Source organism: Daphnia magna, linkage group LG8 (genome assembly GCF_020631705.1).
Source record: "Daphnia magna isolate NIES linkage group LG8, ASM2063170v1.1, whole genome shotgun sequence".
NCBI lineage: Eukaryota > Metazoa > Arthropoda > Branchiopoda > Diplostraca > Daphniidae > Daphnia > Daphnia magna.
The window spans coordinates 8,735,954-8,966,702 of NC_059189.1; the positions used below are offsets into that span (position 1 = coordinate 8,735,954).

Below are 230,749 nucleotides of genomic sequence, written 5' to 3' on the forward strand. Positions count from 1 at the left end.
TTGATTGCATTAGAGGCTCGTAAATAATAAGGCAGCTTGTCGGCATTACCTATTGAACTGGGCACAAGCTGCAACCAGCCGGAGTGCGACAAGAGCGAACGAAGAAGGTCTTGGTCTTTATTTTTAGTGCCTTTCTTTCTTTTTTTTTTGGGGGGGGATGGCTCCGACACGCAGACGATATGGGGGTCTACTTTAGCACTTGGCGTAGGAGACGGTCGATGAAGAGCAGCTGCCGGCCTCCATCAAGAGAGAAACGAGAGGGGGAGGAGGGGGGGGAGAGAGAGAGGTAAGAAAATATACATGAACTCTCTAGCGAATTCGTCCTCATTAAGAGCTATTTAATGACACCGTGGTCGTCAATTGCTGCGTTGATAGTGAATTATAATAGACACATCTTTGTGGCTTGGATATATGGCGGCTAGGGCGTTTTTTATATTGTCATTTAGTTATCGTGCCGTCTATGTTGGCCACATCCACCATCTGCGTAGGGGTGGATGGTCGGTGTTATACTTTGTTGCAGAGGCAATTCATTTTTTGTTTTCCCTTCTCAGTTTTCTTCTCTTTTTTTTTGGTCCAAATTTTGTTTCCCCCGGGTGTTTTGCTGGTAAAGAGGGTGTTGGCTATTATAGGCGACAATTTGAGGCCCAGGGAATTCTGAATTGGCGTTAGGTTTAGTACTATACGGTTCTCAAACCTAATTCAATATATCGTTCTCCCCCCCCCCCTCTCTCACCTCCAAGGCAGACCCCCGTACTGCATTGCTGCATAATAGAGGCCCAGCCTATTGCCAAAGCGGAAACACGCTTCATGAATATTTCAAGTCTTGACGACGCCTCCGTGTGTGTGTGTGTGGCTGAATGAAGCGGAGGGCTCTCTCTCCTTTTTTCTCCCCCCTCCCCCACCATTGTTTGACAAACACACCCTCCCCTTCGTTGCAGCTAGAAATCCCGTCATTCTTCCATCGTCTTCTACTGCCACACTTATACTATAGCCCCACGTTTTTCACCGAATTTCGCTGAGATTTTCATTGCGTCAGAAATACGAATAGGATGAACGAGTCTTAAAGAGGACGGGGGTAGGGGTGGAGGAAGAAAGAAAATAAAAAAAAAAAAAACTATTGAATTTCACTAGTAGATTGATCCACCTTCCCCACTGTCGGATGTTGGTAAGTGCCGCTGTTTGAAACAGACCCAAGGCTCCGTTTCCGCATCCCAATGCCAGGCTCCCCAAGAATAAGAAGAATAAAACGGAGAAAGAAGAACGAAAAAAAAAACGACGAAAGGACATAAGAAAAGAAAATAAAAAATCAATACGATTGTCTGTTACTTTCACCCTATATCGAATTTCGAGCATCAAAGCATCGGCTTATAGGTATATACTGGCCCGTTCGGATCGACCGTCACAATGAACTTGTGTGACACTTTTTTCTTTTTCCCCTACACGTTGCGCCGTCTTGTGCAACAATAATAAAATAATAAAATCAAGGGTTCCCTTGTAGTACCACGGTCTGACATGCCAGTCATATAACAGCCCCTATTCATTTTCTATGGCTCTGTCAATAGTGTCTCCTTGGCGTTATTTTTCATCGCCTAAAAGTAAAGAAGAAAAGGAAAAAAAAAGAAAAGAAAAAAATGGAGAGCAGTGGGGGAGGTTTCTCCCTCAAAAACAACATTTTTCTTCGTTGCTTGTGTAGCATAAAATCCAACACTAGGACACAGTGCTCAAGTTTATGAAAAGAAAATGTTTTTTGAAGCGACACCCTTCGATCGGCTGTTGATCGCCTCTCAAAAAATAGAAGACACACCCCCACACGCCATCGACAACACCAAAAGATTCCCAAACTCCCAAGACTTGAGAACTGCTGTTTATACTTGAATATTCAACTGTTCACGCCATCGTGGCCGGGTCAAGTAAAAAAAAGAAAATATATGATAAGAAACTGAAGCTTTTTTTTTTTAAGAAAAAACAAAAAGAGAAAGAGACAAAAGCAAGAAACGGATCGCTGTTTGAATCTGTATCACGCATTTGGGCTAGCCGCATATGGTGGGCTATTGAGAGCTGCGCAATCGCGATCTTTGAACCGAGAACTGAACAGAATTCTTACCCCACCCCTCCTCCCACTGTCCTCGTTGGATCCCCCCCACCTTTTATTGATAACTGCTTGCCCGACGGTCTTATGTCGATCCTTCACTGTTATTCGTCATCGTGTATGTTTTTTGGGGGGGGGTCCGCTCGACTACAATTGAGACTCGCTCGGAATTGGATCAATACGCGCAACTTCGGTCTACAGTTTACTGCTCTACTAAAACATAGTACAAGCGACATTTAAATGTCTTAAAAGTTGGAAACGCAGTTGTCGCAAACGTGAAAAAACAAAAGAAAATCAAAATAAAACCTGGAAAAGGGAAAAGAAAGAACAACATTCTTTCAAAAAGAATTTTTTCTTTACCTCATTCCGACTCGATTGGAATCTTTCCAGTCGTTCTAGATTGTGCGGGCTAGATCGTCGACATGGTCTGTTTTTTTCAAAGAAACGATTCGCAGAGTAATGAAAACCCGAGTTTTTCAGGTCAATCTGGAGTTTATCGATCGTCCTCATCTTTCCGGCTCGCATTCCCTCTTCTACATGCACATGCAGTATATACATGCTGCGTTCTTGTGCTATACAGCCATCAAAAGTCCAGAGAGTATCTCTATATGCAATGCTATTAGGACGATTTCAAGTCATCGCTAGTTGGATAAGAGAAGACCTTTCTCTTTCGTTTGCTAGACCGTCCGTGTTTTTCTTTCTTCTCTCTTCCGTTTCTTTTTTTTTGAATCCCGTTCCGCTCTGCCGGACCCGCCTTGTTTTTTGTTTTCTTCCTGTCCAAGTTTTTTCCCCGCCGTCCCGCTCTGCCGACCCGAGCGGATCAATCTCGCAAGCTCAACAAACGGGCACAAATACATAGATATCCGTCATCAACTTCTGGCGTTGTATCACTCCAGTTCAAACTAAAAAAAAAAAAAAAAAGAAAATCTCCATTTCCCTTTTTGAGACGATCCAAAGTTTCTTCAAAACAAACATCCATCTCCCTTTTTTTCGGATCTTCACACTCTGGGCGTTGGTAGCCGAGGAAAAATATGGCCGTTCCGTATCCGATTGCGTTCATCGCCTTCGGTCACCCAACTCTTCGGTTCTCTCTTTCGTCAGCCTTGGATTGCCTTTGAATCGATTCAGCTAATAAGATAAGATTGAGGTCGCATATGTTGACGATTTGAACCGTTTGGCGCCATCCTACTTGATGACTCTGCATACTCCAGATTTTTGCGATTCATTTCCAATTTCTCATTGCCGTTTATCTCATGACATTTTTTTTGTTTTGTTTTGTTTTGTTTGGCTATCGAGCGAAAGCTGTCGTCGCCCCTGCAGATCTAATTGACTCACCAGTGAAAGGCAAAGATAATTGCCGTCGTCCTTTTTTTTTTTCTTTTTGGGTTCACTGCTTAACGCCGAGAATGAAGAGCCCGCGTCTCACAAAAGTCACAATGCTGCACTATAACAGACTTTTCTTTCTTCTCCATTTTTATTTGTCGACCTTGTCTGCTTTCTTCTGCGTCTGTGCAATCAGGCAAAATGCCATCACGGGTCGTTACATGAAGCAGGCAACTGTAACACTCGCCGTCTAGGCATTTGCAGTTAAAGAAAGAAGAAGAAAAAAAAAATAAAAAAGGACGGACTCATCACGGCCAGTTGGGCACAACAACGGGAGGTCAGTCCCTCCAGATTTATGTAGGAAGATTTATAGGACGGACAACAGCAGTTGTTTCAAATGAAATATCTTACGTGATGATGCTCGTCGTTGACGGCTTATTGTCGTGACTGGGAGAAAATCAAAAAGAAGAAGCCGAAAACGAATGAATAGAAAAAATAATTCGGTAGGGCGATGATGGACTCGGATGTACACACGGCCCATGTGGCAGTAGCCACGCCATCCACTTAGGGGGGGAAAAAAAACCATTAGACTGTAGAGTCGTCAACTTGTGTTTTTGTTTTTATGATTTGGTGTTGGGGAGCCGGTTATGCGACGAATCAGTTTCACGAGCTTCATTTTTTTTGTTTTGTTTTGAAGGGACTGTTCTACGAACGTCTGTTGAAAAAAAAAGAAAGAAAAAAAGGCAAAGTTTATCACGCTCCAATCCCGTCCAGTTCAAGTCTCGACACTGTCGTCATCACCAGAAACTGTAATGAACCCACTTCAATATCAAAAATCGTAAAAACAAATACGAATTTCGTGTCTGGCATCGTTTCTAACGCGAGAAAAGTGCACTTTTGACGTCAACGATGTAAAACCGAAAAATTTTGCATGCTTTATTGGATGGCTGCTTTTACGTTCCAGCTCAGCGTTTCCTTATAAAAATCCAGAACAATATACCACGGTACCGACTGCTTGACTCTTTGCTGATAAGTTGTCCGCGTTTCCCTATTCGGTTTGTGTGTACTCATACTTTATAAACCAAAAAGAAAAAAAGAAAAAAAAGGGAGGCCAGTCAAGAGAAAGGAAGATAACCACGGCTCATTGATTTCACACCACGACCCGCCTCTCGCAGACCTTGCGGCTTTTTTTTGTGTGTTTTGTTTTGTTTGTCTCTTTCACATTCCGCTATTGTCAGCTCGTCTTCGAGTAACTCGGCCGCAATCTGGAAGAATCCAGTCACGCGCCTTTGTGTCTTCTTTGGGTTCTGCGCGTCCCTTTCGTGCCAGAAAACAAAACAGATTCTTACGACGCAAGTCAATTGTTCATCTCTTTTGGGCATCTCCCCGTTTTCCGCTGCTTATTCACGATGCGTCTTATTGCACGCATGGCGTCCAGATGCTCGGCCTGAAATAAATCGGTAGCAAAAGCGGCTAGAAAAAGAAGGGAGGACGGAAAGAAAAAGAAAAAGAAAACGAGGAAGGCACGAAGATCAAAAGATTGGAGAAGAAATATAAAAACAAATCATGCCAACTTGATTGATTCGGCCGTGCTATAGATGATTATTCAAATGCACTCGCACCGGGATAGGACACAGCTGGGGGTGACTCCAGATCGCAAAGGGTGTTCCATCATTCTGGAATTTAATTCAAGGGAATTAACAGCAAAAAGAAATATTTAATATTCCAGCTGCGGCACAGACACACACTGTACAGAAAGAAATGGAAGGTATGTGGCAGTCGACTACACCATCGTGTGAGCTGACTGCTGAGAAGTTGCCGTGCAAGAAGGTGGTAGCAATCAGCGGCAGCTAGCATGGTCGGTCGCTTTCTTTGTGATTAGCAGTAGGGGGTCCGTAACGAAATGATCATTTTCCCCTTCATTTTTCTTTCTTCTATATATTCTCAGGTTTTTTTCCTCTTTCTCCTCTTCCTTTTTCATTTCAGCTGAAGAAGAAGAAAAAAAAAAGTAAAAAAAGGGGAAATAAATGAGAAAACTTTTTATTTGTACCGCCCGACTGGCTTCCCCTCATTTTCTTCTGCACGATCCTCAATGCGTTTATGGTTGCGCGCTTTGGTTCGTATGCTAGAGCCAATCTAATTATAGTCCACCAGTTTCCTGTCTACTGATTATCGCAGTCAGCCGTGCCGTTATTGGTACAAACCGATTCACAGTAAACGACACCTAAATTGATTCAATTACGCTCCGCTTTCCATACAAGCAAATTTCAACTGGACAGCGAACACGGCGGTTAGTTTTACATCACGAGTGGAAACCCCTTTTGGAAAAATAGAGCGCTATAAGCGCGTTAACCGATGCGTGTATGATGTCATTTAAGGGGAAGGTCGTATCTTGAATTGCCACATTGACGCTGCGGTAGGTCTCAAGGCATCTGAATTTCCTCTCTTTTAAACAACAACAAAAAAATATATATATATATGGATATTCCTTTCGCCACCAGCTTGTCGGCAAGATGACGCATTGAAGCCTTGCTGGATGTTTACCAATTTCTATGGCAAGAGAGGAACCCAGGCAGCTAGATGGTGTTTTAATGGCTGATATATATTAGAAAGGACCCGTTTTCCCCCTCGGTCAACACAGCCCAAATGGTATAATGCGTCGGTCTTTTGAGACCGCGTGTAGGAACGCATTAAAAAACCCTGTGAGAAAAAGGCATGATTCAAGTGTCAACTGTGCGCAAGGCGCGGCTCCAACCCAAAATGGACTGTATACGAAAACTGCGTTTGAATGTGTCAACAATTTTTTATTCGAATGTTAACATCGTGCCTGACTAACTTTTTCCAACAGTAGATGAACGCACTTTTTTACACCGAACTGAAACGTTTCCCAAACAGCAGTTTATACGGCCCTTTTTTTTTCCTTTTTTTTCTTTAATGTAATTTTAACTTTAATAATAATAATAACCCTGCGGCAGGTAAATGTCTTAAATAGACCGGATGCTGAAGAACTTTCTTCTTGCCTTTTGAGTATAATCAACGCTCGGGATGACGTTGACAATGTAGAAGAGACACAATGAACTTGACCAACAATTTTGCGCGCCAATCGTTGTTGTTCCCAGTTTCGATGTTCTCTTTTTCCAGTACCGTCGACAAACGGTTTGTCATGTGACAAATAACCGGATACTCGAGTGAACCGAATTCTGACCTTTGGGTTCCAAACATATCATTCGTCTCTTTCCGCCCATAGCACGCGCTTTCATACCTTTCTGTTGAAACCAGCCAAAAAAAAGTTGAAGGACCGCAAGAGGGGGGCCACTGTCCTTTCCATTCGTAATCCAGATGTTTTGCCCGTTAGCTGTTCAGCAGTCGCCCTTTACTTTGCGTTTGGGTGGATGACACTTGCCGGCGTGCTGACCTTTTACCATTGCTTCCTCTTTTCACAAAAGACAATTGTCGCAATTGAAGAAAGTATAGTCGCCTTTTATTATATCATTCGAAAATTGAAATGATTGCTGCCCCATTCCAATTTTTTTTTTCTTTTTTTTTTTGAGGGTTGTTCTCTTACGACTTCCGGCACGTGCGGTTTTGGATTTTTTTATGATTCTTCTACCTTCGTTTAGGCTACAGGATGGTCTTCTTGCCAATTCCTGTTTACCTGTCCTTTTGGTTGGAAGGAGGAACTCTCATCTCCAACAGACGAAAAAGAACAAAGCTTCTCGTAACTGACCCTAAAACCCATTCCCCGCCACATGATTAGAAAAAAAAATTATGATTTGAAAAATTTCGTGGATATGTTCTATCGATTCAATTAAAGAACCCCTATTAGGTTCAGTGGGATAACGCAACGATTGGCTTGCAAGAATGTGTTACCCTTATCGGCCGATCGGGCAGACTGCCCAAATACCAACACGTATAACTGTTGTCTTATCATTTCCTGTTTAGCGCAAATGGCAGCTCTTCGTGCGAGTCGCTTCCTAGCCAACAAGGCGAGCAATAGACTGCGAGGAGAAGTGTGTAGCCTCTATTCTTCAAAAATGCGCATCGCGTGTATGTTTCGGTGACACACACGCACACACCTCCGGCAACGTCTCGTGACGAACACTATAGAACGCCTTCTTCCTATTCTCTTCATCTATACAGAGGGTCTCTCAGAAGTCGCTAGTTACCGCCTACTCGTTGCGACTTTTGTTGACATTTTCTTAGCTGCTGCTGAAGACAAACAGTAGCAATAGCTATTGCCCTTAAGTGTGTGTATACACACTCACATGTACTACAGGTTATATTTATAGCTGGCCGTGTATGTATACAGTACGGGTATATATGTAGAAGACAGCCGGCCTTTATAATGCTCCGGTGGAAGGAGGACTGCCATAGTATATCTTGTCAAGTGGCATTAGCTCTACTCCTTCCAATAATTTATTTTTATCCCCTTCCTCCAGCTTCTCTTTAACTCGGTCCTTTTTTTCTTTCTTTTTTTCTGGAGGGTTACACGCAACGAAAAAGCAAAGGCGGCTGCTGATGCCCAGCAGGAGCGCCACCACGCTTTACAAAGTAGAAGCACGTCTTTAATGCCCTCACCGATTCCCTTAGCTTCTGTTTTTCTATTGCACGTTTAAGTAATGAATCAAAATATGCAATCACAAAAAAAAAAAAGGAAAATATTCAAATTAGAGGTTGAGCAACAGCTTGAATATCTGTCGGCAGCCAAAATATCAATCAAACAAAACCGAAATGACTAGCTGTCGACACCATTTGAAACACCGCTAGCGTGAAACTGTTTTTAATGTGGACGACGACGTCTATGACGAATTGGAAAGATGGATAATATCAGTAGAACTCATTATTTTATTTTCTGTGTGTGTGTGTGTGTGTGTGTTTTCCCACGATTCTTTCTATGATGTTGCTGATGGAACAAAACTGACCTCCATCCAGATTTACAAACCGAGTTCAGGACGATGCCTCAGCCCGTGCAAGGCATCGCCGGTGATTCAGTCGTTCTAGAATGTGAGCCACCTCGCGGTCATCCAGAGCCACAAATCCGCTGGAAGAAAAACGGACAATCGTTGGAGCTCGATTTGGATCTCGGTGTTGATTCTGACCGGTATGTTAACTATTCGCTTGCCTTCGTCTAAACGTATACAATATCGATATATACTACGTGCATATTATACGCAAATGTTTTAAAATTCACGTTTTTCTTATTTCTTTGATTTTATTTCCCAATCACGTTGGGCTTCGGCGTCATCCATCGAATAACAGGATCCGAGTGGAGGAGAGCGGCAACTTAGTCATCACCAAATTGGCAGCCAGCGATCAAGGACGATACGTTTGCGTTGCCCAAAACACAGTGGGTACCCGCGAGACTTCACCAGTTTTGTTGACAGTCAACGGTAAGAGACTTGCATCAAAGTTCATCAAGTGCACTCTTTCTTAGCTTTTGTATAGCCTTGCCTGTCGATGTTTGTCTTGGCCCCTCTCACTTATGATGAAAGATAACCAAACCAACTGGCTCATTCTTCGAGGAAAGACAACACACACGAAGCGGGGTGATCTCGTTTCACCGTCAAATGTGTGTCGGCCAAGCATTCTTTGAGACAAAATGGGCCGACTTTGGGAGGGCGAAGGAAGATTCCCCTGGCACTCTTCTTTTATCTCTTCTGAGAACCGATGCCGACATTGCCACCGCCCGTCGCTGCTCTCCAAAGATAAAAAACTAAACAAGACAAACACATACACACAAGTCAAACCCCCGCGTCCTCTAATATCCAATGCGTCCAACAACAACCAAACCCCTCGCGCTAAACAAAACTAATAGAACAAAACAAACTTTGAGTACGTTAACACTTTTAGGGCCAAGCAGCCACTCTGAAAACAAGGGCCAAAAGAGCAAAAGCTCGTTTACATGTAGCCAAAGATAAATATTCGATGTTGAAGCACTTTCCAATTTGGTGCTCATCATCCTCGTCCCTCACTTCAGCAGTTGGGAGGCTTTCGATTTCTGATTCACATTTTGAAACATAACAGTAGGAGAAACATGAAAATTATGCTGAGAAACAAAAGAGGCATGGGGGATGACTAGCGTTGGATCCATGTTCACCTCGTAATGAAAAACAATGTTGATGTTGTTAGGGAAGAAAAAGAGAACAGAAATTGTGTAGGAGACGAAACAAATCATGAATTTTAAATGGGGACTAGAGGTGCGGCCGAGATATTCAAAATTCAAATGACTACAAAGAGAGATGAGCAAGCTCATTCCCACGTCCAACTTTAGCTGGCCAACAGCATGTTCACGTGAATACATGTTTATGTAAGCATGGCCTATGAATAATGAGCTGATTGGAAGACTCCTGCTCCTTACCTCTGATTATTCAAATGATGGGCAGCGATGATAAGACAAACAAACGCAAAGGAAAATCTTTGAATGATTTTCATTACTCGTTCTCTCTTCATCGCTGCCATTTGAATCACAAGTTATTGCTGACAAACGAAACTATCAAATTAGTAATAACGTTGGCCAGCATATTAGCATACTTTATCTTACCTTCGGTTTTTTTGGTGTTTTTTTTTTTTTGGGCAGGGGGGGGGGCGTTTACTACCCACAACTTTTTTAATAAGTTAACGTCACATGTTCAAGTTAAACTTTATTAATTGAATACATATACTTATTTTTTTCTTCTTTTAGTTCGCCCGGGAGTCATTCGCCCACCTCAAGACATCACAGCGCTAGTCGGCAGTGACGTAAATTTTGAATGCGGAGTGACTGGTGATCCGACTCCCGTCGTAACCTGGCGACGGGTGGACGGATCTCCGATGCCTGCCAACGGACGGACCAGGCCTGTTGACCACAACAAATCTGGACTAGTTTCCGTTCTACGAATCGAGCGAATCAGCGCTTCAGACAGTGGCCGCTATCTGTGCAACGTTGAAAATTCATTAGGGTCGAGTTCTGCGTGGGCACAATTGACCGTTCTAGTTCCCCCTACCTGGGATTTCGGTTCTACCGCTGGTGGAAATAGTCAGCCTAATAACTCTCCTTTGCCGAAAGAAGCGAGAGCTCACGCCGGCCAAACGTTCACGTTGGATTGCCCAGCCGACGGGTCACCGAAACCGCTCATCTTCTGGAACAGAGAAGGACGAGCGCAACCCTATTTTGCCAATGCCGCTGACGGAGATTCGCAATCAAGGTGGAGTGTCCTAAGTAATGGCACTTTGGTGATCCGCGATGTGCGCAGGGAGGACGCGTCTGCGTTGTGGTGCGCCGCCGTCAATGAAGCCGGCAGTTTAATGGCTCGTACGAGATTGGAAGTCATCTCAATTTCGAAACCACCTCCGGTTGTCATAGAGGTTGGGCCGGCCAACCAGACGCTTCCAACCAAATCACCGGCCTCGCTACCTTGCCAAGCGGAAGGCCAACCAGTCAAATGGACGAAAGATGGCCGACCGCTAAACGTCAGTTTGGCCATGGACACGTTCAATACTGGTGGCTCGCAGGGATCGCATCACTCGCGAATCAGCCTCTCCGATTCTGGTTTATTGATGATTGACGACTTGCAGCTAAGCGACGCGGGAACGTACACATGCGAAGTCGGCGAGGACGATCAATTTGCCGCCTGGACAGCGACCCTGGCTGTTGCGAGTCCCACCAATCCCAACGTGGTTTTCTATCGCAGTCCTAGCGATCCAATGGCTCTACCAGGATCGCCTTCTCAGCCTCGTCTTCTTCAAAAGACGTCCACTAGTTTGACGATTGGATGGCAAAGCGGGTCGAGAATGGGAGCATCAACTCTTCTCGGCTACACCATCGAAGTTTTCAATTCAGCCGAGGACGACTACGATGGCGAATCAGCCCGTCCCAGGCAAGGTAGTTGGACGTGGACTGGACCTTTCGTTCAAGTGAAACGATCTTGGCGGATTGTCACGCGCGGTTTGAAAGCAGACCAGTTCACTTTGAACGATCTTCAACCGGCGACGTCTTACACTTTCCTAGTACGAGCTGAGAATAATCACGGGCTTTCGCTTCCCAGTCCCGTATCTCCCTGGTTCACGACGTTACCCGCAACAAAGCACAACGGACAAGGACAGTGGCAATCAGCAGCTGAACTAGAGGATGTCCGGCTACGGCTTTCCGCCCCACGGCTTCGTTTGGATCAAGCTCGCTCTATCAATTCGACGAGCGTTCGCCTATCTTGGCAATTATTAGATGGCGATAGCGACACGACCCTCGATGCTATTCACGTATGGTACCGCCGAGCAGAGGCAAATAATGATTCCGACGATGATGAAACTTTGAATGAAGAAGTTGTCATTCCCATGAACCGGATCATGTCTGCAAACCACCTAGGATCGTTCTCTCACACGCTGGGCGCATTGTCGCCGTATACGCGATACGTTTTCTTCCTAGTTCCGTCATTTCGTAACGTCCTCGGACAACCATCAAACAGCAAAATGGAACGCACCATGGAAGCAGGTAACAAAAAAGAGAACCAGCATGTCGTCCATTGACTTGCCCGTAACTATCGGATGTGGTTCTTCAATTTGTTTTTCTTTTTATTATTCTCTTAGTACCAGCCGGTCCACCTTTGAATCTGGTTGTCAGACAATTGAACGCCACAAGTGTATTGGTTCAGTGGCTACCACCACCAATTGCCTTACGAAATGGCAACATTACTTCCTATCAGGTGCGTTGCTCGCCTTAAGGCAAACTCGCAATTCTTTCGTTTAATAGCTCACCTTTCATTTTATACCAACTCACGAATTTTTATCTCCACCTCAACAGATAAGCGTAGCTTTGGATGGCACGAATCCCAGAACTTTACTGGCAAATCTGACCATCCCAGCCTTACCGACGTCCGTTGTGATCGGAGGACTGAACACGAATACAGCCTATTCCATTCAGGCGGCTGCATGGACGCTGATGGGCCTAGGACCGACCAGTCCACCCGTAGTCTATCGAATGGAACCCGTGATTTCGTCATCGGCCACTAATGTTCGGTCAGGTTCGTCTCCTTCACTGGCCAAACCTTCGGACGATGAGAATTCGATGGGTGGATCAGATTCAGCTCCGCAGGGAGTAACACAGGTGGTGCAAGAAACTTGGTTCATTCTCCTGCTCGGTGGAATATTATTGGCGATTCTTTGTCTGCTCGTGGCCGCACTTCTTGTGCGTCGCAACCTGGCCAAAAAGAAAGCATTGTCTGCGCTGAGTAAGTCCGATCCCATCGTCGACGCAAGCTGTCATGGGATGGTTGGAGGAGTAGCTGGAACGGTCCGTGGCCGTGAAGCGTTTTGGTCTCGCGGCTGGTCGACATCCATTGGAAACGCCAAAGAAATGGATGCCCAGGCAACGCTTTTACCTCACGGTGTAGGAACGACCGCCATCATGAATCGCTCTTTGGTCCCCCCGCCGGAGTATGCCGAGCTTCTAGGTCACGGGGCCAATCAAGATCAATCGCAACATCAACATCCGGGACAGTTAAGTCTCAGTTCCTTTTTGCCGAGACGCAACCCCAACGTCCAGCAACCCCACCCAGCAGCGTACGCGACAACGACCTTGGTTGCCCACCGCAACAACGCCAGCAACAGTCAACAGCACTGCGTCAATCACGATCCTTACGCCGCTTCATGTTCGGCCTTTTCTGCATCGGATTCGAGTGGATACACCACCGACGAACTCGGCGATCGTTGCCGCCGTCCGTACCCCTCTGGAATCAGCTCTAAAAGCCGACAGAGCAACGGCAGTAACGGTGTTAAGCCGTTGCCCAATCTGGGCGAGTTACTTCCTCCTCCGCCACGTCATCCGCCACCCATCAACCCTTCGCAGGGTATATTTGATCGGCAAAACAGTGAGGTATTGCATCAGACCATAAATTGTTTACTCGCGTACAAATTAATAGAGATTTTTTTCTTTGTATCACTTAAAGGCATTGGCCAACCATTTAGCTATGAAGAACGCGTCCTTGAATGGACCTTTACCGGTCCACTCGTCCCCAGCACTGTCCAAGAGAAATGTCATATCGAATGCGGCAGTGAACGGACAAGGGGCGAATCAAGCAAGACGATCTTCTAGCTCCCCTTTGGCCGGTGGTACTAGCCAACACAGCGCAACTGGCTCTCACGGTTCGCATTACACCCCCGACCACTATCAAACTGTCGGTGGCCAGCAGTATCTACCGGAGCAAAACGATGACGTAAGCGACTCGGAAAGTAATGAGTACGCTTACGCTTATCATAACCCTATTGAGAATGTGAGATCGACTGGAATGCCTTCCGTCAACCACGATCAATGCAATATTTCCTATCCGCGCCACAACAGCTATTTGAGGCCGTTTAACTCGCATCAGAATCATCAGGGACCTAAACATCTCAACACCAACATGAGCAGCTACGATCCACAACAGCCCCGAAGTCTGACAAGTCACTTGCTACCGAATGGATCGTGTTTTACTGATCGCGTGGTCCAACTGGGCAACATCCATTCGGTTGAGTCGCCGAGAATTCCTGTAAAGAACTTTACCAATGGCCCAGATTTCTCCTATGAATCCTCGCATAATTGCCACGGGTTTAGCAATGGTCAGGAACGATCGCAGTCTGAATGCCACAATTTCGAAGCTGATGGCGACGATGAAGACGACAGCGGATCAGATGATGTTGGCTGCCAGGGTGAGGTTGGCTGTGATCATAATGATACCGAATCTTCGTTGTATGCAGAGGCCGATAACTACGATGTGCATCTTGCTGCTCATCAGCCGAGGGAATGAATTCGGAGCCAAATTATTAAAAACAAAAAAAAACAAAAAAACAAATACACAAAAAAGGCCTATTTTTTTAAGACAATTACCTAATAATTGCATGTTCCCTGTATATAATCTCGTTCAATTTCAACAAGTTATTGTCTAGTCATGTGGAAGCTTGTTTGTATGATACATGTACAGCTACAATAAACGCGGGTCATTCCATGCAAAGAGATCCTTGCTGTCAAGCGCTATGTAGATGAAATTATTTTAACCTCAGCGGTAAAGAACTAGGAATGCTTATCAAAGTGGGAAACCCTACTTATTGTTTGCTTCTAAATTTGCCAGCAACACACCGAATACAAGTGGTAGGCCTACCTAATGATTAAAAAAAAATTACTGCCTGTTGATCCTTTGCGCGTAGTTCGCACTGCTGTAATACTGTAAAACATGATAAATTACATGCAGTATAAAATAAACGACTAGTCGTGACCCGCATTCAAATTTTAATCGCGAAGATTCAACCATTTCTGCAATAATTTGACGCGCGGCACCTGGCAGTAAAAGATAGAACTTCATCTAAATATTGTAAATATTTTGAAATTTTTACTGCAATGATCCTTCGAATTCCTTTGAATTCCTACTGTCAGATGTCGTATATCCGTAACAAAAAGGAAAGAAAAAGGCTCGGTCTGCGTTCAATCCCGATATAATAGTAAGATACACAATCGCGCTATCCCTGACTGCTGGCGGAAACGGCGGGTGTTTACTAAGGGGTTCAAAGATTCCCCGTTAGTATTCCAACAATTTATGCAAAAATCTAATGGACTCAAGGGCTCTCGGTGTTCGCGCAGTTCCCGATAGGGTTTGTAATGATTATTTTAATAATCGATATTGTCATTCAATATCGATAGGGACAGCCTGCATGCAAATGCAATCACTCAGATACTTGTCGCATACAAATACAATTACTCATATGCTTGCCAATATACTCTTTTGTGCTTGTTCCGTTTTTAAGTGTTTGATATAAAACTCCTTCGTCTTCACGCTTCGCGCTGAACAACACTGTTCACGCAAGTGATGAGTCACGGTAACCCCTGATCTCAGCTTGTAACTCATCCAACAGTTACAACCTGTCACGGACTTTGGGGATACCCAAAGCACAGCATGACTGAGTTTATTACCGTGCAATTCAAACTCAATTCAGAATTGCATCCCGGACACCTCAACTATATAAACCACCCAAGGCGACAAGAAGGGAGAGGCAGATGCTGGACGTCAGTCAACGACGTCAGCCGAAGATTTCTTTGTGTTACCATAGTGTTTCATAGTGATTGTTCTTGACTTAGAAATACAAAACTGTTGCAGCAGAATTCGAGTCTCTCTCTCACTTAGTTTCCATCATTATATCTGGCGCCCAACGTGGGGCTTAAAGTTGCGGTCTTTTTTCCGTAGGCTTTGCGTTTAGCACAAATGATGCAGCAATTAATGTACGTAGTAATGTCAATGACCATGTTAGGCCAGAAAAACCGTTGTGAAATACGTTTCACCGTTTTCGCGATGCCTAAATGTCCGCCAAGCAGGTAATCGTGAAAACGTTCAATTACGCGATGTTTTAAACAGCCAGGAATTAAGATTTTTCCTTTAGGCGTAAGGAGTCCGTTCTTGTTTAATTTGTGCTGCAATTGTTTTTTCTGCTCGATGCACAATTTGTCGGTTTCCTGTGCTCGTTTGATTTCGTCTGCTGACGGCAATCCTACTTTAGAGATAACGCTTATAGCTTGGGCATAACTGTTTTGATAGATTGGGATTCGGCTCAACGTGTCAGCGTTTTGATTAGTTTTACCGGGTCGATAGATGATTTTTATGTCGAAGGACTGCAAAAATAGAGACCAGCGTCCCAGTCGTCCATTTTGGCTTTGTTTCATCATAATATACTCCAGAGGTTTGTGGTCGGAGTACACAGTTATGTGTGCCATGTACGTAAACTTGAAAGGTCTTGATTGCGTGTATAATAGCGTATAATTCCTTTTCGATGGTTGACCAGTTTGCTTCTCTATCTAATAGATGTTTTGAAGTATAAGCGATTACCACTTCTTCTCCTTGTTGATTCTGTCTTAAGATTGCTCCTATTGCCGTATTGTGATGCGTCTGTTGTCGATTGAATACTGCGCAGAAGTTAAATCGGGATGCCTCAAAATTGGCGAAGATGTCAATCTTTTTTTTAACGCGTTAAAAGCTTCCTTTTGCTCGTGCTTCCAGCACCATGTTATATTCTTCTTTGTTAATTCAGTTAACGAATGGGCAATTGTTGCGAAGTTGTTGACATAGCAACGATAATAATTGGCTAGGCCTAAGAACGTCCTCAGTTGGTCAACATTTATCGGTTCCGGATATTTCGCAACGGATTCCACTTTCTTAGGGTTTGGTTTAATACCAACAGCTGAGATAATATGTCCAAGGTATATTATCTCCTTTTGTACGAATTCACATTTTTCAGGTTTTATTTTTAAACCTGCTTGTCCAAGCAGTTGGATCACATGATTGAGTTGGGTAAGGTGATTTTCTAAGGAATTTGAGTATACGATGACGTCATCCAGGTATACTAGAGCGTATTTGTGAAGCACTTCGTCCAGAACGAGGTTTATTAATCGCTGGAAAGTAGCTGGAGCGTTGCATAATCCGAATGGGAGTCTGTTGAATTCGAAGTGTCCTATTTCGCAGGTGAAAGCTGTCTTTCATTTGTCTTCTTCTGAAACTTCAATTTGCCAAAAACCACTAAAAAGATCTAGTGTGGAGAAGAATTTGGCTCCTTTGAAGTAGCTTGTTACGTCATCAATGCGGGGAAGGGGATATCTATCTTTTACGATTACGTTATTTAATTTTCTATAATCAATGCAGAGGCGCAATTCGCCAGTTTTCTTTTTAACAAGGACGATTGATGAACTGTAGGGGCTAGAACTTTTACGAATAACGTCATGGGCTAACATATCATCGATGTAGGTATTAAGTAAAGGTTTTTGGGTAATAGGAATTGGGTAATGGTGGGTCCAGACTGGTTTTGGGTCAATCAGGTGTATTTGGTAAATGGCTAAGGAAGTTTTTCCTAATTGTAACATAGATTCGGCAAAATAGTGGTGGTGGTTTTTAAAGATGGCCATAAAAGAGGCTTCGTGGTGTTCGGAAAGATGAGATAAGTTGAATGTAAAAGGATAGCTCTTATCTATTACTGGACCTTTATTAATTACTGAAATGGTGGCATCTGCGAATGTTGTTTTTGCCAGTACTGTTTTTGGTTTGCGTGAAAGTATTTGTAGGATATTACCATCGATAATGATACCATTATCGCGGATACAATCTAGACCAAGGATACAGTTAGATCGTAAATTTGAAACTATATAAAAATTGTGTTCGACCCTGGACTTAATGTCAGGTAAATTAATCAATATTCTAAAGTATCCGACAATTTTTAAACTAGCATTGGATTCGGCTTTTAGGTCGTCCATGTTATATGGTATTTGTTGAACGTAAAAAGGGTTTAGCGAGGCAAAAATAATATGAGACAAAACACTGACTTCTGCACCGGTGTCCACTAATGCTGGTGTACTAACATTACCGATTGTTATATGTAACTTAATAGCGTTAAAGTTATGACTACTATCTAGAACAACCCCCCAAATAGTGGGTTGTTCTAATTTGGAGGGTACCTTTTTCGGAAGGATGATTGATGACATTCTGCTTTGAAGTGACCAGGTTTGCCGCATTTAAAACAGGTTAATTGGCTATTTTTCTGAGTTCGTGGTAGTGTTGGGTTGTTTACTCTTGGTGTTCCAGGGTAAACGTTTTGGTACGAATTATTAAATTGTCTGTAATAAGGAGGTTGATAAGTGTGGTGTTGTTGTGTATCTTTGCATAAAGATTGTTTTTTGTGTAGGGATGGTTGCGGTATGCGGGTTTTGTTAAGTTGGTTGGTGGGTTTACATAGGGCTGATTAGCAAATGGATTAGGAGAACGGCTCCTGTTGAATGGACTTGGAGAACGGGTGCCAGGATAAGGGGTAGAGGATCGTGTGTTTGGAAAAGGGCTTAGAGATCGTGTGTGATTGTAAGGGCTAGAAGAATGTCGGTTTGTGTGAGGGCTTGGGGAGCGGCTCATATCGTAAGGGCTGCGTGATCTGTGCCGGTTGTAGGGACTTGTTGGTCGAACTGTTGATCTTGATGGGCTAGTTGAAAAGTCTCTGCCGGAAGGGGATCGTCGTCCAAGGATTCCCTCACCGCCTACATTGGGTGAAAAACGAACAGCCTTTGCGTTGAGGGATAGTCCAGTAGAAATTGATTCGGATGAAGAAAGCGCAGATACTATCGGTTTTTCTTTTGGTTTGGTCCTTTTATCCTGTAAAGTTTCCATGGAAGAACACGTGAGTCCTTCGAATTTTCGTTTAAGGTCCTCAATGTCGGATGATAAAAGCCCGTGACTGAGATTTATAGCACTAAGATCGGATTGCCGTGGTCTTGCCGAAGAGTGTTTTCTGGTTAGGATGCTTTCTACTTCTGTTGCAGTTGCTATGGCGATATCGTAAGTTGCTGTAGCAGATATTCTGTTGTCATAACCGGCCTGTAAATCATTTTTTAGTCCATTTTCGAAAGCTGACTTTAATATGTCATCCCTAACTGAAGTAAGGGTTTCGTTTTGGCTGCGAAACATGTTTTCACCGTATCCTTTTATTAAAATTTTGTCGATTCGTGCGCGAAAATCGCGTACTCGTTCATTGGTTTTTTGTTTGATTTCATTGAGTTCATTCTTAAAGTATTGATTTTCCGTTGGATCTTTAAATTCCTGAATGATGAGTTCTTTCCATTCTTGATACGATACTACTGGATCGGGATAGTTGGGATCATCAATTTCTTCTTGGAAAGAAAGGGCCAACTTTGTGAATCTTTCTGAGAAGTATCGTTTCATTTGTTCTCTAGACCAGTTAGCGCCTTTTGCTATTCTTTCGGCTTCATGGAACCAATCTTGGACACTGATGTCACCTAGGTATCCACTGAAACGAGGTATTTTCTCGCGAAGTGGGATGGATACCAATTCTCCCTGGTCTGATGCTGTTTCCATGATGGGTGTCGGCTGGTCTTGCGAGAGCATGCGCGTCGCGTGTGTAAGGTGTTCCGCGTTGCAACGATCGATAGCGTTGGATATGAGGTTGCTAGCTGGTGAAGTTTTTAGAGTTTCGATAATGAATCGTTGGCGCTCGGATGTGTCTTTTATTTGGTTAAGCTCTAAGGATTGGTTACTGAATTTTGACACCGCAAAAGATAGTGACTGCTTCAAAGAATTTATTTCTATATCTTTACTAGAATTACTAGATGTGGCGTTTTTAAGATGGAGTTCAAGGTGGTTAATTTGGTCGTTAAGTTGGGAGATCGTTTCCTGCAGTGCCGCCTGTTCTCCAATTAAACGGTTGTTGGAGGTTTGGAGATCGATAGCTATTTGTCGTAGTGAAGGACTTTCGTTTGTGGCTGTATCTTGTGGAAGATCTTTTAGGCAGTTAAAGGTTATTTGGAGGGAAGTCTTTTCGTGTTCTAATAAAGCTATTTTATTGGATAATGTCTGTTGTATATCCGTTTTTTCATTGCTGTTCTCCAAGAGTTGTGTTTGGAGGGACCGTAGCTGTGTATTAATGTCTATTGTTTGCTTAGAGTATTGTGTAGCGTGCTGTGAGAGATCTTCTGAGAGAGATTTTACTTTTGCTTCAAGCTCAGTCTGAATGGCTGTGCGGTTTCTTAGCTGAGTTTTGAGATCCGAAATGTCGGCGTTATCTTTCAAAGCTTGTTCTTGTAGAGAAACTAAAGTTTTATTGCTGTGATCTATTTGTTTTCTAAAATCTGCCTTAAGGGCTAATTGTTCCTCCTTACTGGTCTCGAGTTCTAAAGTTTTTTCTGGAAGTAGTTGTTCAAGCTGTGAGTTGATTTGAAGAAGTTGGTATGCTCGGGATTCGAGATAATTGTTATCTGTTTGAATAGAAGCAATTTGAGATTGAGCTTCTCCAATTAAACGGTCATTATTTGCTTGTTGTGTAATTGATGAAATGGTAGCATCAAAATGTGCTTGTTGTAGTTGAAGATTCTGTGTTTGAACTAATGCAAGGGCTGAAGTCGCTTTCTGAATTTCAGTCTGATGGTTTTGTATCTGATGTTTTAAATTGGCTATTTTTTTCACGTTTTTCATTAGTTGGTCTGCCTGACGGTTGGTTTTCGGTTAACTGTTTAAGTTGTGTTTGTAAATCTCTAATGACAGATTCTAATCTAGATCGTATAAGGATGTACGACTTGTACGTATCTGGATAAGAGTCGGTTATTTGGCGGGCAGTAACTGGTTTTGGATGGGTTTTTCTATTGTAAGGAACACTTCTAGCAGAAGGATTAACACTATTGGTTGAGATATCGTCGTCGGATCCACCTTCTGGGTAATTTTCACGTAATTGAACGCCTTTCTCAATGAGTGCTATTGCTCCACTATCAGGGTTTAAACTAGTAGGAGCGACTACTTCCATAGACGATGGGCTTATCATATTATTAAAGTACCATACCTTGAGGCTAGTGGGTGATTGAAGACTTATGGGGAATCTTCCCTAGGGAACGAGATTGGTGTCTGAATGTAACACGGTAGAGGCGACGAACGGCACTCACCACAATACAGGGTAGCTTGAATTGACACTGAAGAAAATATTGTCGAAAGAATTTAACGTAGTATGGTTGAAGGGGGAATTCAGGAAGAGTTGGGCGCCAGATGTAATGATGGAAACTAAGAGAGAGACTCGAATTCTGCTGCAACAGTTTTGTATTTCTAAGTCAAGAACAATCACTATGAAACATTATGGTAACACAAAGAAATCTTCGGCTGACGTCGTTGACTGACGTCCAGCATCTGTCTCTCCCTTCTTCCGCATAATGTATATTTACAATTCCTCAGTCCATGCTAGCACGAACGAAACCCCTCATTATCTTCTATTCGGACAGGATCCTATTGAACCAGATGAAATTTCCTCATCAACTGCAAGAAAACGGTACATTGATTCCGAAGCAGACGAATTCTTCAGCATTTGGCGCAAAGCTATTGTAATCGCTCAAGAACATTTCCGTAAAGCACAGAAAACACAGATCGAATTCTACGACAGAGGAACTAACCAAAAAACTTTTAACATCGGGGACAAAGTATTACTTCTCGACATGAGACTCAAATCTAAACTTACTCCACGATGGGACGGACCATACATTGTCAACAGAAAAATGGGTCCCCTAAACTATACCGCTCAACGCGAAAAAGAAAAACTACGACCACTTCCGTTTGTGAAATCGTAGTACACGTCAATAGAATGAAGTTTCTCCCACCAAGAAAAGATGTACCAGACATCCCCTCCCCCACGAAAGACAATCCTTCACCCCACTCCTTCCCAATCGATTGGAACATCGATACCTTTTCCGATGACTCAACACTAGACCTTTTTCCCAACCAACCAGACAACTTTACAATTGATGATCTATTTCCTGAACAACCACCCATTACCGAAGAAGAATCTCATAGGAACTATCACACTAACGATCAAGATGTATCACTAAATCTTAGCCACAATAATGAGAGAGCATTCGTAACTGCCAATTCAGACTCTGATAAGGAAAATAAAGATCCATCTAACAGATCCAAACGAACTTGCTACAACCTAGGTCCACACATAAAAAGACCATCCTTTTATGGCAACCCATCAAACAGCGAATAAACAAATATCCATTTGTTATTTCGGTTATAGGATGAATTTATTCAACCTCCTTCTTCTTTCTTCAATTTTGTTCCTGGAACCAAAACTATCTGCAACAAACCTATTTTCGTTGGACTCCTCGATACCAGTAAGCCTCATTTTTGCAATAAACCATCTTACAACGACATCACAGAAGTATTATACGAAGTCATCAGCAAGAATGAGCCACCTTTGAGAAACATCGGATACCTTTGTAGGCAATGGTTAAGACAGAAAACCATTACTGGATATTTTTTCGGAGCCTACGATACCACATACCAAGAAACACCACTATTGGTCACAGTTCAAGAATGTGCCAAAATGGCAGTCTACGAAACCTGCAGCGGCAATAAATTACAGTTCATCGGCAATTCGGCATCATTCAACAACCCTCCAAAACGAGACGGATCTTGGATGACTACACAAGTCCACACCATCATGAACTGCGAGCTTGAACAATTTAATGTTACACAGGATTGTGCAACTTTCCCAATCAAATCCCCATTCGGAATTCTAAACTCAAACTCATACTCAAATATTACACACTACCACAAAGGTCACCTAACTTTCATTTGAAAACCAAGCCCGTAGCCAAACCAACACATTGTATTTATACAGTAGTAAGACGAGGTGGAGGACTTCTCTACGATTCTTCTAATTCCACCATACAGCATTTAAGAGACGAAAAAAAACAATTAGAATTTATCATAAACGGAAAACTTGAAACCATTTGCAAATTCGATCATTCCTTCAAGGTCAAAGGAATAGCTGATACATACATTCGCTATTCTCGTGCACCAACCACCGTTATTAACAAAACATCTTCCGCTAGTATCCCTTCCGAATTCGGATATAATCTTTCCAGTTCATTTTTAGTTAACGATCGAACAGGTTTTTGTGTACGCAAACCTAACAATAACGCAAAAGAACTACGAGCAGTAAATTGTGCATCGATCGACGCAGAGAACTACATGTTTATACAAAACAGAATAATCCCTAAGTCTGATCAACACTTATGTGTCACCGCTAGCCCCTCGTTTAACAACATCATCTATTCGAATTGCCAAACCTCCCTTTCCAGTAGACAACTATGGAAATATAATAGTACATCTGGCACCCTATCAATACAAGACAACACAATAAAAAACAACAACGTCAATTGGTACTGCCTGGCATTATATATATTCTCATACCAAAATCAACAATTTAACAATGTCACACCCACCTTTATCGACTGTACAGAAAAAGACGAAACTGATTACTTAGAATGGAAATTCATAAAGAAAGAAATTTTTCTATCATACGAACCAGCATTCATAGACGAAGCTAGCCATCATCAATATACCTCAGGTTCATTGATTGATATTTCAATTATAACTAATTGAACGACGAAATTAGAAATGTCTACTGTGAATCCTTAAAAAGCAAAAAAATTTTAGCAATGAGCATGGCCCAATCTAGCCACATTTTAGCAGGAATAATTTTAGGCCTCCCCACTTGTCAACGTGTGCAAGCTGACGGACAAACAATGCTCCTTCAGCAATGTAAGAAACTTACTGTAAACGTAAAAGCCCAGAAAACTAAATACGGATGGGAACCTATAGGTTAAATATTGGATTTCATTAACCAAAAAAGCAGAGAGCATCATTGAAGTGTGGTTGAGAGATGGAGTGCCGATTGATTCATGGAAGCATATTGAAAAATCCAAATCACAATTAAAGAAGAAATACGATCTAAACGAAAAATATATTCGTGATTTAACCCCTATTATGGCGGTGGATGGAAACAGTTTGGCTGAGATATCCAATGAAATTTTTGAAACGCAAATGGAACTTGATGTTGATGGTATGCCACAAATTTCCTCCTTTTTTCTTTTAAAAGACATGTGTACTAAAATATTAAATTTCAGAAGTGATTCGAGGCAGTACAGAATATGGCAGTAAAACAAATTTTCATCAGCACATAAAAATAGTAGATAACGATCAGCGTTCGCCGGATCCTATTTCGTTCAAGCGATTGCTGCAACATTTTGCGGCTGTTACCCATCAGAAGAAGAGTAAAATGACTTGTTTCTTAAAGCTCTTTAAGCGACACCAGCCCATTCCCGAATATGACACATTGCCGAGTACAGGTCAACAACTTTTACAATTTGATGGCCGAGACTATTATGGATTTCCTTCTGAAAAAACAAGAATAAATAACTGGACATCAGCCTATGTGGTAACATCAACGGCTCGAGGAGTTAAACGAAATAGCTTCCTACAAGACTTCCACCATCGCGTTTCTTACGGGAAAAATCAAAATACATGCATTTCGGAGTGGAGTCGGCATTTTCAGGCTCATCGGTTGGTCTGGTATTCAAAAATGCAGACCTCCTTCAATACATCACCTTCTATAAGGAAAATCCCCAACTTTTGCCTAGAAGTTTGCAAAAAAAAGTATTTTTAAAATTATACGACATTTTAACATTTCAATAAAAAATGGTTTTTATTCATTGCTAACTATTTAGATTGAAGCGTTGGACATGGAAATGGTTGTTAGTCGTGCCAAAAAAGTGCTACGCAAAGAAAGCGAGGAATAAGGGGTTAGAACACCATCTACGATTCCCCATTTTGAAGTGGATCTTCATGTTGATGGCTTCGAGATTTTCCAAAATTCAGAAAAACCAGGAATGATTGCTATTCTTGGTAGGGTCCACTCTATTGCGCCATCATTTGCATCTACAGTACAACCAACTGTTTTGGATTTTTCTAATCCATTTATAATCGGTTTCGAGCAAGGACAAGTAAAAGCATCCGCAAAAGAGCTTATGAAACTGACTATTGACGAATTCAAACGTCTGTGCCCGCATAATCTTGAGGCCGAAGGTCGTGGATTTACGGCAAGTTTGCGGGTTGTCTTCGCAGACACTCCGATGCGTTCGTTTTTGAAGAGAATTGTTGGTCATATGGGCTACTGGTCTTGCGAAAGGTGCATACAGAAAGGTAATACTACTGTTCAAATTATTAAAAGAAACATGAATAAAGGTTATTTTAATTTAGGTTTGAGATTAACATTTCCTGGATACAAAAACCTGTAATTATGTCGTCAAACTCATATCCATGAAATATCCATGTCGATTTACTACTCACGAAATCCTACATTTACCCGATAATGTGATTCGGTACAAATGCGGGGTTGCGTGCAATAGCGCCTTCCCCTTTGAAAATTTTCCCCGGTTTTTTTAAATAGCTATTTCGTCTGGTAATTTACCTGTTGAACAAATTAGAAACCGACTCATAGAAAAGAATAAGTATGTTTTCCCTTCAACAAGTGATGGCAGAATAATTACGTCCTTCAAAGAATTTGAAATGGAGGCCAAAAGAATGAAAACAATTCACTTAAAGGAGAATGCTTTTATTTCTTGTTCAATGACGGAAGGTTTTAAAAAACTTGTTTTTTCTACTTTTACCCTAAGCAATAAGTTCCCCAATAATGTGTGTATTTTAGCAAATGGTTCAATCGTTGTTTGTATTGATATCATTGAGTACCCAAAAGAATCTCGAGAGTATTCTGTAGTAGGAAGAAAATTTTCCTCTGTAGTTTCAGCTTTTAACAGGCCATACTGCTCAAAGGATTACAAAACCTACGTCGTTTCCAAATTAAGCCATCAAATCGACGAGTTAGATTTTAATTTGATTGCTGGGAAGATGTTTGCCGTACCTGATGATTTCAATAACTATCGATTCGGACGTGTTGAGGAGCCAAGGGTGCCTGACATTCTTGGAGAGTACAGCAATGCTAAGTGGTATGTTCAACCTATTCAGCACACTGTATGGTAGATGCCTTGGTGCATTATAATGATTTTGTGGCAACCCTTAAAATCTAGATCTTCTCACATTCCAAAAAAAATTATTAAAATAAAGTTAAAAAAGTTGCATTATAAAGTATGAAATAAAATGGAATAATTATTTGCGTAAAATATTTGTGTTTTTTCCGTAAATCTAATGAAAAAAATATGAAAAGAAACCAAAAAATTTACCGTAAAATTTATTCCTTTTTTAAGAACATTATATTGATAAATTTCCATGCACAAAACAAGGTTTTGGGAACTTGAAATTGCATTCAAGTTTACGGAAAAGTTGCGCGTATATTTTTCGTAAAACCAACGATATGGGAAACCAAAATATTAACCGTAAAATTTATTAATTTTTTAAGAACATTATATGGATAATTTTCCATGCACAAAACAAGATTTGGGGAAATTGAAATTGCATCTTAGTTTACGGAAAGGTTGTGCATATATTTTTCGTAAAACCAACGATATGGGAAAAAGACGGAAAACTTTTACTTGGGTAAATTCCATCATTATACAATTGGAAAAGACGGATTCACCCGAACGAAATTCAGACCTTGCACATGGAGCAATGGTCTCGCCAACCTAAATGGACAACCTCACGAATACTTCAATGGCACCTGGAAACCAAATAGACCAAATGTTAAAATCTCTTCGATCGGCCTCAAAAATCATTTCAACGAAGAAGTAGACATTGAAGCTAAATATTTACACAATCTTGAACTTCGAAGAAAAAAGTAGATTCAACTTTTCTTTCAATTGGCTTACAAAACTCTTTTCAGCTGCAAGCTTTATTTTTCTCATCATCGCTCTCGCTCTCATTTACTTTTATCTAAAATACCGACAAAATCCCCCCTCCCCCAATTGAACGGATCAATGTGATTATAAATCCCAACGCCTCTAACGTTGCCATCCCTATTCGACGAGCTACCTGGACTATACCCACAAATGAACACCCTTTATCCAATACCCCACTCCCTACCCCAACTTCACTCCACAGTCACCCTATTGCGACCACCACTCTATTGAGTCGTGCTAGCGCTCTTCTAGCTCCCTCGCAACTACCAACGAATTCGAATACACCTACAATTGACCAGACCACTTTAATTCGTTCAGATTCAACACCTTCAATAACACCTCAACCTTTACCTTTATCACCAATTTGTCTTCCACTTCCGTCTCTCTTTACTCCACCCTCTTTAACTATTCCAGCACTCGTACCTATTACTATAGATGTCGACAGTGCTATCTCTCACAATCACACAACACCAAAATATGTCATCCCAAAAGGTTACTGTTGGGAAGAAGGCTGTCAAGTGTTTACCTCCCTCAACCAAGAATTACTCCAAACACCACCAATTCTAATCCCAACTCCTCGAACATCATGGAAACCGGACGCAGTATAAACAAAAAAACTATCATTCAACTGCAAGACCCCAAACTAAAAATGAAGTGTATTGTTTCATTGATAAGATTACCATTGGAAAAATGCCTTTCACTACCGACAAATTCACGTAGTCATCCATAATACTTTTGATGTAACTTTCCTTCCAACCTTTGAGAAGCCTCGAGGGCGAGTCTTTTAAAGGGGGGAGGTGTGTAATGATTATTTTAATAATCAATATTGTCATTCAATATCGATAGGGACAGCCTTCATGCAAATGCAATCACTCAGATACTTGTCGCATGCAAATAAAATTACTCATATGCTTGCCAATATACTGTTTTGTGCTTGTTCCGTTTTTAAGTGTTTGATATAAAACTCCTTCGTCTTCACGCTTCGCGCTGAACAACACTGTTCACGCAAGTGATGAGTCACGGTAATCCCTGATCTCAGCTTGTAACTCATCCAACACTTACAACCTGTCACGGACTTTGGGGATACCCAAAGCACAGACTGACAGAGTTTATTACCGTGCAATTCAAACTCAATCTCAGAATTGCATCCCGGACACCTAAACTATATAAACCACCTTAGGCGACAAGAAGGGAGAGGCAGATGTTGGACGTCAGTCAACGACGTCAGCCGAAGATTTCTTTGTATTACCATAGTGTTCATAGTGATTGTTCTTGACTTAGAAATACAAAACTGTTGCAGCAGAATTCGATTCTCTCTCTCTCTTAGTTTCCATCATTACAGGGTTAAGCAAAAAAATGTCTTAATTGAAAAATTGTTTAACGACAAGTAATAAGAAAAATCAGTGCGTATTTCTTTATTTTTGACACGGTACTTTACGAATTACAATACAATTTGTTTCATGATGAATCTCACCAACAATTCGGGTTTCCTATAAAATAAATACAGCACCAATCAAACGTTGTTGCACAAAATGAAGGTTCAAAATTTTAATGACAATTCTGGTATCCTATAAAACAAATATAAAACTATTAAAAAATTATTTAACAATATGAAGGTACCAAATTTAAATGAAAAAATTGCTTTCTTCATTTGTTCAAGTCAAACGCCACCTACCAACACAAACTCAAGCCTTTTTAAAAAAAGAAACGCCATCTAACGACGGTAAAAAGCCTAAATTGAATTCAATTTTATTTCCTGCGTAACTAACAAACCCAAAAATCGCAAAAACATTATCTCAGCTTTGCAAAAACGTTAGTAAGGGAGCGGCAGCACGACGAACGAGAAAACGTTTAACACGTATCTGAACTACCCTCAAACCTGTGTTAAAATCCCTATTACAGCAAACGTCATCTATTGAGAAAAATATCGGAAAAATCGGCATTGGTGGTGTAGTACAATGTGTACACATGAGGTCATTTTGATAGAATCCCTATCGGGAAATAGACTTTTTTATCCGATCGCCCCGAGAACAACCCCGATTATAGCTCGTTTTTCCCGCCTGCCCCGATTTAAACCCTGAAACCATAAGAACGGCAATTTAAAAAAAATTGCATCGGGGCAATCGGATTAACCTCAATTTTTGCCCCGCCCTGCCATGGTTTAAAAAGTAGCACCCCAATTCAGCCCCGAATGACTTTTTTGGTGCGGGGCGGTTACCCCGATTACAGCTCATTTTGGCCGATCGCTAAGTTTCATTTTTGATTGTCCAAATTAATTTCGTTCCAAAAAAGGGGGAACTTAACCATGTTCAAATTTTGCCCAAAAGCCTATTTTTATTTTAAGTCCAGCATTTACTACGAAAAAATAAAAATAAATAAAGGGGTGGTTATCTATTTGCCGGGATAGTTTATTTTCAAATTTATTACAAAATAATAAATAAAATATATGTAAGTAGTGAGTTTGTTTGCGAAGACTTGCCGTTCACCTTACGGGAATCAAGCCGTTGGAAATTAACTTAAGCTATTAAAAAAATGGAGCAATTTTTATATAAATATATTATTCGGCATTTAATAATATTCGAAGCAAGCATGATAGGTTAAAATTTATAAATGAAAAGAATGATAAGAAATAATGATAGGATTAATTTCAAATATTACAAACTTTACACTTAATAAATCATGCTGAAGTTTAAAAGATAAAAAATATTTAGCATAACTTGTTCAATTGCATTTTATTTACTTCTGGTTAAACCTCAAGTTCGACATCATCTTGACTTATTTAAAATCCTGTTGGTGATTTGTTATCGAAGAAAAACGTGTTTGACAACAATTCGATTGGATTGTTCGAAAATGATGTGTCTGTAGATTGGCTCAGTGGAAGAAAATTCGACTGTTGTGCGGGGACCCTGACTTCAAATCCAGATACAATCTAACGTTTTGTCAAGATTAGAGATCCAATACATGTCATCTTTATAGCCAAATGAAAGCCTGTTCGGATATCCTAAGAATGTCAGACGACGTTGTTTAGGGCGGTCAAAACACATAAAAATTACATCCGTCGAACATCCAAACACGGTCTACCAGGAGAGGTAGACAAACGCCCTATCCCTTTCATCAGCCAGAATAATGGAGGGACCTTGAAGGTTCCCTCAAATTCCGCTTGGAACGCGAGCGTCAGGGAGGCATAGATTTGCACTTTGTTGTGTGTGACGCTTGTAGTCGAAATCAAAATGCTGCCTTTCCTTAATTTAAAATTTATTACTTAAATGTCAGTTATATTCATGCATCATGTTAGGCATATGGCTAACAATGTTAGCCATATCGTTCGCAAAAATGTGATGTATTAGCTTTTTTCAATTTTTAACTTTTGAATAAAAACACAGTTTGCTCAATATTAGAAAAAATCATTACATATATTTCAAACGAATAAAATATTGTAAACAAACTACCAGAGTTGTTCTGATCGATTTGAAGATCGAGATCGATTGATCGATCGATCACTTTTTCGCGATCGAGATCGAGACCATCGATCACTCCGAAAAGATGGGATCGAGATCGAGATCGAAAGGGCTGGGATCGAGAATCAATTCGACTGTGGCGCCACCTATGAGTTGCAATCAAAGCTCTTATCTTTTTCTAATATTTTTCAGACGACGAGTCGACGAGGATCTTCAGGTGGTGTTTTTCTTTTACGTTGTTAGTTAATTCGGCTCTGTGTGTTTACAAGGTGTAAGCTGGTATAAGGTATTATTTACTGTCAATAGATTGTGTATGTTCTTTCTATTTATTTGTTTTTTTTATCAAAATAGTTTTCGATAGTTTTATTTTCTGCATTCTGCAGACCAGTCTGAATCAGATGGCTTCTGTCGATAGTGGTGTAGCTTCATCAAACTCAGAAGAACACTCCGAAGAAATAAATGTGTGAGTACATTAATCTTAAATGTTTAGCTTAATTCCCTCATTAGCTAAATAATAAAATTCTATATCAGTGAGGAAGATGCTGCTGCAGGTACTTCCAGTGCTAATGCCAATCGTTGTAAAAAAGCTAGTGCTGGCAAACAATCTGCCGCGGAATCCGGAAATAAACTGTTTTTTAAAATTGATCGAGATCGAGATCGACTCGATCAATTCGATCAAAAAAGAATCGTGATCGATTTTGATCATTTCGATCAAAAATTTGGTGGGATCGAGATCGAGATCATCGATCGCCATTTGGTGATCGATGCCCAACACTGCAAACTACATCATGTATTTCATACCCGCCATGTAAAATTGAATCTATGCCTCCCTGACGCTCGCGCTCTAAGCGGAATTTAATGGAACCTTCAAGGTCCCATGTCTAGTCTGCTTGCATGGCGTTTGTCTACCTCTCCTGGTAGACCTTGATCTAAATGTCAGTAATTCCAGAGGGTTGTCAACTCGAAAAAATATTCGTACACTCCATTATTTTTAAGCAAAATATACGAAAAATACAAAAAAATCAAAAAAGATATGAAAAATATAAAAATATAAAAAAAATTTTAAAAAATGTAAAAATCCGCAATAGTTATACTTAATATATTGAAATTCTCATATGGGCGTAGCTATGATTCTAACGGAAATAGCTAAAATAGAAGAACCCTACCGTAAAATACGATTTACGCCAAAAATTAGATTTTGTTTACAAAATTTTGATATGGACCCATCATATGCCTTCCAACTGTTACAGGGAATAGATGGCGCAAGTCAACAAAAACATTACATCAAAGCTTATCTCGTATTCAAGAATCGAAGGGAGTTCGGTCCAAACCTTCTTAGTGAATAGACGTGTGACAAAGCTTTCAAAAGTGACCCCCCCCAAAAGAAAAATAATAATAATTCCAGCCCAGGCTCCAGACATACCAATACGATCCAAATCCTTTCCCTGCCCTGACGAGCATAACGCGTGCCAGACACCCTACCCCAAGACAAACTCAGCAAGTCCCAACCTCGAGACTACTGCCAACCGATAATGGGTTAGGACATTCCCCAAGCAAATCACAACCCACCGAGAAAAAAACCATGCAGTACCACAACCCAGCTACCCCCAGTGATGACGTAAAACTTACAGATGGCAAGCCAAATTTCAAATCCATGCCCATCGCAGAACGCAAGAGAATGCAGGATGAGATAATCGCCATAATGGGAGAACCCAGAGACTCGACAGTCCTGATGGGAGGAGACTTAGCCATCCACACCGTTAACAGTAACCAGGGGTCGAATTCCGAACGACCTTTTTTACTTGACTTCGAATTGACTTAGGTGGTTTTCCGACTTGACTTGAAAATTTTTTCAGACTTTCATCCAAGTAGGATTCCGAGCACAAAAATCTCAAGTCAAGTTGACAACTTGTACTTGAAAACGCAAAAGTCTAGCAGCGCCGGATTAGAGTTTGGCGGGCCCTGGGCAAAATTGATATCGCGGGCCCTTTTTCCACCTTTTTTCAAGAGATTTTCTATATCAACAAGCAAGACATTCAAAAGATGCTGAAAAGATTCTATTTTAGAACATATAAATTCGCTCTGAAACTAGCGAAACTATCACAATTCTGAAATATTTCGCTCCCGCAGGAGCGAAACTTTCGCAAAAAAGGCGTAAGTTTCACACTTGCGGTGACAAATATTTTTCAGATTTTTATAGTTTCGCTAGTTTCAGAGCGAATATTGGTGTAAGTTTACCCGGAGAACGTACATTCGCAAAACTTAAGGCGAAAGCAATACATTGGGGCTAGTTATCGCAGTTTGCGTTTTTGAAACCGCAGGGGTTTCACTGCATATTTCAGCATTCATTTGCTTTCGGTGCATGTGCAGCTTTCACTTCAAGAAAAAAAAACACACTCAACCTAAAACATAAATCATCATAAATCCCATAGCTCAGTTGGTAGAGCGTCGCATTGGCAATTAGAAGGGCTATGGTTCGATTCTCGAGTCGGATAATGACGAAAATTTATCCTAAGGATAATGTATATAACAGTAGCTACAGAACTTTGATTTCTGATAAACTTTTTCCTATTTGCTTTACTTTAAAAAATTTATATGACGATTAATGCTGCTAAAATTGACGTCAATCTTGACAGTGCAGACGACAGAAAGTTAGAGGCTTTGTTGTTTTGTTCTGTTATTGATTTGTAAAGTTCAGCTATGGCATTAGTTGAAACATTTTGGAAAGCTGGGCACAAGATAACTGGACATGACCTTGACGGAAGCCTTAGTCTAGGTTATCGAAGATTTCAAGCGTTTTTTTGGAACATCGCCTTTAGTGTGTTTTGTTGCTTGGGACATTTTGTTTAATGCTCGTCCTAGAAATTCAACACCAGAGCATCTATTATGGGCTTTGATACTGTTAAAACGATATAGTATTGAAACATTTAATGCAAACTTAATCGGAGTTAGTGAAAAAACATTTCGAAAGTGGTCTCACATATTCATCAACCTTCTTGCAGACATGCCAGTCGTAAGTGAAATATTTTCTGCTAATTTTAAAAAATTGCTTCAGACATTTTCTCATTTGTATTACAAAAGCTTAACTGGGATCAACGTTTCCGAAACGCTCCAAGAAACGCATCTACATTTATTTCTCTTGACGGGACTGATTTTAAAATCATGGAACCATCAGAGTTTGACCCTAAATGGTGGTCTCACAAATTCAATGGTCCCGGCTTGCGATATGAGATTGGAATTTGTATCCGCACTGGGGACATTGTTTGGGCTCACGGAGGTGTTCCGTGCGACGAATGGCCAGATCTTCGTCTCGCTTGAAATGCAATTGTTGGAGCCCTTCAACCAGGAGAAAAAGTTATAGATGATCGCGGATACAATGACCAGCGTTATTTTGATCTTCCAAACGGACATGCAGATCAGCAAAAAAAACAAATATTGGCGAGGCATGAGACTGTAAAATTTACAGTCTCATTTGATATATTTTATGTCTCTTTTTGATATATTTTATTGTATTGCAGGGCCTGATTAAGTCAGTCCATCTACTTTTGATTGACAATTGTCACATCAACTTCATTTCACTCGCAAGCTGCACCTGAATAACTCTGAGTCTGACTCTGAGACTGACGTATGAATTTGTTCATAGTTTTAATAGCATTTCTTAGGTTTTTGATATATTTTATTGTATTGCAGGGCCTGATTAAGTCAGTCCATCTACTTTTGATTGACAATTGTCACATCAACTTCATTTCACTCGCAAGCTGCACCTGAATAACTCTGAGTCTGACTCTGAGACTGACGTATGAATTTGTTCATAGTTTTAATAGCATTTCTTAGGTTTTTGATATATTTTATTTTATTGCAGGGCCTGATTAAGTTAGACCTATCTACTTTGGCAATTGTCACTGTCTTCATTGGAAATTGAGCCAACTTCATTTCAATGGCAAAACGAAAACGTTCGTCTAACCCGCGAGCAGGCACTTCACATGACGATGAATACATGCCGATGATGGATGACGTTGGGGCCGTTCACATATGACGTCACGAGCCGAGGGGGGGAAGGGGGGTGCACCTTGTATGACGAATTGTGACGAGGGGGGTAGGGGGAGTATTCACAGTGGGACGTCACAAGGCACTACACAAGCGCCACCAAATGGGATATGTTGGCAACTTCCTAAATTTCTTTTAGTTTTTCTGGATCGTTAGAGCAAAGTGATTGTCAGCACCTCGTTTGCTTGACCAATTAAGAAAATAATGAACAAAAACGAACTATATCAGTCTCTTTTTAAAGGCTATGTTAGCGCTTTCGAGAGAACTAAGAGTAGAAAGTCTTGTCAAGAAGACGTCATTAAAAAATGGAACGAAATAAAAAACGATTCAGATTTGCCCGGCAAAATTGCCATTTTGCTGAAAGAATATCGAGCAATTTCAATGAGAGCTGAAGGTGGCCTGATGCAAACTTGGGCTAAGGCATTAATTCCTAAAAAGTCAGATAAAGAAACAAATTCATCGTCACCAACATTAGAATTTGCCCCCAATTCATCACAATTTGATGAATCCGACCACGATGTTGAAACTGTTTCTGAAGGCATCAACACAGTAAAGCCTATTGATTCACCAGCTCAATTAAAGTGTAATAGATATGTCCCTCATGTTCAGCTACAGCTGCAAAAAGAGATTGATTGTTTAAATTCAGACATTTGCATGCTACAAGATCGGGACAAGAAAGGGTTGCTGTCTGATATTCAAGAGAAAGAATTAAAATCAAAGAAGTTAAAAAAAATTGAATTGGAGAAGGCACTTAAAAGGAAGAGAGGCGACGTAGAGAGATCTCAGAAAGCGAGAATCGCAAAGAAAAAACGTCAAGAAGTAGCCATAGAAAAAAATCCTAGCCTTCGAGATGAACTGCGAGTTCGAACCAGACCTGGGCAGCCAAGAGTAGAAGAAAATCAGCCTTTGCTTCTAAAAACTATTATCGCATTGGCCATGCACGGCTCAGCTTCTCATGAAAAAAGACAGAGCGACGTGTATCGTACTATCAAAACTTTGAACGAACTTACTGAGCAATTAAATAAAGATGGATTCAAGATAAGCAGAAGCGGTGTTTATCTAAGACTTTTGCCAAGAAGAAGTGCATCTATTGAAGGCCAGCGTCATGTTGTAACAGTCCCGGTGAAACTAATTAGGGCGCAAAACGACCATCATGCTCAACATGTTGATGGCCCATTCTGTACAGCCACCATCAGATATCTAGAAGAATTGGCCTCATTTCTCGGACCTCAAGAAGTCTGCTTCATAAGTCAAGACGACAAATGTCGTGTCCCGATTGGTTTAACTGCGGCAAACAAACAGAGCCCTCTACTCATGCATGTTGAATACCGTGTGAGTCTACCTGATCACGATTGGGTAGTCGCCGAGAAACATAAGTTGATTCCCTCAGTTTACGCTGGGATCCAAATTCATCCAAACATTTAGTGAAATAGAAATTAAAGTTTTTTAGGGAATAGAATATATATGTTTTAAACTACTATTAGGATTCGGAAATCGAGAATGCGTGAGTTATTCCGGCCCAACATACATTGCCATTCGGTCGGGAAAGCACTCATCATCTACAGCATTAAGTCACGCAATTGACTTTGAAAAACTTTTGAACCTTAAAGAGTTCGCCGAAATCACCAGGTGTGGTCTCGATCAGCTAGTGAAACCAATCGTGATTTTTACTGTCGACGGAGGACCCGACGAAAACCCCAGATATTAAAAAGTTATCCAGATTGCAATACATCATTTTGTCAATCATAACCTTGATGGTCTTTTTGTGGCTACAAATGCTCCTGGAAGAAGCGCTTTCAACCGTGTCGAGCGAAAGATGGCTCCGTTGAGCAAGGAGCTGAGTGGTCTCATCTTACCTCATGACCATTTTGGAACCCACCTGGATAACAGCGGCCGAACTATTGATGATGAACTAGAGGAAAAAAATTTTGAACACGCCGGTAAAGTGCTCGCCGAAATTTGGTCTAATTTAGAAGTCGACAAATTTCCCTGTGTTGCCGAGTACGTGGACCCATCCAACTCGGAAATTCTTCTTTCAAATATAGTTAAACAAGATCAGAATTGGTTCGACGTTCATGTAAGAACGAGCCAATACTTCACACAAATCGTAAAGTGTCAAGACGAAAGCTGCTGTTCAAAACCTAGGAGCTCCTACTTTTCAATAGTCCCTGGAAGATTTCTCCCACCACCACTTCCCATTTCCCAAACTAGCGAAGGTTTAAAGATTCCAGAAAGATCAAAAACTGAATCTTTTTTTTTTTCATCGTTATTTGTCTCACAAAGTCTCAAATTGGACGATCTTATTCCCCGTTCGGCAAAGGCCCATAAAGTGATCCCATATGACCTCTATTGCCCTTCTATTCAGTCTTCTTTAAATGATCGAGTTTGCAAGACATGTCATCTGTACTTTGCCTCACTCGTAATGCTCCGCAGTCATGTAGCGCAGCATAAAAAAATGGACGCACAGGCCTCAAAGAAGATCAGACCAACAAGAGTTGCTGCTCGACGGCAGCGTGAAATGATGGTGATTTTAGCTAATCAAGAAAACGAAGAAAGTGTAGATTGGTTTGAAGAAGACGAGCTCGATCTGGACGGAGTTTCTGTGCCCCCCGATTCATCAACTGGCTTTCACGGTTTTCCTATTATTAGTGTCGAAGAGCATTTAAAATCTGTTCAGTGGGAAGATGCTTAAACTTTTTTTCAGTCATTTCCTTTATTTCGCTAAAAAGGTGTATTTGTGTTACGTGTTTAATTGTGTTCTGTATTAAAAACTACAGAAAATACAGAAAATAAAGAATTTTTAGTGGCTTAAACAATTTTTAAAAAGGGAGGGGGGTATCTGACTTTGTGACGTCATATTAGAGGGGGGGGTAGACCTACTGTGACGAATTGTGACGAAGGGGGGAGGGGGGGGTGTAAAATCGTCAAAAAGTCCGTGACGTCATATGTGAACGGCCCCGTTATGCTGTCTTCAACTCCTTTCAAAACGTATGGGACTGACTCTTCTACGGCCCAAGATTCTCACGAAGAAAGCGAAGATAGTGAAAGCGATATCAACATCAGTGGTCGATCTTCGCGCCTCTCCAATAATGCTAAAGCAAGAGGTCCGAAGAAGAGAAGTCCCATTTGGAAATTTTTTGATACCAGTGGAGAAGGAAAACAACTGAAAACCAAATGCAATCTGACGAAAATTGTTGATGGTAAAGAGAAGAAATGCACATACTCCAACAAAGGCAGAAATACCACAAATATGAGGCTTCATTTATCATCCTGAGCAACTGAAACAGCTACAGTCAGAAGAATTGAAAATTGCTGAACAGACTTTGAATTCATCGTCACGCAGCTCATCTGTTACTAGTTTCTTCAAAGCTAAATCTTTCGGTGTCCCAGTCCACAAAAGAAATCCTCTCCCACAAAACAGTACATCGTTCCAGACATTGAAGCTTGATCTAACACGACTTTGTGCCTGCACGTCTTTTCCTTTAAGTATGGTGGAATCAGAGGAATTTCAGAAGCTCATTCATAATTTAGATTCCCGCTCTGCTTATAGCCTTCCATGTAGAAACACTCTGAAGAACTGGGTAGTTAAATATTCTGAGGACATCATGAAAAAAGTCATTTCTAACTTGCAACTTGTGAAAAACTACTTCCTTTCCATGGATATTTGGAGCCAGCCTGGCCTTGACAAATTTTATTTGGGCATTGTGGCTATTTATTACAATCATACAACTGAAAAACAAGAAGTTGCTGCTTTGGCTTGTCGTTTTTCCTCACCCACACACTGGGGCACGCATCAAAGAGTTGTTCGAAAAAATCTTCAAGGAATATGGACTGGACACCAGAAAAGTTATTCGGTTTACAACTGACAAAGGGTCAAACAAAGTAAAAGGATTAGAGCCATACACAGTGTTTCAACGGAAGCCTATGGTTCCATCAGTGGATCTTTTTGAAGAAGGAGCAGTGAATAATGTAAACGATGCTGAAACAGATCCTTTTGTCGAAATAGAATTAGACATTGAGTTGGACAACAATGATGAATCAGACCATTCGGATGATGAATTTGATTCTGAATCGGACAGCGGGTTAGGAGGAATGGATTCAAATGCGATCGAAACGAAGTACAATGATTTCCTTGAAATTGAAGAATTTTATCGTCAAGCATTTGGCAAACGTCTATCTTGCGTGGCCCACGCCCTCAATCTCGTTTTTCACAAAATCTTGGATGACAAAAAATCCAGTTTGGGCTAGCTAAGGAAAGCAGTTCTTAAACTTCTGAAGAAAATCAATGCTTCTGGGGTCGCCAATCAACAGCTGAAGTTGTTGACAGGGAAAAAATTGCTGAAAGTGGCGATAACCCGTTGGAATAGTTTTTATTATGTCCTAAAACGAGTTCTACTTTTAAAGTCGGCAATTATCGATGTCTGCAGAGATAGATTATGGGGTATTGATTTTGATTGGGCAGATGTGGAAAAATTTGTGGCCTTTTTAAAGCCACTAGCTACCGCGACAACTTACTTAGAAGGTGACTACCCAACGGCTGCTGCTATTATTCCAGAAATCTTGAGCCTGCAAGAGCAATTTGTCAACGCGAAAGAGACTGATGCGTCACTTCGGCGTATCAGTGATCAAGTTCTGGCTGAGTTACAAACGCGTTTCAAAACCATCATGAATGTTACTGATGATAATTTCGACATGACTTGCTTGATGTGTACAATGCTGAATCCTAGTAAAACACTTGAACTGCCAGGTGAGCTGTTTGATGAAGGGAAACGAAGACTGAATGAATTTCTAAGGACTGAGATGAATCAAGGACTTTGCTTAGTTTCCCAAATGCCACTACCCAGTACGTCTCAGGAAGGCAATGCTGCTGTTAGTCCTGAACAAGTACCATCGTCAAATTTAAGCGCAGGTTAAAACGATATAACTATTAAACTTTTCATCCATTTCCTAGTAATAAATACAAGTAATTAACTGATTCTTCCTTTAATCTACAGAGAAACCTCAGCATTTCAAGAGGCGAAGGCTTGTAAACACCCCATTCCTTCCAGCTACCGTATCAAAAGAGGAGGAGTTGAAACAAGAAGTTCAAGATTACATCTTTATGATCGACAAAGGAGAATTCAGCCAAAAATGTGATGTCCTTCAATTCTGGAAAGAGAAATTGGGTAGATTTCCCACTCTAGCACCAATTGCCTTGCAGTACCAGGCCATGCCCGCAACTTCCGCATCAGCAGAGCGTCTTTTCTCTTGCAGTGGCCTTTCCTGCAAAGGGAAAAAAACAAATGTTGCTTCCGTTTTGCTTGAATCTGAAACTCTGTGCCGGTTTAACAGAAATTTAGATTCATAACTTATTCAAAACTCAAGTTATAGAAAAAATACAGAAAGAATAATCAAAGAATCAAACTGCTCGTATTGTCATTTAATTTTTATCGTATTTTAAAAACTAGGTATAACTAGGTTACCTAGTTTTAAATTACTACCTAGTTTTTTATTACTACCTAGTTTTCTTGCCGCTACTTTTTACTATTACCTAGTACCTAGTTTTTCGGCCACTACTTTACCTAGTAATTTTATAAAACTAGGTATTTAGTAATAGTATTACCTACTTTTTTTCGAAAACTCGGTAAAAAGTAATAGTAATACCTAGTTTTAAAAATAACTAGGTTGCCATCAATACTGTAAATCGCCGAATTAAACAGTTTTGTTGCATGAATTATAGATTTCGTCATGCTTTATATTTACACCATCGTTTTTTTCATGCTGTTGTAAATTTAACACAGTTGATGATCGAAAACGGTGAGCCACTGTATCCAGTCGATTTTTAACTTAAAAAATAAATAAATCGCCAATTATAATTTTATGGGTGTAAATGTTCTGTATTTTCGGGAAAAATTTTGTTGCCTGCTTTTTTGGTTTATAACTCAATGAACACCATATTACGAATTTTACCGCAGCTCCCAGGGAACGAAAAAACACTGCGAGGCTTCTGTCATTGGCCGTATTTGACATTCAAATGAAATTAAGTAAATGAAAATTAAATGGGATTCATTTTAAGGGAGACTAATGCATATATTTCATACTTAGATCAAACAGAGGGTCCTCGTAGGAAAGAATGGCATCCGCCAGCGTAAGATCCTCAAGTGGCACCAGAAAATCCCCGTGTTTTCTCAGTATTTCTTCTGCCAAATTTTTTTCTATTTTATGCCACTTTTGGGCGAATGCTTCGGTCTGCCAACCTTCTGCAGAAAGCAAGTCACAATCAATCTGTTCAAATAGAGAATAAGATTTAAATCAAAAACCCATACGCGCAATACCTAATGATGACATATAATACCGCAGCCTTTAAAGTTGTAAATCTGGGGAACCGCTTCACAATATCAGTCAAGGTAGGTTTTTTAGCGGCTATCCATTTCCTGCTGATGTCCAATGTGTCACGATGAAATTTAAGCATTTTTTCTTTATTCTCTGCCGTTACTTGATTTTCTCGCATAAATCGCTCTTTTTCGGCCAATCCTATGTCAACCAAGGTTTCGGCTGAATCCTCTATCGTTCTATAAATACAAATATTACGATTTGAAATACATATATTGTATATAATGTATATTACTATATATATGTAGTATATTAGATATATAATTAGTAATCTAGTGATCGATGCAATGGAAGGAATCCGGGCTATCCATCAATACCTTTTTGTGTAGCTACGAACGACGGCTCCTTTATTTTTGTTTTCTGATCTGCGGTCTCTTACATAGTTTAATAGACGGCCAACGTTGGAATTGCTGTCATGCCACGACGAATATACAACTTTATCCGCGGTGCTTGCAGAGTCCTTTGCTATTGGGAAATGAGCGACAATCGATCGGGCCACTTTGTCGAACTCCGCCGGCTTGGGCATTGAATTCCTTAATGTTTTAGATAAATATTATTAAAAATGATACAATACAAATTTATATTAGGAAGTGTAAATGGTGACGGCTCTTCCCTAGCAAGACAAGTTCTTCTCTAATCCAAAAACGATTAATACAGGGTTGTAGATCTTTTTACGCTGATCATTTTTAATATAGGGTTTAGGGTGTGCAAATGAGCGTGAGTGTCCGTAAAACGCGTACAAAGTTTCAAGTTTTACGGAGCTGACGCGCTGCCCAAGCCGGCCAGAAGAAGGGTCGGAAGGGGGGGATTGCGCGTACCCATGGGAGAGGGGACAGTGAAGGTTTACCTGAGCCACCTGAGCCACACCATACGGCCCCATGTTTTCCCTTTGCCTCGCATGTTAACGGTGGTGTAATGGTTAGCCGGTTAGCCGGGGATGCGAAAGATCCGAGGTTCGAATCTCGGTGAAGACTAGATGTATATTTCAGAATAATTGATTGAATATTGTAAAATACATCATCATTAAATACTGCGATATAATTTTTGTCGACATGTTAGCAAGTCTTAAAAAGTTTCTGGTCTCGATGGAAGTTGAGGATCAGTGGTAAATACTAATGGTTCACGAACGCGAGCAGGATCGTGATGAGTCATGACGGGAAAAGAGAAGAAGACACAGATGAACCTAAGCTACAAAATGAGTATATTGTCACATTGTAAAAGTGTACCTCAACTTCTTTGTTGATGACTCACTGTTATAAGGGGACGGGGGACTGCGCGGACGGGGGACTCACTGTTATAAGGGGACGGGGGACTGCGCGTGCCAAAAGCTCCCGGGGGAGAGGGGAGTGTGAAAGGGGTGTTATGTTAAATACATTAAGATTATAACTTGATGACATCATGGATTACGCGGATTATGACTGGACTTACAGAGTCTAAGTCCAACTATAATCCTTCTTCTATTTTTCGCCGAGCAAATCATAAGCTGAAAAAATCGAATGATGATCTTCTTTTGGTATGCCGAGCGAATCCGAAAGCTTTCTTTCTGTTAGGTCTAAGGCTATGAGTTCATATAAAAGGCAACAATTTAGGTTTGAGCATTAATATTTCGCAATGGCTACATTTCACACTATCTCTCGTTCTAAGGCTAATTACAATCCTCTTTCTTTTAGGCGCCCCATTCAGGATGATAGATGGGACGAAGGCAAAATTTGGCAGCTGCTCATCCCCACCGGAAACCCATTACCGACGGACCCTACTCTATTAGGTAATTGGTTAAATGTTTTTTTTCAACCTATTTTAAACAACCCCACTAACATTTATTTACATTTATTTTGTGATTACAGGTGTCGACGCAATCAAGAGGCTTGTCTCCGACGGCATTCTCCCTCATCGCAACTGTTCTTTGTGTAATCGACCTATGGCATTACATCAATCTACAGGATACGTCGATGGTTGCTACTGGAAATGCAGCTATCGCAACCCGAAGAACAAACGTCCCTGCAAGGGTCCGGCTTCGTCCGTGCGCACCGGTACGTTGTACGAACGGTCCAGGCTTTCGATCCCGGAACTGGTAATATTACATGAAATCAATTTTTGGATTGAACTATTTATTTAACTAATTCATTTTTTCTGCGTTTCTAGACGTTGTTCTTTTTCTGCTTCTTCATGAATTCTCAGAGCTACTCCCAGATGAAAGAGAAGATGAAGATAGCCAACAACGAGACAATCGGTCGATGGACGAAATATCTCCGAGAAGTAGTTTTCCATGTCATCTTCGGCCTTTCTTCTCCCAATTCACCCAGATTGGTGGGGTTGGAAAGACCGTCGAGATTGACGAATCCTTGTTCGGCAAAAAACGTAAGCATAATCAAATTTTAATTAAACTTTTTTTTACACATCAACTAACTCGTGCATTTTAATTTGTACATGCAGGCAAATATCGACGCGGGAACTGCAAAAAAGGCGAGTGGGTGTTTGGCGGTGTGGAACGCGGGGCGAATCGCTGCTTCCTGGTGATAGTGCCCGACCGGAAACGAAAAACGTTGCTTGCCATCATCAAGCAATACATCGCGCCTGGCACAACCATTATTTCGGACGAATGGAGGGCATACAAGTGTCTTGGGTAATTAAACCTTTCTTTCAATTATTTGTCGTATCGTATAGTTTATACCAATATTAATCTAATTTTTCGTTTGCTTTTTTTTTCTTACAGAACACATGGTTATATCCACCTCACCGTTAACCATTCCAAGCACTTCAAAGACCCTATCACCGGCGCTCACACCAACACCGTCGAGGGAATGTGGGCGCACGCCAAGCGCACCCTTATCAAGGGAGGAACGCCACGGAATCATCTCTTCACGTGCTTGGCCCTCTTCATGATGAAGCGAATGTTATCGGCCCAAGAGGAACCCGATACGTTCGTTGCCTTCATGAAAATGGCTAACGCGTGCGTCGCCGACGGGAACGTCCTTCCCGGAAACTACTAACCCGTTTTTGGATTAGAGAAAACTTGTCTTGCTAGGGAAGTGCCGGTGACTACATACATGCCCTTGTGCTTAAAAAGCCATTTTCCTACTGCAATATTGATGCTTGAACGGTCGCTTTTACTAAGTTACGCGTTATTTTCATCCAGTCGGGAGAGTAACGCATCAACACGACTTTTGCTCCAGCCATTTTCCCTTATTATGTCGCGGATTGGGTAGTAATCCTAGTAACGGAGAAGGAAGTAAATATTACAACGTACGAGCGAATTTATAACTTATATATACTTCTAAAGGATCCATCGACATCTCTGGAGCAGTTTCTTGTAAATTTGGATTATCAGAATCCGAATCCCGGGCATTATTATTGCGCGGAGTTTCACTTTCATCACTTGAGCTACTGTCTGACGACGTATCATCAGAAATGACGACAGTAAACTTTGCGTTACCACCGACAGAACACAGGGATGAAAAATCCTCCTCCGTGGCCACGGGAAAATCATCGAAATGGAGTTCGAGAGAATCAAGGGAGGTTTCAAACCTGTCTGAAACTGTTAATAAACAAGGCAAGAAATACATCACTTGGAGTTATTTGGGATAGGATCAGCATAAAAAATAACCATACTCTTTTGTTTCAAATCCAGCAGCGTATCTGCATTAAATATCCCCGTTAGTCCCCTATTTTTCACACTCACTTTATAAAGGTGCATTCCTAATATTTTTTTTTTACTGTAATACAGTCTTCCGAAAAGTTTTCTAACAATAATTGTAAGCACAGCAGTCACACTCTCACCGTCGCACGCAAGCCGAACTATGAAACTATAAAGATCAGCAGCGCACCCTGAATCTATTCCCTTTCGGCTGGCGGCAAAAAAACATTTTTTGTGAAGACAAAAAATTTATAAAAGAAATTTTTTGGGGCTAACGTAGAAAACACTTTTGGGGTATGGTCAAATTACTGTGCGGTATGAGAATTTTACTGCTTAACAATTTAGTTTGATTGCGGGTTAGAAATTATGTGGTATTTTAACCTCACGTAAGCATTTCCGTCAGGAAAGCTGTTATGAAGATCCAAGGGGTGATAATCAAAAAGTTCTGTAAAATCAAGGCAAATGGATGTGGCAGCAATTGGTTTTTTAACGTGATATGCATGTAATTGTGAATTAAAACCCACAGTTTGTAATTTTCTTACTAACAGAACGCATCTTTTATTTTCACGGACGATAAATTTTATTTTACCGAATTGCAACTCGAAATTTTCTTTGCTAGTAACGACAATGTTTCCTATGGAATAAATTACGCCATATCGGTCAATATGTTTGCAAATGTCGACTGTTGTTGTCAAGGGAAGTTTGAGTTTTAGCGCTACTATTTCTGGTACTCTACGGATTGCAATACGGCCTTTTTTAGTTCGCCGATGAAATTAAACTCATCCCGTATGTTATCTCCGAGAATTGCGTGAGCCAGAGTGGTATATTGATTTCGCGTTGTTAAAGTTTTGCTGATATTTTTTAAGTTACAAATAACGTGGCTTAGCCGTTTGAAAAACCCGTTTCGTAACTCGTACTTCAAACAAGACAAATTACGTAAGGGACCATTTTCTTTTACGATTGTTTTAAAGTGAACTAAGAAGTGCTGTTTGGGTTTAATTGGTATTTCAGGATATAGTTTTATGTATAAAAACATATGATCCTCATACAGTTTTTCAAAGTAGTCCAACATGACGTCAGTAAGGGAGGGCGCAAACGCGATGTCAACAAGCGTCTGTAACTGAATGAAAAGAGCCCAATGTTCGTCACCTACTGGTATAAATGGCCCAAGTACAGTATCCTGCACAAAAAACCGAACACCGATTTAATTTTTTAATGCCACCTATTGGCGGGGTAAAGGGTTTTTTGTTGGTTTTTCTTTAAGAGGGAGGGTAGACGGGGTGATGGACACATAGGGCAGGGCTGGGTAAGTAACAGCGCTTTAAGGCAAGTAACAGGTCGGGACATTTTTGCAACCCCCAGGGTGGTGTGTTTTTTTTACGACAGTTGGAAATGTTGGACTTAGGCTGTGTAATATTCCTTACCCAAATAAATTAGATAGCTGCCTGTGAACAATGATGTCAATACCGATGGCATATGTGTAGAAGCTCTGATTGTGATGCGGTAAATCAGTGTTCGATTCCCGATACGGAATTGCGAAAATATTTGATATCGTTATAACATTCTTCATTCGAATTTGCTGGGAATATTAATTACTTCAAAACGAAGGGATTTATTACTTTTTAAAATATAAAATAAAAAAAAAAGCACATATTGCTCGATAAAAATTTGTTTCATATATAATCGAGAATTTCTCGTAAGGTAACCACAATTATTCAACACCTCATCTGGAATCGAACACAAATCTCCAGCATCACATTCAGAAACGCTACAACTACGCCATTGACAACGACATAAACGTTCACAGACAGCTGAAACATAATCTAAATTGTTTCGGTAAGAAACATTACTAAGCCCAAGCCCTAAATTTCCAATTGTCGTTCAAAAAAAACACATCACCCTGGGGGTTGCAAAAATGTCCCGACCTGTAACTTGCCTTAAAACGTAATACCTTAAGGCATAAAAAAATGTGTAGACTTACCCAACCCTGCCCTGACGTGTCCATCACCCCGTCTACCCTTCCCCTTAAAGAAAAACAAACAAAAAACCAACTACCTTGCCAATAGGTGGCTTTAAAAAATTAAGTCGGTGTTCGGATTTTTGTGCAGGATACTGTACAAGAGGTAAATATCTGAATAAAGCTAGCATTTCACTAGCTGTGAGTTTCGGAGACAATCCTTTCCCCGGCGGTTTAAGGTTGTTGATTTCAGCAAGGGTATTGGGACATTCCACGCCAAAAAAAACAATCGATGGCGCGTCAAAATTTAGATTTTGATAAAAATTGGAGTGTGTATTGGAAAATACACCAACAATTTATTGTCCAATTTTTGGATTTTTCGTTTAATAAGTTTAAGAGTTATTGCGATGTAAAAATCGCAATTTTCATTTTGCCGTGTAGGTAGAAAAAATTTTTATTTTTCTTTTCTCTTATTATTGTCTTTATTTTTCACTCGATTGTGATTTTTAAAATGTCAATCGATTCCTTATTATTTTCTTTATATAGTTCATAAAATAATTTTCTTTTTAATAAAAAATTAATTGTATAGTTAAAAGAATGAAACAAAATTTCTTCCAACTTCAAAATTCTGTATTACAGAATGCTTGTCGATTAAGAAATTTAAATTTTGACCACATGAAAGAAGAACTTTCATTTATCATTATATAAAAAAACCACGTAACCTTTTTTCTTTATAGTTGATAATTAATTCAATCTATAAAGGGCATTTCAAGACTTTTTTTTTAGCCCTGAGCATTCTCCCCCCATGAACGTCGGCCATTTTGGGAGGGGAGCGATTCCCCCTTCATATCGTAAAAACGACCTTGAAACAACCCTGAGTTTGGTAACGGCAGTTCGTCAGTCGTCAGTGTGCTAAAACAATTGCTGGACCAAGTTCTGTGACTCAGTGTTCGGTTGGTATTCATCTTAAATCAGCATGTTACTTGAAACGTTTTGTGGAAGAAAACTATGAATTGGATACTTTAGATGACTTGGACGATAACAATCGTAAAACAGTAGAGTTAAGAGTTAACATGTCGCATGTCTCTTCCATTTGTAAGCACCATAAAGTGGCCTTCACAACTCGGTTCTCATTATACCACCAAAGTATTAAGTGTTCTAATTTATTTGGGAAACACAAGAGCTTTGTTCCAACTGGCAACAAGATTGTCACTCTTGCAAATTGCGTTGACATTGCTTCCAAAAAACCTAATCTTCACATTTATCCAGGCCAACGTTTTTGTGTTACATGTCATTCTCAAATGTACAACAGTAAAGTTATTGACAATCCTAAAAAAAAAAGTTCATCGAGTTCAGCTATGGGTGACATTGATAGTGCTTTGCAAGAAATAGGAAGTGACGATGCTTTTTCAAGCCCAATGAATTCTCCTTTAAAAGAACTTCAGAAATCTATCTTAGTAACAAATACACTGGATGTTACTCCTGTTCGTGTCAACCAAAAGAAATCTAAATTTCGACGTGAACCAGACATCATAAATAAAGCCAATCAAGTGAGGTGCGCATTCATCAAGCTACATTCTAATTTAATGGCACTTTAAGATACGTAAAAAGATTTTATATTCATTATATTTTCATCACACCATTCGAATAAAGCTTGCGGTGTCTGAATAGTTGCCCTCCCTTGAAGAGTTGCCCCTCTAGCCATCCTCTTAACAGTACCTCCAATCCCATCACAGGGTCCTTTGCCATGGCTAGTGGCAAAAAAGTGCCATTCCGCTTCAAAATTGAAATCTTTTTTGTGGAATACAAGGTTGCAAAAATTTTTGTAATTCTTATATTGGGCACCTGCCCCGTCAGTAAAATGGGTGATTTTTTTAAGATTGGGCGCAAGAGTAAAAATGTGTTTTATGACATGTTTTAAAAATTCGTGGACGGCAACAGTATTATGGACCATGCAATCAGAGAAAACACACATGCTGTGGTGTGAAATTGTTCCGTTAATATTAATGTACGCAAGAAAAGTATGAATTGTACATTGCTGAGGGGGGGGGGAAAGAAAGAAAATTGTATAGAATCTTGGCAAATCATGGAGTAGTTTTGAGAGAAATCGCCTTGTAAAAGGCATTCATTAAGTGGCAAAGACTGCTTAAGTTCACGACAAAACTTTGATTGGGCTTTTGAAACGTAGTGATGTACTGTTAAACAATCAATTTTGTTAACGAGTAGAGTCAGAAATTCAGTAGTTGGCAACTCAGTGTTTACAAGAATTTTTCTATCTGTTGATTCCCATTGTTTGATTTTGATAACGGATAAGTCCCCAATTTGGCTCTTTAAAAAAACAATTAGCGGTTCCGTTCCTGGACAAGATTCACACCGCTTCATCATACAAACATAATTTTTTACATCACAAACAATCATGTTCATACAAAGATATTTTTCTGTAGTATCACCTACTGCATCAAGCATTAACTTAATGTTCTGGTGTTTCTCACAAACGCAGACGTTATGTATTCCAGCTGCTCCTACTTCGATGACGTGTATTGGTCTAAGTTCGAAGAATTTTGACTTTCCGCAACTTTTCATACATAACTGATTCAAACAGTATTCTTTATTGATTAACCGAATTCTCAAACTGATTTTGGTTTTGTCCGAAAACAGTTTATGGTGATTTCTTCTAACACAACTGACATAGCAGGATTTTGTTCGCAATTCGGCAATTGTGACAGTTTGTTATGTATGTTGTCAAGTGTGGACTGCATATAGCTGTCAAAAATCACCAGCAACTCACTAGCACAATTAAATGTTACTGAACTTTTACTGACTAAACACAACACTAGTTTCAAAGCTTCGTCACTGTAACACTTAGCTGATTTATCTTCGATGTTTCCTTCATTCGTTTGCAAATAATGGATTCCTAGTTCAGAATCTCGATTCAGGAAGTCATCGTCGAAGCACTCAGAGTCGATAGCGACGGGAGCAATATTTCTATATTGCAAGCTATGCTTTTTATCCATATGCTTAACAAACGCATCCAGTGACGAATAAGGTGAATGACGTCCGCGTTGACAACACTTTATTGGAAAAGACACTGGATAATCAAGGGTGCGAATATGCATTCGCAAATGTCTTCCAACGTCTAGACGTAATCCAACTTCCAAACTTACTTTACACACAGGGCAATTAAACATGATGATAAACAAATAACTTGATTTTTCTTCCAAACTTGTGTTTGATTTCAATAGCAAGATATAACTGAATTATTGTATTCTATGTTTTACCCGGTTCTTTCTCTCTTTTTTCGTAAACAATGAATACCAAAATGTTTCCCATACTTATGGTACAGGTGACTCAACCCCGCCAGGGTGAAGGGGGGGTAACTTTTTTTGCCTACCCCTCTTTTTCATATAGCATGACTGTCTCATAACAATAGTGTGGGCGTCTACGTCTGTTGAATCACGTAGGCCCCCACACTCCTGTTTTCAGACAGTTATGCTATTTGAAAGGAGGGGTGGTCAAAAAGAGTTGACAAATGGCCATGGTTTTTCATCACCTATTCATTACTTGTTTCGAACCACCACTGCGATGTCTAGCCCAGCTTATCTGTATCCTTTCATGGAGCCTTACGATGCAAATAAAGCTATCGAAGCCCTTAAAGGTATAGAGGTTTCCAATTATTTTTTCGTAGATAGAACGCATTACGCTTCTTGTCTTCATCAAAATTTTTCATTTAGTTCTTGAGGAATATTTTACTTGCTCTCGCCAAGATGCAGACGCTATTTTGAAGCCTGTACGCGAGGCGATGGCAATAGTAGGCAAACGGGCAAATGAGGAGTTCCTCATTCAAGCTATTTGAAATCGCCGTCGTCGAAAGAAGCATTACGATGACGGTATTATTTTTGCAAGGTCAGACTTGTTACTTAAATAATTGAGATGTTTAATTTTTTAGACAAGAAAAGGCCAGATGGTAAACCTGGGTGTGTATTCTTACCCAACAAAGAACAAAGCCATTACAAAGGGAACAATCTAGATGCCATATTGTGTAATCGGTGTAGAAATCCTATTATTTTTAATTAACTTTTTTTGTATAAATCATTGTTATTTCAATACAAAACCTCAGGCTAACTTTTGGTTGTCGCGCATCACCCTGCCTACGATCACTCTTTGTCTTCCACCACGCCCCTTTAAAAATTTCCCAATTTCAATGTCGGATGCCCATTTCATGTGAAAAAAACATCATTGTATGTATTTTCGGGGTAAAATAGGCCGAAAACCGACATATATATCGTAAAATAAATACCGAGAAATTAACTCGAATTTTTTTACCAACATATTTCTTAGAGAGTATATTCATGTAAGTTAAATTTCAATAGAAGTTAACCATGTTTCATTTTTAAGCTTGAAACAGATTTGAAGGATTATGAGAAGTTTAAGAGTGGTGTCGGTTACTTAAAACTTAAAGATGGTGTGGTACCACACTTGAATCTACCAACATGTGAGATGTTTCCTTTATCATTATTTACAATCAATACAGTTTGACTAATTGATTAATCTCTTTTGCAACGGAATAGCAACAAGTTGTGAAGTAGACTGTGAAGCTATGTATTTCTCGGCTAATAATTCAGACATGGCACTTGAAGGTAACACTGTTCGTTGAAGTACATTGTAACAATCAGTTAATAACTTTATACTTAATACCACAGGAGAATGTCCTTGAAGTTCCAAGGTAATTTCCATTGCGAGTGGAACCTATTATTTCATCGTCACCACGAAAGCCGAGTCCTCGATTAGCCAAAAATTTTATAGTTGCAACAATTCGTTCGAGAATTGAATCCAATAATTTCGTTCTTTTTCATGCTGTTTAACTAATTCACAATCGACACGACGAACTCTTGAAAGTGATTTGCGTTCGATATAAGTGCGGATACACTTGACGTGGTGAGCACTTTTTTCGTGATATCCAACCATAGTCAAAGCGTGTTTCCAGTCGGCAAATCCTTAAGAAAACTGGTTTTCTTCTTTAGAAAATAAAATGCACACAAAACCGTAAACACATCCTAGCGATGGCGAGTAGATTAACCAATCTCTATCCACAATTTCTCCATTTGGTAATTTTCTTCTGAATGAATCGTCATTTAGTTTACGATTTACCTTTTTGCCTTTGGCGTTGTAAACTCGCTTTGATTTCAAGAAAGCACCGTAATTGTTTTGACAAGCAATCGGACCCTTTTCAATCCAAAAGTCAACTAGTTCGGATGAAAAGGGCTGAAGCCACAAGCCGGGATCAGATGATTGATTACAATTCAAATTCACTAAAACACATTCGGAGTCGGACACGTTGACAAGAGTGGAACAGGGGCGACTAGCATTAGAATAAACACTTGAAAGAGACATCCTGTCGTCAGATGAATTATCACTATCGGCTCCATTATCACTATCCACGGTTAGTGATATTTTTAGAAATTCAATATCATCGGCTGACTTCTCAGAATCTCGGGCGTTACTGTTACTCGTTGAAATGGAGGCTATAGGTTCAGGTGTAGGCGTAGATGAAGTGGGACGAGGGTAAAATTTAGTTAGTTTTGGCAGAGTTTTTACAAACTAATCATGTTTATCCCTCTTTGCACGTTTTTTACACCCACTTTCTATGTGAGCACCAACTGTTTTCACTCTTAGTCTTTCTTCGACTCTTTTTTTCTTTTCTCTTTTACCCTTGCCATACATGCTTCTTCGTGTAAAGTTACGCTTAAACTGAGGCAATTACAGCGATTCACTTGATGACGACGTACTAAAAAATCAAGTTCGAACTTGTTCTCGTCAACGGAAGTCTTAACTCGGGGAGTAAAGGGAAAGGGTTAGAAGTAGAACTAAGAGGTAGGGTTAGAATCAGAATTTTGAAAAAGCCCTGTAGGCACATTGAGTCACTGACGGCTTTACGAGTTAAAGATGTTTTCTCATTTCTTTTTCACCTCCTTTATTTCCGACATTAAATTTATTACAATTTCACAAATTTATAAAAATTGGCGGTCATTTTTTTTTCGTAAATTTGGCTGCACGGGCCCTTGATTGCGCGGGCCCTGGGCATTTGCCCACAGTTGCCCATTGGCTAATCCGGCACTGAAGTCGAGTCCCCCTTAGTTAAGTCTCCGAAATCTCAAGGTACCTTCCTAGGTGCCTTGAAACTGACTTAAGGCTCAAGTTTTCCTAAGTTGTGGGGAAAATGGGCAGTGTTATTGTTTTTTCTTACACAATGGTGGATCATACTGACGTAATTGATGAGTTTTTAGAAGATCTAGATAATTTAAAAGACAATGTTGACGATGTCTCAACAGAAAGTGCTAATTCAGAACGAGCCGATGAGCGCAGTGCAAGAAAACATCGTCTTATCCCATTTTACCAAACACGGAAAGATGTTTTAAGTTATTTCTTTGCTGAAAAGTTAATGAGGACATTTACATTCGATCGACCTTCTATAGAATATTTAACAGGTTTAAATTGAACATGAGTTGTTGTATATTGAATATTCCTACCATAACTGTTATATTTAATAGCACTGGTAACAGACATTTTACCGAAACGAAAGACAGCAGCAAAGAGGAATTTACTTCCACTTGACATGGTACTGATTGAATTACAATTCTATGCAACTGGAACATTCCAAACTGTAATAGGAAATGTTCTTTGATACAGCCAATCGTCTGTTTCACGGTCCATTTCTGCAGTATCTTTAGTCTTATGCCTTATATCACCGAATCACATTCGATTCCCCGATAACCTAAATGACGTGAGAAAATTCTAAATTTATAAGTTTATATGTTTGTAAAATTTTGTTCAATATATAGTTGAAACGCGAGTATGCAGAAATAGCCCGTATTCCAGGCATCATTGGTTCCATATTCGGATTCAACGTCCAATATTGCACGAAAAAGCATATGTGAATCGTAAAAAATACCATTCAATCAATGTGCAAGCAATATGTGATGCCCGTCACAAATATTTGAGTGTTTGTGCTGCAAAACCTGGATCGTGTCACGATTCATCTATTTTTAAGGGCAGTTCAATCGGGAAAAAAATTGAATCGGATTTATTTGGCAGCAGCATTTTGTTAGGGGATATTGGATACTCAAATACTCCATTTCCGTTTATTCCTTATACTGATCCAGTAGAAGGATATAAGATAAGATTTAATCGGGCCCATAAAACAACACGCTGCACTATTGAACGATCATTTGGTATTCTAAAAAAAGATTCCATGTATTGCACTCTGAAATTTGAATGAGTCCCACAAAAGTATCTTGGGTGATTGTGGAATGTTGTGTCTTGCATAATTTGGCTATTGACTTAAATATGCCACTTGATGACAACTGAGACGTCAATGTTGATGATGTTGATGATGATGCAGATGAAGAAGCAATGCAGGGATTAGACGTAAGACCGATTGGAAATCCTACAAAAAAAGACGCGGAATTGCAACGACTGGGACATATTAAAAGAGACGGAGTGGCAAGACAGATATTTTCTCGTTAATTGTTTGTATTACCATGAATCCATGAAACATATTCACATACTCAAACTGTAGGCTTATACATTTTCTTTCAAATTGTACAATAAATCAACCAAATCCTCAAGGAGTTCATCCCTTAAAACTGGATCTTGCAGCTTTTCACGGATATCCATGGCCGATGATAGGACCTTCCAATCGTTGTTCAGTCAGTTGACTCTGGGCAGTAGTTTCTCCCAATTCACAAAGGGAGTATTTGGTTTTCTTCATTACTTGACGGAGGGTTGAGGAATCTCTTTTTTGTTTTAAAACATTAAATGCGCCATGTGGTTCTGGCGAGGAGTGTGATGTTAAGGGTGTGCTTGGTCTGCTGATTGATGAACTACTTGTATGGAAAAGTGCCCGTTCGGCAACTATACTCTTTTTCTTCAATGTCTTTCCTTTGTCCATATTGATGGCAGGCCCACATTCAATTTCCAATCTCGCCAATGTAGTAGGGGGCATTGGGCTTTCTGCTGAGGAACCACTTTGATCCATGACGTAATACTGCTCTTCAGAATAATGCGTAGCAACGAGTTGATTATTCTCAGACGATTCCATTAAGGTTTCATTTGATATAACTTCTTCGGTTGCTTGATCAGACCTTCCAGTGATGGCCAAAACAATTTGTTGTTGCAGAACAGCGTTCTTAGCAACAACAGTTAAGTCATCGGTGTCAATAGCACCCTGTAATTGAAAACATGTGTTACATTTTACAAATTTATTGATGGGAATATCTAAAATTCTTACTGGGATGGCTGTTGCAGATACGGCGGGGTTGTCCAAGCCCAAAACTTCCTCGTAATACTTTTGATAGATTGGGCGCAATATTCCATCCTCACCCAAAGGGCCACCACCTAACACATTTATAAGTATTACGTAAGGCTAATTAAATTGTTCTAGGAAAAGTTTGCTCGGTTAAGCCGTTGTTGTAGTTTCGAATTGCCACTCATGCTGCTGCAATAAAGTTCTTCCATTTTTTTCAACTTGTTCTTGTGTTTTTTCCGTACACTCAGGGTGATCATTGTGAATAAATGAAGTTATTTCCTTCCACAATGAATTCTTCCGTTCTTTGGTCACTGTAGATGAGTATGCTCCATTGAGGATGTCCTACGTTATGATAAAATCAAAATTAAAGTAATTCTTTAGTTCAAATGACATGATTCACACGGTACCTTGTACATAATAAAAGTTTCTAGCATCGTGTAAGTTTCCCTTTCAAGCCACACATCTCTTGATCTTTTTGTACCTTTTTGAAGACTCATTGCACAAGTTGAAAAGCACAAATGAAACTTAAAAGCCCTACACGGTCGACGGCTCAATTCTTGTTTACTCGTTTAAGTTCCTTTCACTCTCTAATAAAATGAAAAAGCGTCTGCTGCTAAATTAAGAAATATTTTCAGTATGCCTTCTCCCATTGGCTCAGTTCCCAATTTCAAGTCAAGTGAATTTCCTAAGACGAGTAAATAATCTTAGTTAAGTAAAGGAAATAAAGTGAGCTTTTTTTGTTCGGAATCACACTTCAACTTGAAAATTAAAGTTTCGAACTTCAGCCCAATACTTGACTTAAGTCGTACTTAACTAAGACTGTTTCAAGTCAAGTTCAAGTTAAGTCTTAAAAAAAGTTCGGAATTCGACCCCAGCAATCCACCCTCCTTAACTTGAAGCACCTACAGGGCAGACCTATCCTATGCTCCCTTCCCAACAGCGCTTTCGCCTACAGAACAGGGATCATCTTCGGGGTCCCCACCACGGAAACGACAGAGGAAATTCACGAGGCCCTGGCAGACCAAAACGTGACGCATGTAAAACGCCTACAGGTTCGTGGGAAACCGAACGTTTGGTCAGAAACCGTACTGCTAACCTTCTAATGTAACCTACCTGACAGAGTAAAAATGGCTTCGCTGTCCTAACCCGTTCAAATCTCAGTACCAAATCCCTACAGATGTTACAAATGCTGGCGGCTAGGCCACGCTACTTTAAGGTGCAGCGCCAACCAAAACTGTTGCAAGAAATGCGGAAAAACCCACCCCATTGATCAAGAATGCACCACGAGATGCGTCAACTGAGTTTTTTAGCACATTTCCAGACTCGCCGTGCCAAGTGCTTCATTTTAAGTGGTTTATTTACTCAAATGACTTATGTTTATGGATTTCATTTTTTCGTTTTCTATTTTACCGTTTTTTGATAAGTGAATTTACCCTTTTTTGTGTGCCCTTTTTCTGATGACTTTGATTGCTTTTTTCTGCTATTTCTTGTCATCTTTTGTAAAAGTTATGCATATATTCTTGTTTATCATTATCTTGGCATTCATATTTTGTTTTTAATTTTTTCATGTTAACTGATTTTTTGCTGTTCAAGCGCTGTTGCTGCCCCACGTGTTACCATCATGCGCTAATCACTTTAGCTGGTAACAACCTTGTGCCTTCTTCTTGGAAAATTTCTTCAACGGATTGGTCTTTCGTCTTCCCACGATGCAACATCGAACCGACGACTTCGTTAGCCGTTATTTCAATCGACGCAAGAAGATTTCACCCCCACTGGATGCTATAGCCCAGCCTACTTTTTTGCCTACTATAAAATGTTTGCAATTTTGTATTTCTGTGTTCTTTCTGTTTCTGCTTTTATTCCCAACTAGAGACTTTGTAGCCGTCGCGATTTGGTGTTGTAATAAATGTTTTTTTTTTTCAAATTCAGAAAGCATCCAGTCTTTTATTTTCATTTTTATTTTTGGAACGTTTTAGTGGACTTTAAGCGTAGTTTAGTGTTGGTGATTGAAAAGCGTTGCTTTTTTCAGGGCTTTTTTAACCTTTGGTATCACTTTACATTTTTGGATCTGTTTTATTTTTTGCCGATTTTTTAGTTGTGGCGACTAACATGTTCAACCTGGATCTTTTGCTGAAAGAGGCGAGATTATCGAAAGGCTATGGCCTTTTTTTTAGACGGTGCGCTTGCAACAAACATCAGCTTTTTTATCATTGCCTGCCCGGATCCAGTGGAGCGATTTATATTTCTGTAAATCAACACACCATTCTCGTTCTGCCGCTCAAGACCAAACGCTTTTCGAAGACTTATCATCACATCATTGCTCCGACTCGCTCTTGGCGTGCCCTTGCCGACAATTGGGAAGCCGTTTTGTCCGCTCCCCATTTGACCGAGTGTGACGATATTTCTCTGAGTCCCTCATGGAAAATTAAACTTGTGTCATCATCGGCCGATTTCCCTAGTGATGACGATCTTTTCACTTCTGAAAAAGTTCCAGACGAAAAGATTGTTCAGTCACCTTTGGATCTATCGGTTGGTGATACACCCTTGCTTGATTCCCCATCCCCAGGACCCCCCGTTCCACTTTCTCCATTGGTTTTTGTTCAAGATGTGATGGCTTCTTCCGTTCAAGCCACGGCGCCGAAAAATCTGATTGATGTTATTCCATCACCCCCGGCTTCCGGTGTTGCCACCGATGCAGCGGTTCAATGCTTATCACGCATTATAGCCGATTAAAATGCCATTTTTCGCGCACGCCAATGCCACGCCCTACTTTTGGCCGACGGGAGACCACCATTGGCTCCCTTACCGAGAGCCTTCCAGGTCCCGGCCATGCATCACATCACAACCGAAGATCTCAACAAAAATTTGAACGCCACCCATGACCAAATGTGCTTAAGAATTGAGTACTCTCCTCATCGAAGCTGAAGAACAAGCCCTCGAGGACATTTTGGCTCAAGTGGATGATACTTTGGTTGATTGAACCCCAAATGAAGAACAGTTTCAAGCCATAGTCGATTACAAAAGTCTTCGACTCAAAAATATGGCCAAGTACAAAGATGGCGGCGGGCCACCCACGAATCAGACAACAACGACTGCCCAGCCTTCATGGAGATGAGAAAAATCCTCCAAATGGCATATGTAGAAGGGATAACCGTTACAGAAGCCCGCTCAAGAGTTGCCAACCTGAACAGTGCAGTTACAAAACGTCACACCCCACCTAACCGACCTGACTCCCAGTCAACGGTAGAGATTGAGACACTGAAGGTACAATTACATGCAGTACAACAAGAACTGAAACTTCTCAAAGACTAAGTCATCCCTAAAATAAACATGGACATAGAGATGCTAACGGAAGATATGGTTATGACAATCGAGAAAGTCGACCGGTTCGGCCAACGCTTTGATAACGTGTTGAAGAGACAAGAGGATAACGCGGAATCCCAATCAGCGAGATTCGATAAACTGGAGAGAATGATGAGCACCATGATGGCAACACTCGGGACCAGCACAAAAGCTGTAGACCAAGCCCACCCAACCAACCATCACCTCTTTAACCAGAGCCAAATGAGGCCAGACCGGTTGCATCTACTCAGAAATGCGGATGTCATGCTCAGTTTCCCATCATCACCATCAATACCCTCAACTTATTACAGACTAACCGAACAAGAGGAAATGGACCAATCCGCAAGCCAATATCACTAGCCCGGCTACCAACAATCTCAAATGCCTGCAGTGAAACGCAAGAGGACTGACGAAATCCAAATTAGAAGAATTCTATCATTACCTATCCTTAGTTATCCCGGAAGTAGTTCTGCCTAAGTTGAAAGTCCACCACATCCTCAAGAAAGATCGCCCTAACAGATTGGGAGGAGGTGTGGCCATCCTTATCAGCAAATCCTTACATTTCTCCCCCGTACACCTTGACACACCCGACACCGTTGAAGCAATCGGTGCAAGTATCCTCTTAAAAAACAATAAGCGAATCGACTTCATCTCTATCTACATTCCAAAAGCCGACTGTGAGACAGAAGACATCGAAAACATTCTAAACCGAAGAAATCCATACGCAATAGGAGGGGACTTGGGCATCACACACTGTGGGAAACCAATACCAGTATAAAAAAGGCTGGCAGATCGATCTACGAAGACCTAATAAATGACCCCAATGCTTGTCTCATCACGATACCAAACCAAATCACACGCATAGACCCAGCATCTGGTAAACCATGGACGATCGACCTCACCATCACCTCACCAACCATCTCCACATCAGCATCAATCAAAACAGGACCATGCATGGGAAGTGACCACTTACCCCTCATAATCACACTGAACGAAAGCGTACTACACCACGCGAACCGGCCAGCAACCTGGAAAATTGACGACGCCAAATGGACGCAATGGAACAAATGTATACAAGTCTCCCTGACTAGCCAGAACTTCGAGAATATCACTGACCCCGAAGCTAAAACAACAGTTTTCACCGACAGGATCGAGGAAGGGAACAACCAATGTTTCCTAAAACTAATCCGGTCCAACAATAAAAAATGCGCAAAGGCCTGGCCCATCCCTGGTGGAATGAAGCATGCCTAACAGAGGTTAAAGAGGCAAGAAGATATTTCAGGGAATGGAAAAAACTCCCCCCTGTCACTCAATAAACGGGAAGACTGGAAAAAAGCGGAAGTCAAAAATAGAAGAATCATCATAACAGCGAAGAAACAAGCATGGTCTGCCTTCATCACAAGCCTGGGCCCCAACGACCAGCAAAAAATGTGGTACTTCGTAAAAAACATGGGTGGAAATGGCTCTGACCCCTCTGCCGCGGGCCGAGCGATCGTTGCTGATGGTTCAACCCTCTTCACTCCCCAAGAGAAAGCAGAACTCTTTTTAAACAGGTTTTGCCGCATTTACCACAAGGATATAGCCAACAAGAGCTACCTCAAGACCACAATAGACTGCAAAATAGCTACACATAGCAACGACCCCCTGAACGACCCCTTCACACCGGAAGAGATTGATAAAGCCATCCTAAAGCCAAAGAGTAAAGCAGAAGGCAATGACCGAATACAGAACAAAATGATCAGAAACCTGTCAACAGCCAACAGAAGACACCTAGGGCACCTATTCAATGCCGTCCTGCCCAACGCATACGTGCCGGAACAATGGAAAAAAGCAGTGGCCATCCCCTTACTGAAACAGGGGAAGCCAGCAGAGGATCCTAACTCATGCCGACCGGTATCACTCACCTCCTGCCTGGGAATAACCTTCGAAAGATTGATGGCTAACAGACTCCACTGGTTCTTGGAATCGAAAGGAATCATAAATACAGCTCAGACAGGCTTCAGGAGAGGATGCAGCACCACAGATCACATCGCTCAGCTTGACAGTGACATTAAAACCAGCTAATCCACAATTTTGTCATACAGTCCATCCTGAAATATTTTTCTATTTTAGAAATCACATCCGAAAGAATACAAAGTATTTTTAGAGAAGGTTGAAGAAGAACGCATGAAAAGAAATTCTAATTCAACTAAAAAACGAAAAATTAGTTCAGCCAAAGAGAGTGGTATTAATAATAAGAAAATTTTAGAAGAATTTTTTGTTACTTTAATTTACAGTTACTTTCTGCCCGTATTGCCATGAATAGTTTTTCCCGGAGCAATAGCCAAGTGGACTCGGCATCGGGCAACGAATTGTTTAACTTTGAAGAGAATGATTCTCCAACAAAGGATGAAGTAGACCTTTATTTGTGTGACAAGGACAAAACAATTGGAATGCTGGATCGCCATCCAGCAATCAAAAACGTTTTTCTTCGTTACAATACCGCTCTGCCGTCCAGTGACCCAGTAGAAGGACTTTTCAGTGCCGCATCCCTTGTCTTAACTGCTAGGAGAAACCGTCTTTCCGACAAGCTTTTAGAATACTTGTTGTTACTCAAAATTTATAAAAAATTGTAAGGTATGATTCTGTTGAAATATATGCTAAGCAAGAAAATGTTCCGATGATTTTGATTTTGATTTTGATTTAAAAATGATTTAAATCGCGATTTAAATCGATTTTTTTATGATTTTGATTTAAATTGCGATTTAAATCGGTTCTAGAAATTTGATTTGATTTGATTTTTGATTTTGATTTAGGGGAATTTGGTTGAAAGATTTGATTTTGATTAAAATCTTTTTTCAATTTGATTTTGACAACACTGCTCTTTAAGATAAAAAGAATTGTTAACTACTAGTGAAACAAAAGTTACAGAATTTGTCGAGAAATAAAAAATTGGATGGTGTGGTACTATTAATAAGTTTTCCTTTTGTCTCACTCAAAGTTTGTTTTACTCCTTAACATACACAGAATTGTTTACTACTAGAGAAAAAAAAAGTTATATATGCTATAGTTACTTACAAGTCAATCTGTAATTTATTATAAGAAACTTTGTCGAGTAATACAAAATGTTATGTAGTAGCCTACCTTTATTCTATAACTTTTTCTGTTGTCTCACTCGTGGTTTGTTTCACTCCTTATTTTAAAAAAAAAGAATTGTTTACTATTAGTGAATCAAAAGTTGCACATGCTCATTACAATAAGACAGTATAAATAAAACCTACAAGTAAAATCTCTGAAATCATTATGAAAAATTTATCAAACAATTTAAAAATCTTATTATATAATACCATCATTGATAAGTTCTCCTGTTGTCTCATTACAAGTTTCCCTAATTCCTGAAGATAAAATATTATTTAGTATATGTGCATAGTAGAGTATATGTGCATAGTAGTATGTATATGTACAATAGACATGCTACTTAATCCACAGTATCCACAGTTGGAAAAAGTTTTTGTCAATAACTTCTGAAGAAATTCCCTCATTGTTATATTACCTATTCATTTTCTCTGCTCAAGCATCTTATCTATACGAGCTCTTTTAATTGGATCCATATCCACTTTCCTATTACGACCCATTTTCCAAAACAAATATAATTGCTCGAAATTATTTGACACTAAAAAATCGAATATGACTGTACATCTGACAATGGGCTGTAGTGCACTGTAATGGTCGTTTCGTTTCAAAATCAAAGTCAAAGTCGATGATCACTACGCAGCCATTCTATTCTATTTACACTTTCATCATTCCAAAATAGAAGTGGCGCTTTTTACATTTACACGTATCCTGCAACATTAAAACTATTTTTTGTATTTTGGCTTGATTAGCCATCTAGTGGGACTATTACCAATTATACCCATCTAGTGTGACTATTACCAACTAAACCAGCCGCAGTGAATAGAAACCCTTCGGGTAACTACACTCCACACCCCCCTCCCCCCACCTAGCCCAGATACAAGCACACCGCAGCGCCGGTGCGGAATATCGTCGATTGGGTGAGGACCAACTACTGGGACGCAACCGTCATCCAGTAGGGAACCAAAAAATTCAACAACAACAACAACATTCAAGAATCGAATTTCGAAAAAAATTTCGGTCCGGGTGGGTCAGGTTGTTGGGTAAACCAGGGCGCCACGCAATAATTTTTATTGACAAACCGTTAATGACGGTTTAGGAGTTCAAAATTTCAATATTGGAAATTTTCATTCGTTATACTTTTTTTTTTTTTTGTGTTTGTTTTATTTTGTTATTTGTAAAACGACTAACATTTTTTTTTATCCCAGCACTATTACATTTTATCGAAAGTGATAGCTATAGGGCTAAGGCAATTAGGACATGGGGTAGAGAATCTAGGGTTCTGAAGTTCAAGTTTCAGTGCTGATTTGCTTTTATTTTACAGTGAGTTAAATTTTGGGCTTCATTTGCGGAAGAAAATTAACATTTTTTATTATTTAAGGGTTAATAGAGTTTTTTTTTGTAAGACGGCATGAAAAACATGTTTTTAACAAATCTAAAAAAGTTTCACAACATTTAGCAATTCTGGAAAATATAAAAAACTGTGAAAAATATGAAAAAATACGAAAAAATATGAAAAAATGTAAAAAAATATGAAAAAATACAAAAAGTATGAAAAAATAGAAAAAATATTAAAAAATACAAAATATATTTAAAAATATATTTTAATTTTAAAATTCGTAACCCAAATGACGAGTCAACAACCCCCGAGTGATTCGAATCTATTTTACTTTATTTAACGATTTTTTATTTTAAACGAAATTTGATTTTATTTTTTATTTTCATTTTACCATTTTTGAATTTAATGTATTCGAATCAATAATTCTCTAAAAAAAATTAATTTTTAATTTTTTTCTGCAATCTCACACATCTTAATAATCTAGATTCTAGACGTCTTTTGGTAACCGATAACTATTAATTCTGATTTTGATTTTTGATTCTGATTCTTGATTCTTAATTCTGAATCAATAATCATTGAATTATTCAGATTTTCGATTCTTTTATTGTGTTATTCTATTCTTATTTGATTCCAATCCCTTTTCACATTTATTCGGCCGATCACTGACATCCGCAACTGGTCTATCCCTTTAGGGGGGGGGGGGTCAACGAACCTGATTACACTATCGATTTTTTAGCGTTTTCACAAAAAGATATAACTTTCCCTTGAAATGGGTGGATAACTGTTGCCCAAATGCGGTCGATCAGCGATTTGCTCCTACACTTTTTATTTCAATTTATCCCTTTTTTTTTAATTGAAATTGCAAAGAAAGTCGTTGAAGGATGACAATAATTTAAGCTGGACGTTTTCTCCCCGACAGTTTTTTTTCCTTTCGGATCGGAGTCTCTCTCTCAATCGCCAATCGTTTACCAGCTGAGGAATTCCATCCTCCGTGACGCAATTGAGGTTACATGACTTATAGGGGATAACTAGAGAAAGAAAGGGAGGCCTGCATACTTACGAAAGAAATCCTTATTTCATTCGCAGGTGTGTTGGAAGGAGGAGCTTAACACTTTTGAAAACCATCCCCTTGGTTTGCCATCAGTCCTGGGTAGATCAGTAGAAGCGATTCCATTCTCCAGTCTACCTTGAGGTACCAACCGACAAAGATACGCTTTCGTCTTGTCGATTTTTGTTTTTTCATAACACTGTGTGAGTTTCTTTTAAAGAAAGAAAAAAATTATCGTTTGGTTTTCGTCACAAAGTTACGCCATCACAATTTGATTCCGGCAAGTGTTGAGTCACCCAACTAGTTTTTTCTTTATCTTCAGTTTTTGGGGTAAAGAAAAATCTATTCTCACATTCATTTTCTTCATGAAGTATATGAGGTGTGCTTAATGACGGACTGTGAGACGAACACGCTACCTGTTTGTTTGTTCAAAAGTGTGTGTGTGCTTGTATTTTCTTTTCCGTCACGGTCGTGCACAGGCAACCGGAATGACATGGGAAAAACAGAGGGGGAAGCAGCAAAAAGAGAGTAAAACAACCAAGAGAAGTAGATGAAAAAATTATAGGCCGAACATGACGAGGGTTGGCAGCGGATACGGCAAGATGTTTTTCTTTGAGAAAAAAGAAATGGGTGTCACTAAATTTAAACGGATATCCTGGTCACGTCATTTATGTTTTACCCGATCCGCTTTCGGCTAGTTTTCAAAGGACATCTATAATAGAGTTTTCTTTCTTATAAAAAATGTTTTTATCTTACTTAACTATATTATTTCTATTTTTCAATCATTTGTAAATCCAGGCCGAGCTTATTCCTTCCCTTCGTTGAGAACATTCGGAGGATGCAGCAATTGATTGCTTTGCTGCTTCTCGCACTGGCGACCTTTGCCTTCGCATCCAATTTCACAGGTGATTCATTTTAAATCGATACGTCTTCGCTTTCGATCCCGATTAGCACAAGATTTAGATCGGTGATAAATATCTGTGTGGAAGCGTTAATGTGCCAGCGATCTAATCTTTTTGACGTGTTTGTACATGTACTAGTGTGTGACTGGGATTTTTTGTGTGTTGTTGGCGGAGGTACACTGTGCCGAATCCGGGTCAACACGAGGGAAGCAAAAGAGAGAGAGGGGCAGGCTATGACCTACTTCAATCTCTTTTTTCTCTTCTCTAGGAAACCATCCCCCCTTATTCTTTCCTTATTTCATGTCCAGCGGGGCGCTTCCTTGGGAAGAATTTTTTATTTTATTTTTTCTTTCTTTCTTCATGACTCCGATTCCAGCTCTCCACCCCATCGACATGAATACCAAAACTAAGCTGGAACATATTTTCACTTTTGTCCCTGTTTCGATTTTTAAAATCTGGAGTTCATGTTTCTTCTTCCGGCTTTCTATTTAATAAGATCACAACATCAAAAAATTATAAAAGCGAATGGGTTCAAAAAGTGCGCAAAACGTACCGTTAAAGTGGGGATAGTATAGTGCGGCGTACCACAAGACTTCCGTTGTTTTCTTACGTTTTTTTTAATAAATTTTTTCCATTCATATAATGACGTGATACTTTTTTCTCATACCCCTCACAAACACAGGAGGATTCGAAACGACGGGACGGTGCCCCACGAAAATACGGGACCCGGACCGATGCCCGCCCGCTTCCGACCGAACTGACGAGTGCACGACCGATCAGCAATGCAACGGTGAATCGATATGCTGTTCAGTCGGATGTAGGCGCGTCTGCGTCATGCCACTTTTGACGTGTGAGTTTTGCCTGTTCATCAACCTACAGTACATTTGAAGTCCTCACTAGCGATGAGCCCCGATTGGCTCTAATCGGGTTTTGAACCGATCCTTTCCTTCCTCTTTTAATTTAATTTAAATTTTTTTTTTTTTACTTTGTTGTTGTTTAACTGGAACACTTACGTGACGAGAGAGTTCACGCCCGTCTGTGCCATTTTACACACACACTAGAAAAAAACGCGGTGGTGGTGGTGGCGGCATATTTTGGGCAAGGGCTGGTTATCATTAACGAATGATGGCGACGGCAAACTTTCTCTCATAAATTTTGTTCTCAGTGGCCCACCCTCTTCTTTGGGATTTTCGTTCGTTTCGGTTCCTCTTTTTTTTTTGGGGGGGGGGAGCCATTTTCACCACCGCTGAGCACGATGGCTACTCCCTTTCTATACTGCTCGCAGCCAAGAAAGAAAAAAAAAAGATGTTAAAAAAATAAAGAAGGAATGTTTTCCAAAACAGTTTAGCTCGTAGAAAAGATGTGGGACAAGAAGAGAAAAGAGGCATCGTCCTACTTTCCCCTAAACGGCACACGTGCGGGTACCACGCCAAGTCTTTTAACTTTCACAGGTTTTACCACATTAATCGTAGCAAAAAAATGAAGGCAGAAAAAAGAAAAATGGCCGCTTTCGATGGATGGAAGAGTGATTTTTTTTAATTTTATACATAAATCACCGTTACGTCTTGCGCAAAAACGACCGAAAGAAGCTCGCGCTCCGTAAGGCGGTTTGCTTGGGAAAATGAAAATAGATGCTGCCCGATTGCGTAATTTAAGGATTTAATAAGAATTTTTTTTTTTTTTTCAGCTTGTGAACGTCAGCGCGTAGAGATGGTGAAACGGGCCAGGGCGTTGCAGTTGTCCAGCAACGAAATCAGTTTGCCAAATTGCGACCCGGTTGGCGATTACGAACCGGTTCAATGCGATCCGCTCACCGGTAACTGTTTCTGCGTCGATGAATCCGGTTTCGAATTGGCCGGAACTCGCGCCCGTTCTCTCGATATGGTCAACTGTACCAGTAAGTTTCACTCTTCCCGTTAATTTGATTAAAAATATATTTTATTTTTTTTAACCAAAAATGCTCGTGTTCATTCATCAACAGATCCGAAACCGTGCGCTGGACTACTTTGCCGCATGCTGTGCCCTTATGAATTCGAGCTGGACAGTGAAGGTTGCCCGTTGTGCCAATGTCGCGATCCCTGCCGCGGGGTCAAGTGCCCCGGATCGCAGACCTGCCAGCTGGAGGAGACGCCGTGCGCCAAGGAGCCATGTCCACCTGTGCCCACCTGTAAGTCCACCCGCTTCCGCCATCTTGTCTCCTCCGTCCGTTCTATGGCTCAACGCCGACTTCCTTTCTTCACGACCGAATTCCCTTGATCAGCTGTTTGGCCCGTAGCAAAATAGAATTAAGAACACAAAAAAAACCAATAATAATTTAAGTAAGCAATACACAGTGGCCCCAGCAGTAATTCGGTTAAGTAGCCATTTCTTTTTTGAAACATTTGCCTAATTTTTGGTAAGAATTTGCATAGACCATTAACAAATGACGCTATGGCCAAAGAAATTTTTTTTTCCTTTTTTTTTTCTTCTTAACCCCTTCAATGATGTTAACCCGACAGGTAAGCAAGCGAGAAGCGCCGAGGATTTGTGCCCGACAGGTGTTCCACTAACGATGCCCAGTGGCGATCGACCATTCCTCTGCGGCTTGCAAGTTGGTCAGCCTCAATGCCCGAAGCTCTTCGATTGTATCGTTCAGCCAGGTATGTTATGTGCATCACGTATTAATGACATATATCCGGCCCTCTCTGTCAGGTCTTCAGGTAGAGAGAAATGAATAGAAAAAAAGTCAAAATGGATCGTGACCTCATATATTCAAATTTTTTCTTTGCCCGTTAATTTTTTTGGACATTAGGTGCGGACTACGGTGTGTGTTGTATGGCCGCCGATCGCATCACCAAGCCGGGCACTTGTCCAGCTGTTGATGAACAATCGAATTCAACGGTGTGCGGCGTTCCGTGTGCTAACGATATGGAATGCCAAGGAGCGGACAAATGTTGCCCGAGTGTGGATAGTTGCGGAGATAGCGGCCATTGCGTTCCACCTGTCAACTTCTCTCTTTGCCTCCAGCAGCAGCAAATCGCCCGACTGCTCAGTTTGACAGAGAGGGAAGGCAAGGGATACGTCCCGCAATGCGACGAAGACGACCAACGATTCACCGTCCGCCAGTGCAGCCGAAACGGACTGGTTTGCTGGTGCGTCGATCCCGACCTAGGCATCAAAGTCAAAGGATCCATGGGATCCGCCCAGGATGTCGTCTGCGACGGACAAGGTATAAAACTTAAAAAAAAAAAAAAAAAAAAAAATTGCCTTTCTTCTCATCAATAATGAAATTTGATCTGAAAACAAAATTCAGCCAATGCAGTGGCCCGGTCGTCGAGATGCAGCTCGTCCGTCTGCAGTTCCACGTGCGACTACGGATTCAAGACGGACGGCCTCGGATGCGCAACGTGTGAATGCGACAATCCTTGCGAACAGCTGACCTGTCCAGAAGGTGAACAGTGTCTGTTGAAACGCGATCCGTCGTGTTCGGCTGGACTTAAAAAATGCCCGATGACTCCGCAATGTCGTCGCATTTTCGTCCCGCCTTGCGCGTTTGGTAAACATCTGACCAACGAAGCGACCGAAGAGCCAGTCAACTGCACGGTCGGCAGCAAATTTACATGCCCTTCCGGCTACCACTGCAGTTTCAGCGTGCCTAATAATGCCTCCTACTGTTGCCCGGCATCTGCGTCTTCCGGCGGATCTAAGCAGAAGATAGCCATGCCCGAAGACGATGGCCGTCTCCCGTCCATCTGCGAAATGATGAAGGAAGTGGCCGACGGACGTAAACCGGCCGAGCCCGGCTACAATTTAGTCTTCAAAAATCCTCGTTGTACGCCACAGGTAAAATGAGAACCCAATTTCGTTGAAATTCAAATGATATGCAAATCAATTCAAAATATCTGTTATTTTTAGGGTGAATTCGAGGAACAGCAATGCGATGACGACGGACAGTGTTGGTGCGTGGACGAGTTCGGCGTCGAATTGGCCGGCACTCGCGGCTTAGCTTCGCAGAGGTCGGCTTCGATATGCGTGAAATTGCGTCACAACACGGACAGCGATTGCCCGGGGCTTCTGTGCCGTCTCGGTTGCGACTACGGTTTCGCTGTGGATAACTCCACCAACTGCCCGTTGTGCGAATGTCGCAATCCTTGCGACGTCCTCAACTGCCCAGAAGGTCAGGAATGCCAACTCGTCGTTTCGTCTTGTCCCGAAGCGCCGTTCTGCCCGGCATTGCCTTTCTGCACGACTGTCCAGCGCAACAGGGAAGACACCAATATCCAGGAAGAAGAAATTAAAGAAGAATTGATCGCGGCTTGTCCGATCGGTGATCCTTACGTCAATCCAGCTGACAACATCACTCTCCAGTGCAATCCGCGCAGTCGAGCGCTTAGTTGCCCTGAGGGCTTCTCCTGTTACAACGAGAACAACTCGGCCGACGGTACGTGCTGCCCTATCCAGCATCTGATCAAAGCTGGACAGTGTCCTTACCTCGTCCCTATTTCGGTGGACAGCTGCGACAGCGAATGCTCAGCTGACGAGGATTGCGACGGCCAATTGAAATGCTGTTCCAACGGTTGCGGAACCCAATGCGTCGAGCCTCTCATCAAGACGGCCTGCCAGCACACGCAAATGATCATGAAATACAAAGCCAGGGAGAATGGCGTGCCGGCCAATCGACTTTTCATTCCGCGATGCCGGCCCGATGACGGAGCATTCGAGTCCGTCCAGTGCGATCCCGTCACTCGCGCGTGTTGGTGCGTTTCCCCCGACGGCAGAGAAATGGCTGGAACTCGAGTTCCCCCAGGTCTTCAACCTCAATGCCACATCCCGAGAAGCTGCCCGGCTCTGACTGAATGCCCGGACTTACTCTGCTCTCCTCACGGATATCAATTAGACACTTCCGGCTGTCCGGTTTGCGCTTGCCGCAATCCTTGCGATGGTGTTGAGTGCCGTTCCCCAGCCGAAGAATGTCGCCTTGTCCAGGTGAACTGCATACGCGCGCCTTGCCCACCTCTGCCCGTCTGCCTTCCCAGACTGGACAACCCTTGCGCTCACGGCCAACCGCTCAGAGAGCCGTTCACGAATACGACGATCCATTGCGGTCCGATGGGCTCCAGTTGCCCGTCCACCCACAAGTGCCATCTATCACCACTCGGCGAATTCTCCGTTTGCTGTCCCAAGCCGCGCGACGTCTGCTTCCAGGACAAATTGCTGGGCTCGTGCAAGGCGTCCATCTTGCGCTATAGTTTCAACGAGAAACGCAACCGCTGCGAGGCCTTCCGCTACACCGGCTGCGGCGGGAACATGAACAATTTCGAATCAGAACGCGAGTGCAAGTCCGTTTGTCCCAGCTTATCGACGTGTGAAGAGCTGCGCGAAAAGAACCTCAAGATGGCGGAGAAATTTAAGAAGGTCGTCTTTACACCCAAATGCAACCGAGCCAACGGTGACTGGGAGCCCGTCCAGTGTCTGGAAGAGGTGGGTATCTGTTGGTGCGTCGATAAAGATGGCGAACACATCAAAGGTGCGTTCATCCTTGCCCTGTCATTCCTGTTTTATTAATCATTGAATTATAAACGTGCAATTTTTGAAACAATAGGCTCGTTAACTCGCGGATCGCCTACTTGCGGTGTCCGGCAGGCCCGCCAACGGTCGATAGACCCGCCCATCTGTGCCGATCCCACCGCTGTTGTCCATGTTTGCAATAAAACCATTTGTGAAAGTAAGATATGCCTGGCCGACCCGAAGGCCGTCTGCCGAGTGGACCCGTGCGGCGGATGCCGTCATGCTTTCTACAACCCTGCCACCGGACGCCAAGTAGACTGTGAAGCCGGCCTCACCAAATGCCAGAGAGAAGTGCAAACGGTCCTGAATTCAGAGGCTTGGGCCAGGCAAGGCGGACCGTGGAACGCCCAACCACTGGTTGTTTCCACATCGTCCAGCCCGGCGTATCATTACAACCTAAATGGATATTCCGCACTGGAAGAGGACGCTGAAGTTCTACCGGACGCTTTGCTCTCGTCCGTCACCGTCTACAGCAGCCGGCTGAGACGTCAGGTGGAAGAAAAAGAACAAGCGACCGAAGCGGCCATGCTGGACGCCATGAAGGAAGCTGCGCCTTCGGATCTGATAGCAGCGATGCTGAAGGAAGCCCAGACGGAAGAAATGGACGTGGCCAGCGCTACGGAAACCGTTTTTATCGAGGACACTGCGCCGAAAGAAACGAGATCTGGAAAACTGCTGGCCAGGCCGGTCGATGATGGCTTACTGGACGAGGTGAAGAACGGCTTCGAATCCCTGGACGACGTGGAAGAGGAAGCCATTCAACACCGGCCCTTGCCCGCTCTCCGCGATGCGATTAAACCCGGTTTCTGCCCGCCCGTTCGATCACGTACCTTCTTGCGCGTCCTGGCCCAGTTTGCTGGAGGAGCGGCCTGTGCCGATCAGTGCGTCTCCGACGCTGATTGCGCTGGACCTACTCGTTGCTGTCCAGGAGAGTGTGGCTCTAGTTGCACTCACCCGGTTCTCTTGCCCACTCCTCTCCTACCCAAGCCGGGCGCTTGCCCAGCACCGACTCATCCATTCGGTTGCCCCGCTGACATCGAGGCCGTCAACGACTGCTCCTCCGACGCCGACTGTTCCGGACGTGCCAAATGCTGCACCAATGGATGCAGTTCTACTTGTACCACTCCTGAAGGTCCGTCCTTTTTTTCCCCTAAAAAACGCAAATAATTTGTTTTTAATAAACTCATTCACATTTTTGATTTAACAGAAAACAGTTCTGGTCCGTTGATGATGTCCATTTCTCCGCCCGTCTGTACGTTGAAAGGTGACTACGCCCGAGAACAAAGTCAGGGAGAATTCAGCTGGTGCGTCGACACCACCGGCCAGCCGATCGATGACTCGTTCACTCGCGGCTCAGTCCGTTGTTCGCCCAATGGCGCTGTTTTGGAACAACGAGCTTTGGGTCCCATTTGTCCCGACCCGAGTGTCCAACCCACCGTTTGCCGGGACCAGTGCCTCCACGCGCGATGCCCTTTCCATCCGGATGCGGTTTGCGTGGCCGATCCTTGCAACAATTGCAAAGTGTCTTTCATCGATCCGCAGGACAATCCACTCGAATGCGTCGACCGTTGCAGTCAGCCAGCAGAGACGGGCCACTGCCGGGCATTGTTCCCGCGCTATTTCTACAATTCCTCTTCCAAAGCTTGCGAAGAGTTCATCTACGGCGGATGCGAAGGCAACGAGAACAATTTCGAATCACTCCAAGAATGCAGTCAACACTGCGAAAGGCCCGGTAAATAAAAATGAATAGAATTCATTTGATTGAAATAATATGAGCTTGAATTTTGCAATTGAATAAACGTAGTGAATGTCTGTGAGTTGCCTAAAGAGCCTGGTATGTGCCGGGCCAGTTTCCCTCGCTGGGCTTACAATCCGGAAACGCAGCAGTGCGAAAAGTTTTCTTTTGGTGGATGCGGAGGCAACGCTAACAACTTTTACAGCTACCAACAGTGCGCCAGCCGATGCCCGGACATGGTCCTCTGCCCTCAGCAGTCACCTTTGGGTGAGATGACCTCTTGCAGTCGTAACCAAGCTTGCGCTGGAAATACGTGTCCCAATCATCCGGAGGCCACATGCTCTGTCGATCCTTGTACTTGCACGCCCGTCTTCTTAGACGCAGAGGGCAACGCGGTTGAATGCCTTCCATCGTCTATGTTAGAAGTTGAGCCACGTCACGCGAAAGACTTCGAGTCAACAACGGCGTCGACATCGACGACAACAACAACGACATCAACAACGACAACAACAACGACTACGGAAGCAAGTACAACATCGACTACAAAAGCCACAACAACAACGACGACTCCAACAACAACGACTACGGAAGCAAGTACAACATCGACTACAAAAGCCACAACAACAACGACGACTCCAACAACAACGACGACTCCAACAACAACGACCGCAACGCCATCACCGGTTCTTCGTGGCAAAGCACTAAATCATCCGCATTACACTAGATGCCAGAAGATGCGGCAAAATCAATTGAAACAAGGAGGAGCTGGTGAATTGATCCCGGAATGTGATCATCTCGGTCGATTTCAGCCGATTCAATGTCTTCCGGCAAAGTCATCGAATGGTGGCCATCCGATCGTCAACTGTTGGTGTGTTGACGAAGCCGGAAACCAAGTGGCCAACACAACTCAGTTCGTTCGAGGAGAACAAACCTGCCGTATGAAATTTTCCCTTTTTTTTTACCATTAATATCGAACGGTTTATTATTATTGCATTGTGTGATGAACTAAACAGGTCTTGTTCCAATCATGGCAGTAGCAATGACTCTCGGTTTCCCTGCAATGGATCACGCCCAAGGGGTGATGGAGAAAGAGGTCCGACAACAAGTTGGTGAGATCCTCAACGGCCTGTCGGCACGCACCATGGAACCGACACTCAAAGTGAAATCCCGAAACGATGGAACTGTTCTCACTTTCACTCTGGTCGGGGACAACAAAATCGACGTCGCCTCCCACCTCGAAGATATGGTACGTAATGATCTCATCTTGGTCTAAATGACGTGAGCTGTGTGTTAATCACGTTTTGTTCCATTCGATGTTCCAGGTTAAGTCGGGACATTTAGCCCTGGAAATGGACGGCCACAGCATGCCGGCCGAAAGTACGTCATCGAAATTTTACCTCAAATTGGATTCGACTCTGAAAGAGGCATCCAAAGCCGAGGCGGTGGATCGAAGCCTGGAAACGCGAGAGATTTTGACCCAAGCGCTTGATATCGAAGCGCCTTACTTGGCCATCATCGTTGTGTTGTCAGTATTGGCCAGCATTTTGGTGTGTGGTCTTATCATCGGTCTTGTGCTCCACCGTCGCCGTACCACCGGAACATATCCGAAAAATTCCGGTTCGACTTTAGCGTCTCCACCCAAGCCGAACAAACACAATTTGGACAAATCCGATGTCGTGCCCAGGGGATTTCCACGCGTCGGCATCAATCCATCCGACGTCGTCCAGACGCCCCAGCTTTCTCCAACTGTGCCTAGAAGCAAACGGCAAACTCGCAATGCCGAGGCTTGGTAAATAAAATGAAGACAAAAAAATACATGAAACCTATGTGCCCTAATTAATGGAATAAGAAGTCCTTGATTGCGAGCTGTGCTCGAGTAGGCTACAAAACACCGCCGGACGATTTATATATATTTTTTTTGCAAGACAATGTAAATAACTTCGATATCCCAATGATACAAAATTCTAACAGACGATTCGAAGCTATTTTTTATAAATTTTTTGTTCCATCTTTTCTCCTCCGTCTTCAGGAGTTCAATTATTCAAGTTTGTGGGTGTGATTGTAGGTAGACTTGCCCCACGATCATCTTTTCGCAGATCAATCTTTTTTCCGATCAAGGTTAAAAGAGTTGATCTGCGCTCAACTTATGTGGAAAGAGATCTGATCTCCGCTCAATCTTTTCCAAGATCACAGATCATTATTTTCGCCATCTAACGGTAAGAATTGTAACTCTCAGCCTATTCACGTTTCATTCAGCAATCAAAAACTGTCCAGACGACGGGGACAAAAGTAATAGAATGTCGACAACTTTATGTGTTTACTGTGTCATGCTGATTCCAAAAAATTTTCATAGATATCACTTTGGATTCCAAAATTGATTTGGTTCGGTGTTCGGAGATCAAAAATTTTTTATCCGGGAACAGATCGAAATCATTTTGCAAAGGTTTGAACCCAGATAAAAAATTTGATAGAAATTTGATTCCTGCTCGAAAATTAAGCCAGCTCAGGGCAACTCTGCATTTCCTATATACCAACAATTTATAGGCTGGCATCTATTTATAAACAATGAATTTAGTCTATTCTTCCGGCAGTGCATCGTACCTTCTTTTTGTTGTGTGCTGTTGTTATTTTTCAAATTTTGAAAAAAAAGAATTGTCCTACACGCGTGAAATTTAAGAAAATAGCAAATACATGTGAAATGAATAGACTCAACACAGTGGTTTATTTTTCTTTTCAATCGTACTGGAGATCTACGAGTCTTTATTAAGTGATGCGGTATCATCGGGTATCTTTTCATGGTAGCCGGTGTAATAGGCCCGGACGAAATTTAGGACTCTACGAAATAGGCCCGTCAAATAGGACCCTACAAAATTGTCCTGCCTTTTATAAAAATTAAAAGCGGTCCTATTTCTCGGTCAAAATAGGCCTATTTTCCTATTATTATTTCTAATTACCTTAAGGTATCCAAAAAAATTTCGAAATTTTTTTTAGCCATCTTCCCCTATTTTTAAAAAGACGGTTAAGTGTGCTGAGATAGACTTCTTTGTTTATTATGGTTTATTGTTATTGCTTAGCCATAGCTTTATTGTTTATTCTTCATACCACTTACATCACAGGGGAGTTGCAATAGGCGTGGTCCCCACCGGGTGATACCACTCTGCCCACATAGCACAGGTCGGTCCCACGGACACCCACAGTTTACCAACACGGATAAGGGTGATATCCTACGGACATCCGTGGAAATGCCCGATCTCTGGATTGGATGCCCCTCGGATATCAACTGAATGTTACAGGATCTTCCGGTAAGATGCCATCGGACATTCTAAGAGCTAAAAGATGCGAAAACAACTTTCCCGAGTCGGAACTCGAACTCGGGTTTCCGCGTCCCAGATGGACTCTTTTACCATTCTGCCATCACATTCAAATAGCATTAAACTATATTTTGCAACTAAATCAAAATATTGTGAAATACTTGTGAAATGTTTGCTGCTGGGGATGCCCAACAACTGTCTTATATAATTATCAGCTTAGTACAATTTTTAAAACTTGTATAGACTTGTATTATTTTCATTTTATATTTTTTTTTGCTGTTCTTGTTACACTACGAATCGCTCATACAAATTATTGAACAAATCAATACAAAAAATTTTTTATGAAATCGTAAAACCTAACTTCTCACAAAAAAATAATTTTAAATTTAATCCACCGAAAATTTTATAAAATGTAAGAGTTTGTCTTAAACCCCCCAAACCTAACCTAGCCCTTCCGTGTGCCAAGCCAAACACGTTTTTTTAAAACAAAACTGGGTGACGCGACCTTAGTCCTACTGTCTATTTATTCAAAGTCATTTATACGTAATATTTATTACATTATGTGTAGATAGAGTAATCAAAAATAAATGTGATGAAATATAATAGGTCCCATAGTAAGTAAGAATTTTTTTAATTTGACGGTTAGGATGCAATGTTGCCATTTGAAAAAAATATGCTAACAGGTGTGGGAAAAACGTTATAGGCTACACCTGCGTCTGTTCCCTATTTTGCCCCAGATTTAACCGTCTGTCTAGATACCATTTTATTCAGTGTTTTGCGCGAATATTATTCACCGCAAAAAATTTACATTTTTTATCAAAACCTCGACCCCTTCGGGAGGCTATAACTCCCGAATGCCCCCACCGACAGCCGACAGACGGCCTTTTTTCATCTTTCCTCATTGAGACAAAGCGAACTAACTATCAAAACCTTCTCATAAAAAGTTTTTATCGTTTTTCTCGCCGGTTCTTGGACTAATTGTGACACCAAACATTTCATTTTGGCTGACCACACCGTTTAAGTAAGTTCGAAAAAAAATTCCAAAGAATTAGTAAAAAGTTTCAATTTAAATAAAATAGATGGCGCAAGTTGTTGTGATAGTACATGCAGTAAAGCCATGCAAAAAGTGAGCCATGAGAAACCACAACGGTGTGGTGCGACCAACACAATGTAGCCAGCCAAGGCCTACTTAATGGTTAAGGCCTATAAACTTCAATATCTCCTATGACGGGTAGGCGTTACCAAAAAAAAAGGTTACGACACCATCTGGCGCTCACAACTGTTACCTCGTTGAAAAACACCATCAAAATAACACTTGTTATAGTTACATAAACACATGCTGAATACAGATATAAATATAAAAGGAATTCAAGCTTTTGAAATGAAAATTAAGCTTTTTTGACAGTAATATGGCAATTGAGTTGTTAAAAAGAAAAACAGTAGCATGTTTAAAAAATATAAGTTTTATTATCACGTTGATAATTGGTATACAATTTTCTACTTGTAGTTGTAAAATTAATCATTTAGGCAAAAACTCTCTAAAAGGATCAACTTTTTCAGTTAGAAATAAAATTCAAAATGTATAAACTTCTACTCACATTGATAACATGACATAAAATTATACTTGAATCTTCATCCGTCGATAGATCTGTATATCGAGTTCTTTAACCATCATCACAATACCGTTGAAAATTTTGTTGCAATAGGGATATGTAATGATGAGAACATTACTAAGTGGACACAAATCTTCCACAAAGAGGCGATTTTTTACACTTGCTGGAATTCTTTAACTAAAAGTTAAGGATTCTAAGATACTCTTAATAAAAAATACGTGAAAATCCTGTTATTGCTTAATCTTATATTTAGGTTTTCGAAGCAGTAGCAGTAGCAAGCGCCAGATAGCGTGGTTAGAACCCTTCTTTCCCCTCTGATTGGTTGTTGTCAGGTAACGCATCACCGTCATAGGAGGTATTCAAGTTTACAGGCCTTAACCGTTAAGTAGGCCTTGACGCCACACGCTCACATCTTTTCAGCAGTCAGTAAAGAGCGAGTCGTATAGTACTTACGGTAGACGTCTAAAAAATAGACCCTTTGCCATATTGGCCAGAAAATATTTTCGTAGTGATCGCAAGTTTACAAAAGATGCAGTCTCTGCAAAATCAACAAATTGCTGGAGGTATTGTTCTAAAAATACCCGATCAACTTTCGTCCTTCAGTAAGTTAATGTTCATCGCATTTCGTTTCCTGACCGTTACTATTTGTTGTGGAATACTGTAAGCATTAATACGGCACCAATATGGCGGTTTTGTTATCTTTTTGTTGTCATCTTTACAACAAATATATATGAATGTAACTTTAGGTGCTTGTAAAAAAAATATAAAAACTTTTACATCTGACCTAACATCTGATCTGATCCTTTGTTCCTTAGGCCTAGCTGAATTAGCACACAGAGAATACCAGGCAGGTGATTATGAAAATGCAGAACGTCACTGCATGCAGCTTTGGCGCCAGGATCCCACCAATACTGGTGTTCTTTTGCTTCTTTCATCCATTCACTTCCAGTGTAGACGCTATGATAAGTAATGCCATTTCCCTTCAAAATTTATAATTTTTTAAAAATTTGACTCTTTTTTGTTTTCCAGATCTGCTCAGTTTTCATCTTATGGTAAAATATATATTATTAAGTAAAAGACTAATTTTTAGCTAATAAAAACAATTTCTCTGAAAGCAATCAAGCAAAATCCACTGTTAGCAGAAGGTAAGAAATTTATTCCATTTCAGTTACTTTAATATTTTTATTATCAACTTTGGTGGTATCAGCTCATTAACTTATTTGTCCTCAACTTGAAATAGCCTACTCGAATCTTGGAAATGTATTTAAAGAACGAGGCCAGCTGGCTGAAGCATTAGATAATTATCGGCATGCAGTTAGGTTAAAGCCAGACTTCATTGATGGCTACATTAATCTGGCAGCTGCTTTGGTTGCTGCGGGAGATATGGAAGGAGCAGTCCAAGCCTATGTTTCAGCATTGCAATATAATCCAGTAATTTGATACTAAATTTTGTTTTTGTTTCATAAACATTTTTTACTAATCAGAACCACTGTACATTTAGGATCTCTACTGTGTTCGCAGTGATTTAGGAAACTTGCTTAAAGCCCTAGGAAGATTGGATGAGGCAAAGGTAAAGAAATCCAGTAGTTGGTTTTACATACGGTAACTCAGTTCACTCATAAATTGTACATAAATTGTACTTCAAATTCACATTGCCCTGCACTGCCAAGAGAGAGAGAGAGAAAACATTCATAAAATTTTTATGTAGATATGCGCAAACCGTTTTCCTTGCGATTGCTAGTGTATTCGTAACTTATTTATCAATTTTAAAACACATTAAGTGAAGTAATTCGAAAATATCATTAAGACATGATAATGACCCCAAAGTGGGATTTAAGTTTTAGGTGAGAAATCAGACGTGATATCGGAATTCCGCACATTACGACACTCCTAAATCTAATACGCCATTTTTCCTAGGAATTGTGCAGTTTTCGTCGCTAATGGCATTCATGTGTTCAGTAATTATTTGAATATTTTCAAATTACAGCTGTTCGTATTGTGGTTTTCACGTGGATCCAACAATTAGAACACCGTTACCGTCCACGAAATAGCATTTCAACACACAACCATCCTTCATGTATTTCTTCCTAAATCTTCCTGCCTAACACAGGTTATGCCAAGCCGGACGTCTGAATGCAGAAGCTAACATACTGGCGGAATCCTCTTACTCTTTTGGTAGGCGGTAAGTGTAGCCGCGATGAAAACAACCCTACAAGCGCTCAAGCTCCTATTGCATGCGAAATATTTCGCCGCACCAGCCGCTATTCCCTTCCCCTGCTCTTTTGCGATTGCGCGCGCGCGACCCTTTACCCTTCTCAGCTAACAGCAGCGTATCGCTCATGTTAAGTTCTATCTCAAGTGTTTAAATAACCCAGAAAATGGGTTTTTAATCTTCGGAACAGTGAATATTAATTGCAGCTAAAGATGGTAAATACCTGAATTAGAAAGTAATTTTTTTTCCCTCTTTGGTTTGATCTGCGAAAAGGCTTGCTATTTGAAAGCCATCGAAACTCGTGGTGATTTTGCAGTGGCGTGGTCCAACCTCGGTAATCCTTCCTTCGTGTCCGAAAAAAAATTTGGTGTCTATTTTCATAATTGTTACTTTCGTTACAGGCTGCGTGTTTAACGCACAAGGGGACATCTGGCTAGCCATTCATCACTTTGAAAAGGCAGTTACATTGGATCCAAATTTTCTCGATGGTAAAATGTTATTTTTTGTTTTCTGTGATACTTTTTAACATTTTTTATTTGCCTAGCATACATAAACTTGGGAAATGTCTTGAAAGAAGCCAGGATTTTCGACAGGTAAGGTCTTATAACAAAGACTATTAATTTTTTTGGTGGAGGGGGGGGGGAGAAGAGATGGTCTTTTGAAGCTTACTAGGGACATTAGTGATAAAATAAAAGAGAATTTATACGCGGTAGGCTACAGTGTAGCAAGTCTCCAGTAATTCTCCTGTTAAATTACTCGAGTGGGTTAGTTTTTTCTGTTTGCTTGTGTATTCTTTCTCCTTCGAGTTTAAAAGTTTTTTTTCCCGGGCCTGTTAAGCTATAAACGTTGTCTGATCTACGTTATTCTTTGATATGGAGAGTTGGGATAATGCAGAACCAAAATCAGTAATTTGTTTCTAAAGCTTTAAATGTGGGGACATCCGAGATGAGATTAGAAGTTAAACTTTTATCATATTCTGTTTGTTTTCTTCTCGCGACGGATGACATGCAAAGGGGCGAGTTGCTGGTCTAGCGTAGGTGATGCGGCATGGTTGAGTGATCGAAGGGACTGCGCACGCTCATAGCGATCGGTTACACGCCAGTCGCAGAAGGTGGGATAAAAATGGCTTGGACACCCTTGACGGGACACCAGTTGCCTAGTTTGTCTCGTTAGGTCCACTATACAAGGCTTAATTTTCCATCACCTTAATGTTATTAACTGCTGTTCTTCAGCCAAAAGTCAGAAATTTTTTGCTTTTCCTGTGGTGCGTAGTAGGGCGAAATTCTACGATTTAAAGTAAACTCTTTGTGGCGTCTGGCGAAGGCCATGCTCGGGTTTCCAAATGGACTACCAGTGTGTTGTTATCTACACAATAGTAAACATTTCGGCTGAGGAAAGTCGTTACTCTCTCGTGCAATCAGTAAATGATAGTAGAACGCGGAATGGTTGCTTAAACTGTGTGGTTTCTCGTCTTAAACGGTATGTGATCTGTTTCTTAGAAAGTATACCTTTTCGATCACTCACATGGAAGAAGTTTCTTTTTCTGCAATCGTCAGTAGAAAACAAAAACAAAAAAAGATACTACTATCCCGCTGCCTTCGGGCCACGATATCGATTGGTTCTCACAAACAACAAGGAGTAGGACAAAGGAGTGCGCTGGAATCTGCGCGTCTCTACATAAGCGTCGGCAAACTAAGTTGACAGTTTTAGCCAGCGGATATCGTGAAACGTTAAAAATAGCTTAAGTAAAATAGCGCTGAGTGTTCAAAGACCATGTTGCGACTGTTTACAAGTTGGCCAGCTATTTGTTGTTACTTTCAATACGTCACTGTGCCCCCAATAATCTTGCTGGTCAATCTGATTTGTCGTGTCTTTGATGCAGAGCGGTTGCAGCATATTTACGGGCCTTAAACCTTAGTCCGAATCATGCAGTCGTTCATGGTAACATGGCCTGCGTATACTACGAACAGGTAATTTGTGGCTTGGTGTACGCATCCAATGGAAACTGGTTTAGGCCACTTGAGCTAATTGCATTACCTCTTGATGTTTTCTGACACAATTTAGGGGCTTATTGATCTTGCCATTGATACTTACCGACGTGCTATTGAACTGCAGCCCCATTTCCCTGATGGTAATGTCTTAATTTATAAAAATTGATTTCAGTTCTTTTTACATTTTTGTAATATTCTCAGCATACTGTAACCTCGCGAACGCACTCAAGGAGAAGGGCCAAGTACAGGTAAGCAAAGATCTGAGTAATTTCTTGTATTTCGACCCAAATATAGCCTCCCGTTTCATTGTTTTCCTTCGAATTCTCAAGGGTCCCTGTTCTAGCTATTCTATTGAATTTGACATATTGCTTATGGAGTCAAGCCCAGTTTGTTAACAGTTCTTGGCTCCACCACAGCTTGCACGCTAGTAAAAGGGTTTCGCTGTCTTTGAAACTCATGGTCTAGGCATTTACGCAAGGAAAGCGTTTCGAATCACCCCAACTCCTTAGTCTATAAATACTACTGTTATGAGGTGAAACGCGAATGACGGTTACGCCTGCCTACGAAGCATTTCTTGTTGCCGTGTTCTTAATGCACGTTTTTTTTTCGTACATGCCAAGATTTCTCTTAAATAGATTTTTCGTTTCTGCTATAGGATGCTGAAGATTGCTATTCAACTGCTCTGCGTCTGTGCCCCACTCACGCAGATTCACTTAATAATCTTGCCAACATAAAGCGAGAACAAGGATTCATCGAAGAGGCTACTAGGCTCTACCTTAAAGCACTAGATGTATTTCCTGATTTTGCAGCAGCCCACAGTAACCTGGCGTCCGTTTTACAACAGCAAGGCAAACTCAACGAAGCTCTTATGCACTACAAAGAAGCGATACGGTATGATTTCGTATTATGCAAAAACATAGATGACCTACCAAAGAAAAAAAAGGCGTGGTATTTAAAAGTGTTCCTTACTAATAATTTTTGTAGGATCCAACCATCGTTTGCCGACGCATACAGTAACATGGGAAACACTTTGAAGGAGATGCAAGACATTAATGGCGCACTCCAGTGTTACACAAGGGCTATTCAGATAAATCCTGCGTTTGCCGATGCTCATTCAAATTTGGCGTCTATTCACAAGGTCCGTTTTTTTTTCTCATGATAGTCCCAATTCCAAGTTTTGAAAATTCGCAGCTAACTCATCGCATCATTTCTTCGCTACTCTTTTTTTATAAACAGGATAGTGGACAAATTCCTGAAGCAATACAGTCCTATCGGACAGCTTTGAAACTGAAACCAGATTTTCCTGACGGTAAGCTTCGTAGTAAATATTGTTCTAGCCCTTAAAGCTTATGTGTACTTGTCTAGCCTATTGCAACTTGGCGCACTGCTTGCAAATCGTTTGTGATTGGACGGATTATGAGACTCGAATGAAAAGATTGATTCACATCGTTGGGGAGCAGCTCGAGCGCAACCGATTGCCATCAGTTCACCCCCATCATTCAATGCTCTATCCGCTTTCTCATGAATACCGGAAAGCTATAGCTACTCGTCATGCCAATCTCTGCATCGAAAAGGTAACCTGCTTTCGAGAATTAATTAATTAGTTTTTGATTTGGTCACGAAAGATAAACAAGGAAAACAATGTACAACTAAAAGAAAATATCACATGGAGTACTTGAGGGTGAAACAGATTATAATTTTTTTTTTTTTTTTAATATTTATTATCCTAAAAATAATCTCGAAGATATTAAAATGGTTAATGTCAATTTTGAAATTCATTTCCCTTTCTTTTCCGCCGGTAAAGATCTTAATCTTGCACAAGCCGGTTTTCAAGTACCCTAAAGAACTGGCTCTGAATGGTCGTCTGCGTATTGGCTATGTCTCATCTGACTTTGGGAATCATCCAACAAGCCACCTCATGCAATCCATTCCAGGTTTCCACGATCGCACCCGTGTTGAAATCTTTTGTTATTCCTTGAGTCCTGATGATGGTACAACTTTCCGGGCGAAAATAGCGCGTGAATCAGAACATTTTGTTGATTTATCGCAGGTATGTTTCAATTAAGAAATTCTTTATGTGTTTGCGCATTCTTCATTCATTCGTTATTACTAATTGAATGTAATTCTCCCTACCGTAGATCATCTGCAATGGTAAAGCCGCTGACAGAATAAATGCCGATGGTATCCACATCTTAGTCAACATGAATGGTTATACAAAAGGTAAAAAAAAAAAAAAAAAAAATTTAATCAAGCAAAATGGTATTTACAGCTTGAATTTTTAGGTGCCCGCAACGAAATTTTTGCAATGCGTCCTGCTCCGATCCAAGTTATGTGGCTTGGCTATCCTGGTACAAGTGGGGCCTCTTATATGGACTACGTAAATATTAATCCTAAAACCTTCCCAGAAAGTACTTATATATTTAAACTGCTCTTTCCTACAGATAATCACGGATCGAGTGACGTCACCTCTTGAACTTGCTTCCCAGTTTTCAGAAAAGCTAGCTTACATGCCCAAAACATTTTTTGTTGGGGTAATTTATACTACAACACCATTTTTGCTTTTGATCTTCAGTTTGTTTTTTATTCGGTTCAGGATCACCGGCAAATGTTTCCTCATCTTAAAGAAAGACTGATCATAACTGTGGCCTCGTCGTCGCTGGATAAGCTAAAGGTAGCAGACAATGTTGCGCTCGTTAATGGAACTGATTTGTCGCCAATGCTTGAACGCACAGAAATCAAGAAGGTGGGTTGATGATAAAAGAAATTGTGTTTGAATTTTGGTTTACGTGATGTCGTTGTCTATTCTGTAGGTTACTGAAGTCGTCACACCAACTACAACCACTGGATTGGATGCTCCAATACAAGTAAATTGGTGTTGTGCATGTCCAATAAAACGGGTTGTAACACTGTCTTGAATTATTAGATGTCCTTGACTGTAGCGCAGCTTACCACAATGGATCCTATTGAAACAATGATTGGCTCGGGACAAATTCAAACTTCCGTAAATGGAGTTGTTGTTCAGAATGGCTTGGCTACCAATCAATCAAATACGCGTGCAGCGACCGGCGAAGAAGTGCCCCAGTCAATTGTTGTTACGACTCGTCAACAGTACGGGCTTCCAGATGATGCTATCATCTATTGTAATTTTAACCAACTTTACAAAATTGATCCTCCGACTCTTCAAATGTGGGTCAATGTAAGTCCTTATTTAGATGCTTTCTTTTGAACAAGAAGGGGAAAACAAACAAAAACCTTGCATTTTTAATGATCCATAGATTTTAAAGCGCGTACCGAACTCCGTTCTGTGGCTACTGCGCTTCCCCACAGTTGGAGAAACAAACATGTTGGCAACTGCTCAATCTCTTGGTCTCGGCGCTGGACGTATTTTGTTTTCTAATGTTGCTGCTAAAGAGGAACATGTTCGTCGTGGCCAGCTTGCTGACATTTGCTTGGACACACCACTTTGCAATGGCCATACTACAGGCATGGACGTCTTATGGGCTGGAACACCTATGGTGACTCTTCCCGGTAACTAATCATTATTTACATACGTTTTTACAAGCACAACAGTCTTAAAATCTGATTGTAGGTGAGACACTTGCTTCTCGCGTGGCAGCTTCGCAGCTCACAACGATCGGTTGCCCGGAACTTATTGCCTCGAGTGCCCAGGAATATGAAGATATTGCTGTCAAACTGGGGACTGATTCCGAGTAGTAAGTGTTCTGCTTTTTTTTTTTTTTCATTCTCAGTCATGCGTTCATTTTTATTTTCATTCTTCATTTTAGTTTGAAAGCGATAAGAGCAAAGGTTTGGATTCGCCGCTCAGATAGCCCACTGTTCAACTGCAAAATCTATGCAAATGATATGGAACGCCTTTTTGGTCGGATGTGGCAACGATACGCATCTGGAGAAAAGCCCAATCACATTACACAGTGGGATGATGGAGAGTAACCTGATTTTGGTCTATTGCGCACTTAAAAGTCCATAATTTTTCGAAAAACAAATCCATGGATTGTAGTTTTTTTTTCCCCTTCTTGTTTCATGGTCAGTTTTCTTCATTTTGAAAATTTGCTTCAGCTTTGCCGATGTTTTCTTTTGGATAAAATATCAAATAAATAACAAGAAAAAAAACACAAACAGAAATGTTAATATTAAAAAAAAACTGATTTCTTTTTGTTCTGGTTTTTTTCTTCCTTTATTGATCGCAATTAAACGATCTTTTAAGGGAAACGAGAAGGTACTCCGTACTGAATTTCAATTTGTTTTGATTTCAGTTTAACAGGGTACATTTTCCTTTTTACCACCAACTATTTCACTTTTTTTTTCGATGTTGAAGCTAGAGGTAGAACCGAAAATTACAAGAGCAGCTGGAGTTGCTGCAAACAAAACCGCAGACTAGTCATGTCTGGTATGAAATTTTACGTTGGCTCTATTACACCCAAATAATTAACAAATTGGAAATTGCGCACGCGATGTCAAGCCTCGGACAAAAACACACATTTGTTTGCCGTTGCTAAAAAGTCCAAAAGTAATTAATTCTTTTTATTAAAAAATAGACGAATACAATGATTTAAAATTGATCAGGTGCTACATCAAAGACGCGAGGGCACGACGAACGTGCCATCTGAGCGTAATATTGGTTCGAATATTTATTAACCACCCATTTCGAGCTCAAACTGTTCCAGACGTGCGCACCTACAACGGACTCATCCCAGCTCAACTTGTCCTGAGGTTTGTCGTCCCGTTTATAGAAATAATCTCGCCAGTGAAAGTAGTGCACTGGATAGAAGGACTTGGGGGCTAAAATCCGAAATCCATGGCAGCGGTTCGGCGTCATCCAACTAATGTAGTAAACCTGACACCACTTTTGTAGGATCCGGGTAACCAGGTCAGGCCCATTATGAGACCAAACATACCACCTTTTGAAAATAAAACAATTTAATTTAATGGTGAAACGATCAACGAAGTTTAACAGCGACGAAATAACCAGGTGTTTACTTGTAATCAGCTGAAAATGTTTCAACAGCCGCCTGGATGACCGGATGCTGATGATCAACGTGAATGACACTCGATCCGAGTTTGTCGTTATCTTCTGCTACGACAAAATTGCGATAAGACGTGACAGGACGAAGTTGAATGACGTCCAAGTCAAAATAGTAACCACCGTACTTCGACAAGGTTAAAAAACGGAGAGCATCGCTGAGATGGGACACGGCGAACCATCCACGGTTCCACTCTGTGCAAAAGTACCAGCGTTCCAGTGGAGTGTTGGCTATGTAATCGCCTAAATTAATGCTAGTGATCTGAATGTTGGGGTAGTTCTGTCTCAGCGTCTTCATTGTCGCGGTGTTGGTATCGATTTTTGAACCGGTCATGAGAAGGTGAACGGTTAGATTTGGATTGTGGAAGGCCAACGATTCGACGACACACGCTTGGCGGTAGTTCAGAAAAGAGGCGCCAGATGTTTCATGAAAAAAGGCTTTATCTTGCACCGTGTTTAGGTGCTTGTTCTCTGGCAATTTCGGCACTGGGCACGGCCACACGCAATCCGGACGTCCACACATGTCGGGGCCACTGGTAGTACCTGCTAGACAACATCTGGATCTAACAGTTCTCCGCACATTCACCCGAGGATTCATCTTGGTCAAGAAACGAAAAGGTTACTCAATGCTGTTTACATTTCATCGCAGATTTCTGGTTAAATATGTTATTGCTGAAATTTTGGTTGGTTGTTTCATTTATTAAGAATTACCTGATGAAGGTATATTTCAGAAGTGAAAAAATTGTAGGCCAACACAATGACAAAAAGAAGCAAAGAGGTGGCGAAAAAGATGTGGCGGCGGGTAACCGATAAGGAACGCCATCTCCGTGGGCAGTCGGAGAAAGTGAAGGCGCATTCTTCACGTGACTGGTTCAAAAGATGATAGACATGGCCACTACGGCATAGCCGCATTGTCAACAAACAGAAAACGATCGCACAAAACAAAATGTAGCTGCACCTTACGAAGAAGGGGATTGTTCGTTTGCGGACTTTGCACTTTGAAGTCTTTTGTGACACCGAGTGAGGTCTCTCTCCGATCTCGTCTCTAAGTACAGTCAACCGTAAAGTACGTACAGATCAAACACAGTTGCTTTTATCAGTTGTGCAAGCCCATTGCCGAGGGTTTAACTGATAAGCACCGTCTGGAAGGCGCGGTCACGTAGCTATTGCGCAACTGGGTCAATAAATACCGACTGCATGTAGTGTTGACGAACCTCTTCCGCTGACTTAGAGAATCGAAATAAAATGAAACACATTTGACGAACATACACGACACTGCACGTTAATGGACATCATCGCACATTTCAAAGACAGAAGTTGTCCTCCGCCACGGGAATTTTTTTGTTTGTTTGCACTATAGACTGGCACACCGGGGCTTATAGTTTAAAACTCTTGCCCATTTTGAATAACAGCCATAACAGGTAAGGTAAGATATGGATCCTAGTGTACCACCAGTTCTCCAGACAATCGCCAATAGCTAGTCTGAATGTTCAAGTGTTCACTATTAGTTAACGCTCTTGGTCATAATAAACAAAAACACTGGCCGTATTACGTAGTCTTGTGGAGGAAGCAATAACAAGAGAAAAAAAGTAAACGGAATCATGAGTTATATAACTTAAATATCGAATACTTTTAACACACATACTTGTAATGCCAACTCTTAAAACTGGCATAAGGGTCCTGAGTCGTCTCGTACATTTGCGTGACTGACTGTGGTATGTCGGCCGCCGACATTTAGATCCGTATCCACTCCGTCCAACAGGGCATGAAATATTCCTTCAGTTTGTCGTTATTTATTCAAGAAACGGACGAGAGTTAGGCAGCAGGCACTCTTGTTAATTATTCCCGGACCGGACAATGGCAAAGCGGCACGCATGCAATGGTCAAACAACCGTTATTGACTATTGAGCCGACAGGAAACATAAGCCTCTTGTTAGGAAATATCGAATATCAAGAATACAGCTACGAGCAATCGCGGCCGAGCGGAAGTGCTATGCGCCATGGTAAGCTACACTTAAATGTTTTATAGAGAAAATTAAAGAATTCATAAAAAAGTTGGACAGGTAACACTGTAGGAGAATATTATTCTCCTGTTTCTTAAAATTGCCCAATGCGTTTCAACTTATTAAAATGTTAAAGTGAAAATAAAATAAAACTTCTGTTTTTATTTAGTACCCTTTTGAATTAACTGTGTAATATTGCTTGAACAATTTGTCAATAGTTTTTTATTCCTTCTTTGTATGCTTCTCTACTAGTATGGGACCAGCAGACGCTATGTGGTATATCGGTGCTAAAGAGGTACCCTTCACTCGGGCGGTCGTCGTTTCGAGTTAACACAACTCCGCTTCTCTCTCGCACAACCACGCTTACTACTCCTACTTCGCGAGCGAGTGAGATCCACCACCCTTTCTTCTAAACCATCTTTGAACGACGGTAACAAACCATCCAGGCCCTATCGGTAACTTTGCAGTGGAGTGAGGGTTCCTATGGTGCCACGTGCGCTCTTTGTGCATAAACAAATCGTTCTCTCACGAAAAGAAATCCCAGCGTTCACCATCACGTTTATTAAGGAGTCACGATTGCCGGTGTAAGATAATTCAAATAGGGAGCGATTCAGCGAGTGCGTAAATTTTTCAATTAAAATACGCGGCTTCCTTTTGCATGAATGCTCAATGATTCCTCCAACTATAACAGAACAACACGTCGCACTTCGTGGCCTTCCGGCAATCAGGCATACCCTGGCGCAGTGGCGCACTCAAAAAATGTCGGGCATTACTATACTATACAATGCCATGACTCTCCTAGTGTAATTTTTTGCCACTAGATGGTTTAGTTTTGAGCTTAAAAATTATTTGGCATTGCCCAATATGCTCAACAGCCACGCCATGTAGAAAAGATAAGGCCATGTCCTGCTCCTGCCAAAGCTAGAACGAAAATTCAGACATCACCGGCCTTGAGTATGTAGACTGCCATGATCGATAAACGTAATTTTCGTATTTATTGGAGCTGTTCATAGAGAGCGAAACAGCTTTCTTTATTTGCAGTTGACGACGGCTTACCTTTGCAAAAAAATTAATTTCTCCTTTTCGTCGTTGTCTATATCGTCATGGCGGATAACGAGCAGAAAGCTGCACAACTGGTTGCCGAGGCTGAGAAGAAATTGAATTCTGGAAAGAGTTTTTTCGGATCCCTTTTTGGAGGGTAAGTCTTGCAACACCATTTCTTTCATGTCTCCCATCCAAGATATTTACTTTTTTTTCCAGTGGATCATCCAAAGTTGATGAAGCTATAGAATGCTACCAAAGAGCAGCAAATTTGTATAAAATGGCCAAAAAGTGGTCTCAAGCTGGTCAAGCTTTTTGTGAAGCAGCTGCTCTTCATCTTAAAGCTGCTGGACGTCATGATGCTGCCACAAATTATGTAGATGCAGGCAACTGCTATAAAAAATCTGAACCAAATGGTATCAATTTTGAAGTCTAAACATTTGATTTAATTCTTACTTAAATCTTAAATGATATAAATAGAGGCGGTTGCGTGCCTTCTCAAAGCTATCGAAATTTATACTGACATGGGAAGATTTTCCATTGCTGCTAAGCATCACCAAACTATTGCTGAGATTTATGAATCTGAACTGGCTGATCTTGATAGAGCTGTGCAACATTATGAACAAGCAGCTGATTATTTTAAAGGTTCTGTATGATGTATGAAAAAAGAGATGAAGTAATTGATTGAATAATGTTTTTAGGTGAGGAAAGTAACAGTTCTGCTAATAAATGCCTTTTGAAAGTGGCTCAGTATGCAGCACAGTTGGAAAATTACCAAAAGGCAATTCAGATTTACGAGCAAGTTGCATCAGCCTCCCTGGATAATTCACTGTTAAAGTACAGTGCCAAAGAATACTTCTTTCGGGCTGCTCTTTGCCACTTATGTATTGATTTGTTGAATGCCCAACATGCTGTGCAGCAATATGAGAATATGTATCCAGCCTTCCAGGTATGCAGTTAGTTTCTTAGTTTTAAAAGAAATCTAGGCTTACAGAATTCATGAACTCTATGAAATATTAATAAAGCAAACCTGTTTTTTTTATGAGAGTATAAGCCTTACTTTGCTTCTATTTGTATCAAAAAATTTGAAATGCAACTAATTATATTCAGGATTCGAGGGAGTGTAAGCTGATCAAGGCACTTATTGGTCACATGGAAGAACACAACGTAGATGGATTCACCGAGACAGTCAAAGATTACGACTCTATTTCACGGCTTGACCAATGGTACACGACTATGCTTTTGAGGATCAAGAAACAAATGGCCGAAACTCCTGATCTTTGCTAAGGAGTGACAGCCAAGGGAAAAGATGATCACGAGCCTATAGGTTAACCGTAGCTATTTTGCTGGTTCATGGCACACCTTTAATTCGGTACATGTATACATTAGAAGTCCCCATACACGATCATTCTGTTCTAATACGTTCGATTGTTTGGTTCCACACTGTTTTAGCGTCGTCGCAGAGTTGTACTCTTCTATGCGTTGCATTCCACATCTTTCACTTGGCTCTCTGTCGTATATCGTTCATTATAATTTTTTTTTCTTTTTGAATTCATTCTTGTCCGTTGTTTTCCTCCGTTATAGTGTACAGTATATGTTCAACATTGGACTTTACCTTGTTTTATAAATTTCCTATTACTATGCGGTATAGATATTATGTTGCTTTTATCCATTTATCTCCCTCCTTACGGGATTCTATTGTCATCAGCATAGCTGTCCCTTATTTGGCAGTTTCGTTTTAATTATTAGTATGGGGAAAAAAATCCTTAAAGCCCTTTTCTTCTTTCTTTTCCCCCACATCCTAAATAACTTGATATGCCTACAACCAATTTTTTTATGTGTGTATCGGTGTTCGTAGTTCAGAAAAATTTAATGCGGCGAAGTTCATGCCAAGTGTAACCTTTGTGATTTAAATCGCCAACTTTACCTACTCTGTATTTTATCAGAATTCTTAATCCACAAAAAATCGATGAATTCAGATTGCTACTCCCAGGTAAGTGTCGATTGCGAGATCAGTAGTGTTGTCATATCGAGAAGAATACGGATTATTTCCAAAGCGGGATTTTCGAATCTGAAATTACATTTACCAGTTCCCAAACAGACGTGTAGGCTAGGCACTCTACGTTTTATAAAAAAGGATAAAGAAACAGCCTTTGTTAAAGTAATCAAGTTCGGTTTTTTTTTCCTATCTGAAACCCGATATTGATACGGGTAAAACCATGTTGAGATGCGTAAGCCATGAATTTGGGATTTTTTGCCAAACAATACACAAACATCGACCGCGCGTGCAACTAACAATAAGCTATTTCCTAACATGAGATGGCGTTAGTGACAAGAAACAAAAAGTTTCTTTTGGGGTTTTCTTTAAATTATCGAAAGCAGAATAGATTCATCGCGTTATTTCAGCGTTTGTACAATCGGGATTCATTTGTTCTCCATTTTGTCATCATTGTTGTGCAAATCTATTAGGTGTGATTGGACGGTGTCTTAGGGTAAATTGTGTATCAGATGCATACACTCGACACTATAAATGCCATTTTTAGTACACGGCCGCCTTCAAGAAAACGTTACCTAAACGAAGCATTTAGTGGATCTCTTTCTTGTGCAAAATTTTGAATGAAGTTAAGAGTCAAGTCTCTAATAGACTTTCCAAGTAATGTTACTTTGGTGTTTTAACGGCAAACCCTCGCACAATTTCATTTGGACTTGTTCGCAGGAAATCGCACAACTAGAGGCATCCTGACGTAAAAAAGAAAGAACAATTATTTAAAGCGCGTATTGCTGCTCACACAATGCTGTCGTGCCAGATGTTAGATTGCCTGAATACAAATTGAAGGTTTTGTTGAAGGACGTCAGCTCCTTTTCAAGCAATTTTGCTCATGGTGCAAGAGCAAAGGTCTCTCCCTGTCCCCAATGATCTGCTGACCTGCAAAACTACCGTATTCTGTTCGCTTCCTTTGCTTTGATGATGCTGTAGCGTTACGTATTATTTTGTAAAACATGCAATTTTAAGCACACGCTACTTTATTTTTTTTTCTCTGCCAAATTTATTTTGGGAAAGCGCTGTACTATTTTGTTAACTTGGCGTTGTTACTAAGCTTTCTTGCGTCACGCATATCGATCCAACCGTACTTCGCAGTTGACTATCGATCTTTGGCTTACTTCCCAGAATTTTTCCTCTGTGGAGGGATATTCGTACGAAGTTTCAAAACAACACGTTTGGCTATCACGCATTGCTCTGTTAGGTGAGAACTTTGTTGACACACATGTTTTGATCATAAATGGATCACTGGATAGATTAGAAAAGACTTTAATAACCTGTAATTTGTTGGTATCTAAGTTCATAGAGGCATATATTGTTGTAAAAGTTTCGCTTCCCAACGCTTTAGTTCTTTACAACTTGGTATTAGTCGTGTTGTAAATTCATTCCTTGCACGACTTTGGAGTTAAAAATGTTCACCACCAAGGACATTTAAAATCTCCCGTGTACGTGGCGCAGCGTTTTCATGTGACGTAAACGCGGAAAAACATACGTACTCTTCTGGAAAAAAGGCGTGCACCTAATAACTGGATTGGTTGGCTGCCGATTTCAGCCTTTCGCTAGCTTTTGCCAACACAGGAGGCGGACTTGTTTAGGTCATTGGGTTTGAGATGACGTAACTGTATACAGACACATGCAGCGGATCTCTGGTCACGTTCTGCACTTCTACCATTCAGCCGATTTTCGCTATGCAATTCTGAAGCCAAAATAAATGGGTGGAGCTTATTTTTCAGCTCGGCGTTGCCTTCGGGCGCAATAGCAAAAGAACACACAAGGAGCAGTCCTGCCTCCCTCCCGCCTTTTCCCTTTCCTTTTCACTGTAACTTCGAACGTAAACAAACAACAAGATGGTGGGTTCACAGCGAACGTTGCCGAGCCATATAGGGAATTTTGCTAGCCACAGCTTTTTTTGCACAACCCCAACGTAAACGTCTTATTTTTCCATGTGACTTATTTCGAGCAATTTTTCAAACAGTAATTCATTTGCAAACTACACAGTCTGCTGGATGTATAACATTTTTATAGGAAACGTTGAATGGAATAAGTCGTTTGAAAGTTTCTGGTGAGGTGTTTTGAAAAATATAAAACTTGATAGTAAGGTTTTCCCGGAATCGAAGAAAGAAAAAGAATGTCTTCGCCTATCATTTGTATATCGCCTACAGCAATAATCTCGACATACACCAATGCACAATTGTAGGAAGAATCCAGCTTTTAAACGCAGCAAGTAGATTGTTTTTCATATCCCAAAATACAATTAGATTTAGATTTCCACTAAGACACAAAATTGTCGGTCTGACGTTTCTTAGTGACGATCCCTGCAGAGAACTTGCATTTTTACCATGCGTTGCATTCGTCAATGACAGTACGGAGGGTACAGTTCCAAAACTCTGTCGCCAGAGTATACTAGTGTCTATATTGAGCTAGAGACCTGCCTCCGGTCGACGTCATTGCGTTTCAAACGTGCCACAAGAAACCAAAAAAATTCTTTTTCCGTTATATTTTCATCACGTTTTTCTTACGGTGTGTGTATATTAACTGCGAAGAGGTTGTCAGTGTGTGTGCTGGTGTGCAGTTTATTCAGGAATATTGGGCGGGTATTTTTCTTTTCACAACTTGCATCTATCCCATACCCAAAGCTTCCCCTCCCCTTTCCTTACCGTTAGCACTATAGCTAAGGGCAGGGGCTGAACAGGCATCAGAGAACCACCAGCCGTCGAGTTGTATGCAAGTCATATTTTCCAGTCTCTTCAACTTTCCAAAACAATAATACACAGGTAAGAAGAAATTTGTGTTTATTTTTTGTAGGGTATTTCCCATAAATCGTATATTGTCTGTAGAATTGGTTTCATGAAGCATGGCGTACTAGTGATTGGCTGAATATAACGTAAACGTTTAGGAATTCAATGAGTTCTAGTAATGTTAGTCCACTTTTTATTTATATGGGCAAGAGTTTCTCTTCTTCAGAAGTAGGTCAACGATTAAAAATGTACGGTGTCTGTATTTCTCGTTCCTTTCTCTACTCGTAATCGTGTGGCCCAAAAATGGTTGACCTAACGTTCAACCTTTGTGAATGCATTTTGACTAATAGTATAGGGATATTAACAATTTTGACCAGTAAAAAAAATAACAAACAAATCTTGTTTTAGACAAATCAATGGCTGGTTTCCGTTTGCCGTGTCTGAAGTCTTTGGCAGTCAATGTGAGTGGTATTTCAGCTCGTGTTTCAGCCGGGTCTCAGCACCTAAAGCAGTTTAAGCGGCTTCAAAATGCAGTGCATCCTAGGCTTATGAGCAGCACCGCCTCTAGCGTCAACTTGTCCTCAGAGAGGATCAATGATAACGTCGTCTATTCACGCCATGAGGACTGTTTTATCCACACTCAAACGGTGGTACAGCGATTCTTCGACCAGGCTTCTCTATGGCCCAATCACACTGCCGTGGTATGTCATAAATATTCATTTACCTTACTTTAATTTTTTTTTAAACAAGTAACCGTGAATTGTTTATACAAACACAAACACGTTGGTCGTTCTTTTCAAGGGCAAAAACGATTCGAGGGTAAACAATTCATGGTCTCACCATTCTCAAGGGTAGATTTGGCAAACAAACAATTTAGGGCATTCTGCAACCTTGTGCACGTTGCCAACAATTCAACTCGGGAGTTGCACATGATGCACCATTGTTGATTGAATTGATATAACCTTAGTTGTCACCATGTTTCCGTCGTAATTGACATACATTCTTAATAAGCACCTATTGCGTGTTAATTTGTTTACAGGAATGTGGCATAACTGGACGGAAATATACTTACGACAAAGTACGCATGTTGGCCCGCCGTTTCGGTAGTTCATTGGTTCGGATGGGATTCAAGAAAGGTGAAGTATTGGGATTAGTCCTTCCAAACCTGCCAGAGTTTCCAATTACTTTGCTTGGAGCTGCTGGCGTGGGGATGCCTGTTACTACTGTCAATCCTATCTACACCGCCGAAGAAATAGCGCGCCAAATGCAAAATTCGGGTACTAGCGTGATTGTAACCATCCCACAAATGGCTGACACAATTCGTCAAGTGGCCAGTATGTGTCCAGAAGTTCGTCGCCTCATAGTCGTTGGTGGGCCCGAAGAAGGATTTGTGTCCCTATTAGAAATGTTTCAAGATTCTGGAGACCTGTTTGATGACAACATTGAGGTATTGCATTTTCCCTGTCTTCCCGGGGAATGTTGTATTAATTGTTTCTTCTTTCACAGATTGATCAGTTTGAAGACATCTTTGTCTTGCCCTATTCAAGGTAATTTTATTAAATTTTTCCCCCACTACATATTAACAGAACAATTTTTCAATTTAGCGGGACTACCGGTCTTCCAAAGGGAGTCATGCTCACCCATTCAAACGTGGGCAGCAACATTCAACAAGTTGTCCATCCTGGAACATCTAGACTTATACAAACAACGTCCAGTAAGAGTTTTTTTTTCTTGTTTTTTGTTAGTATTTTATTTTATTCGCTTATTCCGTCAGGTAACGTGACAGATTCCTTTCAAGAAGTCTATATATGCGTGCTTCCGTTCTTCCATATTTATGGAATGGCTGCTGTAATGCTGACGGGGTTGGACCATGGAGCCAAACTCGTGACTTTGCCGCGTTTTGAAAGCGAATCTTTCCTTAATTGCGTGTATCAACAACATGTAACGCTCTCCTTATTTTTTTTCATCACCTGTTTCTCTATAATTATCTTCGTAATGTTCTTGTAGCCAACTATGCTACAACTTGTACCTCCATTGGTCTCCTTCCTTGGTCATCGTCCTGACCTGAAATTGGAAGCCTTTCATCGATTGCACACAATATTTTGTGGTGCCGCCCCATTGGGCCCCGCTGCCGCCTCAAAGTTGATTGAGAGATTGGGAAAACACGATCTACTAATGCAAGAAGGTAAGCTCTAATTTACCGAATCTATTAAACCCAAACATTCAGTTTTTTTTTTTTTTTTTTTTTTTTTTTATTATAAGTAATTATGAAACACTAGGCTGTTTGTTTTGTAATAGACTAGCAAGGCGCCAGAATGATTGATTTGCATTAATCATTAAATAAAATTTTCTTTCTGTTTATTTTTACAGGTTATGGAATGACTGAATCATCTCCTGTCACCCATATGAGCCCTATTGTTAATAACAAAATTGGTTCATTCGGAGAGCCAGTTTCCCGCACCCGAGTTAAAGTGGTTGACCTAAATACGGGTGAATCTCTTGGACCGGGACAAGAAGGAGAGATGTGTGTTTTTGGTCCGCAGGTCATGAAAGGCTATTACAAAAACGTAAAAGCCACCGAAGAAACCATTGATAGCACAGGATGGCTTCATACCGGAGACATTGCTTACTATGACGAACAAAACCAGTTTTTTATTGTTGATCGCCTAAAAGAGCTCATTAAAGTTAAAGGACTACAGGTATGTTTTTTCTTTATGTTCCGCATCTACTTAAGACAAGTATTATACAGCCTCCGCTTCACTTTTTGCTTAGGTATCTCCCTCTGAACTCGAAGATGTTTTACGGCGCCATCCTGCCGTTTTGGATGTAGCGGTTATCGGTGTTCCCGATGACATTTCCGGAGAACTTCCTCGTGCTTACGTTGTGAAAAAAAGTGGTGCGGCGGCGTCAAAGGAGGACATTGCGGAATTCGTTGACGAGAAAGTTGCTCCTCACAAGCGGCTGAAGGGTGGAGTAGTTTTTATTGATTCTATTCCGAAAACGAGCACAGGCAAATTGTTACGCCGTGAATTGAAAAGCATGTTATTGTCTCAGATCTCATGAGGCTAACTCACGTTCGACAATATTTTTGCGTTTCAAAAGCTGATATAACCCTTTGAAAAACAAAAAAAAACAAAAACAAAAAAAAATGCCAATAATTCTAGGAAACGACGGTCGAGGTGGTCACTTAAAAAATTGGTTTTACTTTTACCTGTCCCCGGCAACATGTATAACTCAATTCTTAATTCCATTATGAAGCACCTAGTGCCTTAAAGTAACGACTGGTGAAGTGGATATTAGTTTTCACCTTCAATCAATTTGAAACTCCTGTAAACTGATAGTTTTGTCAAACGTATCATTTGCGACTGCATTTTATTCTTTCCTCTAAATTCTTGGTGCGTGCATAAATTACGCTATAATCGGGTGAGTGTGTCCTCGTACAATGTCAAATTGTTAATTCATGCAAATGCATATTCAATGCAACATTAAATCGTTATGTAATGTCACTGAATCGCACTATGGTATTGCTGTTGTGAACTTTGTTCTTGTCTGTAAAACATGTATGTGAAGGTTATAATTTTACTTCAAATCCAATTTTATTCGGAGAGTTAATTGTTAGATGCGATAATTAAATAACAATTATCCGTATTGTAGCTAATAATACATTGGGGTTTTGATGGTTTAAAAAATCCCGATAGGGATTGTATAAAAATACTATTCTCTGGTTTCCTGATCGTTATCCTCTAAAAAAATTTGAAAAAGTATATAAAGAAACTATCCTCTTGTTTCCCGAAATGCTTGAATCTATTGCCACGATAGGCTGTCATTGCATGATGGCAAAACTGCGAAGTTACCGATAGCCTTGGAGGGAAAAATCACACAGTATTATCAAAATTTGAACACTGATTTCGCTTAAGTTATTGGTTTCCTCGTCAAACCGGGGAGGTAATATCGGGCAGAATAAAATGCGGACGTGGACTGGACAAACTGCGGACTGGCCCGAAAATTTTGAAAGGCAGTCCGCAGTCCACGTATGATAGGGGATACAACATAGAGCATATACAGATGCATATACAGACATTTCGGCGGATGAAATGAAGGTAAAAAATTTGTTTTAATTTGAAAAGGTCTGTATGTCAAAAATATACTGTAAGTTTTAGGTGCAATGATCCAACCAAATTTCAAATATTATTTGTTTTATCGAACAGATTTTGCAGACAAATAGCAAATAGGTCTCTCATTTTGCTGCTTCTGATAGATGGAAAGATGGTCGCAAGTGGAGGAAACCTTGATTTGGACAGTTTCTGGTAAATATCATACCCATGAGGGCCAGGATAAAATGCGGAGGCGGACTGCGGACTTTCACCTGCGGACTGGCCCAAAATTTTTGACAGATTTTTCGTGGACTTGAGGATAAAATGCGGGCCGTTTCGTATATGGACCGTTTGAAAGTGTGGACCAGGCAGGATAAACTGCGGACTGGTATCTGCGGACTGCCCATACCCATTGATGCGGACATGCCCATTTAAATTTTAAATTTAAATTTCAAACTAAAGATATATAAAAAAATTAACACATAATGTATTATTCAAAATATGATAGTAAGAGACAGTTTAAATCACATGCTGGTTATTTCTTAGCTAGGTAATCTCTTGGTAAAACAATGAAAACAAGATTCCTTCGGTAATGTCCTTCGGGCAATTTTTTTGAAAAAAATTGTCTATAGACATGTAACGTGGGCCAAAGATAAACAGATTTTTGAACCAAGATTTCTAAATTTCAATCAATTTATAGTGTTTGCTTCTTTCTCCGTCTTGTCTTCTTTCACACTTACGAGTCATGACGTCACTGTTATCAAAATAATCGGTAATAACAAGCCAAGTCTTTCAACTTACACTTTTTAGCAGAAGCGTCAACTATTGGCGTCAATTATTGGACCAATAAACTAGTTTTGAATTAGAGAGTAATTGGCATTCAACTATAAAAAACTAATTTACAATTTACAGGAAGAGTAATCATTTATACCTTTATTATGAAGGGGAAAGCTGAATTGCAAGCTAAATCTGGAAGATCGCATTCCATGAAGTATGAAGAGTCACTACCATATATAATACTGCAATATGTCCAGTCCACATAAGATTTCATACGGAATCAAAACGCTTTCGTAATTTTTACCTAGCCAAAGAAAGAACACATATGAAAACTAGTAAAAAGCTGTCAAGAACTTTTGTTCATGGAAAAAAATGTATTGTCAAAAGTAAGCATCAATACAAATGTTTAAACAAACTTGCGCGAAATTATTTTGTTATATTGCTCCAAACCACCACCAGGTGCCTCTACGGTATATTTGAAGCACTTGCGGACAAAGCCTTGGCTCTTTTAAGTCACGACCAGCTCCTGTAACATAAATTAGTCCATGACCTTTTGTAATACTAGCTTATAAAAGACAATTTTTAGTTCAATCTAAAATAATTACAAAAGAACAGGAATTGAAAAAGACATGTTTACTTTGCAAACTAGATTGTGGAAACCTAGTTCGCAGTCGACCGCTAGATGGCGAATGGGTAGGGTTATTTTTGTTACGTTCCTGCACGAATTTTTATTGAGGGAAAACCGGTTGCCATATTATGGCCAAAAAAAACCGATTGCCGTAACCATCTCCTCTTATAACTCTGCCTCTACGAAAAAAAATTATAAAAAATGACACGTTATGTCGCGCCACCCAGCGGACATCGTATCAATAGCAGAACAGCTCTTGTTTTTGACACGACTTTCAGCATGTCAACTGTCAGTTTTTTCAAGCTTGTCACTACAGTTTTTGCCGTTCCCAACTAGAGAGATAGATTACAACATAATTTCCAAGAAAGTAGAAAGGTCATTCACATTTATTAGAAATTTGTGTGTGAAGATGGTAAGTTCCGAGTCTGGTATTTTGTTAAATTTCAAAATTGTCCAGAATCGGACAATCAATGGCTGCCAGCTTCCTATTGTAATTTCCATTCACTCGTGAGGCAATATTATAGGAAGAAAAAAGAGCGTGAATTAGGGTAAGTTATAATAGATAATTAATAATATTTAGATTTAAAAATTAATACTTATTTTTGTTTAAAGTAGAGCTAATGAAAATGCTGTGGCTCCAACTTCGCCAACTGCCCCCTATCCTTCTTCACCCATTCCCAGTTCACCTTCTCCGTCTCCATCATCTCCTTCTCCAGAATTTTCTCCTCTTCCTCGTCCAGTTTCTTCCTCTCCTTCTTCTTTTTCTTCATCTTCTTTACCACCACTTATTTCTCCGTCCCCTACTTCTCCGCCCCTAACTTCTCCGTCCCCAGCTTTTCCGTCCCCAACTACTCCGTCCCCAACTTCTCCATCCCCAGCTTTTCCGTCCCCAACTACTCCGTCCCAAGCTTTTTCGTCCCCAACTTCACCGTCCCCAACTTCACCAGCTCCAGGTCCAGCTCCAGGTCCAGGTCCATCTTCACCAGCTCTAGGTCCAGCTCCAGGTCCAGCCCCACCATCTGAAATTCCCAATCCAGAGAGAATACAAAAAAAAAAATAAATCAAAAAAGAAAAGAGTTAGGCATGTCGACAAAGTTGCCAAACACAGGATTTGCCACAACGTAAGTTAAGGTTTTTTTATATTTTTATTCTTAAAAACTTGATTTTTTTTAGTGTTTACAGAGGGGTCATATGGCAAATACTTGCCCTCATCCAAGATATCGGCCAGCAAATACAGATACAGAAAAATGTGGGAATTTTCAATTCCCACATTCTAATCAAAATGCTTTTTTATTTTGTCCTTGTCATTTCAGTAATTAATTGCAACAATTGTTTTGCGATTCATTTTATGTGATATAATCCAGAGAGATCTCGTTCGTTCAATGTAGTATTTGTCTTCCAATAAACAAGCAAGTGTTTCCGTTTTTCAAAAAACAGCAAAACAGCATTTAAATTCATTTAAACTGAAAACCGGGATTTTTTAGAAAAATCAGAAACCGGAATCGTTCCGGCAGTCATAGAACCCTGGTTCGTTCACGACAGGGGGGGGGGTCGTCTGTCTTTGTGCTAAATTTCGGAAATAGCAGTCAGAGCCTCCAGCGGGTGTGTGATAAGTGCACCAATCAGGAAATACGTTTGAAAACTTCAACAGCCAATCACAACAGTGATAAAGGAAACGAACAGAGCAGACGATACCAGAAAAATTGAAGCTCGAATAGAAACACTGAAATGGGCGTTGAATAATTCAGTTTCTCTCGATAGATGACTCTGATTTTAGTTTCCACCACTGTGCTCCGCCCCAAAAACGTCGAAATTTCAGACATTCAGACCAACGAAACGCGGTATAGGGATTCCTCTCAGCCTGGACCAACCAGGGTTCTATGACTCTGGTTCCGGGATTTTTTAAACGACAAAACCGGGAAAATGGCCAAAAGTAGTTGGCAACGCTGTTCGTAGTCTTTGTTACAGACTTTAACCAAGTAGGACTTCGACTCGGTGAGTTCTGAGTTCTAAAAAAGAAAGCAGACGAAAGATTCGTTACGTCGATTTAGGACGAAACACCGGGAAAGGCTTGTTTAGTTAGTATGACCAAAGAAACTGATATTGAAGAAGCAGATCCTGTTATAGCTAAATTACAGAAAACAGGTTGCTTAGAAAAACATTACGCCGTTTTGGTGAGTACCGCAGACTGCTTCTATATAGCCATGTTATGCACACATTGTACTGAAAAGTGCTTATTCTAGGAATGCTGGGACAAGCATAAAGACTGGAGGAAGTGCCAAGGAGAAGTCCACGACTTTAGGAATTGTATGACCATTTTTGACAAGACCAAATCTGCCTCAGAATCCAAATAAATGGAGTGGCCTCAGTACAACTATGCAATTGGGAGTTTTGCCTTTGGCATTGTGCTTGGTTTTGTTGCACCAAAGCTTAGATCTGCCATTCACAATAGGGTTTTAGTACATCTGAATCAACCAATCAAGATGGTCATTGTAGTTCGAAATAATTTGGGCATGGGTAAAGGTAAAATAGCCTCTCAATGTGCACATGCTGCAGTTCAGTGTTACAAGACTGCATTAAGGATGGACAATAGAACATTGAAAATATGGCTTGCTAGTGGTCAACCTAAAGTTGTTGTAAAAGTGGACACAGAAGAGGAATTGCTCTCAATTTCTGCATTGTCATCAAAAATTGGCCTCATTAATTGTCTCATCAGAGATGCTGGGAAGACACAATTAGAGCCAAGCACAACCACAGTACTAGGTATTGGACCTGGAAAGAAGCAAGATATTGATTCTGTCACTGGCCACTTGAAGTTACTTTAAATTGACAGAAATAAATTAGCGGACAAAAATCTAGTGTACTATTATTCCCATTAGGAAACAATATTTTGCTCAACAAAGCACGAAATGTATCACAGAAACGGTTGACGCGGCGACATGCGCACAAATTTGCGAGTCATAAAAGTTTCAATGTGTATGCTGATAGTCGTAGACAGATAACTCAAATATTGAAGCTCTGATTCAAACAGCGATACGTTGATTCGCAAGGTCATGAGTAGAAAACACGTCCGAATCGCTCAGGGATCTAGAATTCTTCCTAATGAACGGTGCTTGACGATTTTCAATATTATGAGGTGCTTCATCGAATTCCTCAAGCTCATCACCTAAATCGACTTGATTCGCTAACAAAAAGTACTGCTGCGACCTGCGAAAACATTTGTGGACAAAATGCGGAATTTAGGGTTTGGTTTGACAGAGAATGCAAGTGAGACCGAGTATCACAAAGACTGAAAAAATTAGATTACCGCGTGGGCCACAGAAGATGAGCCATTACTGCATAGGCTAAAAAATTTGCCGAATACACTATGCCCAACAACAGCTTCGTTCTCCAGAGAACTGGTACCTGAAGGGCAATCAGCGCCACAATTGGAAGATATATAAACCACTAGTTGATTTGGAAGGACAAAAAAAAAAAAAATTTAAATACGAATGAATTCAGTTTAAGGAGTTCCTGTTCCGGAGCCTCAAGAAATAAAAATATACACGTACCACCAAAGAAGCTGCTCCAAAGTGAAGAAAAAATTCCAATTTGCTTTTCTGATGCTCAAATGCCATTGTCGCTCTTAGGCAGAAGAGAAACCATGCCTAAGCGTTAAAACGGAATTCCAGGATTTGTAAGAATAATGATGAACATGAATAAGATATAAATTATTAGCTATATCCCAATTTGAGCTATATGTTCACGAACCATGATTCCTATACGTAAGATAAGCATTAGCCAACCCGGCCATGTTTGATATGCATCGATATCATCAATGACGTCCAACTCAGTCTGAAAACGTTATGAGAAAGTAAAATAAATATGACAAACCTGTGAAGCAGTAACGGTTACCAAATCCCACACATAGAGAAGAACATGAACAAGGCCATATAATGCCCAAACGGAAAACAGAAGAGTTATGTTCTTCAATTCTTTTCGGGTTATAGCCCATCCTTTGGCGAGAAGCAGCAGAAGGAGCATCAACAGGGTCTGCGAGCATATATCGAGTACCCCTCCTATTATGGCAGCAATTTCGACTCCTTTACCGTCGAAAGCAAATTTTAGACAATGAAACATATTCAGCAAAACACCACAAAGAGAGAATATGAGGCCGACTAAAGAGGGAAAAGTGAATGCAAAACTGTGAGTAGAAAAATTGTGTTTGTGTAGAAAACAAATTTTAAAGAAATATAACTAACCTGTAAAAAGTTTTGTAACAGGATGTTTTTGTCTCATAACAGCATAAACTTGCAGGGGTGTTAAAAACATATAGCAAGCAAGAAAAACCAAATAGATTTCAACAGTATCCTGATTGTCAAAGCTGAATTGGTATTCCAGAGGATTTTGATTTTTTGAGTAGGGATTCCCGTTTACTAGCCAGATATCATAATCCAAACTGAATTCTTCTTCTAATGGTTTCCATGAACAATTGGAATCTCTGTAACAAGCCACAAAACTAAGGTACCAGAAGCGAGGTTGACTAAGATCTTCAACATGGAAGCTGAACTGGAAGTTCTCAACAACATTTCTGGGATTGTCTTCATCAGGACAAAGCTTGCCATTTGGACATGGAATTTTTCGTAGTAGATCTTGTGACCCTCCATCATTACATTGTGAATCATATGCTACACTGTCAATTTTCTTAAACATAGCTGTACAAGCTGCAGCACGCTGGAGAACTGTGGAGTTTCCATAATACTCCAAAAAGTAACCTCTATCTAACACAGCCAGCGTGACATAAGAAGTTGTATCGAGTTGGGTGGTGATGTTTCCATAAATGTATCCCTGTGTAAGAACCATATGTTATTCACTTTTGTTTAAGATCATTAATTTTAGCGTAACACAATCTGCACTAACACATAATAGCAGTAATATAAACAACAGATTGGATGACAGTACGCATTTGGTTGACTTTCTCAGCTGTACCTGTGTTTCACTCCGATCCTTCAGGTTGGTTTTTTGAAAACCAAATTTGGCAAGAAATTGAAAAAAAGTTGTTGTTTTCCATGAACCTGAAAGGTGTAAGCTGAAACTAGGTGGGAAATCGAAAAACAGTAAGAGTGCTAAAAGAAAACATGCAGATCGGAAAGGATGGCGGCTAGCCATGTTTCCTTTAGTTTTCAATACAAAGAAACACACAAAAGGAAACTAGTTAACTCTTCACGGGCCTGTGTTTACAACTGCGGCACTTAACTTGAACTGCACCATGTCTTGATGCCACTAAGATTTTTCTTTTTTAAATTTAAATCTACAACCATCCATGAAAACTAAGACTCTTCAAAAAATCACTGCAAACAAGAGGGATAACTGTCCCGCGCTTCACGTGACAACACGGTTAACGACTAATTGTGTTCTATTCTTCGGGCCAGGATAAAATGCGGACGCGGACTGCGGACAGGAGAAACTGCGGACTTTTACCTGCGGACTGGCCCGAAATTTTTTACAGCGGTCCGCAGTTTCTCCACAGGGCAGCTGTCCGCAGTCCGCGTATTATACGGGGATACAGCATTCCATACAGACATGTGTGTAAGGCCGAAAATCGGTAAGTAAAGTCTTCATTTCATATTAGTATTGAACACTAAAATTTCATAACATATATTGCATCAAAATTTGACATTAGTTTTTTACAGGCATTGAATTCACTCTAGTCAAGACAAATCAACCTCATTTTTGTCACGCATTGGCTGTTGTTCGATAACTGTTGCTTTTAAAAAATATGTATGCATGCAACAATTCCAATGAAAAAAAAACTAAAAATGCGCACAGCTCTTAGCAGTTGACCATTTTATTAATTTTTTCCTCTAGGCCAAATCCATTATATTCTATTTTCTTTGATGCACAAAGCACAACTAAGAATTTGAATTAGACAACCGTAGCGCATATGTAAGTCGTCCTTCAGAAGGCGGCAGTGTGGTACCAAACTTTGCAAAGAAGTGGTACCACAAGGAATGTCTTCCAAAAAAACAGCATTTTGTCTTTCAGGAGTCTTAAAAAACCCCTTGGAAATTCCCCAAATGCCTTTTAAGTTTATTACATGTTTTATTTGCATTGTTGTACGAAGAGTTTACCTAGTTAAGAAGTAACCATGTGATATAAACTGTCCTTTACTTTCATATTTTGAATAATACATATGTTGACTTTTACATACTATTTTTAGTTTGAAATTTAATATTTGATATGGGCATGGAGTCCGCAGATACCAGTCCGCAGTTTATCATGCCCGGTCCGCACTTTCAATCGCTCCGTGTACGAAACGATCCGCATTTTATCCCAAAGTCCACGAAAAATCAGTCAAAAATTTTGGACAAGTCCGCAGGTAAAAGTCCGCAGTTTCTCCTGTCTGCAGTCCGCGTCCGCATTTTATCCTGGCCCCCCTGGGGACTGGCCCGAATTTTTGACAGATTTTTCGCGGATTTGGGGTAAAATACGGATCGTTTCGTACATGTATCGATTGATAGTGCGGACCAGGCAGGGTAAACAGCGGGCTGGTATTTTCGGACTTTATGCCCTTTACATCGGTATTAAAATTATTAAATATTAAAATAACAAACAAAAATTGTAATTAAAAGTCAACATATGTTTTATTGAAAATTCATGGTTCGTCTCTTCTAGCAGAAAAATTCCGTTTCCTGCAGATGTTAGTCTGCTACAAAGGAACGAGCCACGAGCAAAATACAGCCACTCACAAAACAATAATTAAATAAAAATAAACTAGATAGAATTCAGGCTAGAAAAAATTTTAAGAAATGAAGAATAATGAATAGCACACCCACTGTAATGAAGAAAAGGGGGGAAATCTAAATTGCAGTTACTAAAACTTATTTTTTAACGTGAAGGATTTGGTTAGAGCAGAGTCATAGAACCCTGATTGGTTCACGACATGGGGGGAATCGTCTGTCGTTGTGTCTAATTTCAGAAATAGCAGTCAGAGCCTCCAGCGGGTGTGTGATAAGTGCACCAATCAGGAAACATGTTTGAAAACTTCACAGCCAATCACAACAGTGATAAAGAAGAGCAGACGATACCAGAAAAATTGAAGCTCGAATAGAAACACTGACAATGGCCGTTGAATAACTCAGTTTCTCTCGATAGATGACTCTGATTCTAGTTTCCACCACTGTTCTCCGCCCCAAAACCGTCGAAATTTTAGACATTCAGGCCAACGAAACGCGGTACGTATTCCTCTCAGCGTGAAACAACCAGGGTTTTATGACTCTGGCTGTGTTCAAAAAATGTGTGGTTTTCCTAAGATGGCGGATACAAACGTTGCCGGACTACAGCAATTCTGCTATCCGCATTCTGCAAGAGGTCTATTGTAATGGTGAAATCTGAAATGTAATGATGAAAATATTACTTAGTGAACACGAATCTTTTTCAAATAGGTGATTTTTTACACTTACTGGAATTCTTTAACTAAAAGTTAAGGATTCTAAGATACTCTTAATAGAGCAGTAAAACATCCAGGGTTGCGCGTTCTCCACAAATGCGGAAAATCTCATTTGTGTCCAAGTTGGTCTGCTGTGACTGCACCCTCTAACCGGAGTCATAGAACCCTTATGGGATTATTGTTTATAGTGGAATTATTTCTAAAGTGGTTAGTGATAGAAAATTACTAGACACAAGATAATAAACTAGATTATTCAGGCTCGTACTAGGGAACGCCTACCCGCCACAGGAGGTATTCGAGTTTACAGGCCTTATGCATTAAGTAGGCCTTGCTCAAACCTACCCCAAGACAAGAAAAATTTCTGCAATACAAAACACAGTTTTTCAATTATTCGTTGTTGTTATTATCGGGTCGGGTAATCGGGTAGAATATAGAAACACTCAATTCTTTTCATCGTAAGTTAGTGGCTTTTAGGGTAGGTTTCCGTTGGCGACGCGGGAGATAGGGTAGGGGAGTCTACCAAAAATATATTCAACTTTTTTCCAGATATTTAATACCTGGGGGCAAAACAAAAAAGGTGTCTGGACTTATATTACCCAACCCTCCTTCTGATGATTTTGCACCAAACCCGCCCTACCTCTCTTTAAAAAATTAAACAATTAATATTTTCTACTTACAAAGGGCTTTTTCAGAATAAATCGGTGTTCTTCTTTTTCTTCGGTACCAGCGCCTCCACCCAACAGTAGGGATCGACCCCGAGCCAATGGGGGCGTTTTTTTCTAATCGGGGATCGCTTTCGTGCATCGGGGCTCAATTAGGATAATCAAGCAACCCGATAGCAATCAATCGGTTTATGCAAAAACATAGTCGTTTGATTTTTTTATCCGATTGCCCTGATAATAACCCACGATTATAGCTTATTATATCCGCCTGCCCCAATATTTACCCCGAAACCATAACAGCAGCCATCTTTTATAATGGCATCGGGGTAACCTCGTATTTTTGCCCCAACCCACCCTGGTTGAAAAGTGGCACCGCGATTCAGCCCTGAATGCCCTTTTTCGGGGCAGGGCGGTTAACCCTATTAGAGCTAATCGGGGCCGATCGCTAACCACCTGGGTTTACTATTTAAAAATAACTATTGCCTTCCTATTACAAGTGGCTATAAAGTATGAATCCTTTATATAATGAAGACGAACCAGAGTCGTAGGCCCCTGGTTCGTCCACTTTGGCTATTTTCCCTCTCAGAAAAAGGGTACCCTCTTACGGGGAATACTATACGAAAAAACGAGGGTTTTGGGTCGGGGCAGTAAGAGTTATTTTCCGCCTGGTGCGAGTGCCATCTGGCTACAAATGAGTCTCTGCGAGGAGTGAAACAACACACCCGCAAGAGGCGCTCCCATCAGACGGAAAATATTTTGATAGAAATGATCAAATCAAAGATTCTTTGTTCCTATTCGACATTTGTGTTCGACGTAACACTGGTTTTACGCGATAGGGCTCCGTGTAGTATTTCAATGATTTCTCTGGGAATTCTCTACTGGAATGCGTTAACCATAGGGAAAAAATCGTTGCTACAATGGTAATTTCCATAAAATACCGCTCCACGCAACAAGTACGTACACCAAATGGAATCTATGGGGCTTCCACATGTGCCCCGGTCCCATTTAAACCTGTGGACGTAAATAGTTTGGAAGCCGTCCTCTGGTGCTGACATCCCGTTGTTGAGTAGGGACCCGATGGAGGCACTCTTGAGCGGGAATTATCGCGAGTCCGACTAAGCAATAAAATGTCTTTAAAGCCCTGCCGAACGTATTTTGTTTGCGCTGACCATAGAATGCAAGAGTTTGAATAGAAGATCTTGAATAATTTGAATATTTTTCTCTCATTGAAATATTGGCACTTTTATTTCAACCATTTCCCAGCTCAACTTCGATCCATGCGAATGAAAATATACAGTCGAAAAAAGAGGTAGCGACAACGACGGAAAACGAAGGGCAAGCAATCGGACGAACTGGATTAGAAATAACACACGAGAAACCACTGCAAGAGGAGAAAAAACAGGAAGAAAGAAACAAACCAAAAAATGAACGCATTTATATTAAAAGACTAATTAGAAATAAGTGCAACAACGGTGCAATTAGCCGTTACAATAATTATGGCGTTTTTCTGCGTTGTGGATTTCAGATATAAAACCTTATCAGATATGGACGCCGTAGATCGGAATCAGCAGTTTTTGAAATATATTCCTGCATAAATCATGCTGGCTAAGCAGCCCTGGGAACGATTGGATTATGAAAAAAAAAAAAAAAAGATATACCGAATATTTTAAATTGCATTGTTTGTCTGAAAATGTAATCATCACAGGCCAACAAGGTGTTGCAAACGTTCCAAACGATGATGGCGCTTTTCCCTCTCTGCAAAATAAAGCCAGACAAAAAAAAAAAACCGAACGACAGTAATGAAGCAAAGCGAGAAACTGAAAGAAGGCAGCATAGAAGATAACGAGGCAAATAAAAAATAAGGGGGAGTAAACGAAGACGACCGAAACTTCGGCACTACAACGTTATCTACAGACACACAAGCCGAGTCGTTGGTTAAATGTTTGAAGGACGAATGAAAGGGAACTTGCAGAAGAGTGACTTGATCCGCACTTCAATGCGACGTGTTTGACGTTTAGTTTACACATTGAATGAATCTCGAAGTTAAGTTTCAAAACCACTCCTCCGTCGCGTTTCCCTCCCCAAAGAAAGATTGAGCACAACGTGACCGCAAAGACGATAACACAACTAAGACGTGCAAGATGTTACGGAGGGGACACCAAAGCAATAAAACAGGAAATGTTTCGTTTATCGTGAAATAAATCGCTCTGACGAAATGCCCAGTCATAGGACTAAACAACCAATATCCTCTGGTAGCCGTGTGAACTTTCTTATCCATAAGAGACAACAAAGATGGTCCCCAGTGTTGCAAGAGTTTCTTTTTTTTTTTTTTCTTCCCGTAGGCGAGTCCATCCTCTTTAGCAGGTGGGGGAGAAAAAAAACAAACAAAATAAAAACACGATGAACAATTGATCTGGTTTAGAGAATTCCGTTGGTGAAATATTGAAAGCCATCGTAGAGCCGCGTGGTGAGCGAATGCATGGAAGTTTCGACCATATGATCGACCTTGAGCTGGAGCTCTTCCTCCGTCAATCCTAAATGGAATCGGCTCTTGAGCGCCGACACGGTGGCCGCTCCGGCCTTGAAGCAAGGTAACTGTGACCCAGAACGCATAATTTCAACCAACGACACTATTTTGTCCGAGTGCTTACGTGCCGCTACCAAACCTTGTAGCATCAGAATTTTAAAGTATTCAAACATGTCCGAACCCTGACCACCCATAACGTCGACAAACTCTTGCGTCAGCTTGAACGGTGAATTCTCGAAACCCAAGTTCTTGGGTGACGTCGACAACATGAAGCCAAAATCGATGTGAATGACGTGGCCTTCAGTGTCCAATAGGATATTGCCGTTGTGTCGATCTTTCACCTGCACGAGGTAGCACACTAAGCTGTAGGCTGCCAAACTCTCGACAAAATGTCGTTGCGCCGTGAGGAATGCCTCCGAATTGGTTGGTCCGTGTTCTCGGAGAAGGTATTCCAACAGCGACATACGACTGTGTTTTTTTATTTGATGTAGTGAAACGGTGTTAACGATCGGCTCGATCATTCCAGAATCATTAGATAATACCAATATTCTGGGAGAGAAAAAAAAAAAAAAAGACCACGGGACATGAGGATCTATTTTAATAAAATTATTAAGTGTACGGATAAGATGGTACCGATAAGGTCTGAGCCAAAGTGGAACTCGCTCCGTTTCCCAGATGCGATGCAACTGGAGTAAAATTTGATAAGCCAGCAGTTCTTGCCGCAAATCATCGCCACACTTGACAATGGCCGGCAAGAGTTTCCAATTGCTGTGATGGCCATAAGGAGACGATTCTCGAATTCGTGCCACTTTCTCTTCCCACGGTTCCTGCAAACATTGCAGATTAATTTCAACTGTCAAAGAGAATTTTGGGGAATAGGCATTACTTTAAGAGCGGCTGCCGAAGGATCTTCCGGATCACGTTGGAAAGATTTAGTGGGAGCATTAAGACTATCGGTCAATCTTCGTCGAATGTCGGATGCTTGGATGAAAATCGGTTCTCGTTCTCGAGAATCACTAGAATCTTGGCTCATTTGAGACAGCGTATCTCCTCGATCCTGTGCAAAATTTAGAAAAACAAAAACAAAAAAAACAACGGTAAAACAGATGGATATAGATATAGATGATTCAACAACTCAACAACCTTATGAGACAATCTGAGATGGAGATATTGGTCAGAGATTTCGTCATCTTCTTGTGACCAGGCATCGCTAAGGTCGTCGTAGATCTGGAAAGCGGCGACCGGAATTCCTGTAATCGATTCTATTGCATTGCAAAGAAAATAGGTTAGCACGCATATTAAATAAAACGGGGAAAGAGAAAACCTTTAATTGACGGAACGAGACTGCCGTGGCCAATCGAGTCGGCCAAATTGTGGTGAAGAGGATGGTGATCGAGGAGGTTCTCTTCGGAGCGCGTGTGTCTTAATGATGCAGCTGCCGTGGCACTGATTTTAGCTGGAATGGAGCAAGTCTGCGTCTGTTCGACTAACAAAACCTCAACGTAGAGAAGGTAAGGGGCTTTGTCTTTAGAATTCAGGACGACGGCCGATTCCGGTGGGATGCGCACCACTAAATGGGGAGCATCTGAATGAATAGGTAGCCAGACGCGGGCCGGCAGGTTGAGATTCAGCGTCCGTAGCTCAGCCACCAATCGACTAGTTTTTTCCTCTTTGCTTTGCTGCGCTCCAAGACGCTTGCCGATATTAATCAGCGCTGCAGGCGGAAAAAAAAAGAAAACAAAAACACCAATAGTAATCAAACTAAAAACACATTGAGCACAATGAGTATTACCTTTAATAAATTCCAGCTGTGGAAGGAGACGTGGAGCGAGACAAACACAGGCCGTTTTACGAGCAAATTCAGCACTTTCGGCATCGAAGCAAGTGCATCCATTATCAAAGGCACGACCCGATTGCAAATCACCGATGCAGTTTTTAGTGCTACCACTTGACGGTGTTCGACGATGGCCCAGTTTCATCATCACGGTCGCGTCACTGCGGGAACGCTGGTGTGTTTTCTTGGCCAGCTATCAAAACATGACGATTACAATACATTTTCTAGAAGAAAAAAGAAAAAGAAAAAGAAAAAAGGGAAACTTACTTGAAGCGGTAAGTTTGTCACGTTCTCCTTTTCAAATGAATGTTGATGCACGCCCTTGGTCGAGAGTGGGGCAATTTTGACCGTAAGATGAGCTTTACTGGTCTTAGCCGGCTTGGCAGTCGATGCTACAGGAACGGGACGTAGTTCTTCAGACAAAATCAGATTTTTGAGCTTGGTTCCATGTGACTTTTTCTGAGTGGGCAACGAGGCATCCGATGAATATGCATCCAGCAGCCAAGCGCACTGAAGCGAGAAATCAACCGATTCACGACACCGATGAACCTGCGATATTGCGTCATTAAAACCCTGCAATATGAAACGATTCACGACAAAAACATTTAGGTACCAGGTAGGGATGAATAACTTCGGCCACGTCGTGCATGTGGATGTACATGTTGACGAGTTGTTGTAAGTAGAAATCGACATCACGCGGTGGATAGCTAAACACTCGATTGCCAATATACGTCTGAACTCCAGATTCTTTTGAGTTGAAGAGATACATGACGGCATACGACATATCAAACAATTTTGATTCGAACCAACGCAATAATAAAGATTGCTTCCCTCCTGCGCCATCTTCGCCCGTCTTAGTGGCTATGGCAGACAACCTGTAGGAAGAAATAAGAAATAAAACGATTAGACCGTGTTTTTCCCACACACACACAGACACACAAAAGTGCAACACGTACTTTGTATGATCGGCATTTGTTTCGTCCTCTGAAACACGCGATGCATCTGCTTCCGGATGAGAAGTAACCGGTGTTTCGGGTGCAAATTCCATTTCTTCCGATTCGACACTTTTTGATTCGTCAAACTGCATCATGGCATCATCGTCTTCGAGGTACTCGGCGCTGCGGGTCAAACGTAATTTTTCACCACCACTGGCCGAGCAGCAAATACCGGAATCATCCGAGCCGAGACTTGATTGATCAAAATTGGGCGATGAGCTGGCGGTCGTGATCGGAACTTGGGCAATGAGCACACCCGTCCGCAATTCAGTCAAACGAGCAGCCAGCACTGGGCTGGAGGAAGCCGAATCCGGCAAACGACCCGATTGAACAACCGGCTCAGCTCTACCGCAAACGCTACCAAATTTTTCTCTTTCGGAATTGGAACAAACAAAAGACGATTAATTGGAAAACCAGTAACGAAAAAAAAAAACAAAAACAAAAATGGAGGACTTGTTACCTTCGCGTGTCTTTAAAGCGGAACAGATTACTGCACGGATCGAGAGATAAGGATAGAGATGGTTTCAGCGGTGGATGACCGTGATGAGGAAGACCGGCTTGATCGACCGATCCGTGATGGGGATGATGATGAAGGCCGTCTCCTGTGGCGACCGAGACAGGTCCGTCAGACTCGGATTCGGGAATCTTTTGTAGGACAGAATCTAAACTCCGATTTCTTTGATGTCTCGATCCGCTAGAGCATCGCAATTGATTTTGAGCAAAACAAATTTTTTTTTTTTTTTACATTTAGGAAAATGGAATTACTTGTGAGGCTGAATGGTGGCAGACAGAGGCGGAAGAATAATGCCCATTGAACGGAAATCCAAACTCAAATTTCGTTGGTGGCCAAATTTTGGTGTGGAAATGGGACTCTGCGAAGGAGTGTGGAGATGAACAGCAGGTAAAGGTGCTGCAGCCTGTCGCGCCGTGGCTTCCAATCGAGGACGCACTGCTTCAATCACGCCAATCGTCTCCATGGCAGCAGTGGAGTTACTAGGTAAATGGAAACAAGACTTGGTATCATGACAAGAATAACCAAACTTTTTTTTTCCCCCACGTAATCGAGAACGTTGATCACATGACTCATTTACAGTTCACAGCTTGGCCCAAATGACCATTAAACAAGATACACACAAGACTACATCATTTCCCGAATCCTACCAACAAGTTTTTGTCGTTCTAGAGCCGAAAAAGAGGCATCGTCTACAAACACTGAATCAATTTCATCCATCGATTGAAACGCCCCTCGGATTTCCTATTTCCGATTCCTCGAACAGTTTTCTTTAACGACTCTCTACAGGACACCACAAGGGCATTAAATTCACGTCACGTTGCCATAACATGAGCATAGTTGTTAGACTTAACATTCCTCCGTCGCTATCGATCGCTATCCAGGAAGGAAAAAGAAAACAAATGGACACCCCTTCGACGAAGTCTGGGCAGGGCAAAAATACGATGCCAAGAACCTAGCGGTACATAGTTCAAACGAGGGTGGAATGCCAAGACCATCGATTAGTCTATCACAAGACGGCCGTCAACCAACTGCTGTCCGACCTCTCCTAGTGAAATAAGGAAGGTCGTTCCGGTTGCACTAACCATTCTTCATCTTAGGCGACCTTCACCTATAAAACCTATCGCAAAATAAAAATAAAATGGTCCGTCTCATAGAGGTGCTGAAGGACGATTCCACTCGACGCAGACGTTTGTGCCAGACCGATACGTTTTCCAGACATGCCCTCCCGCCCCACCCCCCTTTCCCAAACGAGAAAAAAAAAAGTAAACAAATGGGAAAATCAAACTGAAATTGGTTTAAAATGCTATTTTGGAACACGCGTGGTGAACGACATTTACCATCTGTTTTCTTCCCCCCTTTTTTTTCTGTCGTCTTTTTAAAAAGACGGAAGCTGGCGGTGGTGAAATTTAAATCAACGGGAACGAGGAATTATGTTTTCAGATTGACCAACATTCAGCGAAATTAGAACACCCTGGCGTGCACAAAAAAACAAAACGTAATAAAAAATTTATTGCCTTCTTTGATTTTGTTTTACTGCAATACGTCGCATATTGAGGACGACGAAAATGCAACTTCTACACTGAATAAACAAAATGATGAACGTGCCCGGAAATACTTTTTAAAAAAACGAAGTATAATAATAGCGTGTGGGAATAAGTTTTTCTTTACAACAACAACAAAAAAATTTTGTAAAGCTTGCCGCGACATTGTAAAGATAGGCACAAGTGAATAAGCCTCGCAGGAGCCAATCAGTTTTTCCTTTCCCATTGAAATTCTCCTTTTTCCCGGAAACGCTATTATTTTCTCACAGAGGCTACTACTACACGGATCTTTATGTTTCTCAATCAACAGCTGACAACATGTTGAGCATCCCCCGACATCAACTAATTCACTGCATATCGCTTTCATCGTAAACGGAGCACGCGACAAGTTTGGGATTGGCGCAAAATACGACGATGGTAATCGGACCGTGAGAGACTTTCATTGTACAATATCTATTGCCAATCTTATTCGAAATTTTCAAGCCAGAGGGATTTTTTGAAACTAGACCACGAAAAAGAAAGCTTAAACTGCTGGACATTTTGTTTCAAGTGAAACACACGCACAAAAAAGCAACAGCTGACGACTCGACATTATCTGCTTCTCGATGACCCCCCGACGTCAGCGTCGAAAAATTGGTGGCAACTTTCTAGCAGCGCAAAATATCGAAATCCCCAATTGGCTTTGGCAGATGGGCCGTGAGAACGGATATCGGGGTCTACCGTAAAAACGGAATTGTACCGTTAAACAAAACAACAAAAAAACGATCGCAGCGACAACGTCCTATGTACTGGTATTTGAACAATCCTCAATGACCCACAGTCCCTAATCGAATTAGTTTGTCCAGTAAAAAGTAAACCCGCATTTGTCGCAGTAGCCGAGATAAACAAAAACAAAAAAAAAGAGGGGGAAACAATCCAGCGGCCAGGGGTGCGGGTTTCTCTTTTTTCGACTGTTTCAGTTGGTATAGCAACTAGTAAACAATTTTGCCACCAAGTTCACTAGACGAGAGGGAGAGATAATTCGGTTCATCCGGTGGAATTGTCAGCAAGGGGGGGATAGCAGCATGATAGATAACAAACTCACTAACAGGGGTCGGCGATGGTTGTCACGACTTGGCCGGATGTTGTATGATTTATTTCCTTTAAACATAAAATTATAGAAATTAAGTATCATCATCTCACAGGAAACGAAACAAAAAATAAGGGTGAGAAAGAAACAAATCCATTGCGATATGTAAAAAAAAAAAGTGTTGGAAATCGTTCCGCAGGTTACCTTGGACATAAGCCTTGAATAAATTGCGAATGGCTCTCTGAATATGGTGGAAAAAATTGTTTCCAAAGAAGGAGCATCATCGTTAAAAAATAAAAAAAAATCACGTTTCTACGACGCACAAAAATGTTTGGGACTCATCGGAAATGCAGTAAGCCTAGACCTAAATTCCACCTGCGACGAGGTTACATCGTGGTTTTTTTTTTTTTGGTAATCAAAACAAGGCCATATCGATATGCAAACGACGACATTTCATTCATTCTTGTACGGCCTTGAAAAAAATGTCTACATGCCCCTAGAATAGAAGGGACTAGCGTGTAGTACGATTTAGGGACCATTCAAGGTCTTTGACATCATTGCAATCTCCTACAAACATGTGTTTACTTTTAGTGGCTTTACGCGTTCAAGCAAAATCCATCGCGTTTGGGAAAGATTTAAAAGAAAATGGCGTCAATACCTTTGTTGATATCACAGCTGGATCGTTGTTTGTTGTCTACTCGGTGAGCACGAGTTCGCCATTACCTAGCAGCCATGATGTTAACATCTGTCACTTTAGATTCGATTTGCATTCGTGACGGGTATTACGACGAAGACTTGAATTTTTTTTAAATTCGCTCCTTGGGCAATTGTTGTGTACAGTCCCAACAACCGGCTCAGAAAGCTAGCAACCCCACCCTTTGGAAGAACAAATCGATACTCGGGGGTTGCTGACAGACAAACGCACACAGTTGGCAAGTTTTGTGATCAAAGGTTGGAGTACACACACTCCAAAACGGCAAATGCAAAATACCTTAAAAGACACACACTTGCACAGACACTATTTTGCTCAGGGGGGAGTAAATACGCCTTCGCCAAGCCATGAAATAACACTCTTTTTTTGGGAGGTTTGCTAGCTCCAAGGAGAGAAAGCCGACATGAACTCAGACATACACAATACAACCAGGAAATAAGGAAAAAGCCGTTTAAGAAATCACTAAGGCAAGGGGGGAAAAAATGCTGAGAGTTGATTGGAATTCCAATCAAACCACGCCGAAGAAAAAAAAAAACACAGACACACAATGACAGGCGCCCTCAACTAGCGTTGAGTTAGTTCGGCTAGAGACTGACGGTAGAAAGCAGAACGGCCGTGGAAGTCGAGGCTGAAAAGCGAGGAAGAAAAAAACGAGAGGGTGGAGCACTTAGTTCATTCTTTCGCCGCTAGAGGCAAAAAAACAAATGGCGATGGCCTCACCATAATTCATTAATAATGCTTTGAAGCAAATTCCATCACGTCAGCGTTAGCTCCGTCATGACAATTTTTAAATCCAACAAATACAACGGTGATTACTAATGGATCAACAAACTCGAAATTAAATCTTTTGCAATTCTTGTTTCCACAACCGGTGAGGACGGTTTAGATTTTTCGGCTGTTGTGAAAAGCAGTCGTGAACGCATGAATCACGACGAATAGCCTGACGTCATTTTACAGATTGTAAAGTCACAACTACCTTTGCGAAAATATTGCTCAATCACAAAGACTGCAAAATTTAGCTATTGCTCGGCAGGATGGCGCAAATTCCGCCTCCGCGAAATGACGTAAGACTTTCTTATGGCGATTAGGGCGGAGTTTGTTTTCATCCTACGTCAAAGAATACCATTAAAATTTATCTTGCTGATTCAACATAATCTTGCCCACCAAGCCCCGATGAATTCAACTTTTGCGTCGATAAGTTGACAGTATTTCTCATCAGCCCAAGCGAAAAAAAATGGAGATGCCATCCTGGGCGCGGGTAAAACCAGAATGACAGAGAACGCCAGCATACCGTCATCTTTCCACTAATTTGAGAAAAGAATTTTACCCAAAGAAAAAAAAAAAAAAACAGTAGACAAGCGGCTGTTCTTTTTTCTATTTTAAAGTATTTTAAGAAATATGAAGAGAATGGATTCTCACACCCCCCGATGACTCACCCACTCTGAATTCCAGAGGGGAGGGCACAAAAACAATCGCTCGTAGAAATCTAGACCAAGGTTTTCCTGGTGACCACACTCAAAATAATAACGAACTGGTCAACAACCGAATTTTTTTTTTTCTCTCTCTTTACATAGGAAGAATGAGCAAGGCATCAATTAAAGTCAAACAAGAATTGGGTTATGGGTATCGACTCGGAACGTGGCAAGCCGCCTATAAACTCGGCGCTCGCCCATTATCTGAAACACTCTCACTTAGCATTCTTTCTCCAAACTATTTTTGGACCGTCCAGCCTATAACAGCATCCGCCTCTATATGTCCCAAAAGACCTTCACAAAACACGCATGGGAAGATGCAGTGTTAGGGGAGAACAAGAGGAAAATGTAGAACTCAACTCTTAAGAGACTCGAGATTCGTTTCATGGAACTTCGAAGGCCGGCAAAGTAGTTTGAGAGGGGAAGGAGGGTCTGAGAGAACGAATACGACCAAACTCGTTGACCTATTCGATACTCTAGGGCTTTCAATACGCGGAAACAGAGGGGCGCGGCCAAACCAATAAAAACTGTCATCGATACACTGGTGTCGGAAACTGAAAAATCGTGAAAGAAAAACGAAATTCGTCTCGCTTTCCATTTTGGCAAAGCATCAGTTACCAGCGCTCAAGCAAAACCAGCATTATTGTTTGGCTTTTGTTTGTTGGTTGTTTTTCCCTCCCAGTTCTAATGATTAAAACATGACCATTACTGTATTCTCCTTTAAAAACGTAATGACGAACGTGCTTGGAAAACAATGTCGACCACCGCAGTAGTTGGGAGAGAGTCAATCAACAAAATAAAACAGAAAAAAAAAAAAAAAAAAAAAGACGAAGAGAAACAAGGCAAGTAGTGCGAGCTGGGCTAAAATACAAAACCCGGCGGCGGAACTTTCTAATAGAAGGCTTGGAAAAGTGGAAGGCAACGTCGGTGCATGTGCACTAGAATTTCGTATTCGCTCTACCAAAAGAAAGAACTCGAGATGTTTCTTTTCTTTTATTCTTTCGTCCTAATCTGATCGATGATGTTGTCATCATTGCCAACGGACAATCTGGCATATGGTGAAGTTCCTCGAGGATTCTCAATACTCTTGGATCGTGGCCTTGTTTCGGAGCACAGCATAATTAGATTACATCCCTCCATACTGATACAGCAGTTTGTACGGTCTGGCCAAAATGCCGCTGTCGCTAGGCGCCTTAATAATTCTACTACAAGCAATGCCTTAAAATGTACTTACACTGGAAACTGGATGAGATTGACTGGGTGAAAGCCATTGTTTCCCAAGGATGGCAACAATCAAATAAATGGTTTACTTCTTCTTTGACACGGCTCTGTTTCACAATTTTTGGGATTCAATCGTGACCACCAAGAATCTTGCTCTAAACAGTCTTAGCTGTCTGCCAAAAAGAAAACACCGAACGCCATCTTACGGTAAGTTATCAACTGCACTGTATTAATTTTTGTCGTCTGCTCTACTGTTTTGTTTCTTCGACTGTTCACATGTTAAAGAAATAAGAAAGTTTATTTTTTGTCTAAAACCTCACAGTTTTTTGCTTGCATCGTGTCCAGCATTTCAAACGACAACGTCAAAAACACGTGTTTTTGATAAATCAAAGCTTAAAATAGTTTCCGTGCAACGCTTAGTTATTCGACCGTGTATTTTTTTTTGGCCAAAAGTGGTGAAAAAGCTAAAGCAAATGTTGCGACACAGCCTTCGTTTCAAGCACGTAAAGTTTTTGCTTGGATATACTACAATTAGAAATCAAGCGCAATGTGCAGGAAAAGGGGTCGTAGCTTCTGCGGTGCAACAAAACAACCTCCCTGTTATTTCTTTCCAGAAACCAGGACCCCATGTTTTGGATGATGAGTTACGGCTAATCCCATCTCAAGAAATTGACAATCCATTAGTTGTGGATTCTAGTTTTGAAGGTGTCACACCCCTTTTTTCTCCAAGTTTTAACTTAGCATCCCTTGTGAATAAATCAGAGCTTCTCCAGCTTATGGTTAAACTTGGTGTTTCAATTCATCAGTGGGAAAGGAAGACAGATGTTCATTCCTGGGTCATGGCATTAGATTTTAAAAAAGATGTCCAACCAATTATTCAGTTTTTGGTGGACCAAGGTGTTGCATCAGACAGTTTGGGGCTTTTTTTCACAAAAAATCCATACATCTTAAAATCAAGCATTGAGGACCTGGAAATCCGGATCAACTATTTGCACTCAAAAAAATTTAGCTCTGAAATGATCTCTAGAATTTTGTCAAGAAATCCACATTGGCTCCTGTTCAGGTAAAACATTTTCTACACCAAGTGCAATTTATTGAATGAATCCAAGTTAAATATTACCTTAGTCCTGAGAGAATAGACAACAGACTAGGGTTTGTGCAACAAACTTTTCATTTAACTGGAGATGAACTGAGAGCAGTGGCGACAAAAGAATCTCGTCTCATCACCAGCAGCCTTCAGGGTATCAAGGTAACTTTTTTTTCGTTTAAAGAAAAGGATAGTCATTAACCAGTCGTAAAATTTTTCCAGTTAATGAACTTTGGATTCAAAGAAGAAATGGGATTTGAGGCTCATCAAATCAAAGAACTGCTACTTGCTAAACCAAAACTGTGGTTAATGAGTATGTTTATGACCTCCGTAGGATATACGGAAATAAATTCAGAGGTTCTATTATCTTTAGACAAATCAATGCTAGTGGACCGTTTCGATTATCTCCACAACACGATGAAGATGGACTACGAGTCCGTGTTGAGATTTCCCGCGGTGTTAACATGCCGAGGGTTCCGCATCAAGCAGCGTCATGAATTTTTGTGTCATTTGAACCGTGCTCAATACGACCCTAAATTACCTAGGTACGTAAGTCCACTGCAAATAATAAGTGATTCGGACACGTACTTTGCTGTTCACATAGCGAGAAGTTCTATTCAAGACTTTAACGATTTTTGTAAAACTATGTAATACAATATTACGAAATGTTGGTGTGTTTTAAAGAGCTGGTTGACTAGTACCTTATTTGAAATAAATTTACGCAATATAATGGAATGTAAAGACGGTAATATTTGTCGGGATTGTACACTTTATTTACGTAGCTTTTCCAAGTTGCAGTTTTTGTTGCAAAATTTTGGATGATCGGTAAAGCAGCGAATCAATTATTCCCGCTACAGTGAACACCCCCCCGATAATTGTACATACGTCAGTGGCGAAGTGGCCAATTGATCTACATGTTTAGATAAAGATTAATTTTATATCCGCATCCGATAACAATGTAATAATGTATAATTAAGTAAATACCTTTTACTTTCTTTGTAAGAAATTTGTAAAGGGCTCATTTCATAAGTAAAAAAAACGCCCGGGACTCCGTTTTCCCCCCCATAGGACGAAACAACCTGGAATTCAGAACTTTTACAAAACTGGCTTTTTTTTTTCATTTCTTTTTTTACGAGTTAACCTTTTGGTGGCGTGTGACTGAATACTGGTTGGTGTGGAATTCTTCTCCATCAAGTTTAACATACCACCTACAATTATACAATATCATTTAACAATTAGTAGTGGAAACATTCAGTAGAAAGGTACGCCGAAATTCGACTTGGTGTACATACGTTGGCACAACTTTGATGTAATATTGAAACATCATGGCTCCTGCAGAACAAAGCAGATTCACATGTTAAAATTTGGAACTTGAATTTTGAAAGCAAGAACAGGAAAGTTCTGCTTAAACAAACTGGCAACAGTGTACGAGTCGTGAAGCAGACGAGCAGTTCGAGACACTGTCTCGTTGCTCGTCCAGTCGCACAACGTTTACACGTTAAACCTCTTGCTCCCTTAAAAATAACAAAAACTTTCTTCTTCAATTTCTTGCCCGTCAAAGCTTAACTAAAGACCAGAACGAAATGCCTATGCCAGCTGGAGGTGGTTACCAACAAGGTCAACAGCAAAGCTGTTTTGACAAGATGAAAGTTGGTTTTATTATGGGCTTCAGCATTGGCATGGCTACTGGAGCTTTATTTGGTGGTTTTGGAGCTTTAAGGTAAGCTTGCGATATTGCTTTTTAAGTTCATATGGAGCCGCAAAATATTTTGGCATCATTGCATTCTTTATAAACTAATTTTCTATAAATTATGCAATTATTTTGCAGACAAGGATTGAGAGGAAGGGAATTGATCAATACTGTTGGCAAGATTATGGTCCAGGGTGGTGGAACTTTTGGTACATTCATGGCTATTGGAACCGGAATAAGATGCTAAACATACATTTTGCAAGAGTATTCTAGTAGTTTTAGAGAAACCAATACATTTGTAATGAAATTGAGATAATTAAATATTTCACCTGGACCACTGCTCTCATAATCATATTTAGTCTTATAATCCTACCTTTATCTGCAGCTGTTAAGAAACCATCGAGAGGATTGGCTTTCCCCACTAGGGAAGATCCAAATGATAGTGAATTAATGTGATGTGTTACATTAAAATCTTCAGATGAGTAAGGCTGGACATCATGTACTGTTAAATTTCAAAACATAGTCCATTACTAAGTTTACTTTCTCAGTTTACATTGGTGAGGATGCAACTTACCATGAACATGATTGATAGCATAACTTTTTCCAGGAGCAATATGAAATGACCCACTGACTCTGTTGACTTCTAAATACCCATAAACTTGGCAGCCCTCTTTAAAAACAGAGTCATCTCTTGTCAAATTTTTCTCGTTTCGACATTGCTCAAACTCGTCCGGTCGAAAAGCCCAATTCTTAGAAAGTACTCAAATCTTGTTAGTTAAACACACCAAATTAAATTACTTCACATATACTTTTTGCCTGTAAGCCTCTCGAACTTCGGCGCATGTATCACAGCATCCTTCTTTTGCTCCATAACAGCTATTGCAGGATTTTATGGCTGTATCTTCTGTGGTTGTGTGTGTTTGGTTATGACTTTTATTAATAGATTCTAATTCAGCAGCTTGCAATGCCTCTCCTGACAAGCTGAGTCGTTGTTTGAAAATATTATGTTCCACCCCAAGCTGCTGTTCACCAGATGAATCTACAGCATCCACACTCAAATCTAGCAATACAAGTTTGAAGCTTAGTTTTTGTTTATTGCATTTTTGAAATATTTGTGAAAATCATTTAAAAATACTTACATGAGCAAGAAATTTTGGGAAATGTAACATCAAAATTTATCTTCATGTTTGGAATACGTGTAGTATCCACATACAATTGTTCTAAAACACTAACTGATAGAAAGTCTTGAAATTCGATGACAAATAGGAAAACCTTTGGTTTCAATAGGAATTTAGGTTATGTATTCTAACATAATATTAAAATTCTAATAAAGGAAGAAGTACCATAATCAAACTGCTGAAAACAGTAACTGCAAGAAAAGAAAAAATATTGTAAGCATAGATACAAGTTCAACCAACATGTGACCATTATTTTACAATGTAATTAAAATGTGTTGTTTGTGGCACTTCAAGCAACAATTTTTATTGTGAAATAGGTTGCTAACTGAATTTATGGAAATGTCATTTGAAGTAAACAAATATAATAATGAAACACATACCAATAGCTCCAGTTGCTGTTCGTATTGTAAAGTCCTCTAGTGTTTTTGGATAAGCATCAATTGTTTTAAATGCACTTCCCAGATTCTTCATCATCTTCTGTGTTGTTCAAGAAACTTATCACTAATGCAGAAGCAAGATGACAACAATTGTTGGTTTGGAACCTTTTGATTGTTTTGACAACCTCTCGATATTTGACATTAGACAACCCACAACCGCAGAACGACCGGTGGGGTGATTCTAATCGGCGGAAGCGCAATGGTGGAATATAAATACAATATTTAAATCCACGTTCTTTAATTATTTAAATATAAGCTTTGCCAAATTAATATTACTTCTTAATTTTTATGCAATAAAGAATTAAATAGGAGGTTTTTTTTTCTTTCATGAATTATTATTTAACAACTAAGTATAACGGTATGTTCACGCGATCACATCATTTCAAGATGATTTGATTGCCGATCAAATAAATCCATTGATAAGACGGCAAATCTGATCGTGATATTCCTTACATAAAAAAAATCTAATAATTATAATAAGAGTACAAAAAAAATCATTAAGTTTTCTCCAGTAGTCTAATACAAGAAATGTAAATAATTATTATCAGGAAAATATACGTTCAAAATACGCAAATCTAGAGGGCTATCCATTTCATATAAAAAAAATTTAAAATCCAAACATTTTTCAATGGAGTGATTTTTTTCCCCCCTTCAAGTTATTGGAACGAAAAATAAAATTGTCTCTATATTTTTTTTTTAACGGACAGGCAGTGAAAATAACAACAGAGAGCAAACGGCTAACATTTGCTACATCTGCTAGTGTAAGATTGAATTACTTGTGCTTAATCAATTCAGTTTTAGGAAGACTTGGAAAAAATATAAAAAATAAGACGTAGACTAAACTTTCACAGAATGTTGTCGCCAAAGTAAGGATAAATAAACGATATGTTTACGTATCCTACTTTCGCCCTATCCCTTCCACTTCCTTGTTAAAATTCTTCTCTGTTTTCCAGGCAGAATTTTTAGATTTTGCAACTCAGCATCCGGAACTTGTCTAACCTTTATCGTAACTAGTTAATTTAATGTTTAATGTTTCAATCAAAATTACTTCGAAAATAGCTTTATATGGAACTCCAAAGTAATAAGTATCGTATCTATAGGTGTAGGAAAAAACTATGGATGGTTACCATTTTGTCTTCCAATTATAATAATAAACACAACTTGGAACATTTTTGTATTTATGTTCTGTATAGACCAAGATCGGATGCTGAGTTGCCAAGGCTGAATTCCGACCTGGGGTATTTTTCCTCTCGGGCCCTATAGGAGGGAAATGAAAAATAATATATTTAATTAAGTTGTAGTTAGCTTTATTACAAAATCTTTTGGAATCGTGTACTATACCTCTGTGCTAATATAATACAAAAAATTTTATCTCCAAAAAAGCTGTTATTTTTCCAGGAAACTTTTTGAAAGGTACTTGTTTACCTTTCCACAACACCCCCCCCCCCCTCCCCGTATTACAACTGTAGAACAAGAAGCAGACGTTTTTCTAAGTAAATTTCTTTTTCCTTATGAATAAATCCTTTAGCATAATCAGATAACTTAAAAAGACTAATTGTGTCAAATAACTCATTACTGACATCACAAACTACACTACTCATGACATAAAAAACGAAAACAGTTTGACACTACAGTCACTAGTCACAGTCAATCACTTTTCGTCTGCTACGGTACATTGTAAACAAGTACCTTTCAAAAAGTTTCTTGGAAAAATAACAGCTTTTTTGGAGATAAAATTTTGTGTATTATATCAGCACAGAGGTATAGTACACGATTCCAAAAGATTTTGTAATAAAACTAACTACAACTTAATTAAATATATTATTTTTCATTTCCCTCCTATAGGGCCCGAGAGGAAAAATACCCCAGGTCGGAATTCAGCCTTGGCAACTCAGCATCCGATCTTGGTCTATGGCAACCACCTTCAATACCTGGAGGCTATTTGAATTCCAACAAAATTGGGATCGTCTTCGCTCTTTAGTCATCGCGCCTTGATGTGCAGGTGTGCTTGTCCGGCACTAGGCTTTGTTCCAAGTTTTTTGTCTTGTTTGTCTTGTTTGTCAAACCCGTTATCTGCATGCAGTTATGATGCAGGATTTAGTACTTCCATTTCTGTTTGTTGCATCTTGCGCCGCTCTGTCTGGTTTTTATTACGACAATGGGGTTGATCAAACAGTGGTCCACAAGCATTTAAATAAACGAGAAAAAAAAGAAATGCAAAGTGAAATACTCCATCTCTTGGGCCTTCAGCACCGTCCTCGACCTGTTTTAATGGTACCGTCCAGAAGAAAACTTCAGGTGGATGATAGTCTCAGCTCTGCCCCACGCTTTTTAATTGATGTTTACCAATCTCTAACTGAGGAAGATTCAGGAGAGCTAAAACTAACTCCTGATCTAATTGAGAAAGAGTTTAATGTTTCAGATTCAGATGTACATTCTATGGATGAAGCTGATGTTATTATGAGCTTTGTTAATCGGGGTAATAAGTCTATTTTACAATTCAACATATTTGTTGTAAATTATTCATTTTGTGAATAGGACAACACTTACATGGAATAAGGCATCATCACAGCTTTGGCAGGTTATGGTTTGATCTGTCTGAAGTTCCAGCACCAACCACAGTTATTTCAGCTGAACTTCGATTGTATATTAATTTCACCATGGCTCATGAAAACATGGACCCAACAGAACTGGAAGAGGCTGATAACCATATAGAAAGCCAACAGTTTACCATTACAGTGTATGAGATTGGGTTGGAAGATATATTGATCTATATTGATCAGATGGAAATTGATAGCCACCAAGAAGGTTGGGTTGCATTCAATGTATCTCTGCCTCTTAAGAATTGGTTACAGAGACCTGAAGAAAACTTCGGGCTTCAGTTGGTCTGCCGCTCGTCTACTACAGGTTTTTCCGATATAATGTAAATTATATCCCATTTTGTTTGTTTATGGTACGAGTTTATATTTGTAGGCCGACAAGCATCTGCCAGAGAAGTTGGATTAGTAGGATCCCACGGCAATGACAAATTACAACCCTTTATGGTAGCATTTTTTCGCTCTTTGATGCCCGCCATCCACAAACAGCCTGACCAACAGGTGCAGGTCCTGCAAAAAGAACTGACTGATAATGAAGATGAGGATGACAATGAAGTTTCAAAGAGGAGTAACCGAATACGTAGGCAAACTCCCAATAACAACAGAAAGCGAAGCAAAGATTCCGAAGAATTCGGAGGCTGGAACCCATACGCGGGTAGAAAAGAATTCGGATTTTAAGAATTTCTTGTCGATTTTTTACTTATTTTACATTACTAGATTTAGATGCAAGATTGTCCAGACGTAGTTGTCAAAAAAAGAACCTTTACGTCAGTTTCCGAGATCTGGGGTGGCAGGTAATAACCGATTTGAAATTATTTCTAATAATAATAATCTTAAACAAGTTACGAGGCGTCCGTAAACTTCACGGTAAAATTCTACTAAATTATTGTATGAGTCTATTAAATTATCCATATTTGACATGGAAAGGGTAACAGACCGCATAGATAAATTTTAGGCTCATAGTAGCATTACGTCGCTAAGAATGCGACTGAGACATTTGACGGTGCACAAAGAAAAGGATTGTCCGCGTTGTTAACCAAAAAAGCCTATTAAAGAAAAGTATAGCCGGCTTTGAAATTTTTACCATAAAAAGAAACAAAACAAAAAATGGTGTTTGAAATAGGTAAACCTAAGAGAGCGCAAATGTGCTATTTTTTGCCGGATAAGCAAGCATAAAATTTGTAGTTCCAATTTGTTAGTCCTTTGAGTTACTTTCAACATCTGAAGAAAACAAGCCCTAGACTGGAATATGCATCGCACTCGTTTGCTGAATTTCTTTTACATTGGTGAAAAACCTGTCTATATATTATATCTTATACAGAAGGTAGTCGTTTATTAATGGAAAGTATATTCTGATAAGAGTTACTACATATTGCTGGCATATCTTCATTGAAGTTGTACCCTGAAGGTCCGATCAAAGAATTCATTTCTGGAAGTTGTTGTGAACGCTAAGAAGAATTCCTTAATCTAATTTGAAAATATTTCATCCTTCCAGGATTGGATCATCGCCCCTGATGGATACGCAGCTTCCTACTGCAATGGCGAGTGTTCGTTTCCACTGAATGCTCACATGAATGCGTCAAATCATGCTATAGTTCAAACTTTGGTTCATCTGATGAACCCTTACCGTGTTCCCAAGCCTTGTTGCGCGCCAATCAAACTATCGTCAATCTCCGTCCTTTACTTTGACGATAATTCTAATGTAATCTTGAAGAAATATCGGAACATGGTTGTAAAATCTTGTGGTTGTCACTGAATCATTTAACCTGTTTTTCGAAATGTGTATGTATTAATAATCATCCGCCACCGTATATTATATTTTCTGTGCTTTTCTTTGCGTCGTGACATTGTAAATATCTCTGTGCAATTAATATGTTTTAAAAAATTAACATCATAAATAAATGCTTTGTCCGCCGAGCTACATTTCTTTGTTTTCGATTTAAGTACGGTAGTAACTTAGCAAAGGAAAAACCACGCCATCAGACGCAGGACAGGTTGGCAAAAACTAGTGGTCTAAAGAATACGAATTTTGATATCAAATTTAAACATTGCAAAATTACTTCCTGAGCATGTCATTTGACAGCTTCATCAGTGCACTTTCATATACAAACGTATATAAATATAGTACATATTGTATATGTTTTGTTCTGTGTAATTAGCCAACCAACTCGCAATTCTGGATAGGCGCACGTTTTCGAAAAGCTACTTTGCACAGCAAATATTTGCAAACAAATCGACATCAGACAAAACAGGTGTGCAGAACGAAATTAACTACAGAAACGATTATGGAAAGAACTCGTTATTTCTTATTAATTAATTATTTGGTTGAAAACCGCTTAAGCGGTTTTAATTCCGTTTGTATCTCTGTAATTATATTATAAATTAAATACATTTCATTTTCATTGTAAAAATGAATTTTATTCTAATAGCTTCAGTAGCTTGTTTTTAAGTCTGTTGACAAAAACTTAACATACTAAATACTATCTTAGAGAAAGAGTGATTCCGATACTCTATAAATCTGGCTAGAGAAACGATGACTTTTGGTATCCCTACCTCGTTTTTTCCCACACTTTAATCAGACTGTGCTTTCTGTTGTCTGGACAAGAAACAGGTTCCCCTGGTTTCCTATTTGTTTTGCAGGGTAGCCCCAGCAGCACGGCACTGTTATTTGTTAATTTCAAAAATATTGGAAAGGCAGTTTATACTTTATAGCAAGCCTGAGATCCGCCCGTTGCCCTTTCCGCATACTATTTCCTATATTGAGCCCTCTCGTCCCGTCTTTGCATTCCCGCAATTTACGGGCATCCGATTTAGTTTTTCATTTCAATCACTAAATAAGAATGGCTTGGATTTCGTAGAAAATTTGCTACATGACAATTTTAGTTTCAATTTGGCATAGTTCTGAATTTATTTTTCCAACATTTTCTTCGAAGTTAAAGCTTATTGTTTAAGTAGGGTAATAAATGTTACGACCATTCCCTTTTTGCGTTCTAAGGTAAAATTTTGTGTTGTAGAATGGAGGATCAACTAGAGGAGAAGGATGTACTCGAAATGGGAACCTGGAACACTGAATACGATATCGCAGAAGAAGAAGAAGAAAGGCTTCTTGAAGAAGATGAAATAACAGAAAGAAAGCCTGGATTTCCTTATGAGAGTGAACCAAACTTTTCCGACACTGAATTTGAAACTCATGAACTTGAAGAGGATATTTTGGATCTGGGGCTTAATGAAGACATAATTGAGTATGAAGAAGTCACAGCAAGTGGCCAAGAAGCTAATAAAGAACTAAAAACAAACACACCACAACCTCACCAAGGACAGCAAACATCTTCAACCAGTCAAACTGCCATAGTTGGTAGCATAACTACAAATCAAAGTTATCAGAAACGGTGTATTGTGAAAAGTGGACAACCAGCAAGCTCTTACAAAAATTTGAACTTTAAGCGTCAGCCCAACTTTCCTATACCTGTCCAGATGAGGAGTGTACCTCCCACCAGAATGGGTTCTCCTGGATTTTATAATCAGAGGCCACTTTTTGATGGCCCAAACAGACCATTGATAGGAAGAGCTCCATCAGTCATGGATTACCATGGACCTCGAGGTGGGTTTCCGAGGCATTCAATGCCAATCAATTGTGAGCCACTGTTTGTTCAAGATTTTCACCATGGATTTCCACCTCAAAGGTTTCAACGATACCCAATTAAGGATCACCACTTAGTTAATCATCACCCCTTCATGGAATATGATAGAAACAATGGTGTCAATCGACTATTCATAAATCCTCACTATCAAGGCTCTGCGACAATCCAAAATGGTTGCACTAGTCGAGTCACTCCTTTGCCAGAACCCAGGTTAAACTTTTCACATTCTGACAACGCACCACCACGAATCGCGTTTCAAGCTCGTCATCAACGTCCCCCTCCTGGTCCAAGTTTGCCGAATACTTCAAGACCCCCATCTTTTGCGCCCATGCGATTTATGCAGCCTCCTCAATCCAATATTCCTCCGCCTCGCTTGAATGGACCGATTGATCAAATGTCACCCCCTCGTTTCAAACCTGCCCAACCGCAGAATTTAATGGATATGATACTACCGGCTCCCTTCGGCGATGGGCCTTTACGAGCTTCATACCATCCTGAGCACCAACGGACCCAAAGATTTCGGTTTAACTCGTTTGACCCTCCACCTCCTCATTCATACGACCCTACACAAACGGTGCGTTTCTTGACGCCACTTTCAGCAGCATCTAAACGTCCTGCGGCAACCGAAGTGCCCGTTAGTGCGCCAGTCAAGCAACTGAGACTTGGGCCGACAGGCAATATCCAGGTTGTGCGAACTTTTGCCACGCGCAGCGTTCCGCTTAATTCGCCATCTCCCTCAACCGTAACAAGTGCGTTACCTTCGGCAAGCACCACTCTCACGCGGATTCCTCCTCCAAATATGAGGGCTCCGCATCTCCCAACGCCTATTAGGAAACCTCCTCCGCCTGTAATAAATTCTCCTCGTCCTATACCAGTCATACCAACGACAGGTTCCACCCCTTCGACACTTCAAGCTTCTGTCTTGCCTACGCCAGTTGTATCCGAATCTCCTCCGTCTAGTGTAAGCACAAACATCGTCAACACCACCGAAGATGTTTCTCCAGAAATGAAAGAGTAAGCTCATTAAAATTACACTTGATTTCAATATTTATGTAATTCGATTGTTGTTTTTCCTCCGAAAAGTTATCTCGAAAAGATGGAAGAACAAAGAAAGAAGCGCGAAGAAGTACTAAAAATGAAAGAGGAAAGGAGACGTCAAAAGTTGGCATCTATGGCTGGTAAAGATGATATTTCACCTGTAACAACCCCAACGCAACCTGCAAAGAATTTACCTGGTAAATTAATAAATAACTTGCAAGAATTATTGACTTGAATTTCCGTTTTCTTAGCCAATCCGTCGTCTACAGTGTCACCGACGACAAAAGTCCCTGATACCAACAGGCAACTTAACACAAACATAAATCCATCTCCATTTTCGAGATTGGATGGGGTTCCACTGAACCCGCAAACAGCAGACCAGACAATCAAGGAGAACAGTGTCTCCCCCACTTTGTAAATATACATTAGTCATTTCTACTTATTGATTGCGATAGAATTGTTCGCGCAATCTATGGCATGCTTCATTCTTAATGCTGTTTTTTTTTTTACTACAGACGAAAAACCGTGTTGGTTAAGCCAACACCGACAGTGCAAACTTCTGTTCGCGCAATCCCTCAAGCTGCCGTCGGAGTAAACCGGCGGTATAAAATCATCATAGTCAAGAATAAAAGCGGAAAAATTCTCGAAAAAAGAAGGGTATCAGTTTGCATTTAATATTAATATTTTCATTTTTCTTTCCGAATTCGCTTATTTAATTGATTCATTTTCGTGACTGATCTAGGTTCCCATCGATGAGCCCCCATCAGGTAGTAATCATGAAAGCCCTTTTGGTCAGGTGATTCCCACTGCTCCACCTTCCTTGTTACCTCAGAATTTGGTAATTTTTAAAATAAAAAATATATGATAATTATTAACAGCAAGCTGATTCATCTTCTTTCGTATTTAAGACCCGCATCAGTGAAACGGTAACCATCGAAAATTTAAATACAAATGCCACCGAAGAATACGTGTGGAAATTGTGTCAGACGTTTGGAACTGTTCAAGTACGTTGAAATAAAAAAATAATAATTATTATTATTATTATACTAATGCAAATCATACCGTTTTCGGTAGAAAATTTTCAAAATAATATTTCTCACTGTTTCTGCTTTAGGAGGTTTACCCTAAGTTGCAGGAAGGCAAAGCTATCGTGCGATTCTCTTCTTCTACTGGAGCCAAAAATTTTCTTACTAACCACAACACTCCTGGAATCTGTGTGCGTTTCCTGTGATCTGTTTCAATGAAGCTATTCGTTCTATTGGCGTCACGAACTTTGTCCGTGTTAATAGAAGACATGTTAAGTGTCTTCCATAATTTCACCTCTGCTTTGTTGTTTCAACGGTGTGCTGTCGATTATCGAATTAGCTGCTCGTTGACACTGACATCAGCAAATCAAGAAATCAACCTCTGTTTCGTGTTAAGAAAAAAATATATAAAACTGAACTTTATTTTTCAGATTCATTTGGCTATGCCCTTTAGTCATGTAGAAAATCAATTGTCTGGCGTTGGCTAAAGTGTCGAATTTCGCAAAACGAGTGAACAATTATTATTTAAACATTTTATTAAAAAAAAAAATTATCTGTAGTTATGTTGCGAGACACCAAAGGACCATTGTTCTTGGTTTTTACGACATGGTGTTAGTTTTTTGTTTTCGTCGTCAACACCGCAGTTATTGATCAAACTGATCGACGCCAATTTGATAGAATTATCATTTGGTATCCTAATGTATAAATATCGCATTTGTTTGAAGAATAATAACAGGTTTTCAGAATAGTCTTCCATCACGAGATAATTCTACACTTTCAACCTAGTAATTTTCCATTTTTGGTTTTTGCCATTGGCTAATTCTTCAGTCATCAATAATCCTGTATGCATAACCACGGATGTAAGAAAGCAAAAAACTTAAAGATGAAATGGTTCTGTTGACCTAAAATGTAGAGCTGAAGGTGGAGATCTTTATAATGTGTTGCTTGTCAAAGAATTGGGTCACTGGCGGTCAGCTTGTCACTGGCCCATCCCTTCCGGGATCTTTTCTGTTTATCTTCTATTTATCATTCATGCCAGAGGGATCTTGTACCAGTTTACATATCTCTTGTGGAGACAATATACTGAACAGCTTTTCAGGGGGAAAACCAAATTGAATAAAAACGTTAAATTATTTTACACAAACAACCGAGCTATAATTAAGTGTCATCATTTTCCTTGTTGAATGCAAATGAGGGCAAAAAAAAAAGTGACTTTTAAATTGCGTAATAGTCAAATATATTGCACCAGTTACGAAACGCTCAAGTTGCAATCAAAGACACAATATAAAATTTTCGCTGACGAAAAAATGATAATAATAATAAAGCTAGTTTTCCATTGAAATGCAACGTTAGTTGAAGTGGGCGAATCTCTGCAGGAATTCGCACAGCAACAACATTCGCAGAGATCATCATGCGCTTCCTAAAGAAGCTCCTTTTTCAAAGATAGAAACAAGGGGTTCTGCAACATTTAGCCCTAAGGTCACCGATCTCATTAATTCATGTCAAGCTTGTGGGACCAGTTTAACTTTATTTGCTTTTTTTTTCGTACATTTTTCTCTGCGTTGCAAAAGGGCACGTGTACCGTTAGACCTAGATAGCAACGCGCGCTGTTTATTGCAGTTCAAATTAGCATCTTCTTCTACAATTATGTTAAGGCGCAAGATAATTCTCTTCAGATTTCTTTTAAAATTTAAATAATAGTTAAGAAAATAGAAATACACTACTTTCACCTTCGGTATTAAAAGGCGATGAGTTATAAGGAGCGCATCGAAATTTCCTGGGTCACATACATACTGCACGTGCCCAGGTCAACCAGTTTTTCTAAGCAGGTATACGTCAGGATTGCATAAAAGGACGGAATGTTCGTTCTTCTCAATCAGTCTGCTTCGCTTGCTCGACAGTCGTATCGGGAGGACGCAGCAGGTTGAGACGGTAAAACGCATTCTTTGTTTACTCCAAGCATTTCTTAATAACTACTGTATATCTTCTTTTATTCGACAGTGTTATTTAAGCTGAATATAGATAGGACTGATTAAAATGTGGCAGTCCTTGATTTTCATATGCGCGCTTACTCTACAAGTGGCACTCGCCGCACAGCCTCGTTCATCGGGTAACTAATTTCACGTGTAAAACTTGTTCAAACACATCAGTACATCATCGCAAATTTTTTACAGACGTCATTGAAAGCCAAAATTCACGCAATGCCTTGCCCGATCGCTTAGCTAAACGTGTATGCTACTTCAGCAACTGGGCAGTCTACCGCCCAGGTAATGGCTCGTACGACATCGACCATATCCCCGGTGAAATGTGTACGCACGTTATTTATTCTTTCTGCGGTGTTAGCAATGTCACCTGGGGCGTTCTTGTTCTCGATCCAGAGGTTAGTACATCAGTTGTTTGTTTCTTTGCCTTCTCTAATTGCTGATGTTTTCTAAACGATGAATATTTATGAATGATTCACAGAGAGACATAGAACAAGGAGGTTATGCTAAATTTGTAGCTTTGAAAGAGAAGTATCCGCATTTGAAACCCATGCTGGCTGTCGGCGGATGGGGTGAAGGTGGCAAAAAGTATTCGCAGATGGCTTCCGTGCCGGCGCGTCGTCAAGCTTTCGTTAGCAGTGTTGTAGGTAAAAGCTAAAAAAAAAATTTTGACATTCCATTTTGTGTCTATTAATTAAATGCTCCTCGTTAATTTTTGTTTCCCCTTTCAGAGTATATGAATGAATATGGTTTTGATGGGTTTGATCTTGATTGGGAATACCCGGGCGCTGCAGATCGCGGAGGCACCTATGCTGACAAGGAAACTTTTCTTGCTCTTGTTCGGGAATTGCGCGCTGCATTCGACACTGTTGGAAAAGGATGGGAACTAACAGCTGCGGTATAACATCATGAAATTACGTTATAAAACTTCAGCAATAATCAACTCAGTTGTTTAAAAAAAATTGTAGGTTCCTGTTGCCAAATTCCGCTTGCAGGAAGGATATCATGTCCCTGAATTATGCCAGTAATTAAAAATTTGCTCATTTAAAAAAAGAAAACTTGCTTGCTATTCAGAATTGATTGATCGTTTAGATTGCTCGATGCTATCCACGTCATGACATATGATCTGCGAGGAAACTGGGTAGGATTTGCTGACGTTCATTCACAGCTCTATCGCCGCCCAGGTCTAGATCAGTACGCCTATGAAAAACTCAACGTGGTATTTATGCGATATTCAAAATGACGATAATGTTTATTGGCCAATCACCTTATAATAATTGAATCTTTGCTTAGAACGATGGCTTATTGCTGTGGGAAGAATTCGGTTGCCCAAGAGATAAGGTAAGATTTCAATTTGATTAGGACATGATTTCACATCTTTCATACTAATAGCTACGTCTGTATCCAGCTTGTCGTAGGCACACCCTTTTATGGACGCACTTACACTCTAGGTGATCCCAAAAGCAACGACTTGGGAGCGTAAGTTCACTTGAAAATCAATTCAAACATAAATACATCTACAATTGTTTGAATTATATCAATAGTTATATTGTCAAATGGGCCGGAGGCGGAGAACCTGGTCCTTATACAAACGCATCTGGCTTTATGGCACACTACGAAGTATTTATAATACATTTACACAAGCTAAAAAATTAACCTGGTGAGATCATTTCATTAATATTTTTTTTGGTTTGGTGAGTATAGATTTGCATGAAACTTTTGGACCCAGCTGATGGTTGGGTTAAGCGATACGACGACGTCGGCAAGGTTCCTTTCACACACAAAGGTTTGCACTTTTCATTGAATAGCAATTAAGTTTATCTCAAAATGTATTCAAAACAACTCTTAACAGATCGCCAGTGGATAGGATACGAAGACGAAGACTCCCTAAAAATTAAAATGGACTTTATTCGAGCACGGGGATACGGTGGAGCAATGACTTGGGCTATTGTAAGTTTATTTGGTTGACAAAATGAATTACCCTCTTTTTACGTAGAATTACTAATACGTTCGAATTAATAATGAAGGATATGGATGACTTCCACAACTTGTGCGGAAAGGGCCATCACTCTATGATGAAGGTAAATACTCAAACCCAATAAGGAAAACAACATGATGCCAGCGGCAGTTTTCTTTTCTAATCCAATCAGGTCATCTACGACGGAATGAAAGACTATATTGTTCCTGTCCCGCCTCCTATGACAACCACAACCGCAGTAAGTATTCGTCGATCTAGTCCCAAGCACGAAACATATGCAATAGCAATCGAAATAGAAGAGTCGTCATAAAATTAAGTGCCTTTTTTAAAATACTTAATTTATCCCGGAAGGTAACATGGTGGAAACCTTGGAAACCAGACCCTACCGTGTCGCTGAGCGCATACACAACAAGTAAACCAGCAGAACAGGCAACAACACGCAATCCAGACGTTGTAGTTAAGCCAGTCGATGTCGCCGGAATAGACTGCAACGTCCAGACCTACTGGCCTCACGAAAAATGCAGCAAGGTAAAAAAAATTCGTACAAGTTGCTCTTTATTATTCATTATTTACTTTATATTTGTTGCGAATAGTACTACTGGTGCGTTCAGGGATCTCCCCGTCTGTTGGGTAAGCCTTTAATCCTCTTCATTCTTAAATAATTCCTTGGCTCCAATGGCATTTAGTAATTCGTTTAATTTGCTTCGTGTTTTAGATTGCCCGGGTGAATCCGTGTGGAATGCAGCCAAAACTGTTTGTGACTGGACACAGAACACCGACACCTCAAACTGTGTTCTCTAAGTTAAAATATCTGATGACGACTTTTCGCAAACCCATCACAAAAATAAGTTTATTATTGTTGTTAATTAACGAATGTATCGCGTGTATTCTCGGTGAAGGAGGAATAAAGATCTGTCAGTTCGAAAACCACTTGTTGAAAAGACCCTAACACGTGTTGTTAATATTTTTAATTTTGTGTTCATTCCGTTCGTAAAGTTCAACAAATTTTGAAATTACCCTTCCCTAGAAGCAAAACTTAACAGTGGACACGATAAGATGTAAGGGATTCTGTTTTAAGTACAATTTTATTGACTTTGCCATAACTAATGGGTGATGAAATTTAAAAAAAAAAGTCAAATGGAATTTTACAATTATTTTCAATAGCCTTGCGGGAAATAACAAATTCGATTTTAACTTTCTCGTCTCCACGAAACAGGAACAGAACTGAAGAATAACTTTCTATGATAACCTCAAATTATAATCGCGCAAACGGGCATACTTTGGTTTAACAGTGTTTGGCGTCATTTCGAAAGGAACCAATGCATTAAGTTCCCCGAGCTCAAGTATTGGTGCTAGGAGAGGTCGTCCATGAGCACACTGGAAGGGCACGTCACATTGGCCTAGCGCTCTCACCAATTGAGTGCATTGCAGCAACGAAAGCTCATCACCAAACTTGATTGCTCCTTGAAGGTGCATATAAAATTAGAAAATGTTATGAGCACAAAAAATTTTCTTTGCTTTACCGTGGCATGCCAAAGAGTTTAAAACATTCCGAATTTGTACTGGTAATACGCAGGTGCTAAGTCTTCCATTCTTCGTGTATTCGGAAATTGTTTCTTCAATCAGTGCCATTACCAAGTCCTTGTACAAAGAATTTCGTTTTCTCTGAACCTAAAAAGTAGGGATCATTGGCAAAAGAACGTCAGGAGTTACACTATTTATTTCCAGTTTTTAAATTTTCAATCTTCAATTAAATAAAAACAATTACCTCATTGATTTCTCTTGCCAAAAAACAAGCTGGAACACGCGTTACTACCACAGTGGAATCACTGATCTGCATATGCAAACCGTAACGAGTAAACTCAACACTTAATTTTTGAATTATCTCCAGGTCTCGCGAATGAAAAGACAACGAGAGATGTGGCTGAATTGGTGAAGATTGGACCAGAACATAGCCGTCGTCATTCTTGGTCGAATGAACTAAAATAAAATTCAATATCTCGTTAATAAATGTGATGTTTTCAATGCAGTCTAAATTTCATAAAACTCTCTAGTTTTAATTTGGTCTTACTTTGCAAAAGCCTTTCCAAGCAGATTCGCTCATGGGCCGCATGCTGATCAACAAGTACGAGATAACGCTTGTCTTCCTCTTGTGTTACGCAGCAAATAAATTTTTTATCAACTTGATTGATTACGCGAATGTTGCTCATGGCATCTCTTGTAAATTTGCATTGCCTTTGCAATGCTGTTGCCAGTAATCTATTTAGGTTTGCGGCGGCTATATTGGGTGGTAATTTCGGTTGAATCCAAAACTGTCCAATGTTGAACCGTCTCTTAGGAATACAATGAGACCCTATCGCGAAAGGGAAAAATTATTCACCAAATTGAATTACACGATGTCATGGAACAAACAATAGTTCCAAAATTTTTTTAGTAATGTCATACCGTCATCTGGAGAAAATTGTCTTCTTTTGAGACCTAAGCGTTTAGGAGACTTTTCTTGAATTTTGCTGTTTTTTGTTTCTGCATGGAATGGGAAGCCATTGGCTGCCTTATCACAGGGTTGCTGGATTTCTAAACAAACAATGGTGGAGCAATTAAAATCTTTAAAGAATCCCCCTACCAATCTTACGGTGCAACTCACGGTCTTCTGCCATTTTCTCATCTTCTTCCCACAACTGCGTCAGGTGGTTTGGGCTCAACAGAGATGATGAAGGAAACGATTGTACCAAATGTGGAGATTGTTTAATCCGCATTTCAAAATCTTCTATCGCATGGCTAACGAACGGAAACGGAACTGAATTCGTGATTTTGCCATAATACTGCGTGAGTGGTAAAAGATTTGTTTCACATGGCAAGGGTGATGAGATTCTTGAGGTTATCTGCATTAAAAATCAACAGAGCAAATTGAAAATTTGTTCATGAATTAAAATCTATTATGAATATGGTCTAGTAAAGTCAGGAAAATTTATTTTTACCGGCTTACCACATTTGTTTTATTTTGCGGTGGTTCGTTTGAGTTGCAATCATCTATAGTGAGGAGACTTTTTGAGCTGATTAAATCCTCGTTGTATGCAGTTGCGAGCCAACTCACAACTAAGGCTGTCTTTTTCAAGGGAGCTAGATAAGATACAATTAAATTAATACATCTAAATACCATGAAGCATTGAACAAACGAAACAAACCGTGAGAAATAAACTTATCCAGCGAGCTGTGAATCAATGACAATAACTCATTCCTGTGTGAAAAGATAACTTTTCTTTCACCCTTCGATGAAATTGCAGATTTGTATACTGCACGCGAACACTGAGTTTTAAAAAATTTAATCGATCAGATGTGACATGCACTAGATATGGAAATTTCGCACTATGCCTTTTCAGGAGGACAAGACAGAGAAAGGCTCTTACATACATAATTTATGAGAGCAAAATTGACCATACCTTAATGTTCAGGACAACAGAATACTGTTGTCCTTTGTTCGAAGACACATCAAACAAAACCGACGTGATGAAATTGAAAACTTCACTGGATTCAACCAGCCGACTGTTAACAAACATAAACCAATAGCGCTTATCCAAATCCGGTACAAGAAGGCCTTTAATTTTGAAATGGCAACTTAGGCCACAAAAGGGTAATATGCCTTTACAGTTTTCTAATCGGAACAGCTGTTGAGCCGCAAGTATTGTGTTTTTCTCTTTTTTTGTTTGGAGAAGGGGTGGCTTTGAAGAATCATACCGTAGCGAAAATGATATGTAGGGATGTAGCAAAAAGAAACTTGCAATAAGTTTCTTTAGTGATGAGCAAAAAAGATTGGCGTTTGTTTCTTCTTCTGGCTCTGACCAACAAAAGTCATAGACAGATATTGTTGTGCCTGACGATGACCTATTTCCAATACATTCAATGTTAGACCAAGCCCCTTTTTGGAAACACCTTTTGTAAGAGGAACTGGAACATTTTGGTTGGCTCTCTATGTCAATAGACATACAGTTTTGACCAGCAATATAGAGAGCTTCTTCAAGATGATTACTTGCTAAAAATTCCTCTACTTTGTTTCTTGATTGAAGCCTACAGTCGAAAGAAACAAAGAGGTGGAAAATAAATCAAAATTAACAGGAAACAAATGTGCTCTGGTATGCTTCACATGTTTTCTTTTTTCTAGCACTTTGCATAATAATGTGAAAATATACCAGCAAACAGAACCTTGAGCATAATTGGTGAATTTCTGTCAATACAGTTCCTTTTCCATTGTTGACAACCTGTAAGCATCGATTTGTCCAATCAAGGCGTACAGCAATGCATGTAGCACTTTCTTGAATTGAATGCAGAACCTTGAACAAATAACAAAAGAATTAAATTTTGATAGTCAACGAAATACCGGAAATACATTCAACAAGTCGTACGAGTTCTTCGACGCATTTCTGAATAGATGCTGAATCATACATTTTCCCGAAATGTCAACTACGTTAAGGGCTAAAAATTAACATTTGCTAAAATGTGTATGATAAAACTAGACGAAAATTCGGTTCTTCAAGGCTCATAATAAATGCCAATGTTTTTTTTTTTCATAACATTGGTTGATCGAAATCAGAGATAAGGAGATGGCCAATGAAAAAGCCAGCAGACGATAAAGTCCCATTTATCCACCCGACCTGGATCCGCCTTCATCGTCCCCCCCTACCACTTCATTCCAAGGCAGTAGCGCCCCTATTCCGCCCCGATTTTCGCATCATAAAACGAAAACTATTTTGGTCTCCGCGGTGAAATCCGAACCTTCGTTAGAGATGCGGCTGCACCGTGTCCTTTAGTGTGCTCACGAGGACTTGTGCTCATCGGTTGGGAGTGTGCTGCGCTGCGCCCTGAAACTGGAGTTAAGTGACTCATTAGAAGAGTCACAGCAAAGTGTTTAACAAAGGCTATCAGTAAGCTCTTAGTAGGTAAGTTCATACTGAACTTGTGTGAATTCTCTTTGACGGCATTTTCGTATCTTCATCGATAAAAGTCTATTTAAGCAGAACGTTTTCTACGAAATTTTTTAAACTTCACATTATTATTTAACGTTGCTACATAATCAAGATACAATATTACGTCAATTATTCATAGTATACTATAAACTAACTAAATGGTTAAGATAATAATTCGTAAATTACGATAATAAGATAAAATAGTTTTAAGTAATAAAGAAAACACCATTAAAAAACAATTAATAACCAAAAAAGTAAAATGAATTTTGAGTTGAAATAAATGTGACATAATCACATGATAACCAAGCAATCTACTAGTGTCAGGAATGTTTAAGAAAACGAAAGAAATGCAGCCAAACAATTAGTTTACTCGTAAAATTCGTTAAATCTCTCATAAGCCCTGAGCCCTGCCCTAATAAACCGCCGCCATGCGCGAATGCGCCATACGCCATATTTAACTTGAGTAAAACTGACAACGTTGGACGTTTACATTCCTATATTTTAATTATTTATTTTTGTTCTTTTTATGTTTATGTGAATAATATAATTCCCGTTATCTTTTAATATTTGCTTAATTTTTTGGATTATCGTTTAGCTAATCAAAGTGTGTTGTTTGCATAATTATAGCTAGCTTTTAAATTTCTGGGGTAGAACGGGGGTAAAAATCGGGGCAAACGGAGTAAAAAGCGCTGTAATCGGGTATGTAACCGGTTATCTTTTTCTCGCGGAACCGTTTTAGACCCGGAAGCCTACCCAAATGGGCAGGGAAAAAAGCGTCTTGAAAACCTAGAGAACCGCTCCAAAATGAAACGACCCAAACGATTGGCCAGAAAGCTACCCGATTGACACGGGTACGAGGCTACGAACCCTTCCATCGATATTTCCAGAGTCATATGTCGATTTCGGATGGCTTCACTTTTCTGTACTGGTGCAATTGCCCCGAGAAAAAGTTGCTACTTCCTGCTGCTGCTCTGCTACTTCCTCCAGCCGGCGTAAAAAGTGAAAAAAGTGTTCGAGTGTAACCTCCATTTTCTGACAACCCGGTGGAGTGCATGACGTCACATGACCCTTCTCGCTCCATGCCAGTGTGGCTACTCCTACTAAGGGCTGTGGCCCGGACCAAATGGGACGGGTTTTTTCTTAAGGGGTTAAAATTAACGGGTTTTTTTCCTTTAAGGGTTTTGAACCGGGTCAACGATTTAAAAAAAATGTCCCGTCCCGCTTGACCCATGGGTCAGAAAAAACAACCCGGGTCGGGTCATGTCCCGCGTAATTATCGGGTCAAATGCACTTTCCTTCTCTTCTTTTCAGTCTCGTCATCAGACTCAACCTTTACAACGTTTATATTTGGAAAACTTTTTTTGTCAGCAGCATCGCCTGATTGACAGGATTTAGGTACATTTGGACGTTTTCTGCGAATGGTGGCCAATTTTCAAAATGATTTTTTCCACTATCCACAATATCTTTACATTTTTTTACACTGAGCTAGAGCTTGAAGTAGGAAAGCATAGCATTTTAGCACAGTCTCCAGCAGTTCAAAACTATATGTGATTTTGTTTGGCATAGAATTGTGTAAAACTTGTGAAGAAATTGTGGAAAATGGAAAAATTGTTTTGAAAATTGGTCACCAGTAGGGCTGTGGCCCGGGTCATCAAAACCCGGGTCAGATTCCGTGTCAAGGAAAAAAACCGATAAAAGGCAACCCTTTAAGGAATTTTTTTTTTTCGGGACGGGTTTCGGTACGGTTCAAGGGGTTCTCGGGCTAACCCGAAACCCGAGATGTGGCGCCATCTAGTAGTAAGACAAAGAAGCTTTTAATTCTTACGCTAAATTACGAGTCAACAAAGCAGAATAGCTTAAAAACATAGCAATCTACAGTAACGGCCAGGAATCGGGGTATCTCTCTGCGTATTTGGGAACTTGGGTCCTCCCACCAAGTCACCAACCCACAGGCGCCTCGGGACGTTTGTCTCAATATAGTGCTGCGACTGGTGACCAATTTTCAAAACAATTTTTCCACTTTCCACAATTTCTACACAAGTTTTACAGAATTCTATGCCAAACAAAATCACATACTCCACAACAGCCGCCATCTTTTAAAATGGCATTGTATGTTTCGGGCCAATCCTTGATTTTTGTCCGACCCTGCGTTGGTTGATGAAGTGGACTCCCGATTGTGCCCGCGAAGGGCTTTTGGGAGGGTGGCGGGAGACCCCGCTTAGAGCCAAACGGGGCCAGTCTCTACGTGAACCGTAGTGAAAAAAACGTGATGGCCCGATATTTAATTTTAGATTTATTTAACTTAGAGTTACTAATATATACAGCATAAGATTAAATTTAGTATTTCCTGTTAAGATAAAGAAGTGTAATACTAGGTAATACTAATACCTTTTAAATAGACTCTATACAAGAGATAGGGTATTCTTTGGATATATCTGTCGGTTTAAAATCTCCAATTGTTAGTGATTTTAAGAATTTTAAACGAAATCTCTTTTCTATGTTTTGTTTATTTATTTTAGGAGTCGAGCGTGGACGTCATGGATAAGGACTCGGAAAAAATTTTTATAGATACAATTTTACGTACGGTAAAGGAAAACGAATACACCAAGCTGAGCCAGAGAATACGCGCAGGAGTAGACCTTGAAAACAAAGGGTTTTCTATAACGTCTAACTTGGTGAAGGGGTCTACTACTTTCGATTCGTTTGCCCTTTGCTTGATTCAACACTCGGAAAAATGCTATGGAACGTCCTATTTGAAAGAAGCTCTCTCGTCCTCCGATTTCATTACTCGAACATACAATAACACCAAAACGTCTTTCAGTGGAACGATTCAACTTCTCAACGCCACGTTTAACGAGGATGACCGCGCCGATGCTATTGCAAGCCTGATTAAGTATCTCTGCGGAGATTTGAACTTGTTCAAATCAAATTATCGTTTACCAAACATAGCAGTCAGATGTTACGGCCTACTTGCCCAGCCAACCAACTATCTTTACAACCTGAAGGAAAATCGATGTGAACAGCTTTTGGATCAAGATCCAGAAGAAACAGGTGTCGAGTGGTATTACATCTGGTATGAGGACGCACGTCAAGCATTTCAGTCCATTTACCCGAAGCAGTACGCTAATGACGAATCAACTTTGAAACCAAAAAGAAGCGCACCAGGTGAGCATTCTGCTGCGTTACAGTAATGAATTCATTTTCTTATTACAGTTTTTGCTACAGGGTGTTCTTTGGCAATGAATATCACAATGCGAAGGCATGTATTTTATATCGCCGATGAAACGATCGACGATAGAAGTAAACTACTGGAGCATTTGGACAAGCACTGCATCCGATTGACGGAAAATATCGAACAGAACTTGACACTAGTCGAATCACTCGTGCTGTGCTTGATTCAGCACTCATCAGGCAACTATTTTTTGACTAGCTTAGATTATCCACACGTTGCTGATTTTGGCTCACCGAAACGGCTTTCCGAGTCGGGCTGGAACGCTTTCCGCGCCGAAATCGAATCCTTTTCTAAAACATTTTGGTCAAAATCGAATGAGAATTTGATGAAGAATATCAAATGGATTATCCAACAACTCTGGAAACGGTTTAACTGTTTCAATGTTAGCATTTCTAATGATGAAGCCAATTCTACTCGAAAGTTTGCCGTTGTCGTCTTCGGTTTTTCCAAGCTGGCGTGCTATGTCGTCTATAAGGATAATGAATTCAAAATCGTCCACGCTTTAAACGAAGGTTCATCCCCCTTTTACGTATGGTTTGACAAATCAAATGAGGTGTTCGAGGCACTGGCACCACTGTTTTCCATGTACCAGCATGAAAAAGAAAGTGCCAGCCTTTACTGGAACGATCTATTCAACCGATTTGAACGCGGCTTCGATCAGTTTTTGAAGCAAAGATTCCATTCATGTTCGAGCTCTTCCGAAGTTGAACAATCATTCGACGACTTTAACAAATGCCGTAAAGAGGCGCGAGACTTCTCCTTGTCCTCAATTCAACAAGTGTTTTCACGATGGGACTCGAACAAAGAATCACTTCGTGCAAATTGCATCAGAACCGAGAGCATGAAGGTACTGTACGTCAACTAGCACACACAAATAAAAGATTTATCGCTTCTGTTAACCCTTTGGCTTGTGATATCTCTAACCAATATCTTTCTTACTTTTCTAAAGGTGGGTTGGGAAAGGTGTCCAGAATTACGCCCTATTTCCGCCTGCATGGAAGAGTGTCTCATGACTTTGGATCACGACATAGCGACAAGCTGGTGCAAGGAGCTGTGGAACGCCATAGTTCACGCGATCGCCAGGCAGGTGGATCTGGAATTGGCCAGGAGACATAGGGAAATTGAGATGGACCGCAGGAGAGGACGGTCCAAGATCGACAAGGCCAACGAGAAGGTGAAACAGTTGCAGAAGGAAATTGAATCTGCCCAGAGGCGGATGGCACAAAATCAAGCGGAGAATAAGATGCTGGATGAGAAATTGGAAGCCCTCGCCTGGAATCAGCTGATCATTGATATTGGAAGCATGAATTACGTTCCAGATTACCAACTTGTACTCAAAAGAACCGACCACGAGTTTTTTAAACTGAAAAATGGCCTTGATCTTGCCGAAACATTATCCAAAATCGTCCAGCGGCCCAACATAACGTCGCAGTTTGCTCAACACCTTAAGAACTATGTGAAAAAAAGTGGAGTCGACGAGATTTTGGAGCAGCTACGTTCGGCTTTGATTGAAGTCGTCGGTGAAAAACCCTCTGATAGTTGGGTCAGCGATGGCAAGTGGCGCGTCGAGGGACCAGCCCTAGTTTTGAGCCAGGTCGTAACACTGCTCGAACAGAAGGGTGTTCTCTCTGAAGGAAAATGTCAAGAAGTAACGATCGAAGCTGAAAGAGTTCTTTACATCGACTCGGACTGGGTCACTCGCGGTGTCAGTTTAAAGATTTCGGCTCCGTTAGTTAACATCGTCAGTTCCGGAAATGGAACGAAAAGAGTGATAGAAACTTCCGGTAAGGATGGCGAACCGCACGATTCGAACAAAGCTAACGATGGAGAGGGCGGTGGAGTGGACGGAAGCGATGGTCTTGATGGCGAGGACGGTCAGGACGCTGGAAACATAACCATCGACTGCCTCTCAATGGAGAATCATCACATCTTGAAACTGGTTGCTCGAGGTGGAAACGGATCGAACGGTCAGAGCGGTGGGGATGGAAAGAGCGGAAAAAGCGGAGAAGACGGTGCAAACGGCTCGTTTGCATCACACGAAAAGGAAAAGAAAAACTGGTATGCATTTGGACGACTTCGTGACCTGCGATTAAAAACCATACACTACGGCACCTCAGGTTCGAACGGCCAGACAGGCGGTTCGGGCGGAAATGCAGGATGCAGCGGGACAGGAGGACAGGGAGGTGAGATAACAATCAACTTCAAAACCAGTGAACGGTCTGGATTTGAAAAAATCAATTCGAACGGAGTCACAGGAGAACAAGGAACACCCGGTAAAGGCGGAGACTATGGGAGGGGTGGCCAGCACGGCAAGGATGCTGTTTACTACTTCGAGGCGAACGACTCAAAACCTTGGGTTTTTTTTACTGGTAACTGGAGAAAGCATTTGGGTTCCGAAAACGATGTCGAGAGTCAGTGGTGCAAGCGCTGGTTCAGATCTGACAGTCTCATCGGCTACAAGCGCACTAAGAACTCGAATCCAAAGTTTGCTGCTAATGGTAAACGGGGAAGAGAAGGAGAGAGGGCCAATCAGAGACAGAATCAAAATAGCCGGACTCGCAACTCGGAATCGCTTCAACAACGGGAGCGTTCCGCCAATACTAAATCGAATCAAACGGAAATGGAACAGGCGATTGCAGCTCAACGTGCGAATCAGGAGCAAATACAACGCGAAGGCCAGACTATTTCTCGGTGTACTGCCGCAATCGATACACAGAGAAATAGGATCTCCAGTGTCCAACAAGAAATCGAGCTCGCAAATCAGGAAATCACCGTAAACGAAGCGACACGCCAACGAGTGAAAGTCAAGATTCACGAAATGTTGGAACAGCACACCGTTCATCAGGTTGTTGTTCGTCAAAATGTGACGAGACAAGTGAACCTGCAGTTGGAGGACCATCAGCTGGGCCTTCAACAAAAACAGGCTCCGATTAACCTCAACCTATTTACTTTGCGGGCAGGTTGCCGAAGTGGGTCAAACGCAACAGAACCGACTCAAATACTAGACAATTTACTGTCTTCTGGTGGGAGTTCGTTAAGCATCGATGATCGTTTAAAGTTAATGAAGGCTACTCAAATGTTCCATTTGAGGTTAGTAGCAAATCGCCAGAATTGCAACCGAGAGTGGTTATTCGTTGGAAAGCTTATTGAAAAGTACTCCAGTCGACCTCAACGTCTGATCGCCGGTCTAGAGTTCCTCGAAATGAATCAGGGACTGATGATCCAACTTTTGGACAGGAAAACTAATGGAGACATCCTTAAAATCCTGCGCACCTTTTTAGATCCTATCGAAACACATGAAGAGGATGCAATCAGCACTTTGTTCGAGTTTGGTTTATTGCGTGACTTGCCGTACGAAACGTTAAAGGTGTTGCTCGAACGTCTTGAACTGCGAATGTCGTCGAACAATGCCCAACTGTTGCTCGCTGTCGCTATCAATTACCAAATGCTAGGCCAAATGACGAGAGAAATTGCCGACTTAATTGGAGACGATCGCGAAACTGCGCTCAGGTGTGCTGAGCTGCTTGTCCAAGTGTCCGATTTGCATTCGCTGCCCCGCAAAATGAATGAGACCGCCCAAATGAGTGATGACGATCTAAAAGCTTTCTATTCATCGTTTTTCGATGAGCTTCGCAATCAACTCTTCATAGTCAAAGAATCAAGAGCGGCAGGTGTAACAATAACAGTCTATCAAGCTGTCAAGCGTTTTGTTCGAAGAAAACTCGGATACAACACGGACAATTTGAATGTTGAGGACCTTTCCAAGATCCAGGTGACTGATGTGTGGAGGATTGCGTTCCTAATAAACGAATTCCTACTTGAGGCTTCTGAAATGGATGCCGTAAGACAATGGATACGCAATTCAAATATCAAAAACAAAAATGCGGTACTTTCACTTCTTGAGAAATCGTTTCGTGAAAATATTTTGGATCCTGGTTGGACAGAAGTGAGACGACTCTTGACTAAACGAGAGAACTTGAAAAATGAAAAACTTACGCGCAAGCTGGAAGAAGTTGAATGTGCTACCAGAGTTACAATGAGCAAAACGAGCTTCGTAGAGAAATCTTGCATCTTAGAGGAATTGAAAGATGTTCTTCGAAACGAGCAAGAAAAAGAGGAGTCGATTTTGGAATGGGTCAGCCGCAAGGCAATCACAGTGGAACCATTTGATGGATTCTTTTCTGGTCCAAGTGGAGACTCAGAAGAGGAAATCGTCGTGAACATCGTTGAGAAGCTAGATACTAAAACGTTGAAAAAACTGGTTGAATTGAACTGGCGTCTTTCAACTCGTCGTCTTTCGTTTGATGACAAACAGATTGTCAAGTTTTGTTCCGCTATCGAAAAACCCTTCCCAAGGATCAGCCACGATTTTAGTTATGATTTGCAATACAGCCAGTCAATATTCAGATCGAACTGGGTTCAGTACCTCTTGAACAGAGTTGCGGACGAGCGAGCACAAGTGGATAGATTGTTTGCAAGTGTGTTGAAAAAATTTGAAGGCCGCAGCAACGAAATCGGGACTCTTGCACTGATCCTTCGTAAATATGAGCTCTACACTAGCACTCTGGAACCTTTAGAAGCCAGTAAAGTGTGGATGCAACTCGACAAAATGTCCTCAATAAAAGACGTTTTGGGTGAAGTTCGAAGCAAATTGAAAGAAGCAGGTAACCAATTTTCCAAGTTCTTTTCAGTTGTAATTTAACCGATACACATTTTTTTTTAAAACTATTTAGTAGAGAAGCTGTTGGATGAAGTGAAACGGGCAATTTCAAAACTGGAGGGCGCTTATGGGAAGATAGCGAATGCACCATTGTGCGATCCTGGTAAGAAAGTGATTACTCGTTATTAAAGTGACATTTTAAATAAAAATTAATTATCTTTCAGGCTATGACATCGTTTCGCTAGTGGCCCGGGTTCAGCAACTTGTTACTGGATGTACTGAAGGGAAGTCCAACAGCTCCTTGTTTCAAAATGGAAATTCTTTGGGCGAGCTGTTTAACATCATGGACGCTATCCGTTTTCATCTCAATATCATGGATATTGACGGCACCAAAACAAAGAAAGAATCAGAAATGTACGGCAAGATATGCGGCCTGAAGAACGCATTCTGCAGCTGGAATAAGGAGAAGAAAATCCCACAGTATGGGGGCGCTCAAGAAGCCGTCAAAACTCACGAACGCCTGTTGATTTCTCTGACCGATGCATTCTCGATCAATCGCGAAGAACTTGAAGATGAAGACCCCAGGCGAGTAGTTTACGATGAGATTTCAAATCACATTGGTGAGATCCAGACGTCCCATGACGAAGATCTCAAACTGATTGGCGAGCTTTCAATTGTCATTTCGGATCCGCGTTCCGGAATAGATTTTTGTCAGTACGTCAAGAGAACGTCTCTCGTCTACTTCTCTCTTCGACCTAGTGCTCTGTCAAACGAACGGAAAAGTCGCCTGTTTGAGGCCATCCTTAGAGTTGTTGACATTCAACAGCAGCATCCCGTCGAGAAAAATCTGAGCGGCCTTTTTGGCCACACTTTGAAACGTGCGTCTGAAAAGGTTTGTTTTGATATGTACTTCCAGTTCAATTCATGAGCTCAGACTAAATTTGTTTTTCGTCTTCTAGAATAACGAGTGGCTGTATACGTCAATCGCCCTCTTAATCGGCAATCTGTTAAAAAGTGAATGGCATCTTGCGACGTGGAATCAAGCGGAACTCTGGAGCGCTCATTTAGAATTGATCACTAAAAAAATAGAAAAGGAAGACTTTGAAGAAGCATGCGAGATGCTGCTCTCTATACAGCAACACGTTCTCGATTATTGCCGGGCTTGTTACATTGAAAACCTGCTCAAGACCACTAATAAATCATCCGACACCATCGATTTAAACATGGCGAACCTGGCGTTCAACGAAGCCGTAAGTCTCACAACAGACGTCTTGCGATTCGCAAATACGACTAACTCCTCCAAGCCCCATGGATTGGTCATCAGCCAAGTTATGGCTCGCCAAAAGGTCCTGAAGACGACAATTCGTCTCGGTTTATCACAGCTCGTTTCCTGGCACGGCAACACTATAATACACCATCTGCTCCGCCAGGATGTCCTTTGGAACAAGGACAACGAAATGTTTAAGAAAGTCCTGTCGAAAGCTTTCAATGGAAACACGAACGCAGAAACCCGACGCCGCGAAGCTTTCGTCAAGCGTTTAATTTCACTGAGGCACGTTGAATGGACGGAAAAGCGACTCGCCGAATTGAATTCGCTTTTGAACAAGTCTTACCAGGATTTATCTGTCGTCGTTGGCTATGATGTTTTCACTGAAGAAGAGAGGTCTTTCGTTAGTCTGATTGACAGCGACGTGGCAGTCCTAAACATCCTGACGAGCGAGTACCCATCGTGCTACCTGAATTCACTGCAAAATCTTGCAATCAAACCAGCTCTCGAGTCTTTTGTGCGCTGCTTCCTGCCCAACTTTGCCGGAATAAGTCTGAATCAAGAGGCAAATTTCGAAAAAGAGAAGACCGATGAAGCTCAACTCTGGCTGATTGCAAAGAAGTTTTTATCTAGAAAGAAAGTGGAGGGAACACTGAGAGATTGGATTGTTTGGTTTAACGACGTTTTCATCGCTTCGTTGAACTCGTGTCCATCGGATTCAGGGCTTACGCTGAATCAAGTGTCAAACTTCCTCGACGATGCCGCCAACTCTAATTTGGAGCTCTGTCGTCTTATCACAACGACATGCCGACCCCATTATTGGACTCGTTTTCTCGCCGTTTACATCATAAAAAATTCGATCAATCGTCTGGGATTGGGCGAAGCCGGAGATGCGACCGCAGGGAACCTCGTCGCCTTTTCGATGCGGGTGACGAATGAAACTGGCAGTTTGTTAATTCGTTGTTTACGAGAAAAAATCTTAGCCGAATCGAAAACAGATAGAACAGCCGTTGGTTTAGTCCGGGACGTGGCGTCCGGGCTGAACGAAATCTCAGAGCTCAATTCAAATATTTTTGAAGACAAACAGTTATTCGCTAGATTCGTGAACGCTGGGTTGACCGAGTGGCCGAAAGTCTGCCGTCTTGCCCGCTTCGCTTCTAAGTGGACCATGACTTCTGAAGGATTTGGACTTCTTAGTGCGCAAAAGGTGATGACCGTTTTCGATATTGAACTTGGACAGAAGAGGACAGATCGTCTGTTGGATCGCGCACAGTGCTACCACCGGAACAACTTGTCTTTCTCATCGTGGCTCGAAAAAATTGCCAATAACTTGATTAGTTTCCCTTGGATTAGGGAACAATGCATTAAACTGGCCGAATGTTCGGACGCGGGAGAGGAAGAAGACAAGCTTTGGGCATCGGTGACTCACGTCGAAAACAAGGCGAAATCAGCGCACAACAAAGAGCTGACTGTCAACGACATTCTCACAATCCTGAGCAACGATCCCGAATCGAGGCTGATGACGGACGACCCTGCCAAACGAACAGAGATTCGAGATTTCGTTCATCGAGCCAAATCTAGCTACGAATGCGAATATAAAAACTGGAACAGTGAGAGGATCAAACAGTGGTCAGAACAGTGGTCAGCGCAGGTGAAGGTGAATTCCAAAAGCAAACCATTGCAAGTGTATGAATTTCTTGCAGTAGCTTCTCGAGCGGTGGAGTTGGCGAAAGGTTACAAGCCACGAGACGTCCAGATGTTGGCAGTTATACTGTTCGTGATGGGCGAGGATCGTGGAAACAAAAAGATCAAACGTATGGCTCAGATCTCGACGGGTGAAGGAAAAACTTTGATAACAGCTCTGCTCGCCATTTATCACGTCCTGCGTCACTGGAACAAGGATAGGCATGTCAACGTGATCACGAGCTCGTCGGTGCTGGCTGAAGCGAGCGTCTCCGAAATCCAGTACCTTTATGACCAGTTTGGGGTGAGCTTGAGCAACAACTGTGACTTGGCCTGCGCAAAAGATGATAGACTCCGTAAAGAGCGCTACAACTCGCACGTAATATACGGCGATTTGCCAAGTTTCATGCGAGACATTCTTCTCACCCGCTTCTTCAACAAGAAAATAACGCGAGGAAGGACACCTGGCGCTATGATAGTTGACGAAGTAGACTCCATGCTCTTGGACAAAGGGGAAAGCGTGCTGTACCTATCGCACAACGTACCAGAAATGTATCACTTGCGTCAACTCTTTGTCGAAATAGCCGGAACAGTCAACGCGCCCGACGTGCAGAGTTTGGCCGAATCGAGAGACATTGTTGCTGAAGTTCGAAGGTTCATCGAGCCAAGGATCAACGATTCAGACATCGCCGTGCCCAATTGCCTGAAAGGATATGTCAAGCTTCACCTGTCGACGTGGATCAGAAGCGCGTTGAGAGCCGCTTACCTTTTGAACGCCAAAGACTCGTACAAGATCGACGACCTCGGTGATGAGAAAGGAAGACAGGTGATCATCATGGATAAGGAGACGGGCGTAGAGCAAATCCAGATGGAATGGTCAGACGGTCTTCATCCCGCTCTTCAGTTGAAACACGGCCTCAAGTGGACCCCCACTGCCCTGAAAGCAGTTTTCATGTCGAACATAGGATACTTTACCGAGTTCAACGGCCGGTTTTACGGAGTGACCGGGACATTAGGCTCAGCGGCCGAATGCGATCTTTTGCGCAACGTTTTCGGTGTAGATTTCTTCCGGATGCCGAGGTTTAAACAACGCTTCTGCATCCAACACGGACCGCACGTTGCAGGCAACGAAGCTGAGTGGCTCCAAAACATGGAGAAGGCTGTCGAAGAGGTGACCAAGTCCCTGAAACCTCGCGCTGCTCTCATCATCTGTGAAAACATTTTTTCAGCTGAACGCATATACGAGGCATTGTCTAAAACATCGCAGTCAAAGGTAGATAAAAGCATTACAGATTGCGTACGAATAATAACATTTACTTTTCATAGGAATACAAAGTTACTAAGTATACCAGCTCTTTTGACACGGATTTCCTGAAAATGCAACACGAGGAAGAAGTCGGCCCGGGTCAAGTGATTGTTGCCACAAACCTCGCAGGCAGAGGAACAGATTTCAAGCTGAGCGAACAACTCGAGAAGAATGGTGGACTTCACGTAATCATCAGCTACGTCCCTCCGAATGCGCGAGTCGAAGCTCAGGCAGAAGGTCGCACTGCTCGTTCTGGACAACCCGGAAGCTATCAGTTTGTGATTCAAGAGGGATCTGGTCAAATGGTCGACGCACAAGGATCAACTGACCCCTACGGTAAACTGTGCGCATTGAAGATCGCCCGCGACGACGAGGAGCGATCCCGGCTGGAACATCTGCGCCTCAATGCAGTTCCAAAAATCAAACTGGAAGAATCCCTTTTTGAGCGTTTCTTTCGAGAGTGCATCAAGCCGTTGAGAGAACGTAGTACACCGGATGAAACTGTTGCTACGATCCAAACTGAGATGATAGATATCAAGATTCACTGTTTGAACAACAGATGGGCTATCTGGCTTGACGACAACGCAAAACAGATAGAGTGCGCTCACAGCGATCGAGTACTGTCCGAGAATCTCAACAAGGCCTTCGAAAGTTTCATTTCCAGCGTGGGCAACGCGTGCTGGTTGAGCCTAGAAGATCTGGCGCAGACCCCCAGCGAGTTCATGTGCGTAGCCCGTTTTTACGAAAACCACTCGAAGTATTGCAGCGACAATCTGGGCAGAGCAATGCATTGCTGTAAGCAGATCGTCACTAAGGAGCCTTTGTTCTGCGAAAACGCTCTCCTGGAACACGTTCGGCTGATCCTGTTAGACAAAGCGGACTACTACAAGAAGAGGGAGGCAAAGAAACTCCTTGTCAAAGCGAAGAAATTGATCGACTCTAGGATCGAGATTCTCACAGGCCTCAACCAGGTCGTTAGCATCCTGCGACAGAAGACGAATTCTGGTTCCGATCCTGCTGAGCACTTTCGGTTCGAAGAGCAAACTAGCAATATGATCCACTTGCTTCAAGTGCATTTAAACTCCATCAGTTCATTGCTCGGGGTACCTTTAACAGACGCTCTGTCCAGGCAGTTCCACTCTGGAGAAAATAATGACGAACAGTTGAACAAAGTAAATGATATTTTAGCAAGAAGCTCCAACTATTACAAACCTTTGCGCTACTCGAAAAAGATTCCAGTAATCAACGAAACAAAAACAAAAGAACTGCAGTTTGATGGATCAGTCGTGAAGTGGCCCTCGTTTTTGAGTCACTGCCAAACAGATCTGATCGAGTGGTTTGTTGCCGGCGGGTCAACCATATCAGATGCAACTTCGTTGCTATCAAGTTTAGAATCGAAGATCGCTGAAGGTGAAATACGCCTGTGGAACCAACTAATCAAAAACGGCTACATCGACAAGGGTGGGCCGACCAGTTCTTACACTATCACAGCAGACAACTCACTGGACCCAGAGCTACTCGAAAATTTTGCCGAGTACAAGCGGATCATTCCTGGCTGGTTAGCGTTCCATGAAGAAGAGGATTTTGACGAAGTCTCTTCGACGTTAGGCATCACGAATGATGACAACCGTGGACAGTGCAGCACAGTAAGCCGCATTAAAAAGCTGCTGATTGACAACAAGTTGCTTGTCAAATCTGACCGACCTATTCACAAAATATTGAAGAACATCCCTTCAGTACAAGACAATGTTGAAGCCCACCTCGTGCCAGGAGTACCGCTTGTTTCATGCGCCGACGTATTGGCCGCCTGGTTCCCTTCAGCGGCGAATCAAGAGGGTCAAAGAGTTGAGCAGCCCGATTTTGATGGTCGCAAAACGAAATTGGCTGATCAGTTTAAAAATTACCTCATCGACATCGGCATCTTAAAGCAGCCCGCTATCTTGTTTCATTTCCCCCCGTCAAATCGATCCAAAGAAAATATCGATTCTGATTTAGAGAAGATGAAGAATTTCTTCAAATCTCGAAAAGATTTCGACGATTTGGCATGGACTTTGTACAATAAGGAAGAAAGAGACGCTAAAAAAAGGAAGGATATCCTGGCTGAACGTTTGATGGTGGCGATAAGGGAGCACCTTGGTAAATTGAAGACGTTTGCAAAAATGAAATCTTCATTCGTCTACTTGCACGAAGACCTACCACCGAGTTCGGTGAACCCCGCTGACGAGTTGCAACAGTTCGACGCCCAGTACTTCGACCGTGTTGGCCGTTTCGAAGAACACATCCCATTCGATTGGAGAACGTTAATAGTAGCTTTGCTCGGAGTGGCCCAGCTCGTTGGAGCGGTTGCATTCCCGTTCTTCAGCGCCGGATTGGCAGTCGAAGGCATCAACGATTTGATGTTCGCCTTCCAGAGTTTCAAGAACCCCGGGTCGTTCTCTTGGTCCACGTACGCCAAGGGTAAGCTCAAAGGATTGGCAATGATGGCGCTAACTGCCGGGTTCGGGGCCGCCGGACTTATCGCGAAAGGAGGAAAGAACTTGATGGGAGCAATGAAGCTTTTGGGACGTTTCAATGGCACATTAAAGGGATGGTGGCAGCTGGGTAAACAGGTGCTAGCCAAGTGCGCTGACGCTCTACTCTCCAGTGTGATCGGACAGATCGTGCAAAAGTTCCTCAACTGGGCGAAAGAGTTCATACTGAAGAAGGTATTGTCGCGCGTAAAATCATTCCTGTTCGAAAATCCTGTTTGCCGTCCAGCTTTTGAGGGACTGAGAGCTTTAATGAACGACATTTTAAACGAAGCGCGGCGCTTTGGTCGTTCTTTGGGGGAGGTGTGCAAGTCGATACAGGACGCAATCGACCGAGCATGTAACCCTGACGCTCCCTCTGCCATCGACATGTTCTCCCGAATCAAAGAGACAGCCAATGGAATCCGTGGGGAGATGCTCGGTGCTTTCGCCAGTTCCATGGAGGGACTGGCCAACTGTCAACAGAATCACCTCAATATTTACAAAGCATCTTCTGTGCTTGATGGGATCACAGATGCAGGACACACCGGCACTTTTGGAAAAGTGATTAAACAAACAGCCCAAGTTGCAAAACGCGTGAATGATTTCACGAAAGAGAGCCAAAAGATAATTAAACAAGTTAACAACATGCAAAGTATTGTAAAACTTGCGGCCGAACCGACGTGTCTCGTCAAGGACGTCAACGAACAACTTCGACAAGAGCTCCGTCGATTGAACAGCAAACAAGACATCGACCACAATCAGCAGTCGATGGTGGATTTAACCGAAAAACAGAAGCTTGAATTTGATGGTTTTAAAACGGAAATGTCGAATAAAATTCAAGAGTTGATCATGAAAAAGAGCCTCGATGAGATCCAGTCTGCATGGGTCCAGCCGGCGCTTCAAGCCAAACTCGAAAAGACCGTCCGGGACAAGGCAACCAAAACGCTCCACGCTATGGGACTCATCAAATTGCCCCCAGGTGCTGACAATCTGAGGGACGAAGCCAGTCAACCGGAAAATGAGGAACAAATTGATCCTGCTTACGAAGAAAGAGTCGAAAAGATCGGCGAAGAGATGGCCGGTCCAGTGGAGAAACAGCTGTTTGCCGACCGATATGGGTTTTCGTTAGAGCTAGTCGACGAAACAGGCGATTATTCGGATGGATCAGGATCGTTTTCTTATCATCCGAACGGTGATCCGGCAAATAAAAAGATCATGATGAAGGTGACGAAAAATGAGGACGGCGAAAAGCACGTGGAACTCATCATGCCGGATGGAACGACTTACAAGCACATTCCTGGTCCTGGAGAGTCTCTCAACAGTTGCTTCTATCACGCAGCGGCAAAGGCTCTGAACAAATCTTCAGCCCAAGTGATCAGCGAGATGAAGGAAGAAGCGAGTTCCAACGAACGAGTTCGAATCATGTACAACATCGGCGTGAACGAAAAGTATAGCCGATTGCACACCGGTGCCTATGGTAAGTGTTCCGAACTCGAAGTCGAACGCGACGAGCTCGGCAGAAAGGTAACCGTTAGCGCTGTTATCACTCCAGCAAATGTTGCCACGGTACCGGGCTCGGATGTGAAAGTAAAAGAAATTGTGAAGATCGGTTTAGATGGCGAGAACGTCAGTCACTGTATTCCTAGATGCCTAGGCGGCACATACGAGGAAGAAAACCTCGTTAGTTTGCCGCACATGACGAACCAAAAGTACCAACGTTTTCACGAGAAAGGACTCGAATCATTCTGTCAGGCTCACATGAAAGGACAGGATCCACCAAAGATCGAAGTTCAAGTGAAGGTCCATTTCCAAAACAGTGTTCAATACTTGGAAAGCATGATTCCTAGTCCTGGTAAGAAGAATACTTATGAGATCGCTGGTATTGAACTCAACTTCCATCTCAAAAACGATCCAAGCAACTTTTACAAGAGTGGTTTCATCCCGTGTCAATCGGGCGAAAGCGGAACTGTGACTGTCGGTGGTGATCGTTTCAAGACACATTTTTTACGAAAAGAATCAAGCCATCTGGGATATTCGGGTCCTTCCAACGTGAGGATCAATTACGCGGAATCATTCGAAGAAGGCAAGAAAAAATTCTCAACATATTCTGCTGACCTCCACAGTCATCAGCCGCACAATAGAAGAAATTAAGGTTTTTCAATCGATCATCTTACTCATATTTTTACATTTTAAAAGTAAAGCGGATCTCATGCGATGTGCCGCGTTGGGAAAGTTCTTACTTGAGTGTATCAATTTAATCAGTGCAAGCTTTTGCGATTTTCAGGTGCAAGATTCTAGTGCAAACATACTACGGTAGTCTAGTCTATTGATATGTCTGGAATGACTTGGCAATGTCGCCCCCCTCCCCTTGCAGCATAGAGACGGCAGTTGGACCTAGTACGTTGACGAGCGAATACATCCTGTCTCTCTCTTCTCAATTCCCCTATCGTTTCACTTCATTCCATGGCGCAGTTGATATATTCTTAGTGAATTCTCGAACTTATTCCCTGACTCTCATTCAGTTCCGGTTGTGTGTGACTGTGAGGCCATTTTCGACTCGTCCCCATTGTTCTTGTGAATTTCCCCCCTGGCTTTGTCCCAGCGTGGTCTTGTGGAGGCCGCCATTTTGGTTTTGAGTGTGTTTCTCCCTTACACCAATCCATTTTCTATCGTTCTTCATCGCCGGCATCCCTTGCCATTGTTTCATCCTCGTTCGAGTTCATTTATGTCATTTTCCCCCATTTTTTTGCGTTTTCGTGCATCTATCGTCCGTTAAATTCACACCCCATTTCATTCTTGAAGAGGGCCCACATTTTGCGCGCCCGCCATTTTTTTTTTCTCTCTTTCTTTCTGTCACCGACGTTCACCGTCAACGTTCGGCACATTTATTCCATTTTCGTCATTTCATTTTCACATTCAAATCTTTCATTTTGTTTTTTTCTTTCGCCCATCAGTCGTATACCCTACATTTCCGTCGATTTCATTTTCAACGTTTCACTTTCGTCAGTTCATTTTTTATTTACATTTTTTTTTGTTTTCTCTCGCCCACCAGTCATATACCCCTCGCTGTACTAGCCACTCATTTTCATTCAATTCAATTCACTTAATTCATTCTTTTTTCATCCGGACTCCCTCGTTTGTCATTACCCTCCCATCTTGTTGGTGATTCATTTCCCGAGGTGTCGCGATGCCTCCCAAACCATTCAAACCGTATGGCACGCCGCCCCATCTGGACTTAGAAGAATTCAAAGACAACTTCGACATATGGCATCAGCAGTGGAAGATATTTCTCTCCCTCTCCACCATCAACACGGCGCTGCCTCAGGGTGAACGCCCGGAATACATTGCAAACATTCTCCTGTCCTGTCTCTCGAAGGCGACACTGAAGGCGGTGTTGACAATGGGTCTATCCGCGACCGACTTGGTGGATGCTGACGTCATTATTAAGAAACTGGAGGAGCGGTGCAATGCTGGCCGAAATTGTCATGTTTGGCGCCAGCAGTTTGCGTCTCGTGTTCAGCGTGATTCCGTGTCAGTCGACAATTGGCTCGGCGACCTTCGAGATATTGCTCGCAAGTGCGAGTTCGAAAAGGATTGCTGCGCTGCCTGCCAGAACACACGTCTGTTGGGACAAATCGTTTTCGGTGTTTCTGACGACGATGTGCGTCGCAAGCTTTTGGAGCTCGGCGCTAAGCTGACACTGGACAAAGCCATCAACATTATCCGCACGGCAGAGGCTACGCGTCTACAGTCGTCCAACATGAAGCAGGGCACCACAGCACCGGTGAATCAAATCAAGTCTACTACAGGAAAGCGCCTCAACGACAAACAGGCCCCATCTCCGAAAGGTCAGTACCGCGGTAAACCATCTGGTCGTTGGCATCCGCCCGGTTGTCATCCATATGGTTGCTGGAACTGCGGATCAGCTTCACGTCATGCTAAAGAGGAGTGCCCTGCGTTCGGGAAGGAATGTAATTCGTGCCACAAGTCGGGTCATTTCCAGTCCGTGTGCACTCAAGGTAATTCGTCCCCGAAACCTGAGACGGCTGGCAGTATTTTGATTCAGTCCATCCTTCAAAACGACATGGTCCAGCTCAGTGTCACCCCCGCCTGCAGCGTCGAAGAGTCGTTCATTCAGATGCTTCCGGATACTGGAGCGTCCATCGATGCCATTCCGGCTTGTTTATACCGGTGTCAGTTCAAAGACATTCCGTTATCTTCTCACGGGCCCAAGGCAATCACTGCTACAGGAGCTCCAATAGTGTCACTGGGCCAGTTTCCGGCATCGTTTGTTTGGGCCGCCAGTTCTGGTGGTCCAGTTGTCACTTCGGTCCACGTTCTTCAAGATCTACAGCAACCGGTCATCTCGAAAGCGACACAGAAAAAACTTGGAATGCTCCCCGCCCAATACCCTCACGCTTGTGTATTGGCGGCTATTACCACTTCCCCATCGGATGTTCCAAAGTTGCCAGATATCCAATCGACATTGAGAGAGTTGATGAAGGAGGTACCTTCAATATTCGACGGTGTTTGCCGGCCCATGCGCGGCGCACCCTGCCACTTCCAGCTCAAAGACGATGCTGTCCCCTCATCCATCCGTGGTTCGCGCCCTATTTCCGTTCCGCTGATGCCGAAGGTCAAACGCGAGTTAGATGCATTGGAGAACCAGCAGGTCATCGCCAAAGTATCTGAACCGACGGCGTGGGTCCATCCCATAGTGATTGTTCCAAAAGCGGACAACGAAATCAGGATCTGCGGTGATTTCACTTCTCTCAACCGATGCATCATCCGTCCGGTTTTCGAGGCCCCGACTCCCTTTCAGGCGGTCCGCACGATCCCTCCGGGAATGAAATTCTTCACTGTCATCGACGCTCTCAAAGGCTACCATCAAGTGGAACTTGACGACGAGTCCAGCCTCATGACGACCATTTCAACTCCGTTTGGCCGCTACAAATACCTTCGCCTGCCTTTTGGTGTGTCTCTCGCCGGTGATGACTATGGGCGGCGTCTTGCCGATGTTTTTGATGATTTCCCGAACTGCCGGCGCGTGGTCGAAGACGTTCTGGTCTTTTCTGCCACTTGGGACGAACACGTCAGTCTGGTACGGCGTTTATTTCATCTCGCGGCGAAACATCAAATAGCCATCAACGTGAAAAAAATTGTTTTTGCTCAACCGTCCGTGTTGTTTGGCGGCTACGTCGTCAGTGAGAGTGGTTTCCTGCCCAATCCTGATCTTCTCAAGGCCATTCGTGAGTTCCCAAAACCAACGTGCGTTTCAGAGATGCGGGCCTTCCACGGCCTCTGTCAACAAGTTGGTAACTTTTCAGACGACTTGGCATCCCTTCTTCGCCCCCTGGCTCCCCTCTTACGAAAGGATTTCGTATGGGAATGGACTCAACAACACGAAACGGACTTTCAGGCTGCCAGGGCCGCCTTATCTTCGTCGTCCGTTTCCAAATTGGCGTTTTACAACCCGGTTCACCCGACGTCCCTCCATGTTGATGCTTCTCGTCTGCGCGGATTAGGCTTCATCCTCCGTCAGCAGCAGACCAATGGCAGTTGGAATGTCGTCCAAGCCGGATCCCGCTTTCTGTCGGACGCCGAGTCCCGCTACGCCATGATTGAACTGGAGTGTTTGGCTGCGGCGTGGGCGATGCGGAAATGCCGGCAATTTCTTGAGGGACTTCCATCGTTTAACCTCTTTACGGATCACCGCCCCTTGATCCCCATTCTAAACGATTACTTTCTAGACAAGCTGGACAATCCCCGGATTTTGCGCCTTCGCCTTTCCATGCAGCGATATTCTTTCGTCGCGTCGTGGGTTCCTGGAAGAAATAACGTTATCCCGTTCTCCTGTTGATCAGCCTTCTCCAACGGATGAAATTGCAGAAGGCCCCCATTCCGCTTCCGAGCATGTTCACCTGATGGGTGTGATGGAAGGTTCAAGCTCCAGCAATCCTGATATTTTGCTATCATCAGTATCTGCTGCATCGGCCGTCGATCCTGTGCTGATCTCTCTCCGTCACACCATTCTACAAGGTTTTCCCAACGATAAATGCAACCTTCCTTTAGATCTCCGTCCGTTTTGGCAGGTCCGCAGCCAGCTATATATTGATGGGGACCTCATCCTTGTCGGCCCTCGTGTTGTCATCCCGGTTTCCTTACGTCAAGAAGTTCTCCGGCGGCTCCTTCAGATGCACCAGGGAGCGACGAAGATTCGTCAGCGCGCACGTCAATCGGTGTATTGGCCGTCCATAGACAATGACATCGTTATGGCCGTCAGGTCTTGCCCAACATGCTCCGAGCTTCTCCCTTCCAACCCGTCGGAGCCTCTTCTTCCCCACGAGCCGGCATCCCGTCCGTTCGAATTTATCTTTGCCGACCTTGGCACTTATCGCGGTCGCGATTTTTTGATTGTTGCCGACCAGTTCAGTGGTTGGCCCCAAGTGTACCCCTTTCCAGACACCAACACATCTACACGCCGAATCATCGACGCCCTCCGCTCCTTCTTCACTTGCGGAGCAGGCGCTCCTGTCAAGTTTTGGTCAGACGGTGGCCCGCAGTTCAAGTCGGATGAGTACCTAACTTTCCTTCGAGAATGGGACATCTCCCACGGCCGGTCTTCTCCTCATCATCCCAAGTCTAACGGTTATGCGGAAGCTGCCGTGAAATCAATGAAAAAACTCATTGCAGGATCCTGGACCTCAGGTTCCTTTGACCTGGACAAGTTTGGGAAGGGCCTCCTCCTCTTCCGTAATGCTCCCATTGCTGGAGGCGCATCCCCTTCTCAGGTGGTTTTTAACCGGCCCACTCGTGAACTAATCCCCGCTCATCGTCGTTCGTTTGCGCCCGAATGGCAGAAGGCTGCCGGAATTCTCGAAAAACGCGCACTCCGCGCCAAAGAACTTCGTACAATCCATTACAACCGCACAACACGCCCACTTCCAGCCCTTCACGTCGGTGATAACGTCGTCATTCAGCATCACCGATCCAAACGCTGGACAACTCCGGGAGTCATCGTGGAAGTTGGCGCATTCAGGGACTATTTGGTGAAGACCCCCGCTGGTCGGCTTTTCCGTCGTAATCGACGTTTTCTTCGTTTGCATTCCCCTACGGCCGTGCCTCATAGCCCGTCTCCGGCGCCTAATAGTGTCCATCCTCCGGTTTCATCTTCTTCTCCGACGACAGCAGCCCCTCCTGTTCCCGCGTCTCCCGCTGACACATCACCGGCCGGTCCTCGTCGCTCGACGCGTCTCGCGGCCAAGAAACCGTAATTTCTATACGCTGGTGAACTAGTGTTCTTAACGAAATATTGTTTCATTCATTCTTTTCGTGTTCATTAGTCACCTGCTTTGGCTCATTATTCGCCCTTTCATTTTTTTTTTCTTTTTTTGTCCTTTCTCTTTCCATCACTTCCCATTCAGCCGTCGTCTGCTTTTGTGTCATCTCATGTTTCTTTTTGGTTTTCGTTTCCCCCCTGATCATCTCTTGTAACTTCATTGTTTGTCTGTCTGTTTCGTGATTTGTCCCTTGGAGAAAAAGACATGGAATGACTTGGCAATGTCGCCCCCCTCCCCTTGCAGCATAGAGACGGCAGTTGGACCTAGTACGTTGACGAGCGAATACATCCTGTCTCTCTCTTCTCAATTCCCCTATCGTTTCACTTCATTCCAATGTCAAATTGTAATGTTGAAGATTCTAGCTTTCGTTTTCTTTGTTTCTTTTACATATTCCTGCAATTATGTATACAGCGTTCTTACTAAAATATATTATTCTTAGTATCCAAGCTTAGCTTAATTAATCTTCTGGAATGTCAATCTGTGTGCCTTATTATCAAGCCTTTGGCTTTTGCCACCCCAATAAAATCATTAAACTAATTTCCGAGTTATATTTCTTTAAATCAGAGTCATATATGACCCCTCCTTAGTAATTATGACCTTCCCTAATCTCGCTTATTTGCCGCCTTATACTAGAAAATTATACTATAAATTTTTACACGTTTAACAGAAACATCAAATCATAAACATGTATTTCTGAATTATTGAATGGCATACATAATCCTGATTATGAATGAATCACTCATTTGCCAACCATTGAGTGAATCATAGAAATAAAATCGTCTTTAGTGACTTGATCAAACGAACTCTGTTGAGGTCCTTGAAGGCCATTTTTCCACCACCACGCGATCCGGCTGCTGTGACAATCACTGAAAATATTTATACATAAAAGAAGAAGAAAAAAATTGTATTGGCGCAGGTTGGCGGACCTAACAAAGCATGCAACACTTAAACCCCTCTACAATTTTTATGGTTAATAAAAACTTAACTTAACTTAAAGAAAAAAGATAATTACTTACATGGAATTAGCAATAGAATCGAGAGGGCAATCGTACATAGAGGTTCGTTTCATCACATGGTACCAGTACTGTCTCCCAGAGCTCTTACTAAGAGCTAACATCCACGGATCTAAACAAGAAATAGATTCAGTTTATAACACAAAAAAACCTTTTAGTATTCAGGGAAAATGTTTTAAAGATATTGATAGAAGATACAAACAAGGAATAATAACAGAAAATAAAATACTAACCCTTTGTGGCTTTGTACAACAATAGTCCGGACGGGAGGTAAGCCCTTTGTTCGTCGTCTTCTAGGCAAAAGACGAGACGTTCTTGACAACCAGAATTTTTAATTATTCTTGGGATTAGCCTGATTAAGAGTATTGCAAACGTAAATTTTTTAAAATATGTAATCACGAAATATCATACCGATGGAAAATTTGATTCACATCTTCAAGTGTAAAGTTTTCCTTTGCTCGGACAGTGACTAGATCCGTCCGGCTAGCCTTGTTCAAAGCCTTGCAATATTGTCGGATTTTTTCACTTCTAAAATTTTAGATAAACATTCAAACATTAAGTGATCACAAAAATGGATGAAATAATAATTTAAGAAAATATCATCACACCCTTTATCAGGGAACTGCACACCATGCTGGCCTATAAGGCATTTATGGGAAATACTGTCTAGTATTTAACCGTGAAGATGCCTTGCAAGCCAGCGCAGTGTGCCTCTTTCTCGAATAATGTTTTCACACAGATTCAAATGACAAAATATCAGGAACGGCTGTACACGGTTATTCTGTCGAGGTTTTTTCTTTCTTTAGTCTAACCTTTCTTTCATGTGAAATTGACTAACATCCACACCGCCTAAAAAAACTGCATCTATGACATGGAGGGCAAGAGAACGCTTTTGAGATCTGCCTTCTCCTCGCAGTTCTTGGATTAATTCTCCATAGATTAATGTGTCGCGTGCTAGTTCCACATGTTCAATCAGCTTATGCCATCGGCATTTAGTTGCATCCCAGCGGAAGACATTGTTACGGCCTAATCCTGTGAACGACGATACAAAAGTGTTATTTATTTATGTTTCTTCTTCTAGCGACACTTCTTGCGTCTGGCAAATGGAAGTTTCTAATATGGCGTTGTACTAATGTCAATACTGACCAAGATAAAAGGTTTGCATAGGATTATCTTTTTCCAATCCGATAACGACGCATCTCCAATCATAGACAGATTTTACGGCTTCACGAAAAACAGAAATGTCCATTGCAGTTGCTTTCTGGTCTAGTACGCCTTTATTTAAAAAAAAAAATCGATAATTTTAGGTTCACTGGTATACTTTTGATTTTTGATAGCAAAGAGCTTACTCACAGGAATTATTTGGTAAAAGATCTTTAGATTTTTCTGCCGGAGTCATCCTAAAGTGAAAAAGTACACACGCATGAGCGTTTTAAGTTTTTTCACCACTGGAAAGTAAAAATAAGAAAACAACCTAAATGGTGCCATGCGAGCTTTGTCTGGAATTTTCCAAAAATCTAATGATTGCTTCCTCAGTTCAGACTGTCGATCCTCTCTAAGCGTAACATCTTTACAGAATGCGGCAATTTTGGCGAGGTTAATAACTTGTCTCATTCCTGAGAAAAACAGCCTTAGTTTATGGTTAATCGAAATGCATATATAAGGCGGCAAACCTAAAGCATTGTTGGACTCAACGAGGTAATTATAAAATTGTTCATGGCATGTCATTAGTTCCAGCGGTACGATATCAGTGATGTCTGTATTGGAACTGCCCAACTGTTCAAGACGGCGATTTATTTCGTAAAGGTAAGTCTCTACATCTTGAGTGTCGTGCCTCTTCCATTTACAGATTATATACCTATTGTAAATTTAAAACAGCACATTTAAAATTTCGATTTGGAAAACGATGGCATGATCAACAAAATAATTAATTACCTTTCCGAATTCGCCGGTCGAGAAGTATTAGGTTTATGAATGGAAATGTGTTTGAAGGAGCGAAGCATCAAGTATATTAAACCCGCACTAAATGGTGTGAATAAATCGAATAACTTGCACACAAAGTGCCCACCTGTAACCAGAGCACTTTTAAATGGACAGAGGGTAAAAAAAAAATTGTAACGAATTACCTGGTCGAACTATAGACAACGCTACGAGGAACTGGCAAAGATATAGCCTTTTGGAAAGTATTTCTTGTAGATTTTCCTGACCTTCAACTGAAAATCCCTAAGACATTGAATGTAATATAGACTAAGAATTTTTAAACAAATGAGTCAAAAAAAAAAAAATTCCTACTCCATCAGCCATCATAAAATGTACACCTTTGCCGGTCTGAGAAATAACAAAACGTTTAAATTCACTGATGTTTTTAGGACTATACACATCTCCGTCTCCATCAACTCCCCCAGCGCCTTATGTAACAATCACACGTTAAGGGATTCAGGAATATGGGATATGCAAATAATAATGCTTTTCTACCGTAATGAGGTTCAAAACATTCGCAAGGGGCAGCATGGAAGTCTTCCAACTTGAAATCGTTTGATTTCTTTAGGGTAAAACCAAAGCCTTTCGCTTCCCATTTTTTCCTCCACAACACGTATTCCGAAAAGCCGCCTGGACCAGCACAAACGTCAGCAAAATAAAGTGGTTCATTCGCAGCAAGAAAGGGACTCTAGAACAAATTTACATAAAACTGAAGATTCAATAAATTGGAATTATTGATAAGGGACTTACGCCATCTTCATTTCTAGGATCGGTAAACATGAAATCAAAAACTGCGTCTAGATTAGCCATCTTCATGGCTGCTCTATTAAGAAAAAACGCTCCTCGAATTGTTTCGAACGGATTGGAGCGAGAGCGTGCTTTTCTTAGTTCTTCTTCTTCCAGTACATCAAATATGGACTTTAAAAAGATTTATGAAAAGAATATAAAATGAGCAAATCAGATAATGAGAATAATTTAGATTTCGGTTGATTCACAATTAAATTAGTTACTTTACACTGAAGGACTTTTTGCAAAACATCAGCGGCGCAAAAAGTTGTTTCATCATCGATGGTTAATTTTTTGGGTCCTTCTATGACCCAATTCTTCAATTCGGACAAATTAGGAGCAGGAATGGGATCTGACGGAAGCCACGAAACGATTTCTTCTACTTCAACAGTCTAGAATAGGAATAAAATGGGGGAGGGGTTGAAGGATGCACATGAATAAAGTTAGATTCGGCCAACCTCTCTACTTGTGTCCCATTCGACGTCTTCAGCTTCTAATCCTTTGATTTGTAGACCCAATCCTCTTTTTCCTCGTTGTTTAGAAACCTCAATCGGCTGTGTCATGCCTTGGGAATTCTTACCAAGTCCTGTTCCTTTGGACCAACCCATTTTAGCCTTTTAACATTTGAGAAAATCATCAAGCATCCTCAGCAACAAGAAAGATTATGATTAATAAACTAACCATCATTGCAGTAGCTTTCTGATTTATGACTGGGGCTGCAGTAGACTTTGGTTTGATAAATTCTCGATGTACAGATGGCATGACAGGCTCATCTTCACTTGATTCTGAATCTTGACTGCTGCTTGCTGCATTGAATGCATATCCTCCATCACTATTACTTTTGGATGGGCTGACAATCACAGTGTTACGTTCAGATAATTCACTGTAATTCACATCATTCCTTGAGCTAGTATTATCTACATTGTTGTAATACTGGGTTTTTTGTTTTTTCAAAGGAGGCTTGTAATTTTTGTGGGAAAAGCTCTCCTCATCTGAACTGGAATCTATGGAAGGGATTAGAAATAAAGTTAAGTAGATTTTCAGAAAAGAACACTTGATCTCTATTTTTGTTCCACCAACTAGAATCAATGTTTTATTTGATGAAATCACAGTTGGTATCTTACAACTGTATTTGAGATCATGTTTCTTTAGAGCAAGTATAAAATTGTAATTTTATTACTAACCACTCAGTGATGTTACTTTCTCCCTTGAAGCCATTTTAAATGTGAGTTGAGGTAGACAATGTTTATGTTTCGTCTATTCTAAGAAATGTCTGAAGGGGTTGAAATACTATTCATATTATGATTATGATCACAACAATGCAACTCGATTTACCCGAAATTAAATCAAAGGCATGTAGGAAGTATCAGAATAAACCATTGAAGAGTGAATATGACAAACAAATATTTCGCGAACAATATTTTTCAAGGAAAACAAAATTCGATGAGAGAAACGAAAACAAACACCGGGAGCACTACTTGTGCCACACAAACGTTATCTGAAACTGAAACATTCCGCTCATCCGCTGTTCCGTATCAACATGGTATCAGTTTCGTATTCTCTAATCTCTATTCTGCTATTTCATTCTTTCGACGCATTTGGTTTTTGGTAGCAGCAGAGAAGTGCTTAAAGAAACTACCTATAGAGGGCATGCACAGAGGATCCTGTAGTTGACAGACGAAAATATAATCCATAATGCCCCAATCAGCTGAGCCGTTTTGATTATTTTGGTTACTTTCGTCAACGTCTCAACGATAAAGGTTGCTTTTTTTTTTTTTTACTGCGACGAACACCGTCTGCAGCAAAGAACCTTAATTGTTACAAATACAAATACAAATAAAAGTTGCTTTGCTTCCTGACTTCTTAGGAAACCTGTAGCCTGCAGCTGTTGGACAGGAAGCATGCTTGCCGCTCGAAACGTCAAAATCGAAGAAAAGTAACACTGTCTTTCGCTGTAGCTATAATTTAGCAATGTTTTGAGACTTAAACCACGATAAAAACGGAAAATGAGTAAAGAAGCTACCGAAAATGATAAAAGGAAGAGAAACAATCTTCTTTCTCAATATTATGGGATCACAAAAGAGAAGGATGTAGAAAACCTATTTGATGTGGATGGAAAGCACTTTAATGCAGATGCCTATGTAGACAAACTTGTTCAAGTAAATGCTATTGTTATACTCCCAAAACTGAAAACATTTCTAATCATGTTTTGTTTGGATGTGTATCACTAGGAAACTAGTTTGAAGCAGCTCATAGACAAAGAACAGGAATTAGTTCGTGAGATACAATCTTTGGATTCTGAAATGCAGACACTAGTTTATGAGAACTATAACAAATTTATTCTTGCAACGGATACTATTCGGCAGATGAAAAGTGATTTCAAAACAATGGAAGATGAAATGGAGAAGCTAGTGCAAGACATGTCACAAATTGCAACATTTGCAAACAGTATATCTTCAAACTTACAGGCAAACTTTTGTTTTTCTATATTAACCATTCTATTCTTAGAATATGGTTTCTATTTTTATATTTTCTAGGATCGGCGTCAACAAATAACAAAACTATCAAACATCCATGAACTGCTTAAGAATTTGCAATTTTTATTTGATCTTCCCACTAAATTAAAATCCTCTGTTGAAGAAAAGAACTATTCACTGGTGTGTTTTGTTAATATTTTCTGTCAACTACTTTGTACTTTTTGGTTTTTTTCTAGGCTGTAAAGTACTATGCCAAGTCTGAGCAAGTTCTCAAAGATTTTGGTGATCATCCGTCTTTCAGCGGAATACAATCAGATTGCCAAGAAATTGTTACCACACTGCGGAAGTGTCTGAAAGACCAATTTGTTAGAGCTGAAGTATGTGGCACAATAGCTTCGGTTATAACATGCGTACAAATCCCAGATTCAAATAGTCGAGATATATAAATCATTGCTCTATTTCTTTTTTATTTTATTTTCTTTCTAGCCTGTACTTATATGCTTTATATCATTTTTAGGTAACCTCCCGTGAACTAGAAGAATCTGTAACACTCTTGAGCAAGTTAGGTGAATCTTCCACTAGTCTTGCCCTAGAATTCACTGTAATAAATAAAGGGAGGCTGGAAAAAGATTTGGATGATCTTTCCTCGTATACGACTTCTGGTGAAAATAATGGCGAAGCTGTTCTTGCGTTTATTGAAAAATGCTGCAACACAGCTTTAAATAATGCCGCCTTAACCATTGCAACTTTTAACAACATTTTTCCACTAGCCTCCGCGAAAGACAACGAGTAAGTATAGCTTTCCATTTTCATGTACATGCATTTCCATAAGCGTGTGTTGCATTAACAGAGGGCTGATCGACATGGCCGTGGATGTTATCAACCGGCTTTGTCCAGTTGGTAGGTATCATTAATTCACGTGTCAAACAAAAACAATTTTCCCCATTCTACGTTTTTTACTATAATTTTTTGTTGTTGTTGTTTTCAATGCCATTTTCGAAGTGAAAACAAAGGTTGTAGAAATTATCGGATTGGAGATGAGCGAAGGTTGCTGCTTGTCCCTAGTTGCGGCTTTGGATAAATTTCATCGCCGTCTATTAGCCGTTCAGCGATTGCTGATGTCGGATAATCAGTGGAGCTCCATTCTTATAACGGATGTTGCTCAAATAATTTCTAACCGAGCAGCAGAGAATCTTGTAGTAAAATGGACTCAAGAATTGCAAGGTTGGCGTGACTCCTGGAACAACGATAATCAGCCGCACGGATCGGTCAAATTCATCGAGGGAGCTCTTATCGAACACATTCATCGTACGCTGGTTGCATTGACGGTATCATCTGTTTGTTTTTTTTTTTTTATGATGTAGGGCTTGAAAATCAGTTAATTTTTTTTTGTCTGTGTTCGTTTTTTAACCAGGCTTTTGTAGGGAATCACGTAACGTTTTCCCAGGACTACCAGTTCCGTCAGACTTTCGGTCGACGCCATGTTCGCGAAGGCGTTTTCATAATGTCGCTAAAAAAACTGTCAATAATGTTATCAAACCTTTGTAACGCCACTGGGAAAGATAACGCATCTCCTACCCTGATTCTTGTTCTCTCACGGGTGGCAATCGACTTTAATCAAAATTTGGCGCAGTCCTTGGTAACTGAAACCAAAAAATCACTTACGTATGTGGAAGACTAATTTCGACTCACGTGATTTGCAGTTGTCGTTAATAGAAGAACAATTTGACATTCCAGCTGGTTTTCAAGGAGACAACCTCACCCCAATATCAGCCGTAACTGCCGAGTTTAGGCAAGCCTCTCAAACTCTTTTACAGAGATATGTCCAAAGTGAAAGTCATGTTCTTGTTCAGGTTAGCGTTTGAATTTGTTCTTTGATTATGATGTACTGCAATCAGTATCGGTATGTAATTTTGTTAATGATTTTCCATAAAATTTTTAGATGATTCGCAAATCGATGGATTCTCGGGATTGGTTAACCACTTCCGAACCTCGCAGCGTTCGACCCGTTATAAAGCGTGTGCTGGAAGAGATTAGCCGAGTTGACTCCCATGCAGCTCAACTGTATGAAGAAGGTTCGAGGAAGGATAGGAGCTCTGATTCTTCTCGACGAACTCATCATAGGTTTATAGCATTACCCGTTAAAACCGTTTACTTATAAACCGATTATTTTTTCTGGTTTGCATAACAACAGCAGCTCGAGAATGCAACAAAAATCATCGTGGTCATCATTGGGACCTTCGCAACTGGACTCCTCCTTACTGAATAATATACAGAAACTATTTTCTGAACGTATCGACCTCTCTGGAACCGTTGAGCCTAATAAAGGATCCGTCGTTATGGCTGTTATTAAAATTTGCCTCAAGGTTGTAATTTACAGTTGGTTACCATATTGGGTTATTTTAATGCGTGCCAATTTTCAATTTTAGGGTTTCTTGGAATGCGTTCGTCTAAAGACATTTGGAAAGTACGGTATTCAGCAAATTCAAGTAGACTGCTACTATCTGCAGCTTTTCTTGTGGCGATTCACCTTTGACGAAAAGTATTTAGCTACTCTATTGTCAGCAAGTTGAACAAAATGTAATATCGGATTGAATTTTACAGTTTGGTACACAGCTTACTCGATGAGATCTTGTCGAGTGCAGTCCAACGCTGCCTGGAACCAGTATTAATGGAACCAGGTGTTGTAGAGCTGATCTGCGAACGCTGAAAGCCCTCAGTTATTCGTAATATATATTTTTTTTCATTCATTTTCGTATTATTAATATAATGCCATGGAATCTAATTTTCCTAGTTTTGGTTTGGGGCTTTAAAAATTTAAGCTCTGAATTTGATCTGTTGTGTGAGGCCTCGACTTAGACTTTACGTCTGATCATTTTTTAAAATTTGATCAACAATATGATTTGCAATATGTAAAGGAAAGGATGATGAAGCACATTTGATCTGGCGGGAGGTGTTAGTGGCTAAAGGTATGTAGGAAGGAACGGAGAGCTGAGACTTCCAGGCGGTGTAGGTAAGCAGACTTATGCAGGAATAATTTCCGAGGACCATGGTAGGTGAGGATTTCCCATCCACCTACTGTGATATTCGTGATATGCCCGTGATATAAACACTATATGAAAAATACGTATACGATAGATCACGCGATCATGGGACGGTATTCTAATTTTGCGAGATTCTGGTGGCACTGAGATTTTTCGTGTTTCTGGAAATTCTAGCAGATTATCGCCACGTTCGGGGATTCTGTAAGTTGCCAATACCTCGTTTTTTTTTGTCACTTTTTACAGACATTGCGCCAAATCTGTAACGCGTTTACGTCTAGAGCGAGCATACTATTGTTTTCGATAGATAGACTACGTTTTAGATCATTTCCGATGTGTCAAAATTTTTAGAGAGATGCTTACAGCTGTGTGATACAATAATTTTTTGCATCAAGATCTTTTCGTCCTCTTAAATAACCATTTATTGTAGTTGAAGTTCAACATGTTAATATTTAAGTTTTTTTTGTTTTTTTGTATGTTAATATTTAGTATATATTCAATTGTCAACGGCTCAACGCGAGTACGCTTTTACCATAGTTTGAACGCGTGAAGTCCTGGCAAAACTATTTTTGTTTTGATTGGGCGGCAGATGATATCCTCCCCATAATGGATCCCGCGCGCACCAGCGAAAGAACGTCCTGTATGTCTTTGTTTATAACTTGTTCTTTCAAGTTTAAAGTGGTAGATGTGGATCGAACTCTATCAACTTTTTTTGACGCATTTTCAAGTTTAAATTTAAATTTTGAGCAACATTCTTCTGTCATTACCTGAAACAGAACAAATGCCAGATTGACTGGCAATTTCTGCTTTAGGAGCCGGTGCAGTTTCTGTAACTTCGCTTTCGTCTGATACTTCGTCCGAAGGCGTTTGAGGTAAACGTGACAAAATCAACAGAACTTTGTCGTAGACGTCGTGGAAAACATCGAGCAATGGCCGTTCGAGCTTCACCTGCTCATCAAATAGAATTTAATGAAATCTATTGTATCGCTGATTCACTGTTTGTTTTACAGTGTGAAGAAGATTCTCCTGCTTGAAGAACTCGATAATGGGATAGATGTTCGATCGAAAGTTATTCGGTGTGCTCGAATCTGATTCAGACTGTAGGCTCTTGTCGATTAAATTCGTTCCAGAATCATCATTTCCATATAATTCGTTTTTGGGATCGAGTAACAGGATAACACCGCTTATTCGTTGAACCTAGATAAAACATTTAACAACTGGCCTGGAGTACATTATTTTTTCTCCAATAGCAAACTTACTCTCGTCATGTACTCTACCACGTCTCGCATACTGCGTGGGTATCCCGTGACCAATAAGGCATCAACATTTTCTTTTTCAGATGAAATTCGATTAATAAACACTTCAAGAGCTTTGGAGGGCGGGATAATGTTTGAGTCTTGGCTTCCTAAAAATTCCGAATTTATTATTATTTATTTTAAATAGTTTTGTTCACTTGTGAAGGGGCAGTCTATGTCTTCCGCTCTTCCCGTATGCCGGTACTCGAATTAAAGTTTGCCACTGGTTTACCAATAACGGAAGCCACCTCAAGAAAAGTGGCCAGCATGTTAACATGACGTAGTCTTCCACTGATTTCCGTCAGCCGCTTTAAGTTGGATAGAATTTCTGATTTCTGCTCCTCTTTACAGAATAAAAAGCAAAGTAGGAGAGTGCTGTGTTGAGAATCATATTACTGCAGCTACCTGTGTCGAAAACGAAAATTATATTCAGGTTCGGAATTGCGTAAATGTCCGACTCCTGTTCGAATGTAAGTAGAATGACCATTTTACATTTGAGGCACATTTTTGAAAACAAAACAATATGTTTACTTACTCTAATGGTTCTTTGAACTACAAAGGGCACTCGTTTCAGGAATTCTGGAGTCACGTGTTTGTCCATAGGAGAATTTAAAGCCTCTGGAAAATGCTTCATTATAGCAGTGTCAATCACAAATACTCGGCTAGTAGCATTTTCAGATGAAGAATCCGACTCAGAGGGTAGAGTATCCTCTGTTGGGCTTATGTGATTCATTGCCTGAAGTTCAGTACCGGTATGGTTTCTTATCGTTTGCGGTTTTGTTGTATCTTTAAGGGGAATGTTAAAAACATGTGTCAATTTCAGTCGATATTCTGCATTCAAATCCCTATCCACCATCTTAGAGAATTAATTTTTTAAAAGATGCAATCTCTCGTTATGCCGCTCTATGAAGAGAAAGTATTATTCGAGAAATAAGTAACTATAATGACTTACCTTTGGTCATGCAGATCCCCATTGTTATTTCTGGTTTCTACAATCACTGTAGTCGAACTGTCAACAATCGCTTAGAATCTGATTACAGTAGAAATCTCACGTACACCTTCTTCCCTGAAGCTGCAAACCTTGCGTAAAGAAGTCCACGCACTAACAGCGTTCTAGTTGAAATGTATAGCAATTTTAAAGGCCATCGTGCGTCAGGCAAAAGCCAAAAGTAGGACGAACACAAATTGATTTTATGATGAATAAATGATGATGCGGTATCAATGCATCTAGTAGCTAGTCACGCACTATAAAACCACGATTGTAAGATCAATAGGAAATCATTTTCGTGCTGAGGATCGGCACCCAATTACGGATTTCTACTAAGCGACATAAAGGGTACTGGTATATAGTCGACTATATAGAAAGAGAGCCATTCAGCTTAGACTGCTGTGTAGTCTCTTCAACCTAATCATAAAGTCGCAAAAATGTGTCGTGAATAAAAGTCTAGACAGTAAACGTACTTAAATCGTTCAGCCGGTTCAAGCCAAATTGGAAAGAAAGCCGACCCAAGTGAAAGTACTAATATATCCCATTTATCCCAAAATATTAAGCTCATAATCAAATACATTTGAATTTAACATGTTCATGTGTAAGGATTTCATCATCATCAACTGTAATGTTGGCTTTGTTTTACCATCTACAAACTTATTTGGAGATTAATTCCAAAATCCTAGGAGCAAAATATGTGATAATGACGTCGGCTCCCGCTCGTCGCATACAGCATAAAATTTCCATAAGCATGGTGTCCAGGTTGAACGCACCGGCTTTATCGCCATGGTAAAGCATTGCGTATTCTCCCGAAACCTGTGAAAGACACAAGCAGCCACAAGAGTGAAATGAAACGCGAGAAATGCCTGTACATTTTTGTGGCTTCTACCTGATAAATGAACATTGGGTGGTTGGGGTATTTGTCTTTGACCTGACGAACCAAGTCTAGGTAAGCCAATCCTGGCTTAACCATGAGAAAATCCGCTCCTTCAGAAACATCGCGCTCAGCAGCCCGCATAGCCAATCCTGTACTGCCAGACGGAAGCTGATAAGCTCTCCGATCGCCAAAAGCGGGTGCTGATTTGGCCGCGTCACGAAAAGGTCCGTAGAAACAAGAAGAAAATTTTACGGCATACGAAAGAACAGCTACTCTGCTGGCAAGGCCATTGTCATTCAGAATTCTTTTTATAGCTCCCACTCGACCATCCATCATGTCGGAAGGAGCCACAACTTGGGCACCTAATGATTCAGTTTATTAACATTTAAATCAGAAAATCGAGTTAATTCATTCATTTTTTTATTGCCAAATTTACCTGCTTTAGCATAGGCTAATGCCTGGTGGGCTAATCTTTTCACGCTTGCGGCATTATCAAGGGTTCCGTCTTCGCAAAGAATTCCACAATGTCCGTGAACTGTGTAAGCGCAAATGCAGACCTAACATAGTCAAAACAACAGATTAATCATCAAGGGTAATTCCAAGCTTTTAAATAGCAATGTAGGAGGGTTCAGAGTAAAACGTGTGAATTTGTAAAGTAGGCTGGAGGGAAAACACTGCAGTAAGTCTACCAGGGAATGTATCTGTAGTTTCTCTGCTATGTCACAAACATACTGTGCATGTATGCATACATACAGTCGAGTTGAGTTACTTGATATGGGCTAGCTTGCGATGAACTCCAAAGAAAACGATAAGATTAGTTAGAAGGGTTAACCGGAACTCACAGAAAAGGCCGAGAAAAAATGAAGGGGACAATTCTTTAAACTTAATAAATACATTTAGTTTGTAGTACGAAACGAAAATACAAACTCGACTTTCGTGCCTAGTTAGGGTTTTAATCACATCTACAAAAATTTATGTCGACTTACGTCACACGCAACGAGCAAATTTGGGAAGACATCTCGCAGCTTTTTTATGGCCAGAATGACTGGTGTTTCAGGATGATCAGCCGCCGAACCATCATTGTCTTTTGGCATGGCAAAAGGAACTCCGAATAGCAAAACGGAACTCAATCCCGCTGCAACGGCAGGTTTCAGGTGATTTTCAAGGCGATTCACTCCGTATCGATAAATTCCCGGCATACCACTGATTTCGTCTTCTGCTTCTGGGTCGTCGCTTTTGAATTGTTTGAATTAAATTATTTTTCAGTTTTTACTACATTGGCCGTAAAAGTATTATGTGTCAAACAATACTCACACTATGAATAAGGGATACATCAAATTGTTTGGATTTATTGTTGTGCCGTTGCTTTGCCATGCTCGAAGAGTAGGGTGAGAATATCCACTGTGTAGCTTGTGCGTCAACGGAACTTCAGCCATTCTTTAGCTAAACTTGGGGTGACTGTTGACCTGCTTCAACGTATAAGGACTGTACGCCCAGCTTTATATGCAGTTTACTTATCAACTCGTTTCTAGCATCTCCGATGTCTTACGATTTGTTGCTCACGTACGCGTGAATGTTTAGGGATGAAAACGAAAAACGCTGCCCAACTTTTTGTTAGATACAGCAAACGAAAAATCATTTTTTTCTTACTCGCTATTATTGTTTGAAGACGTCATTTCCCACCTCCAATGACTGTAAAAAAAAGCAGGTTCCTGTACAATTGTTGTGTTGCCTAAAAGGCTAAAACGCAAAACAACTAAATTTTTTTCCATGAAGTTCCGAGTTGTGGCATGTTCTTTCAAATAATGTTCAACATTCTGCAAAAGGAAATGTTTGCAGAAGTGGTCTTTTATGTGATACGCTTAACGTACGTGATAGGCTTCAGAAACTTGACTTTTTAAAATGGATGAAGCAGCTCCCTTAAAATTACAAGATAAACAATTAGAGTAATTTTTGAGTTTTCCCTACATCCAAGAATAGGGCTCGGCCCCGATCACATTCTAATCGGGGACACCGCTAAGCTTCCCCGATTAAAAGGAATCGGGGAAGTTCGGTGCGGGATTTCTGTTTTCGGTGCGGAACGGTGCTATAATCGGTGCTACACCGATCGCACCGCTTAAGTCATAGGGGGTTAGTCTTACCAGTGACCTTGAGTTCTGATAGGCCAACGAGAATCACGTGACTAGGGTTACATTTTGTTCTTGTTGGCCGCAGGGCAACTGCCAATTTAGATCACTATTTATTGATAATCGGGGAAGGCACCGATCACCGATATCACCATGTAATAGTTTCTAGAATGTGTGTTTGCCAGTAAACTAACTCTACTTAAGACGATACAACCATGCGCTTGTATACCAAAAGATTGAAGGTTAAGAAGGGAGGGGTTTACAATAACTTTTACTTTTATCATTAACTATTATCCGCAGGGAAGGTTGCATTCGTGACAACCTTCTTGCTGGGTGGGGCTGCTGTTGCTAGGAGGAGTTGCTGCGGTCTATTACATTCCTTCTCCCCTTCGGCAAGAAGAAATTGGTCCTCCAATTTTTCTCTTTGTCTTCTGATTTTCTTCTTCTCCTTACTTCTTTTCGGCATGTGGTGTGGCAATGGTTAGGCGAAAACTTGTTTTTACCCGTCACCTACTTTCTTTCCTTCACCGTTATTCTTGTTTGTTGGGCTATAGTATGAGAGCGAAGATTTTAGTTAATAAAATATTTACTAAATATGGATTCCAGAAGTAGTTCTAACAGACCAAGGTACTAGCTTTCTATCCAGTCTAATACAAGAGGTGTGTAAACTATTCAAAGTCAAACAAATAAGGACTACGGCCTATCATCCACAAACTGATGGATTAGTTGAGAGGTTCAATCGAACTCTCTGTGACATGTTAGCTTGTTATGTCTCAGACCAACCTGCTAACTGGGACAAATACCTTCCGTTCGTTACTTTTGCTTACAACACAGCAAAGCAAGCTTCAACTCAAGAAACACCATTCTTTCTATTCTTCGGACGAGAACCGATAATGCCCAACGATATCAAGATTAACAGAAGATACGAGACCTATGAAGATACTAGTATGGTGTATTCACAGCAATGGGAAAAAGCTCAAAAACTGGCAAGAGAACATCTCTTCAAATCCCAAGCAAGACAGAAAAAATACTACGACGTAACCACGAAAACTATTAAATACAACATAGGTGACTAATTATTACTGAAGGCGCCACCAGCAGCAGGAAAATTCATAAATCGATGGAACGGACCATTTCAAATTTCAAGAAGCTTCTCGGATATCAACTACGAGATTCGGCACACTGAAAACAAAAAACTTAAATCTATCGTACATACCAACCGTCTCAAACTTTACATACCAAGAAAGCAAGAAAGCAACTAAAACAAAGAAAATAACCGGATCGTTCTGGATCGGATCCTTCGATACAGTTTACTCCCAAGAAACAATACTAATCACCCCTTTGGAATGCTGGCGGATGGTCAACTATAAAAAATGTGGCGACAATAACATGCAAGCCGGACCGACGGGACTCAGTTTCACAGCCACCCCTACAGGAGAAGGTAAATGGTACGCCATCAAGGAATACCAAACACTCAACTGTATAGCGGAACAGATCACGCTACGTCAGGAGAAACCAGATAGTCCAATCGAAAGCCCTTTCGGATTACTAAACACCACCCAACAGGAAGGACAAATCATCCAAAATCAAAATACAGTCGTGTGGGGAGAAAGAACAACCAACAGTTCATACACTCAGACGTTACTAAAAGGACAAGGATACAATAGGATCAGACATCGTACCAACTTATTCTACAGATAGAATAAGACATCGTACCAATAGGATATAAAGTGGTTGGAATCCCCCTCACGTACTTGACGTTTCCTGCAGAAACAACAAAAATTTTGTATGAAATGTTCAAGAACACAATCGCAACATGCCTTAAAAATACCAACCTTGCCACACCCGTGTGTGAAGACTACAGAGAGTTATACAAATCCAGACCACAACGTTCTCTTCTTCAAGAAGTGCACTTTCTTTTCGACACCCAAGTCGAAGACGAATAACTTGGGATTCGCCTCTACAGTATTTCATACGCCTGGGGAACTCTAAGATTGGCACATAGAAGACCAAAAATAATCAAGACAGATGGAAAAATCGTACAAAAGGATACAACAATATACATTACTTACGAGTCCGGAAGCAGAAACCCTTTGACAACGTACAGTCAACTTTCAAAGGACGACCCTCTCCCATCAGGATCGAAATTTGAGTACATTGTCGACCAAACGATACGCGTACAAAATACTCATATCTGCATCACGGAGACAACACACGACTACGTATTTGCTGCAGCCTGTTCAGAGGAATCAACGAGATGGATTTTAGAAAAAGAGAACAGCTACCTAATTTCCCAAGAATCAGAAATGTGTCTTACCGTAGGGGTCGACGAAACCTTAAAATTGGAAAAGTGTGCTTTGGAAGGAGATACCAGGAAAAACCAGCAGTGGTTCTTTCAAACAATAAATACCAATCCGGATGTTATAGAAAATTTTCCCGAAGTAACATTGCAGGATATTCAAGAAGTCCGATTAGAACAACGAAGAGCAATTACAACCACAATCAACTCACCCATATTTGGCGGTATCTTGAAAGAAAATCACGGCAGTGGAAACATCATCTGGGACATGATCGCCTGGGGATTGTTGAAAAATGGACAATATGCAAACGGCGATTTTAAAATTATTAACTAAAATCAATATGTCTCGTTGGGACCTCCAAATGTAATAGTTTCTAGACTGTGTATTTGCCAGTAAACTAATTCTACTTAAGACGATACAACCATGCGCTTATATACCAAAAGATTGAAGGTTAAGAAGGGAGGGGTTTACAATAACTTTTACTTTTACCATTAACTATTATCCGCAGGGAAGGTTGCATTCGTGACAACCTTCTTGCTGGGTGGGGCTGCCGTTGCTAGGAGGAGTTGCTGCGGTCTATTACAACCGCACCGAGCACCGAAATTGCTTCCCGGATTAAGATTATCCCCGCACCGGATCGACTAAAAAGCTCCCCGATTGGCGCGGGGCCGAGCGCTATCCAAGAAATAGAAAAAGTCCTAAGAAGGCCGACCCTTTCCCGTAACTAGTGCCATCTGGAGTTGAGGGACAACAGTAAAAAAGTCTATTACCCCTCAAAAGTTGAGGGGTAATAGCCAAAAAGTCTATTTGCCCCTCAAAAATTGAGGGGCAATAGGTGCGACCCAAGAAATAATAGAAAATATGATTTTTCGCCGTTAGATGACGCTGACGCAAATTCTGCCAAACCAAAGGCGTCTGCTAGTCGTCATGTAAAAAGTTTGATAAAGGCTTTTCAAATTTTCATGTTAATTTTTTTATCTTCAAAAGCAACCGATTCACAAATCCGGATCATTAGACTACTATCTTGTCTGTGTTTCCATATATTATGGATCTAATTACTATTGTCAGACGTAGCCGTGATGAAGAGAGTCCCAGGAAACGCCAACGGCTGAACACCGAGAATTCTCCTTGGGAAAAGTACAAACCTTTAAATCCTGTTCTTGTTTTGTTATTGTTTTTCCCACTTTACTATTTATTCATTCATTTTTACCATGTTTTCAGTGAGACGGATATTGGTGTTACAGCGTGTGCTGTTTCTCCCCAGAATATTATAGCATTTGCATGTTATGGTAATCTAAAGCATAATATGTCAACACCAACTGACCAAAACATGACTGTTATTGTTTGTGACTCCAATACACCATGGGATACTCACATGTAGGTTTTAAAAGTAAAATAACTTGTGTTGAATATTAACCTATTGTTTTCCATGTTAGTGTGAAGAGCTGTGCGGCCCAAGTAACTGTTCTGGAATGGGACCAATCTGGGCATTATTTATTAATTGGTGACACAGCTGGAAATGCAGAAATTTGGACAACACTTACACATCTTCTAAATGAATGGACCAAAGTTGCCAACATTTCTCTTCCAGATGAACCAATTCAGGCTGGAACATTTTTCTTTAATGGGAAGAAGGTAAAACAAATATATTAATACTGATAAAGAATGTTAAAGTTCTGCAAAAGTTCTGCAAAAGTTTTCAAAAAACATAATGTCTTCTTTTTCTTTCTTTTTTTTTTTTTTTAGACAGTTTTCAATTGCCAAAATCGAGAAAGTGTATCTTACTTGGACAAGTATACTCAGATAGATATGAAACCCACTATCCGTGGGTTCGGAGGCCGTCCCTTACAAGGGTTTTTAGTTGTTGGAATGACGGGTCTCGTGCAGGCTTTCGTCATGGGCGGCACAAAGGGAAAAACCACCAACGTAGAAATTCTGGGTGGTATACGTTTGGCATATTCCTATGTGGATCTAGCCTGGACGAAAGGTAAAATGCAAGGGCAGGTGTCGTCTGGATTAATATTCATGGATCCCGTCTAAATTTCTAGATGGAGAAATATTAGCAATTGCTTGCACTGGTATCCCGTTGGATCCGATTGTCTATTGCAAGCTAACTATTCAGAAAGATGACGGAGTAGAGTTTAGCTGCCTTCTTGACGAATACCGCCTTCGTTCTGAAACGCTTACGGGACTTTTTCCGCTGCGGTCAACAGGTAACAACTGTAATAAATTTAAGGTGCCATGTTAATATTACAGTAAGATTTAACGTTTATTATTTCCTCTATATAGCCAGCGACATGCGCGTGTGGGGAATAAACTTTAGTTCACGTGAAGACCCATCAGGGATTTTCTTACTTGTGAATGGAATAGGTAGTGGTACACTGCAGTACTGGGAACTGTCAGAAGTGGAGCGAACAATCCATTCGCTATTCTCCACCTCGGCTGCCACAAGTCGCTATTTGCAGTGGCAGTGCATGTGCGTTTTCAATTGCAACAGCAGAATTAATTCGGTGTGTCCATCTCGCAATGTCTGGGTAAGCGGATCAGAGGCAGGTGCCCACTCACAGCACCATTTGGTCATCACTACGACGTGCGGAGAACTGTTGTGTTTACACCGCGACAGTATGAAACAAGTAAGATGAATCAAATATTACAAAAACCGAAATGTTGTAGGGACTCAAGCTTGCATTTCACGGGTTCTACTTCAGGTTGGACTCCTAAGCATTGCCGACAGATCAAAATGTGAAAATAAAACGGTCAGTTCGGTCTGTTTCACTGCCACTGGGAATGCCTTGGTCGCCTTCGACAATTCTGCAACAATGTTTATCTGTAAACTTTCACCTATAACCGATCCAGGTAATTTCTAAGAACCTTTTAACACTGTGCCGAAATGATCTACGATGAATCCTGTCCTCAGGTGGTCCGCTCACTATTCCTTACGCACTGATGTCGTTGGAGTATTGTTTAATCACTGGGATCGACTACTGGGACGTTCTTATTGGTTTACGGTCAACGATGTTGGATTCACTTTGCGAAAGATTAACAGACTGCTTTAACCAGCAATCGATCGGATTGCAACAATTGTTGCAATACAGATTACTCAATATTAAGTTGGCTATCTATAGGTAAAATAACTTAAAGCGTGTGAACCACAACAACCATCTAATTCGAGGAAAACATGTTAACCATAGATTGGGTCCAAGTTCGAGTTCGAAAGCAGGGTTGCAATATGGCATCATAATGCTGAATTCTGTTTATTCCGCATTGAAATCGCTGTTGCGACCACCACCTGAGCTGTTCAATCAAGACCGAGCGCCGGCAGATAGTCTTACTGGTAGGAACTTTTCAGATAATTAAGAATCAAAGAAAGCATTGATTCCAACCGTTATGCTTAAATCAGCTGTGCTGAGTTCCAAAATTCCGGAGGTCGGCACCGAAGTCGACAAGGTCTTGCTCCACTTGGAAGTTAAAGAATTCACCGTTGAACCGTCCACTCTCATAACTGTGCAGCATCTGATACAGTGGACCGTTACCTTTATTTTGAGATTATTGAATAATCTACCCGATTGGAGGGCAGCAACTACAACTCGGGGAACGATGGTATTTCTTATTTCCGCCTATGATTGCTAGCGAAAACTTGGTTCTTTAAATTCCTTTTATGGTTTTGCTATTTCAGTGCGACATGCTGCGCGATCCGAAACTCCTCAACATGTTTCGAGAATTATTGGTCATATTCCGCATTTGGGGTCTCATTCGTCACTCGTGTCTGCCCACGTTCAGCTATATGGAAAACGTTGACGTTATTGCCACACTTTTCCGTATTCTCACTCGACTTCTTCAAACCTCGGAACCAGACGAAAGCCTGTTAGGTAACATGACGGATGGCATAACTCTCATTTTTATGTTAGATGCTTGATGATAAGCCGTTTCTCAACTTCGATTGATCACCAACATTCATCGGCAATTTGAACGATTTATCCCAACCGCTATCCGTTCCGAAAAAAGTGGTGGATACCACATCCTTTTTCGATAAGAGCTAAATTTTAGTAGCAGAGAGAGAACTTGTAGCAAGTAGCAGTTGCCCCGCAGATCTGAAACATCGAATGGTCTGACGATAGTTAAAATCCCGAGGACGTAAAATGAATTTCATTCGCAGTTTATTCGTTGACACGAAGCCCATTTGGACCGTGGGATTTCCGACATTCACGTTGCTTTTCTTTTTACCTTACTGGTTTATTTTGTGTCCATTCGTGTGGCATCGAAGACATGAAAATGTTGCTAACAATCGTGCTTGGAATAGTCCTTGGCTTTATGGCTATTGGCTAGCTGCAACCGGAGTATGGGTGGCAGTGTTTTTGGTAGCTCTGTGTTGTTGGAAGCGAAATGACCAGCATTGCGAAGAGACTGAAATGGGGACCGGTACATACCTGTTGTCCTCTCAACACTACAAGAGTTCAGTGCCATTCTGCATCACTCCGTTACCAGTACAACCCAAGAAAGAGGAAAGAGAGGAAACATCCTTTAAAGGGAAAATCCGCGAAATGGACGTTTCCTTCGTTCAAGTACAGCCAATGCCATTCAGAACTATGCCTGCTTCACGGCCTTCAGAACTAGATTTTACGTGGGATCACGAAGACATTCAGTGGTTAATAGAAAGCAACGAAACTACGGATCCTACAAATCTTGGGAGTTTCGGTAGCACCATTTCGCTAGAATCTCTTACAGAGCGTGTAAGGATTGAAAGCATCCCAGATCAAAATATAGAACTTAAAAGCCCCTCATGTGATAGCCCTTTGTCTCCTGACAGCGAAAATGGAGACCACGACTATGCCTTTCTTGGGGTCGAACATCGTACAGACTATTATCAGCTAACGCCAACAGGATCTCCTCCTAGTCCTTCGTTTATGGAACCTTCGCCTGCGCTAGCCACCCAGTTCCCCTCTGAGATGGAAAATTTAATTACTGAAACTGAATTTCATGATGATACCAATGCAAAAAATGATTCCTAAAGAGTCCCTGTTCTCGTGTAGATATCGACTGAGTGATACGATCATGAATATTTCGTTTTCGACTATGTGCTTTTGAACTAATTATTGTATTGACATGTTGTATGTGTGCTTTATCCATTTCCTTTACCCAGATGAATGTTGCCAGCTTTCAAGCCAATTAATTATTCCTGACATTGAACTGTCGTTGCCAGCGCGTGGAATAGCAAGCCCTATGTTGTTTAACCAACTGCCATTACAGGTACGTTTTTAGATATTTTAAGTCTTCTGACTACTGATATCTTTATCGCATCCTTCTTTACATGTGTTGTTCACTGGTACAGTACGAATATGGCATCCATCCAGAAGAAACCAGTCTAGCCAAATATGACGGGGTCGAAGGCGAGGGTAAAGTCGACTCCATCCGCCATGTGTATCTTGGATCCAAACCACATAATGTCCGTTATTGTTCCCGCTGCAAAGGCATTAGCATCATCGTCAAAGGATTACGTGTTGGCAGATCGGCGGCGGCAAAGTCGTGGGATATGCGATGGCAAATGTCGTGCCCATGTCGCGGCATGTGGAGCCGCCAAGAAGTCCAGTAATTAATCATTGTGTATTCTCGTTTGCGATGCTGTCGGTTTCTGAATTTCGTATCAGATGTCATACACTTTCATGCACATACCGTAAGTTTTTTCATTTGCGATTAGTGGTCAAACTCGAAATCAGCAAATCTCTAAATCAAACAATTATTTGTTTCATGCTGTAATCATTTGTGTTTAGTTCAACTGCAGATATAAAAATGATTTGCGTAAGAATGCAAACTTGGATTTTTAGTGTGATACGGTTTTAAGATATCACTGGCGTAGGCATAACATAAAGTAACTTGCTTTTCTTAATAAACCAACGAGTAAACATGTACAATGTCTTTCACCATTAGGGAAACTTTCTTCGGCCAACAATAACTTATTACTTACCGGTGGAAGAGTTCGCGCCACCGTCACTAATTAATAAACGAGCAAGACACGGCTAAGTGTCAAAAACTGTAGAAATCTAGAGCACTTTTCGATGTATTTGAACAGTACATGGTTTCTTAGTTGGAGATCGGTCTTCGATACGTTGGCTTCAATTAGTTTCGAGTAATTTTTATAACTTCACTTACGCAACCTACAATGTTTGTCGACGTCAAATTCGAGCGCTCTCGAAGACGAATGAACGTTTGCCTACACATAGCATTTACGTTTTTAAATCAACAGTTAGAAAAGGCATAAAAAATTACGTTGACTTTCAACTGTTCGATAGAGGATGAGTTTGCACATAAGCAATATTCAACATACACGTCACAAATTTTCACAATGTGTTTCCTCATGTATTTGGCACATGGCTTACTCTTCCGGTAACCATATTGTATCGGAAGATCGGAAAATAAACAAATAGCTTATCGGGCTTTTTTAGCCAAAGATAACTACTACTGCGTAGGCTAATGAATCGGTACGGTGGAGTTGGTTGTTCCCTTTCATCAGTAAATACATAAAGACTCATTGGCCAGCTTTAAAACAACTAGCGGTCCGCCTGTTGCATGCACGAAGCGAATATGTGTTACTCGTCTAGGTTGAGCAACAATGTTTATCTGACCTTCTACAATGTGATCGATACAACCATACGGCGAAGAAGTCATCCGTTGCATAAATTTCCAAATTCATGCAAAGCATCATTCTTTGGCAAGTTTAGCGTAAACTAAAGGAAATTGATGAGATGTTTACAGTAATTAACGTTAAACTTAATCACGGTATGAATTCCGGGGTATTCTTGCAGTGCGAAAACACCGCATTAAAATCGGTTTCCAAATGTAAAATGAGATTTAGCCTACTATGTTATTATTTTCGCCAATAACTGATAACACAATTGATTACGTAGGTTCTCTCACACCGTGGGTGTGAAAAAACAACAACAAAACAAGCCTTCATTGCGTCTAGAGTGTGCGCCGTACAGTACCAGTTGTTCTTTCGTATAAATACGGAGCGCGTAAGAGAAATTTTCATTGAGTATCCAGTCTGCAAGCTGTTGGACGTTGAAAGCCTCAGTATTTGCCTGAGCTGACTTTTCTTCTCGTTCCTTGCAAGTATTTTTTCTGAATACGCAATTGGTATCCATAACTCACTTTATGCCTTTGTTCCCTTCCCGAAATCTTACCTTTATTTAGTTCACCGTCCCGCTAGCCGACGCCATAACTCTTGAGTCATGGCAAGGAACAAATCCGTGTTTTGGTTATTCTTCGCGGCGACATTAATGATGGCTGTCGTCTTAATCGACGCCCAAACCTTTTTCACGAACGGCCGTTATGGAAAACGGTCTGATCTCCGCACTCGAGGTAATCAAAATTTCTAGCACAGTTTTACATTGTCTTTCTTTTATGTTGTAATAAGCTTGATGAACCAAATTTGATACAATAACAAGCAATAAAAATTCATTTTGCAATATTTAATCTATTTTCAACGAACTGTTCTCTGGTTTCCCTTCTATTGCTAAATTCTCGTTAACGTAAAAAGCTTCTAACATTGTTATTAAAAATTTCAACAGTGGCTAGCCGTTCAACCGACGAAAGGTTTTTCGGAGGGCCGCGATTTGGTCGCTCTGGAAATGGTGGAATATCACTTGGCAACAGTGAACTTGATGCCCGCAATCCCGAAAGGTTTTTCATCGGAAGCCGTTACGGCAAACGGAGTGAACCGGAACGTAAGCAAGAAAGAGTTTTCTATGTAGTCTACTGCTGATAACAATAAATTAAGAACAAATCCACAACTAGATTATAAAAATTAAAACCTATGAACTATTAAAGGGAAAAAAAAATTGCTGTTGACGATGTAACGAAGGTATTTTGTCTTCGTAGAAATTGTTCCTTCACAGCAGGCGGATGAGCCTTTTTTCAATGGTCAAGACAAGGAGGCATTTCTTGAATGTACTCCAACAGGCATTGAGCAACTTTACCACTGTATGGAAAGGTAACGCACATACTTCAATTAATTTCTCGTTTAAACTTAAATTTGATTTTGGGTGAATTTGGTTATGATTTTCAGAAAAAATGGAAACATAAAAATTCAAGAGGCGGCGTGAAACGGTACCAACATTTCATGTTGTCTGCCAAGAAACTTAGCAAGACACTCTTTGACTTTTACCTTTATGACTCTAAAAAACACTAGATCATGCATTGTACTGTAATAATAAACGTTGTACAACATTGTCATATCAATTGCCATCCAATGGTTTTATCCCCATTAGATTCTTTACTGTTGATGGTCTGCATAAATGTGTTGTTCGGAAGCTACGGTCATAAAATGTGGACCATGGCCATAAAATAATTTTGCCTGTTATGGAACCTCTAACTGGAAATACCAGATAAAAAAACATTTGCGTATATATTACCGTTATCATCATGAAGAAGAAGGATAAAAGGCAATTTAACAAAAATAGTGTCGCCAAATGACGTGGTTCACGAGAAGACTTCTGATTTGGGATCTCCATTGCGTTGTTCACGCTCAGATGTTTTTCAAGCCGTCCGTAAGAAGTATTACGGTTTCTCGTTGTGTTTATGTCGAATTTTATCATGTTCTTGATATGCACTTTTACTTTTCGTCTAAAAACTTGGTATTCGTCATGTTGTGTTCTCAAAACAACTTCAAAACAGAAGCATGGCACAAGTGTAAGAAATGCAGTTATGCGCGGTTATGTATACCATCGAAAATTCCCTGCTCGTAAATTGCTCCTCATTCTGGGAGGAGATTTAACAGTACCCGCTAAAATCTACGTTTTACCGAGCAAAGGCTGGTGAAGGGACAGACTACTTGGTGTGTCTAAAACGAAAAATTCAATGCTGAACGGCCGCAAGAAAATAAGCAGCTATTTTAGCGACGTTGGAGGACAGCCTATTGCAAAACAGTTTTGCCGAATCATTATTCGAAATTATAATAAAGGTTTTGCGTTTAACTGACTAAAATCATTTGAAAAGAATTACATTCCAGGATATGTATGCTACATACTAACATATGTTACTATGTTACTATGTTAAATGTTACCTAGACATGTTACTGTCTAGGCTACAAAAGTTTACTACGAAAATAGGAAAGAATGCTGTGCTTCTACTGATGAGCACGTGCCAATCCATAATAATGTTACCTTGTCTATTGAGTTTATAGTATCTAGTTTCCTAGTTTAGCATTTTTTGCGAACAGGTCGAAAGCGTCTAAACCTGATTTCGTTTCCGCATCGAGTTTCGTGTTTTAGTCGAAAAATGTTTCTCGTTTTGCTTTCGCATTTTAGGCACATTTTTGTTTTGTTTGCTTGAAAATGGTGTTTTGTTTACTGCACCCTTAGCCTGTTCTTGGGTAAACCATGGATAAACACTATTTTGGTATCTGGTTTATCTTTATATAATCGATTGTCTTGTCACGTGTTCATGTTATCATAAACTTTATGCTAGAGAGTGCCTTCCCAAAGTTATGTATTGAAATCATTGGTTTGAAAGAGACTAAGCAGCAATTTATGCTGTTGGTACAGAAAGACTTGTCCCTCTGTAAAAACTGAGCTTTTATCACTTGCCACCATGTTTGTCCCAGTAGAAATAGGTAATGGTGTTTATTTTCAGTTACAAACAACTTCCTAGCTGTAGCTTATGTTAGAGTATTAGGAAACATCAATGGTTTGTAAGCTATAAATCAATTATTATACATTTGTAATTCCAGAAGCTGATCCTAAAATCCAGACATACCAAGATGTGTATGACAATTCAATTCCTGATGCCATCTCAGTTTCAGAATTCATTCTACAGAGAATTGTGTCTAATGAAAGGGTGGCTTGTGTAAGTAATTAACAAATAAATCACTAGAATAGGATTTGCAACAATTGACAAATACTTTACAGGTGAATGCTGAGACAAAACAATTTTTCACATACAACCAAATAAAAGAAAATTCCTATGCATTGGCAACTGGATTGCAAACAAAGTTCAATCTCAAACGAGGGGACAATGTGGCCATAATTCTTCCAAACTGCTTGGAATACCCTGTTGTTATTTTTGCTGTCATGTTAACAGGAGGGTGTGCGACGCTGATAAATCCTGCACAGACGATCAGTATACACCTTTACAGCAGTTAATGGACCTTAGGGTATGACTTTTATTGTATTATATAGGTGAATTGGAACATTCCTTTAGGTTAGCCAAACCAAAATTATGCATCGGGACGGAAGACTGTATAGTCAAATTTGAGGGAATTTATAAAGACCTTTCCAAGCGACCTCCGTTCGTATTACTCAATGCTCTCACTACTTCTCACAGCATAACTATCGAAAACCTCACAGCACTTGGTAAAAAACAAACCTTCCAACAGCCAACTATCGACACCCGTGAAGATGCCGCGCTTATTCTCTTTTCCAGCGGAACTACAGGTATTCCCAAAGGCGTCGTCTTGACGCATTTCAATTTGATTGCAGCCCGACGTCAAACCCAGTAGGCTTCTACGATTACGAAAAATTTCTGGAACAGATATTCATTAATACTTATCCATTTCTAGGGAACTTGCCAAAGCTGTCCGACGCAGAGATCCGTAAAAAGACTTTTAATGCTTATGGTAAAAGATAGATGTCTAGTCGTGTTTGATTTAGACAACCCAGTGGAACAATACCTGTTGCTGAATGTTTGGCAGCTGTTCTTCCCTTTTACCATACGTACGGTATCAGCGGTGTTTTTGATAACCTAATGGGAGGCTTACGGTTCGTTATCATACCCAATTTTTCGCTGCATCTTTTTCTTCAAGCAGTTCAAGATTACAAAGTAGGGTGCGCTTCCTGTTCGCTAGATACCATTTCCGCTACCTAATGAATCTATAAACGAAATCTAATTTGTAGATAACTGTAGTCTCGCTGGTGCCTGCAATTGCTGTTCAGCTCGCCAAGCAGCCTGTTGAGCATCTCTACGACCTAAGTTCGCTGCGAGTGATTAGGTCTGGAGCATCCGCATTGAGCGCAGACACCATAAACGATTTGAAACGAAAACTAAATTGCACGGTCTATCAAGGGTACGGAATGACAGAAGCCACTGTGCGTTCCCATGCCAACTTTAAAGGAGTCAATCGTGAAGGCAGTATCGGGGTGGTCATGCCGTTCTGCGAGTGCAAATTAAGTTTTGCATTTTTCCTCTTTAGATCTTAAAGGTGATGAATAAAGTTTATTTCAACTTGAACTAGTAGGTGATGGATCGGGATACGCACGAGACTCTAGGACCAAATCAAGAAGGAGAGATATGCGTAAGAGGTCCAATCGTTATGAAGGGATACGTTGGAGACGCAGAAGCCACTAGAGCCACAATAGACTCTCAAGGTTGGCTTCATACGGGCGATGTCGGTTATTACGATGAAGAAGGCTACTTTTTCATTACGGATCGTATGAAAGAGCTCATCAAGTACAAGGGATTGCAGGTGTCTCCAACTGAGCTTGAAAGAATACTTTTAACTCACCCGGATGTCGTAGACGTCGCTGTGGCTCCTATTGCAGATCCATCTGCTGGAGAAATACCTCGTGCTTACATTGTCAAAAGACAAGGTGGTGCCGTGACGAGCGATGAATTGGCACGCTTCCTTTCAGGTACTAAAATTTATTTTTTTCGTTTTAATCGTTGTAACTAATCACATTGTTTCCAAAAGATAAAGTAAGCGCGTATAAAAGACTGCGTGGCGGTGTAGTATTCATCGATGCCGTACCCAAGACTAGTACCGGAAAAATTGTCCGACGTGCTTTAACAGCTAAAACGATGAGCAAGCTGTAAGTAATATTTGGAATGAAAATCAATGTTCTAACTCGGAAAATTGTAGCAGAGAGTTCATAAATATTTTCTTGTACCAAGTCAAACTAATGTATAGTCGTTATTCTGACCTTTTCATACTTCCCTAAATTGAAGCTATTGCGTAATGCGGGCGTATCGGACTTTTTTTTGGGCAAAAACTAAATGCGTCGGCAAATTTATAAAGCCTTAACAAGATAGATTGTACCACTTTATTCATTTATTATTTTATTCATTTTTCTCCTGGCACACTGGGAGATGACAGATTACCCAACAATCAATTGTGGCAGCCAGATTTGCCGCAGCATCAACCAATTTACTTTTGTGGGTATAAGAGGGGAAAACAGAATCGTCACTGCCGGTCGGGCACTGTGATACAATGCACATCGAGTGAAGGTGAACAATACCCTGATAGGGATACGCCCAGGCTTGTCGCGCACGACTAGTCCATCTATTTAGACGAATCGCATCTGCGCTTTTTTCAATGAGTGTAGACGGCCGTTATGGACTAGTTAATCGCAGACGACTGTTTACTTGAGAAGTCGATAGTTATTGACTAGTTTCTCATGACCCAATAGATCCAGAAGTAATACATTCAATTTTGCAAAGCGACGATAAATCGCACTACATCTTTTAGTGAATAGGGAAATATGAAAACTTTTTGTAACGCTTTGCGGTACATAAGCATCAGTATAAACGCACTTTTTAGAAAGATCTAGCTGATGCGGCGGATCTTATTAATACTCGCGATCATACGCTAGACGTCTGACGGGGCAGACGACTACTAGTACTAGTACAGTATCCTGCACAAAAATCCGAACACCGATTTAATTTTTTAAAGCCACCTATTGGCGGGGTAGTGGGTTTTTTGTTTGTTTTTCTTTAAGGGGGAGGGTAGACGGGGTGATGGACACGACAGGGTAGGGTTGGGTAAGTCTAGACATTTTAAAAAGGTGCCTTAAGGTATTATGCTTTAAGGCAAGTTACAGGTCGGGACATTTTTGCAACCCCCAGGGTGGTGTGTTTTTTAAAACGACAGTTGGAAATTTAGGGCTTGGGCTTGGTAATGTTGCTGAAACAATTTAGCTTATCTTCCAGCTGCCTGTAAATGTTTACGTCGCTGTCAATGGCGTAGGTGTAGCGTTTCTGAATGTGATGCTGGAGATCGGCGTTCGATTCCAGATGAGGTGCTGAGTAAATATGGTTAACTTACGAGAAATTGTCGTTTATATATAAAACAAATTTTCATCGAGCAATTTGTGCTTTTTTTGTTTATTAAATAATTTAAAAAATAATAATCTCCTTCGTTCTAGAAAAATTAATATTTCCAGCAAATTCGAATGAAGAATATTATAACGATACCAAATATTTTGCAATTCCTTATTGGGAATCGAACTCTGATCTACGGCGTCGCAATCAGAGGCTATACACATATGCCATCGGTATCGAGATAATCGTGCACAGGCAGCTATCTAATTTATTTGGGTAAGGAGTATTACACAGCCTAAGTCCAACATTTCCAACTATCGTTTAAAAAAAACACACCACCCTGGGGGTTGCAAAAATGTCCCGACCTGTTACTTGCCTTAAAGCGTAATACCTTAAGGCATAAAAAAAATATCTAGACTTACCCAACCCTGCCCTATGTGTCCATCACCCCGTCTACCCTCCCTCTTAAAGAAAAACAAACAAAAAACCCTTTACCCCGCCAATAGGTGGCTTTAAAAAATTAAATCGGTGTTCGGATTTTTGTGCAGGATACTGTACAACACAGTTTTCACCCGTGAACGGATTCAGATCCAAGTATGTTTTTCCATGAAAACGGAAGAGGTTACGGAAGAGCTTAAGGCAATAAAACAGATTTGCAGTACAACAGTTTTACGTGCATTAATTAATATTTCAGTTTTGCATGATTAGCAACAAGAAATTTGAAGAACTGAATGACTGAGCTGATAATTACTGAAATACTGCCATTTAGTGTTATTTATTTAACATTGAATTAAAAATTATTAATAATCAATAATAGTTAAGTGTTTACGTTTATTTTTCAATGGAAAAAGACGAAATTTGAACTGGCGCCAAAAAATGATGGCCGCCGTCGTGCTCTTTCACGATTGGTTCATCCATATTTGCTGATTTCTAATCTAAAACTATGTTTAATGACGTTTTTATAAGTATCATCGTGTTCCTCGTGATAAGAGGATCACGAAAAGTACACTGTTTATTAGTTTAAGTGAAGCATATTATCCTAACGGTGTACGAAAAGTTGGGTTGTGTATCTACGTCACCCCCCTCCTCCCCCAAAGTTTGCAAAATTGAATAATTTATTGTATCCAAACGAAAGGTGCCATCATTATGAATTTTATGGCAATCGATAGCTCTTACCAAGAGCTTTCAATTTCCGTAAAAAAAAAATTAAATATTAACATGGAAAGAAATGCTATCATGATGAAAAAATTTCCGTTTTATCGGCTAGACCGAGTTATGCGTTACAGCGAAAAAACGGAAATTTTTTCGTCCTGATAGAATTTCGTTGATAGGCTTTCCATCCAACCAACTGGAATCAACATTTTACGTGCCATGACGGATACCGACACTGGTGGCAGCAAATACATCGTAGAGGTTTACTTTCAGTTTCAGTCACCGGCAAAGACACACAGCACGTCTAGAATTGTACTGACAGGTATATCTTTATAGCAAAAATATATTCCTTAAGGAGAGATTTAGAGATGAAAGTTGACCCGACGAAGTTGTCCGATTGTTACTGTAATCCAGCGAAAACGGGAAATGAAATTCGTTTTCCCTTATTGTATTGAATAGGGGTACCTTTGCCAAACCAGAAAGGACAACGAAGTATATAGAGAATATAGAAGTCTTCAGACAAAATTTCGCTCTGTGAAGTGACTGTATATTATAAATAATAATACATCCATCAAAGGATGCTTCAGTATTCGTTACAAATGTGATTGATAATATGTTGGGTGCTAATAGACAAAGCCCTGTATCCTGGATGGATAAAGTCCTGGCAATTGGCGTACCACGACTTGTCTTTTCGATGGAATTTACTCAGAAAGCAGGCGCGTAGATATTCTTCTACAAGGACGCCAACAGCATCCCATATTACAACTCTTGTACCTCTGTAAATTGAGAAACTTTTCATTAAAATCAAGAATCATTTGTGTATCGTTCTCAGTAACATAGAAACCAGGTTGCTGCTGCCTTAAAGTTTGCTTTTGATACGGCAATTTGCAACTGTAAGCATTTGTGTGGTTTTTTTTTGAGAAAAGAAAAAGATAAATTATTCTTACTTGAAGATACGACGAATCACGGAATTGTATTGAACAATCTTCTCTGGATTAATAACCCGAACTTTGCGATCAGCGCTGGGACCAGCGTATTCCATTGTAGGGTTCTGCAGCAGCCAAACAATCTTCTGTTGAGGATGAAGAGTCAAACTCCGATTGACAAAAGGCAACACATTTTCGACGAAAAGTGTCTCATATTCTTGTAAACCTTTGGTCACATTATTAGGAACTATGTGATGAGCTGTTATGCCTTTTTTTTAAATCATAAGAGAATGTTTACACACCGCTCATTTATACAAACGCAAGTACAAACAACAAGCGGCGTAATTTCGTGCATAGCGCTTACCCAGTAGAATGAAATCAGGAGCATGATTATGGTCACTAGTCGATGCCCATCGCTTGAAATCGGCAATTAAGTCTTCCTTGATGAGGTTACGCCAATAGAAAGACACAATCAAGTTATCCAGCACTTGGCTTGTCAAATTGCGGTCCTCATGGAAGGGGTATTGGGCAAAGACTGTCGATTGGCTCCCTATCTTTCTATCGTAGTCGGGAACCCACTGTTACAAATCGATAAAATCGAGTAATTAACAAACTGCACCAAAGGACAAAACACAATAAATTTACGCGCTGGAAGCTGATGAAGTGCTGACGAACTGTTGAATCACCAATAAACGCAATATGTATTGGACGTCTTTTTCTCTTCAAAGACAAAGAATCCAAACACCAAACAAAGTCTTCCATATCGTACTCTTGAACTAAACGTCGAGTCCGACCGGGATGACTTATTTGATTGCTGCTTTCTTTCGCATCCGTTTCCTCACCGCCATTTTCATAGACACCGTAACTACTCGTATTGTTTTGCAGCAGGTAAAACCGTCGGTTTAAGTAATTGTCGGTACTTCGACAACCGTCACCATCAACGATATCACTTTGTACGATTAAACTGATTGATACTAGTGTTCCAATCTTCAACTTAATCATGACCAGTATCACCAAAATAAAAAAACCTGTCAGCGCTGATGTCTTCACCGTCAACTGCATCGTAATGGAAAACAGCGAATTAAACTAAAATGAAAGACTTTATTTTTATTTGTATTTTATAATCTCTAAAATGGTAGGACAGCAATCACTGTGTAAACCAATTTAGACGAAACTGATCTCAACAGAAAGTTTGAGCCTTCTCTGTATGGCTGACGGAGGGACATTCCAAGGGGCAAGTTGGGTGATGTATAGTTTGCATTGAGAATGAAAGGGTTTGTAAGCATACTCCCCTTCAGAATTTAAATAACTGCCCTTAAGGCTATAGCGTAACCAAAGGCAGACTAGCTAACCGGTCAGTCAAAAAACGTCTTTTTATTTTTTATATTTTCTCCCAGTGTACTGGCTATTGATCTAGAATAATTAATATAATTAACATACGGTGACGAGTTGGGGGCCAGAACTACGTATTTTTGGACGGCCGCAATAGTACTATAGCTTGTTGATCACACGCACATACGATGATCATCACCTCCGGCCTAGCACGTTGCTATGATAGATTGCATATGCTGCTGGAGGGTAAGTACTCCATCAAGATATGAGACAACTGAGATTACTTTTCACATTGTAGTCCTGCAACTTGCACGATTGTACTTTAATCATCATTGTGCATGCTAAGATGGAAAAGGTGTCTCATGCAAAGCTGTATTGAATAAAAATTTTATTATTAAATATAATTTTGGACGATTAAACTACCTTAGTCTCTCAATCTTGCAGTTAAATATCGAGCACCACTGAAATAATAAGGACAGTCAGATTAAATTTCTTCTGCGTCACGAATTCGATCGAAATGATGATGTGGTGCCTCTGATTTTTCTCAAATATTTGTTTGCTTTCTTGCCTTATTATTTAACTTAGCAATATGTGTTTTATTGATATACAGTCGCGGCTATAAGTTTCTTTCAAATCCTTATTCTTTCTAATCCTGTATCGGTTAGCGATTGCACTCGCCAATCGACACTTGGTTAGCGAATCACGATATCATAGGAAAGGTACACTCTCGCGCTATCCCAGTCTCTTGGAAGAAACGATGGGTGTTCAGTAAAGGGTCCCAAGATTCCCCGCCAGGTTCCCTAGTAAAGGAGGCCCCTCGCCTCTCGGGGGTATAGTAATAATTGGGGTTTTTCGTTCGTTATCTATAAAATTACCAATCAATGTGTCCAGAAATTGATTTCGTTTGAGCTTAATTTAATTCCCTATCCTTAAATACCTAATTCATCTAGATTAGGCAATTATTTATACGTTAAATTTGTGATTGAAATTCAAAATTTTTTGAAATTTTCGTCTTTCGCAACATTGCCTATTTCATTATATTAAACACGTTTGTCTTCTCTCTAGTAGGGCTCGGCCCCGTGTTCAATGGGTAGGTATTTGGGCGAATGGGTAGGTCTTCTCGGCAAAAAAATTGGATCCGGTGGGTAACGGTTCCCGAGACTTTGTGCCCACTGCCTACCCGGGTACCATGTGGGTAACACAATTTCGAAAACCGTTTCCATTACCCGGGTTCAAAACCAAGTTATCCCCGATTTCCTACCCGATTACCCGAATTTTCCCTGAAATCAAGTGACGCCCTTGATTTTACCCTCCCTTTTAATTTAACTTGGAACTTTGCAAGCCGCCATTTTCCAAGATGGCGGTGGGTATACCCGGTTTGCCCATCAAATCCGCCCAGCCTACCCATTTTGACAAATAGACTACCCGGATCGCTCATGGGCGACTTTTTTTGGCGACGAACCGCGGGTAAACCGGGTTTTCGAGAACCGGGGCCGAGCCCTACTCTCTAGTGCAGCAACTTTTACACCTTTGTTAAAAATGGATATATTTAATAAATATTGACGAATTCTATTTCTAATGAATTATGCACTAGAGAGAAGAAGAAAAGGGGGAAATCTAAATTATAGTTATGAAACCTTAATTTTTAACGTGAAGAAGATGGTTTCTCCATAAGACGCTGCAGCCACAGCAGAACAACTTGGACACAAATGAGATTTTCGCATTTGTGGAAAATGCGCAACGCAGGATATGTTTTACTGCTCTATTGGAGTTCTGTCGTCCGGAAATTTTTTTTTTACAATAAAGAGTTCTAATGTCGGTTGTTAGAGTTCTACTGTCGAGCATTTGATATTTCAAAAAATCGTTGGAGTTCTGTTGTCGAGCATTGGAGTGCTATTGTCGGACAGAAGAGTTCTATTGTCTCATGCTATTTGTTATTATTTTTTTTTTGTGGGGTTTTAATATCTTTGGAGTTCTATTGTACATGGAGTTCTACTGTCGGATTTCCCAACAATTTTTAAAAATATTTTTAAAAGTGGGGTTCTAATGTCTTGGAGTTCTAATGTTTTTGGAGTTCTACTGTCTTGGAGTTCTACTGTTACCATACCGTTTTCCTAGAGGTCTTCAGACACTTCTCCAACTTTTGGTAATGGTTATCCCTTTTTGTTCGAGTTAAACCGTTGTTTAGAATTAAGTCATCACTTGTTGTATTCGTTTGTGCTTGTTTAAATACAACCCGTGTGACAATATCAAGCTCTGTTTTACCACTTTCACCAAGAATCAACTCGGTAACCAAAATTGTTCAATTCAAAATGCTTGTCTTTAAAACCTATAAATCCAATTTAAGAGTTTGTAATCTTGATAAAAGGTCGTTTAGTTATTTAGATGAAACAACAAACACGAAGACAGTTCGAATGAATTGGAAAAATTGTTTTCAATTGTAAAAAATGCTGGAATGATTTACTAACTGCATTTTTTAAATGCTCTGAATCACAGGCACGTTTGGTGACATAAAACAAATTAAAGTAAAAAGGACATCTTAATCGTGCAAGTTAAAAAAATTAATGACGAAAAACAATCTAGCTAAACTAATTTCCCGATTACGTTGAGTGAAGTATAGATGGTTATAATTTAAAAAGTTTTAAGCCTCCAGTTCCTCGCATGAATGAAACCGGACGAATTTTTCATCTTGAATATTTGGAATGAAGGTGGTTTTTTTGTCGGATACACATTTCGCTATGTATCCTTCTTCTTTCTTTATGATGATAACGGCTCTGCACCAACCAAACTTCTCCCCCCTGGCTCCGTAAGTGTCGATCAATACGGTCCTTTCTAAGTTTTCATCGTCGGTTGCTGAAGGTGCATCTAAATAATAATATAAATAACAAAATGTTGTGTTAAATCTAAAAAATATATTGATTTGCCTTGAGTATGGGCTTTGTGAGCTAATTTCCTCTTTTTGGATTGTTTTCCTTTCATCGATGGAATGAGGTTCGTCGATTTGTCATCTTCAACAATCTTTGGTCTATCACGATTTAGTTTCCTCTTCTCGTTTTGAATTTTTCTTTTTGCGATTGGCGTACCTGTTTGTATTCCCTCTCTGGCAGCAAAAGTGCTGAAACAAATTGATTTGTCTTCAATATTAAAGTTAGACACCACATCATGAAAGGATTTTGTTTTTGAACACCCCTGAATTAAAAAATAGCACTTTCGTTATACAAAGTTTTATTACAAAATGCTACTATTAGTTGATTATATTTATTTACCCTTTTATTTTGCGATTCCACCGCATTTGTAGTTCTGGGGCATACCGCCCAATCTGCATCTGTCATTTCAGTGAAGCTTCTTGTGAACATCTGGGTAACTTTCGGCTGCCCCCACCAGCAATCTGCCTACGCGCAAGCTTTCTCCCAACCTTGGTTGTTGGCACTATTAATATCATTATTAGCCCAACATTTTATTTCTTGCAATAAGAATTCTCTAACCTTTTTCACATCTAATTTTCCACACAGAATATCAAATGCCATTTTAACGGGATTCCGTGATTTAAGTTTCTATGAGTGAACAACTGACTCAGTATAATATATCACGTTAGGCCTCTAGCAATTATGAAACTTGTACTTACTGGAATAGCATGAGCTATTTTTTTTGAAAAGGCAATTAGAAGGAATGTCCACGGCAACCTTATCGGCGATTTTTTTCACTCCTCTCTTATAATGGACATCACATCCACGAATAAAATCTGCTTTTCCCTCGAGGTTGGATTCCAGCCCTTGACGTTGCGCCAAACTAAAATCGAGAATCCATCCTCTGACATCTTTCCCATTTTCGAATTCAGGGTGTATGTTGGTAGTTACTTCATGAAAGGATAAGAAAAAAAAAATTGTAGTATTTATTTGACGTTAGTATTTATTGTTATCTTACAAGAACTTTGCCAAATACCGTCTTATAGGCAGACACGGTGAGGCTAATCATCAAAACTCTAGCTACGACTTGGTAATTCAATGTTTCATAATTAAAAGAAACCATGTTGAGAACGTAGGGAAACGATTTTGCTCCTGGGAAAGTCACGTCTGCTTTCACCACCCTTGCTTCTTTTAAAACTTGAAGCACTTGGGGTGTTACCAAAATGCAGTAGTTCAACGATTCACCATATTGGGAAAATCTTATAATAAACATTTAATTTCAACAGTTATTATCAATTATGACTCTCATATAAACATATACCTGCAATACGGGGTACGCGCTTTTAATATGTCTTTGGCTGTTACTTCATTTACTGCATTTTTGCATCTCTTTCGTCAATTGCATTTTTAATTAGTATGTTAAAATTCTCAAGAATATATCGATCAGTAACGCCAGATTAAAGGTTATTCTTTGCCCTTTTTATGCAATTGGCTAGAGTGCCAATATTAAATGCAACCACCGACGGACTGAAAGGGTTGCATGGAATACCAACAACCAAAAATTAAAGCAAAAATTTTCAGTTAAATGGTGATTACGAAAACTACGACATAACGAATGTATAAACATTACCTTTACTTATTTCTTTGGTTGTCTTTGATGGATCAATATTCACTGCGTCTTCGATTACCTGTTCCAATTTGCTACCCAACTTCGATCTGATTGGGCAAGGATGTGAGTGTACTGCTTTAAAGCCTTCGCCGGACATAAATGCGAGCCACCCTCTTGTATTATTTTCCGATGATGGACAAAGATATACGAAATATCCACCACACGGGCAACTGTCCATCAGCTTGGAATTTGGGTGGTTGATACACCTTTTTTTGTGTACCCTTTTACTAACGGTAAATTGGTAATTCTCCCCATTGACCCCTTCACACACCTGCAATAATTTGCATAACCTTGCATATCCAATCTTTTGTAACACATATGATACACCCAAGCAAAAGAAGCAAAGTATTCAAGTAAAGGGGATAGACGGCAGCAATTTGCCTCCCTGTCGATCAGCTCTTTACCAGCAAATTGCAAGGGCGAATTGCTTATGTTCTGTCTGGAATAAAGCAAATTCTTTCAACTAAGTAATGTTTGCCCCCGAAAAAAATTGATGGCAAGTTAAAAGAGATGACTCAGATGAAAATGGTTTTACCCTCAACTGGTTTGACGGAGAAATGCTGCCAAAAAAGCTAGATGAAATACTTCTTGAAACATCCAACGAAGAGGAAGACCAGGAGGAAGACTTGGAAGAAGAAATAGATAATGAAAGTGAAGAAGAAAAATCCGCTGAAGCTGCCGAGGAAGACGATTTGATAGCTGACGATTAATGTTTTAAATGTTGTTTTTTTATTAATTCTGTAAGGTCTTAATATTTATAATCCAGAATAATATACAAGTTCAAATTAAAACTTCAAATACTCTTTTGAAAATAGCGGCCAGTTTTACAGTGTTGTCAAATAAAATAATAGGCATAAAGGCCTTAAATTCAAAGTTTGAACCTTTCTGGTATATGTAAAGCAACACATATCGACGTCTGTCGTTATACTATAATTATAAGTAAAGTTCGAACTATTTTTAGGAATAAAAATCCTATTTCTTAAATAAAATAAGAAATTTCACAAAAAGTATAAACTTTGATCGCGTCTGTTGTATTGAAAGCAACCGATTACAACGTCTGTCGATATGCCGTTAAAATCAGCGAATTTTTCTTCATTTTATCACGAAGAAGTTTTTCATCTTAAATAGTTTGCGTTTTTTGACAAATCCCACCGACTTCGGGAGTGAATACCGGGTGAACGCAAGCGATGTCAGTCATCAGACACGCCATCTAGTGTTCCTACCACCCCCCTTAACCAAACCCAAGTGTCAAACCACGATATAATAGGAAAGGTACACTCTCGCGCTATCCCAGTCTCTTGGAAGAAACGGCGGGTGTTCAGTAAAGGGTCCCAAGATTCCCCGCCAGGTTCGCTAGTATAGGAGGCCCCTCGCCTCTCGGGGGTATAGTAAAAATTGGGGTTTTTCGTTCGTTATCTGTAAAATTACCAATCAATGTGTCCAGAAATTGAATTCATTTAAGCTTAATTTAATTTCCTATCCTTAAATACCCAATTCATCTGTTATAGGGACAAGTGTGTGTTTAAGACTGCTGTATTGGGGCTCTGCATAGCGGGGATATGCCACTCTAGGTGGCACGGCATCTAGCGGTCAGCGCTAGATACTACAACATCTCCCCCTCGCACACTGATTACACAAACGCATAAATGAATGACACGAACTAACATGCCAAACAAGACAATAAACACAATGAAACGAGCAATGAGACTAGATTACGTTATGACATGAACAACGTTATGAGAACAAACCATGAGTCGAATGAAACATGGAGAGAAAATTAGTTGGAACGAGAAACACACGGCGAATTAAACAAGCGACCCAACAAACAAGCAACGTAGCGCAAAACAGCCACAATTTGCACCAGTTGAAGCAGTTAGTACAGCGGAAACTGAACTTCAGACAGACAGTTAACAAGGCTTGAGGTAAGGGCGACCAGAGCGAGTCGATCCAGGACGACGAGGTGCGGCGGCCAACGGAATTGACGCAGTCAGGGGCGACTGGGCAGAGGGCAGCTGGATAGCAGCACGCTGGCCGGCCGAGACGGACGCCGCACGTGGCCTCGCTGGGGTTGCCGGGCTGGGCGCTGGGATGACAACCACTGGCGGAAGCTGTGGCACCATTGACGGTCGACCCAGAGCTACCGGAAATGGCCGGGCAACTTGACCATTCACAGCGCGGGCCGGCGGACCAGGTGGAGACCAAGACATGGTCGGCAGCAGATGACTAGTAGGGGCGGGGTGATAACCGCGAACAGCAGACGGGATTGCAGCAGCACCGCCACTCTGTTGACCAACGGCCAATCCTGCCGATGGTGAATTGTCAAGATTTATGTCACGGCGCGTCCGACGAAAGGCTCGCCCGTCTGCCAACCGAACGACATAGGAGTCCGGTTCGCTGCAAACAGCTTCAACGGCACCTGGCAACCATATGCCCGAGATGAACGCTCTGACACGTTGACCCACAATGAGCGCCGACAACCGAACATCTGGACGGCCGCCATGATTAAAACAAGCAGTAGCTTGACGACGTTGCAGCTGCCCGTGAACAAATTTGGCGGGTACAAACTGCGGAATTAGCCGATTCTGCAAAAATGGCAAGCTGCCACGAAGGTTGCGGCCTTGTAGTAGCACTGCCGGTGACGGGAGATCGGCTGATATTGGAGTGGACCTAATCGCCGCCAAGGCTTCCCACAGGGACCGGCCACCAGCAAACATTTTCACGAGGGTCTTTTTCACTGTTTGGATGTGGCGTTCCACCAGCCCGTTAGACTGTGCGTACGTTGGGCTGGACGTAACGGACCGAATGGCACGGCCTTCACAAAATGCCCGAAACTCGGCGCAATCGAACTGGGAGCCGTTGTCCGACAACACCATTTCTGGAACGCCGAAGTCGCTAAAAATTCTCTCCATCTCGGCGATGACGGACGAAGACGACAACGTGCGCAGCGGAACGCAAGCTGGCCACTTACTATAGGCGTCGACCACCAGGATGTAGTTAACTCCATCATGAAGAAAAATATCAGCCGACACCCACTGGAACGCATGAGCCGGCAGAGGCACCGGACGGAGTGGCGGGGCTGGATTGCGATGACGATGAGCCTGGCAGGTTGAGCAGCTGGCCACCATATTACGAAATTGCTCGTCACACCCGGGCCAATAAACGGCTGACTTTGCTCTCAAAACGCACTTCACTTCTCCGAAATGGCCGTCATGAATGCCTGCTAACACCTCCTGTCGCAGAGAGATTGGGACAACCAAACGGCTGCCATTGAGTAGCAGACCGCCAACTTCAGACAAGTGGTGGCGTACTGGCCAGAACGGTTTTACGGCCACCGGACACTGGGCCTTGTGATCAGGCCACCCACGAAGAAGGACTTCTTTTAGGAGACAGAGAGTTGGATCTGCTGTCGTTGCTGCAGCAAACTTGACGCGAGTTGAGTCATGAGGAATTACCAGGTCAAGGACAGCGTGAACCTGCTCCTCACAGTCTTGAGTGATGTCATCAGTAAAAAGGGGGGCGACGGAGCCCGACTAAGCGTGTCGGCAATAAACAGCTCTTTACCCGGCTTGTAGACTAGCTTGAAGTCAAATCTTTGGAGTTGTAGACGCATCCGCTGGATTCTCGGGGAACAAGAAGCAATGGGCTTGTCCAGGAGGCCAACCAACGGCTTGTCCAGGAGGCCAACCAAAGGCTTGTGATCGGTTTCAACCACCACCATTTGGCCATAGACGTACTGCCGGAAGCGCATGAGCCCAAACTGGACCGCCAACAGCTCCTTTTCAATCTGAAAATACCGCTTTTGAGTAACGGTTAATGACGTTGACGAGTATGCGATCGGTTGGTTATTTTGAAGTAACACTGCACCGATTCCGACGGGAGACGCATCAACTGACACGACCAAGGGCAGCGAGTGGTCAAACAATCTTAGCACTGGAAGAGACGACAAGGCACTTTTCAGCTGACTGAGGGCCATCTTTTGGGGTTCCTCCCACACCCACGCTGCGTCTGCTTTGAGTAAGTCACGTAAGGGTCTTGTCAGACCCGCGAGATTTTGGCAGAACTTGTCCAGGTATGTCACCATGCCCAGGAGACGGATGAGATCTGCCGGACAAGTTGGATCAGGCATTTCCACAATTGCTGAAATTTTAAGAGGGTCCGGCTTTAAGGTTCCTTGGCCAATGACATGGCCTAGCCATGGGAGCTCCTGGAGGAAGAATTTGCACTTCTTTAACTGAAGCTTCAAGTCATGGAGACGGCAACGTATAAATACTTGACGAAGGTTGGTGAGAAGTTCCTCCTCCGTTTCACCCGTTACAAGGAAATCGTCAAAGTATATTAGTACACCGGGCAGGTCTCCAAACAAGTCGTTCATCACTTGGAGATAAATTTCAGGGGCTGACTTCAACCCAAACGGCAGCCGGAGGAATCGATAACGGCCTTTCGGAGTGGCCATTGTGCACAGATAGGATGCTGCATCAGACAAAGGAATCTGATAGAAACCAGACGCAGCATCAAGGCTGCAAAAATATCGAGCCTTACCCAGCTTGCTGAACAGCTGTTCAATGGTGGGGACGGCAAAATGTTGACGTTGGATCGCTTTGTTTAGTTCAAATGGGTCCAGACAAATACGGACATCACCGTCTGGTTTTCACCACCATCATGCGGCTGACCCACTCAGTTGGCTCTTGCACGGGGGTGAGGATCTTTTCGTTGACCATTTCGTCCAATTTCTTAAAAACGCGACCCTCCAGCCGGTATGGAAGTCGACTGGCTGCACACACAACAGGATCCACGCGATTAGTACCTGACAGCAACCTAATGTCGTGTTCTACAGGTAATTTACCTAATCCCGTGAAGACGTCCATGAATTCCACGACGATTGGTGGCAGTGGAGCTTCAACTGGCGACTGAACAGCATCGACTCGCCGAATCAAGTTTAGTTTGTCGCAAGACGGGAGTCCTAGAAGGGGTGGCTGGCCAGGTTCATCAACCACGACAAAGTCGATAACAAACAAAGCACCTTTGTGAACCACTTTGGCTGTGTGCAATCCTAGCACTCGCAAGAGGCCATCCTGTGAACGATAGCTGCGAACAATGGGCCCAGGGCGAAGACAACGGCGTGTTTTGGGCAGCTGAGCAAACGACTCATACGGCAGAATGTTGCACGTAGCGCCCGAATCAAGCTTGAAGTCAACTTTAACGCCATCTACCGTCACTTCTTGGCGCCACTCAGAATCATTACCAGACGACGTTATGGCATGAGAGACGTAGTAACTTTCTTCAACTGACCGCGGGAGGGCTATTACCGTACCGCCACGATCGACATCACCAATCCAGTACGTCTCCTCCTCCACAGCATGAACTTTGGCCGCGGGGCTTGGTGCTTGACGTGATGACGTCTGGCGGGGTTTTGGCGGATCAGGACAGCAACTTGATACATGGCCGACGACACCGCAATTAAAACACGTAACATTAGCAACACGGCACTGATTTTTTCTGTGCCGACGACCGCAACTGTTGCATTTGGAATACTGCTGGCCATCTATTGAACCTGTCGACTGGGATGAGCGTTGACTCGTTGACGGTTGCTGCTCATTCTGAGCTCTGAATGATGATTCCGGTTTTTTTCATACTTCCGGCTACCTGGTCGACTCTGAATGGCGTGAGCGGCTTCTGCTGTCGACGATGTGTTGATTTGGCTGAGCTGGGCCTTAGATGACTCACACGCACGCACAATGTCACACGCAGTGTTGAGTAATAAATCTTTTTCAAACAGTAGTTTTTCACGGACTAAAGGATCAGCCACACCGAGCACTATCTGGTCTCGTAAGACCGAATCAACACCAGTTCCATAGCCACACGACTTTACTAAACCGCGGAGATCAATTAACCACGAATCAAAAGTTTCACCAGCGAGTTGATGACGAGGCAGGAATTTAAAACGTTCAAAAACCTCACTACGTCGGGGCTCAAAATGGGCAGTGAACTTGTCCAACACTGGGGTAATTTTAATGGCATCAGTGGCTGGAGTGAACACAAAAGTATAATAAATTTTGAGGCCTTCACTGCCAAGAAGAGTGATGAGGACGCCTACCATCTGCTCTTCATCCACGTTAGCGCTGGCATTTGTAGCCACCAAGTACCACGAAAATTGTCTACGCCAAATACCCCACTGGGCCGCCAAATCACTGGCCCCAAAAGAAAAAGGTTCTGGAGCTCTCAACGAAGACGACATTTCAATGAAATGGTGCAAGACAACAAGATGCACAAGACAGAGACGGATGCAGCTCAACAACACTTAGGATGCGTTCGATAAAGAAGGATGCAGCTCAATACTCACAGACCACGCGGTTACGACTCAATACCGTCGAGTTGTGAGAGCACACTTCTGACACCATGTTATAGGGACAAGTGTGTGTTTAAGACTGCTGTATTGGGGCTCTGCATAGCGGGGATATGCCACTCTAGGTGGCACGGCATCTAGCGGTCAGCGCTAGATACTACAACATCATCTAGATTAGGCGATTATTTATATGTTAAATTTGTGATTGAAATTCAAAATTTTTCAAAATTTGTGCCTTTCGCAACATGGCCTATTTCATTATAAACACGTTTGTCTTCTCTCTCGTGCAGCAACTTTTACACCTTTGTTAAAAATGGATATATTTAATAAATATTGAAGAATTCTACAGTACCTACCAGAAGTCTTTGGAAGCCTGAGAGAACCTTATGCAAAAACGCCGTTTTTGCGGTTCTCTCAGTGCTAAAATTTTCACCCAAATAGTACTATTTTTTGTGTGTACGTTCTCATAAATAGTGAGAACGTCCCTAATTTTTTCCAGAATTTTATTTTAATGGGAAGGGTGGGTGAAAATTCGTTGAAAAAGTCTTTAGAAAGCCGAGAGGACCTTATGCAAAAGACGTCACTTTGGCTTTTGTTTTTGAGCAAACAGCTAGGGCTACGAAGACGCAAAAGGACTTTAAAAAAAGAACTACGTTAGCTCTACCTGTAGCCTAATTTTCAAATTTTTTTCTTTTTATTAAACGATTTTAGAGTAGGTTAAAAAACGAAATTATGGAAATTCCTTTTTTGCGGCATCAACCAGAGTTGCCGAATTCTTAGAAATTTTTTGTGTTTTTTTTCCTACAGTTTTACCAGAGTAAAAGAATACTATATATATAATAGAATACTATATATATATATACCAGAGTAATAGAATACTATGTATAATATATAAAGTATTCTATTACTCTGGTGAAACGGTAAGAAAAAAAACAAGGGGATTTGGATTTGGATTTGAAAATTTTTAATGTGGTGATTTGAATTTGGATTTGATTTGGAATATTACCTAAAATCCAAATCAAATCCAAATCATTGAGAGTTAAGTCAATTTCTTCGCAGATGTCGCTAGTGAGAGCGTGCTTTTCTGTTTTAAGCCTTTTTAAACTCATTTTCTGGGGTCATTTTTATGGGCCTGCTTAGTAGTCAGCCATCAGCTAACTAAAGAAAAGTAAAATTCTCCAACAGGCCTGTTCTAGTATTCCACTATTCCACTTCTATAGTTACAAACGTGGTAACACTTTTGGTAACACACGTAGCTTAGAAGCCCATTTCCCTATTCAAATATCAAAATCACCTCAGTTTCATATCATCTCAATCTCACACATAATTTATAGATCTATTTGAATATTTGCATTCTTAGATCTATTTGATATTTGTCTACTTGAGTACTTTGCTCAATGCTCATCATAGTCAATTAGTCATCAAGTTCAGAAAAAGTCATAGATTACTTGGCACATCCAAGCATTCTTAAGTGAGGTTATCGTGCTCATTCTTCCAGCACCCTCAGATTTATTGCTTGTTAATTTTTTTATATGTAAGTTTCTTTCCATGTTACTTGGATATAACTGTTGAACTCACGTTTCTTATCCTTCACAGTGGTTGCTGACTTTGCTGTCGAAAAACCAACTTTACTATTTTGCTACTTGGCCTTTCAACATTCTACAGTAAAATTGCCTCTGTAAGTTACCTGCTAGTGTTTGAATATAATTGAAGCAACAATACTCATTCCGTTTAACTCTTAGGTATTAACAAATGGGTGGACCAGGTAGTGGCAACAGGGATAGTGCTTCACGAGGTGGATCCCGAGCTGGATCACGAGGTGGATAACGAGGTGGATCACGAAGTGGATCACGAAGTGGGTTGAGAGGTGGATCGCAAGTAAGAGGACGTGGTCGTGCAACTGCTCCAACCATTCAAGAACAATTATTGTACGAAGAGGAGGAAGAAGACCGTTTTAGGAAATCACATCAACAAGAGCGAGAAAACGATCCTGATGAAAACGAAATTTCCTCCGTGGAAGAAGATGCTGTCCATAATGAGCAAGTGAGATCCATGGTAGTAGAGCTACCCAAAGACGCTGTTAAAACACCAGCCTTTGAGAAAACAGAATGGCCTTTATGGAGAAATCATTGTTGGGATAACTGGCATACTGTACAGTACCTACCAGAAGTCTTTGGAAGCCTGAGAGAACCTTATACAAAAACGCCGTTTTTGCGGTTCTCTCAGTGCTACAATTTTCACCCAAACGGTACAATTTTTTGTGTGTACGTCCACCGTTTTTGCGGTTCTCTCAGTGCTACAATTTTCACCCAAATGGTACAATTTTTTGTGTGTACGTTCTCATAAATAGTAAGAACGTCCCTAATTTTTTCCAGAATTTTTTTTTAATGGGAAGGGTGGGTAAAAATTCGATGAAAAAGTCTTTAGAAAGCCGAGAGGACCTTATGCAAATGACGTCACTTTGGCTTTTTTGTTTTTGCAAACAGCTAGGGCTACGAAGACGCAAAGGGCTTTAAAAAAAGAGCTACGTTAGCTGCAAGCTGCGTTAGCATTGCAAAGATGGAAAATATCATCACGGCCATTCAGATTCTTTTTCCAATTTCTTGCGACATTTCAGAAGATGCCATGAGGAAGAGTACAATAAAGTAAAAACAGTAGGAAAACAAATTCCATCCAATATGAAGAATTTCCTTGCAACAAAAGTGCCAAAAGATACTCAAATGAAAATTGACATTCTTTTAGCCGAAATGATTGTTATGGACAATTTGCCTTTAACAGTTTTACCACGGGATGGATTTTGGAGGATTTTCTCATTTATCGCACCAACGTACAACATTCCGAGTTACGAAAAGATAAGAGATACCATCATACCTTCAATCTACGCAAGAACTGCTGTAGTAGTGAAAACTGTACTCAAATCTTGTGATGTTGTGACCATTATGCTGGACCTTTGGTCATCTAACAGCATGGTTGGGTTCATGGGGGTCTCATGCTCGTCTGTTACTGCTGACTACGTCCCGTTTACATGTTTTTTAAACATGAAGGAGATGCCCTCAAATCACACAGCCGAAGCGATTCTATCAGAGTCAGAATGCGTCGTTTCCGACTGGGAACTCAATGGAAAGGTTGTTGTCTTTATAAAGTGGTCATTCAATCTGTCTTATAATTATTTAATTTTTCTAGGTTGTTCGCACTGTAACCACAGACTAAGATTAGAAAGACGGCTATCTCCTATACAGCCATCAGGATAATGCTCGTGACTCCAGCTGCGGCGCTGCGAACGGTTTAGAGGAGGCTTTTTGGTGAATTTTCCTTTATCCCTACTGATTAGACTCTTCACACACCTTAATTTTAAAAATTGACTATTTGTGCTAAATTTATACTTTTTCCTGTGTAATTTTTTTCGTGACTTCTTCATCATGTATTGAAAATGTCAAAAAGATTGGTTTATTTAACGGTGCCTTAGAAAATTGGTTTTATAGACACCCTTTCTCGCTTATTTTGTGACGATTTATAATTAAGCGTGAAATGCTGGATTCTTGTGTTGTTGGGAAAGAAGGACAATTTAGGCGCCAAATGAAATAGTCTTATTAGTAGTGATGGTCTTAGTCTTAGTCAGCCGTACCATGGCAAAGCAGCTTAAATAGAATAATAGTTTTTACAAATGTGTCGTGATTTGTTCAACTAAAATTGTTGTCCAAGGACAAGAGATGCCGGAATATTGTTTCATTTAAAGTTGTCCTAATCATTATCGTGGGAAAAAAACCTTGGGTGCTGCTACTAATGTAACAAATCCCAAAAAATTAAGATTATTTTATGTACCAAAAGACGAAATTTTAAAGAAAATCTGGTCTGAGAAAATTCCTATCAATGGCACAGACTTAAAAAAAACTTCTAGGTTGTGTGAATTTCACTTTAAAGAAGAAGACATCATAAAAGAATATTAATTTATCATTGATGGACAAGTAAAATGTATTCCATGACAAAATTGGAAATTTAAAAATGATGCTCATCCACAGATTTTCCGATGTAAGAAAGAATAACCATTGCTAATTATTATAACTTTTTTGTACATAAACCTTACATATGTTTTTTTGCAACATACAGTAGATACAGTGCAGAGAAAACCATGAGCTGAAAGAAAGCCACTTAACGACACAACAAATACTTACAAGGGACTAACCCCTTCCAGATCAAGAACCAGTAAAGAAAAATTTAGAAATGAAGCTGGCTTCAAACCAACCAAGAAAGGGGCAACACACATTCAAGAAATGGTGCAAATAGAACCAAATGAAGAAGCAGTTGATGTAGACCCATCTTTTGAAGCTATTACACGTAGTGCTGTAGAAGAGAATCCCACACTCATACAGAAGGAAATTGATAGCATTAACCTTCCATCATAATCTTGGAGAAGATGAAAAAAAAAATTTGCCAAATTTGTTCGGCGTTAACATTATTTCATTTTTACGATACAATGTTGTGATAAAAGCTGTAAATATGCGATATGTCAAACAGTCAAAATAAAGAAAGTCAATTTAATGATAAAATTCGTACCATATTGATTAATTTAATGAATAACATAATATTTCTGGGTTTTGTTACTTTATTCGTACAACATAAATATCATAACTTACACATCGCGCCTAAATTATCCTACATTCCAAACGACACAAGAATACAGCGATTGACGATTCACGATTCACTATAAATCGTCACAAAATAAGCGAGAAAGGGTGTCTATAAAACCAATTTTTTAAGGCACCGTTAAATAAACCAATCTTTTTGACATTTTCAATACATGATGAAGAAGTCACGAACAAAGTTACACAGGAAAAAGTAAAAATTTAGCACAAATAGTCAATTTTTTAAATTAAGGTGTGTGAAGAGTCTAATCAGTAGGGATAAAGGAAAATTCACCAAAAATTCTCCTCTAAGCCGTTCGCAGTGCCGCAGCGGGAGTCACGAGCATTATCCTGATGGTTAATGCTCGTGACATAAATAGGACCGCTTTAAAAATATTTTTAAAGTGGGCCTATTTCGTAGGGTCCTATTTCGTCCGGTCCTATTTGCCGGGCCTATTTCGTCGGGGCCTATTTCGACCGGTCCTATATCTCCGCCAATCGGGGTTCGAAGAAGCGTCGTCGATACAAAAGTTCTGCTAGATTCCGTTGGATTCAAAATACCAATGATGAATCTCACTAGATGGAATTCGCAGTTTTTAATGGTGAAACACTTCCTTAACGGCATCGATATTGACACGGCACTTCAATCGAAATTAAATGCATGCAAAGCGCATGGGTCCCTTTCATCCTTACAACTGAAGTGTTTAAAGGAATTTGTTACCTTACTGGAACCTTTCAAAATTGCGACTGACGTTTTCCAGAAGGATACGGAAACAATAGGGTTGGTTATTCCATTTTACCTGGACTTGGTTAACCAATGTTCATTGGATCCAAGAGTCAATCAAGAAGCAAAATTCATTACTTCGTGCAAATGCATGGCGGAAGAATTAAGCAGGTCCCTCTCTAAAAGAATGAGTTGGGTTTTAAAGGACACTTTTTTTGTATTGTTATAACATTGAAGTAAATTATCGTACGTATTTTAATCCCATTTTTTTTCTAAACCTGACGTTTGCAGGATCCGTGCTGGACCCAAGAATTAAATGAACATTGATAACAGCAGCTGGGGAAGAAGAAGAAGAGGTCATTGCGACTGTGAAGGAACTACTTAAGTTGCTTTATCGGACAATCGATAATAAGCTAATAACACCTTTGTTACATTAGATCATATATGTGAGCCTATTTTTACGGTGACATAATTTTAAAAAATTGTAGGTGGAAACGAAGAAGGTGAAAGCATTGAAGAAAACTCTGGCAGTGGTGGTGAAGATGATAGAAGACGTAAAAAAATGACAATTCATCAGCCACTCCTATTCACAAGCGAACAAGACAATCTATCCGACCTTTACTTGCAAGCGTGCTCGTTCGCCCTCGTACTTTGTCAAGAGGTGTATCGAAAATACTCGATGAATTCGATAACTATTTTAGAGAGCTCTCGATTGTAAATGAAAAGGGTCAGTTTGATCTTGATTTTAGTCCGTGTGAGTACTGGAAACTTAATCAACACAGATTCCCAGCCTTAGCACCAATTGCAAAAGATATAATGGGAATTCCGTGTTCTTCTGCTAATATAATTGAACCTGCGTTTAGTACGGCTGTGGTTATTTTGTCGGCAAGAAGAAACAAGACTAAACCAAAATGATTTGACATGCTTGTATTCATTAAACGTTATGCTGAACTTTTGGAAATTGTCTCCGACAAGAGCAGAAAATTTAATGATTTGGATTTTAGCAATATTTTCAAAGATTTGATTTGGAAACCGAGTTTTTACACATGATTTGATTTTGAATTGATTTTACATGTTTTTTTTTACGTGGGTTTGATTTTAATTTAAAAAAAGTACCAAATACAATACACTGGTTACGTTGTATCGAGTTTTTGTGAAGTACTTACTTGTCAATTCAGGCAGACTACACCTAGAATAAACAGTTTGGATTTTGCTGCTAATTCATGGCTATATAATTGAGAGATAAGGCGGCGGTTATAAATTATGTAACGTGATTTTAAGGTTTTTTAAATCCCCCCCCCCATTGTAACAAATCATAACAAAAGTTTGACCCGCCCCCCTAGATTACTACGTAACAGAGGCTGAACCCCCCCCCCTCTTTTTTCAAAAAGCTCTGTCGAATTTGTTGGCAAATCTTTGTCGTTTTTTATTGATTTCCACTTTTCGTTGAACTCAGTTCGGCAATTTTATTTTGATTTAGCTGGATAACAATTTACGTATGCGTTATACAATTCAGAATAAATTTCAGTTTTATCCATTTTCTTGAAGTTTCTAGACCTACAGCAACTAAACAGAGGTCACCATCCTCTACTGAGACGTTGTAAAATCGTTTCGCAATACAGCCGTTGGCTGCGAAACGACGAAAGGGTTTTCTCGAATTTTTCTTTCTCGGTTTCTTAATAGTTCGGATAGATGGCGACTCAGGCAAATATGGTTTTGCCTTTGTTACGTGACAAAGTCTTGAACCCCCCCTTGTCACAATCAGTAACATTTCGTTCAACCCCCTCCCTTCCCTATCGCGTTACATAATTTATGAACGCCGCTTGAGGTAATTCACCAAATCCAGATTGGTAACCTGAGGCACACTGATTGTAAGTCCGTTACACCAATATTCTTCATGAATTGTGTACGGGCAATAACAAGCTACTAATAATAGTTTGGCTGCATACCTACACCTATCTTCATGCTGCAATGTGGATGCATAAATTGACAAGTCCAATAAGTTGATTATTTGACCATCGGCATTTAACACAGATTCTTCTTCGAGTAAGGAATCTGACTCGATGAATTTCGATTTCAAATACGTTGTCACCAATGGCATCCCTGAACAAAATATTTTTAAAAAGTAAAACCATATAGGTACATTAACACCAATTTTAACAAATACTTACCAAGAGATGTAGATATAAGATGCTGGAATAAAAATAACAAAAAATTACACTGCTTTTCCACAAATGTTATTTGTATTCAAAAATTTTAACATCACCCTATACAAACAATGAGAATAAAAACAATAACAACCAGCAAACATGGCGGACGCAGAAACAATTGACACGCGAAACCTCAAAGTGAATTGCCTCTATAGAGAAAAAAACGACAGACATGAAAAAAAATTAGAGGAAAAGGCAGAAAAGGCAATGGGAAAACTGAAGAATAAGGCAACTACACTGAAAAAAAAAATTGCCTAAATTGCCTAAAATTCCTGAATTTAAGAACCCGTTTCAAAAAAGGAAAAAAGAAATTCATCTGCCTCAGCACGAATTCATACATACGCCGAAAACGTAAAATTGAACGATTTCAACCGCAGACGAACCACTTCGGCCATTTCGAGTAAAAAATCCCAATAGAACATTGTGGAATAAGAGTGACCAACGGGGTTTGGCGAGGAGAGTGAACATTCATTTCGATTTGATGTCGTAAACATTAACTTTTGGTGAAGTTCATTCATTCTTTCATTTAGAATCCGAATGAACTGGTCGACGAACCCGCAAAGGAGTTGTTTACTGTCGTGCGTGGGAACTACCAATTATATGTACTCTTTCTGTATCATTTGTCTTTTTCACGGTACAAGCTTGCATGCAAGTGACGGGAAGGTGAGCAATATTGCCGTCTCCCACCTGTATGCACTCAGTGGAAAGAGACCACTATGGGAGTTGATTGTCTTGCAGTGATGGCAGAGTGTGCAGGGAGTTTCCACCTCCATGGCAGTGATCAGTTACCTTTACGAGGGATTTTATCCTTAAATGAATCGCTCAGTTCTGGAAGTGCGTGTACGGGGAAAGAGCCACCAAGTTTTAAGTGTTCTCTGCTGGACAAATTTTTCATTTTTGCTTCTCTTTCTTTTTATCAATAAAATGTATCCAATAAAAAATACATGCCCTTGTTCTTTAATTATTTTACTAAAAACATGCTGTGTATCTCACTCGCAAAACTTTCAGTTGCATTGTTGGAAGGCGTCTAAGGAAAATGCAAAAGGAGTAAAGAATATAAAAATGTGGTAATTTATTACGAATTAATTACCAATATTCATGATTAATTATGTAATTATTGTCTATTGTTGTGATTAATCATCTAATAAAAGTTTATCATGAAATTTATTATATTTATTACTTGATAATATTGCCATATAGTATGTAATTAATTACACAATGAATAAATTTTGTAAGTAATGCTACTCATAGTAATTAATTACTTAATGAAATTTGGAAATTGTGCCCAACCATAAATTTTGTTTTAATAATCCTAAGCAGCAAGTAAATTATTATAATTTAAAAAAAACGCGCGCGATAGCATTTAATCATTTATACAAGAAATTTTTATACGCTTTTTTTTTGTTAAAGCATTATTTTAATATTCGAGATTAAAAAACAGTTTTTTGCTTGAATAAAGACACATTTTGTATATTCTGGTGGAATTTAGTTTACAGAGCAAAGCAAACATAATAAACCATGCAGTTATATTAACACATTTTGTATCAATTAATCCAATTCAAATCTTATATTGTTAACGAGAAAGATTTCTTCATTGTTCATACAACGTACGATTAAACCTTTATAAGTTATTTCGTTTGGGGAAATAGCTATTGATGAGCCATCTTCACTTCGCTGCACTACCTTGAGAAAAGCATTCAAATTCACACGGCTGTATCTTTCAATAGATGGAGCAATGGGGTTTAGACTTAAATTATCACAAAGAATTATGAATGTATGTGCTGCTGGAGAAGTTTTTAATACACAGCCAGTGCCCAAATTCAGCATGCATTTACAATTTACTTGTAACTGAACAACGTTTTTGATTTCCAACCCATTTCCTTCTACATCAGAAATAACACAGTTTTGGCGTTTAAATTGGGTGCTATAAGAATTTGTACTGTACATTTTTCCATTCAAACCGAAACGTTGATAGCTAAAGGCGTTTACGCAATTGAGAATTATTTCATACTTTGTTTCTATAGCTAAGACTTCTGAAACAGTCAATTTTATGAGTATTTTTTTCCCAAGTGGAGTGGGAGTAGAATTACCAGAATACGAAGAATAATCACTTCCGACCTGTGAATCTAGTTTACCGTACAAATCACGGACGCCCTCTTCCGCTAGAGGAATAAATGATCGCGCATACTCTCTCAACTGTTGCTTAGCTAAAAAGGAATTAAATATTTGCTCTCCAAGATAAGTGGTACCATGAAAAAATGATTTTAATATCCTATCCAAATCTTTTTATTTATTTATCCCCCAATTATTTACTGAGTCAGGAATATGTTGCAATACACGAACGTTGTATGTACATTGCTCTTTCCCATACAGATGTGGTATTTCCGAAATAAACTTATGTATCAGAATCTTTGCGCTTTGGATTTCTGATTAGGAAATTTCCTTTTTTAATAGGGAGGCAGAAAGTATAATACAACTGGGGAATAGAATAATAGCCAATTTCGTAACTCACTTGCCTTCCACAAAGATATTTGTTCTACCGATCTGGGTGTTCGTCGAATTTCGTTTGGTGGAAAAATGTTTAGTAAGATTTCGTCAATAAATGATGCTTTTTTAATATAATAAGCTTTACCAACTGCATTTAACCACAAATCCAAAAACTGATAAACTACCCCCAACAACAAACAGTTGTAAGGACGGGGAATGAAAATAGTTTTCCTTACTTTTAATATTGAATATGGGGAATAGTTGTGTGTGATGATGATGAGTTTATTGTTGCACAGAGTTTTTGGCAAAGACCGAGATAACAGTTAACAAGACGAGTCCGATTTAAAGAGACTTACTGATGAAGACTGCAAAAGAGACTGACACAAGACTGACTCAAGACTGACTGAAGACTGACTGACAATCGGGGAAAAGGGCAACATTTATACGAAGGAGCAAGGTCACTTAGGGTTAGGTGTCGCAAAGGGAATTAATATTTTGTGTGTAAATGTAACACCTATGTGGAGAATTCACACGTTTGAAGGCCAGGCAGAAGGGAGATTGAAGGCCGGAGCCATCGGTAGATGACCTATCGGTGGAAGAGGGGAAAAGGGTTGTAAGCGTGGGAAGGGAGAAAGGGATGTAAGGAACGCGGCTGACCGTTCCTTACATAACATACCGTGCCGAAAGATTGCGTCCCGCAATCTATAAAAAGATATAAGGTCAAATCTGAATCGGGAATTCAAAGGTGCAACATTTTTTTAAATTTTTGAAGAGGGGACGTGTTTTCCGCAGCGGCGAGAATCCAGAGGTCCAAGAATGCGGAGATCCACCCGGTATCTGTAATGCCAGAAACGTCTGTAACATAGGCAGGTCCAGGGCTGAAATGTCCGTAGATGCATGAGCGTTGAACTCGACGTGGTCTCTTCGGATTCAGACGTCTTCTTCAGTTCGTTAGCTCTTGTGGCTGAGAGGGGGTGTCTAAACCTAGTACACCTTGCCTGTCAGAAAGGGGAGAATGGCGACTGGGACAATGTCTATTTCTTAGTACATCATCTCGCGGCAGTCGAAGGATAATGAGGGATGCGCTCCTTCTGGCGGAGGATAATTGTATATAATTTTTGAAGATTTTTTTTTTGTGCACCGATGAAAACCAAATTTGATATTAGACCTTTAAAGTTAGTTTTGAGGCTTAGGTTGTTGTAAAAAATAAAATAGTCAAGGGAATTAGAAAAAGAATGGTGATCTCAGCGAAGTCATTTGAAACAGTAAATGCATTGATCGATAGTCCGTGGGTGAATCTCCTTTCCGTGATGGGTCAAATATCCGTGGATAAATCTTCTTTCCTTGGTGGCTGTTGAGTCACTTGTGCTGATGAACATGTTGGTGATAGTAAATTGTGTTTGGAAGTACGATGAGAATGGCGAAAACTTGGTCAAGAATCGGCTGTTGGAGATGGTTGGTGACGTCGTCGTGGTGGATTTAAGTGGTATTTTTCATCTTTACATTGGGGCTTGGGTGGCATAATGGATCGCTGAATCGCTGAATGCTGTTGTAGTGGCCTTTTAAAGCTGTAAGGCACTTTTCAAATTTCATGAACTGCTCCCAATATTTTGGTAGAATGTAGTTAATCAGGGTGTTTGAAAGGAGGTTGTTGAACTGCTTTTTGATGCATGCTGATGGTCTGAAGTTAACAGCAGATGAAGCGGTTGTTCTAGTAAAACAAAGAGCCGAACACTTTAAGGTAGTATTTGTTGGTGAATAGGTAGTATCTTTGATATTGCTCGGTTCTCGATGGCAATGTGTTTGAATTTTTTCAGTTGACGAAAAAAGGCTATTTATCTTGATATTCTTCGGGAAGACTTGGTCCTCGTTTTGGTAGTAAGAGATGGCTGTTAAATCTTCTTGAACAACCGTTAAGGCAGTGCATTTTGTTAAAGATTCGTTTTCCTCCAATTTTGTAGAGGCTTCATTTGAGGATTGATCTCCTATCATTGTTGGAAGTTCAATGGTGATGGAAAAAGCTTCGCTGGTGCCTATGCTTGTGTTATCGTGCGTTTGTTTGGCACTGATGATTATAGCAGGTTCTTGTGTAGGAACTTGAGTTTCAAACTTACTTGTAGAAATGTCTCTCAAAATTTTTCCAAATTTCTTCAATTGACGTGTAATTTTTTCGTTCCATACTTTCTTAAGCATCGTCGTATTTATCTTGATAGTTTTTTGCATTTTGAATTAATTTTTCAGTGACGGATGGATGGTGCTAAAATGTTACTTTAGGTTAACGTGGCACTGGTTAAAGTCTTTTCGGGGGTTCAGGGTACGAAGTTCACTGTCACCAAATGTAAGGACGGGGAATGAAAATAGTTTTCCTTACTTTTAATATTGAATATGGGGAATAGTTGTGTGTGATGATGATGAGTTTATTGTTGCACAGAGTTTTTGGCAAAGACCGAGATAACAGTTAACAAGACGAGTCCGATTTAAAGAGACTTACTGATGAAGACTGCAAAAGAGACTGACACAAGACTGACTCAAGACTGACTGAAGACTGACTGACAATCGGGGAAAAGGGCAACATTTATACGAAGGAGCAAGGTCACTTAGGGTTAGGTGTCGCAAAGGGAATTAATATTTTGTGTGTAAATGTAACACCTATGTGGAGAATTCACACGTTTGAAGGCCAGGCAGAAGGGAGATTGAAGGCCGGAGCCATCGGTAGATGACCTATCGGTGGAAGAGGGGAAAAGGGTTGTAAGCGTGGGAAGGGAGAAAGGGATGTAAGGAACGCGGCTGACCGTTCCTTACACAGTGCATATAATCTGGAACCAGCCCCGATATGAGATTAAAACCAGGAAGATGGAAAAGAATAGAAGAACCTTTCACACCCATAATATGGTTTTCACGTGGATTGTTAATTGCATCAGTTGCTAGGGCTAGAGTTGACGCATGCGTACGACATGGAAGAAGAGGATTAACCAGCGGATAGATTTGTGCTGTTCCATCTCCTTTCGGAACCCTTTTACCGGATATTAGATATTAGATTCTTTAAAGAATCTCTTCGTAGATGCCTGATCTGATCAGTCTTCAAAAAAGTTATTTTAATGCATAACTGAAATCTGTGAAAATTACATTGCCGAAAATATCGTTTTCTTTGTTTATACAAAAAAAGAAGAAATTGTATGCATTTTTGATAAACAGAAAAGATTTTCTAAACGGTTTCTGAATATCTTGTAACTGTATTTCTTTTTTCTTATTATTTATAGAAATCCTTCTGGATTTGCTCATACTCATAGCATACTCATGATATGCTATGAGTATGAGTAAACCAGTGGATCCTATCTTTTAGGAAAAATAAGATAAGATAATATAAGATACTTTTGATGTCTTTTCTGTATCTTGAATATTGTAAAAATTTAGGGGGAAAAAAGTATCTTTATCTTTAGGGTAAGCCCATTTTAGCCAAAGTTACCAAAAAGATACAAGATACTTTTGACCCCATCTACCGGGAAGTAATATTATTAGAGCCATTAATATTATTAATGGCACGTAAATCGTATCCTGCCCCGAAAATCCATTCGGGGCGGGTGAGGCATTCTTTTCTGTGTTGTCAAAATCTAGTGCGAATTAAATCACAAATGATTTATATCGCGATTTAAATCATTTTTTCTGGATTTTGATTTTGATTTAATTCATTTTTAATTTTTGCGATTTTTGATTTGATTTATGCGAAAATAAATCATTTTTTAAAATCAAATTCACCATTTTTTGGAAAAATCTAAATTTTCATACAGATTACAGAATCTTCATCATTCTTTCTAAAATATAACGATCATTGTGGGAATCGCGCCTGATACTTTTAGTTTTGTACTGATTTTGTGGGGAGTATGGGACCAATTGAAACGCGGGGTCAATTGAAACAAAAATCTAGCTCTTGGCGTCTGACAAAAATTTTGAAAAATGAGTTAAAGAATAGATAATTTTCTACACAATTATATACTTCTTTGCTGAATTAAATCAGTACTTTGGTCTGACGGACCCAAAAATACACGAAGTGTTTTTTTGAACCCATTGTATCCTTCACTAATTTTCCCCTGGCTATTGTAGCGGAACGGATAGTTTCCATCCCGACCGCTAGGTGGCGAACCATCGAGACTCGTTGGGGAAGAAGACACCGGCAGTTAGGCGCGAGACGTGGAGCAGGAGAGAAGTCGGAGTATGGAAAATAGTTGATGAACTGGATACAGAGGTATTCAGGGAAGAAGTTCCAAATAGCCTTCGTGTAAGGTCACTAAGACTATTCTCCATGAGATCCAACCAATCAGCAAAAGCCATCCCCCCTGAGGGCACCTGATTAGAGTTATTTCCCCCGTCCATCAGTGGGTTACAGAAACCTCTTCCCGACTGGAATCAATATAGCGGGCTGGCCTTCATCCTCAGCCTCATTCACATGATCCTGGTTGATTGCGAAAGATTTCATCTTTGTAAAGATGGATCTCCACATTAGCAACTCATTTGGAGCCAGAGAGTTCAACCCAGCCTCTCCTTGCTTCCACTCTCCATAATCCTTGCCATAGACTTTGGCCCACACTGCTGCGACCCCTCTGAGCCTAATAGGGATCAATTCGTTGTGCTCCCTTGACCAGTATGAGTGTCTTGAGTTCATAACTACATTATAAACATCGTTACCGATGATATCCTCCCTCAAATAACCCATCGTCTCGAACATCGTATAGATGATTTCCGCCGTAGCTGAGAATCCAGTATGATATCTAACAAATTTGGAGTCTCCAATCAAGTTGCGGATATCATTAACAGCGGCAAGCCTTGCAAAGCGCCCGGCTGCATACCTAATCAGAGGCATGAGGGAAGCCCCTGTTATCTTAACATCAGAATATTGCTTAAAACAGCTAGAAACATTCTTGGCGTTGAGTGATGAGACTTGATGACACGCTGCTAGGGTCACAAGCCACATCACAATGCGATCAAGGGAAGCAAGCACGCTCCGCAAGAAAATCTTAATATCAGTTGCAGCAACGGGCATGTTCCCGATTCCAGCCACTGACAGTGCATACTGATCAGCAGCAGCTCCAGCAGCAGCTCCAGCCCTAGCAGCAGGTGCAGCAGCAGCCTGCGCTGCAGCCTGGGGCACAAACTCGAACTGCCACACTTGCGGCGACATGTCCGAAACACAATCCGGTAGAAGGGTTGAGAGAGCATGGGACAGCGCCACAAAGGCAACCCCTGTGTCATCCCTCTCAACTCCTGCTGCATCCATGTACCGTTCAATCTGCCTATCAACTGAGAAAGGCAGGGATGGAGCGATACCTCCAAGCATCTGGTTCTGCAAAGCCACAACTAAGGGATTTACAACAGCCATTTGTGCGACCAAGTAACTAAATAGTTATCAATTAATTTTGAATTGCTTGAGGGATCGTTTACGATCCCGATTAGCAATTGTAATTATATGGAATAAATGAAGAACAGACCCTAAGGGTGTAGACGAATTTATTCCCAGCCCTTCACAGCTACAAAATTTTAACTTGCGGTCTAGAAACCGCCCCCTTAGTCAGACTAATTTTAGCGACCAAAGGTAGATGCAAGTGCGAAATATTTATATATATATTCTTGAGACTGCTTCCATTCTTTATTTCGGTGTGGAAGTATATCCATAGGAACTCCTTCCACCTCTGCCTCTTTCACTGTAAAAAAGACAATTAATTAATCATTCAAAATTGTTTTTTGTTTTTTTTTTTATTATCGAAGCAACTGAGTGAGGGTGGATGTTGGGTGGGATAAAAGAGACCCTTAGGGTCTCTTCTTCATTTATTCCATATAATTACAATTGCTAATCGGGATCGTAAACGATCCCTCAAGCAATTCAAAATTATATGAAAACATTACGCTGCGACCCTAAGGGTGATTTTAAAGCTTTACGGAAAAAAACTCTTAAACTGAATGTGAAATTAAATTGTCCAAAGAGAGAGAGCCTGTATTTGATGGGGTCTCTCTGTTATAGAAGCGTTGAAAGGTGGAATGATTCGACCAGTGCCCTATGCGTATGATTGAATCTACTGACATTCCATTCGCAACGGCTTTAGAGGCCGATGCCCCTCTCGCGGAGTGGGCGGAAAAAATTTTCGTATCAATTCCGGCTTCTTTCAAATAGGATTTAATCCAGCAGCCTATTGTGTTTCCAGTTACTGATTTAAACGGTTTTACCAAACCTATGAAAAGAAAATGCGAGTTTTGATTATTTCTTAGGCTATCTGAAAGATAAATATAATTGTGAAGTGCATGAACTGGGCAAAGGTTCCTGTCTTCATTTGCTTTCACACACAGTTTCTGCGTTGGCCCTTTGTGTTGGGCTTTAGTTGGTTTATCTAAGCAAAATTCGACTGATGAATTAGATAGAAAGGAAATAGAATTCTTAGCGATTGAAGCTATTTCTGAGTTTCTTAACAATGTGACCATGGCCAACATAGTCGCTAACTTCCTTGATTGTTTCTTAAAGTCTAGGTCATCACAACCTTCTGGAGGTGCCATGTAGTTAAGGACCGTTTCGGGATCCCAGGTCGAATTATATCTTGGCTTCGGCGGGTTTAAATTGTACAGACCTTTAAATAACTTAATGATAGTAGGGTCTGAACCAAGATTAATTCCACTAACTGGTTTAAGGGTTGTTGACAGCATCGATCTATGGAGGTTGATAGTGCTGTAAGACTTACCAGCCTTGTGTAGAACAGTTAAATATTCAAGGATTGCTACTAGATCATTTTGCATGGGATCTTTATCCCGTTCCAGACACCAACTTGACCAATTCTTCCACGCGCTTTGGTAAGCAGAATCCGTGGAGGAACGATTTCCGGGTAGCAAAATGTTGACCACTTGTTCCGGGATGCCTTGCTGTCTGAAGTCCTCCCCGACAGCTTCCAGGCGGCTAGGATGAGAGATCTATTGGTGGAGGGGATGCGTTTCCCCATTCGCTGATCTGAGAAGACGTTCTTCTTGTGGCAGAATACGTGGCGTATCGCATTACAGTTCGAATAATATTGGAAACCAGCCAGACGAGTATAATCGTGGATTGTTCTCTTCTTAACTTCTCAAGACACCTGGGGATAATAGAGAAGGGAGGGAAAGCATATCCTCTCCATGGTTTCCATGAGATGAAGAAAGTATCAAATGTAAAGGCTAACGGTTGGGGTTTCCATGATATAAAGTTGTCTAACTGATTGTTCCAGCAGGATGAGAAAAGATCAATATCAGTTGGCCAAATCAAAGAAATCTTTTGAAAAATTCTTTCGCATAATTTCCAATCGCTGGACTCTGTTTTTGCTCTCGATTCCCTGTCCGCTATTACATTCAGCTTCCCAGGTAAAAATGAAGCTGATAGAGAGATACTTTTTTCTTCGCACCGTTCAGAAATTTGTTTGGCTACCTCCGTCAAATTTCTAGATTTTGTTCCCCCGCATTTGTTTATGTAGCAAACTGCAGTGTTATTATCCAGAAACATCTTAACTGAAATGTTAAATGACTGCCTAGTAAACGTTTTTAATGCTAGTAGCGCAGCTCCAACACAAACTTCTGAATTTATTATTCTTCCAATCAACAACAAAAACAGTTTGTTTTTAGGCTGATACAGGTGACTTTAATATTTCTTCTTCTTCTTCTGAGGTAGTGTCCAACCCGTGCCCAGCGAATTTTCGCGCTAGTTTCTTATTTAATTTTTCAGCTGGAATTATCCGGCTATAGGGGAGACTGGAGTATGCCGGGACACCGGGTCAAGAGGGACAGTAGGGGGAAAAATAGTAGATTTTAATAAAATTAAAAATTTTTTTAGTATGTTATTTACATACATACAATCTACTTTGGCATGAAATTTGGTTGAGTTTTGTCAATAACTGTATTAGTTATTAACAAAACAAAAAAAACGGGTTTTTTTTAGTTAATTTTGTCTCCGCCATTTAATGTTTATAGAAAAAAATAATCGCACATAGCATGTAAATTTAATATGGAAATGAAGCTTAATCATTTCTTTATTGTTAAAAACAAAAATTATAATTTTCGATCAATTACTGTAGATAATATTAACGTTTTAAAAAAATACTCTTTATCGGGAAATTGGGACAGCTGTTTTTGACTAAAATGGGACATTAGTGGGCGGGTTTGGCCTTCAAGCCCATCAATCATCACCGAGCTCATGACGCCAACGATGATCACAAGCAATCGATTATTCAGCATATTAATCGTTTACAATAAGCCCAGCCCCCACCTATCTTGTAATAAGGGTTTTTTATCATATAAGAAAAAATTTTTATGAACACAATAATCAAATTGAAACATTTATTAATTTATAGAGTCTATGCAGTGGGACGCTATTTCAATTTTTAAAAAATTTTTTAATGAATTTTAAGGCGAAAACGGAGGACGTCCCTCACCACCCACCCTAGTGTCCTCACTTACCCCTCAAAATAGGTTCCTCCCACAAATCTAAGAAACCTTTAAAGGTCTTATATGGGAAAATGGTTTAGTATTAAATTATATAAAAAATATGGGGGGTACATTACCGTATGGAATACATAAAAACAAAATAATAAATTAATTTAATGATTAGTTTGGGAGATATAGGGGGGAAACGAAAACCGTCCCGGCTTACTCCAGTCTCCCCTATCTTCTCCTGGGAGTTTAACACGAAGATCTGACCTCTATTGGAATTGGTTTAGGGATTGTTTGAGCCCTAATATCCTGATTGATTTTCTCCAATAGGGTTGGTCTTTGTCTTGAAGTTCCCGGTTGAGATTCTGGCGGGATTTGAACCACGGTCTTCTGGGCAGCCAATGCTTGCCCTCGAAGTCGGAGTTTTTCTTTCTCTTTCCGTATGAATGATGCCACCAGGATGTATTTGGACTTATTTTCAGCCTCCTGTGCTGCTTTCTGCGCCGCCGGGAGCTGCGGTAAAAGTATTATTATAAGAAGTTAAGATCGTTAAAAAAAAATTAACTGAAAAATATTTTTATTCTATTAGAAAAAAAAATAACAAAAAGACAAAGCAAATTATAAACAAAGGACTCACATATCTTTGAAAACAATGATTCTATCCTTTTCCTTTATTGTATACGCAGTCTGGTATCCCATCAATGTGACAACGAGATACTTTGTTCCATCTTTGTTTCTTTTCCCCGTAACGTATATGGAGTTAGCCACAGTTTGCACCGAAATGGGCAAGGTTAACTCCATGAAACCTCTGGGGATTTCCTCAACACTCGACCGAGATTTCTCTAGATCTTTTTTATGAGCTTCAATCAAAGGGTGACAGGAGGGAATTTCGCCACTTTGAATATCTGTTTGAAAAATAGCTTCGATGTCGACTGAAGTAACGGGCCAGGAATAATCGATTCTTGCAGTCCTAGTTCCTGGGCCATCTCCCACCAGCGAAAACTTGGCGTCATCCACACCCCCAATGAGGGCGACAACGACGACGAGTTTTTCACATCTAGTGACTGGATCCTGATAGACCGACATCTGCACAGGTTGATTGCCGTGCACGATAAGCGAGTCGAAATCGTCCATCCCTTCTTCCTTGCCCTCAAATAGCCTGACGCGTTTATGAAGGGAAACTCCAGGGCTGACATCACTGGCCTCATCAAAACAAAGAGCTGCATTGTGACTACATGGCTTCACTGAAAAATTTTAATTTGTATGTAATAAATGCAAAAAGCATAGAGAGTAAGTGTTAATTACTTACATGCAAGGCCAGATTTAGCTTTTAACTCGTTGAATGCTGTTCTGAACACATTCAACGAGTATTTTTGAAACTCGGACGACTGCTTATATACAAATGCGGGAAGGGCACTTGGCTCAATCTTGTTCTCCAAAAACATTTTCTCTAATAAGGCGTGGGCCTTGCAAGTGGAATCACGTTTCCATATCTTATGACTAGTCATTTCAATTGAAAGAAGAAAAAACGGGACTCACGCGTTCAGTTACTGAGAAAAATCAATTAGGGATCCCTTCGTCTGCAATTATTTTTATAGTGTTGTCAGACTGATATTTTTAATCATATTTGTTCCGTATTAATGAAAAAAAGTGTAGATTTCGCCATAATACGCGCGAAAGTGGAACTGGCCGTTAGAGCAGCGCTTTAACAATGGTCCAGAGCTTTTAACCATATTTCTAGACGCCGGCGCCATAATATTCTCAACGCCGTCATTCCGAAAGCTGACCACCTGCTAGACAACCCTGAGGCCTTTTCTTCGGGCGAAACTATCAAAAATCTGTTTGGCCAAAAATTCCTAGATGCCATGTTTGAGCAAGCCAAGCAGGATGAAACGCTCAACAGAATTGAGTCAACTATTCCAAAGCCCGGCCCGTCAGGTGTGCAGACACGCTCAGCAACTAGGAACAGTCAGCGCATGGCAGTTAGAGAAAAACCCTACAGACATGGCACCGACCAAGGGAGTAGAAACAACCGAGGCTCGTCAAACAAACAGGATTCTCGGTATGTCGAAAACTGCCTAAATGGAGTATACCCATTTTTTCTATATAACCTTGGTATTTCATCGGAATCGGTTGCACTTATTGTGGGTTCCAGACTTAGGAAATTTCAAGAAGGTTGGGTCAGAATCACTAACGATTCATGGGTGATTTCCTTAGTTAAGTCAGGCCACCTAATAGAATTTACATCCACACCCATCCAGACAGTAGTTCCAAGCCCAGTGGCCATGAATGAGGAGATGAAGGCCGTCTGCAACAAAGAAGTTAGGGATCTACTTCAGAAAGAATCTGTTAAAAGAGTAGGCCTAAACGAGGTAGCATTTATTAGTTCACTTTTTGTTATTCCCAAAAAATCGGGGGGTTTTCGGCCCATTATAAATCTAAAGCCATTAAACTATTTCGTATCTTATAGCCATTTCAAAATAGAAGGTTTACAGATAGTAAAAAGTCTCATAAGAGAAGGGTACTGGTTTGTAAAATTAGACCTAAAAGATGCTTATTTAACCGTCCCTATCCACCCAAACCATAAAAAATTTCTTTGTTTCAATTGGGAGGAAAGTTACTATCGGTTCTCTTCTCTTCCTTTTGGCTTGGCTTCCGCATCGCGAATTTTTACAAAGCTTTTGAAGGTCCCTATTTCAGTGCTTAGAGGGAGTGGTGTCAGACTTGTCATTTACCTTGATGATATCCTAATTATTAATGAAAACAAGCAGGGGGCCAAAAAGGACTTAAACACCGTTCTTAACTTGTTTCAAGAGTTAGGTTTTGTCATAAACTGGGAAAAGTCTATCTTAGTACCATCTCAAACTATAGAATATCTAGGTGTAATAATAAACTCCTGTTTCTTATCTTTCGCTCTACCAGATCAGAAGGTAAAATCAATAACTGCGTTATGTAAACAGGCTTTATTAGAAACCGAGGTTTCCCTGAGGTTTATTGCTTCCATTTTAGGCAATCTTAACTGGGCTACCCCTTCAATTCCATTTGCGCAGAGTCACTTTAGACGTCTCCAACAATTCTACATAAAAAATTCAAAAAATTTAAAAGGGAATTTAAAAACTAAGTGTGTCTTATCACAAGAGGCGCGTGAAGACATTGAGTGGTGGGTCGCCAATCTCGAATCCCGGAACGGAAATTTTTTTTTTCCAGTAAGCCCCGATTTAACAATTTACCCTGATTCGTCTTTATCAGGATGGGGGCAGTCTCGAATGATATCAGGTCTAGAGGACCTTGGACCGAAACCGAACAAGATCTACACATAAACGAACTAGAACTGAGAGCTGCCAACACAAACTTCAACTGTTCACGGACTATGTTCCGATCTCACTGTCGTCTAAATCGGACCTTCTAGCGGGAAAAATCGGATCTATGTCCGATTTTTCCACAAGATGCCATTTTATATTCTTTCACTAGACGGCTCTAGTGATCGGACGTACATCCGTTCTCAAAAAATTTTGAATTCAAAATCAATGGGCATTATTGAACGGGCATTGATCCGTTCACGGAAACGCCAATTTGTCAACAACCGGTTTTTAAATGGCAAAAACAAAGCAAAAAAAGGGAAGTTCAATAGACAAAAGTATTTGTAAGCTGGTTGTACAAGATTTAAAAAGGGAAATTAGAAAAGAAAAATGCAAACAGCCCGCATCTTTTCATGCGTCGACCCGGGTATATAAGAAACGTGATCCGCCAGATCCCTCAGTCAACAAAAAGTCAAGAAAAGGTGAAATTTAATATTATTAAAAAATTAATTCACATTTACTTGTTATTCTTTTTCACATTGCAGTCTTCACAGGAATAGAAGTCCTTAATTGGACTACTGACTCACCTCTATTTAATGTGGGAACGGATGATTACCCTGCGTCATTTGAAAGTATAGGTTATAGGTCTACCTATTAAAGCACACCTATGGGAAAGAAGTTAATTTATTTGTTTATTTTTTATTTCAGAATCCTCTACAGTCCTGGAAAGTATTCTAAGAGATGTTCAAGAAGAACATCATTTCACAAACAGAGACATGGAGAACGAAGAATTGCTACGTAAGGAAAAGATTACTGTGAACAAGCAACATGCCAAACGTATGGCTCAGATATCCATCTACCTGTTGGATTTGCAAGAAAGGGATTAATTCCAACTACATCCGCTGTACAACCTGTGTCAAGGTTTATTGCAGCCAATGTGACATTGCTTTTCATACATCAACTACTCTTCCCAATCGTGACCTTATGCAGAGTACGAATGTGGTTAAGTTAAAAGCAAAAAAATTTGGGATGTCTCAGAATATGTTGTTGTAGTTAAAGGTAAGTAATTGATGAAATAAATTTCTATTATGACATAAATAATATAAATCGTAAATCTGATATGAATCTTTCCAGGTGTACCTGTTCCCTGCTTTGTCCCGTTGGAATGCAATAGTTGTCATTTAAAGAACTCGCTAAACTTAGAACCTTCAAAAGAAGTTTCAATGATTGTTTGTACTATATAGCGAAGGTGAGCGACAAAGCATTTTATTATATAATTGAAAGACAGTATCATTCACTTATTACTTTGAAATTTAGGCCGATTTGATCTCAATGGCGCATCATTTCGATGCCTTAATACGATGAAATGTATGTAAATTTCTCCCGGAATGTCTTCCGGAGAGTCTCCCGGAATGTCTTCCAGAGAGTCTACCGGAATGTCTTCCGAAGATTCTTCCGGAATGTCATCTGGAGAGTCTCCCGGAATGTCTTCCGGAGAGTCTCCCGGAATGTCTTCCGGAGAGTCTCCCGGAATGTCTTCCGGAGAGTCTCCCGGAATGTCTTCCGGAGAGTCTCCCGGAATGTCTTCCGGAGAGTCTCCCGGAATGTCTTCCGGAGAGTCTCCCGGAATGTCTTCCGATGATCCATTTTGCAGACAGAAATTAGAATTTTTTTCATCAGAGGAAATTGTGGTGTTTGTTCTCAATGTTTCCGGAATCATCAGACTGGTTGGAACAGGAAGAGGCGAAACGGAAGACGATGCAGGTAAAACTTTGTTAATATGTGATGATGCAGGTAAAACTCTTTTACTATACCATGATTTGTCAACCGGCAACATTTCCAAATGACTAATTGTCGAAGCGGAATGTGGAAGTTTTCTTTCAAAGGAATTCGGGGTACTCGCCGGCAATGTTTTGGCGCCAGGAATGGTAAAAACAGGAGATGGAGTAATGGGAGGAGAATAAGGTAATATTTCTTTAACAGCGAGATCTGATGATTGAACAGGTGTTTTTCCCCTATAACTCGATGTTTTCTTGCTTTTACAGTCTCTTTGGGGATTTTTTTCTACAGTAAACAATAAAATAATTTCACTCATTGAAATTAAAAAAAAAATTATATTATAAAATTTCTTAGCTAGGTCCTCTTTGTTGTAAGACTGGAATTTGTAAGTGTAGATAGTTTTTTTAGAGGGCCCGTCAGAAATGCGGTTGACTGAAACACATGGATTGTCTTCACTTACTAACTTAGGTAGTATGTATGAGAACCAAGCAATCACCAACTTTGGCTTCATTGGTGTCT

General features: G+C 40.7%; 30 protein-coding genes, 3 long non-coding RNA genes, 1 other non-coding gene and 4 pseudogenes across 59 annotated transcripts in view; 23 read left to right on the top strand and 15 right to left on the bottom strand.

The window, feature by feature from the left end:
* Positions 1–14,377, top strand: part of LOC116929675 (protein sax-3) — a 26,282-nt gene extending 11,905 nt beyond the window's left edge. The window contains exons 3-8 of the mRNA XM_045178472.1: positions 8,345–8,513; positions 8,672–8,802; positions 10,095–11,879; positions 11,975–12,090; positions 12,189–13,259; positions 13,333–14,377. Coding sequence (XP_045034407.1) covers positions 8,345–8,513; positions 8,672–8,802; positions 10,095–11,879; positions 11,975–12,090; positions 12,189–13,259; positions 13,333–14,169 — 4,109 coding nt within the window. The 3' untranslated portion in view covers positions 14,170–14,377. The remainder of the gene's footprint in view (positions 1–8,344; positions 8,514–8,671; positions 8,803–10,094; positions 11,880–11,974; positions 12,091–12,188; positions 13,260–13,332) is intronic.
* Positions 14,378–31,242: 16,865 nt separating this feature from the next.
* Positions 31,243–59,294, top strand: LOC123475566 (annotated as a pseudogene).
* On the top strand, positions 32,464–33,458 carry LOC116922351. The gene is made up of 2 exons (XR_006650001.1): positions 32,464–32,998; positions 33,107–33,458. It is a non-coding gene; the product is annotated as an uncharacterized LOC116922351 (transcript).
* LOC116929746 lies at positions 39,935–44,418 on the bottom strand. The gene is made up of 4 exons (XM_045177599.1): positions 43,492–44,418; positions 40,762–40,977; positions 40,407–40,623; positions 39,935–40,336 (listed from the first exon to the last, which is right to left on the bottom strand). Coding segments are annotated over exons 1-4 (639 nt in total). The 5' UTR covers positions 43,494–44,418; the 3' UTR covers positions 39,935–40,132.
* Positions 49,584–50,174, top strand: LOC116929769. Its single transcript, XR_004398038.2, has 3 exons — positions 49,584–49,690; positions 49,767–49,922; positions 49,982–50,174. It is a non-coding gene; the product is annotated as an uncharacterized LOC116929769 (long non-coding RNA).
* LOC116929749 lies at positions 50,898–51,756 on the bottom strand (annotated as a pseudogene).
* LOC116929757 lies at positions 52,649–53,559 on the top strand (annotated as a pseudogene).
* Positions 53,614–55,246, bottom strand: LOC116929727 (annotated as a pseudogene).
* Positions 59,295–59,299: 5 nt separating the features above from the next.
* Positions 59,300–61,455, bottom strand: LOC116929771. The gene is made up of 3 exons (XR_004398044.2): positions 61,215–61,455; positions 61,009–61,056; positions 59,300–60,854 (listed from the first exon to the last, which is right to left on the bottom strand). It is a non-coding gene; the product is annotated as an uncharacterized LOC116929771 (long non-coding RNA).
* Positions 61,456–63,306: 1,851 nt separating this feature from the next.
* Positions 63,307–74,076, top strand: LOC116929414. Of its 2 annotated transcripts, none has more exons than XM_032936633.2 (14): positions 63,307–63,510; positions 63,979–64,085; positions 64,765–64,932; positions 65,770–65,979; positions 66,064–66,249; positions 66,581–66,721; positions 66,874–67,290; positions 67,375–67,904; positions 67,977–69,588; positions 69,664–70,761; positions 70,837–71,361; positions 71,434–72,300; positions 72,378–72,610; positions 72,687–74,076. In XM_032936633.2, the coding sequence occupies exons 2-14, from the start codon at positions 64,019–64,021 to the stop codon at positions 73,155–73,157; spliced, it is 6,525 nt and encodes a 2,174-aa protein (XP_032792524.2). In that variant the 5' UTR covers positions 63,307–63,510; positions 63,979–64,018; the 3' UTR covers positions 73,158–74,076. The 2 variants fall into 2 exon arrangements, with proteins under 2 accessions (XP_032792524.2, XP_045033535.1); XM_045177600.1 differs by having other exon boundaries at positions 63,309–63,460.
* A 2,608-nt stretch (positions 74,077–76,684) lies between these two features.
* LOC116929682 (UDP-N-acetylglucosamine--peptide N-acetylglucosaminyltransferase 110 kDa subunit) lies at positions 76,685–84,798 on the top strand. 3 transcript variants are annotated; one of them, XM_032936995.2, is made up of 26 exons: positions 76,685–76,890; positions 77,104–77,254; positions 77,318–77,340; positions 77,404–77,433; positions 77,529–77,719; positions 77,790–77,858; positions 78,774–78,834; positions 78,902–78,988; positions 79,045–79,093; positions 80,383–80,470; positions 80,565–80,631; positions 80,693–80,739; positions 81,147–81,382; positions 81,476–81,629; positions 81,728–81,800; positions 81,857–82,065; positions 82,296–82,541; positions 82,630–82,711; positions 82,774–82,868; positions 82,933–83,022; positions 83,085–83,234; positions 83,302–83,355; positions 83,415–83,687; positions 83,767–84,019; positions 84,081–84,204; positions 84,277–84,798. In XM_032936995.2, exons 1-26 carry the CDS (start codon positions 76,818–76,820, stop codon positions 84,440–84,442), a joined length of 3,141 nt encoding a protein of 1,046 aa, XP_032792886.1. In that variant the 5' UTR covers positions 76,685–76,817; the 3' UTR covers positions 84,443–84,798. The 3 variants fall into 3 exon arrangements, with proteins under 3 accessions (XP_032792886.1, XP_032792887.1, XP_032792888.1); XM_032936996.2 differs by having other exon boundaries at positions 76,686–76,851; XM_032936997.2 differs by lacking the exons at positions 76,685–76,890; positions 77,104–77,254; positions 77,318–77,340; ... (4 more) ...; positions 78,902–78,988; positions 79,045–79,093 and adding an exon at positions 79,667–79,979.
* Positions 84,799–85,012: 214 nt separating this feature from the next.
* On the bottom strand, positions 85,013–88,240 carry LOC116929717 (lactosylceramide 4-alpha-galactosyltransferase). Of its 3 annotated transcripts, none has more exons than XM_032937052.2 (4): positions 87,178–88,240; positions 86,244–87,014; positions 85,490–86,130; positions 85,013–85,410 (listed from the first exon to the last, which is right to left on the bottom strand). In XM_032937052.2, the coding sequence occupies exons 2-4, from the start codon at positions 86,442–86,444 to the stop codon at positions 85,062–85,064; spliced, it is 1,191 nt and encodes a 396-aa protein (XP_032792943.1). In that variant the 5' UTR covers positions 86,445–87,014; positions 87,178–88,240; the 3' UTR covers positions 85,013–85,061. The 3 variants fall into 3 exon arrangements, with proteins under 3 accessions (XP_032792943.1, XP_032792942.1, XP_045033536.1); XM_032937051.2 differs by having other exon boundaries at positions 86,244–87,089; XM_045177601.1 differs by having other exon boundaries at positions 86,244–88,240.
* A 255-nt stretch (positions 88,241–88,495) lies between these two features.
* Positions 88,496–90,475, top strand: LOC116929733 (alpha-soluble NSF attachment protein). Of its 2 annotated transcripts, XR_004398014.2 has the most exons (6): positions 88,496–88,733; positions 88,796–88,992; positions 89,057–89,221; positions 89,278–89,525; positions 89,687–89,948; positions 90,029–90,475. XR_004398014.2 is itself a non-coding variant. In XM_032937074.2 (5 exons), exons 1-5 carry the CDS (start codon positions 88,639–88,641, stop codon positions 89,861–89,863), a joined length of 882 nt encoding a protein of 293 aa, XP_032792965.1. In that variant the 5' UTR covers positions 88,497–88,638; the 3' UTR covers positions 89,864–90,475. The 2 variants fall into 2 exon arrangements, 1 of the variants encoding a protein (XP_032792965.1); XM_032937074.2 differs by having other exon boundaries at positions 88,497–88,733; positions 89,687–90,475.
* A 2,072-nt stretch (positions 90,476–92,547) lies between these two features.
* On the top strand, positions 92,548–96,861 carry LOC116929698 (4-coumarate--CoA ligase 3). 2 transcript variants are annotated; one of them, XM_032937022.2, is made up of 9 exons: positions 92,615–93,391; positions 93,764–94,056; positions 94,395–94,802; positions 94,862–94,902; positions 94,960–95,069; positions 95,130–95,296; positions 95,363–95,540; positions 95,726–96,054; positions 96,128–96,861. In XM_032937022.2, the coding sequence occupies exons 2-9, from the start codon at positions 93,772–93,774 to the stop codon at positions 96,416–96,418; spliced, it is 1,809 nt and encodes a 602-aa protein (XP_032792913.1). In that variant the 5' UTR covers positions 92,615–93,391; positions 93,764–93,771; the 3' UTR covers positions 96,419–96,861. The 2 variants fall into 2 exon arrangements, with proteins under 2 accessions (XP_032792912.1, XP_032792913.1); XM_032937021.2 differs by having other exon boundaries at positions 92,548–93,391; positions 94,960–95,296.
* On the bottom strand, positions 96,806–99,697 carry LOC116929790. 2 transcript variants are annotated; one of them, XR_004398066.2, is made up of 2 exons: positions 98,381–99,697; positions 96,806–97,905 (listed from the first exon to the last, which is right to left on the bottom strand). It is a non-coding gene; the product is annotated as an uncharacterized LOC116929790 (long non-coding RNA). The 2 variants fall into 2 exon arrangements; XR_006650002.1 differs by having other exon boundaries at positions 96,806–98,300.
* A 1,095-nt stretch (positions 99,698–100,792) lies between these two features.
* Positions 100,793–101,708, top strand: LOC116929755 (peptidyl-tRNA hydrolase 2, mitochondrial). Its single transcript, XM_032937100.2, has 2 exons — positions 100,793–101,028; positions 101,098–101,708. The coding sequence occupies exon 2, from the start codon at positions 101,209–101,211 to the stop codon at positions 101,677–101,679; it is 471 nt and encodes a 156-aa protein (XP_032792991.1). The 5' UTR covers positions 100,793–101,028; positions 101,098–101,208; the 3' UTR covers positions 101,680–101,708.
* Positions 101,695–104,250, bottom strand: LOC116929706 (integral membrane protein GPR180). The gene is made up of 7 exons (XM_032937035.2): positions 103,823–104,250; positions 103,096–103,681; positions 102,749–103,011; positions 102,605–102,688; positions 102,406–102,501; positions 102,162–102,301; positions 101,695–102,061 (listed from the first exon to the last, which is right to left on the bottom strand). Exons 1-7 carry the CDS (start codon positions 104,000–104,002, stop codon positions 101,878–101,880), a joined length of 1,533 nt encoding a protein of 510 aa, XP_032792926.1. The 5' UTR covers positions 104,003–104,250; the 3' UTR covers positions 101,695–101,877.
* A 3,916-nt stretch (positions 104,251–108,166) lies between these two features.
* Positions 108,167–118,978, bottom strand: LOC116929681 (phosphatidylinositol 4-kinase beta). 3 transcript variants are annotated; one of them, XM_045177607.1, is made up of 13 exons: positions 116,084–116,737; positions 115,445–115,496; positions 113,067–113,294; positions 112,762–112,995; positions 112,263–112,673; positions 111,920–112,181; positions 111,574–111,855; positions 111,265–111,499; positions 110,797–111,186; positions 110,616–110,734; positions 110,359–110,529; positions 110,106–110,299; positions 108,167–110,021 (listed from the first exon to the last, which is right to left on the bottom strand). In XM_045177607.1, the coding sequence occupies exons 3-13, from the start codon at positions 113,276–113,278 to the stop codon at positions 109,364–109,366; spliced, it is 3,168 nt and encodes a 1,055-aa protein (XP_045033542.1). In that variant the 5' UTR covers positions 113,279–113,294; positions 115,445–115,496; positions 116,084–116,737; the 3' UTR covers positions 108,167–109,363. The 3 variants fall into 3 exon arrangements, with proteins under 3 accessions (XP_045033542.1, XP_045033541.1, XP_045033540.1); XM_045177606.1 differs by lacking the exons at positions 115,445–115,496; positions 116,084–116,737 and adding an exon at positions 118,844–118,978; XM_045177605.1 differs by lacking the exon at positions 115,445–115,496.
* A 115-nt stretch (positions 118,979–119,093) lies between these two features.
* On the top strand, positions 119,094–120,600 carry LOC116929724 (transcription termination factor 3, mitochondrial). Its single transcript, XM_032937063.2, has 4 exons — positions 119,094–119,893; positions 119,956–120,079; positions 120,140–120,230; positions 120,291–120,600. Exons 1-4 carry the CDS (start codon positions 119,304–119,306, stop codon positions 120,566–120,568), a joined length of 1,083 nt encoding a protein of 360 aa, XP_032792954.2. The 5' UTR covers positions 119,094–119,303; the 3' UTR covers positions 120,569–120,600.
* Positions 120,601–120,668: 68 nt separating this feature from the next.
* On the bottom strand, positions 120,669–123,498 carry LOC116929719 (endoplasmic reticulum-Golgi intermediate compartment protein 3). Its single transcript, XM_032937054.2, has 10 exons — positions 123,166–123,498; positions 122,951–122,976; positions 122,747–122,879; positions 122,417–122,667; positions 122,182–122,356; positions 121,981–122,109; positions 121,210–121,249; positions 121,059–121,125; positions 120,902–120,996; positions 120,669–120,827 (listed from the first exon to the last, which is right to left on the bottom strand). The coding sequence occupies exons 1-10, from the start codon at positions 123,257–123,259 to the stop codon at positions 120,692–120,694; spliced, it is 1,146 nt and encodes a 381-aa protein (XP_032792945.2). The 5' UTR covers positions 123,260–123,498; the 3' UTR covers positions 120,669–120,691.
* On the top strand, positions 121,356–121,941 carry LOC116929763 (reactive oxygen species modulator 1). Its single transcript, XM_032937109.2, has 2 exons — positions 121,356–121,637; positions 121,746–121,941. Exons 1-2 carry the CDS (start codon positions 121,501–121,503, stop codon positions 121,852–121,854), a joined length of 246 nt encoding a protein of 81 aa, XP_032793000.1. The 5' UTR covers positions 121,356–121,500; the 3' UTR covers positions 121,855–121,941.
* A 1,665-nt stretch (positions 123,499–125,163) lies between the features above and the next one.
* Positions 125,164–127,736, top strand: LOC116929708 (bone morphogenetic protein 7). 2 transcript variants are annotated; one of them, XM_032937043.2, is made up of 5 exons: positions 125,164–125,701; positions 125,761–126,129; positions 126,196–126,474; positions 126,543–126,613; positions 127,315–127,736. In XM_032937043.2, exons 1-5 carry the CDS (start codon positions 125,308–125,310, stop codon positions 127,573–127,575), a joined length of 1,374 nt encoding a protein of 457 aa, XP_032792934.2. In that variant the 5' UTR covers positions 125,164–125,307; the 3' UTR covers positions 127,576–127,736. The 2 variants fall into 2 exon arrangements, with proteins under 2 accessions (XP_032792934.2, XP_032792933.2); XM_032937042.2 differs by having other exon boundaries at positions 125,167–125,701; positions 126,537–126,613.
* Positions 127,737–128,602: 866 nt separating this feature from the next.
* Positions 128,603–131,946, top strand: LOC116929686 (rho GTPase-activating protein gacJ). Of its 2 annotated transcripts, none has more exons than XM_032937002.2 (8): positions 128,603–128,775; positions 128,834–130,474; positions 130,544–130,695; positions 130,750–130,912; positions 131,014–131,155; positions 131,241–131,336; positions 131,407–131,502; positions 131,613–131,946. In XM_032937002.2, exons 2-8 carry the CDS (start codon positions 128,835–128,837, stop codon positions 131,727–131,729), a joined length of 2,406 nt encoding a protein of 801 aa, XP_032792893.2. In that variant the 5' UTR covers positions 128,603–128,775; position 128,834; the 3' UTR covers positions 131,730–131,946. The 2 variants fall into 2 exon arrangements, with proteins under 2 accessions (XP_032792893.2, XP_045033543.1); XM_045177608.1 differs by having other exon boundaries at positions 128,603–128,770.
* Positions 131,947–133,323: 1,377 nt separating this feature from the next.
* Positions 133,324–136,410, top strand: LOC116929715 (endochitinase). Its single transcript, XM_045177612.1, has 17 exons — positions 133,324–133,455; positions 133,525–133,633; positions 133,698–133,903; positions 133,987–134,152; positions 134,237–134,403; positions 134,474–134,529; positions 134,598–134,724; positions 134,799–134,846; positions 134,914–134,984; positions 135,050–135,125; positions 135,210–135,291; positions 135,358–135,455; positions 135,533–135,586; positions 135,656–135,721; positions 135,835–136,011; positions 136,077–136,113; positions 136,199–136,410. The coding sequence occupies exons 2-17, from the start codon at positions 133,561–133,563 to the stop codon at positions 136,282–136,284; spliced, it is 1,590 nt and encodes a 529-aa protein (XP_045033547.1). The 5' UTR covers positions 133,324–133,455; positions 133,525–133,560; the 3' UTR covers positions 136,285–136,410.
* Positions 136,411–136,549: 139 nt separating this feature from the next.
* On the bottom strand, positions 136,550–140,069 carry LOC116929688 (DNA mismatch repair protein Mlh3). 4 transcript variants are annotated; one of them, XM_032937006.2, is made up of 11 exons: positions 139,884–140,069; positions 139,684–139,811; positions 138,924–139,548; positions 138,669–138,789; positions 138,470–138,603; positions 138,116–138,365; positions 137,929–138,057; positions 137,555–137,836; positions 137,252–137,463; positions 137,007–137,154; positions 136,550–136,946 (listed from the first exon to the last, which is right to left on the bottom strand). In XM_032937006.2, exons 1-11 carry the CDS (start codon positions 139,923–139,925, stop codon positions 136,723–136,725), a joined length of 2,295 nt encoding a protein of 764 aa, XP_032792897.2. In that variant the 5' UTR covers positions 139,926–140,069; the 3' UTR covers positions 136,550–136,722. The 4 variants fall into 4 exon arrangements, with proteins under 4 accessions (XP_032792897.2, XP_045033544.1, XP_032792896.2 ...); XM_045177609.1 differs by having other exon boundaries at positions 138,128–138,365; positions 139,868–140,069; XM_032937005.2 differs by having other exon boundaries at positions 139,868–140,069.
* Positions 140,070–140,250: 181 nt separating this feature from the next.
* LOC116929669 lies at positions 140,251–157,762 on the top strand. 4 transcript variants are annotated; one of them, XM_045177604.1, is made up of 9 exons: positions 140,251–140,417; positions 142,964–143,609; positions 143,670–144,523; positions 144,626–148,340; positions 148,410–148,499; positions 148,561–149,228; positions 149,296–152,559; positions 152,613–155,789; positions 157,625–157,762. In XM_045177604.1, exons 2-9 carry the CDS (start codon positions 142,982–142,984, stop codon positions 157,736–157,738), a joined length of 12,510 nt encoding a protein of 4,169 aa, XP_045033539.1. In that variant the 5' UTR covers positions 140,251–140,417; positions 142,964–142,981; the 3' UTR covers positions 157,739–157,762. The 4 variants fall into 4 exon arrangements, with proteins under 4 accessions (XP_045033539.1, XP_032792861.2, XP_045033538.1 ...); XM_032936970.2 differs by lacking the exon at positions 157,625–157,762 and having other exon boundaries at positions 152,613–157,540; XM_045177603.1 differs by lacking the exon at positions 157,625–157,762 and having other exon boundaries at positions 148,413–148,499; positions 152,613–157,540.
* Positions 157,763–158,289: 527 nt separating this feature from the next.
* LOC116916385 (uncharacterized protein K02A2.6) lies at positions 158,290–162,376 on the top strand. Its single transcript, XM_045178437.1, has 2 exons — positions 158,290–160,769; positions 160,858–162,376. Exons 1-2 carry the CDS (start codon positions 158,290–158,292, stop codon positions 162,374–162,376), a joined length of 3,999 nt encoding a protein of 1,332 aa, XP_045034372.1.
* A 738-nt stretch (positions 162,377–163,114) lies between these two features.
* On the bottom strand, positions 163,115–167,787 carry LOC116929684 (cap-specific mRNA (nucleoside-2'-O-)-methyltransferase 1). The gene is made up of 19 exons (XM_032937000.2): positions 167,557–167,787; positions 167,406–167,494; positions 166,903–167,225; positions 166,680–166,835; positions 166,446–166,613; positions 166,186–166,353; positions 165,931–166,123; positions 165,748–165,863; positions 165,582–165,678; positions 165,391–165,523; positions 165,129–165,313; positions 164,930–165,071; positions 164,809–164,855; positions 164,602–164,730; positions 164,268–164,487; positions 163,867–163,983; positions 163,689–163,807; positions 163,459–163,567; positions 163,115–163,308 (listed from the first exon to the last, which is right to left on the bottom strand). The coding sequence occupies exons 2-19, from the start codon at positions 167,437–167,439 to the stop codon at positions 163,182–163,184; spliced, it is 2,583 nt and encodes an 860-aa protein (XP_032792891.2). The 5' UTR covers positions 167,440–167,494; positions 167,557–167,787; the 3' UTR covers positions 163,115–163,181.
* Positions 167,788–167,841: 54 nt separating this feature from the next.
* On the top strand, positions 167,842–172,135 carry LOC116929689 (vacuolar protein sorting-associated protein 51 homolog). 3 transcript variants are annotated; one of them, XM_045177611.1, is made up of 15 exons: positions 167,842–167,981; positions 168,089–168,380; positions 168,453–168,689; positions 168,759–168,878; positions 168,935–169,075; positions 169,216–169,487; positions 169,549–169,598; positions 169,701–170,026; positions 170,113–170,337; positions 170,402–170,551; positions 170,641–170,822; positions 170,893–171,064; positions 171,128–171,240; positions 171,303–171,424; positions 171,617–172,135. In XM_045177611.1, exons 2-14 carry the CDS (start codon positions 168,228–168,230, stop codon positions 171,406–171,408), a joined length of 2,247 nt encoding a protein of 748 aa, XP_045033546.1. In that variant the 5' UTR covers positions 167,842–167,981; positions 168,089–168,227; the 3' UTR covers positions 171,409–171,424; positions 171,617–172,135. The 3 variants fall into 3 exon arrangements, with proteins under 3 accessions (XP_045033546.1, XP_032792899.2, XP_032792901.2); XM_032937008.2 differs by lacking the exon at positions 171,617–172,135 and having other exon boundaries at positions 171,303–171,483; XM_032937010.2 differs by lacking the exon at positions 171,617–172,135 and having other exon boundaries at positions 167,847–167,981; positions 170,896–171,064; positions 171,303–171,483.
* Positions 172,136–172,147: 12 nt separating this feature from the next.
* Positions 172,148–174,435, bottom strand: LOC116929722. 2 transcript variants are annotated; one of them, XM_032937058.2, is made up of 8 exons: positions 173,987–174,435; positions 173,570–173,820; positions 173,440–173,494; positions 173,267–173,377; positions 172,999–173,144; positions 172,748–172,936; positions 172,507–172,687; positions 172,148–172,445 (listed from the first exon to the last, which is right to left on the bottom strand). In XM_032937058.2, the coding sequence occupies exons 1-8, from the start codon at positions 174,006–174,008 to the stop codon at positions 172,303–172,305; spliced, it is 1,098 nt and encodes a 365-aa protein (XP_032792949.2). In that variant the 5' UTR covers positions 174,009–174,435; the 3' UTR covers positions 172,148–172,302. The 2 variants fall into 2 exon arrangements, with proteins under 2 accessions (XP_032792949.2, XP_032792947.2); XM_032937056.2 differs by having other exon boundaries at positions 173,570–174,435.
* A 116-nt stretch (positions 174,436–174,551) lies between these two features.
* On the bottom strand, positions 174,552–176,945 carry LOC116929730 (delta-aminolevulinic acid dehydratase). Its single transcript, XM_045177614.1, has 5 exons — positions 176,214–176,945; positions 175,886–176,132; positions 175,336–175,456; positions 174,912–175,261; positions 174,552–174,838 (listed from the first exon to the last, which is right to left on the bottom strand). The coding sequence occupies exons 1-5, from the start codon at positions 176,333–176,335 to the stop codon at positions 174,680–174,682; spliced, it is 999 nt and encodes a 332-aa protein (XP_045033549.1). The 5' UTR covers positions 176,336–176,945; the 3' UTR covers positions 174,552–174,679.
* Positions 176,946–180,215: 3,270 nt separating this feature from the next.
* On the top strand, positions 180,216–184,994 carry LOC116929687 (mediator of RNA polymerase II transcription subunit 16). Its single transcript, XM_032937004.2, has 13 exons — positions 180,216–180,462; positions 180,547–180,702; positions 180,762–180,960; positions 181,072–181,312; positions 181,374–181,538; positions 181,615–181,958; positions 182,034–182,181; positions 182,243–182,450; positions 182,517–182,659; positions 182,726–182,925; positions 183,002–183,194; positions 184,466–184,572; positions 184,655–184,994. Exons 1-13 carry the CDS (start codon positions 180,371–180,373, stop codon positions 184,913–184,915), a joined length of 2,457 nt encoding a protein of 818 aa, XP_032792895.2. The 5' UTR covers positions 180,216–180,370; the 3' UTR covers positions 184,916–184,994.
* On the top strand, positions 183,201–184,459 carry LOC116929736. Its single transcript, XM_032937077.2, has one exon. It carries the CDS (start codon positions 183,465–183,467, stop codon positions 184,332–184,334), a length of 870 nt encoding a protein of 289 aa, XP_032792968.2. The 5' UTR covers positions 183,201–183,464; the 3' UTR covers positions 184,335–184,459.
* Positions 184,995–186,282: 1,288 nt separating the features above from the next.
* On the top strand, positions 186,283–187,560 carry LOC116929758. Of its 2 annotated transcripts, none has more exons than XM_032937102.2 (5): positions 186,283–186,428; positions 186,514–186,681; positions 186,891–187,046; positions 187,201–187,312; positions 187,388–187,560. In XM_032937102.2, the coding sequence occupies exons 2-5, from the start codon at positions 186,552–186,554 to the stop codon at positions 187,422–187,424; spliced, it is 435 nt and encodes a 144-aa protein (XP_032792993.1). In that variant the 5' UTR covers positions 186,283–186,428; positions 186,514–186,551; the 3' UTR covers positions 187,425–187,560. The 2 variants fall into 2 exon arrangements, with proteins under 2 accessions (XP_032792993.1, XP_032792994.1); XM_032937103.2 differs by having other exon boundaries at positions 186,342–186,432.
* Positions 187,561–188,558: 998 nt separating this feature from the next.
* On the top strand, positions 188,559–194,319 carry LOC116929701 (luciferin 4-monooxygenase). 4 transcript variants are annotated; one of them, XM_045177598.1, is made up of 11 exons: positions 188,571–188,718; positions 188,788–188,932; positions 189,050–189,165; positions 189,228–189,438; positions 189,498–189,813; positions 189,878–189,910; positions 189,969–190,137; positions 190,212–190,481; positions 190,553–190,946; positions 191,006–191,123; positions 193,683–194,319. In XM_045177598.1, exons 2-11 carry the CDS (start codon positions 188,911–188,913, stop codon positions 193,837–193,839), a joined length of 1,806 nt encoding a protein of 601 aa, XP_045033533.1. In that variant the 5' UTR covers positions 188,571–188,718; positions 188,788–188,910; the 3' UTR covers positions 193,840–194,319. The 4 variants fall into 4 exon arrangements, with proteins under 4 accessions (XP_032792918.2, XP_045033533.1, XP_032792916.2 ...); XM_032937025.2 differs by lacking the exon at positions 193,683–194,319 and adding an exon at positions 191,408–191,754; XM_032937027.2 differs by lacking the exons at positions 188,788–188,932; positions 193,683–194,319 and adding an exon at positions 191,408–191,754 and having other exon boundaries at positions 188,559–188,718.
* Positions 194,010–195,677, bottom strand: LOC116929726. Its single transcript, XM_032937066.2, has 4 exons — positions 195,075–195,677; positions 194,794–195,007; positions 194,451–194,697; positions 194,010–194,279 (listed from the first exon to the last, which is right to left on the bottom strand). The coding sequence occupies exons 1-4, from the start codon at positions 195,489–195,491 to the stop codon at positions 194,087–194,089; spliced, it is 1,071 nt and encodes a 356-aa protein (XP_032792957.2). The 5' UTR covers positions 195,492–195,677; the 3' UTR covers positions 194,010–194,086.
* Positions 195,678–209,132: 13,455 nt separating this feature from the next.
* LOC123475567 lies at positions 209,133–212,341 on the top strand. The gene is made up of 3 exons (XM_045178438.1): positions 209,133–209,824; positions 211,723–212,196; positions 212,317–212,341. The coding sequence occupies exons 1-3, from the start codon at positions 209,358–209,360 to the stop codon at positions 212,339–212,341; spliced, it is 966 nt and encodes a 321-aa protein (XP_045034373.1). The 5' UTR covers positions 209,133–209,357.
* Positions 212,342–225,666: 13,325 nt separating this feature from the next.
* Positions 225,667–226,756, bottom strand: LOC116930091. Its single transcript, XM_032937462.2, has 2 exons — positions 226,462–226,756; positions 225,667–226,396 (listed from the first exon to the last, which is right to left on the bottom strand). The coding sequence occupies exons 1-2, from the start codon at positions 226,658–226,660 to the stop codon at positions 225,786–225,788; spliced, it is 810 nt and encodes a 269-aa protein (XP_032793353.2). The 5' UTR covers positions 226,661–226,756; the 3' UTR covers positions 225,667–225,785.
* Positions 226,757–230,749: the final 3,993 nt, after the last annotated feature.

Excerpts from the sequence above, each read along its gene's own strand:
- LOC116929682 (XM_032936995.2), top strand. The coding sequence starts at position 76,818 with ATGCAGTCTCTGCAAAATCAACAAATTGCTGGAGGTATTGTTCTAAAA. Across the intron at positions 78,989-79,044 it reads GGATCCAAATTTTCTCGATG|CATACATAAACTTGGGAAAT; the intron begins GTAAAATGTTAT and ends TTATTTGCCTAG. Across the intron at positions 80,632-80,692 it reads GCAGCCCCATTTCCCTGATG|CATACTGTAACCTCGCGAAC; the intron begins GTAATGTCTTAA and ends TAATATTCTCAG.
- LOC116929719 (XM_032937054.2), bottom strand. The coding sequence starts at position 123,259 with ATGATGAAGAATCTGGGAAGTGCATTTAAAACAATTGATGCTTATCCA. Across the intron at positions 122,880-122,950 it reads TTTTCAGCAGTTTGATTATG|GTTTTCCTATTTGTCATCGA; the intron begins GTACTTCTTCCT and ends TTGAAACCAAAG. Across the intron at positions 122,357-122,416 it reads GAGAGGCTTACAGGCAAAAA|AATTGGGCTTTTCGACCGGA; the intron begins GTATATGTGAAG and ends GTACTTTCTAAG.
- LOC116929733 (XM_032937074.2), top strand. The coding sequence starts at position 88,639 with ATGGCGGATAACGAGCAGAAAGCTGCACAACTGGTTGCCGAGGCTGAG. Across the intron at positions 89,222-89,277 it reads AGCAGCTGATTATTTTAAAG|GTGAGGAAAGTAACAGTTCT; the intron begins GTTCTGTATGAT and ends TAATGTTTTTAG. Across the intron at positions 89,526-89,686 it reads ATATGTATCCAGCCTTCCAG|GATTCGAGGGAGTGTAAGCT; the intron begins GTATGCAGTTAG and ends AATTATATTCAG.
- LOC116929669 (XM_032936970.2), top strand. The coding sequence starts at position 142,982 with ATGGATAAGGACTCGGAAAAAATTTTTATAGATACAATTTTACGTACG. Across the intron at positions 143,610-143,669 it reads ACCAAAAAGAAGCGCACCAG|GGTGTTCTTTGGCAATGAAT; the intron begins GTGAGCATTCTG and ends TTTTTGCTACAG. Across the intron at positions 152,560-152,612 it reads CTAAAACATCGCAGTCAAAG|GAATACAAAGTTACTAAGTA; the intron begins GTAGATAAAAGC and ends TACTTTTCATAG.
- LOC123475567 (XM_045178438.1), top strand. The coding sequence starts at position 209,358 with ATGAAGAATTTCCTTGCAACAAAAGTGCCAAAAGATACTCAAATGAAA. Across the intron at positions 209,825-211,722 it reads GTTGTTGTCTTTATAAAGTG|GGTCCTATTTCGTCCGGTCC; the intron begins GTCATTCAATCT and ends CCTATTTCGTAG. Across the intron at positions 212,197-212,316 it reads ATGGCGGAAGAATTAAGCAG|GATCCGTGCTGGACCCAAGA; the intron begins GTCCCTCTCTAA and ends TGACGTTTGCAG.
- LOC116929715 (XM_045177612.1), top strand. The coding sequence starts at position 133,561 with ATGTGGCAGTCCTTGATTTTCATATGCGCGCTTACTCTACAAGTGGCA. Across the intron at positions 133,904-133,986 it reads TTCTTGTTCTCGATCCAGAG|AGAGACATAGAACAAGGAGG; the intron begins GTTAGTACATCA and ends AATGATTCACAG. Across the intron at positions 135,456-135,532 it reads GAGCAATGACTTGGGCTATT|GATATGGATGACTTCCACAA; the intron begins GTAAGTTTATTT and ends TTAATAATGAAG.
- LOC116929755 (XM_032937100.2), top strand. The coding sequence starts at position 101,209 with ATGGAGTGGCCTCAGTACAACTATGCAATTGGGAGTTTTGCCTTTGGC.
- LOC116929414 (XM_032936633.2), top strand. The coding sequence starts at position 64,019 with ATGCAGCAATTGATTGCTTTGCTGCTTCTCGCACTGGCGACCTTTGCC. Across the intron at positions 64,086-64,764 it reads CTTCGCATCCAATTTCACAG|GAGGATTCGAAACGACGGGA; the intron begins GTGATTCATTTT and ends TCACAAACACAG. Across the intron at positions 72,301-72,377 it reads TCGAGGAGAACAAACCTGCC|GTCTTGTTCCAATCATGGCA; the intron begins GTATGAAATTTT and ends TGAACTAAACAG.
- LOC116929688 (XM_032937005.2), bottom strand. The coding sequence starts at position 139,921 with ATGATTCAGCATCTATTCAGAAATGCGTCGAAGAACTCGTACGACTTG. Across the intron at positions 139,812-139,867 it reads ACTCGTACGACTTGTTGAAT|GTTCTGCATTCAATTCAAGA; the intron begins GTATTTCCGGTA and ends TATTTGTTCAAG. Across the intron at positions 138,366-138,469 it reads CGCAAAATAAAACAAATGTG|ATAACCTCAAGAATCTCATC; the intron begins GTAAGCCGGTAA and ends TTTTTAATGCAG.
- LOC116929698 (XM_032937021.2), top strand. The coding sequence starts at position 93,772 with ATGGCTGGTTTCCGTTTGCCGTGTCTGAAGTCTTTGGCAGTCAATGTG. Across the intron at positions 95,297-95,362 it reads ATTGCGTGTATCAACAACAT|CCAACTATGCTACAACTTGT; the intron begins GTAACGCTCTCC and ends ATGTTCTTGTAG. Across the intron at positions 96,055-96,127 it reads TTAAAGTTAAAGGACTACAG|GTATCTCCCTCTGAACTCGA; the intron begins GTATGTTTTTTC and ends CTTTTTGCTTAG.
- LOC116929746 (XM_045177599.1), bottom strand. Across the intron at positions 40,624-40,761 it reads GTTCGTAGCTACACAAAAAG|AACGATAGAGGATTCAGCCG; the intron begins GTATTGATGGAT and ends TTGTATTTATAG. Across the intron at positions 40,337-40,406 it reads TTACAACTTTAAAGGCTGCG|ATTGATTGTGACTTGCTTTC; the intron begins GTATTATATGTC and ends CTATTTGAACAG.
- LOC116929726 (XM_032937066.2), bottom strand. The coding sequence starts at position 195,491 with ATGCAGTTGACGGTGAAGACATCAGCGCTGACAGGTTTTTTTATTTTG. Across the intron at positions 194,698-194,793 it reads TCCTGATTTCATTCTACTGG|GCATAACAGCTCATCACATA; the intron begins GTAAGCGCTATG and ends TTTAAAAAAAAG. Across the intron at positions 194,280-194,450 it reads GTGATTCGTCGTATCTTCAA|AGGTACAAGAGTTGTAATAT; the intron begins GTAAGAATAATT and ends CTCAATTTACAG.
- LOC116916385 (XM_045178437.1), top strand. The coding sequence starts at position 158,290 with ATGCCTCCCAAACCATTCAAACCGTATGGCACGCCGCCCCATCTGGAC. Across the intron at positions 160,770-160,857 it reads TGGGCGATGCGGAAATGCCG|CTGGACAATCCCCGGATTTT; the intron begins GCAATTTCTTGA and ends TTTCTAGACAAG.
- LOC116929708 (XM_032937042.2), top strand. The coding sequence starts at position 125,308 with ATGATGCAGGATTTAGTACTTCCATTTCTGTTTGTTGCATCTTGCGCC. Across the intron at positions 125,702-125,760 it reads TATGAGCTTTGTTAATCGGG|GACAACACTTACATGGAATA; the intron begins GTAATAAGTCTA and ends TTTTGTGAATAG. Across the intron at positions 126,614-127,314 it reads TCCGAGATCTGGGGTGGCAG|GATTGGATCATCGCCCCTGA; the intron begins GTAATAACCGAT and ends TCATCCTTCCAG.
- LOC116929689 (XM_045177611.1), top strand. The coding sequence starts at position 168,228 with ATGAGTAAAGAAGCTACCGAAAATGATAAAAGGAAGAGAAACAATCTT. Across the intron at positions 169,076-169,215 it reads ACCAATTTGTTAGAGCTGAA|GTAACCTCCCGTGAACTAGA; the intron begins GTATGTGGCACA and ends TATCATTTTTAG. Across the intron at positions 171,065-171,127 it reads TTATTAAAATTTGCCTCAAG|GGTTTCTTGGAATGCGTTCG; the intron begins GTTGTAATTTAC and ends TTTCAATTTTAG.
- LOC116929722 (XM_032937056.2), bottom strand. The coding sequence starts at position 173,890 with ATGGTGGATAGGGATTTGAATGCAGAATATCGACTGAAATTGACACAT. Across the intron at positions 172,937-172,998 it reads TGGTAGAGTACATGACGAGA|GTTCAACGAATAAGCGGTGT; the intron begins GTAAGTTTGCTA and ends TGTTTTATCTAG. Across the intron at positions 172,446-172,506 it reads TGGCATTTGTTCTGTTTCAG|TTGATAGAGTTCGATCCACA; the intron begins GTAATGACAGAA and ends CGTCAAAAAAAG.
- LOC116929763 (XM_032937109.2), top strand. The coding sequence starts at position 121,501 with ATGCCTATGCCAGCTGGAGGTGGTTACCAACAAGGTCAACAGCAAAGC. Across the intron at positions 121,638-121,745 it reads GGTGGTTTTGGAGCTTTAAG|ACAAGGATTGAGAGGAAGGG; the intron begins GTAAGCTTGCGA and ends ATTATTTTGCAG.
- LOC116929736 (XM_032937077.2), top strand. The coding sequence starts at position 183,465 with ATGAATTTCATTCGCAGTTTATTCGTTGACACGAAGCCCATTTGGACC.
- LOC116929730 (XM_045177614.1), bottom strand. The coding sequence starts at position 176,335 with ATGGCTGAAGTTCCGTTGACGCACAAGCTACACAGTGGATATTCTCAC. Across the intron at positions 176,133-176,213 it reads ATGTATCCCTTATTCATAGT|CGACGACCCAGAAGCAGAAG; the intron begins GTGAGTATTGTT and ends ACAATTCAAAAG. Across the intron at positions 175,457-175,885 it reads ATTTGCTCGTTGCGTGTGAC|GTCTGCATTTGCGCTTACAC; the intron begins GTAAGTCGACAT and ends TGACTATGTTAG.
- LOC116929684 (XM_032937000.2), bottom strand. The coding sequence starts at position 167,439 with ATGGCTTCAAGGGAGAAAGTAACATCACTGAGTG. Across the intron at positions 166,354-166,445 it reads AAAAAGTCCTTCAGTGTAAA|TCCATATTTGATGTACTGGA; the intron begins GTAACTAATTTA and ends ATCTTTTTAAAG. Across the intron at positions 163,568-163,688 it reads GTTGTACAAAGCCACAAAGG|ATCCGTGGATGTTAGCTCTT; the intron begins GTTAGTATTTTA and ends TTTCTTGTTTAG.
- LOC116929717 (XM_032937052.2), bottom strand. The coding sequence starts at position 86,444 with ATGCGGCTATGCCGTAGTGGCCATGTCTATCATCTTTTGAACCAGTCA. Across the intron at positions 86,131-86,243 it reads CTGAAATATACCTTCATCAG|ATGAATCCTCGGGTGAATGT; the intron begins GTAATTCTTAAT and ends TTCTTGACCAAG. Across the intron at positions 85,411-85,489 it reads ACATTTTCAGCTGATTACAA|GTGGTATGTTTGGTCTCATA; the intron begins GTAAACACCTGG and ends TATTTTCAAAAG.
- LOC116929681 (XM_045177606.1), bottom strand. The coding sequence starts at position 113,278 with ATGGAGACGATTGGCGTGATTGAAGCAGTGCGTCCTCGATTGGAAGCC. Across the intron at positions 111,500-111,573 it reads TGACAAACTTACCGCTTCAA|CTGGCCAAGAAAACACACCA; the intron begins GTAAGTTTCCCT and ends ATGTTTTGATAG. Across the intron at positions 110,530-110,615 it reads ATCTCAGATTGTCTCATAAG|GATCGAGGAGATACGCTGTC; the intron begins GTTGTTGAGTTG and ends AATTTTGCACAG.
- LOC116929758 (XM_032937102.2), top strand. The coding sequence starts at position 186,552 with ATGGCAAGGAACAAATCCGTGTTTTGGTTATTCTTCGCGGCGACATTA. Across the intron at positions 187,047-187,200 it reads CAAACGGAGTGAACCGGAAC|AAATTGTTCCTTCACAGCAG; the intron begins GTAAGCAAGAAA and ends TTGTCTTCGTAG. Across the intron at positions 187,313-187,387 it reads CTTTACCACTGTATGGAAAG|AAAAAATGGAAACATAAAAA; the intron begins GTAACGCACATA and ends TATGATTTTCAG.
- LOC116929701 (XM_032937025.2), top strand. The coding sequence starts at position 188,911 with ATGTTTGTCCCAGTAGAAATAG. Across the intron at positions 188,933-189,049 it reads GTTTGTCCCAGTAGAAATAG|AAGCTGATCCTAAAATCCAG; the intron begins GTAATGGTGTTT and ends TTGTAATTCCAG. Across the intron at positions 190,482-190,552 it reads TGCCGTTCTGCGAGTGCAAA|GTGATGGATCGGGATACGCA; the intron begins TTAAGTTTTGCA and ends TTGAACTAGTAG.
- LOC116929724 (XM_032937063.2), top strand. The coding sequence starts at position 119,304 with ATGTTGCGACACAGCCTTCGTTTCAAGCACGTAAAGTTTTTGCTTGGA. Across the intron at positions 120,080-120,139 it reads GCAGCCTTCAGGGTATCAAG|TTAATGAACTTTGGATTCAA; the intron begins GTAACTTTTTTT and ends AAATTTTTCCAG. Across the intron at positions 120,231-120,290 it reads ACCAAAACTGTGGTTAATGA|ACAAATCAATGCTAGTGGAC; the intron begins GTATGTTTATGA and ends TATTATCTTTAG.
- LOC116929706 (XM_032937035.2), bottom strand. The coding sequence starts at position 104,002 with ATGGCTAGCCGCCATCCTTTCCGATCTGCATGTTTTCTTTTAGCACTC. Across the intron at positions 102,689-102,748 it reads TTCTCTATGTGTGGGATTTG|ACTGAGTTGGACGTCATTGA; the intron begins GTAACCGTTACT and ends TAACGTTTTCAG. Across the intron at positions 102,062-102,161 it reads CATCTTCTGTGGCCCACGCG|GTCGCAGCAGTACTTTTTGT; the intron begins GTAATCTAATTT and ends ATGTTTTCGCAG.
- LOC116930091 (XM_032937462.2), bottom strand. The coding sequence starts at position 226,660 with ATGACTAGTCATAAGATATGGAAACGTGATTCCACTTGCAAGGCCCAC. Across the intron at positions 226,397-226,461 it reads AGCTAAATCTGGCCTTGCAT|TGAAGCCATGTAGTCACAAT; the intron begins GTAAGTAATTAA and ends AAAATTTTTCAG.
- LOC116929686 (XM_032937002.2), top strand. The coding sequence starts at position 128,835 with ATGGAGGATCAACTAGAGGAGAAGGATGTACTCGAAATGGGAACCTGG. Across the intron at positions 130,696-130,749 it reads ACCTGCAAAGAATTTACCTG|CCAATCCGTCGTCTACAGTG; the intron begins GTAAATTAATAA and ends CCGTTTTCTTAG. Across the intron at positions 131,503-131,612 it reads AGACGTTTGGAACTGTTCAA|GAGGTTTACCCTAAGTTGCA; the intron begins GTACGTTGAAAT and ends TTTCTGCTTTAG.
- LOC116929687 (XM_032937004.2), top strand. The coding sequence starts at position 180,371 with ATGGATCTAATTACTATTGTCAGACGTAGCCGTGATGAAGAGAGTCCC. Across the intron at positions 180,703-180,761 it reads ACACCATGGGATACTCACAT|TGTGAAGAGCTGTGCGGCCC; the intron begins GTAGGTTTTAAA and ends TTTCCATGTTAG. Across the intron at positions 183,195-184,465 it reads ACCAGACGAAAGCCTGTTAG|ATGAATGTTGCCAGCTTTCA; the intron begins GTAACATGACGG and ends TCCTTTACCCAG.